The following is a 263,574-nucleotide window of genomic DNA, read 5'->3' on the forward strand; positions in this document are numbered from 1 at the left end:
TTCTATCCTCTTGCTGAGAGCCAAGCTCCTCTCTTCTACCTCTAGCCAGTGTCTATTCAGCTGGCTTAACAGACCAATTATCCACCTCCCGTCAACCTCTTTATCATCTCTCTGCAATCCTTTCCTCCACCCCCTTTCAGGTATTCCCTTCTACTGTGTCCTCTGGGATGTCCAGTCCTCTGCATCTATAGGCTTCTATGTTCACAGCTTGCTTTCTTCCATTGGCTCTGAGCCCTGACAGAGGTTCTTGCCTCACTCCTTCACAGAGCTCATTTAGTTCCTGTCCTAGGGATTTAAGCTCAGATACAGATGCAATTTTGGTGTATAGTATCTGAGCACAGAGATTTATCTCTATCTTTCACATTTGAGCCTAACAGGAGATGGGAGACACAGCACACGAAAAAAGTGACCAGAGAGTATAATTAACCAAAGTCATACAGCTAGTATATTTATGTGGGTGCATGGGCCCAGCATCTCTGACTCTTTAACGCTTCACACTTCTCATACTGTATTCTGGGTAGGGTTAGGTGTATCCCAGGGATGGAAATTATTTCATGATTTTCAGTTTTATAATATTTTCTAAGCAGCCATAATTGAAGCTTGTGTTTAAAATTGAAGGTCATTTCACTACAATAAGCAATTGTGCAGTCATTGAGATTCTCATGTATAATAAAACAGGTGAATAAATAAATAACAAAATGCCCTATGTAAGTTCAGTTTCATAGACTGAGCCTTATGAATAATAGAAATCTATTTCTCGTAACTCTGGGAACTGGAAGTCCAGGAATGCTGGCATGCTTGGTTTCAGGTGAGTGACCTCTTCTGGATTGCAAGTGCTTATTTCCCATTGTGTCCCCAGGTGACAGAAAGTGAGCCAGCCAGATCTCTGGCTTCTTTTTAGGTCACTAATCCCATTGTAAGGGTTTCAGTCTCAGGAATCGTGCTGTGGCACATAAGGGTAAGCTGCCACCTGCAGGAACAGCATCCCACATGGCCACTGGTTTAAGTCCAGGCTGCTCTAATGCTGATCCAGCTCCCTGATATTGCACATAGGAAGACAGGGGAAATGGCCTGAGCTTGGTCCCTTACTGCCATATGGGAGACACTGAAGAAACTCCTGAATCCTGTTTGCAGCCTGGTCCAGTCCTAGCTGTTACTGACATCTGGGGAGTGTAACAGCAGATGCAAGATTCTCTCCCTCCCTCTTTCTCTGCCTAACTCTGCCTTTCAAGTTAATCAATCAATAGATTCTTTTTAAAAAATGTTCTTTATCTTTTTGAAGGAACTAGGCCTCAGGGTTAGATTTCACCTAGAATTTGGGGAAACAGAAATATTCAGTCTATAATGGTCTTTATACATGGGGACATTTAATTTTATGCATCCAGATTCATTTCAGTGGATGCAGACACAGTTACTTTTGCTTCTCTTATCTAAATGAATTTATTCTTCCACAGTGTGGTTCTATGAAATTTGTTTTTCATATTCTTCATAATCCATTCTTTTAAAAATTTCATTGAAAAGATACATTTATTTATTTGACAGTCAGAAGGAAAGAAAAGGAAAGGCAGAGATCCAGCAAAGGAAAAAGGAGAGACAGAGAAAGCTTCCACCTTCTGGTTCACTCCCCAAATGTCTGTAATGGCCAGGGTTGGGTGGCTGAAGCAAAAAGTCAAGAGCTTACACCTGGATCTGCCATGTGGGTGCAGGGGCCCAACTTGTGACCATCTTCCGCTGCTTTCCCAGGCATGTCAGCAGGTAGTTGGGATGGAAATGAAGTGGCTGGGACTTGATGTTGGCATTCTGACAGAGACTTAATTGGCTATGCCGGAATGCTATTCCCTAGATTTACTTTTTAAAAATTAAGATTTTTCTTGATTTACAAGGATTCAGCATATTTATGGGGTATAGTGCAGGAATTTCAATACATGTATAGAATGCATGCTGATCCAATCAAGGTAATTAACATATAACTTACTTCTTGTCCTGGTCTTGCGGGAAACACACTTGGGATTTTCAAAGCTGTGCCCGAGTCTTTTGAGGCACTGGAGCTCAGCACTCATCAGGAAGCCAGCAAAGGTCTCCATGGAGGGAAGGAAGAAGCTGACTCCTTATGTAGACTTTGGGAACCATCATTTTCAGTTCAAGAAGCCTTTACAAGACAAAAGTGACATTTGGACAATTAGACTTTAGTTTAAACTTTTATTGCAGTTCAAACAACCAATAACTGATTTGTTAATGATTCAAGAATTTGGCTCCAGCTCAGCAGTGGTGGCCTAGTGTCTAAAATCCTTGCCTTGCACACGCCAGCATCCCATGTGGATGCTGGTTCTAATCCTGATGGCCTGCTTCCCATCCAACTCTCTGCCTGTGGCCTGGAAAAGCAGTTGAGGATGGCCCAAACCCTTGGCAAGTGGTGGCTCAAAGCCACCCTGAAGTTACATGGGGCAGCCGGAAGAGACTCTGAGCTCCTGGTTTGGGATCAGCACACCTACAGGTATTTTGGCCATTTGTCGAGTGAATCAACAGACAAAAGATCTTTATCTCTGTCTCTCTTCCTCTCTGTATATCTTTCCAATAAATAAATCTTAAAAAAAGAGAAAAGCTCTCTTAAAATTTTTTGGCTCACTCATGGACTTTGGGCTTTGAGGCAAATTTCTACCGACTCAAGAGAGCAGAAGCGATAAGGGGCTTTATCCTATACAGAGCTCTGAGTATGTGAGGCCTAGGGGGATCGGCCTGTCCCACAGGGATCCTAGCTACAGTGACAGTCCATGCCTACTTCATGGAGCCTCAAAATAAGATGGCAGAGCCCTTTGTGCCTTGGACCACTGAATTCTGCGCTGTGTGTGCCCACTGCTCACTCCCAGTGATGGTAAGCTCACTGTGCACCCCTCATCACATGATTCTGCTCAGGCCCTTCAGCGCCAGTACAGGCTGTGGGTGACACTGTACAAAGATGTCTCTGTCATCCTGTTGGGTATTTTACGCCTTACTCATTTCTTTAAAGGCACAAAGCAACAGTTAAAGGCCAGTCCTCTATGCACGCACAAGTATGCTGAGACTGGAACAGAATTAAAGGAACTGAGAGCTAAAAGAGGGGAGGGAGCTAATGTTATCAGAATGGCACTGCAGGTGAGTTTACAGCATTGCCCTGAGATTCTTTGGCTGTCATTGCAACAAGATAAATTTTATTTGCCACTTAGTTTTTATTGTCTTGAAAAAAAAAAAAAGAAATTAGCCACTCAATAAAAGAAACATGCTTGCATAGAAGTAAATGTTGACAAGTTTGTAGAGTTTGAATGAGGACTCATGACATCATAATGGTGTCTTTCGTAGATGCTTTTTGAATATGTATAGATAATTTTCAAATAATCATTATCATATACATGTTTCACAAAAACCTTTGGCACAAATATTATAAACCCTATCCCTACGCTAGCATATTTGAGCAAGGAATTCTGACTATGTAACTTTAGATGAAGCTCTCTCTCTCTCTCTCTATATATATATATATATATGTGTGTGTGTGTGCTTTTGTGTGCACACATATACATGTTCACACTATGGATATTTTAACACACTCTTGCAGCTGTGTTCAACCAGGAAGCCTAGTCTCTCCTTCATTTCCTTGGAGGTACACACAGCACTTTGGAACACAGAGCTTCTGTGACGCTTCCTGGATGTTGTGCACCAAAGGCCTAAGCTTTGGTTTAAAACAACAGAAAGAAATATTCACTGCCAAGGGAGTATCCTTAAGTTTCCCATGTTTTTCTGTCCCCTAAAAGTGGGATCACATGACCTGCTCTGGCCAATGGGCTGAGAGTAGAATCATACATGTGAATATAAGCAGTAAGAGTTTTGTGTAGTGGTTAAGGTGCCATTTAGGATGTCTGGGTCCCTCAGTAGGGTGCTTGAGTTGGATTCCTTGGTCTAGCTCCTGACTCCAGCTTTCTGTTAGTACATTCCCTGGGAGCCAGTGAAGATAGCTCAAGCAAGTGGGTTCCTGCCACCCATGAGGGATTCAGCTCAGGTTCCTCCTGCCTCCCAGCTTCTGACATTTGGGGAATAAACTAGTAGATAGGAGCTAGTACATTCTCTCTTATAATTCCATTCTCAAGTAAGTGGAAATTAGTGTATATATATATGCCTATATATATGCACACTAATATACATATAGGCTTATGTATATGCATTACATTTTTCAAAAAAATCAAGTTATGGAGCATATAATCAGTATTGTGCATTTGATATTAATATATATATATAATATATGCACATTATGTGTGTTTTTGTATAAAATGCATGGCACTGACTATATGCTCTATAATTTTATGTTTTTTGAAAAATATATCTTGGGGCCCGGCGTGATGGCGCAGTGGTTAAGGTCCTCGCCTTGCATGCCCGGGATCCCATATGGGCGTCAGTTCTATCCCGGCAGCCCCGCTTCCCATCCAGCTCCCTGCCTGTGGCTCGGGAAGGCAGTCCAGGCCAGCCCAAGGCTTTGGGACCCTGCACCCGTGTGGGAGACCTGGAGGAGGCTCCTGGCTTCGAACCGGCATAGCATTGGCCATTGTGCTCACTTGGGGAGTGAATCATTGGACGGAAGATCATCCTTTCTGTCTCTCCTCTCTGTATATCTGCCTTTCCAATAAAAAAATAATAAAAATAAATCTTTTTTTAAAAAAAGAAAAATATATCTTGGAGCTCTATCACAAATAAATTTACCTTGTTTATTAAATTACTATCATATCACAATAAAAATGTATCATAGCACTCTGTGGTGGACATTAAGACTGGTGGACATTAAGATGATGTCCATTATGTTGATATTACAAAAATAATTTTGTGTATTTTTCAAGAAAACCTAGAAGTGAAATTGCTTGTCAGAAAGACATGTAGTTTTGGAAATTTTAAAGACAATTATTGTAAAACTGGCTGATTCCTGTCATTTTATCTAGGTTTCTTACAATTAGATTGTTTCATGAGAATGCTTTAATTCCATCATTATCCTTTTCCTCTCTTTAGTTTTTCCTCCTTCACTTCTTAAGAAGGGAGAACACAGAAGTCACTGGCTCAGATTTCAGGAGGTTGATGGAACCAAGTGTAGGCGTTAGGATCTCTTCTGTGGTTCTCCCTTGGTACTCTGATGTTTCTCATGGTAGAGAAGAAAAAGACAAACCAGCCAGCTTTCTGCTAAGATAGAACCTGGGCGGCAGTGGGGATGCCTCAAGTAACTGTGTTCCTTCCACTCACATGCGACACCTGTGTTCTCAGATTTCAACTATGGCCGAATCCCAGCTAGGGCCATTGTGAGCCTTTGGAGAACAAACCAGTGGATAGAAGTGGGCTCTCTCTTCCTTTCAAATAAATAAACTTTGAAATAAAGTTTCATTCCAGGAGTATTTGCCAGGTTTTCTTACCAGTATCTATTCTGAAGGGTGATTTTGGCATGTTCAAATATTTGAGGCTTTTTGTTTGTATGTAAAATAATGTTCAGTCCTTCTTAACCTGCTATTGGGACATGATAATAGCCTTCCATTCAGTTTATTTAAAAGCAATGTTGCATAGCACAGGTGTTGGTTAACAAGTGTAGGAGGGAAGGGTAATAATTATAAAACAGACTTGCTTTATGGCATTTGAATCCGAAATATGTCCTTTGAAAAAAATCCATTCAAATTTGGTAGGGTTTTCACCATGGCATTAATATCAAACTGAAAGTGGACACTGTAAACTGAGATGACAGAAAATTCCTTTTAGAGAAAACTAAGCACAACAATTAATAAATACAGCATATAATTAAGAGGGCAGGGTGTGGAGACAGACTGCAATGGGTTCAAATTCTGGAGCTACCAGCTGAGTGACCTTGAAGAAGTTGCTTAATCAGTTTACTTATCTATAAAGTGGGGATAATTAATGGTTGCTCCCTCATGGAGCTTTTCTAAGTACTATGGTCATGCATCACTTAACGGCAGGGTAAGTTCTGAGCAATGCACCATCAGGTGTCTCTGTCATTATGTGAACACCATAGCATGGACTTACACAAACTAAGATAACTACAATGCCACTAAGTGCTATAATTTTATGGGTGCACCATCACGGGAGTGGTCTGTCATTGACTGAACTGTTTTGTTGCAGGTGACTGTATTCAATAATATATTTAAAGCACTTAGAAAATTGTCTGCATTCAGTAAATTCTATTATTTTAAGTGTTAGTTCAGTCTGATAAAAGTGAGCATAGCAATGATCAAGAGTGGAAGATTTCTTAGAATCCTACTACCCTTTGGAACAGAATCTTAAGTCCTGTCAAGTTTTTGTTGTTGGTATGAATGATAGGTGTCACTTCCAGATACATCATGCAATAACTTCAAGGAATGATTTGTAATAGAGGAGCAAACATTTCAATACTTTTTAAATTATAAGGGCTCTAAAAGAATAGAAGAAAAATAAGCCCACATGGATGAGCCAGACATTTATGTTGGGGACAGAATTTCTCAGTTTCAGTATTAACTATGTTTTTATTATTAGACCCTCGACTCAAGTGATCTTGTCACTTCTTCTGGTCTAAAATCAAAAACACAATATACTAAAAACAATACTTGTCTGTGAGATGTTCTAGTAAAAATTTAAAGAAGCTCTTCATAAGCATGGCTTTATTTCATATTGACTAAAAAAATCTAGAAAATATTTTCAGCCGTTTGATTACTAGGTAAGGTCAAACTAAAGTTAGGTTTAAAGTAAGCTGAATGCAGAAAATAATGCTTACAGCAACATTTTTTTTTCTAATAGAACATGATTTTAGCTGCAACCTCTACCTCCAAAATTGCAACTTTGCAGAAATTACAGCTCCCAGTTCTTCCTGTCTCAGCTCCACCCAGGTTCCACGGCTGAGCATTTGCAACCACCTGTGCCACCTCCTTTAAGCTTTTTCTCCTCCATCCTAGAGGGGTCCATCAAAATGCTCATAGAAAATGGAATCAGAAAATGTTTATTTTGGTGAAACAATTTTTGAAATCTTGCATAGGGAGGTCTTAAAAAGTTCACAGAAAATGGGTATTATTGCAAGGACTATGCATGGATAGTAAAAAAAGTTTGCACCAGATTAATATTTACCTCTTTTCCAGGACCTTTTGACGTGCCCGTGTCGCACGTAAAGAGTATCTCCTCACAATTCTGAGGTGAAATTTAAAAAGAGGACACAGGGCTAAAAAAGAGGACCCTGGGCAAAACGCTCCTCTGTACACCAAAAAGTGTCGACAGAAGTTCCAAAAATCCTTTTGAAACGCTCTCTCAAGTCTGTTAGCCTCCCCTCAGTTTTCGGGGCTTCGCGTCATCACCTCTTCGTACCCTGCCTCCTCCTGGGGGCCTCACCGGGTACGTTTATCGATTTAATACTCAGGACTGTGAGTGTTCCCCCCTCACAGTAGGCACAGTGGCAACCGACAGCCGCCCCACTCTTGTGGCGCGGCTCCTACCTCGGCACCAGAGGAGAGGCTCTCCTGGAGCGACTCCTGCCTCCAAGAGCTGAGGAGCCGGCCTGGGAGGCCCGCCCCCTCGAGCCTGGGCCTGACCTCACCGTTGTGGGCGGGACCTAGGGGCCGGGCCGCATCGCGATTGGCTGTGTCCTAGCAGCCGCGGCGACGCCGACGTCAACAGACCATTGCAGTCTGAACTCGATTAACGGGGTTACTGAGAAACCGCGCTTCTGGAATCCTTCGCGCCAAGCTATGGCCGGCCAGAAACCCGGTGGGATGCCCGGTTGGCCTCCTCTCTCTGGGCAAACCGGCTCCGGAAGATGGGACGTTTGCTGAATGGGAGCCGTCTGGCCCTCCATCTGACAGGTTACCTAGTAAGTGCGTGACACCACCCTTTCCACCTCAGAACCGCCGAGTCGCGGGCCTTCCAACAAGCTGCCTTAGTGTCCTAGCTGGGCTGCATTACACCCATCTTGCAGATGCCTAAACAGTAGCGGGAAAGCGCACGCGTTACTATTTGGTTACTCGGGTCTGGTCGGAGACAGGGGGTCCGACCCTTCCTGCTCTAGAGCGCTTTCCTGCCACTTCACTTCCAGCAAGAGTGGAGGTGTCTGGGGGGACAACCGGCTCTGGCTCTGGAAGTTAGTCTGAGCCGTAGGCCAATAGCATTAAGACGGTGAAGTTTACGTGCGCTCTGTAGCATAGTAATGCTAGAACCAGGAAAAACTTTCTAATGAAGAGTGATAACTACGAACAGTCTAAAATTATAAGTGACCCTCCTGCTCCAAAGTTTTCCATACCTTTTTGCCTGGAAAAGCGTCTGGCTGCCTCTCACACCCACAGAGAGTTTGCACAATCATATGACCCTTCCACACTCACATCACTTTATTTCATCCTTTTTAAATAGGCATAAAATTTCCTTTGTTAAGGTTTATTTATTTATTTATTTATTTATTGTAAAATCTTTGTTTCTCCTCAGGAATGAGCTCCCTCTAGCACACTCCAGTTATTCTCAGATTTTCTCCTCAGAATCCCAAGATATAGTCACCCAGCCCAGACTTCTTTTTCAGAATCAGCAAAGATAAAGGGATATTTGAGGTATTGATAATTTGAGGTGTTGAGGTAGAAGCATTTCAAACTTTGCAGCTGAATGAATGGACTCTGAATCTTGGGCTGTCCCTCACACTCTGACCACACAGAATCTTCTTTTTTAGGGCATGAGAACTTCTTCAACACTATCAGCCCTGAGTGGCCTTGGTGCATCTCCTGGTGGCCCAGCCTGGGCAGACTGTAGCAGTCCAGGGTGGGCTGCACATGAAGCCATTCCTTCCTTTGGCTAGAACCTTTGGACATGTGTCACTTTAATTTTTCTGTTCCCTCCCCTCCACCCCTGAATACTTGACCTGCCCATAACTCAGCTCAGACTTTCATTTCCTTTTTTGTTTTTTCTCTTCTCTGTCTTACACTTCCTCCTTCTGTTTGAGAAATCCCTTCTTATTTCCCCAAACTCAGTGACTCTTGAAATAGCTCTTCACATATAGGGCAATACTCTGCTGGGATATGTTGCCTGAGATTCCTGGTTTTTAACAGCCCCTTGAAAAGAAAAACACTGAATAATACTAAATAACATAGTAATATCCAGAGAATAATAAGCTTCTGTTCAAAGAGGCAGCTATTTCTTATTCTTTGCAAATCAGTTCTAGTTGGTTCTGAGGGATCCATCATTGGGAGAGTCACACATAATGTCTGCTGTACATTAATACTGTGCTGAGACCTACATCTGGTTTGCCACTAAAGTTGTTGACCCCCTTCTTACAGTCCAAGGCCAGAGTTGGGAAGTATCAAAGCAAAAGTTAGAGCTTTCCCAAGGAGAGACATAATGGAAGAGGTAGCATTTGAAATTGACCTTGCAGGCTTAGAATCCATCTAGGACGTGGATAAGACCAGCTTGGAGGTGGGGAAAGCACGCCAGCTCTGTGTGGAGTGAGGTGTTTGGGGGAGTAGAGGGCAGGTGTAACTTAGTCAGGTGCTGGCTTTGTGCATGCTTTCTTGACAGAGAAGTCTTTACCCTATTTGATAGAACAATCACTTCAGTTGGGAGATGGCCTTTCTCTCTTTCCTCCCTTGTTTGTTCTGGCTGTGTTCCATGTTCCAGGTGCTTCATTTCTGACAATACAGGTATTCTCAGACTATAAAACCTTAGAGTTAAGGTCTGAATCACAATGAGTCATGCAGGTTCTCAGATCCCATAGAGCTACTCACATTGTTTAAAACTTTTTTTTTTTTTTAAAGTCAAATGGAGGCACAAGGAAATGGAACATTTACCGTTCGTTGTAAGGCTGGAGAATTGATTGCTTTTGGTTTAAGATCAAGAATGTGTTCCCATGGGTGCTGGATGTGTGGCTCAATAAGCTAATTCTCCACCATCAAGTGTTGGGATCCCATATGGGTGTTGGTTTGTGTCATGGTTGCTCTGTTTCTGATCAGGCTCTCTGTTTATACTCTGGAATTCAGTGGAGGATGGCCCAAGTACCTGAGACCCTGAACCCACACGGGAAACTTGGAGGAGGCTCCTGGCTCTTGGCTTCAGATTGGCTGCTGTTTGGGGAGTGAACCAGCAGATGGAAGATTTTATTTCTCTGTCCTTCTCTGTAAATCTGTCTTTCAAATGAAATAAATAAATCATAAATAAATCTGCTGTTTGTTTAAGAATGTGGCCTTTTGGCTCCTCTGACTCTCATTTCAATTTTTAATGAGAAAACCTTTCGGGGGGGGGGGTGGTTTGCATAAAAGTGCTCCCTTTTCACCTAGAACATGTGACTCCCTCCAACAAGCAGAGTGAAGCAGGGGGTTGTGTTTTATGGGAGAGAAAAAGATGAATTGCAAATGATGAAATACTTTTTTAAAAAAAAGTCTTCTGAGTTTCCCTTTCTGGCTTCTGCAAGAATAATTAACCGAATTTATAAGAACTTCATGTAGAGTCTTTGTGGACAGAGACCCAAAAGAAAGTCAGATTTTTTTTAAAGTGTTGTTTACTCTAAAAACAGAGTTACAATGGGAGAGAGAGATCTTCTATCTACTGGTTCACTCCCCAAATGATCACAGTGGTTGGAGCTTGGCTAGGCTGAGGCCAGGAGCCGAGGACTCCATCGGCTCTCTCATGTGGATGACAGGGACCCGAGTGCTTGGGCCATTTCATTGCCTTCTCAGGGGCGTTCATCATAGGCAACAGCTTAACCCACTGTGCCGCTATGCTCCTTGTGTCAAAGAATATTAATCTTACCCTTGTTTTATATTCTGTGATTCTGAACCTCATAATTCAGTTTGACTGGAGATTAGGGGATTAAAGCATGTTTGAGTAAAAGTGGGAATCATGAAGCAAAATATAATTACTAAAAAATAATGACTTCAGGTAACTTATTTATATTTAACTCTTTCTAATGTATCAAGGCTTATCATGGATGATTCAGCGTTTTCATAGTTGTTCCTTGCAGTAGCTGGGAGTTAAGAGTGTTCAGGTATTGGAAAGAGGTGGAGTCTCTTGCCTAAAGTGGCAGAATAGGTTTACACTGAGCTTCTAAAAATGCTAGAGAGAGAGAGAGAGAGAAATCCCTCTCAGATGATTGCTATGTCCAGGTTTGGGCCTGTTCCAGTCCCCCATGTGGGTGTTAGGAACTCAATTTCTTGAGCCATCACCAAAGTCTGGATTCATACAAAGCTGGAATCAGGAAGCAAAACTGTTGAGTGGGGCATGGCATCTTACCTGCTAAATGAAATGTCTGCCTCTGAGCTTTGATTATAAACTTTTCCATTCCTGTGTAAAGCTTTACAACTACTACTGTAATAGTCTCATCAAACTGAGTTCTTTTTGTAAAAGATTTTTTTTTTTAGTTGAAGGGCAGATTTACAGAAAGAAAGATAAGGCAGGGGAAGGATCTTTCATTCGCTGTTTCACTCCCCAAATGGTCTTTATGGCAAGAGCCAGGAGCCTCTCAGGGTCTTCCATATGAGTGCAGGGTCCTAAGGACTTGGGACATCCTTTACCACTTTCCCAGGCCGTAATTAGGGAGCTGAATTGAATGTGGAGCAGCCAGGACACAAACCAGTACCCATGTAGGATGCCAGTGATGAAGGTGGGGGATTAGCCTGTTAAGCCATGGCACCAATCCCCAAACTGAGTTCTTACAGAACAGAGTTGAAATCTTCAATAATATGAATTTGTATGGCTTTGAATTCAACTTGAGGGGTCTTCAAAAATTTCATTGAAAATAGTTATGAAAAACCATCCATGCATTAAAAAAAAGTTTTGTACCAAAATAAAGATATATGAGATGGACATTTGGCATAGCTGTTAAATTGCTGCTTGGAATGCCTTCATCCTATATTGGGGAGCCTGATTTAAGTCCCAGCTACTTAGCCTCTGGCGCAGCTTCCTTTTACTGTGCACTGTGGAAGGCAGCAGTGATAGCTCAAGTCCTGGTGTTCCTGTTGCCCCTGTGGGAGACTCAGACTGAGTTCCTGACTCCTGGCTTTGGCCTGGCCCAGATGGTTAGCTGTTACAGCCACTAGAGAGTGAACCAATAGAAAGATCTCTGTCTGTCTCTTCTGCCTCTCTGCCATTCAAAGTGAAAAGAAACAAATTTTTAACAATTCCAAACCAAGTCGAAGTTATCTCTTCATTCTCTTTTCCACAAACTTTTTAAAGTGTCCTTAATGTGGGAAAATATAAATTCACACCCACCTTAAAAGGAATATACATAATCTTTCAAAGCTGGAAAGTGATGAGCTAGGAAGCTTGCTGAACCTGAGCCCTGAGAACCCCAGGGGTAGAGGTCTTTGTTTTCAGTGAGGACTTAGGAGGATTCCCAGAAAGTAGTCCCACTGGAACACAGCTGCCAGCTTGTCCCATGGGTGGAGCTGGGGGAGGTTAGTTGTAAACATAGTGGTGTAGTTAAGTAATGGCTTTGATTCTTACTTCTGCTACTTCCTGGCTGTAGCAAAGCTGTTTTATGAGTCCTTTCAGTCCTCGAAGCTTCTGATTCCCTGAGTCATAAAGCTCGAGTTTAATCAGGGTGTTAACAGTGTGTCACTGATAGGATTGTGAAGAATCTGTGAGATAGTGCACACACACGCAGACCTGCCCAATGACTGGCCAAGAAATGGAAGTTGCTGCAGTTCTTCTTACTGTAATAAAGGCCGCTGACCATAGACTTGGAAGCAGGGTGGCCTGGTCTGAAATCATGCACAACCCATGCTAGCTGTGAGGTTCTTACCACCTGTGATGCTGTAGCTAAGTCTCTTTCACTTGATTTCCTTATCTGTTAAGTGGAAATAAAAATAATGTCTACCTTATATGATTATTTGAAGGAATAAATATACACTGCACATGACATAATGTTAAATAAAATGCTGGCTAGTAGTATTCTCAATTATTGAAAAAATAAAGCATGTTGTGGCTTGAGTCAAGCTGATTTAAAAAACATTATTTGTTTTTTATGGGAGAAGCTGAGCCAGAGAGAGAGAAAGAATGAGTGAGAGAGTTCTTCCGTCTGCTGGTTCATTCCCCAGTTGGATGCAACAGCTGTAACTGGGTTAGTCTGAAACCGAGTACCTGGAGCCTCTTGAGGTCTTCCACATGCGTGCTGCTGCCCAAGCACTTGGGTCATCTTCTGTTGCTTTCCCAGGCACATTAACAGAGAGCTTGCTCAGAAGTGGAGCAGCCAGGAGTTGGCTTGGTGATCATATGGGATACTGGTGCCATAGGCAGAAGCTTGGCTTGCTATGCCACTGTTTTGGCCTGCAGCTGATTTTTGGGTTGAATAAATGCCCTTGTCATAACATTGAGACTTTCAAGAAATACAATGAGAATTTTAGAAAAGGGGAAAAGAGAATATTTCTGTTGTTGTTTTACAATGTGGTGTGTCAGTTTCTATGCCCTGCATTCACTGGAAGCAGATGTGAACAGAGCTTCTGACACATCCTCCAAGTTATGTGGCTCTGCCCATTTGTGGTGAGTGGGTCAAGGTTGCACTGCAGTGGCACCACTCCTTTCCTCATGCGTAGACTGGCAGGCCCGCCAAAGTTTATTGCGATGTCTGTTGCCTCAAGTTTACTCCATCCCAGAACATCTGACTCCCCGAGTCAGGGTGCTGAAGTCCAACTGCAGAGCCACGTCCCAGACCATAAAACAGTCAGAGGGTAAGTGCACATATTCCAACAGTGCTGAACCTGGCCCCACCTGCCACCATCTCCCAGCTAGCCCCTGCACATGTACAACAGGTGCGTTTCCTCCCAGGGTTTTTTGGGCTCTTGATCACCTTTGATAACAAAATGTCAGGTGTGATCAGAGTCACACAGAACCAGTGAAGGTTCTGAGTTTTAATTTTTCAAAGTTTTGAAGGCTTTGCATTTTCCCCCATTTATAAATGTAAGTGCTGTTTTAGAAATGTTTAAATAATGCAGGTAGTTATACAGAATAGATAAGGCAGGCCTGCATGGTGGTGCAGTGGGTTAAATTTCTGCCTGTGATGCTGTTGCTAATGAACACCGGTTCAAGTCCCTACAAGCTCCAGTTCTGATCCAGCCCCCTCCAATGGCCTGGGAAAACAGGGGAAAATGGTCAGCCCTTGGGCTCCTGGCCACCCATGTGGGTGACCCAAATGAAGTTTTATCTTCCTAGCCTCTGCTGGGTTTAGCTCCACCATTGCAGCCACCTGGGGAGTGAACTAGAGGATGGAAGAATTCTCTATGTCTTTAACTGTGCCTTTCAATTAAATAGTTAAAAAAATAAGGCAAAACCGCATACATTTCTAACAAATAGAAGAAAACTTCCTTGGGGATATCTTGGCGTGTATCTTTCTAGATGTTTTTCTGTGTTTGTACATATGGATATTGAATTGTCTGATTATCTCTTAGCAATGTATGTGAATATCTTCTTTACCAACAAATATGCATCGTATTTCAATTTTAACCAAATAGAATGCCACTTGCTAGGTATATTCTAATTCGTATGGAACCACTCCTCTGTTGTTTGTTTCCCAGTTTTCAGGAAGTCTGAGTTTGACCACTGTCCTTGCAGGAGGCGCTGTAACTTGGATCCTGAAGCGGAGATGGAGAAATCAGGTTTGTCTTCTTCCATCTCTGAGTGGCAGTTACAGAAGCAGGAAGTACTGAGCCACACCAGAACAGCCTTGGCTGAGCAAAGTCTTCTTTCATCAGAGAAATGGCTTCAACTTCATGGCCTTAAAAGCAACAAATTGACCCTGAAACAGATTTTGTCACAGATTGGATTTCCGCACTGTGAAGGTAAAGTACAAACAACCAGCTTCTGAGGAGCCTGCATTAGTTCTGAAGACACTCTGGCCTTGCGCGGATCTCACGTCCCTGTCCATTGAAAATGCTTCTGCTTCCTGGATGGACAGATGGGTGGATGATTGATAGATGGATGGATGGATGGATGGACAGAAGCAGAGGATAGATGTGCATTCATCAGTCCAGATTTTAAATATTCCAAATGATTTAATTTAAAAAAAGATAAAATAAAAAAATGAAGTAGGAATCATTTGTGTTCATCTGCACCCTGGCAGATTTTGTTTGTTTCCTGGGATGTGCAAGCCCCTTTGGAGGCCACTGACTAAGGCAATAGCTGTGTGTGGTTTCAGGGAGGACACACGGCTTTCCTGTTGTGACCTGTTATGTTGTCATACCCCATTCAACCAAGCAAAATCATTATCTGGAATGTTGGATCGTAACTCCTTGTAGCATTGGCCTTCATAGAAAGGCATGAACATGTGAGGGTTTGTTGGTTTGTTTTAATGAGGTGTTAACTTGTGCTACTGAAATGCACAGCCTGGGAAACAGGGCTATTGGAGAATCTTAACAGTGGGTGAGGTGGCCCATTCTGTAGGATCCATCCTGCCCATCCTATCTGTGAAGCATTCCTTTAACCAGGGCAATGCCCTTGGATTTTGTTTAATTATGAATGAGTCAATTAATCAGTTAACAGATATTTATTGAGCAGCCATTAATACCATGTTTAAAAATGTTATCTATTTTTATTGGAAAGGCAGATCTACAGAGAGAAATAGAGAGAATGATCTTCCATGATCCAATCCTAAGCCAGGAGCCAGGAGCTTCTTCTGGGTCTCCTACGCAAGTAACGGGTCCCAAGGCTTTGAGTCATCCTCTACTGCTTTCCTAGGCCACAAGTAGGAAGCTGGATGGGAAGTAGAACAGCTACTGGGACATGAACTGGTGCCCATATGGGATTCCAGTGCTTGAAGGGGGGAAAATTAGCCAGTAGAACCATTGTACCAGGCTTAATACCATTAAACAAAGAGCAACAACAACAGATTTCTCAGTTTTCTTGGCAGCTCTGTGCTGTACTGCAAGAAATGACCCAGGGGATGTGGTTGTTACAGACAATCTAGAATTCCACATAAAATTCAAGACTTGGTTCTTAAGCATCTGGGTCATGCTTTCTCCTGTTGTCTTTCTCGTTAGTCTGTACAGCCCTGTGCTGTTTACATAGTTCTGGAGGGAGCAGTCTGCCACAGTCAGAGTCTGCGGGATTCCCATATAAGGAACACACACACACACACACACACACACACACACACACACACACAAGCTCTCAAAGATTGTTATTGTTGTTGGATTTCTAGTTTAATTTCATTGAAGAATTAGATTTCAGATTTTTGAAACTTCATTAGATTTGTTTTATGATCTGGCATCAGTCAGTCCTGGTGGATATTCTATGTACATTCCATTCTTGTTAGGTATTACTGGTACATGTTAACTAGGTTAAGAGAACTGATAATGTTGGAGATGGTTCATGCATATAGTAATTTTCTTGTTCTTTGTCGGTTTTGTTCATGTATTTCAAAACTCTGAATATACATAAATTTTGAATTGTTATATCTTTCTGATGGCCTGATAATTTTAATGTTTGAAGCGTGTATGTTTTGTACTAGGTAAGAGTCCTAGTTTTAATTTGCTTGTTCTGATATTAATATACCCCTTTCAGCTTTCTTATGCTTCAATTTTACACATATATTTACATTATGTTACCCTCAAATATCTGTAGTCTTTATTTAAAGGATACTTCTCAGAGATAGAATATTAGTTGGATTTTGCATTTTACACCATCTTATAATCTCTGTCTTTTAACTATAGTGTTCGGTTGTCTACTTTTAATATAAAAACTGGTGTATTCCCATTTTAACGTTTATTTGCCCCATCTTTTTCTTTCTCCTTTGTTTTTCCTATTGAATTCTTTGGACCTAATTGAATGTTTTAGTGTTTTATTGAATATGATTTTCACTTCTCATTTAAATTTTAATAGACATTTTATATTTACCTTTTTGTATTATGTTTTCAGTGATTGCTCTAGTGACTATGTCTTTAACTTGTCCTTGTCTACTAAAAATTAATTCCCTACTACTTCATATTAAATTTAAGAGTGTTGCAACAATATAGCTTCACTTAATCTTCATTCCTGTCCCAAAATCTTAGCATATTTTATTTCTGAATCTGACATTTCAGTGTCTTATTTTTTCCTTTGAAAGTCGTTTGATGTTTTTCTTTTTTTTTTCCTGAACAAACTTAAAGGGAAAAAGTTGATCCTTCTAAGGTACACATATTTATCACTTATACTATTCTTCCTTCCTGTGGAATTTGAGGTTCCATTTGGTGTTATTTCCTGAAGAATTTATTTTTATGCATCTCTTGTGGTACAGGTCTTTTGATGACAGATTTTTTTAATTTTTGTGTATCTGGAAGTGTCTTTTTTTTAAACCTTAATTTCTATGTATTTACTCATTCATCCATTTACTTTATATATATATATATATATATATATATATATATTAGAAAAGAAAGAGGCCACAAACCGATATGCTTTTGTTAGAAAATATTTTCCTTTTATTTGAGAGACAGGGTGACAGAAAGACTCTGATGGCTTGTGATGGAGGGGGCGGGCTTGAAACTAGAAGCCAGGACCTGAGAGCTGGAGCATCATCCCATTCTTCCACTTGAGTGGCAGGAACCCAGTTGTTTGAGCCATCATTGCTGCGTCCTGGGGTCTGTTCTGACAGGTATCTGGAGTCAGGAACCCAGGTATTCCACTATGGGATGCAGGTGTCTTAACCCTAGGTTAAAGGTCTCTTTTCCACTCATACTTTTTATTCTAAAATAGTACAGATCCTTATGAAGTAGCAAAGATAGCACAGAGTGGTCCCATGCACTCATCATCCAGTTTCTTCAATGATCATGTCTTATAAAATTATAATGTAACATTATAAACAGAAATTTGACATGGTGTAAGGCATGTCTGTAACTCTACATATTTTTATTACCAGTATAGCTTTTTTCTAACAGTTTCTACAATCAAGAATATAGAATGGTTAATCTTCGCAAAGGCATTGCTTATGCTGATTTTCCAATTGTTTTTTTCTGAATGTTCTGAGTTAGTTTCTATAAAAGGTTTATTTTTTTGACTATGGATATCCAGTTGCTTAGTACTTTTTATTTGTTCCTTTGAATTACCTTTGCATTTTTGTTAAAATCTGGATGTTTTTACTTATATGGAGTTGTTTTTGGATTCTCTGTTTTGTTAACCTTTGTCTTTTTCTCTATCAATACTGCACAGTATTGATTACTGTAACTCTATAATGCCTTGAAATTGGTCAGATTGATTCCTCTTACTTTCTTTTCTTTTTGTTTTTTTTTTTTAATATTTTATGTATTTAAAAAACAAAGTGGCAGGAAGAGTACAGGAGAGATGGAGAGAGAAAAATCTTCCTTTTGCTGGTTGACATCCCAAGCAGCTGTAATGGTTAAGCCTGAGTGCAGGCTGAAGTCAGGAGCCTAGAACTCCATCCTGGTATCCAGCCTGGGTGGCAGAGACTCCAGCACTTGGGCCATCTTGTACTGCTTTCCCAGGTACATTAGTCAGAAACTGGTGGAAGTGAAACAGCAAGACCTGGACCTGGTGCTCTGATTCGGAACGCTGGTGTCGCAGGTAGTAGCCAAACCTGTTGTGCCAACATCACCAGCCCCTTTTATTTTTTTCAAAGATATTTTAGTTACTCTAGTTCTTTTACCTTTCAAAATCAATTTTAGAATGCCTATAGCCACATCTTCAAAAATATTACTGGGATTTCAATATGAATCATTTAGAGCAATTGTTATTTCCGCTGTGGTGAATGTTCTAGTGCATTGGATGTAGGATAGCTTTCCATTTATTTACATTTATTTTGAGTTTCTTCATCAGCTGATAATTTTCAACATCCACATCCTGCACATGTTTTGTAAAATTTATACCTAAATGATTTTTTTTGAGCAGTGCAAAATGATAGTGTTTTAAATTTTGTGTTTAAAATGTAAGTATGTTGATTACTAATGTATGGAAATATGATTCATTTTTAAATGTTGGTCATATTATGCTGAACTTTTAGTTCCAAAATTTTTTGTTTGCTTTCTTTTGTACATTGTCAGAAATTTCTGGATCCACAAAAGTGTGGCAGTTTCTTGCTTTTGTATCTATATGTCTGTACTTTTTTTTTTCTAGTCTTCTTGTGCTGGCTAGTACTTTGGCTGAAAAGCAATCTAACAGTAGATATGTTTGCATTTAGGAAAAAGCTTTAGGTTTGATGAATACATATGGTATTGGTGATATATTACTACACATATAGTATTCTTACACATTCTGTGTTTTTGCCAGCATTGGAAAATTTCAGCTCTAGTTTCTTTGATAGCATTTTAAGCCTTTTCCTCTCCTTCTGGCACTCCAGGGGCTTGAATATTAAGTGGTGTTCTTATACTCCCACATGCTTTTGAGGCTATGTCCATATTTTTTAGTTTGTTTTTTTCTCTGTTGTTTAGATTGTATATTTTCTATTGTTCTGTCTTCTGATTTACTTCTTGCTTTATCTTCCACATCTTGCTGTTGAGTCCACCCTCTGAGTCTTTAATTTTTTTTTTAATTAAAAATTTTTTTTGAATTTTTATTGGAAAGGCAGATATACAGAGAGGAGGAGAGCCAGAGAGGAAGATCCTCCATCTGATGATTCACTCCCCAAGTGGCTGTAATGGCTGGAGTGGAGCCAATCCGAAGCTGGCAGCCTGGGGCTCCAAGCCTCTTCCAGGTCTCCCACGCAGGTGCAGGTTCTCAAGGCTTTGGGCCGTCCTGGACTGCTTTCCCAGGCCACAAGCAGGGAGCTGGATGGGAAGTGGAGCCACTGGTATTACAACCAATGCCCAATGGGATCCCAGCGCATGCAAGATGAGGACTTTAGCTGCTAGGCTACCATGCCAGGCCCTAATTTTTAAAAAATTTTAATTGAGGCATAATAACTATGCATATTGATAGCATGCAATGTGGTTTTTTTTTCTGAAAATATGAAATGCTTCACAAATTTGTGTGTCATCCTTGCACAGGGGCCTTGCTAATCTTGTTGTATCGTTCCGATTTTAGTTTATGTGCTGCTGAAGCGAGCACACATTGTGTTTTTTTTGTTTTGTTTTGTTTTTGTTTTTTTTGAGGAGCGGAGATCATGTTTACATTGTGCAGTCAGATCAGGGAAAACATATCCGTCACTGTAAATGTTTAATTTCTTCTTGATGAAATTTCTTCCTGTTAAGGAGGGACAGTTGTGGGTAGTTCTTGCTTCCATCAATGTCTCCATTGATGCCACCCTGTTCTCCATGTGGCTTCCATTGCATGTTAAATGGGTGGTCTTGTTATCTTTAAGTGGTAATAAAAGTGGTAACAACAACAACAAAACGCTCTTCATTAGGCTTGTTCATATGACACCCCAGTGAGGACAGGAAAGGATGCCTCACTCAAGCTAGGTAGGTCAGGTCACCCGTGGTGTTCTCTTGACACTCTGGTATGGTCGTTGGTGACTGCCTGGCAGGAATGAATGTCCTGACTCTCCACTATGTCTTTTCTGATAATTCCCCAGCAGGAAATATGGAGTACTTTACTATAGCCTGGCAAGGTTAGAAATCTAAATTCTCCATTCAGCTCTTGCTAGTGGAGATGGAAGTGGTGTTTGGCTGGAGTAGAGTGCCTTTTGTTAGATTTTGATGTTCCTGGCCAATCTGCTTTTTCTTCCCGTGCTTTTGAGTGTTATGTAATGCCCATGGGTTTTAATTGTACTTAGTTAAGAGAACTAGGAAGGAGAATGCTTTCCTACTGTTTCCAGCTTCAGCAATCCTTATCTTAATTCTTGAAGGATTTTTTTTCTTGGTATAGAATTATTTTCCACCCAGTTTTTAGCCATGTAATCCATTGTTTCCTAATCTCCAGCTTTTTATCTGAGAAATCAGTCATAAACCAGATCATTTTTTTTTGTATCTGATATATGGAAATGTGTTCTTTATTTCCTGTGGCTGCTTTGGGCATGTTTCTCTGTGTTGGTGGTTTTCACCTGTAGTTCTGTTCTGTGTCCTGTGGTATGCCTTTGGTTTGATTTCTTTTTTTTAAAGATTTATTTTTATTGGAAAGTCAGATATACAGAGAGGAGGAGAGACAGAGAGGAAGGTCTTCCGCCTGATGATTCACTCCCCAAGTGACCGCAACAGCCCTCTGGCGCCCATATGGGATCCCCGGGGTGCAAGGTGAGGACCTTAACCGTTGCGCCACCGCGCCGGGCCCAAACTTTGGTTTGATTTTCTTGGTCCAGATGATCCCCAGTTGAGGATTGTTCAGCTTAGGGTTGATCAACTTGTACAGAGTTTGAAAGCAATACAAAATCAATGGAATTTCTGCCTCAATTTATGAATTTTGTCCCACTCCCACCCCCGAATAGCAGTATGTGGTACAACACTCTTGTAATGCTGGGCAACAGTTGTGGAGTGTAGCTTTCAGTAGGCCATACAATCATGAGGGTAAACAACCAATATTCTCTAGTATTGTGTGTTGAACCAGTAGCTTTGTGAATATCCAATCCCCTCCAGCCCTATTCTTACCCCTGATTTATAAGCAGTATACTTTCTACCCTCTACAGGTTTTCTTGTTCTGGATATTTCATGTAGATGGAGATCATAGCAAATGGTCTTTGGTGATTGACTTTTTTAACTTAGCAAAAATTTAAAAGATTCATTAATGTTGTAGCATATACGAGTACCATATTCCTTATTATAGCCATATAATATATTCTTTTCTATGGATCTAGCATAGGTTTCTTAAGCAGTTATCAGATGATGAATGAGGAACTAATGTGTATTCCAATAAACAGTTAATTTTGTTGGCCTCAGACTCCAAACTCTGTCTCTTGCTATATACATGCAAATTTCATTAGCTATTTTCTTCCTTTTGAGGATGATATGTTGCGTCCTCCCTATTCTTGATTGCTCCATATCTTTGAGTGGATGTATTTATATTTTGTCTAGAGCTTCTCATTTTCTAATAAAATTTATTTCACCAACATGATATGTAGAGCTTGTGATACCTTACAATTCAATTGGTGGTATAGCTTATCCAGTCTCTCATAGGTTCGGCTCTTCTTCAAGTAAGGACTTGCACCATGCCTTTTTATGCGACACCTCCATGACTCCAGCATTCCATATGGGCACCAGCTCATGTCCCGGCTTTTCTACATCCAATAAGCTGTTTCCTGCTTACAGCATGGGAAAGTGGCAGAGGATGGCTCAAGTCCCTGGACCTCATACCCACATGGGAGTTGAGATGCAGAAGAGATTCCTGGCTCCTGGTATCAAATTGGCTCAGTTCTGGTCATTGCAGCCATTTGGGGAGTGACCCAGCAGATGGAAAATCTTTCTATCTCTGTAACTCTGCCTTTGAAATAAAAATATAAATAGTAAATCTTTTTAAAAGTCCCACTACTGCCTCCCGATAAACATCTTAGATGAAAAAATAAAATACAGCTTTTTTTGTTGCTATGACAGATTGCCCAAGGCAACTAGCTCAGTAAAACATAAAGCTTTAGTTAGCTCCCAGTTTTGTTAACTAAATGACCCCCTTGGTTGGGCAGTTGAAAATGGCGGAGGATTTGTGGAGGGAGAATCACAGAACGAGCAACGAAGCAGAAAAGAGATGGGTTCTGAATTCAGGCTTTTCTGGCAACCTTCTCTAGAGCTTGCCATCCAAATGCCAGATTCCAGAGATCTCAGGATTTCTCACCAGGCCCACCTCCCAAGTACTGTAAATTTCTATCTCAGTACTATTACCTTCTGACTTTGGAATTTAAATGGCTGCGTGATTCTGGAAATCAAATCATGTTCAAACCATAGGAGGAAGTGAAATCTTGGAAATAGAATCTTAGAGCTCCATTGAGTGACTGAAATCCAGTATCTATTTTTTACTCCTCTGTTACAAAAGTTGACCTTGTAGCATTCATCGGGTCCTTGTGACTTGGAACCATACCTGTCCAGGTGGCCATAAAATTAAGCCTTGGAGCTGACATGATGGCATAGCTAACTAAGCTTCCATCTGTGGTGCCAGCATCCCACATGGGCACCAGTTTGAGTCCCAGCTGCTCCATTTCCAATCTAACTCTCTGTGGCCTGCAAAAGCAGTGGAGACTGGCCCAAGTCCTTGGGCTCCTGCACTCACATGGGAGACCTGGAGGAAGCTCTTGGTCTTCTGGCTTCAGTTCTGGCCATTGTGGCCATCTGGGGCAGTGAACAGTGAACTAGTGACTGGAAGAGCTCTCTGTCTCTCTCTGTCTCCTTCTGTCTCTGTTACTTTGCCTTTTTGATAAAAACAAGGAAATCTTTTTTTTAAATTCTGGTTTGCTCTTTCTTTCCTAAGCAAGTTGTTAACCTTTCTCCATAGAAAAGCAGAGGAAAGGGGCCAGCATTGTGGCATAGAGGGTAAAACTCCACCAGAAATTTAGACCTCTCTGATAGGCTCCAGTTCATGTCCCGGCTACTCCACTTTGGTCCAGTTTACTGCTAACACACTTGGGAAAACAATAGAATATGACCCAAGACTTTGGCCCCTGCCAAACATGTAGGAGTCTCAGCTGAAGCTCCTGGGCCTTGGCTTTGTCCTGGGCTGTCTCTGGCCTATGGGGCCTTTTCAGGCATGAACAAGCACATGGAAGATTTCTCTCTCTCCGCTCACCCACTCACTTTCTCTAACTCTTTCAAATAACCAACAATAAACAAAGCAGAGGAAAGTACTGAACTATGATCACCACTATTTTCTCCCACTAAGAAGATTTAATAATGGCAAAAATAATGAAATAATCACATAATAAACATTCTCTACAAAGCCTTATCTCCTTTGTCCTGCTTCTCTGGTTTGTTCCCGAAGCCAGTCTGTATAGACTTCCAATAGTTGGTTAAAGAGTAGGAATATGCTTTAGGCCCTGTTGCATTCCCATCCAGTAAGCACTATGTCTGGCACACAGTAGGTGCTCAGTAAGCATTTGTGCAGATGTTTGAGCATCTGAACATGTGACCTGAGGAGCAGAAAATCTTGTGATTCTAATGTATTTGGTTATATTTTTTTCCGTATTGGTTACTTGTATATTTCATTCTACTCATTAATCATGAACCTCCACTTTAGAAAACATAAGATAGTACCAATGTTGGATTTTTAAAATCTGAAAACCAAATCCAAATTCTGAATAAAAGCTTTGGAAAAGTATATACAATGTACATACTGTCCTTTTTGACTTCTGCTTTAATCATTCTGGATAAAAGAACCAGGAAACCAGGAAACAAACCTGTTCTTCCTCATGCTTCATGTATAACATTACACAAACCACAAATAGTTAGAATTATCTCAGCATGTAAAAATTAGAGGGTATTTCAGAAAGTTTGAGGGGAGGATGAAGTGAAAACTACATTTATTTTGGTACAGTTATTTTAAAAAAATCTGCATTGTTTTTCATAACATTCATTTTTCCATGAACTTCTGAAGATGCTTTATACTTAATGATTTAGAGCAAAATGCAATTTGTTGCCAATTATTGATGTCACTGAGAATATACTTTGGTGACAGAGAAAAACATTTTGAGATTAAAAATGAGATGCTTTAATATTGCACTGTTTTGATTGTCTTTCTTTATAAAAATGCAGAGTATGTGACTTCTCTGGGAAGACTTGTGGCTTCTCGATATGCTGATGGCCTGTTCCCGCAGTTCTACACGGCAGAAGATGGCAGAGTCTACAATGTAAGGCAGCGTTCCTTTGCTGAACAGGTCCTATGATGGGATGCAAAGGTTGCACCAGGGACCTCAGGTTCATGTTGCTTGGCAGTGATACAGCTGAGCTGAGAGATACTGCTCTGGCTGGAGGTTTTGTCTTGGCAATGAGGTGATGAAAGTCATGTCCACGGAGCTGGAGAAACAAACCTTTGACCTGTCAGAGATTAGTGCAGAAAGCTCTCAACCAGAGATGAGATCAACATGTTGCAGATCAACATGTGGTTTTGCTTGGAAAGTGAGTCGGGGTAAAGGGGCTGAAGAAGACGCACACACACACACACACAAGGTGAGAGATGTTAGCTGAAAGCCAGAGGCAAGCTGCCGTTATCCTAACAGAAGCATTAGCAATGGGGGCAATCTTTGTAGGTGGCAGAGAAGAGAGTGAGAGAGCAGGCAGCTCCTCAATCTGCATTTCCAGCAATTCAGCGCATGGTTGGTTCTTGTATCCCTATACGCATCAGGCCCAGTGCAGATCCATGCCCACCATATGGAGATCATAATCTCTAGAAGATGCATGTCCTGTCATGTTTGTTTATAGATACTTTTCCACATGCATCCATGCACCACCTGGACTGTTGTTTTCTGCATGCATATTGGTGCATTCAGTAGGTTCCTTCTAGTACCCCCTCAGAATTCAAAATCTGCAGATGCTCAAGTCGCTTTTATGAATTGGCATAGTATTTCCACACAGCCTCTGCATATTTTATGGTATGCTTAGATACACTTATGACTTACACTGCCTAGCAATGTAAATAGTTGTTGCACTATATTGTTAAGGGAATAATGATAAGCTTAAAAAGACTGTATATGCTCAGTATAGATACATTTAAAATTTTTTACTTACTTGTTTTTATCTGAGAGCCCAAGAAATGGAGAGTGGCAGACAGAGAGAGCTTTCATTCTTTGGTTCACTCCTTAAACAATGACTGAGGCTGAGCCAGTTAAAATTGGGAGCCAGAAATTCAATCCAGACCTCCAACATGGGGAGCAGGGACCCCACTACTTGAACAGTCACCACTGCTTCCCAGGGTCTGTATTAGCAGAAAGCTAAAATTAAAAGGAGAGCTGGATCTTGAACCCAGGCATTCCAGTATGGATGCAGGTGTTCAAGCAGCACCTTAACTGTTCAGCAAATGTCCACCTCACTGACAGACTCTAGAAATACGTATGTTGTTGATCTGCGGTTGATTGACTCCAGAAATACTGAGACCTTTTATAGACAGTTGACAGTCTTTAAAAATTTTAAATTACTTTTTAAACTAAGCCTGATCCTTAGCAATAATACCTGTAAAATCGAGTTTGATGTGCTTTTTTTTTTTTTTAATATGAGCCATGTTAAAATCAATACAGAGCTATTACAAACATCTGTCTCTCTACCAGCTAAGTCCACCTCATACTCACCATGATCTGGGCCTGTCTAGGGTGTCATAACTGGTGAGATAGTTAGGAATTTTACCATCCATTCCAGAAATGCTGGAGCTTGAGGCATGCAGTTGACAGAGCCCTGAGGAGGGGAAAAGAGAGGGGCTAAGGGGCCAGAGTACAAAGATAAGGAGTCATATAGTAGATTGAGAAGTGATTTGCATATTTAAGAGTGTCCTAAAAGGCTTTTTTTGTTTTGTCTTTAAGTACTACATCTTTTAATATTGGATTTGTTCTAGCACCAGGCACCTTTTTTTTTTTCTTATTCTTTTTTTCTCTGTCTTCTGCCTATACTCTTGAAAGGCCTTGTACAATTGGGCCTGATCTGTGTGAACCTGATCTATGATTTATTTGAATACCACAGAAATTACCCACAAGTCTCTGTCATGTCTGTTCAGGGCAGTCCTTGGAGGTATCTTTGGCAATGAAGAGAGAACAAGTGTTCCAGGTTTAGGCATGTTTGGTCCAAAAGATAGAGGGCAGAGGACAGAGATGATGCACAGGAAGATGAGTGAGAGGCTGCAGTCTCCATGAGGAAATCAGCCAGATGTGCTAGGCACCTGCTCAGACGCTTTTGCAGAAATATTTTTTGGTATGTTTTATGTCTGAAAACATTTTCAGCAGGCTTATTTCTTTCCATCTGCCTTTGCTCGTCTGTCTTCTCTTCTATCTAATGTCTTAAAAGTACCCCTGGGCATTTTTTTGGTAAAGATAATCTGTAATTACAAAGCTATGTAAGAGCACTTCAGAAATTTTGTAGAGAAATGAAATTGAGATTAATTCATTTGGTGCAAGCACTTCTGAAATCCATTCATATCTTTTTCTTTTTTGATTTTATCAGTATGAGGAGAGCAGATTTTATGAGTTCCACAGGTATAGTTCCAAGAAGACAATCTCATGCTCCTTTTTTAATTACCCTCCCTCCCATTTCACCCTTCAGCTGTATTTTGCACAGACTTTGACCCACGCTGTTTCATATAACCTTTTCCTAACATACATTTTCCACTAACTTTTTTCAAGACTCTCCTCATGCCCCAAAGAATACAATTAGGAAATGCTTTTTGTTTTCGTTTTTGTGTGCTCTTTTCTGAGCTTTTCTTGTTTGAGAGGGAACCACTCCGGGTTTTTAAATTGGAAGTCTGGAAGGCTTCCCCTTAGATGTTTCAGGATTCAGAGGCTCACATCCCTCCTTGTTAGGAATGGCCCTTCTTGGACCACAGTAATGTGATTCAGACCGATCTAGTACTTGTTTCATGTTTTTTTTTTCTTTGTGGCTTTTTATTTTCACAAAGCTGACTGCTAAATCAGACCTGATCTGTCAGTTGGCGGACTGTTTAACACAAGCCGTGGAGTGCTACAAACAGCGGATGGAGTGGCTCACCAGTAGAAGCCGGCAGATTTTTGGTGTCATCTTAGAACAGTGCATCACCCTAGTGCTGGACTGTAGAGATCTTCAGGAGGGGGAGCTCAGTCTGTGTCGAGAAGCTCTAACAATGGTCCTGCAGGAGCAGGTGGCTCGCATAACCAAGTTCAATATCATAGGGTAAGTCCCCAAAGGAAGAGGGTATTTCAATGAAACTTCTTAATTGTTTGCAAATATTTGCAATTAAGCAGCACAGCTTGAGGTACCTCTGTGGGGAGAGAAGTAGGTGTTCACTTGTGATTTCCTGAAATATACAATTTCAGTGGAAAACCCACAATGAATAAATCTTGGAAAACTTTGTGTGTGTGTATCTTGCATAGGGCATCTTAATTTTCACATTGAGAAAGCCATGAAAATGTCTGTTTCTTAATTCTAGGAAGACCATAATACGAGAATATGAATTATGTGAGATTGATATTTAAGGCCCTAAATTGCTCCACTCACTTTTAATTTAGACTTCGGTGATGAAGTAAAGGTCACAAATTCTAGATTTCCTAGATTGAATTTGTAGCTTCAGTTGATCTGCTTTGTAAGTTGACTGTTTTATCTGAACAACATGTGGCCGACTTTACACAAATTCCCTCATTTCAGAATTTTCACCCTCAATTATTTATGCAAGAAGATTTGGACCTCACTGTTCCATTGCCATTTGTAATAGTGCTTGTACCTCCCTGACAAGAAACATCTGGATGGGGCAAGGAAAATCTATCTAATTGGATTTTAACAATAATAATAATAAAGTGCTTTCAGCTAAATAGAAGATATATTTGGGGATGATACCCAATTGTATTCCATGCCAGATTCCCATGTCTGTCACTTATGTATCATAGAAGGAAAGAAGTAGTGGAGTCTTCAGGGCTTTTGCTTTCTTGGAGGTGTTGGCTATCACATATCCAATGCTCAGTCTATTCTCTGCCCATAGAAGCCATACAGAAGGGACACAGCCAGGAGCAAGCTCTGCCTCTGGAGGTGGGCTATGAGGGGACTCCCTACCCAATTGATTTGTAGACATAAGCACAGAAATAAATCTAGGGAGCTCCCCTTTGTTTATGTCATTGGGGATTTCCTTCAGTCATTTCCAAGCACAAATTAAATGGCTTCACCAAATTTTCTTAGGACGTCAAAAATAATGTTTTGTTAAGTTCAAAAGAATACAATTTTTGATTCTCCAGAAATCTCTTAGGAACTGAAAATAATGTCCTGGAAGAGTCAGAAATAAAATTTGAGAGTAATGAAGTTGCTGCTAGTTTGCTAATCTTACTGCTGTGAATACCTGTCTGTTACTAACAGAAGACAGTTACCAATAAACTTGCCTGGTATGAAAACAACTCCTGTCAGTAATTTTAAAGAACTTGTCAAGGTTTGTATTTTTGAGACTTTCATTCTAATGCAGGTGTTGTTCCTCCTAGTCAGTGGTGCTTGGGAAAACTGTCTGAACAGCTTGCCTGTGTGGCCAGTCACTTTTGAGGACTGGCAGCTGCATCAAGGGTTGACATTTCCCCCTCCCCCTCCTCCCTTGTTCAACTGCCCAGTGACTGCTCCATGGGATTCCTTTCAGGGTATCTCAAGAGCCTCTGAAATGGCAGGAAACCGCTACTCCTGTGACAGAAGAATCCATAGCGGCTGCCATCAGCTGGGTTAAGAAACTGACTTTTGAGCAGACTGTGAGTGAAGTTAGCTGCCTGGAGGCTCTGCTGGAAGCTGGGAAAGACAAAACCGTAAGCATACATATGGTTCTCTCCGGGGCCTTGGCTCCAAGCTTGACTTTTTGCATTCAGTGTCTTTATCTGTCCTCTCAGATGATCATGGTCCACTTCCCAGCTAGTTGACTATCACAGAGGCATCACCGTGAGTCATAATCCCACTCACCCCCAAATCTGGAACCAATTGAGAAATAGGTTAGAGGCTCCATGGTGACTCTGTAATGGCAGAATTGGGCTAACCCAAATGAGACTATGGAATACCTGTCCCCTGAATCTGGCTAAATGCCCTCTGGACCCTCACTGTCAGATGCCACAAGAGTTAAGTGCTACTCATACCCACTGGGCGCCATGAAAGGACCGGGAGTGAGGTCCTCACTGTGCATCTTGAGCTTGTCAGTTCCCTTCTTGCCCTCCTGCCAGTTAGATAGAGTTGTCCATCTCTTATGGGGATAGGATAGAGATTGGGAAGACTCCTCGTAAAACCTTGAGGTTAAGGAAATAGGGTTTCCACAACACCCACATTCTGAATCTTTCCCAGCTCCTCTTGCTTTCAGAGAGCTTGATCGTCTGCTTTCCAAGGTGAGTGTGCTGATGAACCCATCCACCTTCAGATGCTAGCACATTGGCTTCTTGTGAGGAACCTTTTGGAAAGAAACACTTACCTGGAAGAAGCAAGTAAATGCTGCTGTCTTATATGTCCCTTTCAACCATGATGGGGTGTGTTTCCGTGAGTGACTCTAGTGATGGGACTTTCTAATGCAGTGGCGAGATGATGGGCAAGGGGGGAGCAAGTCAGTGTTTTCTTGCTTCTACTGCGGAGACCTGGGATTTCTGACTGTGCTCCTTTTGTGGGCAAAGAGGCCGTGTACTGGCCTTTGAAAGACTAGCCCCGTGGTCGTCAGCCTGTGTATGTCATTACAGAGTGTGATTGTTTGAAATTGGAAACACATTGTTCTCCCCCACTACCACCATCACCTCAGGAAACCAAAGGGACAAATGTTTTCTGTTAAAAAAGAACCAAAGATAAACTGCTCTGTTCTTTGTCCCTTCAAATTTGTTTTAGCAACTGTAAAATTCCAAGTGTCAGGATTCCTCACTAAGCACTCAAGAAATTAGACATTTTCCAGTCCCTAGACTGTGAGGTAGGTGTGTGTGTGTGTGTGTGTGTGTGTGTGTGTGTGTGTGTGTGTGTACATGAATGCTCTCCTTTGTCTGTATATCTGGCTGCTGTGGTCACAGCTGACGCTGGGCACCTGATGGGATTGCAAGATCTCAAGTGACCCTGCCTTTCTTTCCCATTTCCCTTTAGTTTGTGCCTCTGCTTTCCCTATGCCCCTGGCCTAGGAACCATTCAGTGAGTTCCCGGGTAGTGCTATGGAAGAGGGAAAATCCAGAAGGAATCTCACAGGCACTCATCATCACACGCACACTGAAAGCACTTGAGGGGATTGTGGCACACAGGAAGCACAAAGCCTTGTATGACCTCTGTGACCCTCCACCTCGAGTTTCTAACTGGGGGTGGTTCTAAGGAAAATTCTGGTAAATGCAGCTGCCTCTTATATTAAAATGTCATGTCCTGTTAAAAAAAAAAAGAGTTAAAAAAAGCCTGTGTGTGGGAGGAGGGGGTGGAAAGGGGAGTGAGTTCCCACAAAGGCCACTGCTCTGTGCCTTTCACATTTGTCTCAATTAATTTCAAATTCATCCATGTAACTATACATCATTAGGAATAGAAAAATCTAAGGCTTAAGACACTTTTTGAAGAGTAAATATAAGCATTTAAATTTTTCCTATGGATGAACATAAAGTCCTTCTCAATGAATGAATGCTTGAAGAACCAAGATGGTAGGTTTTATCTCATGCCCAATAATTAGCACAGAGGTCTGGTTTCTGTATCAAATCTGCATGAGGATTAGGGCTAAGTGATGTGCTTGGTAACGAGGAAGAATACCCAGGACCACTGGCCTGCTCCAGGTCAACACTTTGTAAGCGCAGGTGGGGCCAGGAAGTTGGAAGGATGACTAGAGGTGACTTTCAAGTCTTAAGAGGAGTTCAGGCAGATTGTCATGGCTCTGATAATGGTATTTGAGGAGCAGGACTGATGGACAAATTGCTCAGTCAGGACTTGGTTCATGACGAGGGTAGCATGCAGGGCATTGAGGAGACCCTTGGCTAACTTTGACATCTTCAGAGCCCAGGAGTGTCGGCCAGCTAGCAGTTCCTGCTCTGTAGCATCTTCTTATTCACTGGGAGACTAAGTAGATGAACTACAGACAGACCCTTGTTATTGTTTATGGAGTCTTGGCTGCTGGGCAATAAGTTGAAAACCTGGTCACATCAATGTATGAACTTGGCCTTACAATTATTTCCTCGTACCAGTTCCATTGAACATCAACTCTTCATTGTTGTGTGCCTAATGCTGAACAAATATTTATTAACTGTTGAAGAAATGGGAATAATGTTGATATTCTTGAATTTGAGAGCTAGGCATGAGTTGAAGGAATTCCCATCTCCAAGCTGTGGCACAGATTTGAGCTTTGATCATTGACAGGAAGTGGCCCGTATGGGATTAGGCAGGTGATTTTGTTGAATCTTGGAGGCCTCTTGATAGGGGTTGAGGATGGAGACCCTGAAGCCCGAGAGGGCGTGAAGTTGGTGATGGCCAAGGATGTTAGGAGGACTCTGAGAAGTGAGCCAGTTCCATGCTGTAGAAAATGGGTATCATCAAGGAGAAATTCAGCAAATCAAAGTAGGCTTTACCTGGAAAGGGTTGTTGTCGGTACACGGAATGTCTGGAGGGTAGATCCCAAGGTCTAGTGTTAGCCAAACATGTGAAAATGTTCAAAGTTATACAGAGAACAGGAGAGAATGTTAACAGACATTCACTGCTTATTCTGATTGACTTTCATTTTCATTTCCTTACAAACTGGAGGTTTTTTGTAGCTGAAGGCCCTGCATGCTAAAAAGCAGGTTTATAACAAGATGGTGTGGAGGGCAGCCAGGTTAGATGCAGCCACTCCCTGTGTATTTCCTCTGCACCTGCTCCCAACCTACCAAAAAGGTCATGAGCTCCTGGGCTGAGCAGAATGCAGGTTACTGTTTGAAGCTACAGAAGGAATAAGATATTCCAGACAGAATAAGATATTCCAAAGGAAATCACAGAGGTACAACCCTAATTTTTGTAGTGAGAAGCACAGGAATCCTTGACTCACTATAAAGAAGCTGAACAGAATGTCATGCACTTTTATTTTGCATTTAGTTCACATTAGCACTTAGAGAAATATTGGTCAAAGATGAAGCTACTTGCTGGTCTGGATGCTTCTACTGAGCCACAGCACTGGCCTTTGCCCTCAAGGAGATCAAAAGTATTGGTTAAAAGGTGAGAATTCGGGTCCGGCTCCGTGGCTTACCGGCCGAAGTCCTCGCCTTGAATGCCAGGATCCCATATAGGTGCCAGTTCTAATCCCGGCAGCTCTGCTTCCCATCTGGCTTTCTGCTTGTGGCCTGGGAAAGCAGTCGAGGATGGCCCAAAGCCTTGGGACCCTGCACCCGCATGGGAGACCTGGAGGAGGATCCTGGCTCCTGGCCTCGGCACCTGCCATTGCAGTTACTTGGGGGAGTGAATCAGTGGATGGAAGTTCTTCCTCTCTGTCTCTCTTCCTCTTTGTATATCTGATTTTGCAATAAAAATAAATAAATGAAATCTTAAAAAAAAAAAGAGGTGAGGATTCCCATGAGGAAAACTCTCCTAAGCCATGCAAACTCCAGCACCCAACTTTTGATCAGTACAGTTGAGCAGGTGTAGGAGCCTGTGCCTCTGGATGGTGGGCAGGTCCCCAAACTGAAAACAAATGTCTGCCTGTGCTCACCTGCTTTGACCCGTGATTGTTTTAGAAAAGATATTATATGCTTATTTATTGTATCTGAAAGGAAGACAGAGCTTCTCTCTGCTGGTTCACCCAAAATGCCTGCAACAGCCAGGGCTGGATCAGGCAGAAACTGTGAGCTAGTAACTCAGTCTGGATCTCCCACATAGATGGCAGGGAACCAACTAACTAAGCCATCACCTTCTGCCTCCTAGGGTGGATTAGCAGCAAGCAAATTTGAGTCCCAAACTGGAACTTGAACCTGGACACTTTTATATGTGATGCAGGTGTCCCAGGTAGTACTTTTAACTGCTGTACCAGATGGCTGTGCTGGTCCCATGACCTTGCTTTCACAGTTTTGAGCTCCATCTCTAGTAGGTGACCAGCCTTGTTGCAAGTCAGCACAGTGCAGTGATTGAGAACAAAGGTAGAAGTTCATGATGTTGGGTAGTTAGGGTTTATTATCTCCAAAGCCAAATCAATCAATCTTTCTAAACCTCAATTTTTTATTCTGCAAACTGGGCTTAATAATCATAATTCATACCTCATAAGACTGTTATAACTATTGCAAAAAATAGTTAATTATGGATTATTATATCAAAAAGCAGATAGCCCTAAAGCTATTTTTGCTTTCAGAAGCATTTTGTAGGGCTGGTATTGTGGTGTGCTGTCATATATAAAGCTGCTGCCTGCAATACTGGCTGCTCTACTTTCCATTTAGCTCCCTGCTAATGGCTTGGGGAAAGCAGTAGAGTATGGCCTGAGTGTTTGAACCCTACCACCCATATGGGAGATAAAACTTTTGGTCAGTGCTGGCCATTGTAGCCATTTGGAAAGTGAACTAGTGGATGGGCAATCTCTTTCTTTGTCTCTCTCCCCTCTATTCCTGGCTCTGTACCTTTAACTGTCAAATAAATAAATCTTATTTTAAAATAAATAATTTTTTCAATTTTAGGGTGATAAAGGAAGAGGCTACATATTTATCTTTCTGTTTTTCTAAATGTCATTATTTGAGTAGTAAGGAGAGGTGGAAAGGCTGTGTAGGAGAGTGGGGGTGCAGTTGATGGTCTCAATGCAAAGTGTGTAGCTTGGATTAGTGAGAGTTGACTACAAGCATATACACTTGAGCCGCTGAGTCATGAACTTAATGAATAGTGAATAATGTCAAAGCTTTATGAAAGGCAAGGAAATCCTTACTCATGCTTGGCCGCAGCAGTTTTCAGTTTGATGTAATCTCCAGAGAACATAATTCCTGTTCAAGGAGTCAGGTTCCTGGGTCCCTGCCAGAGCTAAGAAACGTGAAGTTCAGCAGAGAAGCAATGATGTCGGGGGCGCCCAAAACCCACCTGCCAGTGTAGGCAAGGACTTCAGAAAGCTCATGAAAAAGTTTATTTTGGCATAAACAGTTTTGAAATTCATGTGTAGTTTTTTTTCATAAGTTGCGTTTCCCATAAACTTTTAAAAGAGATCTCTTCTCTGTTCTTACTGCCTCAAGAAGGCACCCCATACCCGTCCCTCTGCTTTGGCCTGTGTGTCATTTTAGATCCTGATGATGGGATGAAGCTGTTCCCATGCTACACTTGGGCACTACCACAACTAGACAACTAATAAGAAATAGTACAGCACAGTGAGAGCCTGTTTAGGACTTAAGGCAATGTCCTCACACCTAGAAATACAGGTGCCAGGGGCATGGCATAGTACATAAAGTCATTGACTGCAGAGTTGGCATCCCATATGGAAACCAATTTGAATGCCAGCTGCTCTACATTCAATCCAGGTCCCTATTAATGTGCCTGATAAAGCAATGGAAGATGGCCCAAACACTTTGGCGCCCACATCTATATGGGAGACCTGGAAGAAGCTCAGGGCTTTGGATTTGCCCAGCTCTCGTTGTTTTAGCCATTTGGTGTTGTGAATCAGTGGAGATCTCTCTGTCACTCTGTGTCTGTCTCTGTAACTCCAACTTCCAATTAAGCAGATAAATGTTTTTTAAAAAAGGAAGAAGAAGAAGGAACTGTAGTTCATGTACTGGAGGAATGTTAGTAGTTGCCTAGAACGTGATTTTGAGGATGCAGCTTCTTCCCATTCTCTGTTTTCTTTTTTCTGACTCCCAATATCTGAAATAAGTGAAATGAATGTATATCATCTCTTAGTCATCACCTCCTAATAGGTAGATTTTAAAACCAGGACGCTGAAGTTGAAGAAAAGAGACAAGATATTTGTGTATTGGGTATCAAGATGGCGGAATAGGGTAAGGACAGATTTAAATAGACAGAGAAACATCAGCCAGTGTGAAGCAAAGATGGCACATTCCAATAAATGGGAAAGAATAGACAGATGGCAGAGAGGCACCTGGAGACTGACAGACATGGGAAGGCAGTGGAGACAGCAGTGTAGTGTTGCAGTGACTGATACCCCAGCTGCATTCAGCAGGCGGTGATCTGAACTACACCAACAACTGGAATCCAGCAGCAATAAGGTAGGAAGCGACATTCACTGGGAACTCAGGAGGTGAACCCAGACAAAGAACTGCTCATCCTGCTGGTCTGTTTGATTTGACCAGGGGCAGAGACAGAGCAGCAGGTCCCAGATGGGTGGTATGGGAACAGGGTGGATTTCACAGCCCAACCACCCCTAGAGCTAAATCAGGTGCCATTTTATCCAGAGAGGCAAAGATTATGGGATAGGACAGTGCATGCACTGAGCTGGGAATGAGCTCATCTCTGGCTCAGTGACCTGCAACAATGTGGCATCCTACACGTTCCACCCAAGATAGGTCCAGGTAGCCCTCAGACCTGACTGTCAGCAGATCAAGAAGTCTAGTAGTGGCATTTCAGGCAGCATTTTGTATCGTGTAGCAAAGGCTTAAAGACTACAGGGACAACATTGAATTGCACATGGGCTGAACTGGGAGCAAACTTACTGAGCTCAATGCGTTGCACTGGTCCCATATTGAAAATAATACTGATTTTGGCATGATACAGGTCAGGATAGATCCATGTAGCTCTCAGACCTAACAGCCAACAGGTTTTGGCAAGATCAATATCACCAACAATCTAGCTATATAGGACACCTGGTATCTCCCTAATTCTAGGAATTGCTGGAAATAGAATGGGAGAAAGTTTGTACAGACAATGGTGTAGCCTCAGCATGGGATCACAGGGGGTGGAGACTGGTGAGCCAGGAGCTGGGGCTATGGAGACCATGGTGTAAGCCTAACTTAAGAACCCACACCTGGGTCCGAGGTTAGCAGCTAAAGTCCTCGCGTTGAATACACCAGGATCCCATATGGGTGCTGTTTTTAACCCCAGTGGCCCCACTTCCCATCCAGCTTCTTGCTTGTGGCCTGGGAAAACAGTCGAGGACAGCCCAAAGCTTTGGGACCCTGCACCAGCCTGGGGGACTCAGAAGAAGCTCTTGGCTCGTGGCTTCGGATCGGCTCAGCTCCAACTGTTACAGTCACTTGGGGGAGTGAATCATCAGATGGAGGATCTTCCTCTCTCTCTTCCTCTTTGTATATCTGGCTTTCCAATAAAAATAAATAAATCTTAAAAAAAAAAAAAGCCCAGACCTGTAACACGCTGGAGGGAGTGGCACAATTGACTGTAAACAAAGAGCTGTGTACCAACTACAAGAAGTAAAATTGGACTGTAGACCTGTGGGTGACACAGCTTAGAAACCTGCCTCCAGAGAGAGAATGTGCTAACCAGAAGTACAATGACCAAGAGCAAAAGAAGAGACAAAGGGACAATGAGTATTACTGAAGACTCTCCTGCAAAGGAACAAAAGCCGTTGCCAACCTCACAGTTCACTAAGTAATATATCGAGAAAATGGGGGATACAGAATTCAAAACACTTCTTATAAAACTTCTTAAGAACAAGAAGCACATAAAACAGGCATGCAAGAAATGTAAGGAACATGTCATGCAGAAAATGAATCAAGTGAAAGCTGATATATCAGAAATGGAGTAAAAAAGTAAAAGTACAGTGGAAAAAGTAAAATTACGGTGGAATGTGTCCAAAATAAAATGAAGGAGGCAGAAGAAAGAATCTCACAATTAGAAGATATTTCCTGTCACCAGGGGAAACAAACAAAAAGCTGAAAGCAGAGCTGGATTAAGCTAAAAAACAGTATTCAAGAATTAAAAGGCACTGTTAAAAGACCAAAAAGACAAAAAGAGTTATGGGAGTCCTGGAAGATGCAGAAAGAGACACTGGGTTAACAAATGTATTTAATGAAATAATAAGGGAAAATTTCCCTAATCTAGAGAAAGAATTGGGAAATAACATCCAAGAGGGGCACAAAACTCCCAACAGGGTTGACCAAAACTGATCTTCACCATGACACATGATAAGCAAGCTCTCTTAAAAAAAATAAGGAAAAGATCCTAAATGTGCATGTGAAAAAAGTCAACTGACATATAAAGGAATGTCAATTAAATTCACAGAAGATCTCTCACAGGAAACTCTATAGGCCAGAGGAGAATGGAGCAATGTGTTCCAGATTCTAAAAGCCAAAAATTGTCTGCCCAGGATAACGTGCCCAGTAAAGCTTTTCTTTGTCTTTGAAAATGAGATACAATTCTTCCACAGTAAAGAAAAGCTAAAAGAATATGCCTCTTGAAACCTGCCCTACAAAGGATACTTACAGATGTTTTCTTGACAAAGAGGAATAGTGCCCACCAAGACCAACGGCAAATGTGGAGAACATCCCATAAAATAATAGAAGACTAAATCAATGAACAACCCATTGCTAAAATGACAGGACCAAATTACCACCCATTCATATAAACCCTGAATGCAAATAGCTTAAATGCATCAATCAAGCATCATAAATTAGACTGGTATAAAAAAAAAAAACAAAACCCGTGTATTTGTTGGCTACAGGAGACACATCTCACCAACAAAGATCAGCGGGAACTGTATCTCAAGGATTTTTACTTTTTTAAATTAATTTCATCTCTTCAAAACACTTTCTTCCTCATTATTCTTCACTGACTCATAGATCATACAGTAGCATCATTTTCAAGAAGGTTCTTGAATTTATTCTTCATTTCTTCAGTGACACATTAGTCATTCAGTAGCATGTTATTTAACTTTATGATGTTTTTAATTCCTGTTTTTCTTCCTGTTGTTGATTTTGTTTTGTGGCTTTTCATTTAAGAGAATGTATAGTAACTATGTAATGGAGACTATCATATCCAAATGTGAGGATACAATGCAGTATGCATCTCTACTTCCAGATCCGAGATGGACTCCCAATGAAGGTGTTAACTATATGCTGGAGAATCTGCCATTGTCCATGGCTGCAATGATGGACATATGAATGTTTATGACGAACTCTACTATAGTAATAATATATAAGAACTCAGTGGGGGGAGGGGCTCATGGGAAAGGATAGGGAAATCCCAGGGCCTATGGAACTGTGTAATAAAATGATAATGATAATAATAAGTAAAAAATTTTAAATAAAGATATGTATGTATTTGAGAGTGTGTGTGTGTTTGTGTGTGTGTGTGTGTGTGTTGGGGAGAGTCTTTGTGTGCCAAGACAGAGGAGGAATGCTGAAGTAGCTTGTGCTCAGCTCCCACTCTGGGTTTTTTCTTACTCCTAATATGAGCCATTGCTGTCCAAACCTGCCTCCTTTGGCAAGGTCTTCACTGTCTATTGCAGACAATCGAGTATAGTCCTCCTCTGTCTCTGCCAGGTGAGTTGAAGTGGCAGGTTTGAAATGGAGGTGAAACCACTTAGGCCATTTGCTGACTCTACATCACTGGGTGTTTGGGATCAAAGGAGGGTGAGGCTCATCAATCCTACAGAGGTGGTGTTGTCTATTTATCCGTCCAAATACAGTAGATTTACTGGGGTTTTCAGGTATCTGTAGAAACAATCAACTATAACATCTTTTTAGGGGCAGGTTGAGATGATTCACAGGAACCTCAAAAAATTAATAGAATATGCAATTAAAAGTAAAATTTATTTTTGTGTGGCAATTTTTTGAAATCCACGCATATATTTTTCATAATATGCTGCTCCATGAACTCTGTGGAGACTCTTCATATATATTCCCACTTCTCTTTCTGAGATTTTTATAGATTAATCCACATGTTAGCATCAGTCATCTTGTTAAAACTGCATTATCTCCTTTTTTACAAGAAAGTGATGTTAGATCACAGGCCTCAGGTGATAAGAGAGAGTTCATTAATATCAGGTGAATTAAACACAGTGGAGGGAGATCCTTGGGAAGAGCAAAAGCAAAGGGCAGAGGAGGGTGTTGTCAAAAGGACCCTTTGGATGGATTTTATATCCCTCTAAATACAGCAGGAAGCATTTCTTCAGACTGTCTCCTACCTGAGCAAGGTATGCATCTGCCCAAAATCATTGGTTTAAGGTTGGGAGGGGTTGTGGCTCCTGGCAAAAGGTTTAGGGGTTATTCATTCTCTCCTTCATCTTTTGGCCTGGCATGCTGGTGAGAAGTAAGGCCCAGTGGGCATACCTGGTTCGTGACCGGTTGTCTAAAGTTAATTTCACGGGCCCGGCGCGGTGGCGCAAGAGGTTAAGGTCCTCGCCTTGCACACCCGGGATCCCATATGGGCGCCTGTTCTATCCCGGCAGCCCCGCTTCCCTTGCAGCTCCCTGCCTGTGGCCCGGGAAGGCAGTCAAGGACAGCCCAAAGCTTTGGGACCCTGAACCCGCATGGGAGACCCGGAAGAGGCTCCTGGCTTCGGATCGGCATAGTATCGGGCTGTTGCGCTCACTTGGGGAGTGAATCATCGGACAGAAGATCTTCCTCTCTGTCTGTCTGTATATCCGCCTTTCCAATAAAAAAATAAATAAATAATAAAGTTAATTTCACCTTGCCAGACACATGTTTCCCTGGTGAACTGAGACCAGACACTAAACTGGGAATACACCTTCCTTTCCAAGATGAATGAGTTTGCATTGTAGAGTTCTGGCACTCCTGCAGGAAATGGTTCATCAGCTTCCTGCTTGCAAGAACTGTGCCAGTACTTTCTTTGTTTCTTGACTTGAAAATAACCATTCCTGACCCATGTAATGAATTTGTGGGCCCAGAGGAAGCTATTTTCCCAATTTCCTAACCATATCCTTCTCATGCAATCCATAACACTGGAGCCATTGCCAAGAGACCTTTTTTGCATGCTGCTTACAGGCCTCACTTGCTGGCTCTGTCCTCCCCCTTGCCCAGAGTCTTCACTCAGCCTTGAGCCAGGCTGCCAATATTTCTGCCTACCTTTGAAAAATCAAGAGATAGCTTTGAAGAAAATCTATTGTCATTGAGTCCAGGACAAAGCTAGGATGTGTCAGGAAGGTAAACCATTGGTGCCACTGTTTTGCAGATTGAATCCATTTACTACTTCGTGGTGGGGGATGTTCCTGAGAAATCCAAGGAGCTTCTCCTGCAGAGAGTTTTGGAGATTTCGTATCCAGTCTACACAGTGTCCTTCAATGCCAGAGGAGGAGGCACTATGGCTTTCCTAAAGGATCTGAGTGCCAAGACACACAGCAGGTAGGCAGAAAATGCAGTCTTGAGTGACAGAAAGGGAGATGTATGCTTAGATAAGATCCACAGTGGGACTTGGATTCTTTGGGTTCTTCTCAACCGATCTGCTTCTTTGTTCTCCCTCTCCTTTCCAGTATAGTTTTTCATCTCCAGGTGTTTCTCTGTCCTGTGTCAGTCATGCCTTTTTCTTTTTGGTATTACTGATTCTTTCCCATCTTGGGGTCTTGTTGACCGCAGAAGGAACTGCTCCTCCCAGAGCTAGCCAGGTTCTAGAAATGGCAAATGTCCTGGTTCAGGGTATGGCTTTCAGCCAGTTTGAGTCCGAGTCCACTCGCTCTTTCCAGGCTGCTACAGTTTTGGCCATTTTCCTTTGCTCTAGCAGGAAAACTCTAGACAGCCCCCTGAGACTATTCAAATTACTCGATTGTATCTATGTTTTCTGTCTCCCCTGTTGCTCCCATTGAAATCACAAGTAAAAGCTGTCTCATCGCTGCCTCCCAACTGTGGGGGCCACTGCCCTGGTGCCTGCCTGTTTGTTCCCCTCTGGGTGCCCCTGCATTCAGAACCAATTCATCTGCTTGGGCTGCTGTAACAAAATACTACAAGCTGGAAATGAGGTACAGAAATGGAAATATATTTCTCACACTTGTAGAGACTGAGAAGTCCAAGGTTAAGGCCAGTTGGTGAAGGCTCTCTCTGTGCTGCCTTCTTCCCATGTCCTCATATGTTGTCAAGAGAAAGATGGCGGAGAGAGAGCATGAGAATGAGCGCCTAGGTATATTGTCTTGTAAAATTACTAATTCTGTGGATTAGGCTCTCCTGTTACAGTCTCATTTAGCCCATACTGCTGTTTCCATTTAGGCCCTATCCCTATATATAGTCATACTGGGAATCGGGGCTCCCACATAGGAATTTTAGTAGGAGACATAATTCGGTACATGGCAGTGCTGATTCATAAACTCTCTTTTCAATAGCAAGGTCCTCTGATCCTTTGGTTTCCCCATACCTGAATCATGATGAGATCTGTACTTGAAAATGAACACTACTCCCTTAGCTTGTGTTTGTGAATGCCTCGGTCCTAGCTAGGGGGAAGGAAGCCAGCTGCTTCTGTGGTTATCTGGAAAATTGCTGAGCCTCTTCCCAAGTTGGTCTGTTTGGGGACAATGTTACTGCTCAGGGCACTTGTTCTCCAATGTGGGGACTCACTCATTGTAGTGGTCCCAAGCAGCTTGTTCAAGGGCAGCAGCCTGGGCTTCGTCTTGGCAGGGTGTTGATTACACATAATAAGGGGAGCCCTGGAATAGGCATTTTAGTTAGTCTGCATAACTGCCAAGGGAGCTTGGCTGAAAGGCAGATTCCATGGTCAAAGTGTGAGGGGGTCCAGGAATCTTCACATCTAACCTTTGGCAATTCTGAAGACCACTGCTCTGGCCACTCTGAGAGCTCTTTGAGATTTTCTTCCTATCATGTACTTGGTTTCAATTCTTGGTTCCTTACTCCTGTAAAAAAGGCACAAAGGGACTCCCTGTCCTACCTTTGCTAGTGCAGAGAGAAAAAGGTAGCTGGAAGGACCACTTCTCTTGCTTTTTTTCTGCCCAGCTCTGACTAGAAGAGTAATGAGCTGCAAGCCAAGCTGCAGACTGTTAGGCTGTTCACTGCCTGGAGGTGAGTTTTGCAGAAAGGGAGGAGGCACAGGCATGCTCCTCTTATGAATGCTGTGAGCCCTTCCAAGCCAGCTCAGGCCACACCCACAGGTGGTCCCACCTGCTCTCCTCCCTGACCAGAAGCCCCATGGCTTATGGTTGATCTCCTGGCTTTGGGCTCTAACTGGAGAGCAGTTACTGGCAGGTCCAGGAAATTCCATCATGGGGGAGGCTGCCTCAGCCTAATGGCCTTCAAGCTGGACTCTGGCTGCTTCTGTGCATGAGGCTGTATGTGATGAAACCACCCAACTAGGCACAGTGCTGCATTCCACAGACTCCAGAGAGCCAATCCCAATAGCCATTTGCTGTGCATCCAGCAAAACTATATTAACCAGAGGAAACTTCTAGTCTGTTCTCCTTTCTAATTTGGCAAACAAGTCACATACTGAAAAGCACCAAAAACCTTGGCACCTAAGATGTGAGGGCTGACAAGACAAATCTCATGCATCTGCCTTCCTTATATGGCAAGAAGATAACTGCTTTTTGCCCTGGATGAGGCTCTTACAAGAGGCAGGCATGGTTTGACAGAATCTGTAGGCCTCAGGTGGGGCCATTGTAACTGACTTGTTCATAGGCATCAAGTTCTCCCACTGTCACCTGAAATTCTTTAGAAGTAGGGCTGAGGCTTCCTATGGCCCAAGTGAGTTCCCTAAGCCATTTGTTCATTTTTCTCTTCACCGTAAGCTGGGTTGCAGGATTCTCTTAGTCAGTAAGAGGCAACAGGCATAGGTGGAATTCCTCAGTTTTTCTCAAGGGAATCTGAAAGAAGTGCCATGCTACTGTTGTCTTTCTGGATTCTTCAAGGGTGCAGCTCCCCCCCCTTCCCCCGCCCCTGTCCGTGCATCCTGCTGGCACTTAGCAGGCTTTACTGGACACATCTTGTTGAGATGCATAGCCTGACTCTCCAGATTCAGGTGGAGAGCTTCAAAATGTGCATTTGTAGCAGCTCCCACACCACGGTAGGAGGAGACAGGCCCCTGAAACTTGCCCACACAGGAGTTCTTTTCATTAGTGCTTAAGCTTGGATCCTCAGGATATTGTTTGCTCAGTTAAAGTTGACTGAAGCCGGTCAGCACGAGGCAAATTATCCGATGCTGCTGGTCTCACCAGCTGTCAGCACTGAGCCCACAGAGCTGATGGGTGCTTTGGGGGAACTCTTATCATAACTCCTGGCTTGTCAACACTGTGTTGGTATGATGGTATTTTGGGAACAAAAGAAATCACAGAAGCATGGAAACACAGGATTAAGAACTACCGTTTGGTCGAGTTAATTACACTCTAATGAAAAGACACATCATCAGTTAAAATCCCAGACCACTTTGTATTATTTTGCCTCTCTTTTGCTTATGGGAATTTACGAGGCACAATTTATGAGGGAAAAGGAGTGAACACAACTAAGGTTAAAATGCATGTTCACAACAGTCAAGATGGTAACCAACCAGGAAACCCATCGCTGGATGAATGGACAAATAGAATGTGGTAAATGTGCACAGTGGAATATTTATCAGCCATTAAAATGGGGAAACATTTCTGTCATTTTTGCAGAAGCTTGAATGGAACTGGAGGACCTTGTGTTATGTGAAATAAGTTAAGCACAGAAAGGCAAATATGATATAATGTTGATCTCACAGAAGCAGAATTGGAATAGTAGTCATCAGTGCCTAGGATGTAGGGGTAGGGCAGCGCCTGGGTGTAGGGCAAGACGATGGATTAGAGGAATAATGTTCAGTAGCATAGTAGGACAACTCTGGATGACAGCAGTCAGTTGTACATTTCAAATAGCGGAGAGGATTTTGAATGTTTCCAACACAATGAAATGATAAATGTTGAAGATGATGTGTATATGCCAGGAATTTTGATCTAGTTATTATATACCATATCCATGTATTATTAAAGGTCACACTGGACCCCATAAATAAATACAATTGTATTGATTACATTTTTGAGTGCTTGGCCTCACAGAAGAACTAGTTCTCCATCCTAGGAGAATTAACAGACATGTGCAGATCCCTCTGCACCAGCCTAATGTTGAAACCCCTTTCACATTTTAGGTTCCATGCATTCGCCGAGCGTTCAGAGTGTACAGACTTCCCTACGCTTCCCCCACAGGATGGTGACAGTGAGATCGCTTGCAATTCGAGGAAACTAAAAGGAAAGCTCCCTCCAGGTACCTGGAATTCAAAATAAGCCATATATATATCATATATAAAAAAATATAATAGAAGATATATACATATAATATAGAGGATATATATATGCATATATGTATAATACCTACGTATAATCACTTAAATGATCATATAATTAGAGTTGATCTAGGTATTAGGGGTGGGCATTTGGCTTGGCAGTTAAGATACCATTGGGGCACCCATATCCCATATTTGACTGCCTGGGCCAAGTTCTGATGCCGCTCCTGATTCCAGTTTCCTTCTCATACGTATCTTGGAAGGTAACCAGTGACAGCCCAAGTACTTGGATTCCCTGTATTCCATGTGAGACCTGGATTGCGTCTGGCTCATTCTAACTTCAGCTCAACCTAATCCCAGTCAATGTAGGTGGTTGACTGGCAATTCCCCCTGCTCAGATCACTCCCCTACCCTGCTCTGATGCATCTCTAATAATTTTTTCTAAAATTGTTTTTAAAGAAATAAAGGGTTAAATAGGCACTACCCAGGTCTTCGTTATTAGTGTAGTACAAGGGCAGAGTTGATGGATGTTAATGGTGAATTTGTCAGTTTAGCAACCAGACATAAGCTCAGGGAAGTGGCTTATTAAGTTGGAATTCTCCTGGAGACATGGGCCCAAGTGTGGCAGTATCTGAGTGAGTTCTTGGCATTGCAGAGCAGCTCTGCTGCCTGAGTTAGCTGGGTGGCTGCGGTGAGGGTGCCTGTAATTCTTAGGACATAGGGTGGGGAGGGTTCTCGGCTGTGCTTCCTGTGATGAAAGCAGTACTTGTAGATTGACCTTCCCCCTTGTGAGGGCCAAGGCCAGAAAGCAACCTTTGTGTTGGCTGAATCAACTTTCCCTTTTATTCAGGGACTATGGTCAGAGACCACTTGATAGAGCACAGAAAATGAGGTCACAAAGTGAACAAGAAATAAGGCTGAGTCAGGAAAATGGCCAAAGTTTACTCAGAAAGCCTGGAGATGCAAGTTTGTTTGGAGCTGATAAAATTGCCAAGTGCCAGAGACCCTGAATCAACACTACCACAAAAAGGAAGGGAGGAAGGTGGCTGCTGTCTGATGATGTGGCACAGTAGACAGGCAGAAAGAACCCTGAGAAAGTCCACCTTGTCTCCACCCACCTGGTCATTTGTTGTGAGAGTTCTAGCTTCGCTGTCAGGCAGGGACTAGTCTTGGAGTGTAGGGAAGCTGCAGCATACGGATGCTTGAAAGATTCTTCTGCCAACACAGTATAGTTGCAGAGGTTCCCTGGAGAAGCTCACTGGAACTGAAAGCAGGAGGCAGTTGCATTACCAGGCCAGGTTGTCAGTTGAAGAGAAAGACAAGGGTTCAGGTTATGAAGTCCATTGCTGATGTGCACTTTGTGGATGTAAGGTCAGTGATGCCCCAAAGCAGAGCATGGGAGAGGTTCCTGTACATGACTAGGATACAACTTTATGCAATTGGGGAAAAAATGCCAATTGATAAGATTTCTGTTAATCTAAGAAGAATGCAGGGTATAACCCATGCTTATTGAAAGTATTTTGTAAGATTAAATTTAGTGGACAATGATTTAATCAAGGTAAAGAGGGTAGGTGTCAGCAGCACTCCACGTCCCCCCGTCTCCCGCCCCGCCCCAGGGAGCCAGTCACTGTAAATGAGGTTTAATTTTGATCTGTGTATTCTGTAGCACCTTAGTCTGCTTTCTGATCCTATCATGGAATACCTGAGACTGAGTAATTCATATAGAACATAGATTCATTTGGCTCACAACTCTAAAAGCTGGCAAGTACAAGAACATGGCCCTGGCATCTGGTGGGGACCTTCATGCCATGTCATGCCATGGCAGAGAATAGAAGGGTAAGAGAGGGTAGAAGTGAGGGAGCAAGAAAGGAGCAACCTCACTTTGATAACAAATTAAACAAGTACCCTTCTGTGCTAAGCAAGCCACTCCTGTGATGCTGGCATTAATACATTGGGGCCTTGTGATCAGATCACTTCTTGCAGGCCTCACTTGGCAGCATCGATGCACTGGGGACTAACTTCCCACTGTATGAACTTCGGGGGCATCTGGCAGTTGAGTTCATAAAGAAAAGCATACCTGGCTGCAGAAGTCACACTTCCTCCAACCTATCACCTTCTCCATCCCGTGAAGCATACAGATTAAATTACAAAGAAAAGCATTTTTCTTAGAGTTGAAGTGTTCAGCAGGACTTGCCATTCTAAATCCATTACATGATCACATGATTTGAATTTGAGGGGAGAGTCTCAAATGCTAACGATGCAATCATCTCTCCTCCATCCATCACAATGTCCCAGAAATGCCAGCGTATAAAGGCTACCCCTCTCACTGCAAAGCTGTCCTGATGTCTCTGGGGCAGACTCTTGTGGTTTGGAAAGTATGTGGTTTTCAACCTCATCTGGCCTCAGTTTTTTGTTCCATTTTTCTGATCCATTCGTCTCCCCCCATTATCTTATTAACTGTTTCAAGCTTCACTCTGGTTCGGTTCCTCCTTAGGAGATAATTTTGCCTCCTATTGTATATAAAATAAAAGCTATCATGTGAGAGGCTGGAGAAGCATTTCTCAGAAGATTCACCTGGAAATTTGAAAGGAATTTCCTGTTGTTATTGACTTTTCTGGATTCAAAAGACGAGCTTACCATTACCCCATGCTATGCACCAGTACAAAAATTACTCTGTCATCATGATAAAGAATATTTATAAAAATTATAGCAAGATATACATAACATGATATGTATCATCTAGCCCACTTAAAAAATTATTCAAAAGGGAGTTTGCATCTGCTGACTTGTTGCCCCAAAGCCTGCAATGGTCAAGACTGGGCTAGGGAACCAACTTACTTGAGCCATCCCTTTTGCCTTCCTGGTACCCAGGGTCTGTGTTGATGGGAAGCTGGAGTCAGGGACCCGTAACAGGAATTGAAATTCGTCATTTCAACATGGGATGTGACATCTTAATGCTACCTGAACTTCCTGCTCCTTCTTAAAACCACTTTTAAGTGTGTATATCAGTATTGCTATCTGGTTGTGCAATTACCACTCACATCTCTAAAAAACTTTTTATCTTCTCAAATTAAAATTCTATGCCGATTAGGCAATAACTTTCCTGAGATCAGGTGATTTGTAAGGAATAGGAATTTGTTTCTCACAGTGTGGGAGGCAGGGAAGTCCTAGATTCTGGTGAGTGCATACTGTCTGCTTCCAAGTTGGGGTCTGGTTTGCTGCAGTCACTGGAGGGGATGGATGCTTGTGTCCTCTTGTGGACAGGAGAAGGAGAGGTGAAACTGGTTGCTCCCTCCAACCTCTTTTATAAGAATGCTACTCCATTCCCAAAGGAATGATTTAACCCTTCTCCCAGCTAGCAGGGTTCATTTATTTTATTTTATTAAATTTTTTAAAAAGATGTATTCATTTTTATTCATTTTTATTTGAGAGAAAGAATGACAGCTCTTCCATCTGCTGGTTCACTCTCCAAAAAGCTGAACTGATCCAAAGCCAGGAGCTTCTTCTGGGTTCCCCATGTGGGTACAGGGTCCCAAGGATTTCGCCACTTTCCAGGCCATAAGCAGGGAACCGGATCAGAAGTGGAACAGCTGAGACATGAATTGGTACCCATCTGGGATGCCGGCACCTGAGGTTAGAGGATTAGCTTGTTCAGCCACAGCACCAGCCCCAGGCCTCACCTGTTAATATTCCCACCTTGGACATTACTTTCCAACATACATTCAAATCATAGCACCTTGTTTTCCTTCCCCTGAACCCTGACAATCTTCATGCTGCTCTCTGTGTCTTGGAATCTGACTACTGTAGGCATGTCACAAATAAGAGGAATCATCCAGTATTTGATGAGCTCTAACTGGCTTATTTTGCTTAGAATAATGCCTATCAATGGTGTAGCATGTTTACGACTGAATAAGAACAGCCCTTTGTATGTATAAACCTCATTTTATAAATCTCGTATCCATTAACTCATTCAACATTGGGCACCTGGATGCTTCTCCATTTTTGTGATTGAGAATAATACTGCTGTGAACATGGGTGGCCAGGCAGCTCTTTGAAACCCTGATTTCCATTCTTTTGAGTTATATACTCAGAAGTAGAAATTTTAAATCATGTCTGGTGATTCTATTTTTAGGTTTTTAGAGGAAACTCCATATGATGTCCCATAGCAACAGCACCATTTTACGCTCCTACCAACAGTGTGCAGTTGTCTCGCATCCTTACCCACTTCTGTTATTTTCTTTATTTTGGGTTATAACCACATCAGTACATACAAGGTGGTATGGTTTTGATTTAGCTTTTCCAGTTATTAGTGATGTTGAGCATCATTTCATATGTTGCTTGAGATAAACATTTCTGAAATTTTTATTTTTAAAAATTGAGATTAATACAAAAAACTCACAATGAACAAAATATTGGAATTTTGAGTGAAGGCAGGATCCATCAGTGCTATTTGAGATCATATTAGACCTGATCCAAGGAGAAAAAAATCTATAGCTCTCTATACAAAGGGACTTCAGAAAGTTCATGGAAAATGGAATTAAAAAATATGTCTTAGTGCTAAAAAGTTTTTAAGTTCATGTGCATGCAAGACCTTCAAAAATTTCCTATAACTGCATGATACAAAAGACAATGCAGTATTTTTTCTAGGTTGTTGAAACTATTTTTAGAAGGTTGAAACAGGCATATATATAACCCACAGTTATCTGTGGAGGACATTCTTATCACTGTATTTTTTAATTTGTCAAATGTAATTCAAAGCTGTAACTGACAGCTCTATACTGGAAATGAGACAAAAAACTAGTAGATTTTTGAATATTTTTAACTTGATGAATCTGCTTTCATCAAAATTAGAAAAAATAAAATTAGCATCAACTGGTATGAACAAAATAAATGTAAAATACTATACATTTTAATATTTCTACTTGAAGTGTTTTAGTGTGCTTTTTAATTAGCTTAATATTCTAGAAAATGATTATCCATTAAAAATACACTGGATCGGTAAAGGAAGATGGCCGACGTAGGAGGAAGGCTGTGAGGGAGCGTCTAGTGAGAGAGGGATAGAACGCTACAGAAGCAGCAAAGAGGAACAGCAGGGAACCGCAGGGAGAGGTCCGTGAAGCTCCCTGGGACAGTGTGGAGCCAAAAAGATCCACACAACTCGGAAGAACAACGAGAACGGAGCAGGGCAAAGTCAGAGAAACCGACATCCCACTCCAGACCTGCTGAGTCACTTTTGAAAACGGCCTGACGGGAGACGCGGCCAGCTCGGAGGCGGGGAGATCAGGGGGATCATCGCCGGCGGGAGGCCTTTGGCAGCGGTGGAGGCAGACTGCAGCAGCCGGACGTTTGGTGAGCTGGGGGTTGACGTGGCAGCCTCCGCATTTCTCGCCCCCTGCTGAGGTTTCAGCCTCTGAGAACGCGGAGCAGGCGGCCGAAACTGTTGGGTCTGTGTGGAACTACGCACAGTGGTGTTGTGTTGGTGGCTGAGGGGGCCCGCGGGAAGGCGCCTCGGATGTTCCTGCGCTGAGGGGACCAGTGCGACTCGGTGCGCAAAGGCAGCTGGCGAGGGTCTGGAGTCCCCCACATCCTGCCTGGTGAGTGCACGAAACCACCGAGCGCACTGGTGAGTGCGCCGCACCGAGCGGGCTGGGCGCCCCGCCTGCAGCAGCAGCACCTCCGCAGCGCAGGTGTCAGGTGTCAGGAGAACTCTGAGATTTGGGAAGTGTAGGGCTGTGTGTCCCTGACACGCAGGTACCACTCCCATAGAGGGAACTGCTCACTTCTCGCCTCCCACCCTGCAGTTCTGAGCGTGGGCGACCCACCAGGAGAGCCCTGAAAACTCCTGCACCAAACTGACACGGTGCGAACCTGCCGTGAAGTCATTATAACAGGGCGCCTGGGCCACTCCTCTGCTAAGGGCCTGTGTGGGGGAGCCACACGGGAGCAGGGGCTCTGAACACCCACACACCACGAGTGGTGGATTCACTGCACAAGAGCCACGCCCAGAAAGTGCCTCACCCACAGTCCCGTGTGTGGGAGACGCACCAGGTGGGCTCTGAAAAACCCTGCAGTCCCTGACACGGAGAACGCAGGGAGAAAGCACATAAAACCTTCTACGCCCTGCGGATTCCCGTGAAGGGGGCACACCCAGAGAGCGCCTCCATCCCTCCACGCCCTGGGGTGTCACACCTGTAGAAGAGGTGCCCAGAGTGTGCCTGGAATCCACTGGGCCCCCAAGGTGGTGCTCTACAGCCCCGGGCCCTGAGAACGCACCAACGGTGCCTTGAAAATTACCACGCCCGGCAACACCACGCCTGCAGGCTCCAATCTCTACAGGAAAGCACCTGACAGCCCCTCAACACACGGGTCCATTTGCCTCACCAGAATACACCAACGCAATGGGAAAAACCACCAGAAAGAGTTGTGCTCCAGATGAAAGAGCCAGCACCCCACCAAACAAGGGCCAAAAGCCATTATCAATATCGACGATACGAGATGAAGACATGGAAGTGTTACCAGCAAAGGAATTGATGAAAATAATGCTAAAATTTCTCAGAGACGTGGACACAAAGCTGGAAGACCTCCAGAACCGCATAATCACCGAAATACAACAAATCAAAACCAAACTGGACGCCCAAGATAATAAGATTGAAAGCCTCATCAACAGAATAAATGCGGCAGAGGAAAGGATCTCTGAAACAGAAGACACACAAAATGAAAGTGCCCAGCGAATCAAACAGCTGGAGACAAACCTCAGCAAAACTAATAAAATGATGCAAGAGATGAAGGATTACCTTAGAAAATTGAATATTCGGATCATCGGCCTCCCTGAGGGAGTAGAAAGAGAATCTGGGATGCAAGCAGTGCTCGATGAAATTATACAGGAAAACTTCCAAAACACTTGGAACACGAATCCACCCTGCATACAGGATGGACAGAGAACTCCCAACAGACATGATCCAAAGAGATCTTCACCCAGACACACGGTGCTCAAGTTCTACTCCAATGAAGACAAAGAAGGAATCCTGAGACAAGTACGAAGTAGAGAAAAGATCACATACAGGGGAAAACCCATCAGAATCACTGCTGACTTCTCCGAAGAGACCCTACAAGCAAGGAGAGAATGGACAAAGATCTTCCAAGTCCTGAAACAAAACAACTGTCAACCAAAAATAATCTACCCAGCAAAGATCTCATTTGTATATGAGAACGAAATCAGATACTTCAATAGCAAAGAAAAACTAGAAGAATATGTCTACACAAAACCAGCTCTGCAAAGTCTCCTTAGAAATGCGCTAGTCCCGGACAAAAAGGAGGCAAATCACAAACAAAGTTGGCAAATAAGAAGGTCTCCAAACTAAAGGCCGCACAAACAAGACAATTACATAGGCAACAACACACACACAACACAATCACATGGCAGGGCAAAATTGGAACCTCTCAATTTTAACTCTCAACACAAATGGTCTAAATTCACCAATCAAACGACAGAGATTAATAGAATGGATCATCAAACAAGACCCAACCATCTGTTGCCTACAAGAAACGCATCTAACCAGAAAGGATGCAAAGAAACTGAAAGTGAAGGGATGGAAAAAGATATTTCACGCCAATAGACGAGAAAAAAAAGCTGGGGTAGCTATCCTAATTTCAGACGAGATAGATTTCATTCTAACTAACATCAAAAGAGACAGGGAAGGCCATTTTATACTGGTGAAAGGAATGATCCATCAAGAAGCAATCACCATCATTAATGTTTATGCACCGAATCTTAATGCACCTACTTACGTAAAGCAATTACTTACAGACTTAAGGGAAGACATAGACACCCGCACAATTCTTGTAGGCGATCTCAACACACCTCTAACAACAATGGACTGGTCTACGAAACAAAAACTCAACAAAGAAACAACAGAGCTCACACAAACAATAGAACAACTGGACTTAGTAGACATATATAGAACTTTTTATCCTAAGGCCACAGACTATACATTCTTCTCAGCGGTGCATGGCACCTTCTCCAGAATCGACCACATGATAGGACATAAAGCGAATCTAAACAACTTCCAAAACATTAGTATCATACCATGTACCCTCTCAGACCACCATGGGATGAAACTGGAAATCAACAACTCAAAACTCCCCAGGAAGTATAGGCACTCTTGGAAATTGAACAATATGCTATTAAACGAACAATGGGTCAGAGAAGAAATTAAAGATGAGATAAAAAAATTTATGGAAACCAATGAAAACTCTGATACAACATTCCAAAACTTGTGGGACACCGCCAAAGCAGTGCTACGAGGTAGATTCATCGCAATCGGAGCCCATGTCAAGGCCCAAGAAAGACGCCAAATACAGGAACTAACCTCACACCTCCAGGATCTGGAAAAACAGCAGCAGAAGAGTCCCACGCACAATAGGAAACAAGAAATCATCAAAACAAGGGAGGAGATAAACCAAATAGAAATCAAAAAAACTATACATAAAATCAACAAATCAAAAAGTTGGTTTTTTGAGAAAATAAACAAAATAGACACTCCACTGGCCCGATTGACCAAAAAAAAACAAGAGAAAGTGAGAATCAATAGCATTAAAGATGAAAAAGGCAACATAACAACAGACACTGCAATCATTAAGAAAATAATTAGAAATTACTACAAAGAACTGTACTCCCACAAATTTGAGGACCACCAAGAAATAGAAAAGTTCTTGGACTCCCACCACTTACCAAAACTCAGTCCGGAGGCAACTGCAGAATTAAATAAACCCATAACCGAGGTAGAGATAGAAACAGTCATCAAAGATCTCCCAACGAAAAAAAGCCCAGGCCCAGACGGCTTCACTACAGAATTCTACAAAACATTCCGAACAGAACTAACCCCAATCCTCTACAAGCTCTTCAAAACAATAGAGGAGGAAGCAACCCTCCCAAACTCATTCTATGAAGCTAACATCACCTTAATCCCAAAACCGGACAGAGAACCATCAGAGAAGGAAAACTACAGACCTATTTCTCTGATGAACATTGATGCTAAAATTCTCAACAAAATCCTAGCCAATAGAATTCAAAAAATCATCAGACAGATCATTCATCCGGATCAAGTAGGATTCATCCCTGGAATGCAGGGATGGTTCAACATTCGGAAATCCATAAATGTTATAAACCACATCCAAAAACTGCAAAACAAGAACCACATGATAGTTTCAATAGATGCAGAAAAAGCTTTCGACAAAATCCAACACCTCTTCATGCTAAAAACTCTAGCCAAAGTAGGCATAGATGGGAAAATCCACAACATAATCAAAGCAATTTATGAAAAACCCAATGCCAGTATCATACTGAATGGAGAAAAGCTAGAACCCTTCCCACTGCGATCTGGAACAAGACAAGGGTGCCCGCTATCACCACTGCTATTCAACATAGTCCTAGAGGTACTTGCAGAGGCCATAAGACAAGAAAAAGAAATCAAAGGCATACGTATAGGAAACGAAGAAGTCAAGCTTTCACTATATGCAGATGACATAATCCTATACATAGAAAAACCAGGAGACTCAATACAGAAACTGCTAGAACTTATACGAGAGTTTGGCAGAGTGGCGGGGTACAAAATTAACGAACAAAAATCAACAGCCATAGTGTACGCAAATAACACCAAGATGGAAGAAGATCTAACCAACAGGATACCATTCAAAATAGCAGAGAGAAGTATGAAGTATTTGGGAATAAATTTAACCAAAAGCGTAGGCGACCTATTCGAAGAAAACTACAAACTATTTAAAAAGGAAATTGAACAAAACCTCAAAAGATGGAATAACATCCCGTGCTCCTGGATAGGCAAAATCAATATCATTAAAATGTCTATACTACCACAAGCAATATACATTTTCAATGCAATTCCAATCAAATTGCCCAAAACATTCTTCACGGAACTGGATACAATGATTCAAGAGTTCATCTGGAAACACAAAAAACCACGAATAGCTAGAACCATCCTGAAAAATAAGAAGTTAGCAGGGGGAATCACAATCCCGGACCTCTGGACATACTATAGAGCAGTGGTTATCAAAACAGCCTGGTACTGGCACAAAGACAGAAAGGAAGATCAATGGAATAGAATAGAAGCACCAAAAGGGAACCCACACAAATACAGCCAATTAATCTTTGACAAAAAGACCAATGACAACTCAAGCAAGTGGGAAGGCCTCTTTAATAAATGTTGTTGGGACAACTGGCTGATAGCCTGTAGAAACAAAAAGATAGACCCACATCTATCACCATACACCAAGATCCAATCTACATGGATAAAAGACCTAAACCTACATCCAGAAACCTTCAAACTCTTGCAGGAAAATGTAGGAAATACCCTGCAAGACCTAGGAGTAGGTTCCGACTTTCTAAGAAGGACACCAAAAGCAATAGCAGTTGAGAACAGAATAAACAAATGGGACCTCATCAAACTAAGAAGCTTCTGTACAGCAAGGGAAACAATCAACAAAGTAAAAAAGCAACCCACAGAGTGGGAGAAGATCTTTGCACACGATATAGGCGATAGGGGGCTAATTTCCAGGATATACAAAGAACTTCAAAACAACCAAAAAACCAAAACAAACAAGCCACTCAAGAAATGGGCACGGGAAATGGGCAAACATTTCACAAAGGAACAAGTCCAAATGGCAAACAAACATATGAAAAAATGTTCCAGCTCCCTAGCAATAAGGGAAATCCAAATTAAAACATCGATGAGGTACCACCTAACACCAGTAAGATTGGCCCACATAAACAAGAACACCAACGACGCTTGCTGGCGAGGATGTGGGGAAAAGGGAACCCTACTCCACTGCTGGTGGAGCTGCAAATTGGTACAGCCTTTATGGAAATCAGTCTGGAGAACACTCAAACAACTCAAAATCTGCATACCATATGACCCAGCAATAGCACTCCTAGGAATATATCCAAAACACCTGTTTTACGACAAACCAACATGCATCCCTATGTTCATTGCAGCACAATCAGTAATTGCATAAACATGGAAGCAACCGAAATGCCCATCAGCAGAAGATTGGATAAGAAAGCTTTGGTTCATCTACTCCATGGAATACTACTCAGCTATTAAAAAAAACAAAATGCAGTTCTTTGTGGCTAAATGGGCACAACTGGAAACTATAATGCTAAGGGAAATGAGTGAATCCCAAAAGATTAGATACCACATGTTTGCCTTGATTTAACCTGTAATTTTTTGTTTGGTTGTTTGTTATTTTTTGAACCTGTCATTGATACTGTCTCAACCCAGATGTTTCGAAGAATGGAACTTGCATTATTTTTAACATATTGTTTACCCATTACTATGTCAATTAATTCCATAATGTTGTATATTGATACTGAGGCCTTGTTGGGGCTTTTAACTGACCGGATCTTTACTCTGTTAGACCTATCTTCAGACCATAGAAGGTCTCCCCAAGAGGCCACTGAACTTATCTGGACAATAAGACGCTGAACTTTATGCTAGGCATGTGTTTGCAAGCAATGAATCTCAACTGAACTTGAACTATGGTTATGCAACAAGGTGGAGGAATCCACCATGGGGGGAGGGGTATGGGAGGGGTGGGGGGAATCCCCAGCGCCTATAAAACTGTACTACATAATACAATGCAAGCAACAATAAAAAAAAAAATACACTGGATCATCTATATGGGATTGTGTGTTTTTCTCATGTGCTTCCATCTCCAGTGTGTCTCTGTATGGCTCTGCTCATCTGGTCCTTCCCAGCCTTTCCGCTTCTTCACTTTTCCACATGCAGTGTACTCTAGACCTGTCTAAATGCCCGCTGTCTCCTTAGGACATTTTATCTCATTTGGGCTGTCTTTAGATGCCTCTTCTCCTCTTCTTTATAAACCTTGCCTCTCTAAAAGCCTTCGCTGACCTGCCTCTCCTTTCTGCCTTTTAGGCTGCTTGTGAGGCATCTGCTGTAGTGGATGAGGATGCAGGCAAGATACTCTTTTTTAATGATAGTTTGGGAAGGGTCCTGAGACCAGAGTGGCCAAAAATCTTCTGTTCATAAACTCTGATATGCTAGACAGATCCATGAACTATTTCATAACTATATTTTATTGTTTTTCTTGGCTTTGCACTGGGGTAGTGATGAGGGTGAGCATCAGAAGATTTAGCAGGCAGCACTGAATAAGACAAAGAAGAAGTGGGCTATGGGGGAGCATATCTCATATTTCATGACATGATCTCAGTCATCCAATCTCCTGAAGAAAACCCCCATATCTTGAAAGAAGTAACTTTTCATTTGCCAGAGCAGGTGGGACTAAGTCACAGGCCTGTTCTGGGCATACCTGGCTAAGTGGGTTGTCAACCCCAAGTAGGGTGCCTGGCACTGGCTGGTCTTCTCAGCTTTCACTTCCAAAAATAACTTCCCACTTTAAACATTCTGCTTCCTCCCAGCACAGGTCCATCCCATTCCAGGAATATTCAACAGGCTCACCTGGGTGCCCCTCATGGGGAGAACTGGATCTTCAGCTTAGATTTAACAGTCATTGAGAGAATGAATATGGTGTATGTTGCTGGCCTGAAGCTACAGCTCTGTGTTTTTCCTCCTCACAGCCATCCTTACCTTTGACTTCTGATTGAGTTGGCTGAGTCCCTGCTCCTTTCTGGAGCAGAGAGCAGGGCAGGGACTGCGGTGTTGGGTAGCTAACACTCTCCATTCCCATGTATGTGTTTTTGCATCTTTCTATAGGCTTAGCTGTCTGCTGGAGGGCCACCAGCAGCACCTACATCTGTAGGGAACAGAGTGAGCCATCCTTCACTTGGCTACCCTTTATAGCTGAACCACCAGGGACTATTCATTTTAGCCAAAAGCAAAGTAAAGTATCCCAAGCTTTTTTGAGCTTCAGGAAATGTTCCTGGAAAAGATTCATCTCCAAGGTGGAACAACACTTTCCCCACTCTTGCCCTGGGTATCACTTGGGTCCTGGGACCCCCCATGGATGGCAGGTGTAGATGTATAGAGATGCAGCCATCAGTGCCAGCTTTGGCACCTGACTCTTTGGGACTCTGGCCAGTTCTCCTGTTTGGCTTCTTAAACCTTGGAAATATGGAAGTCCTACTTCAGCCACAGTGGCAGCTTTCATCCGCCTTGGCTCGCAGGGCCTCAGCTGGTGCTGCTGAGAGACTTTATCCCTCAGAATCTGAAGGAGAAGCCTGAAAAATTGCTTCCGTCCTTCCATCTTGGGCATTCATGGAAGTTAGGGAAACTCATCTTTAAGCAAACAGCATGTAGCCTTCCTACTACTCATTTTGTATCTGACCTGAGACTCAAAAGTACATGTGCTATTCTCTGAAATTCAGTCTTTCCCCTACCACAGGACAGCAGTAACTTCCTAGAGATCCCAGCTCTTTCTGCCCACCTGGTCCCTGTGGTTACTGCTGTACCACTTCAGTATGTTTCATAGGGGATGGCAAGGTTCCAGTGGACTCAAGTGAGATGCTGCTACTCCTCCCCTCTCTTGCCCCACAAGTGACAGATAGAAATAACGCATCACCATGGCAAGGGTTGTCATTTCTTTGATTTCTAGGATTTGGTTTGATTTTTGATACTAGTCCTCTTCTGTCCAACTGGATGGTGGGAAATTTACTTCAGTGATTGTCAGGGTCTTCCTCCTAGGCATTAACTAATATCTGGAGATCCCAGGCAATGCTTACACAGCAACAAGGTGACTCTAGGAACTTCAGTGAATCAATATCCATTGCAGTGATCACCCTGTAAATACCATTGTCTCCATTTTAGGGACACTTCAGGTCACATAGCTGCCTCTGCTCCCACTTTTGGGTGTTTGGTGTGAGAACCTTGTGCAGACTTTGCCCCGTATCCCCAGATTCCTGTGCAGCCATCCCCACTCCAGAAGCTGCAGAGACCTGGAGCCAGCTCCTGTCTTCTTTAAGGACCTCTTTCATGTTCTCCAAATCAAGCGCAATCTCCTTTTAATCTGGGATAAACTTCTCTCCCTCTTGTCTTGTAAACCCTAACACTTCTCTCTGAAATTTAGGTTTTAAATTTAGAAATTTAGGTTTGTTGCCTGCTCAGCTTTTTATGCCGCAGTCTATCTCCTTTGGGGCACATTTGTTGTAAGATGAATACCTGCTCCAATGTGGAGGAGGGGATGAAGAAGGGAGAAGGGAGGGAAATCACAGATATTTGCTACAGACAGTATTCAAACCAGGTGGATCTGTATGACCTTCTCTAAGTGCCAGGGTTATCATGTTGAATCCTAACACAGATGGCTTTGCTGTGGAGGTTGGGATCACTGAAATAGTGCACTTTGTGTCTTGTTGTCCTAATAGAACACTTCTGGAGTAGATGCTGGAGAACAGAAAATGAATAGTTGACATGTTACTAAGTTGGCCAACCATGTCACACTGCAGTGCAATTCAGAAGCCACAGGCAGATAACAAGTTCAAATTGGGATGTGTGTGAGTGTAAAACATTCACTGGATTTCAAAGATTTAGTATGAAAAAAAAATCTGTGTGTTGAAATGGTAATGTGCATGTACTGAGTTATAGCAAGTGTATCAGTAAAATTCACCTGCGTCCTTTGACTTTCTGAAGTGTGGTCACTGGGAAATTTAAAATTATGTATGCAGCTTGCTTCAAATGTCAATTAGAAAACACTACTATAGAGGTTAACTTAGTGGACCCATTACTTAAATAGCTGTGTATCCTTGGGCACATTATTTAAGCTTTCTATCTCCTTTTCATAATCTATGACAATGACACTAAAAGTTCATTGGGACCTGGAGTTGGGGAGTGGAGGAAAGATGTCTAACCTGGCAGTTAAGGTGTTAGTTAGGACTCCTGTGTCCCGAATTGGAGTATCTTGGTTCAGTGCCTGACTCCAGACCTAACTCCACCACCTGGGAGGTAGTAGAGATGCTCAGGCAGTTGAACTCCCGCTGATGACCTGACAGATCTGGATTGGGTTCCCCGCTGCTGATTCCTGATTTTTACCCAGCTGTTGCAAACATTTGGGGAATGAACCAACAGCTGGGAGCTCTGTCTGTCTCTTTCTGTGTCTCAGATAAACTCCATAGGAAAACTCATGGAAAAATGAAATTAAAAGATCATGTGCATTTTCCCACAATAGGGCCCTAGTATGAGTTGGTAATAGCAGTTTGTTGCTATTCCATTAAGACTGTTACATGAGAGGGAGAGAGTCAAGCCTGAGTTTAGCTTTTAGTCGCTTACATGATTTTCGTGAAGGCATTTAACTCATCTGAGCTTCTGTTCTCATATTTATGAAATGGATGTTTTACTCCTCCCCCAAGTAACTCATTTTTGTCTTTAATGTCCATTAAGTTGTAGATTTGTCTCAATGTTGATTGCCATGGTAATTTCCCATGGTTTGAATTGTGCCCTTTCCTTATGTGGAATTTAGGATTTTGAATTACAGGCAGGTTTTCGTGAACTGTGTTCTTCAATATATGTCCTATTTTATTTATTTTGTTTTAAAGATTTACTTTTATTGGAAAGGCAGATATAAAGGGAGAAGAAGATACAGAGAAAGATCTTCCATTGTTGGTTAACTCCCCAGTTGGCCACAATGGCCAGAGCTAAGTCAATCTGAAGCCAGGAGCTTCTTCCCAGGTCTTCCATGCGGATGCAGGGTCCCGAAGCTTTGGGCCATCCTGTATTGCTTTCCCAGGCCACAAGCAAGGAGTTGGATGGGAAGTGGAGAAGCCCGGTCATGAACCAACACCCATATGGGACCCTGGTGCATGCAATGTGAGGATTTAGCCACTGATTCATTGCTCAGGCCCTATATTTTTAAGTTTAACAAGCATGTGCATTTCCTACGCTTGGTACCTCCATTCTCTTATGAAAGTTTTACTTGGGTCAGTACTGTGGCACAGTAGGATAAACCTCCATCTGCAGCCTGTGTCCAGTATCAATGCTGGTTTGTATCCGGGATGCTTTGCTTCAGGAATGGGAAGTGGAGTAACCAGGACCCAAACCAGTACCCATATGGAATCCCAGCACTTGCAAGGTGGGCATTTAGCCACTAGGCCATCACTCTGGGGCCAATAAATAAATCTTTAAAACAACAACAATAAATATATGACTAAAACCAAAGCAACAGGTTTTAGGTACCATTCATCCTGTGGAGCAGATGAAGACATCTGACTCCACACAGATGCTGAAACTCACAGATTCTGAATATAGAAGACTTAGCCTTCCCTTCCAGGATGACACAGCTGTAAGGATGCCCACAGCTGTATAAGTCAGCATCTTTTCTTGTTCTTCAAGAATAATTGGAGGAAAAGGGGGAATGAGAAAAAAAATGCAAATACCCTTTTCTGCTAAATTGGGAGCCAGAAATAGTATCCAGATAAGGGCTGTCAGGAGCAGCTGTGTAGGAGAAAAGCACAGACCACGTGCACCTGGAGTGGTCAAGGCTATGGCAGGTGTAAGGAATGGAGGGAGTCTTGTTGGCAGTATGGAAGAATGGAAGGTCAGTGCCAAGTCTGCTTGTCTGGTAAAGGAGGTTGAAAGAGTTGGGGCTTCAGAAGGTCTCACACTTCCCACCAAAGCAAAGTATATGTAGGAAACACTCAGTCCCTCTAACTATAGAGAAGCAGTGAGCCAATCTTAGCATCTCCTACGTGATAAACTTAGAGATATCTTTCTCCTTTCAAAGGGAAATAATTTTTTTTTAAAAAGCTGGTAGTAGGAGATATCAATTGCCCCATCAGAGGATGGAAAACAGAAGAGATTGGACAATTCTCCTCGCCAAGCTTTGCAGCATATTCCTGCGTCTGTGGGTGCAATGAGTTGCATTTGATCAACCAATAGACCTTGGAAAGACTTTCTCAACCCTGGAGCACCTGGGGATAGGAGACAGTCATTTGATGAAGCCTTAGAGATCTTCATGTGGGGAAGAATGTTCTGATGATGTTACTTGAGTGGTTTCAATAGCCCTGAGAGGTTGACAGAGAAAGTCTTCCATCCAGTGGTTCACTTGCCAAATGGCTAAATGGCCAGAGCTGAGCTGATCTGAAGCCAGGAGCCTCTTCTGGGGCTCCCACATGGGTGTAGGATCCCAAGGACTTGGGTCATTCTCTGCTGCTTTCCCAGACAATAAGCAGGGGGCTGGATGGGAAGTGGAACAGTGGGGATATGAATCAGCACTCATATGGGATCCTGGCATATGCAAGGTGAAGGATTAGCAGAAAAGATTAGCATTACACTGACTCCTTAATCATATGTTTGTGTGTCATGCTGTTTTGCCACCCATGGCAATTACATGAAGTTAACAAAACATCATTTGGACATTTAGATCATCTATTATCAAGTCGGTGTTTGTGTGTGCTGTCTTCACATCATTCTAACATGTCTTACACTACTGACTTGTGATATCTTTTGTAATTATTCTATATGATGGGCTTGTTTCTGGACCATCTATGCTAGCTACATGACACATTCCCTTTCCAGTATGAAGTTGATCTTGACTTTTTGACATTTTTATTTTCCCAAATGACCAAATCTGTACTGTAGTTGTGAAAAATTGGTTTGATATAATCTGAATAAACTTACAATTCGTGCCTTGCTGGACTGAGTCTTCCAAGGCAAGAAAACAGAGCCACTTGGGTTTTCTGCTGTTTTAGTCGATGCACACTCTTTTTTTTTTTTTTATAGTATTGATGGGTGTTCTAAGTTTCCGTGGACTTTGCTTCCGATACATTTTCCTTCCTTCTGCCCATTCTTTTTCTCTGTATCATTTTTCTTTCCTTTCCTCAGTATGTTAATATGGATTTGGATATCTTCAGTGTTGCCATTTGACAGGAAAACAGTTTTGAGCTGTATCAGCAGTTTTCTTATTAGGGCTCAGGCCTATGGGTGTATTGAAGCTTTTAAAATTTGAAGCAATGGGGCCCGGCGCGGTGGCGCAAGTGGTTAAAGGTCCTCGCCTTGCACGCCCGGGATCCCATATGGGCGCCGGTTCTAATCCCGGCAGCCCCGCTTCCCTTCCAGCTCCCTGCTTGTGGCCCGGGAGAGCAGTCGAGGACAGCCCAAGGCTTTGGGAACCTGCACCCGCGTGGGAGACCCGGAAGAGGCTCCTGGCTTCGGATCGGCATAGTATCGGCCCGTTGCGCTCACTTGGGGAGTGAATCATCGGACGGAAGATCTTCCTCTCTGTCTCTCCTCTCTGTACATCCGCCTTTCCAATGAAAAAATAATAAAAAAATAAATCTAAAAAAATTTGAAGCAATGGTAGTGTGTTTATATATCCTGTCAATGGATATTTAAAAAACTATATTATTCTCAGTTGCTGGAAAAGAACAACTGTAGTCTAAATTAGTAGAACCTAGTTAAATTAGATGCTTTGTAAAAAAAAATCTTATTTTCATTCAAATTTGGTGCTTAGTATTTGTCCATAAGTGTATATTTGTAAGAATATGCATTTCTTACAATTTGTTTGATGGTTAAATTGTAGTAACATATTCAAATAAATTAATTGTGAGTGATTATTACCAATGTTGGGGGCTCTGGATTCCTTTATGCCAGCCTCTTTCCTTGAGAAAAAAAAGAAATATTTTTAGGTTGGGAACAATTTTGTTTTGTTTCTTGCTTTATTGTAAAGGCAAAAATAGATATGTAATGTAAAATCATCTCTTCATGCTGTACTTGTTTTGGGTTCTTATAGGTATGTTCATTCCTATTTTTCCTGTTGTCTATGTAGGACTTTGCTTTTCAGATGATGAGAAATGTTTATGGTATTAGACATAAACCGTATGTGCTGCTCTAGGTGCTACGTTTTAAGTTTTTTAGCACATTCTCTCATTAAAAGTTCATGGTCAGTCTTCTTTGGCTATCCATTGTATGAAGACCAAGGGCAGGAAGAGAGGACAAAGGTTCATGGTATTCCTGAGTGCAGCTTCTCTCTGAGCAGAGACAGACGTGACACATGTGATAGTAGGGCCTGCCTCCTTAGAGATCAAGAGAACTTGCCTCAAACCCTGGTTCTGTGCAGTCCAAAGACCCATTTTCCTGGGTTTCTGTGAATTCTCCCTCTGCTGTCTTCTCACACTTTGTTAGTGTGATTTTAATCACTGCCGCTGACTCTCTAGAGGCTGAAGAAAAGACAGGCATCCTCCCTGACTCTTCTCTTCTATTTTTGTCTTTATCCTCTGAAACCCTCCACCATTTTTAAAAGCAAGAAACATCACTAAGTCCTCTACTCCTAAAGACACATGTCTTGTACTTGAGATGTGTTGAGCTACTTGGACTTGCTGGTTTTTAGTTTTCATTAGCCATTTTTTTTTCTTAAGAAATTTGTTTATTTTAAAATACTGTTCTCTCTTGTTTGAAAGGTAGAAAGACAAAGAGACAGATGGCGTTCACTCCCCTAATGCCTTCCATGGTTGGAGTTAAGCCAAACAAAAGCCAGGAGGCAGGAGCCAGGAACACAATTCAGGTCTCCCATGGGAGTAGCAGGAATCCAACCGCTTGAACCATCAATGCTACCTCCAGAGAGTGCATTAGCAAGAAACTGGAATCAAGGGCAGAGCTGGGAGTCAAACTCAGGAATTCCAGTATGGGGCGTATGTATCCCAAGTGGAATCTTAACTGCCAAACAAAAAGCCTATGCCTCAGCCAATATTATTTTTTTAAATCACAATTCTACTTGCCAACTGCTATTTGGTCAATTGGGGTGGATCTTTCCTTCTTTAACTTGTGCTGTCTGGGGTGTACTCTTATTGTGATAAATAGCCTGGCATTAAAAACCAACATTTAAGGCTCACTCCACATTCACCATCATTTTACTGGCTAAAGCAATTTCATGATCTAGTCTAGTGGTGGGGTTGGTCCACTGAGATCGGGGAGGGACAAGTGAAAATTTGATGAGCAGTAATGCATGCTAAAATAATATTTTCTTATGTGAGTCTCCCTCTTTTTTTTTTCTTCAGTGACAGTATTTGCTAGAAAGTAGATCAATTTTTAAACCAGATTTCAAATTCTGGTGTTGCCAGTAACTACTTGAATGACCTTAGGCAATTTACCTGACCTTTGTGAGTTATATTTTCTCCTTTATAAAAATGGGAATTAGTAACATTTACCTCATATGATTCTTTGGGAGAATTAAATGACATAAATTGAAATATTTTACTCAAAATTGCCATAGCTCTTTCTATGATTAATTTCTCTTGTGGGTTTTATTGTAGATGTTGGTTCTGTAAAATAAAATAATCTCATAGGGTATGGTAGACTCACTAAAGGACACTTTTTAGATTAGTCATTAAAAAACCCACTTTTTTATGCATAATTATGAATGAGAATTGAAATTTGGAACAAAGAAGTCAACATTATAATGTTGACCTCTTTCTTCCTGGAAAGCAGTGGGCCGCTGGGGCTTACATAAAGAACAGTAAGAGCACCCGTCTTTCTTCAGCCAGAAGTGGGATCCTGCTTAGTGGTAAGGAGAGTTATTCTGCAATCTTTTCTAGGCATGACTTTTGTCCTTTTTATTATTATTATTATTATTACATTGAGCCTGCAGAGAGGCTGAATGTTGTGAGAAATTTGTAAATTGGACGTGGTAATTTTCATTCTCAGCAGCTTACATGCAGGGATAGGTTATTCTGAATGCATGCTGGGCCTAATGCTGTTTTGTAAGAAACTTTAATTATTGGCAGTCCCCAGGAACTGTAATCTCCAAAGGATACTTTGGTAATCTCTGGACAGCTGCTCCTTAGGTTATGAAAGTTGTGTGCTAGAGGATGGATTCTGTTTCTGTCTGTCGTGGTTTCAGGAAGTCTTCAGCAAGGAAAAATAAAGACTCCTGATCTTACGGGTTTGAGGAAGATTTCATCTTTTGATTCACTCATGGTTTATCCCTGAAAATTTTAAGTAAATATGGATTGGGTAAGATTATAGTGAACATTTTTTTTTTAAACTGAAGTTCTGGCATCAGGCTAAAGAGAAGTAAACACCTTAGGTACTGTGGAGTGTGTGAGGAGCCCCTAAAGGTAGCCCTTGAAATACAGTTAGCTAACTCAGGGTCTGGACTAACCAGTGAAGCTGACAGTGGACTCCCTGTGATGGTTTCAGGCCTTTTGGCCTTGGAAATGCAAGGAGCTAAGTAATAGAATGAGTACCTAGGGGAAAAATCACAATTAGAGCTTTGGGGTCCCACATCAAACCAGAACATCATGCTTACCTGTGGTGGAGGGAAACTGCCAATCATCGGGGCATAATTTTAATTTAACATGGCTTCACATGTGATAACTGAAGTAGCAACATCTCAGAATCCTCTCTCAATGGACTCAGTTGAACGACGCAACACACCTTTCACTTCTAGACCCATTGCCTCCCAGGGCTGCCATCACTAGTCACTCCACCATCACTCTTCCCATGAAGCCCATTTTTGGCCTCTGACCCTCAAAGCACAGCACTCTGGCCAGCCCAGCTCATTTTGATCAGAACAGATAACATTCACTGTGCTCAACACTGTTATTTTGTTATGCAATGGAGGAAGACTTTGTAATAAATAAACTACAAGGAACAAGTATTAGGCAATAGCAAAAGGCATTGTTTTTATGAGTCTGTTTTTGTTTGTGTGCAGTACTGCTGTCAAAATGGCATTAGAGAATGGGCTCTGCTCCTCAGTATTATTTTTAAGTCCAAAAAGTGTTGTGATCATAACAATTTCGCTGTTTCTACCTTTGGAAACAAACCATACTCTTTTGTGTTGGTGGAGAAAATTGTATGAAGAGCTAAATATGATGAAACAAAACTGTGCTCACTTGAGGATATGTCAGGTTGCTATACTTAAAGGGGGGGAAAAAAACCCAAGCCCTGTTCTTGGCAGACACTTGTGATCTCACATATTTAGAGTTTACTGGCCCGTGAGCCAGGCTTGGCATCGCTGCCTTGTTTCTTTTTGGTTTAATTTAGAAGCATGGGCTGGTGCCTGTTTATAGCTTGTGTACTGACAGCAGGAGGCTCTCTCAGAAGGCTTCTTCCAGCTCTGTAGAATTCAGTTTAGTTCAATGGATTGAGCTAGAGCAGCTACACTCTCCAAATTATTGGTATGCTATAGTTTACTAGGCTGAGTGACTTTACCACCGAAGTGTTGCTCCTAGCGTTGAGATGCCATGAACATCTCGTTGCTACTGGGACAGTCCTCTGACTAATCAAGAAGCATTTTATTAACACCTTCTAGGTTCTTCAGAATCTCCCTAAAAGTGAGGAATGAAAGACAAGTTTCCAAGTCAGGGAACCCCAGGTTCTCACAATATCAATTTTGCAGGGTAGGTATTGTGGTACAATGGGATGATATGCTGGAGCATGGCACTCACTGCTCCTGTTTCTGATCCAGTTTCCTACTAATGTGCCTAGGAAAGCAGGATGATGGTTTGTGTCCTTGGGTAACTGCCACCCTTCATGGGAGATCTATATGGAGTTCCTGGCTGCTTGCGTCATCCTGCCCAGCTGTTGTGGCCAACTGGGAGTGAACCACTAGATGGAAGATCTAGACTTTTGTCTCTTGCTTTCTCTGCATCACTTTTCCTTTCAAATAGATAAATAATTTTAAAATAACATCAATTTGTTTCAGCATTGTGATCTAGAAGTTGCTGCTTCCTGTGATAATTCCAGGATCCCAGTTAACATAGGAACTGCTTTGCTCTCTTCCTTTGTTTCACATCTTTGATGTGTGTACAGGACTGGTTTCTCAATGCAGAGTTAAGCCTCAAAAGGCAGGTAGCTTCTATATTCCAGTTTTCTCTCCCCAGTCTTGGGTTTATGGCCTTGGTCTCTTGTTTCCTTCCTGCTCCTGGCTTCAGTGTAGCTTGCCCACTGTAGCCCTTTCTTGGCACTTTCCTGGGCAGTGGTGGGTTCAATCCAACATCTTGGATCAGCCAGTGAATTGAATTCCTTAGATTCACGCTGAAATAATTGAGTCTGATGTCTGATTCATTTGAATAAACTTGCCTCAATTTCAGGATGAGCAATCCACTCAATGTTTGTCATTTAAAAGTTGTGTGCTGGAGGCCCAGCATGGTGGCTTAAATGGCTAAATCCTCACCTTGTAAGGTTCAGGATCCCATGTGGGCACCGTTTTGTGTCCTAGCTGCTCCACTTCCCATCCAGCTCCCTGCTTGTGGCTCAGGAAAGCAGTCAAAGATGGCCCAAATCCTTGGGACCCTGTACCCACGTGAGAGACCTGCAAGGGATCATGGCTCCAGATCGGTACAGCTCTGGCTGTTTGCAGCCACTTGGGGAGTGAATCATTGGATGGAAGGTCTTCCTCTCTGTCTCTCCTCTTCTCTATATATCTGACTTTCCAATAAAAATAAAATAAATCTTTTTTTAAAAAAATTGAGTGTTAGGCAGACATTTGGAATAGATACTGAGATGCTGTTTGGGAAGCCCATATTCCATATCAGAGTGCCTGAGCATGAGGTCCAGTGTATCCTGCTGAGGTGTACCTTGGGAGATGGTATGTGATGGCTCAAGTAATTTCATCCCTGCTGCCCACGTGGGTTACCTAGATGCAATTCCCAGCTTGTGGATTCAGCCCAGTCCAACCCTGTCTATTGTAGGCATTTGCGAAGTGAACTAGCAGATGGACAGGCTCTCCTCTACCCTCCATATCTTTCTTTCTCTATCTTGCAAACTAATAAAAGTCAAGGGCTGTGTTAGGTTCTAGGGATTCATTATGTTAAAAATTGCAGTACCTCAAGAAGCTGTTGTTCTAGAACAGCCTTTGGAAATGTTGATCATACCTCAGAGATATACCAGGGAGAGTATTTATGCCAATAGACAAGCATAGTTTTGTTCTCAAGGAAGTCATATCTGATGAAAGACAGTTTTCCTCTGCTTTAATGAAATACCTGAGAATAAATATTTTGTCAGAAAAAAGAGGTTTCTTTAGCTCACAGTTTGGGAAGCTGAAAGTCCAAACAGCAAGACACTGGCCCTGGTAAGGGACCCTCTGACTGTATCACAGCATGCATCTTATATTTTTAATCCATGATGGATTAAAATAACATCAATTTGTTTCAGCGTTGTGATCTAGAAGGAGGCATCATGGCAGGGGTGAATGTGAGAGGGATCACTGGCAAGACAGGAAGGCTGAGAACCCAGGGAGGGGACAGCTTCAGTCTTATAACAACCCACCAGGGAGAACTAACTAGAGTCCCATGAGAGTTACTTGATCACTTGCAAGAGTAAAGCTTCCCCACCCCCAATCCAAACCTGCTCAAGACCTAATGACTTCCTACTAGGCCTTTCCTCTTAAAGGTCCCACTACCTCTTAACGTCACACTGAGGAACAAGCTTCTAATACATGAACTCCAGGGGGACATATCACATTCACACTATAGCAAAAACAAACATGTAGTCTATGAAAGCCCAACCTATGCAAGCTGTCAGACTTAATAACTTCAGCAGGCCTGTCCTGTGGCTGACTGCCAAACCCAGGGCCAGCAGATTACAGCTGAGCCAGCAGACCAACATGTCGCCACTCGTCAGAATGTCACCTTACGCCTCACTTGGAGACACAGCTCACCAATCCTCATTAACCACATTAGAATTATAGTCTGAGTGGTTTCTATCCTAGGGAAGATGAGTCTGTATGCTCCTGGTTGCTGGGAGCTCTTGCGCTATGAACATTTGCAAGGCTATTCTGGGACTATGCTGCAATGTAGAAGGAGTATGGACCCAAGGGGGAGAAGACTTCACCACTTGTTACTTGTATGGCCTGGGACAAGTTCCTTATCTTCTTTGAGCCACAGTGGGCTTCTCTGCAAGGGAGGCAATGATCTCAAGCCATGTGATGATTGTGTGCCAGGTAAGTCTGATGTCCACAGTACAAGGCCCTGGACATAGTAGACACATAGGAAAATCCAGTTCCTCATTCTTTATTATCAGCAGAAAGTAGCTGCTATAAAATGTATCTAAAATAAGTGACCCAGAAATACTCGAATGTTATGAAGGGTGTAGAGGGGAGATAGCTAGAAAGGGTGTTGGGAAAATGGTATGTGAGGAAACTCCCCACCCTTTGAAGGGATAGGAGCACAGACGTCTCTAGAAAGCATTTCCTTAGGACAGAAATAGGGGACATCCCGGGAATCGTCCCCAATATTTTTTTTTTTCTCCAAGAATGTTTAATAATGTACTTACATGCATTTCTCTCCTATTGAACTAAAACTTTGTGACCTTTTGTTACAAATGGTCATTTTTTAAAAGACCATGAGACCATTTTAAAGAATCCCATTTCCCATTGCTTCTTGGCCTTTTGGCTAAGATCAAGTGAAGAATCCCATTTCCCAGGCCCAGTGTGATGGCCTCGTGAATGAGTCCTTGCCTTGTGTGTGTCAGTGGGGGCTGGTTCATGTCCCAGCTGTTCCACTTCCCATCCAGCTCCCTGCTTATAGCCTGGGAGAGCAGTGGAGAATGGCTAGAGGGACTCTACACCTGCATGGAAGACCTGGAAGAAGTTCCTGGATACTGACTGCGAATCAGCTGAGCTCCAACCATTGTGGCCACTTGGAGGATTTAAGCAGCGGACAGAGGATCTTTCTCTTTGTCTCTCCTTCTCTCTGTAAATCTGCCTTTCCAATAAAAATGAATCCCATTTCCTGAATCCCTGTCCTTGCAAAGTATCTGGGTTGGGCCTAGGAATCTGCATTGAGGAACATTTCAGGGGTTGCTACACAGGTTGTGAGGGCCACACTCCTAGAAAACCACACTGGAGTGGGAATCGCGGAAGAGCGGGGACTGTTTCCTGTTCACCCCACATTTTCAATGCCTACTATGACAGGCATTGATCAAGGCTGGTTGAATAAATGAGTAAATGATGATTCTGCACGCAAATTGTTCTCTTGAGAAGAGCATAGTTTTGTAAAGTAATTGGCTTCCTGATTTCTAAACCCATCTTCTGTGAGACTGAAGAAAATAATTAACCTCCTAGAACCTGCTGATTCCTGAAGGATGTGACAGAGTGGGGGAGCAAACTGCTACTCTGTGGATGAGATCCAACAACCAGGGGACCATCCACATGACCCAGGCTGCCCAGGACCGAGGTTGAATATATGCTAGCAGGGTTTTCTCCCCAGCATCGGCAGTCCTACCCTAACTCTGTCAGCTCTGAGTTGGTTGATAAGAACTTGGGGAGCAGCTGTCTGTCTTTTGGACAGCTTCTGAGAGAACCTACACTTGATCTTAGCCAAAAGGCCGAGAAGCGATAGCTTCTGAGAGAAGTTCAGCCCTCTACTTAGTGAAAAAAATGGAAAAGCACCAAGCTTCATAAATTTGTTCTATAGGAAACTCTACCAGAATTTACCACATCATAAAACACTTACCTCTTGAGTTAGTATATAACACACACATATATAACATATATATTTATATATAACACATTTGTTTATACATAACACATATATTTATATACAACATATAGAAATATGTTTCATTTATTTTTTCTTATTATCATTTTATGATATAGTTCCATAGCCCCTGAGATTTCTCTCAGCCTCTTCCCAAATCCCCTTCCCACCCCACTGAGTTCCCCTATATTGTTACAATAGTATAATTCTTCATAAACAGTCGTAAGTCCATCATTGTGGGCATGAATATTGGCAGAGAGTCTAGCATCCTATTGTCAAGATGTATTTAACAGTTTCATTGGGGGTTCATCTTGGATCTGGAAGTAGAGGTGCATACTGCATTGTATCCTCACATTTACATATGTTAGTGTCCATTACACAGTTACCATACCTTAAATGAAAAGTCACAAAGCAAAATGAACAACAGGGAGAAAATAGAGATTTACAAGACCATGAAGTTAATTAAATAACATACTACTGAATGACTGTTGTGTTGCTGAAGCAATGAAGAAGAAAATCAAAAACCTTCTAGAAGAAAATAACGTTACTTTATGATCTATGAGTCAGGGAAGAATTTAATGAGAAAAAGTGTTTTGAAGAAATGAGACTAAAAACAAAAACATCAAAACACATGAGATATAGTTTCTGCTGATCTTTGTTGGTGAGATGTGTCTCCCTGTTCTGCTATCATGATTTTCTTTATCTGTTCTTAATCTATTCTATTTTACCAACTAAAATTTATTGGCAGATACCTTCTTTTAGCTCTTCTTCTCTAGACATTGCATGTCTGTCCTTTTACTGGCTTTTAATCATCTACTTTCTCAATAGCACCCTGTGACTTGGGGCCATGCCTCCTACCAAGTTTGGGGAAGCAAGTCCACTCTTTTCTACATGGAGGATAGCAAAGTCTTAGATTCAGATTTGCTAAGTGACTTTTGGACAACATGGGCTATGTTACATTTGTATTTTATAGGATTCCACTTACAAAGGAAGAGCCTTGGAAATGGTAGCACATTCACATGTTAGATTGGATTATATCTCAAGTTGTTCATACATAGTATTTGGAATCGTTTCTCACATAACATAATAGCTTCTATGAAGCATATAATTTTATTGCCCCACAGAAAACATTAAACATTTATCCAGATGGTTACATGACTCTATATTTGCCTTTAAGTAATGTTTAATTTCTGTAAGTCCAGAGGGTGGGGATGAATGTAGCTGCACACCATGACTTAGCTGTTAGGGCCAGGAGGCTGAGTAGAGTCAGCAGGTGTTTAATTACCTCTCGACCACAAAGCATCTTAAAATATAATTGAACATAAGGAGCTGGGAGTTTTTTTTAATTACAACAAAAACTACCAAGTTCACCACTTTTACTTCCTTCAGGAACACGAACTGTTCACCTGATCCACATCATGAATCGGGGTCTTGATTTTTGACACCTTGCAGTTAATTATGCTTTTAAAATATTAGGTTGCCTTCTCATTTTTCCTTTAAAAAAAGAAAAAGAAATCACAGCCAGAGTTACATTTCCAGGTGGTTCCCACAAGGGTCAGTTCAAAGAAAGAGAAAATTTTTTTCTAAATTTTATTTTTAATATTGTTTACAATAGTTGAGAGGGTTGCATGCCCATGTGGGCCTCTGATTAGGGTGCTGAGCGTCAGGTGTGGAGGAAGGTGGGTGGGACATATGTTTTACTTTTTTTTTTTCTCCTGTGTCCACAGGAGACGAGGGGATGGGGGTTGATCCTTGTTGTCAAACCATATTAACCCCTGTGGGTGGGGGCAGTCTTTTGGTGGTGATGCCTTAGAGACCCTGTTGTGGAGGAGAATGTTCTGAAGGTGTTATTTAAGTGGTTTTGATAGTTCTGAATTGTCGGTTTCATTGCTTCTGGGTTGAGAAAAATTTTCCAAGGTCCGCTGGTTGACAAAGTCCACCTTAGTGCATCCACAGACCCAGGAACATGCTGCAAAGCTTGGCAAGGAAGATTGTCCATCTTGCTCTGTTTTCCATTCTCTGATGAGGCAGTTGACATCCCCTGCTGGCGTAGGTAAACTGGCCGTCATGTCCCCTGTGTGTATCTGGGCATACTGTCCATTGCACAGCCATTAGCAACTAAAGCGGCCTATGTACTCCAAGGTCAGATCACACATCCTGTGATTTTGCCTGTGGCCAGGGTCTGAGTCCAGTGGTCCAATCGGGGAGTCCCCCCAAGAAACCTCACCTGTGGTGACCTCAGATTTGACTCTTATGTGCACCAGCCGGTGCGGGGTCAAGTTCGGTCTTCCATCTATGCAAATAACGGTGAATGCAGCTTGGTCAGTTCTGCCTCAGCCCTATCTCTTGCACAAACTGATGGGTGCTGCAGCCTGTACTAGCTCAGCCCACCACAGGTCCATTCTTTGTGCACATAAACAGGTGCCACAGTCTAGTTAGGGCAACCCCCAATAATCCCCACCAGGCCTGCCGTAGTCCCAGTTTTTACATGTTCTGGCATGTGCTGTAGCTTAGCCTAGTTTGTTCCACATCCCGTCTGGATCTAGTGCACTCCCCTGAATGCTGTGACTTAGCTTAGCCCGCCCCACCAGCAGACCTGGCCCACACATATGCCGAAGGGTGCTGCTGCCTTGACCAGCCTGGGCCATCCCCAGTCCTGGCTCTCCTGCTCACCAGTAGGAGTTACAGCCCAGCAGGGGAGTGCCCACAGTTCCCCTATCAAGTCTGCTTCCAGTCCTGGATCTTGTGCCTGCCAGACAGCACTGCCATCCAGTCTGACGTGACTTGCACCCTCTCCTGGCACTTGCCAACTGGTGTTGCTGCCTAGCCCCACTGGTCCAAAAGCATACTGGCTCTTGTGTGCAACAGCAAGCAGGGCAGCCTATCCCAGCTGGTCCACCCCCAGTCCCAGTTCTCATGCCAGCTAGTGGAAGCTACTGCCCAGCAAGGGAGTCTCTGTAGTTGTCCCTCAGGCCCACTCCCAGCCCTAGGTCTTGCATGTGCCAGTGAGCATTATAGCCCAGTCTGAGATGGCTTGTCTTCAGCCAGCATTTGCCAGCAGTCTACCTGTCTTTTGAATCTCTCTTCCCCTCCTGATTATGTGTTGATAGTACTTCAGATGGTACCTGAGAAGAAGTCTTGCCTTCCTGCATGAGGACCAGGTCACTGAAGGTCTGGGATCTCTAGGGTGCAGCTGTAGGCTCCGTGTTCTGTGCCCTACCAGTGTTCCACTATAAACACACATGCGTTTCTTGTAGTAATGGAGGCTGTAAATTTTGTCAGGGCATTTCTACCAGGAATGTATATATGAGCTACTGGTTAATTGTTTGTCATAATGACAAGTAAAAACTGGGAAGCATCCTGAGAACCCTGGATCCTGTGCCTATGGCTGTGGAGGCTACCTGGGAAAGAGATTGCTCCTGTACTGCAGACACTGCAGTGATAGAGTCAGCCCATGCGAACACAGAAACAGCAACCGGAGGCTGTAGGCTCACTCCTGGAGGAGAGGCACACATCCCAGCTGAGCGGTGGAATGCCCTGTGAGCAGCTGCCTCCTAAATCTAAGCCCAGTGTTTGTGAACCATCAGCTTAATTTAGACTGAGTCCAAGGCTGTGTGGATAATAATATCACCATCACGGGCCCTTTGGAGTTGGAGGCTGGAATGACAAACAGCCAGGAATTTCATATACTGACAGCCTAACCAATGGCGTTGCCTGAGAGCGTGCCCTGGCAGCAAGAGGGTAGACAACCAGAGGTTGTAACAGGCTCACTCATTCTATGGAATGGAGAAAAAGAGCAGTAGGCAGAATACCTTTACCTGGAGAGGCTGTAGGATGCAGTGAGGACAGGTGCCCTCGAGGTGCCAAACGACAGTCCTGCAGTTAACCTGGTTCCCAGGGGCAATGTTGGGGGTTGGGAGTGGGATGTTTTAAAGAAGACCTTGAACCCTGCACTGGTTCCAGTTTTAGGAGCAGAGCTCTGTTCGCTGCCATGTTGCTAGTACCAACAGTGCCTGCCCTCTGGGAGGTAGTGAAGATATATTTGCTGAATGAATATATTCATGTGCTATAAGGGGACAGCTGGACTCTATCCTACAGATGAGACCCAGAGGAAGTACAAGGGAGAGAGGTGGTGTTTGGCAACAGGTTCTCCATGGACTTTTCCAAATCTTCTCTGTGCTGGGTCTCATTTCATTTGTCAAACAAGCCAGTGTGAGAAGTCAAGACCAGATGCTACTGAAAGACAGCAGCTTGGTGTGACAACACCTCCAGGTCCTGCCAGTGTTTTAATATGAACCTTCAAGTGATTACTGTAAGGAATACAGGGGAGGGTCAGTGCTGTAGACAGTTGGGGCTGATTGGGTGTGAGGCGCTTCAAAGTCTTCAGTTGCCTGTTTGTGGTCCACACCTGCTTCTGGGTAAGGCTTAAAATAACCCCAGGCAGTCAAGATCCATAGCGCGTGTGGACTTGCTTGGAGAATTCCCAACTCATAAAGCCCTGTGAATGCTGGGCTTTGCTGTGCCTTGTCTTCCTTGCTCTCCCATTTCCAGCAGAGCTCCCTCTGCCTCAGCTGTCACTGTCACACATCCCAGCTAAATCCCTGCAGAAAAGTGCTCCTGGTCAAAGTGGCACTGGCTGTTGAATAACTTAAAATCAAACCTATGCCTTGCAAGTTACGCTTGTTCTGCTACCTGCATTCTCCTTTTTCATACCTTTTCTGTTTCAGCAATGCTAACTGAATGGATAGTTTTGCATTGTTTTACTTTTTAGCCACCTTTGGTTGTCTGAATACAATACCACTGCATTGTAGTGATTTTCCCCAGTTACTGCCTATACAGGCCACTGCTGCCACTAGAGACACACTTCCCTGTCTTAGATAATCAAGAGCTAACTGCATTTCCTTGGAGACTTTTTCCTTTGCTATTGGTCTGTGGTGTCTTCCCAAGTCTAGAGGAAAGCCTTGACTCATTTGAAACTTTTTAAGAGAGTATCCAGCTACTTAGCACCTCCATGCTGAAGGAAGCAGCTGGTTTTATAGTGGTCTTGGCTTTATAGCAGTCACAAGTCCTGTGAGGATAAGGTTCTCACTTGGCAGCAGCAGCAGCAGCATGGGCTATTTGTGGACTTCAGCACCATGGCACCTCTCACCACGGGCTGCAAAGCTGTACTGACCATCCGTCTGTGCCAGGGCTTGCTGCTGATTTCCTGATTAGCAGAACTGAGAATACTCTCACTTGACCTAGGTAGCCTCTAGGGACTACAGCCCTGACGCCCCTTCTGCTTCTGCCCTACCCCTCCTTACCACCATTTACAAGTCAGAGGCCATTGGCTGCACTGTCTTGTTGGTGTTAAGTTCAGTCCTTTGGTCCAGGGTAGCTGAATCTCCTATACTGGATGGCTTATATGGTGAGCTCTCCTTCTCTGGAATTGTGGGATCTTAGGAACCTGTGAACTGTTCAGTTTGGGTAAGGATAATCTTATCTTAATAATAATAATAATAATAATAATAATAATAATAATAATAAAGAAATAGCAAGAAAAAAAAAACCAACCTCAGAGCAGACTGCTTGCCATCTCCACAACTCTTCCAGTAGTTGCAGATGGGAGATTTGAGCTCAAAGATTCCATTGAAAATTCACGAGTGGCTTCTTACACTTGCGGTTTTTTTCCCTGAGGTCCCTACTGGCCTTGTGGGTGCAGCCGACTCAGACAGAGAGATGCAGGAGCTTGGCTGGGTAGGGGCAGAGACAGCAACGGGAGGCAGTTGGCATCCATGTTCGTAGTCTCTTTGCCCGTTCCTTTTGCTTCTCTAAAACAAACTCCATGGAGATTTCTCATCAGCAAATAGGATAATCTAAGATTACTTTGTGCCCTCTAGCAGGGCATTTGTGGAGCAGCCAGGAAATGAGCAGAGAAAATGCTTTTTGAGTTAAAATTTGCAAGTTTGGCAAGTTGTCAGCAGCAGGGAAAAGGGATGGGCTGCTGAGCTGGCTCTGCTGGAAACGTCTGGCATTAGAACAGGTCTCAGTGGGTGTAGCCAGCACTGCTACCACTCAGAGCCACTCCCTTCATCTATAGGAGGTAGCTTAAAAGCTTCATTTCCCAGTTTCCATTGCAGCTGGATAGGGTCACATGATGAAGTACTGGCTATGGTTAAGTAGTGAAACAGGTGTCCAGGGTTCCCGGGAAAAGTGCCTAAAAGGGACTGACTGTTCGGGGGATTAGGTAAGACTTGTCTACCTGTCCAACATTCTTTCTGCCTCTTGACCCTAACCTGGACATGCTATTTAGAAGCCTGTAAGCCATCATGAACTGTGAATTGAGTGAGGATAGAAGAATGTGCTAGAATGGTGAAATTACAGGATAGAGCCTGGGTCTGAGATTTTTTCCTTTCTTTTAATTAAATCTTTAGTTTTGAGTTATTTATAGATTCACATATAGTTGTGAGAAACAATATGGGGGTGCCCATGTACTTTTTGCCTGGTGTGCCCCGTGGTAGCATCTTGCAAAGCTGAAGTACAACATCACAATCTGGCTCTGGGTTGGATATCCTGAAGTTACCACACAGGACCCTTCATATTGCACTTTCATCGTCACAACCATTTCCCTCCTGCCTTTGTGCCCTTCTTCACTTCTGGAAGCTACTGAGCCACTGAGCTCTTCGAGTCTGGACCTGAAGGCAGGCAAAGCATCATCTCAGCCCTGGACTATTTATCTGTGGAATGAAATTTCACAGAATCTAGTTTTATTTGCTTTGAATGTGTCTATTTGAGATAGAGCACACGTACTCCCATCTGCTGGCTCACTCTCCAAATGCCCACAGTGGCCCTCAGGACTTGAGGCCAAAGCTGGGAACCAAGAACTCAATCCACATCTCCTTGATGTGTGGTAGGAACACAATTACCTGAACCATCACTACTGTCTTCTGCAATGAACATAAGCAGGAAGCTGGAGTCAGGAGCTAGGAGTCCATTCAAGACACTTCTGATGTGGGATGCAGGTGCCCCAATGGCTTATCATTCACCCTGAATAAACTTTGAATGAGAGACATAGCTGTGTCTATTTCCTAAGCAATATTATTTTCCAAGTATTGCACAGCTAAAACTAGTCCAGAAGTTGAGAAAAAAGCCAAAGAGCCATTGTTAGGTTGGGGAATAATGACGACTTATGAAAGTGGCTTAAAAGGAGCTGGGGATCTCAACCTAATGAGGAAAGGACATGCAGGGGATGCCCTCCTGTGTCCTGGAGTTTCCCTTCCTCACTGCAAGAGGCCTGGCTATGATGGGAGTGCTTCTGCGTATTCTTATTCTTTATCTTGCTTGAATGTTAGCTATAAGTTATCCTCAAATATTCTGGGTGCTACAAATGTTTACAAGAATACATTCTTTAAAAACAAAGGTTTTTTTTTTGAAAGGCAGTGACAGATATCTTCTATCTGTTGGTTTACTCCCCAAATGCCTGCAACGATCAGGGTTGAGTAATGCCCAAACCAGGAGCCAGGGGGAACTCCCATGTGGGTGGCAGAGACTCAAGTCCTGGGCCAATGTCTGCTGCCTTCTAAGGCTCATTAGGAGAAAGCTGGATTACAAACAGAGGGACCAGGACTCAAGCTAAAACCCAATATGGAATGTAGGCAACCCAATCAGTCTGTTGCACCTGCTGTCAAATAGCATGCTTGCTAAGGTCGGCATTCCAGATTTCTTGAAGGTTCAGCACTCCTTTGGGGATTTCTCTTCTGACTCCCAGTAAGAGTTTACAGGGGAGAGTGCAATGTGATGTTCATAAATGTTCGGGATAGCAGGATGGAATGTGTGAGGACCAGTGAAGGGGTCCCGTGGGTATCTCAGGTAGCCACCCATGCTGTGTTTTGCTTCACAGGAGCTGGAGTTAGAGAGGACGTGTTTCTCATTTGGAGGGAATTGGAAGAAGCTTGCAGCACGTTGGCCCAGATCCAGAGGCTGGTGGCCGAGCCTCCTAAGTCATGCGTGACCACACCAGAGTACGGTTGGTGCCATTTATGACCACTGATGTAAAAGAGGCACAGATGCTAATCATTGGGAATGGAGAATTGTTTCTAAGATCCTAACCAAGGAGTGCTCCTTGGAACCACTATACAGAGCTACTGAGTGCTTCCAGAGCTGTGCTGGGGTGTATGTGTGTGCATGTACACACATGGGTGTCCACATGCACTTGTCAGTGTAGATTGTCAAAGAAAAAGCAAAACTGGGCTGTCAAGAATGTGGTAGAAGACCAAATCTTGAGGAACTATTGCAATAGATAGATCAGTCAGTTCAGCTCAATTCTGAGTGCAGCAGGGACAAGTGAGGATATATAGCTAGGTAGCAGGAATCAGGAGCAGTGGATGAGAAATTCGTAAGAGACGTTAAGAGTAAAGGGAGATTTTTGCTAGGCGAAGGTGATAGGGCACCCCTGCAGGATGGCGGGGATGAGAAGCCTGATCAGAAGCTTCCAGTGGGTGACTCTGACTGAAACTGACTGAGAATTTTTGCTAAACCTTGGCAATGCAAAGATGCACATAAACAGTCCAAAGGTTGAGGCCTAATGCAGAGGGAACATGAAAGTTTAGTCAAGGAGAAACTTTGTCAGTACACCTAACCATAACTCTGGCCTGCAGACCTGACCCCGTCCACACTGCCTGGGGCAGGCAGTCATCCTGCTCCTATGTAGCTGAAACGGGGTCTAGATTTGTTCTCCCTGATCCTTGTTTGAGGATTTCCTTGAGCAGGGTCTGCAGTCTCCCTGCAGAAGAGGGGCACTGGCTTGAGGGAAAGAAGTGTGAAATGTCTGCCTGGAATGGATGAGGTGATAGGATACGGTATTTATGTTATTCCTTTTAAATCTGGTGGCATTTCTCAGAGTTTAGTTGAGGGCCTTTTTTTAGTGTCATTTAGAAAAGTCCCATGAAATTTTGCAGGTTAAAAGATCAGTTTGCTGGCCCTAAATGGTAATGGCAACAATGACAGCTGTCTACAGAATACTTGCCGTAGGTCAGGTGCCGCCAAGGGCTAAGCTTGTGTTGAGCCCATTTGATCCCCAAAGCTCTGTTATTTTCCCTGTTTGATGGGAGAGGAGACTGAGGCAGGGAACAATGAAGTAACTGGTACAGACAACAAATGGGGAGGTTGGTTTTGAACTCAAGTGCTGAAAACGGGCTTTCCTGCCTACATTGTCAAAAGATATATATATATATTTTTTTTTCACAAGTTTACTTATTCTTTTTATTTACTTCAAAAGTAACCTTAGAGAGAGAGAGAGAGAGAGAGAGAGAGAGAGAGAGTGAAGTGAAAAAAGATTTTCTATCTGCTGGTTTCTTCCCCACATGTCTGCAGTAGCCTAGGCCTGAGACAGGCTGAAACCAGGAACCAGGAAATCAAACCAGATCTCCCTTGTGGATGGCAGGGACTTAAGTACTTGAGTCATCCTCTGCTGCTTCCCACGTGCATCGGCAGGAAATTCAACTCAAAACACAGGCGGGACTCTATCCCAAGCACTGCAAAATGGGATCCCAAGTAGTGGCCTAACCCATGTACAACACCCTCTCCTACATGTGTCTTAACTGTACTTTCCCAGTTACTAATTAGAACTTATGTTATCATAAGGAAATGAAAGCATTTCCCCAGTGATGTGCTCTGGCTCCCCAGTCACACCAACAAAAGCCAGCTTGTTACAGTTCTACTAGTGGGTGGATCACATGGAGACGACAAGAAACCATTTTTCTGTGTTTTTCTTGACAATCAAAATATTTTCATAACAAATGAATGAGATTTGGAGTGAGAAAGACCTGGTTATAAACCCCAGCTGCATCACCAGCTTAACCTCTTTCAGCTTTTGTTGATTCTTCTGAAAAGTGACTTGTCATCATCCCGAGATTATTGTAAAGATTAAACAGAATAACGCACGCTTCACACCAAGCAGGTGCCAGCTCCCTTTTTCGCTTTCACGATTAGGGGAGTTAGTGTTCTGATTCTCCCAGGTAAATTCTTGAAATAACAGAGGATTTTCTTCTGGAAGGTGCTTTCAAGCACACCTGAAATGACAACAGTTAACAATAAAAGCAAAAACCTCAAGTGTCAGGTTCTCTTTTAGGATCCTTGCAAGTATTCACATTGAATCATCACCACAATCTTACAACACAGGTCCCACTGCCTGTACTATCTTCATTTTGAATTAAGCAACTTACCCAATGGCACAGAGCTAGTAAGTGATGGAACCTGGATTGGAAATCTATTTCATCTGTAAAAATGCTGACAATCTATCTCCCACTGACAATCTGATTTAAATCACATGGGATGACACTGGCTGGGGGAAAATTTTTTTTTTTCTTTTGAAAACTCTCCAGATGATCCTAATGTGCAGTGCAGCTTGCATCAGTGCGGCCAGGCTGTGGCTCTTCTTGGTAGTGTCCAAATGACAGGGGTAACTCTGGAGGCTAAAAGCAAGGAGGACATGTGCAGTTAGAGATGTGGTTAAATGCAAAAATGGGCTGGGGACCTGTGTAGAGGGAGGGAAAGGTTGAGGCATGAGAGACATGATAGTAGCTTTGCTAAGACTAACTTGCGGAGGGTTCCTAAGGAAACGCCTACCCAGGCTGGTCTACAGAAGCCACTCTCTTGCAGGGACACAGAGACCCAGAAAGTGCCCTGTCATCCTTGAAGAGTGAATTAAAGCAGGGGACCCATGCTGGAGCAAACATCTATTCCACAGCACTCCCTGTGCTTGGGGAGTGTGGTGGACTTAACGATGACCTCCTATCGTACGTTGAAGCCCCCACCCCCATGTGGCTATATTTGGAGACAGGGCCTTTGGAGAAGTGATTAAGGTTAAATGAGATCATGAATATAGGGCCCTACACAGAGAGGACTGGCATCTAAGATACCAGAGAGTTACCTGTGCACAGATGCGTGAGGCAACACAGAAGGCCTCGTCAGAACCCACTGCTGAGAGTACCTTCAGCTTGGACTTTCAGTTTTTGACAATGTGAGAAAATACCTTTCTCTAAAGTTACCCAGCTTTTGGGTTTTTTTTTTTTAAAGATTTATTTATTTTTATTGGAAAGGCGATTATACAGAGAGGAGAGACAGAGAGGAAGATATTCCATCCGATGGTTCATTCCTCAAGTGAGTGCAACAGCTGGAGCTGAACCAATCCAAAGCCAGGAGCCAGGAGCTCTTCTGGGTCTCCCACGCTGGTGCAGGGTCCCAAGGCTTTGGGCCGTCCTCTGCTGCTTTCCCAGGCCACAAGCAGGGAGCTGGATAGGAAGTGGGGCCGCCAGGATTAGAACCGGCACCCTATATGGGATCCTGGTGCATGCAAGGCGAGGACTTTAACTACTACACTATCATGCTGGGACCAGAGCTTTTGGCATTTTGTTATGGCATCCAGGGAGTATTATTAGGAGGTTTTAGAAGTTACTCCTAAAGCACACAAAAGAGCTATAGACCCCTAAAATTAGACAACGACTATAATTGCCCCCTTTGCTCCAATCTAATACACATACACACACCAAAAACTAAACAACAAAGTAACTTTAAGTAGAAAATTTTTGCTGTTATTGTTTACAGGATTTATTTATTTGAAAATCAGAGTTACAGAGAGAGGAAGAGATAGCTGTAACAGTCAGGGCTGGGCAAGATTGAAACCAGGAGCTTCTTCCAGGACTCCGAGCGCACAGTAGGGGCCCAGACACTTTGTCTTTTGCTGCTTTTCCCAGGCCATTAAAAGGGAGTTGGATTGCAAGTGGAACAGCCAGGACATGCACTGGCACACACAAGGGATGCGGCCCTTGCATATAGTGGCTTTACCACCATGCCACAGTACTACTACCCAAGCAGAATTTTTAAAAAATGTTTTATACTATGTTTTATTTAAAAATGGATTTAGTGGGCCCGGTGTGGTAGCCTAGTGACTAAAGTCTTCACTTTGTGTGCCCCGGAAATCCACATTGGCACTGGCTTGTATCCTGGCTATTCTGTTTCCTGTCCAGCTCCCTGCTTATAGCCTGGGAAAGCAGTCGAGGCTGGCCCAGAGCCTTGGGACCCTGAACCTGCATGGGAGACCTAAAAGAAGTTCCTGCCTCTTGGTTTTGGATTGACTCAACTCCATTCATTATGGACACCTGGGAAATGAGCCAGTGGACAGAAGATCTTCCTTTCTGTCTCTCTTCCTCTCGATAGCTGACTTTCCAAAAAAATCTTTTTAAAAAAATTGGCATTAAAAGTTTATTTGGCTACAGTGGCTTTATGCATAATGTCTGGCCCACTTGGCTTCCTACCCATAGCTCAGTATTTCTGAGGCAAAGTCTGATTTAGTCCAAGACCCTGTGTCTACTCCCCAGGAAGGCAGGTGCTGTACTGAGATTGGCTTCTCAAAAAGGCCCATGGGCCAGGGGCACATTATGGTGGATGGCTGTTGGGGGCTACGGGGAAGACAAGCTGGTGGCTGCTTGGCCACTGACAGCCTGCAGGTGAATTAGATAAATGCTGAGCTTCTTGGGATATTTACCTCCATCTGGGCTGGGCACAGTGGTTCAGGGATCAGCAGGTACATATAACCCTAGAGCCAGGAGGGAGATCTCTGGCAGAGGTGACTCATCAGCTGGTGCCTGAGATGAAAAGACCCAGCCTTCTGGTCACTGGTAGTTTTGGCCTTTTAAAATTATTGAGATAAATATTCCCTGGGTGAGGAAACAAACAGGGTGGAACTGACCAAATATGTGAAACAATCTTTTTTTTATATTTATTTTGATTATACAGGCAGATTTACAGGGAGAAGGAAAGACAGAGAGAGAACAATATTCCACCTACTAGTTCATTCCCCAGATGGCCACAGTGGCCAGAGCTGAAGCGATCTGAAGCCAGGATCCAGGAGCCAGGAACATCTTCTGGGTCTCCCACGCAGGTGCAGGGTCCCCAACTTTGGATCATCCTTCACTGCTTCCTAGGCCACAAGCAGGGAGCTGGATGGGAAGCTGGGTATTGGGACACAATCTGGTGGCCATATGGGATCCCAGCACTTGCAGGTAGAGGATTTGTTTCTTGAGCTACCACGATATACCTGAAACAATGCTGTTGGTTTTCTTTTTTCTTTTTCCTTCCCCAATTTTTTAAAAAATATTTATTTGAAAGCAGAGTGATATAAAAGTAGAAACACAGAGAAAGAAATCTTCCCACTGGTTCACTGTGGCTTCAATGGCCAGGGCTAGATCAGGCCAAAGCCAGAAGCCCAGAACTCCACCCAGGTCTCCCGTGTGGTTGACAGGGGTCCAGGTACTTTACTATCTCCTCTTGTGTTCCTAGATGTATTAACAGGGAGCTGGAGTGCAAGGGGAGCAGCTGGAACTCACACCAACATTCTGGTATGGGTTACTGCCATCACAATTTGTAGCTTCACCTACCATGTTATTATGCCAATTCCAAAACAGTGATTTTATTTATTTTTTTCTTTTTAATATTGATTGGAAAGTCAGATATGCAAGAAAGGAAGAGAGACAGAGAGGAAAATTCTATCCATTGATTCACTCACTCCCTAAGCTGCTGCAACAGCTGAAGCTGAGCTGATCCAAAGCCAGGAGCCTGGAGCTCTTCCGGGTCTCCCACATGGGTGCAGGTTCTCAAGGCTTTGGGCTGTCCTCAACTGCTTTTCAGGTCACAAGCACGGAGCTGGATGAGAAGCGGGGCCACCAGGATTAGAACCGGTGCCCATATTGGATCCTGGTGTATGCAAGGCAAGGACTTTAGCCACCAGGCTACCGCACTAGGGCCTTTTTTCTTTTTTAAGATTTATTCATTTTTATTGGAAAGCAGATCTACAGAGAGAAAGAGATACAAGAGAGAAAGAGCTGCCATCTGCTAATTTACTCCCAAATGACCACAGTGGCTGGAGCTTAGCTAATTCAAAGCAAGACACTTTGTTCAGATCTCTCACATGGGTGCAGGGTCCCAAGGCTTTAGGCTGTCCTCCACTGCTTTTCAAGGCCACAAGCAGGGAGCTGGATGAGAAATGGAGCAACTGGGACACAAACTGGTGCCTAATGTAATCCTAGTGCTTGAAGGAACAGAATTAGGCAGTTAATCCTTTGCGCTGGGTCCCAAAACAGTAGAGACTGCACAGCAATCGATAAAAGCCACTGATCGCTGAGATCCAAGGCAAAAACAAGGTAAGCTAGATTTCCTCATCCTGTTGCCTTAAGTAGTTCTTAGGCTCTGGTGGACAAAACAGAAACCCAGCTGGAGTCCAGAAGCCTTGATAAGCTTGAGAGACAAAGTTGAGACGCTAGAGATAGGCAGGCAGTTAGGATTCACAGGACAGAGAACAGGGGCAATTGTACAGAGAGAGAGAGCCAGCGGTCTGCAGAAGGTCCCTCCTTGAATCACTTGACTGTGGATCAGCACCTGCTAAATGACCTGAGGCTGATGAATGAGCCTTAAGAAACTGAAGAAAGGAAGCTGAAATTCACGTTGGCCCAGGAAAAACACCTGTACTCACCATCCTGGAGATTTTGTAACTTATGGGGCCCTGGGTAAATTACTTGCAAAGTTCTTGTTTCAATAATGGAGAATTATTAGTCTTAATCTAAGCACTGGACACTCCTAGGAATTTGTGAAAGCAAGTCCTGAAAAGAATAATCCATTCCTAGGTCACGTAACTGCATTTCAGAACAAAGCTTGAGAAAATTAGTAAGCATGCAGAAACATCCAGTTCTCAGTGATTGCACTTCACAATGATTGGCACCCAATCAGAGGTTACCTGGCATGAAAAAGAAACAGATTGTGACACTTAATGAGGAAAAAAAAAAAGCAAAATAACTGAGAATGTAGACTGACGCTAGAATTGTCAGTAAGACATCTAAAGTTTTAACTAGATCCTCTGTATTCAGAAAGTTATGGCGGGGCAGAGATTTGTTCCAGATACAGTTTGGATTTCTTTCAGAGAAGAAAATACATTATAGATGAAAAGCAATTTGAACAAGATTCATGGAATATTTGACAATGCAAGGGAAAAGATCAGTGAACTGGGAGACAGCGATAGAAATGATCCAGCATGTTTAAAAAAGAATAAACAATAAAAGCAAAGAGAAACAGAAGAGTCATTGAACTGTGGGACTTCAAGGGCCCACACATACATTTAGACAGAGTTCCTGAAGACAGGGGAGGGAAGAAGGGAACAGAATAATGTTTGAAGAAATCAGTATTCTATCTGGCCTTGTGGCATAATGGGGTGTGACACTGAGGCCCCACATGAGTAGTGTCTGCTCCACATGAGCCCTGTCTGCTCTACTTATGATCCAGCTCCTTGCTAATGCATCTGAGAAAGCACTTGGAAAGCAGCTGAAGATGTCTCAAGTGCTGGGGCCACTGCCACTGGGGAGGCACAGGTGCAGTTCTAGGCTGCTGGTCCTACCTGGCCCACCCCCGGGTCATTGTAACCACTTGGACAGTGAACCATTAGATGGAAGATCTCTCTTCTCCTCTCTTTCTGCCTGTTAAGCAAATAAATCATAAAAAAAAAACAATGTTAAAAAAAAGTTTCCAACTTTGATGATCCAAGAAGTTTAGTGAATGCTGAGTACAAGACAATAAGGAAGCTGCAACAGGAAATGTCTTAATTTGCTTAAAACCAGTAAGACAGAGGACATCTTAAAAGTAACAGAGAAAAATTTCCATGTACAAAAGAACAAGGATAAGGATGACAGCAATTTCTCATTCAAATAAAAAACAATAGAGCAATATTTTTGCTTATCTTTCTATAATTAATTAAGCATAAAACCTAGAATTTTAGTGCAAAATGTAAGTTCCTGCATTTCCATGAAATTTTTGAAGACCCCCTTGGATTATATAGGAACTGATAGAATACTGCTTAAAGTCAGACCGTAAGTTAAGGGTGTGTACTATAAATGTAAAAACTGCTAGGACAAGGCAACCAAATAGATAAGATGGAATTTAAATACTCCAAAAGCTGTCAGAAAAAGAAGAGAAAGAACAAAGAATAGTAGGACTAATAGAAAGCAAATAGCAAGATGATAAGTATAAACCCAATTGCCTATATGTCAAAACTCACTAGTTTGGGGGTTGGAGTTTGGTGCAGCAGTTTCGAGGCAGCTTGGGATGGCCACATGTGCTAGCAGAGTGCCTGGGCCTTTAGGGTTGCTGCTCACACACCTTGAGAAACAGCAGATAATAAACGCTTAGCTCCCTGCTACACAAACACAAGAGACCCAGATGGTAGTTCTGAGCTGCTGGTCTCAGTCTGGTCTAACCCTGGCTGTTGCAGGCATTTGAGCAATGAATCAGTGGATAGAAGATCACTTTGCCTCCCTATCTCTGTGTCTCTCTTTGCCTTTTCAACAAAATGAAAATAGACTTTAAAAAGTAACAAAATAGTTAGTTTAAAAATAATACCATTTTAAGCGTATAATTGTCTTGTTTATACCTTAAGATAGCTGTTGATGAAAGAGAAGGGTCTGGGTCTCTCCTGGCACTGCTATACTCCGTGTGTGATAGAGGCGTGACTGTCCAACAGGGAGAGGAAAAAATGCTACAGGATATGTTTAAAGTTAAGAAAAATTGGTCTCTCTCGATGATGATGATGCTTCAGCTTAAAATATTTTGGCACCTTCTCATGGAATAACCTTCACAGTCATTGTGTGACTCACTGGACATAATTAATCTAATCGTGTGGGGAGTCATGCTTTAATCACAAACAGATATGGACCCAAAGATTGCCATCTGAGCTTGGCTGTTTCAAAATACCAAGAACAATGTCAAATGATGAGGCTCATTCACACTCTGCAGGCACTTCCAGCTGGTGGCTCTGCAGGAGTTTGGGGTACATGTTCGTTTTGTTCTCTCTCTCTCTCTCTTTTTCTCAAATGGAGAGGTGAATGATACTCATTTTTTTTTCTTGTCATCATATTAAATAACCAGCAAGATTTCCCCATAGCCCCAAGTGGCAGTGAAGCATGTAGACATGGTATTAGAAAGATATTAAACCTGGCTGTGCCCACTTCTGGTCTATGACCTTAAACAAGATGTTTATTATTCTCTCTGCCTTAGGTTTCCTTTTTTGCAAAATGTGGATGATGATAATAGTATCTGCCACACAGAACTGTTACAAAATGAAATAAGGAAAATGTCGGTACAATATCTAGAGCAATATTAGCACATGGTTAGAATGTAATAATGTCTTTTTAAAAGATGTATTTATTTTCATTGGATAGGCAGATTTACAGAAAACAGGAGAGACACAGAGAGAAATTTTGCATCGTTGGTTCACTCCCCAAGTAGCCACAATGGCCAGAGCTAAGCTGATCCAAAGCCTGCCAGGAGCCTCTTCTGGGTCTCCCACGTGGGTGCAGGGTCTCAAGGCTTTGAGGCATTCTTTACTGCTTTCCCAGGCCACAAGCAGGGAGCTGGATGGGAAGTGGAGCAGCTGGAGCACAAACTGGTGGCCATATGTGACCCTGACACTTGTAAGATGAGGATTAACCAATTGAGCAAGTGTGCTGGGCCAAAAATCTAATAATATCTTATGAAAAAGGTGAATCCACTTATTCTTTCACTTGCTGAGAGCTTAGCATATGTAGTGCTGTACTAGATGGTACACATGGTGGTGAATAAAACACATAGAGTGAACTCATGTAAAGCAAGATCCCCAAGGACCATTTCTTCCTCAGTGAAGGTGGGAAGTCAGATGAACATGAAAGGATAATTACAACTGGAGAGTCATGACAAAGTAGGAGACCCTGAGCTATTCTGTAAGGCTAAGACAGCTTCCTTGAGGACATGATTTTGGAGCTGGTACCTAAAGGGGAATGAAGTAAGTTGATGATGTGAAGGGATGTTCCTCAGGGAGGAGTGTGTACAAGACTGTAGATAGTAAATGCAAAGGCCCTGGGACAGGAGAGCGCATGCCACCTTAGAAGAACTGGAAGCTCAGAGTTCAGTGATGAATCTGGGAGGGTGGGCAGAGACTGCATCATGCTGGCTCTAAAAAGCAATGGTATGGATATTAGCCTTGAATTTCATACCAGTGGTCACCATTTAGAGGAATTTATGCAGGGGAATGATTGGATTTGTATTTATAAAAAAAACAATCATTTCGACTGTTAGGTGGAAAACCATTTGGAGATGAAGAAGCAAACATGGCTGAGGGAAAATAGGATATAAGTACAGATGACTGATGATGACACCTCGGGCTAGGGAGTTAGTATGTTGAGAAGGGACTATGGACAGAGAGGGGAGGAAGAGTCCAGCTGTTAGATTCGCAAGGCTTGAGGTTGAGGGAGACAATGGAGATTCTGGGAGTCAGGTGCCAGGCACTAAGCTGAGAGGATGCTTGGGGAGAACTCAGTGTTTCAAGGGAAAGTGATGGATTTTGTTGAATCTATTTGTCCTGGCGTGTCCTAGAGAGGCCCACTGGAAAGGTATGGGGGACAATAGATGATACAGGTCTGGGAAGCAGATTGCTATGAGTAAAACCCTGTTGGGGTGAAGCGCACGTCTTTTAGAATAAAGGTAAGTGTGAACACATCAAGTAGGGGAGCTAAGCCTCTGAATCTTTGATCACAAGGTCTCTGGGTTCTCATATTTGGAGACGAATGTACCATCAGAATTTTCTGTTCCACACCAGTAATAACTGTCTAGACGAAGATTACATAACCAACATGATGACGTATGGACAAGTAATTTATAGAGAATGTGAAGTTGTTTACAGATCATTTGAATTTGTTTACCTTCTTGTCTTCCCATTTGGCTCAAATGGGCCCATAGAGTAAGATCTGGCCACAGCACAACTCTTGGTTACGCAACTAGAAACAAATGGAATACCAAAGTGGCCACACATCAGGCAAGGCAAAAAAAAAAAAAAAAGAATATATTATTTCTTCCCACGTCCTACTTTCTCCAACATTCCTCAATGTCTTTAAAGCTCTCTTTAACTCAAATGTTACTGATTTAATAAGGAGTAAGTGAAAGTGCTAGAAAAGACCAAGACTATATTACTCAAACATGTATTTTTTTCATGGAGAGTGAGCTCTATATTTTCTAAACAGAAATCACACACAGAAGAACATCTGTATTGGAAAAGCAATTAACACAGCCATAACTCAAATTTAAGGCTCAAAAACTGCTCTGAAAGTGTGGGAGAACAGTTGATCAGAATTTTCTAGATAGGATGCATTTGATTTAGAATGAATCTTGGAAAGCAATATAACATGTAATGTCGAAGTTAAAATCACATTGCTAGAAGTGATTGTATGTTTGCAGTTGGCATAGCAGTTAAATTTCTGCTTGAGATCCATGCCACCCTTCTCAGAAGTGCCTGGGTTGGAGCCCTACACTCTCCTCTTTTATTTTTGTCCAGCTTCATGCTGATGCACACTCTGGGAGGTAGCAGGTGAGAGCTCCAGTGGTTCAGACCCCACAGATTGAATTCTCAGCTTCTGGATTTCGCTTGGCTTAACTTCACTTGTAGCAGGTATTTGGTTAGCGAACTGTGAATTGAAGATCTTTATGTGTGTGTGTGTGTGTGTGTGTGTGTGTGTGTGTGTGTGTGTGTGTGTGCTTTTCAAATAAATAATCCTTTTTTAAAAAAAATGTGGAAAAACCTAACAGATTCATTAATTATATGTGGTAGGTTTGATTCCTTTAATTATGATAAGATTGAACGAACATAGGCCATAATGACTAAGTTAAGGCCCTCCAAGAATTCTCTACTCCGTAAAAGCAATGAGGATATTTGAATCAACTTTTTTAGAAATCCATAAATTAACCCAAGATGTTTATGGGCAATGTTTGTTTAAGAAAAAATGACTGGTCACACAGTGGCATCATTTTACTCGAGAGGCTTTTCTGTTTTCACCTCCCATGTGTTGGTTATTCGGTGGAGCGATTTTCGACTCCATGGTACTATAATCCTGTTGTTGTTGTTTTAATTCATGCCAGTTGTTGACCTTATTTCATGGCTTCTCATATAAGGGAATGTATAGTGATAGAGTAATAGAGACTACCACATCCAGATGTGGGGATACAATGCAATATGCACCCCTGCTTCCAAATCAAAGATGGACTCCCAGTGAAATTGTTGCACACGACTAGACAGTGGGATGCTGGACTGTCGGGCATTGTGCCAGCAGTGTCGGGCACACTTAAATAACAGACTGATGGAATTATGACTCCTTATGAAGGATTACACTATTGTAGCAACATGGGGAAAACCAGTTGGGAGGTGGGAATTTGTAGAGGAGGGAATCCCAGACTCCATGGAATTATAACAAAATTTTAAAAATTCAAAACAAAAATTCAAAAAAAGAAAAAGAAAGATGAAGACCTGTGGGTAAGCTAGAAGAACTGTGGGTGGATAGCATTTTAACTTGTCCTAGTCACGTTTCACCATTCCAGCTCCTCAGTAGTTTTGAAAAGCATTACCTGTAGTTACAGGAAAATCAGCAGCCTAGGGGGGTTGAAGCAGCACTGGGGGTTGAAGTTCCCTCCAAGTCCTGTTTCCAGAGGATTCTCTTGATTCAGCTCATCTGGTGGTTCTCAAGCAGACCCCCCTTGCAAGGCCATCTTTCTTGGACCTGACTTTGAGCTTGCCCAGTATGAAAAGTCTTCCCTGAGGATAATGAGAAGTAATTGACTAACCTTGTGGCTGCCTGAGGTTGGGGGTAACAGCCAGCGCCCCACAGCTTCAGAGAAAAGCCTGGAGAAAATGTCCACTGGCATTTGACAGTCTGACATATTCCTGCGACCATGTACATGCACAGGGCTGTTGTGTACACGAGGACTGTATGGATGCCCAGAAGAAGCCCCGACAAGCGCTCTCCTTTGGGATCTCTGAGCTCTCTTTTGGGATGACCCCAAGGCCGTGCACAAGCAGGAAATGAAGAATGACAGACTTGTAAACTCATACAGCCCCCACATTTGGGTTCAGTACGTCCTCAGAGTCCCTCAAACAAAGAGTGGTCCGAAGCATTTAAGGACATTTCTGTTTAATTTTTAGCCGACTATTGAACTCAATAAGCAGAACTTTCAGTGACTACAATGACAAAAAGTGCTGATTTTTAAGGAACTGAAAAATCACCAAACTAACACTAATAAAGAGAAACCACAAGAAACCCTGGAGAGGTGGGAGAATCAGATTTTTTTAAGATTTATTTTTATTTATTTACTTATTGGAAAATTGGACTTAAAGAGTGAAGGAGAGACAGAGAGAAAGATCTTCTATCCATTAATTTACTCTTCAAGTGGCTGCAACAGCAGAAGCTGAGCCGATCCAAAGTCAGGAGCCAGGAGCTTCTTCTGGGTCTCCCACATGGTCCAAGGCTTTGGGCCATTCATTACTGTTTTTCCAGCTAAAAGCAGGGATTGGAAGTGGAGCCTAGCCAGGATAGGAAGTGGAGTAGCCGGGACACTTACCAGTGCCCATACGCAATTCCGGCAAGTGTGAGGCAAGAACTTTAGCCACTAGGCTACCGCACTAGGCCCAAGAATCTGGTTTTCACAGTTGCCATACTTATTCCTTAAAATGACCATTTGCCAATTAAAAAAAAAAAAACACAAAACCTTGAGACCTGCAAGGAAATAATTAAGTATGGCTCATTCAGAGCAAAAAGGCAACCTCTACAAAAAGTTTCTGAGGAATCCCAGACATTGACCCTACAAGACAAATATAGTAGATAACTCATTAATTTTTAAAAGAGATTTATTTCTTTTTATTGGAAAGACGGATTTAAAGAGAGAAGGGAAGACAGGAAGGTCTTGGGTCTGCCTGTTCGCTCCTCAAGTGGCTACAATGACCAGAGCTGACCTGATCCAAAGCCAGGAGCCTCTTCTGGGTCTCTCCCACACGGGTGCAGGGTCCCGAGACTTTGGGGCCGTGCTTGACTGCTTTCCCAGGCCACAAGCAGGGAGCTGGAAGTGCAGCAGCAGGGACATGAACTGGCCACCGTATGGGATTCCGGTGCTCATGAGGTGAAGAGTTTAGCCACTAGGCTGCTACGCCAGGTCTGATAACTCATTCATTTAAAAAATTAAACAAAAAAAAATTATTCAGGAGGATGAGAAAGAGGGAGAGAGAGAAGGCAAGCACTGATTCACCCTCAAAAGCTCGCTATTACTTTCTGGCCTGCTCTCCCACATGGATGTCAGCAGCTCAGTCATCTCACTGCTGCCTCCTAAAGCCTACATGAAGGGAAACCTGGTCAGGAACCAGCACTGGGAATTAAACTGAGGCACTCTGTTGTAAAATGTGAAAATCTCAAATAGCATTGGCTGGGTCAAATGCTTATGCCCAGATAAACCATTTTAAATATGTCAGATACCCAAAGGAAGCTATGTCTAGAGGGTTAAAGAAGGAATTTTAAGAACAGCGTCTTACCAAATAGAGAATAAAGTCAGGAAAAAGTTTTAATAACCAAATATAAACTCTGGAGTTGAAAAGTGCACATAAGAACTCACTAGATGAGTCCACACCAGAGCAGAGCAAGCGGAAGACTGAACCAATGAGTTTGTTGATAGATCGGTCAAGATCATCCTACTGATGTATAAAGACAAATGAATAAAGTATCCGAACTACAGAGACCTTTACAACGCCAGCAGCAGCCAGAAGCATACCAACAGTGGGAATCCCAGAAAGCTAAGAGGAAGGAATGGAGGGAAAATAGAGGGAGAAATTAGAAAAGGTATTTGAAGAAATCTTGTAATGTCAGGGAACTTCCTACATTTGATGAAAATGTTAATCATCCAAAAAGGCTCACTAGACTCCCAGGTAGGATAAACCTAGAGAGCCACATGAAATCGTAATCATAATGAAGCTGTTGAAAACCATAGACAGAGAATCTTGAAAGCAGAGATGTGACTTATCATATAAGTGATTATACAATCATAATCCCGGGCTGGATTAAAAAACTTCATTTTGCATCAGAAACCCAACAAGGTAAGAAAGCAGTGGGAGGAAATTGTCACAGTGCTGCAAGAAATGACTAAAATCCAAGAATATCCACCAAACTATTCTTCTTCAAGCAGAATAAGCAAAAATGGAAATCATTTCTAGCAAAAATGTCCCACAAAAAATATTAAAGGAAATCCTTCAGGATGAAGTGAAAGGATGAAAGTGCACCCAGAAAGAAAACTACATAAATACAGAATTGATTTTTTTTGTTTATAACTGTATTTCCTATAGTATTTGAAAGTCAGCTTCATGAGGCAGTAATTTAAATCTGTGCTGGTAGACATGCATGTGTAAAAGTAAAACTAAGCACAGTGGAGGGGGCTGGGCATAGAGCTGTGGTATACATTCAGTGCTGTTATGTGTTATGAAAATAAGCTGACATTCATCTGATTTGAATTGTGGCAGTAAACATGTTAATTACGCTCTGTAAGGCATCCACAAAGAAAACAGTGCGAGAAAATAGTGAAAGAAATGACAAGTGAATTAAAATAGTCAACTAGAAAATATCTACTTAACACAAAAGATGGTAACGGTGGAGCCATGGAACATAAAATAGAAAACATATTAGAAAACAGTTAACGAGGACCCAGTGCAGTAGCCTAGTGGCTAAAGTCCTTGCCTTGCATGCACAGGGATCCCGTTTGGGTCCTATTTCCTTTCCCTAAGTTGCATTTCCTATCCACCTCTCTGCTTGTGACCGGGGCAAACAGTAGAGGATGGCCCAAAGCCTTGGGACTCTGTACCTACATAGGAGATCTGGAAGAAGCTCCTGACCCATGGCTTTGGATCAACTCAGATCGGGCTGTTGTGGCCACTCGAGGAGTGAACCAGCAGATGGAAGGTCTTTCTCTTTGTCTCTCCTCTCTCTGTGAATCTTAACTTTCCAATAAACATAAATAAATCATTAAAGGAAAAAAAACAGGTAACCAAAAGTCAGACAAGATCTACCATGTTATTTATCATATTATGTACACATAGACTTTTAAAAATATGCTCTAACTTTATGTTGGTTACAAGAAAAAAAAGCTGTGGATAGGAAGGTTTAAATAGAATGAAAGTAAAGGATGGAAAAATATGCTATAACACAGTAACAAAAAGTTGAAATGGTTATAGTAATTTTAGACAAAATCATCTTTTTATTTTTATTAGAAAGGCAGATTTACAGAGAGAGAAAGATCTTCTGTCCATCAGTTCACTCCCCAAATAATTACAACAGTTGGAGCTGAACCAGTCTGAAGCCAGGAGCCAGGAGCTTCTTCTGGGTCTCCCAAGCCAGTACAGGGTCCCAAGGCTTTGGGTCATCCTCGACTGCCTTCCTAGGCCACAAGCAGGGAGCTGGATGGAATGTGGGGCTACCAGCCACAAATCAGTACCCATATGGGATCCCTGTGCATGTATGGCAAGGACTTCAGCCACTAGGCTACCATGCTTGGCCTTTGCTAATAATTTCTTTTCTTTTTTTTTTTTTAATTGTAAAGATAGATATACAGAGAGGAGGAGAGACAGAGAAGATCTTCCATCTGATGGTTCACTTCCCAAATGGCCACAACATTTGAAGCTGAGCTGATCTGAAGCCAGGAGCTTGGAGCCTCTTCTGGGTCTCCCATGAGGGTGCAGGGTCCCAAGGCTTTGGGCTGTCCTCAACTGCTTTCCCAGACCACAAGCAGGGAGTTGGATGGGAATTGGGGATGGGGGGGCTGAGATTAGAACTGGCACCCATATGGGATCCTGGCACGTTCAAGGTAAGGAATTTAGCCATTACACTATCACGCCAGGCTCAATAAACAAAATATTGAAAAAAATAATAAAGTATTCATATTGGAAAGTAAAAAGAAACAATTTGCATGTAATAAAACCGTGCTTATAGAAATGATAATGAAGCCACACACACACACACATACACACACACAAACTACTACAGTTAATTATGAGTTCAGTATTGTTGCAAGCTAGATGAGTGCACAGAAATCAGTTGTATTTTGCCATAGTAGCAATGAACAACCTGAAAATAAAATGAATTAAATAATTTTATCTTGTGGTATCACAAAAGCAATTAAAATATTAAGAATAAATATAAAAATAAATGCCAGACTTAATTGACAAAACTTACAGAACATCATTGAAATAAATTAATCAGATCTAAATAAATGCAAAGATATTCATGTTTGCGAATACTCAGTATTGTTAAGGCAAGGTATATCTCCCAAACTGATGTACAGATACAACACAATTGCTATACAGTTGCAGCAGACTTTTTGTCAAAAAACTGGTAAGCTGATTCTAAATTTATGTGGAAGTATAAGAAATAGAATAGACAAAAAGAGGCTTGAGAAAAAAAAAACACACCAAAATTGGAGGACATACATCGTATCTGTTCCACGCAAGGCTGTACTATTGAAGAGACTGAATACTGGCGTATGAGAGACATGTGAGTCAGTGGAACACAACTGAGAGCTTAGAGGTAGGCTTTGTATTTCAGTGGTCACTGTCATGTGGTGTTCCTACATCCTGTATCCAAGTGTTGGTTCAAGTCCTAGCAGCTATGCTAATCTAGCTTCCTGCTACAGCAGCCTTGCGAAGAGCAGAAGATGGCTCAAGGGTTAGGGTTCTTGTCACCCCTGTAGGAGACCTCCATAGAGTGCCCAACTCCTGGCCTTGGCCCAGCCTGGCTGTTGCAGGCATCTGGAAAGTTAATCAACAGATAGAAGATTTTCTCTCTTTTTCAAGCAGATGAAAATAGTTGGTTGTTTTTTTAAATGAGGAATTGAGGATCCAGAAGTAAACCTGCAGATATTGTCAACTGATTTCCAACAAGAAGCCAAGACATTCAATGGGAGAAAGAATAAACTTTCAGTAAATCATGCTGGAACAACTGGACATCTATATGCAAAAAAACCCCAAAAAACCAACCCCCCCCCAAAAAAAACAGTGTTGCTGAAACTGGAGTCCTATTTCATATCATAAACAAAAGTTTAACTCAAAATGCATTAAAGGCCTTAATCTAACAGCTGAAACTACAGGATTTTTAGGAGGAAATGTGGGTATAAATATTCATGACTTAGGTCAAAGGTTTCTTAGCTATCACAGCCGGAAAACAGAAAACAAATGAAAAACAAAATAGATAAATTAGGGCTTGCTGCTTCTAATCCCGGCTGCTCTACTTCCCATCCAGCTCCCTGCTTGTGGCCTGGGAAAGCAGTTGAGGACGGCCCAAAGCCTTGGGACCCTGCACTGGTGTGGGAGACCTGAAAGAAGCTCCTGGCTCCTGGCTTCAGATTGGCTCAGCTCTGGCCATTGCAGCTACTTGGGGAGTGAATCAGCAGATAAAAGATCTTTCTTCTGTATCTCCTTTTCTCTGTAAATCTGCCTTTCCAATAAAAATAAATAGTTAAAAGATTCTGCTAAGGCTGAAGATGCAAAAAATATGAAGAACTCTTACAACTGAACATTTGAAAGACCAATAAGCTAAACTTCACTGCTTTACAATGTGTATTTCAGGTTTCTCAGCCTAAGTTTCCCAAACTCTATGCATCGTTTCCCCAGCTCTTAATTTTGACTGCTCCACTTTGTAGCAAACATCTTGAACTGATTCCCTATTTATCTTGCCTTGTCATACCTATTTTTAAAGAAGTCTGTTGCTAACATGACAGATCCTCCAGGATTTTCAGTGTATTTTAAATGTCCATTTAGATGTAGACACTTTAAAATACGGCTTTTGAAATTCTTGTGTTAGAGTCTCTATGCCTCTCAGTTCTCATGAGGTTTGTTAACTGCTTTGACTGTAATTCCTTAGTCCTCACTCTCCTGCTGTAGGTATTGGAGTTTAAAAATCCTTCGTGCAGCTGCCTCACTCAAAGCCAACATGGAAAATTACATTTTATTTTAGGTTTTTTTTTAAGATTTATTTATTTTTATTCAAAAGGCAGATATACAGAAAGGAGGAGAGACAGAGAGGAACGTCTTTCTTCCGATGATTCACTTCCTAAGAGGCTGCAATGGCCGGAGCTGAGCTGATCTGAAACCAGGAGCCAGGAACCTCCCCCAGGTCTCCCACGCTGGTGCAGGGTCCCAAGGCTTTGGGCCGTCCTCGACTGTCTTCCCAGGCCACAAGCAGGGAGCTGGATGGGAAACAGGGCCGCCAGAATAAGAGCTGGCGACCATATGGGATTCCGGTGCATGCAAGGCGAGGACTTTAACCACTACACTATCGCGCAAGGCCCAGAAAATCACATTTTAAAGCTTCTTTCTTGTAAAAATAGGAGGAAGAAGAAAAGTAAGAGAGATTTGGAGCCATGCCTTCAGGATGGCACTAGCTAGCTCCTCCTTTCTTGATTGGAGCCTGATGTTCTTTGTTTTTATGATTTTTTTTTTTTTGCTTCTTTTTTTTAAATTTATTTCCCTTGCACCTGAACCCTGAGGGAATTGCAAAAATTAGGGACACTCAGAGTCAGGATAATTTTCACAGATTTACGGATAAATCAGATAAGTAAGCTTAAAAAAAAAAAAAAAAACCTTTCACGACAACAGAGATTTTGTGTTACAGGAAGGAAGTAAAAATCATTTTAAAACATTCCACAGAGAAAGAGCCTAGAACTTGTGAGGACAGTCTCTTTGAACTTAGTGGTCACACACCCTCCTGGGCTTCCCCCAAGGCCGTGTAATAGTCTTCTCAGAGCAAATTCTGAAACTGTCCGTTTAGACTAAGTCACAGATTTGGGACTTGAGGGCCATCCCTGCATCTCTTGAGGCTTCAGCCCTCATGAGGGTGGACCCTGTGGTGCTACAGAGAACACAGGCCCCTTTCTGCCATGAACTGATTTTATAGAATATTGGTGAGTTCCCCTGTAGTGCCCAGCCACACACTGCTTTAGCAAGTGTGTGCTAACAGGCCAGCAAGGACAACAAGGTGTCTTAGGGCACTTCACGAAGTTTGCAGAAAATGAATGAAAAGATAGACTCTTGGGCAGAGCATTTTGAAATACAAATCGACACAAAGCTTTTTTTTTTTTAATTTTGCAACTCACATCTTTATGCTCTTTTTGGAAACCCCTCCTTTGTATGATCTCAGAAAGGTTTCATTTTGTCCAGAACTAAATCTTTTAGTTGCATTTTCCGTTGACTCTGGAAGTACCCTCATCCAACGGCCTAGAGGCAGGCTGTTGTCTCACACTACACTGTCACCACCTGTCCTTTGGGTCTCACATCAGATGGACTTCTCACCTTCAGGGAGCTCAGCAGCTGCCATCTAATGGGCTCAGGTGGCTGAAACCTCACCCTTCCCACCAGCAAGCGAGGGCCTGGGCTGTTTTTGCTGGCAGTTGCTTCCTGCCTGCCTGTCTTGCCAGCTGTCCTCAATTCTGTTCCCCTCCCTCCTGCTAGTCTTCCTCTCCCTTCTTTTTTAACTAATTTACACAAATTATCTCAATACCCACTTTTCTACTGGAGGAAAAAGAGTTTGTTCAGTGTCTTTATGGTGCTTTGTGATAACAGGGGTTTTAGACAATGTTATGTGAAGCTCTTCGCTCTAAAGTACAAGCCCTTGGAAATGTTCTATTTATTCTGAAGCAAACCAACTTAAGCTTATTTGGGAATCCTGCTTGAGCCCGCCTGCCCATTCCCATAGAATGGTCATAGAGGACTCTTGGAGGCTCTTTTTGCCTAAAGAACCCTGTAAGTAGCGGTAGTAGAAGCAATGTGGTGGAACCTTCTGTGACAAGTACTAGACTTTTGGCTCTCTGAGGCTGCTTCTAGATCCCCAGCTCCACTTTATTCACCCACTGACAGTTTTTTTTAACCTCTCAGTGAATGGGGGGAAGTCATGGTTGGAGCAGTTGTAGAGCTTAAACCTGGGGCTTTCTGCTCAATACCCAACAAAACCATCACTCATCCCAAGGTAGTGAAAGAAAGTAGTTATTTATTGCAAAGCACAGAGCATGGAACTGAGCCAGCCTGCTATCATTGAATTCCCAGGCTCTGCATGGAATTAAGCAGGAGTGGGAAGCCCTTTTTTTCCCCCCTGCCAAGGGCCATTTAGAGATTTATAACATCATCTTCCATGGGCCATACAGAATTATCAACTTAAAAAATAACTTATTGTTGATTTATTGAATTTTGAGTCCCATCCATGGTTGCTTTGGCAGGGCCAGCAGGTGTTTTCACAGTCTGGCCATTCCCGACCCCTGGAATGAAGGGTAAAGGTTCTTACACATCGAAGCTGGGATGGAGAGGCACATGCTCAGCCTGCATGCGGTCCCTGTTTGATTGCAGAGCGCATCATCCTCCTCAGGACACCACATATTCCTTAGGGAATTTTGTTGACAGGAAAGTGAGCTTTCAGGCAGGTGGGTGTCTAGAGTTCCTGGAAAAGCCCTCAAGACAAGATTGAACATCAGGATGCTATCCATATGGGGAGATGAAATCTCCTCAATTTGTGAGCAAGACTCTGGGATCTGGCTGTGTGAGTTAATTTCAATAAAGAGGTTGGTTTGTGGGCCCAGTGCGAAAGCCTAATGGCTAAAGTCCTCGCCTTGAAGGCGACAGTATCCCACTTGGGCACTTGTTCTAATCCTGGCAGTCCGGTTTCCCATCCAGCTCCCTGCTTGTGGCCTGGGAAAGTAGTTGAGGATGGTCCAAAGTCTTGGGACCCTACACCCACATGGGAGACCTGAAGGAGGCTCCTGGCTCCTGGCTTCGGATCGGCGCAGCCCCAGCCATTGTGGTCATTTGGGGAGTAAATCGTTGAATGGAAGATGTTCCTCTCTGTCTGTTCTCCTCTGTGTATATCTGACTTTACAATAAAAATAAATAAATCTAAAAAAAAAAAAAAGAGGGGAAGAGAGAGGTTGGCTTGTATTCATGAAAGGTCAAGGAAACTTAAGCAAGCTGAGAAGGACCGCTAGCCTGAGGGTATCTGCCACAGGCACTCTGGGCAGTGTAAAGAGGCAGTGTTTCAGAGCTCCTGGGGGAGTTGAACCTTAGGGCCTTGTGGATGAGAAGCAGGTGGGCCTGCTGAAGTACTCCAGCACTGACATTAAAAGAGTTGGCCATTAGGTTTTATTCTTTGGGGATGGGGAGAGAAAGAAAAAGAAGAAAAAACCATGGTGAGATTGATTAGCAGGCCAGAGTTAATGAATGGCAAGTTAATTTTGTAGCACGGCTCTGCTCTGCTGTTTTTCTCCGTTACTGATAGAAAATCTTTAGCAATCTGTCAAGTGAAGTAGAAAAGCCGCCTAATCAGCACTAGCTGTGAGCTCACACCTCTACAATAACTGAAGGCTCTATAGGTGAGAATTCAAGTAACACTTTTAATTAATATAACTGTAGGGGAATGGCAAGGACCCCTTAGTGAGTGATGCTAATGAATGGATGTAGCTCTTCCCGGCCCCTCCTGGGGAAAATGTGGCTCAGCCACTAATTGGTGTAATTAGCACAGACAGTGAAAAGCTTTCCCTCCTTTCTTCAGCTCCAGAGCACCTGGGCTTTTTGTTTTCTGATTGCTTGGCTGCCCTTCCAGCCTTCCACGAAGTTCAAGTTGCTTTGGAGGTTTCACATGAAACCCCCATTTCAGATGCTAATTAGAAGCTTGAATCCTGCCCTCTGGGATTGCACTGCCTGGTCCAGGGGGAAGATGCTGGGAGTCCAACGTGAGCCCCTGGCGCTTTAAAACCCTTGCTAGGATAGGCTTAAATGTGTTTCTAGACAATTGTTACTTCATAAGGGGCTTTCTGGAAGTAGGCAACTGGAAAAAAAAGAGTAGGGGAAAGTGATTGTGTGTTGCTATGAAAGTAACTAAGTGAAAATTTTAATTCCTTTTTTATCTGTTCTTCAGTAAAAAGAAAGTAAATGACTTAAAGAGAGGACAGAGACTCCTAATGCAATTAACAATAACTTAAGAAAAAAACGGTTACACAAATGGGGTGATCTCCCTGCCAAAAGTGACCTTGTCTTCTCTCTGATGCTTCTGGTGATGCGGGAGAGTCTGGGGGAACATAAGGGAAGCCTCTGACTGGAGTACCCCCTCCACTCCCCAATGAGCTACATCCCCTATCAATTCCAGCTCCACTTCTGTTACGATATACCCTGGGAGGCAGCAGGTGATGGCTCAAGCACTTAGATCCCTGTCATCTACATGGGAGACCTAGTTCCAGGCTTCCGGATTGAGCTTGGACTGCACTTGACTGTTGAGGGCATTTGGGGAGCGAAGTAGCCAATTGAAGAAATCGTACATTCTCTCTCATACACACACACACAGACACACGATTGGACATTTGGCACAGCACTTGAAAGACTTTGTGGTTCATGTGAAAACCAACTGTTGGGAATCAGGATGCAGTTGTTTTAACATTTCAAAAAGGTTTCAGAGTACCAGTCCTTTGAAGTGTCCTATTAAAGTTCTAGGATATGTTACACATGAAGCATTAATGGGTATCAAGAAACATGTTTTTATTTAATTAAATCATATTCTAATTATGTATCTGTTTAAATGCAGTGATGGGCAAATCTGGATAATAAAATATGTTTTCTGATAGTGTTACTTTCTAGTTGCTTTTGCAGGGTATGGGAGAGATCATGCCAGTCTGGAATGTATTAAGGAGTCTGTTAACCAAGCTTGACAATAACAGGGCCCACTAGAAGTTAGCAAGTGAAAAGTCACTGTGGCAGTCCAGTCTGAATGGAAACCCTGGGAACGAATGCTCATTACCGTGAAACCCGTCCATTAACCTGGAGACACTTTTCCAGCTTTCCCATTTTTCTACGTTATCAAAAGAAACATGCAGCAAACAACCTGGACAAACTTACAAAACTGCAGACATTCACCTTTTCCTGGCTTCCCTCCACATTGCATTACTGCTAGGCCTCACCTCTCCTGGAACTTTTGAGAGTACACAAATTAGAAATACGAAGCATCTTAGCATTTGCATCTTTACTGTCCCACCCAAGCAGTGAATAGAGAGAGAGGAATACAGACGTACAGGGGCCATGCTCATGTGTCCTCGGAGTCTGCCAGTGGGAAGCCAGAGAACAGGCAGGTACTGGGGAGGCCAAGAGTTGGAGTGCCAGAGCAATGGAAGCATGAGACCAAAAATGTGAGCCCCTACCTATCATGGGCCTTTATGGGGACTTGTGAGGAGAGTGTTCACAACGATGCAATACTGCCACTGCCGCTCGGGCTCCAGGTGATGATAGGTGAGAGTCACAGGTGGGCAGAAAGGATTATATGGGTGGGCAAGGTGTGGCTTCCAAGGTTATGACCCTGGACTAGCTGCCTACCCCACAACATTAACAATGTGATTTTACCTGGACTGGGTCTGGTAGAAGCATCACTTTTGGGATAGCCTAGTGATAACTGCAGAAGCTTGCTGCACCTCATGCCAGGTATAATGCTTGGTTGAATTGGGGAGCTTTGACAAATCAGTAAACCACATTTGCAAACCATTTAAAGCAAAATGTAATGGATCGAGTCAGACATGAGGTTTTGTTTGTTTGTTTTTCAAGTTACTTGAATAAGAGAATGAAAGAAAAACCACTGACAGCTCCCACCTGCTGCTTCATGCTTCAGATGTCTGCAGTGGCTTGGGCTTGGCCAAGTCAAAACTAGGAGCCACGAACTCAATCCAGATCTCCCTTGCATTGAGTTCCCAGCTCCACCTTTGGCCTGGTTCAGCCCTAACTGTTGCAAACAGTTGGTGAAAGAACCAGTGGATGGAAGATCTCTGTTTTTGTCTCTGCCTTTCAAATTGATAATGATGATGATAATAATAATAAACATCAAAGCAGTGTGCCTAAAGCTGGAAATATTTGAGTAATCAGTATTTGAGTTATATTTTCCCTGTGTACCTCAGGTTAGTTATTACAGCTGTAGCTTTGGACACAGGGGCTATTGTGAGGTTTCTGAGACAGCACAGCTGAGAGCCAGGCTCACAGTGAGAGGAGTCAGATGGGATAGTTCTGGTCGCTGGTTCAGTTACTGTTACGGTGTGCAAGCGAGATCACACCAGACATGTCTAAGGTTTATTAAAAAGTCTTTATTAACCAAGTTTGGTGATAACAGGGCCCACTAGAAATAGCAAATTACAAGTCCATATGGCAATCCAACCAATTGAAACCCTAAGAGGAACAAATGGTCTTAACCCTGAAGTCCATACATTAAGCTAAAGACATATGTCTCAGCTTCCCCAGCAACATACGTTACCCTAAGAAACATGCAACGAATAACCTGGACATACAAAGCTGCAGACATTCACCCCTCCTCAGCCCCGCTGCCCACACTCCACCCCTGCTAGGCCACACCTCTCCTGGAACTCCCAACAGCACACAAACCAAAAGTACAAAGCATTGTAACATTGCTATCTTCATTGTCCCACCCAAGCAGTAAGCACAGGAGCTATGCTCAGGGGATATCTGTCCTCAGAGGTACCGGGGAGGCCAAGAGTGCCAGAGCAACAGGAGCACGCGACCAAAAAAGTGAGCCCTTCCATATCACGAGCCTTTATAGGGGCCTGTGAGGGGAGTGGTTACACAACAGTACATTACTGCCCCCTCTCAGTTGATAGGTGAGAGTCACAGTGGGCAAGAGGAAACACCTAGGTGGTGGTGGGGGGAGTGGCTTCCAAGCTTGTGACCCTGAACTAGCTGACTACCTCACCACATCACCTTTTAAAATATAAAATCATGATTCTCCCCATTTCTTACCCATCCAAGAGCACATTCTTCCCTTGAGGGGGGACCAAAGGACAAAATCAGTGCATCAGTTCCCATCTCTTAGAGTTGTTATAATAAAAGCAAGGAGACATAACCCATACTAATCCTCCCATCTCTGTTACTGTCAAATGGATGGTGCCTGAGTTTTTAGCTTATCATTGGGATGAGAGGAAGAAGCCACTAGTCCCTCCCTTCTGATGTTCTTTGGTTCTAGACAAGGTGTAACATCACTGCTCGTTGTGAAAGGCACCATTTCCACCATTTTCTGAGAAGCCAAAGGTTGAAGGGCAGCAGGGAGGCATTTCCTGGGGTCTCTCCTTCCTTGGAGTAGTCTCTTTCCCCCTTGTTGGCAGGAGCTTGTTCGCTCTCTCTCTCTCAGATTTCCTCAGGTCTTTTCCTGCTTTGGAATCCCGTCCTATCACTACGGCAGGAGCCCTCTTCCTTTCTTAAATAAATCTTGCCTTGCACACTAGAGTTGTCCACATGAAGGTTCTTCTTTTGTGGAAGTCAGGAAGTGAGGTTGCTGTCATGCTTTGTGTCAAATTTCCCTTAACAACAGGATAACCTGACTGGAGTGATAAGGGAGATTCCTGGGAGGCAGCCTGCCCGCCTTGGGGCTTGGCTGAGCCTTGCACAGTCTCTATGCTGCTCACTCTAGGGCACTGTCAGCCCACTTTTCTCACTGTTATGCTGTGCTAAGCCCTAGGAAGGCCAAGCAGATTCTACCTTCTACCTGTAGGTGAAGAGTTCTTCCTAAACTCAGCAAGTCAAATGAAATGATTGGCCCAGGTCTCAGCAGTTTGCCCTAACATGTTGGAGTCAAAACTTGAACCCAAAACTTCTGGTCCCAAGTGGAATGCTGTTTTCCACACAAAATTGGTTGTTAGCACCCACTCAGTCATGAGGCCAGTCACATTAAGTACAAGAAGGAGCGGGATGAAAAGAAACAGATTCCTGTTCTCTAGTGTTTTGAACTAGTTTGTTGTTGATCCTGGTTTGGAAAATGTTGTTTCCTGAAATAAAACATGGTCCATGTGGCCTAACAAACAGCATGTTCCAGTCTGTAAATAAGAAGTGGGAGGTGGAATTAACACGGCTCATGCAATGGAAATGACTGATGACCTGTGCTTCCAGAGTCACGAGCAACGTCTGTTGGGAATGAATCAAATCCAGAGGACAACTGGGACTCCAAGAAGTGGCTGCAGAAATACGGCCTGAAATCCCAGAAGTTATCACTTTATGATGTACTTGCCGACTGCTCCTTTCGTCATGCAGATGGAATTGTTGACATAAAAGCCAAACCGGAAAATGAATCCGTGCAGACCAGTGCGGTATGTGGGACTGTGGCCTCTTCTTAATGCCCTGGGTGGGTGAGAAGCCACCTGTGGGAGTGCAGGACAAATCTGGAAATGCTTTCTATAGGTATGGGAATTATGTATAAGTTGGGAGATGAGCTTTTAGAAATTCAGTTAAAAGGTGAAAGTTCACAATTCAGGCCTGGCATGATAACTTAGTGGCTAAATCCTTGCCTTGAATCTGCCTGGATCCCATGTGGGCACCAGTTCATGTCCCAGCTGCTCCACTTCCCATGCCTGGGCAAGCAATGGAAGATGGCCCAAGACCTTAGGACCCTGGACCCATGTGGGAGACTGGAAGAAGCTATTGGCTCCTGGCCCCTTGGTTTCAATCGGCTCAGCTCTGACCATTGTGGCCATTTGGGGAGTGAACCAGCAAATGGAAGGTCTTTCTCTCTGTCTCTCCTTCTCCTATATATCTGCCTCTCCAATTAAAAAAAAAAAAAAGCCCACCATCAGTTACTATTATATCAAAAGAGAAGCTTTCTAGGGCCCGATATGGTGGCCTAGTGGCTAAGGTCCTTGCCTTGAATGCGCCGGGATCCCATGTGGGCGCCGGTTCTAATCCTGGCAGCTCCACTTCCCATCCAGCTCCCTGCTTGTGGCCTGGGAAAGCAGTTGAGAATGGCCCAAAGCTTTGGGACCCTGTACCCGTGTGGGAGACCTGCAAGAAGTTCCTGGATCCTGGCTTGGGCTTGCATAGCATCGGCCGTTGCACTCACTTGGGGAGTGAATCATCGGACGGAAGATCTTCCTCTCTGTTTCTCCTCCTCTCTGTATATCTGACTTTCCAATAAATAAAAAAATCTTTTTAAAAAAAATAAAAAGAGAGAGAGAGAAGCCTTCTATTTCCTTGTGTTGAGTGAGAAAGAAAAACTGCTAGTTAATGTGCTCAAAGCAGGCATTTTCTATGATCCCCTTGTATTTTCATTATCTTTTTTGTTAAGATTTATTATATATATCATATAATATATATATATATTTAATTGAAAAGACAGACATATACAGAGAGAAGGAGATGCAAAGAGAGCGGTCTTCCTTCTGTTGTTCACTCCTCAAGTGGACACAACAGCTAGAGCTGAGCTGATCAAAGCCAGGAGTGTCCTCTGTGTCTCCTGTACAACTGCAGGGTCCCAAAGCTTTGGGCAATCATATAATGCTTTTTTAGGCCTCAAGCCAGGAGCTGGATGGGAAGTGAGGCATCTGGGATATGAACTAGTTCCCATATGGGTTCCTAGGCTATCACGACGTGTCCTGTATGCCAAATCAGATTTTCCAATAGCACTAGATAGGTGTATATTAGAAACTTGGCAATTGTAGTTCCACTGTGCCAAATGGGTCTTAAGGAACTACAGCTTCTCAAAGCGCCGGGCTTTGCCTCCCGGTGGGAGAACAAAGCACTATAGCAGTAAGTCCTAAATGTTACCTTGGTGCACGTGAGTCAGTCTGTCATCCATACTCTCTTAGTCTGTTTTGGGTTACTGTAAGAAAACACTTGAGGCTGAGCAATTTACAGAGATCATTAATTTACAGTTCTGAAGGTCCAAAATCATGGTAGTATCATCTTCACTTCTGGTGAAGGCCTGGTGCTGTGGTAGGAAGTGGAAAAGCAAGAGGGGTGTTTGGGAGCATGTGTGACGGGAGCAGATAGGAAGGGGATCCATTTTATAACAACCACTCTTTACACTAACTATTTTTGTCCTGAGAGAAAAGCAGTGATATTTTTCCCCCCTGAACAACTTAATCACTTTCTAAGGTGCCACTTCCCAGCACCACCACATTGGGGATCCAGCCTCAATATGAGCTTTAGTGAGGACAAATCCTGTTCAAACCATAACCAGTAAGGGTTCGGGCACTCTGTAAGAGATACTCATGTCCAGGAAGCAGAAATCTAGATGCCAGAATAAATGCTTAGCACAGGAAGACCAAGAAGCATCACAATATGAAACATGAAGTTAGGATGAAAGGGATATTCCAGGTTTGTAAAACGAAGGGAGATTAACCTTAGGGGTGAAAACTAAAATGCAGATTTCAAAGCAGACATGCAGGTGATTGGAACTCAGTGGAGACACCTGGGAAAGGACACGAAGGCTTTCCTCCAATACAGGGCTATTTTATTTCTTTTCAAAGGCTGCAATTCAATGTCAAGGTCATTACCGAGTTGTTTGAAACTCCAGTCTCTTCAACATGTTCTGAGGCTGGCTGACCAGGCAGGGTTTTTTCCTTCAAGGGGATGAGTTCTTGTTTCCTTACCACTGCATACTTATGACAAAATGCAAGGAAGAAGCTATAAAAAATTGAATTAGAAAAATGTAGAATTGACGCAAGACTTGTTTCCTGATTTACGCTTGCATATGAAATAATTGCTGCAAGGCAGGGAAAATCTCATTTGTGAGTTTCCTCCCCACCTCCCTCCCCCAACACAGTTTTCTAGTTTTGTAGGCATTATTCAGTAATGTTCAGGAAATCACACATAACTGAATTTTCCTTCTAAAAATACATTAGGCCTTGGATGTTTAAAAAATATTAATCCTTGTTGATATAAACATAACTTACTATGAGCTTATGACAATGGGGGGTAATACTGAGCTGGCTTAAATACTAATTGCCTCCTGACTCTTTGTTGACAGTTTTAAATGAAAATTTACAAGTCAGGTTTGAAGAATTTGGCTTATAAAAGGGATTTTTTTAACCTGCAATCAATCTTATGTGCTAAAGAATAATATTATACACACCGAGAATTATATAGTACCTCTATCTTCTTTCACAAATAATTGGTGAAAAAGAGACACATTTTTACAATGTATCTGAAACTGAATTTATACCTAAAATGGTGACATGTGTCAAGGAAGGGGAAAATGAGGCTTTGAAATTGGAATGTTATTTAGGGTTCCTCCGGACTCCAACTGGGTTGGGCCCACTACATGTTACAGCGATAAGAACTGGTTTACACCACATCAAGGAAACCCTTTTACAATGAGAAATAAATAATTAAATAGATCCTGCTATATACTGAGTCTCAGATGGATGAGCTGGTGGAAGCAGAAGACAAATAGTCATTTTCAATTAGATTTCAGGCAGAATCTATTACCTTGGTATTTTGGGCACTCCTAAAATCAATTGTATGCACAGAGGCTAACTGCTGGGATGCAAAACCAGCCTTGTCTCAAGGTTTATTCTTCCGACAGATAATTCCCGAACCTCCAATAGCTACCAGGCAGTTTTGATAAGGTAGGGTGACCAGAAATGAGGGTGTTGCTTCTACTGATTAGTAACTATAAAATAATAATTTCACTTCTTTGAGCCCTACTCTCCTGATTTGTAGACTGGGTGGTGTCAAGTGTCCAGCACTTAGATAAGTCACTTGTGGTTCGTCTTGTGACAGGTTGGAGGCAGGGTTTGCCAGGTGCTTACACAGTACCTTTCACACTCTAACCTGCTGCCGCCCAGTTTAAAACTTGCCTTCATGCAGCTTGAGAACTGGTGCTTTTCCAGTTAGGTGTGTGTAAGACACATGCAAGAAATGCCACATGAGCAGCTAAAAACCGAGAGAACCCTTTGGGGTGACACCCCTGAGAATGCCTTCATCTTTGCAGTAAGGTGGGGCCATGGCTCTCCTTTCTGCCTACCTTGGTAGCACAGGACTGGTCTTATCATGCCTCCCAGCCCTGTTCCCATCAGTCAGCACCAGGCTCCTGAACTCTCACCTTGCTGGGGTTGTAGAAGTTTCATCACTCTAGAGTGGAGATTGGTTTCTCTCCTTTTCCCCTTGGTCCTACGGGTCTGGCGATGGATGGTAGCCTCTTTCCTCCTCTTTGCTATTTCTTAACCATTTTCCTTCTCTTTTCCTGCATCAGCAGACTGTATCATTCTTTCCACAACCTTTGTGAATGACCCTTCTAGTGCTCTGACTTATCTTGAACCTCCCTCACTGGGTCTCTTGTGCTGTCCAGCAGTCCATCCAACCTCTCAGTTCTAAGATATCTGCCTTCTCCTTGCTCATCAAATGACCAGCACCTTCTCCTCCCCTCTAGCTCTCAGCAAGTGAATTTGCTTCCCATGTCATGGAACATCTACCACCACACACCTTCACCCTCCCGTATGCTCTGCTGCAATCCTCTCATTCCTCAATCGTCGTGGCCCATGTCAAAAGCCATCCCCTCCACACATAACACTCATCTCTCCACTTTCATGTCTTCTTTCTACCCTCCCAACGTCTTCTCAGTCTTGTAGTTGCTTTTAGGAATTCTCTATCAGCACACAAACTTGCTGTTATTTCTCTCATCTTAAAATGTGGTTTTCATAGCTGCTTCTGACCCTGCCTCATTTGCCCCATCCCTCTGTTCCTGTTTAGAATTCAGCTCCTCAAGACAGTTTTAGATGTACCCTTTCCCCAGTTCTTCAGTTCTATTTCCTATACTCGCTTGAACCCATTGCAATCAGGCCACAGTTACCATCTCTGCACCAAAACTGCCTCTCCAGGAACACCTGCAGTGCTGAATCTGAGAGTCACTTCTCGGTCTACTTGTTCTGACTTGACATAGTCTGTCAACATTTGATGCAGTTGATCACTTTCTCAGAATTCTTTTGTTTGTGGAATAGGTGTGGTCCTGGTTTTCCTCCTACCTTGCTGGCTGTTCTTTCTCAATCTTCCTTATTGCTTCTTTGCTGTGACCCCAGCCTGTAAATGCTTGGGTGGGGAGAGTACAATGCTGGGACCTCTCCTATATCTGTACACCTTCTCTGAGTGACCTTGTCCCATCCCGTGTGTGTATTTAGTGTCCTGTGTATTTGAGTTGTTTCCAAGTGCATATCCCACCACTGAATCCTGAATCCTTTTCTGATCTTCACCTCGTGACTTGACATGGCTGGTAGGCATCTCAAATCCAACAGTTCGGGCATTAAACCTTAGCCTTCCCTACTCAAAAGTCTCTCTCGTCTTCTTCCTCCTGTCACTTTTTTTTTTTATATATATAACTCCATTCTTTGACTTGCTGGGCTAAAGAAACACCCAAGTCATTCCCAATTCCTTTCTTTTCTCTCACATCCATGTATCTTCTTATTAAACCCTGTGAGTTCTTTCTCCGTAATAGAGCTGTCTGTCATGCATAAACTGGCTACTTCTTGCCATTCTTACTCCTTGTCCATGCCCCAGATGACTTCGTGATACCTTGCTGCGCCCTTGACCTTTGGCAGCCTGTTTTCAACAGTGTAATCAGAGTCATCTTGTAAAGCCATGGATTAGAGGTGCCATTTCTCGTTAAAGTTTGTGGATGGTTCTTTTTTTGCTTAGGGCAAAGGCCAAGTAATTTCCATCAGTCATCCTCATTTTACAGGATCTGCATACTGGCCTTCCTCCTCCTGTTTTTTTCCAGCTTCATCTGGTTCTTTCTTCCCTTGCTTACAATATGTCTGAAGAGTCCACAAACAAACTCTTAGCTCAGGCTTTTGTACTTGCTGTATTGTCAGACTTCCTCCAGATCTTCACATTCTTCATTCTTTCAGATCTCTGCTACACTTTAACTCCTTGTAAGGTGTTCCCATCTAGCTTTTAACTTGTCCCTCCTTACCCCACACCTCTTTTATGTCTCACATTTTCTAGTTCTATAATCTCCTTCTTTCCTTATTTTTCTTCAGAGCATTTGTCATCATATGACCACCTACCCCATGGTTTGCTTATTAATTGATGCTTCCCCATAATGAGAGCTCCACAAAACAGGGATATGGATACTTGTTTTTGGATTGTGTTCTAGTATCTGGAAGAAGAGTTGGTGGCCTGGAGTTGTGTTTGAGGAATTTTGGTTGGATTGAGTGATGGCAACAGAACTGGCGAGAGCTTGCCTTGTGGGGAGATTTGGTCCTGGGACCAGCGCTGTATGTCCCAGTAGAGAGTGCCACATTGTGAGACGGTTCTCATGGCTACTTGGCTGCATCTGCAGAGGAGAGTAGCAATGGCAAGAGGGTTCATGTGAAGCTGAAATCTCACTTCCTCCAGAGTAGTCTCTGTGCCCTTCCAGTTTGCTGTGAACCTTGTCTTGTTTTCCAGAACTGCCTGTTTCAACTAATGACTAAATGGTTATTGCATGGGGGACCAGCTTTGTGACAGAATGGGTAAAGCCATTGCATAAGACCCCAGCATTGCATATGGGCACTGATTCTGTGCCCTGTTTATTGAACTGTATCCTGGTTGCTTCACTTCAGATTCATCTCTCTGCTGGTGATCTGAGGAAGCAACAGAAAATGGGCCCCTGCCACCCATGTGGGAGACTGGGATTAAGCTCCTGGCTGTGGCTTAGCCTGAGCCTAGCTATTTTGGCCATCTTGGGAGTGAGCTAAAAGATGGGAGATATTTTCTCTCTCTCTTTGCCTTTTTCATAAATAAATAAATCTTACAAAAAATATTCACTGTATGAGTGAGTGCTAGTAGCTGGATAAATAAGGCATAGATGATACTGTCTGAAAACTTATTTAAGTGGTTTCTGTTTTTTGTCCTTTCCTTAGGAAACTAAGAAGAAGACAGTTCATGCAAAATATTGCAGTAGGTTTGTTCATGCTCCTTGGAAGGATGGAAGCTTGGTTCATGTCAATATTACGAAGGAGAAGTGCAAGTGGTACAGTGAGAGAATTCACACTGTTCTGGCTAACATCCAGAGGAGGTTGGTCTGTTTACAGGGCAGTACAAGCATCCAGTCTTGCTTGAAGTGTAAATCTACCTGATCGCTTAGTAAAAGCTCAATCCAGAGAAACAGCAGATAGTCATTGTTAAGTCAAGGTTTGTATCTGATGATTAGCTGATGGCCTTATAAGTAGCAAAGGAGATGTTTGGATTCAGATTCAGGGCTGCCCTGAAAACAGTGCGGATTCTTAAAACAAAGCAAAACAAAAAAAAAAGCAAAGTTAGGTTTTTGTTGTTAGTAACACTTCCGTGTAGGAGGCCAGGAAATACTTCTGCATGTTTTGTGGGTCAGAAGTATAGTGTAGACCGTATTACGTGTGTCCTCATTATCCTTGAATATTACATTTCCAGACAACTGTTACAAAGCTGTGAAATATTCAAATACAACTAATTAATATAATGTGTGGCTTGAAAGTCAGCTAATAATTGTGTGTGACCTCTCAATCCTGCTGACTCCCCAGTTTTTTTACGTGGTAATGTTCATGATTTCAGCGAATGTTTGCTGTAACCTCAAGGGCAGCCTCATGTGGATGACCTGCCTTCACCTCTTAGACTCCAGAGGAGAGTTTTAGATAATGAAGATCAAGACTGTGATCAAGCTTGGCTCTGGGATCACGTAGCACTAGATTCTGATCCCAGCTCTGTCACTTGCTGTGTGGCCTTTGACAAGTGAGTTAATGTCATTGAACATCTACTCATTTACAAAGTGGGAATAGTAAGGCCATTCATGAATTTGTCCTATGCCTTAGATCAGTTACTAAATCTAATGGGCTTAAGTCAGTACCAGAATACAACAGCCATTGGCAAATGAGAGATATCTGCCCTCCTTCTGTGTTATAAACCACAGGCTACACACAGAGCCCACCTCTCAAAACCCAAGCAGTGATGAGTTAACTCAAAACAAGTCATGTTGGTCTGAAATCTTCCCGATGCTGCAGGGAAGGCAGTTTGGGTTCTGGACCTGGGAGAGAGGCTGCTGCATGTGAAGCGTCCCACCTGGCAGCTGTTGGGGCCTTTGCCCCTCATTTCCCACAGGCTCTTAAGCATCATAAGGAAGTTTTCTGTCTTCTGGTATATTCTGGAAGTCTCTCTGCTTAGATGTTTGGTAGAATTCACTACTCAAGTTATCTTTTTCTAGACTTACTATTTTGGTAGGAATGTTTTTATGCATTCAGTTTCTTTACATGCACGTCGAACTGATACTGGTAACTAATATCCTTTTATTGTTTTTGTCTGTCTGACTAGAGGTTATCCATTTTATTGATCTTGGCAAAGAAGGAACTTCTGGTTTCACCAATTAATTTTTTAAAAGGGCTTTATATAGCATAGTTTAGCATATTAGGTGCATTGTTATTATCTTTTCTCTGCTTACTTTGGTTTAATTTTTTTTAAATTTTTTTTTTAACTGGATATACAGAGAAGAAGAGACAGAGAGATCTTCCAAACTGGTGGGAGGATTAGTCAATTGAATGATTACACTGGGTCATGGGTTTAACTTCCGTAAGAAAAATGCTTATTGGGCACAACACAATGGCCTAATTTTCTAATTCACCTCTTATAAGTGCTAGGATGCCATATGGGTGCCACCTCATGTCCCAGCTGCTCCACTTTCCATCCACCTGCCTGCTTGTGGCTTGGAAAAGCAGAAGAGGATGACCCAATGCCTTGGAACCCTGAACTCATACGGGAGACTGAGAGGATACTCCTGGCTTTGGATTGCCTCAGCTTTGGCCATTATGGCCGTTTAGAGGGGTGAACCAGCAGATGGAAGATCTTTCTCTCTGTCTCTCCCTCTCTCTGTAAACCTGCCTTTCTAATAAATATAAATAAATCTTAAAGAAAAAAAAAAGACAAATGCTTACTTATCTAACTTAGGAATTCTACAGCTAATATGATTATTGCTTCAGTTGGGCTCACATTTATAAATTTGTGTGAAAAATTATTCATTTATTTGAAAGGCAGAATTAAAAAGAAAGAATGAGAGAGCAAAGCAGATTATCTATCTGCTGTTTCACTCCTCAGATGGCTGCAACAGTTTAGACTGGGCTTAGTCCAGGACAATCTCAGAGCCTGGACTCCGTCTGGGTCTCCGCAGGAAGCCAAGTTACTTGGGCCATTTTCTGCTGCTTTCCCAGGTATGTTAGTGGGGAGCTTAATCAGAAGTAGAACGGCTGGAATTTGAATTGGTGCCACCCCTGTGTGTTGCTGGCATCACAGGCAGCAGCTTAACTGATTGCATCACAGCACTGGCCCCATGATTCAGTTTTATATATATATATATATATGTATGTATTTTTTAAAGATTTATTTATTTTTATTGGAAAGGCAGATCAGATTTATGGAGAGAAGAAGAGACAGAAAGATCTTTCATCCCTTGTATCACTCCCCAAATGGCACCATGCCAGAGTTGAGCCAATCTGAAGCAAGGAGCTTTTGTTTTTGGTGATGTTTACATAGTTGATTGGGGTGGGAGGGTCAAGGATTAGGGGAAAGTGAGACCATTGTTTCCAGATTTTTCTTTTTCTTCTTCCTGTATCTGCAGTAAAAGGAGAAATAATGGGAGAAACCACACCAAGATTCCCAACTGCCTCAGTACCTGGGGATGGGGGACAGCCATCCAGTGTCATCCTAGGGTCCCTGAAGTAGAGCACGCACCAAGGGTTCCACTCAAGTGGTTTTTATAGTTCTGAAATGCTGTTGATCTTGTCGATCCAAAGATGAGGAAATTCTTCCAGTGTTGATTTGCTGACACAGTAATTCCAGAGTCTCCATTTGCCCAAATATTTGCTGTCAACACTTGGCTGGGGTAATTGACCAATTTAATCTGTCCTCTTTCCTCTGCTATGGTACCAGATGTCCTCTGTGGGCCCCAAATGGGCCATATCCTCCATGTGCATCTGAGCATGCCGTCCACTGCCCCATCTTAGCCACTGAGGAGGCCCAGTTCTGACACATTCACTTCATGGTCAGTCCAGAGTAGATGCCAGATACTTTAAATTTTATATTATTGAGTAGTGGATTTTATTGCATATATTAAATATATATACATATTATGGTATATATACATATTCTATGGTATAATTGGAGACAATTTGAACTCTCTAGGACTTGTTTTTAAGTTACGTTAGCATGAGTCCAAGATGGCCTTTAGTTAAAAGTTAGTTTGAGTCTATTACTAAGACCATGACCTCTTGAGAACTCTTCTTGCTGCCCTATAAATTAACGAGGTGTTCCCCCACTGGCTGATTGGGTGATAAACTTTGTGTAAACTCTGAGGCATTTGATCCATCCTCTTCATTTTGGTGGATTGGTGTTTGGCTTCAGTATCTTCTTCACACACATGCCTTGGTCAACACTCAGACTCTCTAGGGCACACGTCTGAAGTCTCTGGAGCATGTTGTTTCTCCATCTCTTATTTTCTATCGCTTCCCACTCCTTCTATGCTGTAACCTCTTCTTTAGTATTTTCTCCCAGTAAAGTCTAACTTCCTTAGCCTTGCTAACCTCTGTACTCAAATTTAAATAGGTTATTTTTGTTCCTCTTTTCCCCACCTCTGTCTCCCAGGCTTCTGCTGTAACCAGATGTTTCATTGACATCCTGTGACAGGCACCTGAACATGGATGGGGAAAGCAGTCCCTACTGTCGCTAGGTTATCATTCCCAAGCTTACTTGAGGCTTTAGGAATGTGCTCGGTCTACCAGACTGACTGTACACAGAGCAAATAGTCTGAGGTCAGATCTGAAGGCTTCAAGATACCAGTTATTTACTTCACTGTTGAGTTTGACCATCACATTGGATTTATTTTTATGACATACTCGTTTTCTGACTTCTGTTTTACTTGGGTTGATGTTAGATCATGGAATGAGGGGATGATAAGAATATAAACTTAAACATAGGATTTTCTACAGAACAACTTCAATGTGAATAAATCCCACACTGAAAAGTGGACAATAAACCATACCCCACAGCCATGGACTCTGTAGATGTGTCTGTAAGTTCTCAGCAAGTGGCTCTTGTTGCCCATGACCTCTGTTCACTTTCAGTCTATTTCCTGCTTAGGATTACACGGCTGCAGAACAGAAGTCAACGCCTCTTTGGAAAAGCAGATCATGAGTGTGTCTATGTTCTCATTGACACATCACACTCAATGAAGAGCAAATTGGACTTGGTGAAGGACAAAATCATTCAGTTCATACAGGTTAGATGAAAACTGGTTCACGCATTAGGGGGCCTGTGCATTTTCAGTGGTCATTGTCTGTGGTGGTTGTAAACACTGGAAAGAGAAGTTTTGCACTTGAAATCTGCATTTCTCCCTTGCAGGCAGACCTTCATTTCTTTACAGATCCTTTCTGTGACATCTGGGCTGCCTCAGGGAGTTCCACCATCCATTGCTTCAGGTTTTCTCCATCCAAACGTCTGGTTTACAGAGACCTCCCCCTATGGTTTCCAGATGCCCTTCATCTTGAAATTGGATCCCCAGGGAAGGATGTGTATGCACAAGCCCCAGAGTAGACAGCATGGAAGGAATGAAAGCTGTCTGGGAGCTCGAAATTCTTCTCCCTGTATGACTTAGAGCAGGTGGCTCTGGTGTGGTGGGCATCATCATAGTGCTATCACTAGCCTAAGAAATATTGGTGTAAGCATGAATTAAAAATAATAGTAACAATGTTTGAGAAATACAAAACACAAATTTTTAATTAGACCAATCTCTCCCAGAGATACAATGGATTGCTGGAAGGCAAATGAATCAGTCTGTAACCAGCTAAAAGTTTTATCCAAAAGAGGATAAATGAAATGATAGCATTCTGAATTTTTGTTATTAAAAAATATTGTTTTTAGACCCCTCTCCACAGATGTGCCTCCCCTCATGGGGTGCTTGGTGTGATACCAAAAAACTGTTCCCCTTCCCAAGACCATATGAACACAGGCAGTATGGAGGGGCAGTCTCTCCCGCAGACACAAAAATGGAAGGCAGAAACATTCCCCATTCTCCTACCTTTCCCAGTAGTAATAGTTCATTGGAATTGAAAGCTAAATTTATTTTCTGCAAGATTTTGAAATCAATCATACTTTTTTTCTACGAAAGTATTTTCCACAAACTGGTTGAAGATTCTTCATATGTAAACTTATATTTGATATGTAAAATATAGCCATGGATACATACGTACATTTGTAAAGGGTTTAACATCCAAACTGTGCCTAAGTTTTACTTAAATGCCTTTTGTAATAGAAAAGATTTTTCTCTTCTGAATATAACTTATAGCTTTTAGGACTGAAAATTGATATCCTAGTGATTAGAATTCATCAAGCTGTTAGTTTTTCTAGACCCTTTCTCACATTTAAGTAGTTTTATGATTAAATAATAATTTTCTTTCACAGGAACAACTGAAACACAAAAATAAATTCAATTTTGTGAAATTTGATGGTCAAGCAGTTGCTTGGCGGAAAAAGCTTGCTGAAATCAATGAAGAAAATTTGGAGGAGGCTCAGTCCTGGATTAGAAATATTAAGGTAAAATGGAGACGCAACCTGGGAGAGTAAGTGGGAGTTTCCCAGCTGCACTGAATTGACTCACGGTATAGAAGTTCTTTTTTTTTTTTTTTTATTGTTGCTTACATTATATTATGTAGTACAGTTTTATAGGCGCTGGGGATCCCCCCCACCCCTCCCATACCCCTCCCCCCATGGTGGATTCCTCCACCTTGTTGCATAACCATAGTTCAAGTTCAGTTGAGATTCATTGCTTGCAAACACATGCCTAGCATAAAGTTCAGCGTCTTATTGTCCAGATAAGTTCAGTGGCCTCTTGGGGAGACCTTCTATGGTCTGAAGATAGGTCTAACAGAGTAAAGATCCAGTCAGTTAAAAGCCCCAACAAGGCCTCAGTATCATTATACAACATTATGGAATTAATTGACATAGTATTGGGTAAACAATATGTTAAAAATAATGCAAGTTCCATTCTTCGAAACATCTGGGTTGAGACAGTATCAATGACAGGTTCAAAAAATAACAAACCACCAAACAAAAAATTACAGGTTAAATCAAGGCAAACATGTGGTATCTAATCTTTTGGGATTCGCTCATTTCCCTTAGCATTATAGTTTCCAGTTGTGCCCATTTAGCCACAAAGAACTGCATTTTGTTTTTTTTAATAGCTGAGTAGTATTCCATGGAGTAGATGAACCAAAGCTTTCTTATCCAATCTTCTGCTGATGGGCATTTCGGTTGCTTCCATGTTTTCGCAATTACTGATTGTGCTGCAATGAACATAGGGATGCATGTTGGTTTGTCGTAAAACAGGTGTTTTGGATATATTCCTAGGAGTGCTATTGCTGGGTCATATGGTATGCAGATTTTGAGTTGTTTGAGTGTTCTCCAGACTGATTTCCATAAAGGCTGTAGCAATTTGCAGCTCCACCAGCAGTGGAGTAGGGTTCCCTTTTCCCCGCATCCTCGCCAGCAAGCGTCGTTGGTGTTCTTGTTTATGTGGGCCAATCTTACTGGTGTTAGGTGGTACCTCAACGATGTTTTAATTTGGATTTCCCTTATTGCTAGGGAGCTGGAACATTTTTTCATATGTTTGTTTGCCATTTGGACTTGTTCCTTTGTGAAATGTTTGCCCATTTCCCGTGCCCATTTCTTGAGTGGCTTGTTTGTTTTGGTTTTTTGGTTGTTTTGAAGTTCTTTGTATATCCTGGAAATTAGCCCCCTATCGCCTATATCGTGTGCAAAGATCTTCTCCCACTCTGTGGGTTGCTTTTTTACTTTGTTGATTGTTTCCCTTGCTGTACAGAAGCTTCTTAGTTTGATGAGGTCCCATTTGTTTATTCTGTTCTCAACTGCTATTGCTTTTGGTGTCCTTCTTAGAAAGTCGGTACCTACTCCTAGGTCTTGCAGGGTATTTCCTACATTTTCTTGCAAGAGTTTGAAGGTTTCTGGATGTAGGTTTAGGTCTTTTATCCATGTAGATTGGATCTTAGTGTATGGTGATAGATGTGGGTCTATCTTTTTGTTTCTACAGGCTATCAGCCAGTTGTCCCAACAACATTTACTAAAGAGTCCTTCCCACTTGCTTAAGCTGTCATTGGTCTTTTTGTCAAAGATTAATTGGCTGTATCTGTGTGGATTCCCTTTTGGTGCTTCTATTCTATTCCATTGATCTTCCTTTCTGTCTTTGTGCCAGTACCAGGCTGTTTTGATAACCACTGCTCTATAGTATGTCCAGAGGTCCGGGATTGTGATTCCCCCTGCTAACTTCTTATTTTTCAGGATGGTTCTAGCTATTCGTGGTTTTTTGTGTTTCCAGATGAACTTTTGAATCATTGTATCCAGTTCCGTGAAGAATGTTTTGGGCAATTTGATTGGAATTGCGTTGAAAATGTATATTGCTTGTGGTAGTATAGACATTTTAATGATATTGATTTTGCCTATCCAGGAGCACGGGATGTTATTCCATCTTTTGAGGTTTTGTTCAATTTCCTTTTTAAATAGTTTGTAGTTTTCTTCGAATAGGTCTCCTACACTTTTGGTTAGATTTATTCCCAAATACTTCATACTTCTCTCTGCTATTTTGAATGGTATCCTGTTGGTTAGATCTTCTTCCATCTTGGTGTTATTTGCGTACACTATGGCTGTTGATTTTCGTTCGTTAATTTTGTACCCCGCCACTCTGCCAAACTCTCGTATAAGTTCTAGCAGTTTCTGTATTGAGTCTCCTGGTTTTTCTATGTATAGGATTATGTCATCTGCATATAGTGAAAGCTTGACTTCTTCGTTTCCTATACGTATGCCTTTGATTTCTTTTTCTTGTCTTATGGCCTCTGCAAGTACCTCTAGGACTATGTTGAATAGCAGTGGCGATAGTGGGCACCCTTGTCTTGTTCCAGATCTCAGTGGGAAGGGTTCTAGCTTTTCTCCATTCAGTATGATACTGGCGTTGGGTTTTTCATAAATTGCTTTAATTATGTTGTGGATTTTCCCATCTATGCCTACTTTGGCTAGAGTTTTTAGCATGAAGAGGTGTTGGATTTTGTCGAAAGCTTTTTCTGCATCTATTGAAACTATTATGTGGTTCTTGTTTTGCAGTTTTTGGATATGGTTTATAACATTTATGGATTTCCGAATGTTGAACCATCCCTGCATTCCAGGGATGAATCCTACTTGATCCGGATGAATGATCTGTCTGATGATTTTTTGAATTCTATTGGCTAGGATTTTGTTGAGGAGGAATATTTTGAGCTCTTAGGAAGGCAATGGCTTCACAAAGGTAGTCATTTTGTTTACAAAAGTCATCATTAAAGCAGTCTCAGCCATTAATATCTTAAAGTTTAGATAAAACCTCTATTCATAGTACTGTATTTCCAGATCTGCCCTTGGCTCAAATCAGCCGCTTTATGAGAACAAATTTAAAAATACCGTATAATTTTCTTTTTACTAAAGCATGCAGATTTATTCCTTGCAAAATTCTATTACTGTTATAGAAGAAATTTTTAAAATGTATTTATATAGTAAAGATTTATTTTTATTGGAAAATCAGATATACAGAGAGGAGGAGAGACAGAGGGGAAGATCTTCCATCTGCTGATTCACTACCCAAGTGACTGCAGAGGCTGGAGTTAAGCCAATCCAAAGTCAGGAGCCTGGAGCCTCTTCCGGGTTTCCCATGCAGGTGCAGAGTCCCAAGGCTTTGGGCCGTCCTCAACTGCGTTCCCAGGCCACAAGCAGGGAGCTGGATAGGAAACAGGGCCACCAGGATTAGAACTAGCATTCATATGGGATCCTGACGCTTGCAAAGCAAGAACTGTAGCCACTAGGCTAGGGCACAGGCCCTCTAGAAGATACTCTTAGCAGATGGCTTCATTCAAAAGTGATGAACTTGTTGGAAACATACAGTGTAATCTCACAGGCATAATCATTCCTAAGGCTGGGACAGTGCCTGCCAAGTATTTGCCAGGGATGGGGTTGGGGAACTCCTGGGAAACGGTTGCTAGGAGAGCAGGTATCAGACCATCATCCCTGGGGTTCTCTCCCTGACTCCCCCCTCCCCCCCCCTCACCATCTTGTCAATACAGCTCTATCAGTTGACTCATCCAACAATGACTGTTGTGTATCCAAATCCTGCAGAAGGCTTTTGTTTTGCTTTTACATTTTAAATCTGAGATAAACTTAGATTGCAGGAAAGAGTTGTGAAAATAATACAATAATGTTCTTCTTATGTTTCAAGAACTAATGTCACGGTACATTTATATATTTAAATAATGTGTTATTTATCTGATGGGAAGACACACACACATACACACAGCTCTCATTAGCTTTCTACTTTACTGAATGTCTGGAAAGAACAGGACTGGACCAAGTCAAATATGGGAGCTGGGAACTCAATCTAGGACTCCCATGTATGTGAAAAAGAGATCCAGCTACTTTAGCCATCACCCACTGCCTCCCAGAGCTGCACCAGCAGGAAGCTCCATTACGAGTAATATTGAGATCAAAGTCAGGCCCTCCTATATGGGACAAAGTAGAAGTAGGAGCCTTAGCCAGTGTCTTGCCTTTTAGGCCAATTGCCTGTTACATCTAGTTGCATCTAGTCTCATTCAGTCTCTGGCAATTCCTCAGCCTATCTGACCTTGATATTGCTGAAGACTACTGCTTCGATTTTGTATAATATTTTCTTATGATTGAATTTGCGTTACAAATCTGGGAAAAGGATATCATAAAGGTGATGTGCCCTGTCATGTGATGTAAATTAGCCTTATTATCAGTGATATTATTTTGATTAGTTAGTTCAGATAGCATCTGCCAGAATTTGTCCATGTTACATTACATTATATTTTGCTTTGCAAGCAATAAATGTTTTAGAGAAAATACTTTGAGAACACAAATGTCTTTCATCTCTTAAACTTTGCATGCAGAGGTAAGTTGTCCCAGTAGCAATTATTAGTGGACTGATGTGAATTTTTTGTTTTTTTTTTTTCATTCCTTTACCATGTGCTTATTGAAATTCTATTATAAAGAAGTTTTCCTCTTTTTAAAAATTTAATCTAATTTTTAAGCCATCACTTATTCCATCTAATTTTTTAAAAATATATTTATTTTATTCTTTATTGGAAAGACAGATTTACAGAGAGGAGAGACAGAGAGAAAGATCTTCCATCAGCTGGTTCACTCCCCAAGTGGCCACAATAGCCAGATCTGCAGCCAGGAGCCCCTTCTGGGTATTGCATGTGGGTACACGGTCCTAAGGCTTTGGGCCGTCCTTGACTGCTTTCCCAGCCACAATCAGGGAGCTGGGATGGAAAGTGGGGCTGCTGGGATTAGAACTGGTGCCCATATGAGATGCTGGTGTGTTCAAGGTGAGGACTTTAGTCGCTAGGCCACCACAACGGGCCCTATTATTATTTTTTTAATAGTAGGTAATGTTACATTAGGAAATTTAGAAACCAAGTTTGCGCACCTAGATGTGTTCTTGATTTGATACCTGTATGAATTAATCATGAGCCACAACTTTGTAACCTATTACCCCATTTGTAACTTCTTTGTGATGATTATGTCTTCAGTGATGTGTTCACGCATATACAAAGTGATTTCAGAATTGCTAGCTCACACCCCATGGAGAAACAGAATGATCAGAATCTAATATTCTTCTTCTCTTTAGCTTTACTGTATCCTATTTACAGAAAACTGTTTTTTCAAAGTTTTAAGTTCAGAAACTTTCTTACTGATCCTATCAGTGTAGTTACACCATTCATTAGTGATGCAGTTAGAACCATTGGTACAGGCTGCATCCCATTTTGGGTCGCCACCCCCCCACCCAGATTATTTGAATCTTACTCTAATTTGTATGCAGTGGTGACCACTTTTTTGATGTATGATTGTATGGATTTTGACAATGTACACAGTTACGTATCTATCATGGACCAGAAAGAACAGTCCTATGATCCGCAGGATTTCCTCTGGTGTCACTTTGTAGTCATTTCTCCCCTCTTCTGGTACCCATGTGGTTATTTCTCTATACTTACACTTTTTCTTTTCCAGAATATCAGAAAAATAGCACTATGCAATGTAATAACATTGATTTGGAATTGCGTTAAGCTTATAGCTCTAATTAAGAAGCATTGACATCTTTGCTGTGTTGATTCCTTCAATTACTGAAGAAATTAGTACTTTAATAATGAAGTCCTAAGCATTTCATTTCCTTTGGAGCAATTGTAAATAATGCTGCATTTTGAAATACTTAATTACTGCCATCTGTTTAAAAAGCAGAGTAACACAGAGAGAGGAGGGAGAGATCTTCTATCTAGTCATTTGCTCTCTAAAAGTCCACAACAATGGGGGTAGGCAAGGCCAAAGCCAGGAACCTAAAGTTCCAAACAGGTCTCCCATGTGGTTAGCAGGGGCCCAAGGTCCTGGGTCATCATGTGCTGCCTCCCAGGACATGTTAGCAGGCAGCTGGATTGGAAGTAGAGTAGCCAGGACTCTGTTTTGGTGATGCAGGTGTCTCAAGCAAAGGCCTACCCCACTATACCACCATGCTTGCCTCGATATTACATTTTAATCTTGATTTCCACTTGTTCATTGTCAGTATATAGAAATGCAAGTGATTTTTGCTTGTTGATCTTATATCTTTCAACCTTACTGGGCTTACTTAATCTAAGAGTTATGTGTGTGTGTGTATCTTGGGATTTTCTGTACGGACAACTGGAAAGTCTGTAAACAGAGAGGATTCTGTTTGTTTGTTTGTTTTTCTTCTGATCTCTAGGGCTTTTATTATTCTGCTTTATCGCAGTGGCTAGAACTTCCAGTACAATGTTGGATAAGCTGATAAGAACAGACTTACTTACCTTCTTCCTAACCATTAAGGGAGAAAATTGTGTTTCACCACTGAGTGTGATATTAGTCAGATCTTGTGTACATTTTCTGTATGAGAATGTGAAAATTCCTTTCCATTTCAGTTACTCTGTGTGTGTGTGTTTGAGAGAGAGAGGCACACATATTATTTTTGTCTGGCTTGAGTATCAGTGTAACAGAGGCCTCGTAAAATTAGTTGGAAAGTATTCCCTCTTCTCTTCTTTTAAGATTTATTTACTTTTATTGAAAGACAGATATACAGAGAAGAGGAGAGACAGAGAGGAAGATCTTCCTTCTGCTGGTTCGCTCCCCAAGTGGCCACAATTGTTAGAGCTGAGCTAATCAGAGCCATGCGGGTGCGGGGTCCCAAGGTCCTGTATTCCACTGCTTTCCTAGGAGCTGGATGGGAAATGGGGCTGGATGGGATATGAACTGGTGCCTATATGGGATCCTGGGCATGCAAGGCAGGACTTTAGCCACTGGGCTACCACACTAGGCCCTCTTATTTTCTTGATTAGACTGTGTAAAACTTGTGTTAATTCTTTTTTGAATGTTTGATAAAATTCTTCAACCTGTTCATATTCAGCTTAAGCTTTTTTTTAAGAGACTTTTAAATAATAAATTCAATTTTAAAATAGGTATAGTAATGTTCAGGTTATCTTTTTATCTTGAAGTTTTAGTAGCTTGTGAGTTTAGAGAAATTGTTCCAACTTCTAAGCTGTCACATTTATATGCATAACCTTTTTTAAAAAGATTTATTTTATTTTTATTCCAAAGTTAGATACACAGAGAGGATGAGAGACAGAAAAAAAGATCCTCCATCTGCTGATTCACTCCCGAAGTGACTGCAACAGCCGGTGCTACAGCAATCTGAAGCCAGGAGCCAGGAATTTCCTCCAGGTCTCCCATGCTGATGCAGGGTCCCAAGACCTTGGGCTGTGCTCAACTGCTTTCCCAGGTCACAGGCAGGGAGTTGGATGGGAAGTGGAACTGCCGGGATTAGAACTGGCGCCCATATGGGATCCCAGCCCTTTCAAGATGAGGACTTTAGCTGCTAGGCCACTGCACCAAGGCCCACATAACCTTGTGAAAAAAGGTTTTTCTGTTGCTGTTGTTGCTTATTTGAAAGTCAGAGTTTAACAAACTTTAAAGAAGAGACAGGAGGAGTGATCTTCCATTCTCTGGTTTACTCCCCAAAAGGCCACAGTGGCCAGGGCTAGGCCAGGAACCAGGAGCTTCTTCCAGGTCTCCCCTGTGCGTGAGGGACCCAAGTTTGTGGGCCATCATCCTCTGTTGTCTCAGGCACATTACCAGTGAACTTGAAAATGGGGCAGGCGGGACCTGAACCAGTGGCATATAGGATGCAGTGCTACAGGCAGCAACTTTACCCGTTAGACCCTAATGCCAGTCTGGAGTATAAAGTTTTTAATAATCTCTTATTATCTCTTAATGACTGTAAGAGCTGTGAAGGTATACCCTGTTTTGTACTTAATATTGATGATTTGTATCTTTTTTCTTTATCTTATGGATCTTACTAGAGATTTCTCAATTTTATTGATTTTTGTTAACAGCGAATCCTTTGTTTCAATAATTTTATCCATTATTTTGTTATTTGAATTTCATTTACTTCTACCTTTTGTTTACTTTGAAGTTTATTTTGTTCTTCTTGTTATAGGTTCTTGAGGCAGGAACATAGGTTATTGTTCTGAGATTTTATTCTTTTCTAATGTAAAATTGCAGTAAAATAAATTTCCCTGTTAGCACTGTGTAGTTTTCATCCCACAACTTTAAATGCTTTTGCTTAATTTTGATTCAATTCTTTATAATTTTAATTTTGTTTATAATTTATTTTACACACCATGAATTAAAGCATTTCTTTAATTTTTGTGTGTCCCAGTTTTTCGCATAATCTTTCTGTTACTGATTTCTGATGCAGCTCTGCTGTGGTCAAAGGCATACTTTGACCTCAGTTTGGTATGGGTTTGTGACTCCAGATTCAGTGTAATGGTGTGACAGTTCCATGTCTGTTTGAAAAGAATATATTCTGTATTAATTAGATCTGATTAGTTTATGGTATGATATAACCTATAGTTTTATTGATTGTTTAGTTGTTTTGTACGCCACTTTGAATAAACTATTGAGAACCCTAACTCTGTATTGTTCCAGTTTTAGTATATGTGCTGCCGAAGGGAGCACTGAAAACCCCAACTCTAAGTTTTGATTTACCTGTTTTTATTCTTAGCTCCTTCGGCTTTTGTGTTACAAATTTTAAAGTTCAGTTGCTTTTTTTTTTTTTTTTGCATGCACACTTAGGACTGCTTTCCTCTTTGTTGATTGAACCTTTTATCACCATGTAGTAGTATCTCATTTGTCTCTAGTGATTTTTTTTGCTTTTCAACTCTATGTGGTGTTAACATAGTTGTGCATTAAAAAAAAATTTTTTTTTGCATTTCAGCAAAAAAAAAAAAGTTTCCTTATACCATAGAGTAAAATATGTGGCAAAAATAGATTTTTGAAAAATTTATTTTTTTTTAATATTGTTTACATAGTTGAGAAGGAAGCATGCCCATGTGGGCCTCTGATTAGGGTGGAGAGGGGTCAGGTACAAAGGAAGGTAGGTGGGACACGTTTCAGTCTACTTTTTCCTCCTGTGTCCGTAGGGGAGAAAAGGGTGGGGCCCACTTCCTACTGTCAAATCATGTCAGCACCTGGGGACAGGGAATGGTCCTTTGGTGACACTTAGAGACTCTGATGTGGGGAAGAGTGTTCCAAGGGTGTTGCTTAAGTGATTTTGATAGTTCTGTGACATTGTTGGTTTTATTGCCAGGGTGGAGAAAATCTTTCTATGGTCTATTGGTTGACAAAGTCTACCTTATCCACCTTAGTGCATCCACAGACCCTGGAGCATGTTGCAAAGCTTGGCCAGGAGAGTCATCTAACCTATCCTGCTTTCTGTCCTCTGATGAGGCAGTTGATGTTCTCTGCTGGCCTAGATGAGCTGGCTGTCATGTCGCCCTTGTGTATCTGGACATGCTGTTTGCTGCACAAGGACCAGCAATTTAGGAGTCCTAATCCCAACACATGCACTCCAAGGTCAACCACACATCTTGTGACTTTCCCTGTGGCTGGGATTTGAATCCAGTGGTCTAGCTGAGGAGTCCCATAAGAAATCTCACCTGGGGTAACCTCAGACTTGACTATTGTGTGTGACAGCCAGTCAAGGTCAAGTTCAGTCTGTCACTTGCATCTTCCAACCAAGTAATGCAACTGTCTGGCCAGTTCCACCCCAGTCCCATCTCTTATGCAAAGTGACAGGTGCTGCAGCCCAGTCCAGCCAGCCTGCCACAGACCCAATCCTCATGCATACCCGTGGGTACTGCAGCCTACTTGGGGTGACACCCAAAACCCCATCAGACCTGCCCTTGTCCCAGTTTTTGTGTATACCAACCTCTGCTGTATCCTAGTCCAGCCCACCCTTCATCCCATCCAGCTTTCATGCACAACCATAGGTGCTGTGGCTTAGCTAGGCCTGACCAGCCTTCTGACCTGCCCCTCATGAATGCTGTGAGGTGCTGCCACTTTGTCCTGACTGGCTCACCCCTCGATCTTGTTCCTGTGCTCACCAGCAGTAGGTACAGCCCAGCAGGAGAGTGCCCACAGTTCTCCTGCCAGGCATGCTCCCAACCCTACATTTTGCGTTTGCCAGGGAGTATTGTGATCCAGCTTGACATGCCTTGCATCTAGATCCAGCTTAACTTTCCAGTGGATATCATGGCCTAGCTTGGCTGTCCTGTACCCATTCTGGCTTTCCTGGACACCACTGGGTGTGACAGCCTAGCCCAACCTGGCCCACCTCCAGCCCTAACTCTCCCCAGGGGGTACAGCAGCCTCACCCAGCATAGCCCATGCCCAGACCTCTCGAACTGGCAGATGTTGCGGTTCAGCGCAGCCTGACATGTGCCCTTTCCTGACTTTCACTCCTGCCAGTGTATATTGTGGTTTGACCCTGCCCAGCCTGCTCCCATACCTGGCTTATATGTATGCCTACTAGTGTTGCAGGCCACCCAGTCTATGTTTTTGCTAGTCTTGGGCTCACCAGCAGGAACTACAGCCTAGCAGGGGAGTCTCCCGAAACTCCCCTTATCAAGCACATTCAAAGCAATGGATCTTGCATGTGTTGGCAGTTGCTGCTACCTATACTGGCATCATTGATAGGTACTACAGTCTAGCCCAACTGGCCCACACTGATTCTGGGCACTACAGTCTATCCTGACCCATCCCATCCACATTCTGACTCTTACAAGCACCAGCAGGTGCTGGTATCTTGCCCAGTCTGGTTTGCCCCCAGACTGAACTCTCACACTTAACAACAGGAGCTGCATCCTAGCAGGGGAGTCCTGAGAGTTAGTTCCTCTATCCAGCTGAGTCCCAGACCCAGATCTTGCATGCTGGTGAGTGCTTCGATCAGCCTGGTATGGCCCACCCACAGTGTAAGTATTGCAGCCTGGCTCAGCTGGGCACAGCCCACACCCTGACTTGGTTCTCATGTGTGCCAGCAAGTGCTATGTACTGGCCCATCCTAGCCTGGCCATAGACCTGGCCCACACGAATGCTGAGAGGTACTGCAGCCCTACCTGACCTGGCACATCCCCAACTTTGGCTCTGTGCTTCTCAGTAGGAGCTGTAGACAAGCTGAGGAGTTCCCCAAGTTCTCCTACCAGACCTGTTCCCAGCAATGATTCTCATTTGTGCTGGAGGTGTAGCAACCATGTGTGGCATGATCTGCCCTCAGTCCTGGCCTCTGCCTGGGCTGGGAGGTGCTGTAGCCTTTCCCTGCCCAACCTCTTTCCACCCCAGCCCCCTCAAGTGTCACGGAGTTCCTGTCAGGTGAATTCTGTGATCCAGCCTGGCTTAGCCTGTCACCATACCTAGCTCTCTGCACAAACCAGTGGATGCTGCAGTCCCACAGCAAGCAAATCCACAATTCCCATATAAAACCTGTCCCCACATGGGGTTCTCTTGTGTTTTGGTGGGTGCTGTGGCCCAAGCTGTCATAGCCTACTCTCTGCTCCAACACTCATGGGCAGATTTTGCAGCTTAACCCAGCCAGCCATGCCTACCAACCATAGCATTTGTGAGCACCAGCAGGTGGTGAGCAATACTATTTAGCTCAGCCCATGTGTTCTATGTGGGTAGATGCTTTGGCCTGACCCAGAGATGCCCACTAGTTCCCACCCCTCAGAAACACTCTATCTAAGCTCCCCCAATTACCTTCAAGTGTAGGGGCCCAGTCCTGGGAAGACCCCAGGATTCACTCCTCCCTTGTTAACATGCCCTCAGCTGCTCCCACTGCAATACATCTCCTGACCCCCTTCCCTGGGCATTCTGCAGCCTCCCCACATAGGGACCAGAGAAGCATGTCCTGGCCCAGCATTCACTTATCTCCAAAAACAAAAAACAACAATGAGAGAGAGAAAGAGAGAGAGAGAGAAGAAAAGAACAAGCAACTACACTGGTATATTTGTATTGCTAATGCAAATTTGGCACTAACCAGGTTTAGAATGCCCACCAGCTACTGGCAGTGGGAGCGTTTCTTCCAGCAGTGTAACACTTGTGTAGGCACAAGGTAATCTAGGCTTTGCCTTCAGCTGGGGAATAGATCTTGGTTCATGATGGTTGTCACCACTATCGCTTTCTGTGCTTTCTTATTGTAAGAACTTTGGCAGTGTGGAACGACCTGGTGAATCAGGAACAAGATAGTAACCTGGGGCGCCTACTGTCATTTCTGCATCTACCCACCCAAAATGCTCATCTTTTAATAATCTACTCCACCCTCTTCACCATGAGTTGCCTTTAGCTTCCCACTCAGAGCAAGATACATCCTACACCGGGCATGATCTGTTATAGCTTTTTGCTTAGAATTGGGTGGCGATTTCCTTGGCCTGCAGCACCATTCTGTGAAGCCCCACTCAGGATAAAGAGTTTGATCTGGTTTTGTAAGTTATGTCCCAGAGCTTTCAAAATGCTGGGCATTTGGTACTTAAGTGCTACTAAATATCTGCTGGAATGGAAGGGAATAAAGCCAAATTAATGAGGCCCATGTGAAAACAACTAGATGAGTCAGAGCTTAGAATTTCCCATGTGTGTCTGGGTGCAAGGAATTCAATGTGGGGAGCATCTAAGGCATTTTGTGAGGATCTGGAGATGTGTTGGGTGGAGAGATTGGATATTTTTCATTCCTCTGGCTGTCAATCGGCCGCCTTGCTCTGAAAACAAGCCTGTTCACTCTACAGATGTTGAAAGTTCTAATGGCCTTTTCATAAAAGTATGAGAAATGTGACCCACGTACCATCAATCAAAATAACATTTAGACTTTTTTTAAAGTCGTATTTATTTAGTTGAAAGGCAGAACGATGGGTGCGGGAGATAGATGGACCGGAGCACAGAGAAAGAAATCTTCCATCCACTGGTTCCTGTTCCAAATGCCTTTAACAACTAGGGCTGGGCCAACCAGAAGCCAGGAGCTAGGAATTCCATCCAGTCTCTCACATGGGCGACAGGAACTCAAGTACTTGGGCCGTGAGCCTCTGTCTCCCTGATACATTAACACGAAACTGAATTCTCTGATCTAGTGAAGATGGGACTAGAACCCAAGCACTCTGATGTGGGGCGCTGGTGTCTGGAGCCGCAGCTAACCCACTTCTCCACAGCACTTGTGCCAACCTCTGCATTTTGATTTGAGAGACAATGACCCAAAGTGGTGGGCCTAACAAGTAGAAGTGTGGCAGTGGTGATGGATACAGGTGGATATAGCTCAGGCTGCCACTGATTCATGGCTGATGCTCCCCGTGTCAACAGTGGGCAAGTCTAGCTCCAGTGCTTAGTGTTGGGGCTGCTGAGGCCCCGCCAGGCGGCTCTGCAGTAGGATTTGGGATCTTGCTTCAGGTAGGAGGTCCCAAGTGAGGTTCTCATGCCCTCTTGTTGAGCCTGTGATCCAGACTCTTGCCCTTTACATAAATTCAGCTGATCACAGTGGGTTTTCTTGCTTACTGAGATACTCAAACTGAGATGAAGAGGAAGTTCAGGCACCTTCTGGACAGCTCAGAGTCCTCTGTATCTTATTCCTGACATTCCGGTATGGGTCATTTTACGTGTTACAGAGAATACATTCCAGTGAATTTATATTTATCCAAATACTAATTCCTTTCCATGTTGATTAAGTATTCTGGAGATTTTCTAATTTGTATTGTTTCATATAGCCACAAACCTATCATTAGGTTCTCTTGATATGCAATGTATATATTCTATGAATTTTGTTTTTATATGAAGATGGTTTGTGGATTTTTAAAAAAGATTTATTTATTTTTATTGGAAAGTCAGATATACAGAGGAAAGGATAGACAAATAGGAAGATCTTCTGTCTGCTGAGTCACTCCCCAAGTGGCCACATCAGCCAGAGCTGAGCTGATCTGAAGCCATGAGCCTGGAGCCTCTTCCGGGTCTCCCATGTAGGTATAAGGTCCCAAAGCTAGGCCACAAGCTGGATGGGAAGCAGGGCTGCTGGGATTAGAACTGGGGCCCATATGGGAATCCGGGCATGCAAGATGAGTGCATTAGCTGCTAGGCTACCGCACCAGGTCCATGGAGAGTATTTTTATTGAAACTATGTGTAAGAGAGACATTGAGCGATAACTTACTCCTTTTGATTGTTTTTAGTTTGATTTCAACAATTTCTTGTTTATTTATTCCTGTCATAACTAAAGCAAAATATTTGGAGTCTTCTATTTAACCTCATGTCTTCACATGAGGATTATATACCTGCACTTGAAGATATATTCCACTAGGCCTGTGTGAAATCAGGTCATATTACATATGTCCATGTGTCTGTTATGTTGCTAACAATGCTGCACTCATATTTGGTAAATATTGGTGTCATGAATAAATCCTGGTTTGAAACAAACATAATCCCTACCAGAGTATATGCACGCTATGTGTTTAAGTTCCATTGGCAGCTGAGTGAACAATAAAAGAGTTGGCATTGCATAAAAATACACAGAGACAAAATTACATTAAGATCTCTCAAGACAGGATATCTTCAGTTCCGACTTCTCAAAGTTCTTGGACTGCCAGGGTAGAAACTTTAAAGATGTATTTATTTTTTAAATATGTATTTAAAAAATTTTTTTCTTAGAAAGGTAGATTTATAGAGAGAAAGAGAGAAAGAGAAAAGGATCTTCTGTCTACTGGGTCACGCCCCAAGTGGCCACAGCAGCCAGAGCTGAGCCAGTCCAAAGCCAGGTCTCCCATGTGGGTGCAGGATCCCAAGGCCTTGGGCCATCCTTTACTGCTTTCCCAGGCCACAAGCAGGGAGCTGGATGGGAAGTAGGGCAGCTGGGACACAAACCAGTACCCATATGGGATCTCAGCTCGTTCAAGGCAAGGATTTAGCCACTGAGCCATCATGCTGGGCCCCAGGATAGACTTTTATAGCATACCTAGAGATGTTGTTTCCTAGATTCCCTGGGCTATAGTTATTATTTCAGCATAGTCCTAATTTGTCTTTGGTTTATCAATATCCTGTCTTTCTTTTCTTTCTGGAAGTAGAAATTTAGTTCCACTTCTTGATGAGATTCAAATATGTCCTTTCTCTTTTCTGCAGGTTGGAAGTACCACAAACACCCTGAATGCCCTACAGATTGCTTTTGCTGATAAAGAAACACAGGCCATCTACCTTCTAACAGATGGGAGACCTGATCAGGTACTGAGCAAAATAAGAAACAAAAATGAATGCTCAGAGTGGGTTTGGATGGGGATGGGGCTCTTTCAATGGACATTGAGAACTGTTTAGGCTTCTTTGACCTGGAGGCTCAGAACAGGATGGGAAAACACACAAAGGACCCCTTTTGTCTAGGGTCAGCCTGCAGAGAATTTATGTGACAGTGGAGTTGTCTGGTTAATATGACGCACACAGGCCTGGAGACCAACGCCAAGACAGAGGTCTGCTTTTCATTGAACACTGGCTTCTATTTTATTACAGACTGAGAGCAGGGGAGGAGATTCTTTCATTTTTTTTTCCCCTCTGAGAACTCTGAATCTAAACATGTCAGTGCACAATGTCACAGGTTTTACCTCTAATTTTAGCTTCTTCTTCATTTAAAACAAAAGCATGTCTTTCTAGTGAGTGAAATGTTCTTTGTTTTGTTTAACCTGACTGAGGAAAAAAAAAAATCACTGAAAAGTTTTAGAAGAATCTGTTTGGTCTTTAAGCTTTGTGAATGAAAGATGAGTGCTCCAGACTTTAAATAAATACAAGGATTTTTCAAGCCAGCACAATGTAAAGTAAGCACCGGAGTGAATTAGTATCAACTGTGTCCTTCCTCATAAAATGTTTGCATATGCAGACTGCTACGCAAATATCCTAAAATATCCTGCGTCAAATGGTTCAGGGACTAAATAGTAAAGCAGCAGGATTTTATTTTTATTTATTTATTTATTTTTACTATAGTTTCACATTCCTGACAAAGAGGCAGCGTTTAAAGTTTATTTTGCTTTGGGGTGATTTTCCTACCATCCTCATTGTATTTGCCCTTCAGAAGCAGTTGATTGTGTCTCTCATGCTCCATGTGTGGTGCCAAGGTTTGACACGACCAGGACAGAGTATCTTGATCCTATCTTAGGGAAAGCTTATGTTCCAGGAGAATGTGTAGATGTACAGAGTTAACTGTGATATAATACAGGGAACAAATTGCCCTGATTGTGTCTAGGAGCACAAAGTCACGAATTCTGCTGTATAAGATGGAGAGAAGATAGAAGATGCTTCCACTGAGGAGGGAACGTTTGAGCTGTGTCAAGAAGGAGGAGAAGGAAATTCCTGAACAGGGTAGACCACTAGTGTCCTGGACAGAAAGGGCAGAGATGTGGCAGCACAAGGGGGTGCTAGGAAGAGTAAGCTGAAGGCAGGGCAGTGGTGGAAGAACATCATAGTAAGGTATAAAGTTATTGATGGGAAGGTGCTTGAATGCCTTGTCGAAAGGGAAGGCCCTGGGGCTGGCATTGAGGTGCCATCTGTGATGCCAGCATCCCTTATAAGTGCTCTTTCCCATCTAAGCTGTTTCACTTCTGATTCAGTTCCCTACTAATGGCTTGGGAAAGCAGCTGAAGATGGTCCAAGTCCTTGAGCCCATTCCACCCATGTGTGAGACTCAGGTGGAGCCCAAGGATCCTGGCTTTGATCTGGCCCAAGTCTGGCTGTTACAGCCATTTAGGGAGTGGACCAGTGAATGGAAGATCACTTTCACCAAGCACTATAACTTTGTCTTTCAAACACATAAACTCTGAGAGGCGAATTGGTTTGTCCCATCCATCTGTGCATTAGGAAGGAACCCTAGCAGGAGCTTGAGAAGGCTGGCACTGCGAGAGCTGGTGTGGACCTGGCCTTGGGCAGTAGCAGCGCAACAGGCAGGAGGTGACTGTCTTCAGAGATGGGACAGGATGTGGTGACCAGCGGGAGAGCAGGGAGTGGCAGGTCCAAGGAGAAGGCAAGAACAGGGCAGAAAGGAGTCCAGATGACCAAGTTCTGGTTTATGATGCATGTACTATTTCACTGGAAGGATTTAAAGTTAAGGAGCAAGCTTAGGGGTTGCTGGTGAAGGAAGCTGAATTTATGCAACTGTAGTCACATGGCTATCCTTGGAAATTCAAAGGGAACTTCAGAAAGCTTATGAATAGGTGCAATTAAAAGATAAGTTTATTACATTGCAAGAAATTTTGAAATATATATTTAATAATACACATTTACTATACATACATATGCACATTTTCTATAAATATATATTTATATTTAATAATGTACATTTTGATGAATATTTTCAAGACCGTCTCAGCCACCCAGGTGAGGTTGGAGTTTAGGAAAGATGTGTGCTGGAGATTCTAATTTAAGAGTCATCTAGGGCCCGGCGCTGTGGCGCAGTGGTTAAGGTCCTCGCCTTGCACGCCCCGGGATCCCATATGGGCGCCGGTTCTATCCCTGCAGCCCCGCTTCCATTCCAGCTCCCTGCCTGTGGCCCGGGAGCTTTGGGACCCTGCACCCGCGTGGGAGACCTGGAAGAGGCTCCTGGCTTCGGATCGGCATAGCATCAGCCGTTGCACTCACTTGGGGAGTGAATCATCGGACGGAAGATCTTCCTCTCTGTCTCTCCTCTCTGTATATCCGCCTTTCCAATAAAAAAAATAATAAAAATAAATCTTAAAAAAAAAAAGAGTCATCTAGTGCCCAGGCAGTCTTTTTCTTTTCAATGAACTCTTGCTGGTTTCTAAAAATTGCTTATACCACAAGCAGTTTAGAAAAAGCATAAAAAGAAAAATTTATACAATTCAATTTTGCTTTCCTTTTTTTTATCTAATGTGTTACATGCATTTTTCCAAGTCATGAGAAATGAGAAGCATCATCCTCAATGACTGCATCATATTCCACTAAACAGAGTCAATAAGACTTTGATAAGCATTGACTTTGGATAGCAATACATTTATAGTGTGAACCATAAAGGTACAAAAGGCCATTTAAAGGGAATTCTTCCTCAGCTCTGTTACCAGCTAAGAGGCAACTTACGCCTCCAGTTTATTGCATCTCCTTCCAAATACTTTATATTATGCAAGTAGAAATGAACCTGCACATATTTAAAAACACTAATGTTAGCATAATATAAATATATTATATATATAATCATAAAAGAATATAGATTGCATCCTATCACTTCATAGAGGACTTTTTTTTTTGGTTCTATTATAGGGCTAATCTATCATTTACTTACCCATCCTCCTGGAGATGGGCATTTAGACTGCTTTCAATCTTGCTTCCATTATACTGAATATTGCAAAAGGAACTATATGATACATCAGTTTAAACATATATGGTATAAATTTTGAGAAGTGAATTATATCAAAAGATAAATATGTAAAGAATTTTTATTTCTTCATTGAACTGACAAAATGAGAGAGGAGGGCAGAGAGAAAGAGAGTGAGTGCACTGTCATCCCTGGTTCACTCCCCAGCTGCCCACAAAGGTTGGCGATGAGCTGGACCACATCCAGGAGTGGGAATTCACATCTCTCACAGGAGCGGCAGGAGCCTAAGCATTTGAGCCATCAGTGCCAACCCCCAGGACTTGAGTTACCAGGAAGCTGGAGTTAGGAGCCAGGGCTGCCTTTTGAACCCAGGTTCTCCCATGCAGGATAGGTGTCTTAACTGCTAGGCTAAATGTCTGCCCCCATATTGTCATACATTCTATTGGATACCTCCCAATAGTCCCGCAAAGAATACCCCCACCAGCAGTGTGTTGAGAAGGACTCTTGATTTACAGTATGTCAGGGACTTGCAAGAGTCTGGAATCTCTCAATAGTGTGTACAAAATACATTCACAATTTCCTGGAAAGAAGATCAGAAAATTTCTCCAGATTCTTACAGGTCTGTGATCACTTACATTTTACAAATCAGAACATGATGATGTTGGTGTCTAAATAGGCAAATCACGTTAACCATAAGTGATTAGATCTTAAAAATTTTTGCATTCATATTTGTTTTTTTAACATGTGCAGTCTATTTATTTTGTATTATCTCTTGGAGTTCTTCAAAAGAGCAATAAGACTCTGGCATTTGATAGTTCTGTTTTATGAGGAATATATTAAGGTGTGCCTATACTCTGGTAGTTTTTCTTTATTATTATTCTCACTGACTTTGTAGGTACTGAATATGTAAGACCAATGTTACTGTTTCAAGTATTTGACAGGATTTCTATTGGAAGAACACAGAAAGATGTAGATGCCAACTTGTTGCTAGATTATTAAGTGTATAATGTAGCATCATAAACTGAGATAAAGCCTTGATATTACTCAAGTCAAAGGAATTGTAGAAGTGAATTTTCATGGAAAGAGAATCAGATATAGAGTAGACATCAGTGGGAGTGTGTTGTCGTGAACTGCTACAGAAACCAGCCCAACTCTGGCTGTGGTCATTTGGGGACTTCGTCAAAGTTAGGGGCTTGCCCTGACAGAAATTAAGAAAATGAATGAGGTAAGACACCTGCACCCTCTGTACAAAGCCAGGTGGAGAAAGCTGAATAGGCTGAGTAGGAGTGCTGGGAGACGGCAAAGCACTGGGTAATTAACTTGCACCCACAGTGCTCTTTCAGGCAGCAAGGAGAACCAGGTTCTTACCTTGCTGCTCCAAGTTGATGTTAGTGGTGGAAGGTCCACTGTTGGTACATCTGATCGGACTCAGAGGAGGGACCCAGGGAAAATCATGCAGCTGTACTGCCGGACCTCCTCTTAGGGCCTGAGGGAGTTGGCAGCCTCCCAAGGTGTGTCCTAAGGGCTGCCAGAGCTGAGAAAGCTTTCTTTGCTGTTACACAGGAGCTGGACAGGGAGTGACTCTTCCCCCTCCACATCCTGCAGGAGCTTCTGGAGGAGGGTAGAGGGAAGGGTCAGGATCAGTCAGGCTGAGAGATGGGATGTTTACTTCAACTTAGAGCTACTGCTGCTTTTCAAACTTCCTGGGGACATGGGAGCACAGCAGTGGCTATTTCCCCTTGCTGAAATGGAGCCCCCTCTGCAGTTAAGTGCAGCCCACCCTCTGTCCAGCTTTCCCAAGCTACATGGGGGCACTGGAACATCATGTAGGTATAGTACAGAGGGGCCACCTGGGGCAGGGTACGAGTAGGGGCTTGCAACAAGGCATGTGATAGTCACTTTTCTTTTTTGCTGTGTGGACTGATGGAAATAATTCTAAGAGCAGATGCTCATCCCCAGCTGTGTGGTACCCACACAGTACTAAATCAGTGTTTCTTTCCTTTCCCAAACAACTCACCTGTAAGTCAATGTAGGAGTAGTTTATGGCTAGCAGTATATCAAACCAACAGTATATAGGTCTAGACTGTGGGAATGGTGGGCATTAGCCAGCAGTCCCTAGTGAAAAAAGGGGGGCATTAGTGATAGTATGAATCATGTCAAATTGTTGTAGAAAGGATGCAAGCAAAGACATAGCAGAACTCTTAGTGTCTATGAGCATCAGGAGCCCAGCAATGGAAGCTGAGGTGAAGAGAGGGAGGCAGCAGTGAAAGGCTTTGCTTTCTCCTGGCAGTTGATGAGATAAATGGGGCCAGCTCTTTAGCTAACCATCTAGGTTGGATTGATGTTTAGTAGGGAACTAGATGATGGTGAAAAGAGAGAGGAGAATGATGGTGATGATGAACTTACAGGCAGGAATGTGCTTGAGACTGCAGCCACAGGGAACATGGCTGGGTGTAAATGATGGCTGGGTTGAAAACAGACCCTTGAAGACCATCTAACTGTCATCTTCTCTAGGCTGTGTGTGTATGTGTGTGTGTGTGTGTAGTGTGCACGTGTGCACACTAGCACAAGGCCAGCATGTCATGAACCTAGAGTTCTCTTTTTCTTTCATAACCTTACGTTCCCAGGACTCCAGGGGAAAATGTATGAGGAAAGGTTTAAGGTCAAAGGGCAGGAAATGGCTAACAGAGCAAGCAAGTAGGGTCAGTGAAGAGGGTGTCGTAGCCCTGAAACCCACAATGGAAGGTGGGGCAGAACAATCTGAAATGCTTTCTCCTTGGTTCGGCTGTGATGGGGCATAGCAGGGGAATTCATCTTTCCTGAGTATCAAATGATGTTTCCTGAGAGTTGATACAAACCACATGGGAGAACAGACAATCTGATATTGATTCTAATGCCAGAAAGTGGGGTTGTATTCCAATTTTCTAGTGACCCCAGGACTACATGGTCTCTCTGAGCTTCCGTCTCTTGTGCATACTGTGTTGATAACAGTTGCATATTCCTAGAAAAAAAAGCAAGCATAGGCTGGCTAAAACAGTGGATGGGGTTCTGTTTATGCGGATAAGAGGCACAGTGGGCACAGTGGTGATTAGGCTCAGTTATACATCTATTTAAGCATGTCTCCCAGAAATAGGTTTCCTTTTTAACTTCATGCTTCACCATCTTTATGTAGAACTTGCACAGCATAGCTGCTTCAGGTAGGGTGTCTGTTTTCAAGGAGGGAGAGGGTGAGGGAGGGGGACTTGTACATCTAGTCTGGTGAAAACAAACCCCTCTCCCGAGCCTTCTCTCTGTGTCTTACCTTGCCAAGACTAGTTCACAAGGCTAGCTTCAGCTGCCAAAATGTCTCAGATACTAGATCTTGCGTGTGTGTCTCTGTGTTGTTGTTGTATTTTTTTTAAACTGGAACATTGCTTCTATGAAAAGGAAACCAGGTTTCTGAGAATAAAAAGGAGCGTAATCTCCATTTAGCAATTTTCCCATGACTACCTCACAAGGTGCTTGTTAGTGTTAAGTAGATCAGCATCCTCAAAGGATACTAGAAGGATGCTCAATAAAGTCTCTTCCCTTGTCCTCTGTGGGAAACAAGCTGCCCATAGCAATGTTAGGAGGAGGAAATTCCTGCTTGTTTGGAGATGCTTTTGAAGCCATAGTAAGAATTCAGAGACCATACTTTCTGGAATCCCAGTGGTCAGGATGTTCTGTCCATGGCTTCTGACCCCAGTACTTCAGATGACCTAAAACACAACCCAACACTTAACAAGTACAAACTCTAAGCTTATGTGACCTACAGGTGAGTGATTTGGTTAGTCAGATCTTTCTCCTAGCTTTCTTTTCCCACCAAAGCCTGAACTCCCAGATTGGAAGGGCTGTGTCTCATTGGTCTTTGTATGCTCCCTGCCTACGAACATTTGCTTTGTTTATTGAATTGAATTGACACACTTACAAGAGCTATTTGCCACTATATAATGAACTAGTATGTGAGAATTTCATGACCTATACCAAATACTAAGGATTTTCATGTCTTTTTTTTCCCCCCCTCTTTCTTTCTCTTTGCATCTCCCCTTTTCTCTCTAAAACTTGCCACTTCAGCCACCTGAAATGGTTCTGGATCAAGTCAGAATTTTTCAGAAAATCCCCATTTATGCCATCTCTTTCAACTACAATGATGAGATAGCAAATATATTTTTGAAAGAACTTGCTTCTTTGACTGGAGGAGAATTCCGTTCTTACAATTTTGGTGCCAAGGATCCTCTTCCTGCTGAATCTATTCAGGTAAAAGCTTGATGGGCTGAGAAGGGTGTTCTCACTGTAAGATAGATGCCCCAGACATCACCTTAGTTGGGAAAATCAGGAGTACAAAGGGAGAAGATTAACCACTCAGCAGTGAGTGTACCGGTACTTCTTAAGATGTAATCAAAGGGTGACCTGAGCTAGAGTAATAGTGGCAATGCAGATACTTCCCTGCTGCTAAGTCAGCATGTGAGCATAGAAGCTCAGAAATCCTAATTAATATGTCTTAGCTTTTTCCCTAAAATTTTGATTGTAGGATCCTCAAACATATACAAAAGTTCAAATGTATGGGCCCTCACATACCATCATTCAAAGTGAATGATTATCAACTTTTTGCCAAATCTGTGTTTTTGACAAAGATCCTAAGAATTGCAAAAATAAAGTTTGTTAACTATGTTGGATACAGATATTTGTGGGAAGCTCAGAAATGTCCTCTGACTTTTAGGTAATTGTCTCTAAACTTCTTATAGTATATAACCATGAGAGTGCTTTTGATAAAGCAGTTCTTTCTAATAGGTAAATGAGATAATGTAAATAAAAGATCTCTTCTCCAGTCCTCTGATCTTGGCCTGCCAAAGTGTGTTTTACAAATACCCTTATATCTTTCTTGAGAGAGTGGGTTTTTTTTTTTCTTATTTTATGTCCTGAGAATTCACCTTTTTTTTTAAAGATTTATTTTTATTATTATTTTTTAATTGGAAAGGCAGATATACAGAGAGGAGAGACAGAGAGGAAGATCTTCCGTCCGATGATTCACTCCCCAAGTGAGTGCAACGGCTGATGCTATGCCGATCCGAAGCCAGGAGCCTCTTCCAGGTCTCCCACGCTAGTGCAGGGTCCCAAAGCTTTGGGCCGTCCTTGACTGCTTTCCTGGGCCACAGGCAGGGAGCTGGATGGGAAGCGGGGCTGCCGGGATAGAACCAGCGCCCATATGGGATTCCGGGCGTGCAAGGCAAGGACCTTAACCACTGTGCCACCGCGCCAGGCCCGAGAAGTCACTTTAAATATGTGTGAAGTGGGTGCCGGGACAAGATAAAGTACCGGTCAGCGATTTTCCTGGGGAAGCTACCTGTTTCTGGGAAATGAACTATTCAAAAGGTTTGGAGGGAACAGTGCTCTGAGTTCCCACAGGAGCGGGAGTAGTGGCTGCTCCCGTCAGCCAGACTGCAGAACTTCACAATCCTTTTGGTATTGAGTCTTTCCTCAGCAGTAGAAAAAATGAAGCATTGCTCTAATTCAACCTGTGAAATCCTGACCACACGGTTCAAAGGATCTAACTGTTTGCAAATAACTTAATTGCACCTCAGAACAAATCCCGAGTACAATTATTGGAAAACAAAATCATTCGCTACTACAAAGTAAAGCTGGCGATGTGTAGAATCAGCCAAATATTACCAGGCATTCAAAAAGTGGGAAAACATAGTCCCATAATGGGAAGAAAAAAGAAAACTGAAATACTAAAGATTTACGTATTTATTTATTTTATTTGAAAGGCAGATTAAGAGAGAGAGAGAGAGATCTTCCTTCTGCTGATTCATTACCCAAATGGCTGCAATGTTAGTAGGGAGAGACATGGAAAGGGAGAAGTGACTTAGTCACAAAATAAACTTACAGAAGTGAAAAATACAAGTTGTGAGATAAAAAATACAAGCGATGAACAGTGGATTCAAAACCACACAACTGAGGATGAATGAACTGGGAAGCAGCAATTGAAATTATAAAAAATATAACACAGCAATGAAAGATAATTCATTCTAATTTTAGTATATGTGCTGCCAACGCGAGCACAGAAAGAGAAGTCAAACAAAAAACACATTTAAGAAAACAATATTAGCAAACTGTGAGAAGATTTAAGTAAGCTACAAAACATGTGATTGAAGCAGTAGCAGCCAAAATTTTTCCAAATTGGATTAAAACTATAAATTCATTGACTCAAGACATTTATGAATCCCAGGCTGACTCATTATTCCCCACCAGGCAAAGGCAGATATTGCTGCTGTTCCTATGCCAGGGTTGACTCAGAGAGACTGGTTGAGAAGGTGATCTTACTTCCTCTCTGAGGTGGAAGTAGGCAGTATGCCAATTTGCCCACCAGGGGGTGTCCATGGATACTCTTACCTGCCAACACTGAGCCTTCACAAGGCAAGGCAAGGCAAGGCCGGTCTAATTACTACTATGATTTACCAGAGTCCTCATGTTGGCAGAACTCGGCAAGGAGCTGAGTTGACACAAACATCCAGACATCAATGGAAATGAAAAAGGAAGCGTGATTTGAGGGTAGACAGCACCCCACCTGCGTCCTTTCCCTGGTGTGAATGAGGCTTGATGAGAAGCTGAAATTCCACATCCATTCAATAGCATGAGAGTAAGTGACTAAATGTGAACCTGCCCTAACATCTGCTATGGTCCTCCTCGCAGGGACAGCGGGGCCCTGGGGATTGCTGAGCTTCCACCCTCATCCGGCACAATGAGAGGAAGGAGGTAGTGCTAAGTGTGGTTTCTCAGTAGGCTGTTAAATCCCTACCCACAGGAGCTCCACCCATGAACAAACTGGAAATAACTCTTCCTAAAAAGAGAGCTAAACTCTCCTGACCCTGGCTGCACTGATAACCACCTTGATGAAAAAAGCTGTAAAAACTTACCAGATACATAGGCGTGCCAGAGTGAAAGGGAAGATTAGCTATGATGTTTAGGTGTGAAAGTTTAGCTCTTAGACATACAAAATGCACTAGAAAATCTGTCTACCTTGGGTGATGTGTGGGTAGGCAGAGGGACACAGCTGCAGGTGACTCAGGCGTCAGACTTTGCTCCCTTCAGAGACACACCAGGATGAGTGGGAAGAACAGGCAGGAGGGACTCAGCTAGAGCACACGGCCCATTCCAGGGAACTCTGTTTCTGTAGGCCACTCACTTGGGTACACCTGGGAGATAGCAATGCACTCACCATAGACTTCTGCTAGCCTTACTGGAGGAAACCCTCTCTGCTCCTGCAGTCACCAAGCACCAGCAAGAACCAGGCTGGAGTCAAGTGGCCAATCCCAAAAAGGCTCTGTAAATTAAACTCTCACTGAAGCAAACCCCTGCAAAAATAGGACAAGTCTCATATACTAAATTTAAACAGGGCAACTGCTAACTAAAATAAGAGATTTTAAATAGGATCAAGAGTCTTCTAAACTAATAGACAAAATGCCCAGGATAGTTTCTTAAAGCATTACCCATCATACTAAGAAATAAGAAAATCACAACTTGAACAATAAAAGCCTAATGATGCCAACATTGAGATGAATTAGATATTGGAACTACCTGACAAGGACTTTATAGAAGTTGTCATATAAATACTTCAACAGCCAATTATAGATTTTCTTGAAACGAGTGGACAAAGAGAGAAATCTTAGCAAATAAGTAGGAATTGCAAAAAGTTTCCAAGTGGAAATCTTTGTAATAAAAATAAATAAATAAATCTTTAAAAAATATACACAATCACACACATTTATAAAGCTCATCAATTCCAAGCAGGATAAATCCTAAGAAGTCCCTGGTAAGATAGTTAAACATTTGAAAATTAGAGATAAATAAAACAAATCTTGGAAGCATCCAGAAAGAAATGGCAGCACTTCACCAGCAAATTTGACAGTAGGTCTCTTATCCAAAGCCAAGATGGCAAGTAGAGGGGGCGGAAAGCACAGCATTTTTCCAAGTTGGAAAGAAAATAACTATCAACTGTAAATTTTATATCTCATAAAACTATCCTTCTTGAATGAAGAGGAAATAAAAATATCCACAGATAAATTAAAAATAAATCATTACTGGAAGATTTGCTCTGATAGCTTGGCTGCAGGGAATTTTTCAAACAAAAGTAATAATAAAAGATGGAATAATCTTGGTGTGTCAGGAGGAGGATAAGAACAAAATATTGGTAAATGTAATAGACCTATTTCCTCATGAAATGTATATGTAATATTTGATGTTTGAAACATTTTTTTAACACATCTGATATTCAAGACAATGCTATTTAATACTGAGAAGTTAAAGGGGTCTGAATTGAAGTAAGCTTTTCACATTTCCCTCAGGGTCATAAAATGTTGAACTAGTAGACAGTTATAAATCATATACATATGCTGTCATGCACAAGAAAACTATTACAAAAACTCTACAAAGGGCTAAACACAAAAACACTATAAATAACTCAAAATAGAATTTTTTTTAAAGTTCAGCTAACCTGAAAAAAAGAAGAAAAAAAAACAAGGAAAGAAAAACAGAGGAATGAACCAGAGAAAAAACAATTCATAACAGAAGTGCGTGCTAACATATTGATAATTTCTTTAAATGATCTAATTATATTAGTCAAGACATTTGCAGAGTACATAAAAGAATTATCACTAAACCATATGCTGCTTACAAGAAACTCACTTCAACCGTGACATATATAGATGCAACTAAAATGATCTGTGAATATGTATTATGCAAATATAAATGAAATGCTGGAATGACAAATATAGTATTTAATAAAACAGACTTTGGGACAAAGAAAGTTAACCTAATAATGAAGTTAGTACACCAGTGCTCTAAATGTGTGTACAGGTATGAATCCAAAACTGATAGAATAAAAACAGAAGTCGACAAAAACATTATAGTTGGAAACCTCAATATCTACCTCTTAACAAGTGAAAGAACTTCCAGACATGAAATAACCAAGGATGAAGAATATATGAACAGCAGAGTCAGTCAGTTGGATTTAATTGACAAAGGTTTAACCACTCTGTCACAAAAGTGCTAACTAAATATTTATCAAGTTTGGCCATAAACTGCAACATCATATAAACCTCAGCTAATATGATATAATTGAAATCATAAAGAATTCATTTTCTGACCATAGTGGAATCAAACTAAAAATTAATAATACAAGCACAGCAGCAACATATGGAAACAGACAGAATTTAAGCAGCACGGTCCTGAATAACCTATGGTGTCAAAGAGGAAGTCTGAAAGGAAATTTTAAAAAGTGCTTAAAAGCAAAAACACAACAATCAAGCCATATAAAATGCAGCTAAAATGGTACTTTGAGTAAAATTGATAGTACCAAATGTTCATGTGGGAAATGAAGGACATTTTGAATGAAAAATCAAAGTTCCTACCCTTAGATCAAGAACAGCAAATTAAACCCAAAGAATATAGAAGGAAAAAAACCAATAAATATATATGCAGAAATCAATGAAATTGACAGTAGGAATACAAAAAAAGAGAAAAATCTCTCTCTTTGGGAGAAAAAAAAAACTTTAAGAATGAATAAAACCTCTTTGAAGATTGAATCCCAAAAAGAGCAGCAACAATCACTCACAGCAGGACTTCAATAGGAGACGAGACTGACCTCACCACAGATCTTGCAGCCATTAAAACAATAAAATACAACAACTTTGCCTTCATACATTTATTTAACCAAATAGAGAAAAGTAGCACCACTTACTCAGAAAGTGTAATTGAAAAAATATGTCAAGGTAAAACAGACATTGTGAAAGCATTAGCATCAAGAAAAAAAATTGAACTCATAAAACTTCTAAGAAGGAAGAATCAGCATGGTTTGTGATCTAGCATGTACGATGCTTGGAAATAACCACTCTGTCCTATTAACAGGTACAAAGCAGAACTTACACTGAAAAAAAATCAACAGTTTTTTGTACAGTCACAAGAGAACTAAGGTTAACAGGGCAAACCACTTCCCCCACTCTCCACCCCCAACTGGAAAGGCCTATAGGTGACTACAGAGAAGAAACCAATGTGCAAACCCACAAACTGAACCATGCTGGCCGGGGGATGTCCATATAAAGCCCTACCAAGTCAACTGCATTTGGCAGTTGGCCCTACCAAGTCATTTGGCCTGGCCCTACCAAGGCAACTTCATGAATTCAAAATTCAATAAATCTATAGCAGGCTAATTTTGTTTTATTATTTTTTAGAAGAAGATTTATTTATTTTTATTGGAAAGTAGATATACAGAGAGGAGGAGAGACAGAGAGGAAGATCTTCCGTCCAATGATTCATTCCCCAAGCGGCCTCAACAGCTGGAGTTGAGCCAATCTGAAGCCAGGAGCAAGGAGCTTATTCCCATGTGATGTGCAGGGTCTCCCACGCGGGTGCAGAGTCTCCCATGTGGGTGCACGGTCCCAAAACCTTGGGCCATCCTCGACTGCTTTCCCAGGCCACAAGCAGGGAGCTGAATGGGAAGTGGGACCTCCAGGATTAGAACCAGCGCCCATATGGGATCCTGGTGCATGCAAGGTGAGGACTTTAGCCGCTAGGCTACCGTGCCAAGCCCCTAATTTTATTTTTAGTTGATAATTTTGCATGGCTTGCAAATAACATAAGAAATATCTACATGGCCCTTGGCAGAAAAAAAGTGCCCCACAAGAACAGCAGTCACAAGGTGATGAAATCAGAATTACACTTGACGAATTGCTTGGAGGTTCACTATGAATGAATCTGAGAGAGAAAAATTATAGGAGGGCCCTGAGAGCTACAGGGTAGAGGGGAGGGAACCGCCTTGAAACACAGCACAGCCTTTTGTTCTTAGCAAGTCCTACCCTCGGGAGGAACTACTTGAGTAGAATTGACCTGATTTAGGACGAGGGAGATACTTGATTATAAGCACCTTCACCCTTTCATGTGGTAGAAAGAAATATGCAGCCCGGGCTTAATATAGTCACCCAGTTTCACCTTCTGCACATTAGAGGAAATAGAGTTAAGAGAACCCCTACAGAATGGGAGAAAATGTTTTTAAACTATTAATCTGATAAGACAGTAATATTCAGAGTCTATAAGGAATACACAGCTAAAAGAATAAGTAATATCATTTATAAAAGAGGAAGCGGGACCTTGTATAGTAGCCTAGTGGCTAAAGTCCTCAACTTGCATGGGCCATGATCTCAAATGGCACTGGTTCTAATCCCAGCTCCCTTCCAGCTCCCTGCCTGCGTCCTGGGAAAGCAGTCGAGGATGGCCCAAAGCCTTGAGACCCTGCACTCACGTGGGAGACCCGGAAGAAGCTTCTTGCTTCAGATTGGCTCAGCTCTGGTCTTTGTGGCCACTTGGGGAGTGAAGCAGCTGATGGAAGATCTTTCTCTGTCTCTTCTCTCTGTAAACCTGACTTTCTAATAAAAAATAAATCTTTAAAAATTTTTTCAAAAAAGAGGAAGTGATCTGAATACACATTTCTAGAAAGAAAGGAAAAAGGACCTACAGCTATATGAAAAAAAATGTTCAATAGCAGTAATCACTGGGGGAATGTCTGTTAAAACCATGAAATATCATCTCACTTCAAATAGGTAGCTAATATGAAAAAAAATAACATTAAGAAGAATGTACAAAAAGGCAACTCAGATACTGTTTGGTGGGAATGTATGTATACTGTTGCTGGTTATGTATGCTTTAGACAAAGGAAATCAATATATCAGAGAGATAACTACACTCCCAGTTGCCCAGATTTGCCAAAATTTGAATTAAGTGTCCATCCATAGATGAGACACACAATACAATGTTACTCAGCCATACAAAAAGATGAGATTCTGTCATTGGTGGCATCATAGGTGAACCTGTGAAATAAGCCTGACCCAGAAAGACAGAAAACTGAATGTTCTCATTTGTATGTTCAAGTTCTGGTCTAGCCATTGTAGAGTAGGACTGTGCTTCTCAAAGACTGGGAAGGGTAAGGGAGAGGGGAAGTTCATGAGAGATTTGTTCTTGGGTTAAAAAAAAAATTAGAGATTGAGGAGAAATAAGTTCTAGAGTTCTGCCATAGTAGGGCAGGATAATTGCCATCAACAGTATGTTACTGCGCATTTCAGAATAGCTAGAAGACCTTGGGTGTTCATAATACAAAGAAACCGCACATTTCGAATGATGCTAATGCTTGCCTCCCTTATCTAATCATCACATTATAGATAAGTATCTTGGACATGAACTTCAGAGAAAAAAAAAGCCTATGTTCGTATAAAACCTGAATATCCTACATCTATTGAAAAAATTAAATTTTTAGGTAAAATTCTTTCCACAAAGGATACTCCAGTCTGATTTAACTTCATTGTTGATTTGTACCAAACGTTTAAGGGGAAACAATTTCAACAATCTTCCAGAAATTTGAAAAGAGGAATCTCTTCTCATCTCCTACATGGCTAATATTAAATTTACCTATTATAAGAAAACAAATTTGTGGGCTAACATTCCACCTTCATATAGATTCAAACATTCTCAACAAAATTTTGCAAATCAAAGAATGATAAAAAAAAAAGTGTGATATGTCATGACTAGATCAGGTTTCTCAAAGAACTCTGTTTCCAACTAACATTTGAAAATCAACATGTAATTCACTTTTATTACATGTTTTATTAATGTACTTTAAAAAGATTTGAGGTCAAATAAACTTACACAAAAATGCTTTTGAGTAAATTTAGCACACTTTTTTTTTAAAAGATTTTTTTTATTGGAAAGTCAAATATACATAGAGGAGGAGAGATGGAGAGGAAGATCTTCTGTCTGCTGATTCACTCCCCGAGTGGCCGCAACAGCTGGAGCTGCGCCTATCTGAAGCCAGGAGCTAGGAGCCAGGAGCCTCTTCCAAGTCTTCCATGTGGGTCAGGATTGCAAGGCTTTGGACCATCCTCGACTGCTTCCCCGGGCCACAAGCAGAGAGCTGGATGGGAAGCAGGGCGTCTGGGATTAGAACTGGCGCCGATGTGGGATCCTGATGCATGCAAGGCGAGGACTTTAGCCCCAGTGAGAATGGCATACATACAGAAAATTAACACTTGCTGTTGAGAATGTGGGGGAAAGGTAACTTAATCCACTGCTGGTGGGACTGTAGACTGGTGTAGCCACTGTGGAAGTTGGTATGGAGAATGCTCAGGCAACTGAAAACTCACCTACCATATAACGCAGCAATGCCACTCATGGAATATATCCAAAAGAACTGTACATACATATGAAAAAAGCAACCTGCATTCCTGTATTCATTGTAGCACAATGAACCATTGCAAAATCATGAACAATCAAAATACCCATTGAAGGAGGACTGGATAAAGAAACTGTGGTGCATCTACCTGATGGAATACTACTCAGCTATTAAAAAGAACGAAATTCCACTGTTTGCAGCCAAGTGGTCCCAACAGGAGACCATTATGCTCAGTGAAATGAGCCAACCCCAAAGGGACAAATACATGTTTGGCTCTGACATGACAACCTCCATCCAAAATACAAAACACAAAGATTTAAAGGTAAATAAGTATACACTTGTAATCTCACAAAGGATGTAATGGAGACCAGAGTAGCAGGATCAAAGAAGATTGACAGGAACTTTATGGGAAAATAGATACTCATGCAAATGGGGTACAAGGGAAATGTGGGGGCGGTGATGGTTATGTTCATTGTCTTGACTGTAATGATTCCATTGCATGAATGTCAGAACTTTACAGTGATGTACTTTACGCACCTGTTTGGTTTCTTGTATGTGAATTCTGTGTCAATGAAGCTGGCCAAAATGAGGTACATTTAAGAGTTACATGAACCTGTTTAGATTGTTTTCTTGAGACAGTTGACTTTCTCAGCATTTTAAACTTTGAACTCTCACACAATCTCATAAAATATTCACTTCTCATTTTGGGCAGAATGAAGATGTGACTCTTTTAGTTCAGGAAATGGAGCAGGGATACAGCGACCTGGAGAAAGTGCAAACCCTTTATTCTGAGTCTCTGATCTTGGACTGGTGGTACAACGGGGAAAAGGAAGGAAACAAGTGAGTTTGCCAGACGACGCGTAATGCCACCCTGCCCCCTTGCTGGGAGTCCTCTCTGAAGTTCCTTTCTGAAGCACTTTGTCAAGTTTCCTTTAGTGAAAAGAATCACAGAATGTACTTAAATATCTAACTTTATAAATTTATTATAATATAAATTTAAATAACAATTTATAAATAAATCAATTGATAAATAGTAATTTTAAAATTAATTGATTTCTAAACAATTGACATATTTCATAAACTAATGTTAATTTATATATGTATATAATTTATTTTTAAACAATAAATTAGTAATTTAGTAACAGTGGGCTTCGGCCCAGGGTGGTAGCCCAGCAGCTAAAGTCTTTGCCTTACAAGTGCCGGGTCCCACATAGGCACCGATTCATATCCTTGTGGCCCCACTTCCCATTTAGCTCCCTGCTTGTGGCCTGGGAAAGCAGTCAAGGACAGCCCAAGGCCTTGGGTCTCTACCTGTGTGGGAGACCCGGAGGAGGCTCCTGGCTCTTTTCTTTGGATTGGCTCAACTCTGTCCGTTGTGGTCACTTGGGGAGTGAATCAGCAGACAGAAGATCTTCCTCTCTGTCTCTCCTCCTTTCTTGTATATCTGACTTTCCAATAATAAAATAAAATAAATCTTTAAAAAAAGCAGTGGGCTTTAAGGGGTCACATAGTACTTTTCTCTTCTCCATTTGGTGTGGAGTAACTGGCCCTGGAACAAGTGAAGGAAATCCCACCCATGTTATGACTTCACTTTTTGTGGCCGTGGCCAGTGCCTAAACTTCTCCGCACACTTCTTCATTACTGTAGGTCCCAGTGACCTCATCTTTAAAATGGTGACTGTGATAGGAGGGTTTGGGCTGAATGATTTCTCAAGTCTTTCGCCACTCCATACTTGTGTTCAAATATAATACATTTCTCATCGATAGATTTTAAAGTCAAAATGAAAACATCTCCAATCATACCAGAAACGTATCAGATTTTATTGAAATGACTGAATGTTGTCTAGATAGTCAGGTGTCACAACCTAATCAGGCAGAAAAGATTTTTCTAGAGAATGGCAGCAAAATAGAAACTGAAAATGCATGTATTAATCAGAATTTCTGTTCATCAAAATTCACTGTCTTGCTATGCATTTATTGAGAACTAATTGGTGCTGGGGCCAAGGCATGACTGTAGAATTAATAAGAAGAAATCAGTGATAAATGGGCGTGCTTGTGATGCTGTTGAAGAAAGTCCTCCATGCAGGTATTGGACTTACTTATGATGTCATGCAAGTGTATTGTATTTTAAGAGTTTGGGAAAGCACAGACACAAAGCACTTTGGAAAGTTGGTGAGGAAAAGAATTAAACGATAGGGATATTTCGGTTCAAAAATCTTGAAACCCTCGCATGTATTTCTCATAATACATATTTTCTGTAAACTTTTTGAATATGCCTCTTGCATCTTCTAAACTCAGAAAATGTAGGGGGAAAAAATGGCCAAAGAAAATTAGTATCACTTAAGTGTAAATTAGTCTCCTATCTAGCAGCCAAAACATTATTTTTTACCTTTATTTAGTCAAACTTAAAAAAAAAATCTCAGGACAAAAAGACCTGTTATTTGAAAGCTAGATTTGTCGGTTGGCTGTGTGCTCCTTTAACTAGAGGATGTGAACTTTGTTTTTCTGCTTGTTTGCTTGTTTGGTCAGGGGTGATTTGTAAGGAAGCAGATTCTGGATTCAGAGAAGCATATTAATATGCCAGCCATTACATACACCAGATAACTTGGGGCAGATGGGCTGAACCTCAGGCTGCTCATCTGTAACACCAGAAGAGAGAGATCCATAGGGTTTCTGGGTGGATTAAGTGAGGGCAGGTCTTGCATGGAATGAATAAAGGCACAGTTCTTCCTTCTAGATATTATGCTTCTGTATACTTCCTGACAAGCAGTTACAGTCAATAGCCAACTGCTCTTTTTCAAGTTTTCTACTGCTGACAGAAATGTTAGAACCCCCAGATCTTTTTTTTTTTCTCAAAGAGCTAGTGCATACAAATCACATACCGAACCAGGGGTGCACAAATGAACGCGAGCCTTATCCTTCTGCCTTGCATGCAGCATGGATACAGTCACACAAAAGTTTGTTTACAGAAGAGGGATCGCAGAGTTATTCATTGTGGGGGATTAGGAGGACGGGTGAGGAGTGCGGAGGGAGGACACTGTGGAAAGAGATTGTCCTGGAAACTTTGTGTGGCTGCCATCGGCAGAGAAGCTCATAGAGAAAAATGCCTGGGAAACTACTCAAGCTTTTCTGGATCCCTCGTGGCCCCAGATCTTCTCCAGAATAAAAAGCTTAGGTCATCCTCACACAGGCCATTGTAAAGATGCACAGGTGAAGTGAACTGCAGTTTAAGATGGGGTCGTAAGGGAGTTGAGAGGACTTAGTAACTTTGAGAGAAGGAACAGATCTGTAATGTGAACCGAATCGTCTGACTCGGGCTGAGCCCCTATCGACTCCACTGCATCGGGGCCGGCATTAACCCAAATGAGGGAAGGAAATCTTGAAATGTGTAGTGTGTAGTATGAATGTATTGATTTTACTATTGTCTCCATAACAGAATTTTTCTTCCCCCTGCCTCCTCTTTTTGTTTTTTTCTTATTTGAATTTTATCAAACAGGCACCAAAAGGAAATTTCGTCCATAATTTCAACCCAAGAAAAATGTGCAAAACCTCAATCTGATGTCAGAACAACACAAACCACTTCCTTAAATACATTGAAAGTACCGTGGGACCTCTCAAATCAGAAGATTCAGAAAAAGAAAGTTCTCCATGCAGGTATTGGTGAACAAAGTACTTGGACTCTTTAGTGGCCTTTCCTTTCATGCATGAAGATCAAAGAAAACTAAATTTTCTTAGGGTATTTTTTTTTCAGAGCCCTAAATCTGGTATTTTTAAATTGAAATTTCCATTAAGATAATTATATGTTATCATAATCATTATTTGTACCTACTCTTCGTACCATTTCTCCCACTGGTAACATCTACTATAACAGCGTAGTATAGGGGGCCAGTAAATGATGATTGATGCAATCCACGGGCCTCATTTAGATTGTTCCGTTGTGTATTTATGTCTGTAAGCCTGTGGCAGTCCCTGTTTCCACCAGCCTCGTCAAGATGCAGGGAACTGTATAACCATTGGGATCCTTCATGTCCTTGTGTAGCACACTCATCCACCTTACATATCCTTTCCTAATTCTTGACAACTACTAAGTTCTGTATTTCTAAAATATTGCCATTTATGGAGTTGGAATTAAATGTCCTATATTCTTTTTGGAATAGGCTGTTATTGACTGCAGCATAATTTACTTGAGATTTATCTAAAATTTTGCATATCTCAATATTCCTTTTACTGTTTAAGTAGCAACCCAAGACATGGATGCCACAGTTGGTTTAAATGCTTATCTATTGAAAGATTACTAAATCATTTCTAATTGTTGGCTATTGCAAATAAAGCAGGTATGCACATTTATGCACAAGTATTATATAAGCGTGCATTCTCAATTATTTAAGATAAATGTTCAAAAGTACAATTGCTGAATCATGTGATAATTGATGTTTAATCTTAAGAAAATCATCAATCTATTTTCTAAAGGAACTGTGCTAATTTACACAGTGAATGAATGACCCAGTACAATTACCAGTATGAGGTGCCACTGTTTTTTATTTTAACTCTTCTGATAGTGGTGTGATATCTCATGATGATTTTAATTTTAATTTCCCTAATGGCTAGTGATAGTGAACATTGTTTTGAAAAGGCTACACTTTTTCCTCTGAATTAGTGCTTCATCTTTGGCAAAACCAGTTGAGTATAGTGCACAGATTAAATCTAGCTTCTACATTTGCTAATACTGCTCTATGTGTGTTTGCTGCTGCAAATACCACGTTGTCTTGATTAACATAGGTACATGGTAATTTTTAATATCAGGTATAGGAATGCCTTCAATTTTCTTCTTCTTTTAAAAGTTATTGTTGGTAATCATAAGACTTGAAGTTTCTCTTTACGTGTTGAAATATGCATGTATATGTTTAGAAAGATCTTTTATTGAAAGAACTGGTACCTGTGATGTCAGTTCATTCAACTCATGACCATGATTTGTCCCTTCTTTTATTTTTGCTTTTCTAAGGTCTTAGAACAGTATTTCCACGGTTCCGCATCATATAAATTTTTAAAAATTAAATATATACCTAATAATATCATTTTTATGATATTAAATGGCGATCAAAAATGAGTTTTAGCATATTTTTCTGTGTGCTAATCAATAATATAGCAAGTTCCAGTTGTTTTTGTGTGTTGATCCTATAACTGGGACCTCACTAAAATTACTTAGGAGTTCTAGGAACTCTATTTTTGGTAGCTTCCTTGTTCCTTCATTGGCAATATGCTGTCTTTAAATATTGATAATTTCTGACTCTGTTTCTTGTATTGTTGCAACAGCTAAAACTTCCTGTACTGTGCTGGATCAAGGTGGTAGAAGAGAAAATGTTTGCCTTTTTCCCAATTCCAGGGAGAAAGAATTCAGTCACCATTAAATACGATGTTAAATATGGGGTTTTTTTGCACACATACTTTATTAAGCTGAGGAAGTTCCCCATATCCTAGATTTCTGATAATTTTATTGTGAATATTTGTCTTACTTTGTCAATTGATATGGTTTTTCTTCTTTAATCTGTCAGTACAGTAGATTACATTGATTGGTTTTGAATGCTTGAAGGACCCTTATAAACCTTAAACTATTTCTCACTTAGTGTTAGTGTGTTATACTTTGAGTAAATTGCCAAATTCAGTTTACTTATGTTTTGTAGAGGTTTTTTTAAAAAAAGATTTATTTATTTTTATTGGAAAGGCAGATCAGATTTATGGAGAGAAGGATAGATACAAAGATCTACCCATTGGTTCACTCCCCAAGTGGCTGCAATGGTTGGAGCTGAGCCAATTCAAAGCTAGGAACCAGAAGCTTCTTCTGAGTCTCTCATGCAGGTGCAGGGTCCCAAGGCCTTTGGCCATATTCTACTGCCTTTCCAGATCATAAACAGGAGCTAGATGGGAAGTGGAGCAGCTGGGACACAAGCCAGTGCCCGTATAGGATCCTGGCACTTGCAAGATGAGGATTTAGCCTTTGAACCTTCATGCTGGTTCCTGTAGAAGATTTTTGTATCAAAGTTTATGAATAGTATCAGTCAATATTTTCCTTTTTGAGGACTGTCTTTTATCTGGTTTTGATATCAAGCTAATACTGTCTTCACTAAATGAGTTAAGAAGGGACTGGAGTTTTGGTGTAGTGGGTTAACCTGTTGTCTGTGACACCAATCTTCCCTGTGGGCACTGCTTTGAGTCTTGACTGCTCCCCTTCCAATCCAGCTCCCCAGTACTGTGCCTGAGAAAGAAGTGAATGGAGGGCCAAAGAGCTCGGGTCCCTGCACCCAGGTGGGAGATCCAGATGAAGCTTCTGAATCCTGGCTTTGGTTCAGCCCTGGCCATTGTGGCCATTTGGGGAGTAAACGGGATGGAAGATCTCTCTCTCCCTCTCTCTTCCTCTCTTTGTATAACTCGGCCTTTCAAATACATATATACATAAATCTCTTTTAAAAATGAATTAAGAAGTTGCCCCCATATTCTATCCCTGGGGAAAAAAAAATGATGTGCTCCTTCTTTGGATGTTTGGTAAAATTGTCCTAGAACCATGGAGATTCCTTTTTCAAGAGTTTTTCATTATAAATTCAATTTGTGTTATTTTTATTTTTTGAAATTTATTTTTATTTATTTAAAAAGGCAGAGAGAGAGAGAATGCTTTTTAATCCACTGCCCCACACCTATATTCCAAATGTTTACAACAGCCAGGGCTAGACCAGACTGAAGCCAGGAGCCTAGAACTCATTCCAGATTGCCCTCATAGGCAGCAGGGACCCAAGTACTTAAACCACCACCTGCTGCCTCCCAGAATGCACACTAACATAAAGCAGAGCCAAGAGTCACAGCCAGGAATTCTGCTATGGAATGAGGGTGTCGTAACTGCTGTGCCAAAACACCTACTCTTATAATGTATTTATTAGTAATATCTCTTAGTAATATATTTATTTTTATTTGAAAGGTAAATTTTTTTACAGAAAGAGGAGAGGTAGATAGATAGATAAACAGATAGAGGTCCTCCGTCTGCTGATTCACTCTGCAAATGACCACATGGCCAGAGCTGAGCTGATCCAAAGCCAGGAGCCAGGAGTTTATTTCCAAATCTCCCACATGGGTGTAGGGGCCAAGACCTTGGACTATTTTCTGCTGCTTTCCCAGGTCATAAGCAGGGATCTGCATCAGAACTGGAGCAGCTGGGACTCAAACTGGTACCGATATGAGATGCTAGTGCCACAGGCAGAGGATTAGCCTGTTCTGCCACCATGCTGGCTCCAATTTTTAGAATGATTTTAAGGCTATTCATATCACCCATTTTATTTTTATTGAATTTTGGAAGCTTGTGGTTTTTAAGGAATCAGTCCATTATTTTCTAATGTGTCAAATGTATGAGGATAAATTTGTTCATTGTATTCTTTCATTATCTCTTCAGGAGCTGCAAGATCTGTAGTGATGTCCTTATTTATTTATTTGTTTATTGTCAGGATTAAGGCTTTGTATCTCCCATTTTTTGTGTTTCTGTTTTGCCTGAGGATTCTTTATTAGTTTTTCTATTTATCCATTTGTTTCAAGAAAGTTAATAAAGTGCTTAGAAATGTAATCCTTAAAGCATTTTTATGGACACCGCTCCTTTAAGGACTTTGTCAGTCCCACTTCTGACCCATCTTGATTGAATCACAAGATTCTGGGTTGTTTGATTTTCTCATTTAAGTGGTGGTTTTTTGTGGTTGTTCTTGCGATGATGGTGATCTTTTTAAGGTATCCTGGAAATTTTGTTTATTATGCTAAGGACTCAGAATTCTAGTTAGATATTTTATTTGGGGAAGTGGATATCTGGTTTAAATTTAGCTTGTAGGTCCTGGCCTTCTCTTGTGGTCTGTGGTTCCAAATGTAGTGTAATCTCACATGCTTTGTGCTGGTATTCTGGTGGTGCATGTCTTTTGATGTCTCTGGGGCTCCTACTGGTCGCTGCTGGTACTGCAGGCATCTCCCAGGACTAGGAAGGGAGACCTGTTTCGTGGAGGAAGGAGGAATGGGTTGTCTTTTGGGTGCTCACATGTTTTTGGGCAGGGGAAGGCTTCCTGGAATGGCTACTGGTGTGGCTCAGATCCTCTTGGCTGTCTGCTCGCTGCCGGTGTCTCTGTACGTGGCAACAATGTCTTAAGCCCACAGGGACCAAGTGCTTTTCCATACCAGGTCACTTGTATGGCTGCATTCTTTTTGTCAATCCTGCCTGCCCTCCCTAGTAACCTGGCTTTGTCTAGAGTCGCCACAGTTGTGTGCCATGTAGCAACATTTTAGTGGTCCTTTTAAGATGATGTTGTCTAGTTACATTTTATCCAGTCTGTATTAATCCATTCCATAATATTCACACATTGAAGAAAACACCTAACAATCCATTTCTTAGGACATATTCCCATTGATAAGTAGTATACAGAGGCCGACACTGAGACATATGGATGAAGATGCCACATGCGAAGGTAGGATCCCATATGGGGGCTGGTTTGTGTCCTAGCTGTTTCATTTGAAACTTAGTTCCCTGCTTAGTTCAATTCATTGCCTGCTAATGGCCTGGAAAAAGCAATGGAAGATTGCCCAAGTGGCTGTGCCCTGACAACATGTGAGACGTCAGGAAGAAGCTCTTGGTTCCTGGCTTCGGCCTCATCCAGCCCTAGCCGTTGCGGCCACTCAGAGATCTCTCTTTCTCTCCCCCCTCTATAACTCTGACTTTCAGACAAACAGGACGTAACTCCTTGCTACTTGTTCTAAACATCTTAATGGCTTTTTGTCACTTCTGCCATGTTCATTTAGATTTTGGATCTTTGACATTACCAGGCAATCATGTGTTTCAGTTTTGTTTTCACTTTTGGTGTGGAAGAGTGAAGAAATGTAGTGTGAGTCAGTATAGAGAGTTTGGGAAGCAGTTAAATGCTTGAATTCATTGCCAGATAAACATGTTTGATTCAGCATTTGCAGGTTTGGAGAATGGTGCCATTTTTATGCTTTAGAAAATAAATTTCATTTTCGTTTTGGCACACTTATGTATCTGGTTATTTTTGCCCCGTGATACGAGGGCAGGTGGCTTGGCAATGTAGTCAGCACACACACACATACACATACACACACACACACACACACACACACACACACACCCCTCTCCTGTGTGGACCGTGTAGTTCTTTTACTCACAAACATTGCTCCTAAGAGCTTAACTTTTGTTTTCCGAAATAACCAGGACAGAGCTCACCCTTTCTTGCTGCCCAGGAAAGCAATGAACACCTCATAACACACTGCCAACTCCAAGCACAAAGACGCTTCTGGTGCTGCTTTTCTGTGCAAAAAAAAAAAAAAAAAAAGGTTATTTGCAGATATGAATTACTGCTTACTGTGACTCCTGTTTCTTATAGGTGGGGGAGATGCAATTCAATCACGAAAGCTTTCCTGAGGCCTCTGACTTGTGTACTACAATCAGTTGGTGCCTCTTATACACAAGAAAGGAGTCAAGGTGTTTTAGCACAGGTTCATTACCTTCTAAAGCACACAAATTGAACATCAGTCTTTGTTAAGTGCCCACTTACTAGTTGAAGGGACCCAATAACAGTAAAAAAGCAGCTGTGGTGGACAGAATTTCTACAACAGTTTGCCACAGACACAGACATCCTTGCCCCAAACTCTCCAGCCTTTTAATCTGATCAGACATGACTTCCTCCACTGTGTTGTGTTGCCCTGAAGAAAGGCCGATCTAGGTGGGTCCAACATAATCACTTGGTCTGATAAAATCACAAGCTTTCTCCAGGTAATAGATAAAGAGAGTCAAAACAGTTTGAGTCATTAGGGCCCGGTGTCCTAGCCTAGAGGTTAGTCCTCGTCTTGCGCTCACCCAGATCTCATATGGCTGTTGGTTCGTGTCCTGGCAGCCCTGCTTCCCATCCAGCTCCCTGCTTGTGGCCTGGGAAAGCAGTTGAAAACAACCCAAAACTTTGGGACCCTGCACCCACATGGGAGACCTGGAAGAAGCTCCTGGTTCCTGGCTTCAGATTGGCTCAGCTCTGGCTGTTGCGGCAGCTGGGGGAGTGAATCAGCAGACAGAAGATCTTCCCTTCTGTCTCTTCTCCTCTCTGTATATCTGACTTTCCAATACAAACAAATAAATCTTTAAAAATGTTTTTGAGTCATTAGAGGTGTTCAACACTGACTTGCAGATAATAGTGCCATGTGATTAAAAAAATATGGGTGGCTTAGGGAACTGAGTTCTTCCAACAACCTGAATCAGCTCAGAAGTGGATTTCACTCCTAGAGGAACTCAGAGCTTAGACAAAGGGTTCAAGGCATTGTCGTGGTATTCAATTTGTGGCAGAACTATCCTCTGAGAATTGGGAAACAGTTGTAGCTGATGAAGTATTTCTCTCCAATTTTTTTACCCTTTGTCCTTGTGACACCCTCAGAATCAACCAAAACCAGCCTGCTCAGAAGCCAGATGTCCACCTTCAGGAGCTCAGCTGGCAGCAAAAGGAAGGACAGCCCCTCTCGCTCCAGCAGGTGCAACCCTGCTGCAAGTGACAAAGGCAAGCCAGAAGGTTGGTTTTGTTTGCTTGTTTGTTTGTTTGTTTCGGTCCTGGAAGGCCAGACCAGCCTCCCTTTGCCCAGTGTATTTGTTCCTGAAAGATATGAGTATAGTCATGTTTTGGTGGAAATAAATCCTAATTTGAATGGACCCAGATTGCTTCCCATTCCATGTAAGCTGTGTCTACATGCTTTAGTGGACTGCACTATTTTAGGGCTATGCTTGCATTTATTGCACTGTGTAGGGCTCACCTAACTGCTGGTGTGAGGCTGGCATTGTGGCACAGTAGGTTAAGTTGCCATTTACAAGGATGACATCCAATAGCAGAGAATCCATTTAAGTCCCAGGTGCCCCACTTGTGATCCAGCTCCGCACAAATGTTCCCGGGAAGGCAGCAGAAGATGACCCAAGTGCTCTAGCTCCTGTCACTTATGTGGTAGATCTAGATGGATTTTCTGACTTCTGGTTTTGGCCTGGCCCAGGCCTGGTCTTTGTGGCTACTTAGGGAATCACTTTCCGTCTCTTCCTCTCTCTCTTTCTCTCTCGCTCACTCTGTCTTTCAAATATATGTATTTGAAATATATATATATTGCACAATATACACACACACAGTACTGGCAGTCACGCTCCCCACCCCTGTGATTTGCATTTAAAATTTAATGCATCATGGTTGATTTATTTTCTTCATTCACAAGTAATGCCATCTGTTGAGCCTTTCTTGGTCTGAATTATCAGGCTTTAGGGACTAAATGAGAGGAAAATATATTTTCACTTTGTTTATTCCTATCAATAAAATGATTCTTAATAGATTTTTTAAGGTTTAATTTCTATAGTGTTTTTCCTTATATTTCAAATAGAAGGGTGTTTCAAAAATTTGAGCAAAAATTGAATCAAAAGATGTTTATTTTGGTGCAGAATTTTTTAAAAAAAACTACATGCATTTTTTTCATGATCCATATTTTCCATTAACTTCTTGATGCTCCCTTTTGGTCAATAAATGTTCACAAAGGTCCACACACTCGGTCCCCTGGCACACCTGAGTGACAGATGTGCACCTGACATGTGTTCTTCAGTGTTGATCTGTGTGATTTGCTGTTTGGACGAGCCTCTCATGTATCTTCAGTACTGGCACTCCCCTTCAAGGGCTTGTCCTGTGACGATTAGGATGTGATTTCTTAGATGTTTAATTAACTCATACCCATATATGCCCCTGATCCAAGTTTGTATAAGGATATTAATCTAAAACCTCAAGTATTTCAGTTTGGAGATTTTAAATTCACAACCCAACAGGATTTTGGTTCTTTGTGTAGAGCTAAAGAACCACAAAACAAATGTTGACCAACTCTCTACGGAATCACAAAACAAGTGAAATGTTGACCAAGTGTCTCCTGTGTCATTTGAAGGAAGTCTACTGAAGTCAACACTAGACAGTCATTAGTTGATGGCAGTTTATTGTATATATTTTAGATGTGTCTTCTGGACAATGAACATGGCTCATCCTTCCAAGGAGAAAGAGCTGAGGGAGACATGCAAAACCATGGCAGTGCCATTTTTATCTATACAAATTGGTCTTTACTGTAATTGCAAATTAATCTTGCCAGACAACACGTCCTGACAGAAATAAGAGAAGATTTAAAAATTCATGAGAAACGAAAGGGAAGTTTCTTTTGATGCCAGAATTTTTTGGAGCCCATGTAACTTATTCCAAATAAACATTTTCCATGACTTTTTAAACAAAAATAAACTCATCTTTTGGCTCCATTTTTTCCATGATTTTTTGAAGGACTTCTTTATTTTTATTTGAAAGGCAGAACTACAGAGAAAAGAAACAGAGAAAGAAATCTGTCCACTGATTCTCCCCTTCAGGTGGCTTCAATGGTTGGAGATGAGCCAGACTGAAGCCAGGAACATGGAGCTTTCTCAAGTCTCCCATGTGGGTGCAAGGCCCCAAGGGCTTTCCTCTGCTGCTTTCCCAGGTCATAAGCAGGGAACTGGGTGAGAGGTGAAGTATCTGGGATATAACTGACGTCCATGTGGGATGCTGATGCTACAGGTGAAGGATTAATGGTGCTGTACCACAGTGCTGACCCCTTCCATGAATTTTGAAGTCCCCTCATATGATCCATTGATTAGTTCCCAATCACTACTGAAGGGAGACAAGCGTAATCCTTTTGCATTTCATTGCAGACACTAGATTTGAGAACAGTATATGTTTTTTTTCCTGCTTTCACAGAAATGAGTACCCTGCCGACAAATAAGTGTCCGAATGACAAATCATCAGGAAGATTGATTCAAGAAGGAAGCCAAGTCTGTGATGACGAGTGAGTGCATTAATTTTATACAGATGGTCTTGCTGTGGTTGGTTTGTTACCCAGCAATAGGTTTTAAGACACCCTGGTCTCCTGTTAGCTCTGTAGATATGTCTTCAGAAGACTGGCTCCAGGTCCACGGCCTGGTCGCCAAGAAGCTCACAATCATGGACGCCCTGTCTCCGACCACAGTTCCACACAGCCCCACCTATGTCCCCATTCTGGACAAGCATGTTGTTTCCAAGGTCTTTGATGAGGTAAGCAAGTTATCTAGATGTCCCAATTTTTGAGGTATTTGTTGTTGTTGTTTAATTTTCTGCTGAAATAAGAACTCTTCAATTTCTACTTATATGCAGTTGCCACAAATCTACCTCAATCAGTGGGGGGAAAATGATGTATAAAGGCTAGCAAACTAGAGAGAATGAGATGCTTTTGAATTCTTAAGCTGCAAGGACACTGGCCTTTGTTGTGCCTGCTGGCGGTTTCTGGCTTACTGCTGATGGGCAGTGGGATGGAGCTAAAGAAAAGCTTGAGAACTGCAGGGCAGAGTCGTGAATGGACATCATCCAGTGTCAAGGACAGGAAGAACTTGAGGGAATTTACTCTTACTTCACTTACCTTCTCTCCCTAAACTGAAAAGCTTCCAGAGGAATAAGTGTAGTGAGAAGAGGTGACAGGTGGGGATGGGGAGCCGGGGAGAGGGGGGTGATAGTTGTATTCTGAGAGAAGAACTGGAAAGAATTGGCAGAGTTAAACCTGCAGGAAGTCCAGCTGAGCAACATCGAGTCTCTGTATCTGTAAGTTCAATCAACGGCAAAGCAAAAATAGTCTAAAAATAGTGTTACATAACTGCCAATAGGTGCTGCATGATTAGGCCTGCAGGTTGCATCTGTACTGAACAGGTAGAGGCCTTTCCCCTTGTCATTATGCCCCAAATAATGCAGACAGCTATTTACATTGTGTGTACATTGTGTTAGGCGATACAGGTAATCCAGAAACAATTTAAACTATACAGAAGGAAAACCTAAGTTATATGTAAATGCTACTTCATTCTGTATAAGAGACTTGAGTAACTGTGCATTTTGGTACCCTCGGGGGTATTCTTGGAACCCAGACATGACTGCTCTGAGATGATGCCATTGAATCAGGCAAACTAAAAGGTCTTTATCTTCAGCAAGGAGAATTCCAGTGGAGCAGTCAAATAAATGGTTACAGGCTGAAGGACTGAGGAAAATGAGAACATAGAGACAACCCCCAGGAGCCCAGCAGGGTAGCCTAGTCGCTAAAGTCCTCAACTTGCAAGCGCCAGGATCCCATATGGACGCTGGTTCTAATCCCAGAGGCCTGGCTTCCCGTCCAGCTCCTGGGAAAGCAGCTGAGGATTGCCCAAAGCCTTGGGACCCTGCTCCCACATGCAAGACCTGGAAGAAGCTCCGGGATTCTAGTTTTGGATTGGCACAGCTCCAGTTGTTGTGGCCGCTTGGGGAATGAATCATTAGATAGAAGAGCTTCCTCTCTGTCTCTCCTCCTCTCTGTATATCTGACTTTCCAATAAAAAAATTTTTTAAAAAACTTGAACCTCTGCTTTCCAGCTGTAATAGCAGCTTAAGAATTAAATAATAACAGCTGGTTTTGATGTCACTAAAATGGAAACAGTGGCTTCAAAAGACCTTTTTGATACTAACATTTAGAGAAGAATCAGGGGAGTACTTAGAATTTGTGTCAGTGTGATCTGGATGGTGGGGATGGCGGGGGTGATGGTAGGAGTAAACAAAACAGATGGACCATGAGTGGATAACTTTTAACTTTGATTAATAAAAATATTGGTGGTAAGGTATTACTGTCTTTCATTTTAAAAAATGTAGCCATGACATTTTCCATAGCAGAAAGTTCCTTAAAAACTAAAGATAGGAAAACTTTCTACAAAAGTAAAGATCTTTTACAGCAGGCTTTCAAGTAGTTGGACATTGTTGTCTTTAGGAAACATGGCTTTTTTTTCTGTTAATCCTATTTTTTAGATCATGACCCATGGAACTCCACATGCATCCTGGGCTCTCCTGCTCTGGAGGGTGTTGCGTCATCATTTAGCTGGTGTCTGGATACCTATCCCTGGGTGTGATCCCTCTAACTGGCAGATTTAGTTTATATTGCCAGTGAATTCTTAATTGGGTTATCTAGGCACCAACTTATCACTTGAAGCGCAGTTCTTCCCAAACCAATAGAGAAAGCCAGAACATTGATTTATTTTTTCTTGGAAACTTGGCAATGTAGATATATTGTGTTAACATTCTTGAGCTTTGCTTGGGGAAAAATACGTAAACTCTCTCTGGAGTTGGAATTTCATGGACTCATCATATTCTCCAAATGTTTCAACATTGTGAGCTACATTTAAAAGTAAATTTCTCCAAAAGCAAACATGCCTAGGATAAGGAAACAATGTAAATCACAGGAAGAAACCATAGGGAAGGATTCAATTACTGAATACAGGAAAAATGTAGTTTTGTGTACAACACAGGAATAAATAACATAGAGACAAATATCAGAAAAGTATGTTACATATTATGGACATATGTCAAGGCTCAAAGGAATGTCTTAAAATATGTGTGTATCAGCAAATATATTCACACGCATCCACACCATGAAGGAATAGAAATAATGATACATAAGTCAGCAGGAAACCTAAGGAATAAAAAACATGTTAAGCGTATACAAAATTGACTCTATTGATAGCTGAATATATATACTAGAAGAGAGAATGTTAATTGTTGCATCACAAAGAAATGATTAGTATTTGAGATATTGGATTTTCATGTTTTGATAATTATTACAAACTATATATGTGTCAGAATATCACATCGTATCCCATAAGTTTGTATAAGTATTATGTTAGTGTTTAAAAAAGACTAAAAGGAATTGCACAATATAAGAAAAACAAAAGTAGTAAGAAGGAGGTACTAAATGTGCACTGAAAACTACAAAAATTATTGAGATAAATCAGGAAGAGCTAAAGAAATGGAGACATGGCTCATATTCCCAGATCAAAGGAAATTTTCAGGTTTTTTTGGCGGGGGCGGTAAAAGGGGGTAGGTACAGAGTGAGACTTATTATAAGTCTGGCAGACTGCATGTTTTGTTTTTTTATAGAAAATGACAAACAGATCTTAAAATTTATTTGGAAATGCAGGGGAATAAAAAAAGTCAAAGTATTTGTAAAGTGAAACAAAAAAAAAGTCAATTAGTCAGCCTTTGCTCCATCAAAATGGCAGAGCTAAATAGTGCTAATAAACAGAAATGAAAAACATAGAATGAAATGAGAACGTTTAGATCCTGCTAGCAGATGTATAAAATGACACAATATATTCAGAGGCCATAAGAGCTTATAACATACATACTCAGCAAATCCGTATGTCCCTAGTAATCTGTGTAAGGAAATAATACTGATACTGACAAATATATAGATAGAAAAAAAATATTATTGCTTTATACCTAACAGTGAAGAATTGAAAACAAATATCTAGAATACATTCATGTCACAGAATGTTTTGCATTTGTTAGTGATCATGTTTCTGAAGAATAAGTAGTTTTATGGGGAAAAACCCTCAGTATTAAGCTAAAGAGAGCTTAAGACTGCATTGATATGATGATGTTAACGACTTGGTTACACTAATGTCTGGCATGAGCATAGCCCTCTCCCCTCTCTCCCTTTTTCTTTCACTAAAATGCTAACAGTTTGGCTGAATAATGAGACTCTTGGAAATGATTATTTTTTATTTATAGACGTATTTTTAAAAATTATGGTCATTTTAACTCTGAACATACATCAGAGCTATACTGTGGGGCAAAATTAAGAGAAACTGACCAAAAAGCAAATAATAACATGGCATACATATAAAGAGAACTCAATTCATTGTTTTATTTTTGTGTGATAAATAATATACAAATGCCTTCTCAGTATGCACGCCCATCGATTGATTCATCTCCCAATGCCACAGCTGCCAGCAGTGGGCCAGGCCACAGTCAAAAGGCAGGAACTCAGTTCCATGTGGGTGGCAGGATTTTGAATTTTGAGAGACACATTCAAATCCTCTCATGAATACACTTTCATATTTCTACTAGTTTGTTCTCATAGACAATATACAAGAAAAACCTTTTCCTTTTTTTTTAAGATTTACTTATTTATTTATTGGAAAGTCAGATATACAGAGAGTAGGAGAGACAGAGAGGAAGATCTTCCGTCCGATGATTCACTCCCCAAGTGAGCGCAACGGCTGATGCTATGCTGATCCGAAGCCAGGACCCAGGAACTTCTTCCAGGTCTCCCACACGGGTGCAGGGTCCCAAAGCTTTGGGCCATCCAACTGCTTTCCCAGGCCACAAGCAGGGAGCTGGATGGGAAGTGGAGCTGCCAGGATTAGAACCAGCTCCCATATGGGATCCTGGCGCATTCAAGGTGAGGACTTTAGCCACTAGGCCACAGCGCTGGGCCCCCTTTTCCTAAAATGTACTCTAGATGACACTTGTTGATAATCGTTTGTTCTGAGTGTAAATGTGTTTTGAAAACCATAAAAGTAGCATGTGCTGAAGTGGTCAGCTTAGTGACTCGGTCCAGCATTGGGACATCATCTCTGAGATATATGCAAGATACCTGCACTCTAATCGTAGTAATGTAACTACTCTGAGTTTGTTAGGAGTGAGAAAGTCACACACATGTTAGACAGTACTTAGCAGGCACTCGGTAGTCATTGCCTCTCATTGTATTCAACAGATATCACATGACTACCAAGAATCTGTCCTGGGCTCCAGACACAGTGCCAAACAGTACAGCCAACCTCCCTGCCCAGGCACAACTTAGTCTCCTGAAGGAAACAGCAATAGAAACAAGAAACTTGAATTAAACTTGCCAGGTGGATGGGATCAGTAGTTGTGGTATAATGGATTTCTGCAGTGTCGGCACCCCAACTGGTTGCTGGTTTGACTCCCAGCTGTACCTCTTCCAATCCAGAGCCCTCCTAATGTGCTTGGGAAAGCACTGGAGGCTGGCCCAAGTTGAGAACTGCACCCACATGGGAATGCTAAAGGAAGCTCCTGGCTTGGGGAGTAAAGCAGTGGATGGAAGATCTCTTGTTCCCCTGTCCTATCCCCCTTCACCACCCCTCAATCTCCTCTAGATCTCTCCTTCTGTAACTCTGCCTTTCAAATAAACAAATCTTAAAAAGAAAAGTGCCAAGTGGTAAGCACCAGGTGAAGGCAATGAAGGAGAAGCCCCGTTTCAGTTGTCTGAGAAAACTTACCTTCACAAGTAATGCTGAAAGTCTGGCCTAGGACCAGAGGAGGCACTTGGAAGGTGAAGTGGTGGGAAGAGGGCCCAGGCAGTGGGGGAGTTGTGAGGAGGCCTGAGGGTTGTGCAGAGTTTGTTGGGGAAGGGAAGTACAGTATGACCCGAGGAAGGTGTTAAAGTTGAAACAACTTTTGTTAAGGAGTTTTGAGCTTTGGCTGCTGTATGGAGATTACCTGGCAAGGCATAAGCTGGGTGGACTGTCAGGAGGCAAGGTCTCAGTGGCAATATCTCAGGTCATCCATATACCTACGTCTGCAGGACTAAAGGATGTGAGTGTTAGCTATTCTATGGAATTCAGTTTAGATTCTATTTTTTAAAAGGGAGGGGGTCTTGTTCTTCAGAACAATCTGGTCTCTGCTCTTAGAAAGCGAAGCGATGGGACAGGAAGGAACATTTCTCAGTTGCTCTCCACGGGCACTTGTGTTTTGGTGCCTTTGTGGTGTTGTAAATGCTCATCACGAACTGCCAGCTGAGCAGTGCTATGCCCAGCCTGCTCACCCTCCTTTAGTAACAGTAAGAGCAAGAATCATGATGACAAGAGAAATATACTGCAACAAATTCCAAGTGCATTTTCAGTTCACATAGCATCTTTTAAAACGTTTTTTTTTTAAAGGTTTGTTTTAAAGGTAGAGTTAGAGAGAGACAGAGATGCAGGATCTTCAATCTGTTGGTTTACTCTCCAAATAACCTCAATGGATGGGTCTGGATTGTGCAGAAACCAGGACCCAGTGGCCCAAGCACTTGGCGCACAGTGAGCCATCCACTGCCTTTCCCAGACATGCTAGCAGGGAGCTGGATTGGAAATGGAGCAGCTGGGACATGAACCTGTGCCCATGTGGGATGCTGACTTCGTGGCTGGCAGCTTAATGTGCTACACCACAATGCCAACCCTCATTATTTTATCTTTGATAAACAAATCATAATTATACCAATTTATGAGGTATGATGCTATTTATACATTCCTGAGGGCACTTGAAAAGCTTCCTAGTAAATGTGTATTACCAAAAAGAAAAAAAAATACATGGATTTCAAAACTTTCTGGCACCAAAATTATCTTTTCATTCTACTTCTGCGAACTTTTAGAAGTGTCCTGATCTGCATACAATGTGGTATGCTTAAACTAAACTAACAGAACCCTCATCTGGCTTACCTTTTTTTTTAATGGTGAGATCACATGGTATCACTCTGTGTGAAGTCTTACAAGTTGAATTCATCAAAGTAGAGAGTAGAATAATGGCTACAGAGGCTGGGGCAAGGGGGAGGGAAAGAAACAGAATGGGGAGACGTTCATCAAGCAGTGTGAAGTTTTGGACAGGAGAAATAGGCATGGAGATGTATTGCACAGCAGGGCAACTATAGTCATAAATAATGTATTGTATATTTCACAATAACTAAGGGAATCAATTTCAAGTGTCTCACATTTGTATATTTTATTCCCCAACATTTTTGCCAACTGGAAGAGAGTCTTGGCTATAAATGTAAAGAATAGCCAAACAGTAACCTGAAACATTTCGCACTTCGTGAGATGGATAGCTTTTCCTTTTTTAGATCTGGGCCTGACATCTTAGGAAAAAGTAAACAAAAAGTAGAATGGAGCTGGAAACCTGCTTGCCCCTTAACCCACTTGGCCGAGAATTTTAATGGATTCTTGATCTTGTGTTGTGTGCCACATCTGCCTGGGTGGAATTGTAAAGCAGTGTTGGCTTTTGTCCCCATCTTTTGTTTCATTCATGACTTATGTATGGGTTCTTTCTTCTTCTGGACCAAAGTGCTGTTTTGGTTTCCAGTGTCCCCTGGGTCAGCATCAGATCCATCACCTTGGAAATGAAGCACTGAGCAAGAGAGGTTGCCCTAGCAACTCTTCATTACAAGATGAGAAATGGGCCAGATAATTTTATCTGAGCTCTTTCAAAAAGATGAATTCATCACCATGTCCTATGCAGAATGAAGCTGCTTTTAGCTATTTGATGAACCTAAACTTCACAGCTCTTTGTTGACCACTGCTTTGGAAGAAAAAAAAAAAAGGAAACAATTTGGGAACATTAGTCTTCATCATTGGAGAGTCTATATCATCACCCATCTCCACATCATTATCATAATGTCTTCATAGCGTCTCATCAAGGCCTCCAACTTTGTCCTATTCTGAGTTCTGCACTTATCTGTGTGGATTTGCACTCCACCTCTGTCATTTTCTCCCGAAGGGCCTAAAGAACTCCTCATCTAGGACGTAATAACACTTCCTGACCTGGCAGGTTCTGAGAAAAGCACTTGAGAGCATCAGTGTGGCTCATCTGCAATTTTTAGCAGCCTCTGAGGTTCTCCGCATCACCTAGCCAGCAAGGGATGTTAGGTATGCTGAGTTAGGGCTGCTGCTAAAATCATGACAGGCTGCTGCTGAACAAACTACAACTTGAGAGGAAAAAAAAACCTTTCTAATTAAAATGTTTTAATGACAGTTACTACAACGGCTCTTTATGTATTGAATGCATAGAGTGATTAGAATGCATAGAGAGAGGGAATGCATACAATAGCATAAGTAATAGAGTTGTAATTCCACTGCATGTGAATTACTTGCTGGTTAACTGGCCAGATTCTATCCACTGCATATGCAGGTGTATCAATTGCTCTTTGTTTTTATTTTTACTAGAATGAAGCCAGACTTAAACATACTGTTTTGTTACTACATTTTTACTCAACTACCTGTCATAGCATGAACATCATTACTATACCAATTAAAATGTTCACTAGCAGAATCATGATGGTGGAATAGGGTAAGGACATGTTTAAACAGGCAGAAAAACATTAGCCAGTGTGAAGCAGAGAGGGCACATTCCAGGAAATGGGAGAGGATAGAACGATAGCAGAGGGGCACCTAGAGACTGACAGACACAGGAAAGCAGGGGAGACAATGGTGTGATGTTGCAGTGACCTGTTTTCCAGTGGCATTCAGCAAGTGACAATCTGAACTCCACCAGCAGCCAGAACTCGAAGAGCAACAAGCTGGGAAGGGGTGTTCACTGAAATCTCAGGAGGTAAACCCAAAGAACTGCCCGTCAAATGTAAGATTTATGGGAGTCTCAGAAGGTGCAGAAAGAAAAGCTGGGTTTACAAATGTATTTAATGAAATAATAAGGGAAAAATAATCTAGAGAAAGAATTGGGAAACAACATCCAGGAGGAGCACAGGACTCCCAACAGGGTTGACCAAAAGCGATCTTCACCACAACACATGATAATCAAGCTCTCTTCAGTTTAACATAAGAAAAAAAAATCCTTCAATGTACACACGTGAAAAAAAATCAATTGACATACAAAGGAAAGCCAATTAAACTCACAGGAGACCTTTCACAGGAAACTTTACAGGCCAGAAGAGAATGGAGCAACATATTCCAGATTCTAAAAGCAAAAATTGTCAGGCCAAAAGAAAAAAAAAAATGGCCCAAGGTAACGTACCCAGCAAAGCTTTCCTTTGTCTTTGAAAATGAAATAAAAATTCTTCCACAGTAAAGAAAAGTGAAAAGAATATGGCTCTTCCAAACCTGCCCTGCAAAGGATACTTAAAGATGTTCTCTTGACAGAGAGAAGGAATAGCGTCCACCCAAACCAAAGGCAAATGTGAAGAACATCTCAGTAAACCAACAACAGAAGACTAAATCATTTAACAACACATTGCTAAAATGACAGAACCAAATTACCACCCATTCATATTAACCCTGAATGTAAATGGCTTAGACTCATCAATCAAATGTCATAATTAGCAGGCTGGATTTAAAAAACAAAACCCATGTGTTTGTGGCCTACAGAAGACGCATCTCACCATCAAAGATCAGCAAAAACGATCTCATGGAGGAGTTGGTTTTCCTTTTCTTTTTTTTTTTCAGTTTAATCTCTTCAAAACATCTTCTTCCTCATTAAATTCTTCACTGACTCATAGATCATACATACCGTAGCATCATTTTCTTCAAGAAGGTTCTTGATTTTCTTTTTCATTTCTTCAATGACACATTAGTCACGCAGTAGCATGTTATTTAACTTCATGGCATTTTTAATTTCTGCTTCTTGTTGTTGATTCTGTTTTGTGGCTTTTCGTTTTGTGACATTTCATACAGTAACTGCGTAATGGAGACTGTCATATCCAGTAGCATGTTATTTAACTTCATGATGTTGTAAATTTCTATTTTTCTTCCTGTTATTGATTTTGTATTGTGGCTTTTCATTTAAGGAGAGTATAGTAACTGTGTAATGGAGACTATCATATCCAGATGTGAGGATACAATGCAGTATCTATCTCTACTTCAGGTCAAAGATGGACTCCCAATGAAACTGTTACAGTAGGATAAAACTGTGACAATAGGATGCTGAACTCTTTGCCTTTGTTCATGCCTGAAATGATTCATATAACTGTTTATGAAGAACTATACTATAGTAATAATATAGGGGAAGTCAGTGGGCAGGGGAAAGGAAGTTGGGAAGGTGGTAAGGGAAATTCCAAGGCAAGGGTGGGCATTTTCTACAGTGTTTAAGACATTGCTTGAGACCCCTGCATCCCAAATACAGAGTGCCTGGATTTGAGTCCTGACTTTACTCTTACTCTAGCTTCTTGCTAATGCAATACCCTTGGAGGGAGCAGGTGGTCATTCCAATATTTGGGTCCCTGCCACCATCTGTACTCCAAGATTCCTCCATGAAGAGTTGGCACAGCTTTTGTATTCTAGCCACACAATCTACTCAGAACCTTGCCTTAGTCAGACTGCTGGTAAACCCAGGCATATTTATAGGAAGAACTTATTTAATTGAACAATAGTAAAGCTGGTCAAATTCACTTGGCATTTGTTGAACAATAAGCATGTAATCACATGTCTCATGCTATTTTCTCAATTTCAAATGTTTTGGGCTTACTTTTAAACACAGCTGGAATGTTGTCAGGTAGAATTCTCCCTGTTCTCCTTGAACAATTAAGGCTGTGTATACAGTTTGTATGTTGTACTTCCTTCATTTAATGCTTTTTTTTGGCAGTCACCATTTTTCTTATAATGATCATTTTGGGGTGAATATTTGCCTTGTTACAACTTATTTCACTATTCTTCCTGATATTGGGCAGCTTAGTTGAAATTTTAAGAGTGTTCATTTTCCTAGATCATTTTGCTATCAGTTAGAACAAGAAGAGCAAAAAGCAAGATAACTGCAAAAACCCTTTGCCTTTACATTTTTATTTTGAGCCTTTATTGCTCATAATAGTTTTATTTGAAAAATCATTACTAATATTTTAGCAAGCACCTCTGTAAAATAGCGGAATTACACTTCATTTCATGCTGTGGTTAGCAGAATTCAAATTTTGTGCAATCTGGACTTAATTATATAAGATGACTTTAAAATGATTTTGCAGCCTCAGCCATTATTTTAATATACACAGTTAATCTCTCATGTATTCAATAAATGGTCATTTTGTTATGTATTGTACTGGCAGCTAGTATTTTAAAGAAGGACTACATACATATTTTGGTGGAGAGGAATGCGGTATAATAAACCACAATGAAATATGTTTGTTGTATATCAAGATAAATGAGAATGAGAAAGCAAGTTAAGTGCCTACTGCATGGCGGAGAAAAAGAACAAACATTGTTATCATTATTGACAAACCTATTATTTTCCTGCTTTCAAATTGTTTTCTGAAAACCTTCATTTAAGAAAGAGACATCTGGCCTGGTATTGTGGCACAGCAAGTTAACTGCTGCCTGTAATAGCTGTCATTCCATGTAAGTGCTGGTTCAAGTACCCACTCTTCCACTTCTGATTCAGCTCCCTGCTAATACGCCTTAGAAAAGCAGCAGAAGATGGCCCAATTACTTGAGCCTCTGCTACCTCTGTGGGAGACCCAGATGGAATTCCAGGTCCAATATGGCTCTGCCCCAGCCATTGCTGGCATTTGGGTAGTGAACCAGTGGATAGAAGGTCTTTCTCTCTGTCTCTCCTTTTCTCTATATATCTGTCTTTCTAATAAAATATTTTTTAACATCTTTTAAAAAATAATGAAGGTCTTTCATCTGCTAATTCACTCCCCAAATGTTGGCAAGAGTTGGAATGCATCCGCTTTAAGCCAAGCACTTAGAGCTTAATCCAGCTCTCCTGCATGGGTGGCAGAGGCCCAAGTAATTGAGCTATCCCTGTGGCCTCCTAGAGCACACATTAATGGATAGCTGGCATCAGAAGTGGAACCTGAAGTCAAACCCAAGCACTTCCATATAGGATGCAGGTGTCCCACGTGACATCTTAACTGTTGGACCTTTACCCCATGATTCTTATCTTTTATTATTAGTAGTAATAATAATAATAATAATTTATGAGAGAAAGAAAGAGTTCCTACATCTGCTGATTTCATTCCCCAAGTGCCTGTGACAGCCTAGGCTGGTTCAGGCTAAAACTGGAAACTGGAAACTCAGTCCAAGTCTCCTTCACGTATGGCAGGTATCCAATTGTTTGAGCCATCACCACTGCCTCCTGTAGGCTATGAGTAAGAAGATGTGATCTGGGGACAGAGCCAGGGCTCAGACACTATGGTATGGGATGAAAATATCCCAGGGGGCTACTTAACTATGGGCCAGTGCGCACCCCTGATAAACCTGTCCTTGGATGTCTATGGAGTATTTCATCTAATAGTGGGTACAAATTCTTATGGAATTCATCCCAAAAGACATGTTAGGAATTTATTCTGCCTTTATTGTTAGAGACTGTTCCCCTCCCCCCTTTTTATCTCTGCCTCCCTCCTTCCCTTCCTCCTCTCTTGCCCTCACTTTCTGTCCCTCACTCATAGTAAAAATCTCCTCACAAAGCTTTATTATTAGTATCAATTTTGTCAAGGCTTCTAGGTTGACCTCAACAGAATTGAAGTAGGCAATACCTTGAGGCTACTTTCTGTTATCCAATATGATCCAGAAATTTCCCTCATTAGCCAGTTCTGCTTCATGTACATTCTGAAAATGATAACCAAGCCATTTTTAAAGCTGTGGAGATTGGATGATTTTATTCTCCCAAGAAACAGAAAGCTCCTCCTCTGGCTTTCTTACAGAAGCTAAGCAAGCATGATTTTGATCCCTCAAGTCCCCATGAGAACGTGCCTACTGATCTCATCGTCACAATGAGGTGGACATCACAAAGATGGTCTCCAGGTGACAGCTATGTGACCACCATATTATAAAATTAAGACCGCAAACTCAGGGTGTGGAGTATGACTTTGTCTTTTCCTAAACTTGTACGCAGAAAGGAATGAGAGTGGGTGCCCACAATCCAGATTTGAACTACTGCCACACTGAAGGACACGATGGCCTCCCCAAGCATGAGATCTAAATCCACAAAAGAGGGAAGTAGAACATGCAACGATGGATTTTCTTTAAGGACATTAAGTCAAGTTAAGCTGACCCATGGGGGAAACGCTGTAATGTTAAATATCTAATGGTATTGATTTGCAGCTGATGCATGAGTTGATAAAATCGGAGAGCTTTCTACAGACTTCTACAGGGGTACTTTGGGTGAGAGAAAACTTTAAGGATTTTTTTTTAATTTGTTGAGACTGATTTATTTTGTCTCTGAAAGTTTATATGTCATGCTTTTGTGTTTTGAGAGTTAAGTAAGTCCTCCCCCTTCCCAACCTCCAAGTCTTCATTTAGTTTTCAAAGTCTGCATCCCACACTTTAACATACAGTTTTGGTTCCTTGCTTTTGACAAGGATTTTTTTTTAAGATTTATTTATTTTTATTGGAAAAGATATACACAGAGAAGGGCATGCAGAGAAAGGTATTTCTTCCTCTGGTTAATTACCCAAGTAGCCTCAATGGCCAGAGCTGAGCTGATCCAAAGCCAGGAACCAGGAGCTTCTTCCTGGTCTCCCAAGTGGATGCAGAGTCCCAAGGCTTTGGGCCTTCCTTTACTGCTTTCCTAGGCCACAACCATGGATCTGGATGGGAAGTGGGGCAGCTGGGATTAGAACCAGCAGCCATATGGGATCCTGGCAGTTGCAAGGCAAAGATTTATCTACTAGGCTATTGTGTTGGACCTGACAAGGATTTTTAGAAGGCATGTATTGGGGCTTTTAATCTCATTTCAGTTTTCACCTCCTACTTTGATGATTTGATCATGAAATTAATTCAAAATTAATTAATGTAATTTTTTTAACAACAGCAAAATGAAATTGAATCTGTGGGGAAGTCTCAGGGTTGGTGCTGTAGTGCACTGAGGTAAGCTGGCACCTGTGGCATCCCAGTTCAATTACTGGCTGCTCCATGTCTGATCCAGCTCTCTGCTTCTGTGCCTTAGAAAGCAGCAGAAAATGGCCCCAGTGTCTGGGCCCCTGCACCTTTGTGAGACTTAGATGAAGCTCATGGCTCCTGGCTTTGGCCAGGCCCAGCCTTGGCTGTTGTGGCCATTTGGTGTGTGAACCATCAGATGGAAGATTCTCTCTTTCTCTTTCTCTCTCTCTCTGCCTCTCCTTCTGTCTCTGTAACTGCCTTTGAAATGAATAAACAAATCTTTTTTTTTTAAAGATTTATTTTTATTATTTTTTTTTTATTGGAAAGGCAGATATACAGAGAGGAGAGACAGAGAGGAAGATCTTCCGTCCGATGATTCACTCCCCAAGTGAGCGCAATGGCCGATGCTATGCCGGTCCGAAGCCAGGAACCTCTTCCGGGGTCTCCCACGCGGGTGCAGGGTCCCAAAGCTTTGGGCCATCCTCCACTGCTTTCCTGGGCCACAGGCAGGGAGCTGGAAGGGAAGCAGGGCTGCCGGGATAGAACCGGCGCCCATATGGGATCCCGGGCGTGCAAGGTGAGGACTTAACCACTGGCGCCACCGCGCCGGGCCCCAAATCTTTTTTTTTTTTTAAGTCCTTCCTGTTCACTTCACTCATCCTGAAATCTTAGCATTTATAGGTAACCACTGTCGAAAGTTTTAAGTCTAATATTGTTATGTGTCTGATATTTTACAATTCTTGAGAGATGAGAGAGAGAGCAGGTTTACTTCACTCCCCAGGTGCCCACAGCAATAGGGCTAAGTCAAAGGTTGAGAGTCCTAACTACTTAAACCATCACCTGCTGCCTCCCAGGGTGCCCATCAGCAGAAGCTGGAGTCAGGAGTAGAGGGCAGGGACTCAAACCCAGGCAAACCAGCATGGGATAAGTTTGTTTTACCTGGCTGGCACCTTGACTGCCAAGTTGAACACCCACCCACGATAATTTAGAAATAAAGACAAGCTCACTGATAAAGCTGAGGCCCTGTGAGCTGCTCGTTTTGGTTCCTTTCATCTCTCTTCTTCTCAGAGGCAAACACTGGCCTGAGTTTCCATGTGCGTGCTAATTAAAAAGTACTGAAACATTGGTCTGCAGGTTTAAAACTTTCATTTTTTTAAATTGTCTTTTTAACATTGTTTACATAGTTGAGAGGATGCATGTCCACTTGGGCCTCTGATTAGGGCAGAGAGGTTCAGGTACGGAGTAAGGAGGGTGGCAAAAATGTTTGTTTCTTTTTTCTCCTGTGTCTGCAGGGGAGACGGGGTGAGGGGTGCTTCTTGGTGTTAAACTGCATCAGCCACTGAGAATAGGGGACGGTCCTTTGATGACTTCTTAGAGACCCTGATATGGGGAAGATTATTCCGAAGGTGTTACTTGAGTGGTTTCGATAGTTCTGAGATGTCGTCTGCTTCATTGCATCATGGTTGAGAAAATCCAAGGTCTGCTGGCTGGCAAAGTCCACCTTAGTGCATCTGTAGACCCAGGAACATGCTCAAAGCTTGGCCAGGAGAATTGTCCATCCTGTTCTGCCTTCCATCCTCTGATGAGGCAGTTGACATTTTCTGCTGTCAGAAGAGCTGGCTGTTTCCTGTGTGCACCTGGACATGCTGTCCACCACACAGGCATCAGCAATTAAAGGAGGCCCAGTCCCAACACATGCACTCCAAGGTCAAGCCACATCCTGTGATTTTGCCTGTGGCCAGGGTCTATGTCCAGCAAACTAATTAGGGAGTCCCCCAGGAAACTTCACCCAGAGTAGTCTCAGATTTGATTCTTATGTCCGGTCTCTCACCTGCACCAACCAGTGCACGTATCGGTGGATACACTGTCTGGTCAGTTCCACCCCAGTCCTATATTTCACATGAACTGAAGGATGCTGCTGCCCAGCCCAGCCAGCCCTCCACAAGTTGGTCCTCATACATACCAGTGGATCCTGTGGCTTAGCCAGAGCAACACACAATAACCCCTGCCAGGCCCACCCCAGGCCCTGGGTTTGTGCATGTCAGCCTCTGCTACAGTCTAACCCAGCCCATTCATGTTCTAGCTGACTCTCATGCACACCCATGGGAGTTATAGCTTGGCTCAGCCCGGCCAGCCCCCAGACCAGACCCTCACATATGCCAACAGGTGCCACTGCCTTGTCCAGCCTGGCCCTTCTCAACTCTAGTTCTTGTGCTCACCAGTGATAGCTATAGCCTACAAAGGAGTGCCCCAGTTCCCCTGCCAGGCATATTCCCAGCCCCAGATCTTGCACCTGCCAGGGACTACTGTGGTCCAGCCTGACATGACTCGTACCCAGTCCTGACACTTGCCAGCTGATGCTGAGGCCTAGCCTGAGGTTCACTTATCATTCCTACTCCTAGCCATGGGTCTTATATGTGCCAGCAAGTGATGCAGTCCAGTCTGAGATGACTTGCCCATAGTCTTGGCGTTCACCAGGCAGTGCTACAACCTGGCTCAGCCAAGTCTACCCCCTTAGTCCCAGCTCTCACTAGCAAGAACAGCAGCCCAGCCTAATCTGGCCCATCACCAGCCCTCATGTGAACTGGTGGGTGTTGTGGTCCTATCCAGCCTGGCCTGCAACCTGTCCTGGCCTTCACTCATGCCAATGTCTGCTGTGGACTGACCCTGCCTGGCCCTCTCCCAGTCCCAGCACACAGGTATGCCAACAGATGCTGCTGCCCAATCATGATCTAGCCTTTTCCGAACCCAAGCTGTCGTGCTCATCTGCAGGAGCTGTGCTTACCAGGGGAGTTTCCCATGTTCTCTTCTCAGGCCTGATCCCAGCAAGGGATCTCGTGTGTCAGCAAGTGCTGCTGCCAAAACTGATGTGGCCAGCCCTCAGTCCTGGCACCAGCAGGTACTGTGGCCTAACTTAGCCTGTCCTATACCCATTCTGTCTCTAAACCTCCAGTGAGTGCTGGAGCCTAGTCCAGTCTGGCCCTTCCCCAGACACAGCTCACATGCATGCTGAGGGTTGCTGCAGTCTTGCCCACCCTGGTCCGCACACAGTGCCAGCTCTTGCCTCACCAGTGAGAGCTGCAGCCCAGCAATGGAGTTCCCAGATTTCCTCCACCAGGCTTATTCCTAGTCCTGGTTCTTGCATGTGCTGGTAGGTGTTTCAACCCAGTCTAGCACAGCCCACCACAGTCTCAGTTCTTGCTGGCAGGTGTTATAGCTTAGCCCAGCTGGGTGCAGCCTACATGCTGTTCTGACTCTTGTGTATGTCAGTATGTGATAAGGCCTGGCTGTACTTGGCCTAGCCTGCCCCCAACTTCAGCTCTTATACTTCCCAGAAGAAACTGTGGCCTAGCAGGGAGTTTCTCAAATTTTCCTACCATGCCTGTTTCCAGTGCCAGATCTCATGCATGCCAGCAGGGTCAGTGGCCCTGCTCAGCATAATTTTATCTTAGCCACTGCCCTTGCCTATGCCTAAGTGCTGCAACCTGGCCTCCTGACACTCCCTCAAGTGTCAGTTGGGTTCCTGTCAGGTGAGTTCTGTGGCCCAAACTGGCTCAACCTGTCACTGGATTCAGCTCTCTGCTTAAATCAGTAGGTGCTGCAGTTCTACAGAGCTGAGCCCACAATCTCCCTACAGAATCAGCATCCAGATCCAGTAATCTCACATTCTGCTGGGTGCTTTGTCCCAGCCTAATGTAATCCATCCCGTGCTCTGACACTCGCGGGTAGGTACTGCAGCCTAGCCCAGCCAGGAATGCCCTGTAGCCCCAGCTTTTGCATGTGCCATGGGGTGGCAGGCTATTGAGCCTAGCCTGTGTCTCCCTCATGGGCAGGTGCCTTGGTCCAGACATTCTCTCCGATTTACCCTCTCTAAATCAACTCTGACTCAGCTCCCTCACCTACCTGCGAGTGCAGTGTCTGGTCTGGTCTGTGTGGGAGATCCCAGAAGTCATTCCTTCCTTGTCAAACATGCTCTCAGCTGCTCCCACTCCAGTACATCCTCATACCCCCTTTCCCAGGCAATGTGTAGCCCAAGAGAGAGAGATAGAGAAAGAGAAAGAAAGAAAGAAAGAAAGAAAGAAAGAAAGAAAGAAAGAAAGAAAGAAAGAAAGAAAGAAAGAAAGAAAGGAAAGAAAGAAAGAAAGAAAGAAAGAAAGAAAGAAAGAAAGAAAGAAAGAAAGAAAGAAAGAAAGAAAGAAAGAAAGAAAGAAAGAAAGAAAGAAAGAAAGAAAGTTAGTTGCAAAGAGCAACTGTGTTAGCATACTGGAATATTTAACACAAACTTGGCATTAACTCAGAATGTTCATCAGTTACTGGCTTCTTTTCTCTCTCATTGTAACACTTACCTAGGTACAGGACAACCTATCCAGTTGCCTATAGCTGGGGCAGGTATGAAACTTTATACAAATTGTATTGCATAAGCTTCATTCTGAAATTTGGTATTTGGCTAATACTATCTCTTTGAGACTTAACTATATTGATTCTTTTCTTCTTACTGTATTTTTCCATTATCTAAGTTCACTACCATTTTTGTAAATACTAATATATTTAAACTTATTTCTAAACTGTTATTTTTTTCTGCTTAATATCATTTTCCTTTGTTTATTATTTGCTGACATTTATTGGTGAAACTGTTGCTATGTCCTCCACCCCCACCTCTAACTTTCAGAAGCAGCAGGTTTCCCAGAGCACCCAGTCCCACTTGTTTCCCCGGAGTTGGGCTCCTCTTGCCCTGCCATATTTGAACACAGAGCTATCAGGCTTCAACCCTGCTCATTTGTCCATGGTTCTGCCCAGGCTTTTATGTCTAGAAGTCTACTCACCAAGCATAGCCTTTTCGTTTGTTTTGTTTTGTTTTTATTTCTCTGATTTTTTTTCTAAAATTTTAATGACACCGGGGCCGGTGCAAATGGCTCAACTGGCTAATCCTTCACCTACAAGCACCAGCATTCCATATGGGGAATGATGGTTTGTGTGCCAGCTGCTCCACTTGCCATCCAGCTCGCTGCTGATGGCCTGGAAAAGCAGTGGAGTACAGCCCAGGGCCTTGGGACACTACACCCATATGGGAGAGCTGGAAGAAGCTCCTGGCTTCTGGCTTCAGATCAGCCCAGATCCAGCTGTTTGGGGAGTAAACCAGTAGATACATGATTTTTCTCTGTCTCTCCTTCTTTCTGTAAATCTGCCTTTCCAATAAAAATAAATAAATCTTTAAAACACTTTAGTAACACAATACAGATTACATGATTTTACAGGCAAAAGTGGTTATAAAAACATAAGCCATATAATCTTGATTGAAATTGATTTCTCAAGAGTATTTTGGGAAATAATAGTTGTGCATATTTTCAAAATGCCTACATATGCCTTATAGTCAGAATCATACAGTTTTGGAATAATGATGGTATAGCTTACTGTTTCCCTGTTAACTTCTTTTTTGTTTAAATGTTAAGATCTGGGACATATCTCTTTATAACTATAAATACATTCATTGATGAACAAATATTTGTCGAGGGCATACTCTGTCCCATGTTCTATTGTAGATGATAGAAATAAGACAATTTTCCCTCTCTGACAAAACTTAAAATCTGCTTGGGAAAGAGGTAACATGCAAATGAGTAAACAGTAAAAACTACAGGTACTGTTAAGAGAAAGTATAATTGGGAAGAAAAAATGATGGGAGGCTCTGACTCTGAGGAAGATGGAGTAAATACAATTCACCCAAGATCCCCACTAAATATTGGACAGATACATGGAGCAGTTATGTAAAGTTGCTATGTAAAACAAGGAATGACACCAGATTTTGAAATTCTGCCAAACTTAATCATACATGTATCGGTTCCGTCAACCTCTGGAATGACATGGGAGATGATCAGAAGTATCCCCCAACCACAGAATAAGCAGCAGGTATAGAAATAAGCTTTTCTGGTACTCTGCTATTTCTGTAGAACGTGGCATCCTTGACCACTAAGACCTTCTTTGACTTGTGTAAAACTTCTTTGACTTGATCAGGAAAACAATCGAAGAGATGTTAACTATAATCAAATATTCTCAAAACAAAATACAATATAAAGTAAGTATATGAAAAAGATATTTCAAAAAGCTCTTGGAAAATGAAATTAAAAGATAAATTTAGGGCCCGGCATGATAGTCTAGTGGCTAAAACCTCGCCTTGCATGTGCCAGGATCCCATAGGAGTACCAGTTTGATTCCCAGCTGCTCCACTCCCCATCCAGCTCCCTGCTTGTGGCCTGGGAGAGCAGTAGAGGGTGGACCCTGAACCCATGTGGAAGACCCAGAAGAATCTCCTGGCTCCTGGCTTTGGATCAGCTTAGCTCCAGCCAGTGGAGCCACTTGGGGAGTAATCCAGCTAATGAAAGATTTTTGTCTCTCCTTCTCTGTGTAAATCTGCCTTTCCAGTAAAAATAAATGTATTTTTAAAAAATGATAAGTTGGGCCCGGTGTAGTAGCCTAGCCACTAAAGTCCTCGCCTTGAACGTGCTGGGGTCCCATATGGGCACTGGTTCTAATTCCAGCAGCTCCACTTCCCATCCAGGTCCCTGCTTGTGGCCTGGGAAAGCAGTTGAGGACGGCCCAAAGCCTTGGAACCCTGCACCCACGTGCAGGACCTGGAAGAAGTTGCTGCCTCCTAGTTTTGGATCAGCTCAGCACCGACTGTTGTCGTCACTTGGGGAGTGAGTCATCAGATGGAGGATCTTCCTCTCTCTCTTCTCTGTATATCTGACTTGCAATTAATAATAATAATAATAATAATAAAGATAAGTTTACTTTGGTACAGGTAACTTTGAAACTCATTCGTGCTCATCATTTAAAAGAAGTGACAGATCCTCTTTCTTATTGTCCACTCATCAATTTGGCATCAGTTTTTAAGGGAATGCTGCATTTGAACTGAGATTTTTTATAACATTTTAGTGTTTGTTTTGTTGGTGGTATTGTCATTGTGTGTTAGGGTGTGTGTGTATGGGGATGGTGGTGGTGATGGCAATTTTATCAAAATGTATTGCTTTCAAAGCTAGAAAGGGTTAACAATGACATAACAGATTCTTATCTTTTGTCTGGGATTTCCTGTATTGTCTAACTTTTCTACATTTATTGTGTATGTACTTTTCAAGCAGAACAATTGTACCGCCATGTAGCTACATTTTGAAGCATGTGTTAACCCAGTAAGTGATGCTTTCCTTGCCTTTGATGTTGATGTGCAGGTGTTCCCTCTGGCACACGTGTGCAACGACACAAATAAGATGACGTTAATTAACCCCCAAGGAGTCAAGTTCAATCTCTACAAGCAAAAAGTGGAACGGGCAATTAAGTCCTACGAAAAGTAAGTATCACACCTAGCTACTCAAGTTTATTTGTTGAGTTTGGCTTATTTTTTTTTTTTAATTAAAGCTTCAGTTTTTCATCTGAAGCAGTTCTTTAAAAATTGCCTCAATGCCAGCATGAGCCCCAGCAGCTAATACAGGGGCGTCCTGTGTGCCAGGCACTGTGTTCATGTACCCAGATATTTTCAGCAGTTTTTAAAAAACCATCTTCCTTTTTCAAACTCTATTAGAGACACCACATGTTTCAATGAGATCCTTAGAATGTTCCATTGGGCAGACAGGATTTGATCTCTTTGTCGCCTATCATTCTATAAAGTGATAACCAAAACCCTGCAGTGAGAAGATCATTTATATCACACAGTTGACTTCAATATCTGAAGATTTTTCATCCCAGGATTTGAACAATTCCAGATGAAAAAAAAAATTTAGGTCCATGCTGTCATGCACAGATTTTATTGTTGCCATTATTCCCTGAACAATGAAGTACAGCTGCTACCTACTCAGCATTTAACTTGTATTAGGTGTTATAAATAATCTCTGCAGATTCAAAGAGTACCAAGGAATATACTATTGTAATAATATAAGGAAAATCAGCGGGGGAGTGGAATTGAGACGGGAAGAGGGAAAATCCCTAAGCCTATGGAACTGACTATCATAAATAAATTTTTAAAAAAGCAGTATATAGGAGGATAAGCTTAGGTTCTATGCAGATAATACACCTCTTTACAGAAGGGACTTGGGATATCCTAGAACCAGTCTCTCACAGATACTGAGGGGTGACTTTTTGACTACATAATTGAAGCATTTTATTTTTGGTATCAAGTTCAAAGTAGTGATCAGGTTGGCAACAGTGCAAGTGATACTCCTTAATAGTCCCCGTGTCTGTGCTGACACAGGAACCTCTCCCCACGGAGGCAGATGGCCCAGTCACTACCCTTCCCCACCTCTGCCATCTCGTACTTAATTAATCCTTGCTACACAGCACTTAATTAAACTTCCTGCATGCCCACCTGCTTCAGGCCAGGCCATTCTTTGTTCTGGAAGCTGTACAGTTGGCATTTACATTTCCCACCCTGCGGGTGGAAAAAATTAAGATAAAGTATGTAAAAATGAGTGCTGTGGCCCAGGTCAGGATTTGTTGATCTGTTGTCATTTGGCAGTCTGTCTAGTATCACATTCGAAACAAAGCACAAAGCCTTTCTCCTACCCACGGAGAGCACACCGTACATCCAGTGACGGGCCTTGCGCCCAGCTCCTCCTCAGCCCCACCTCCTCTGGAACCCAACTCTGCAGAACTGAAGCTAGCTTGGCTTATTGGTGCCTCTCTTTGTCTCCATGGGTCCTTTGTCTTTGTCTGCGAGGCAGGTGAGCCATCCCAAGCCATGTTCTCTCCCATGGGCCTGTGACTTCCAGCCAGACCTTTCTTTTCTCCCAGCCTTGATTTCTTCCAGTTACACTGCTGTTGCTCCTCCTTCCTTGCCTCAGCACCAAGGGCCCCCTACTAAAGGCCTTCCCTTGCAGCTGACTCTTGGAGCACTTGGGTTTCTGCACCTGGGCTGTGGCTTGTGGACTGTCTCTGCTCCATGAGGTGTCAAATCCCAGGGTCAGTAGCTTTGCCTACCACTTTCCTTCTTCAGCTGTTCCTAGAAGATGTCATAATATAGAAATAAATATATATGTACACACACGCATGTATATGTGTATAAGTGTATCTGACCGTTGTAGTAACCATTTAGGGATTGAATCAATAGATGGAAGATTCTGTTGGGTTAGAAATACATATTTGCAGATTTGGCTATCTGAATTCAATTCATATTTTATATGATTCCAGTTTAATTGTTGAAACGGTTCAAATTCAGTTATTCCAAATGCAAATATAATGCCATTCTAATATAATCTGCTTCAATAACTGAAGTGTTCGAGTCCTATAATTATCTGGTTTGAGGAAGCCTGGTGCAGGGCACAAGCTACAGTTTTTGGGGTCAGACAATGCCTGTGGGCTTCATTCTCAGCCCCGATGCTCACTGTTGGCTAGTATGTGATGACCATAAGCCTCAGCTTCCTTAGTTGTAGGTCCTATGCCACAAGACTGCTGTGAGGAGTATGCAAATTATATATAAAGAGCAATGAATGTGAATTACTTTCCGGTTTCATTGCCTGAATTCACTGATCCTAAAATAAACACAAATATCAGGAGTTTAATGGGCACTCTCTTCTTGTACCACCACGTTGACTTTTTCCCAGTGATTTAAAGGACAAGAATCCCATTCTTCCTCAAAAGCAATGTCAGGAACACGGGCATGGTGACATGTCCCGTTTCTCAATATGAGAGAGTGAATTTCTCTCGTTTTAGAGAAATGGTGTCCTCTTGCTTGGGAATCATGCTCAGAAACCTCATTTTAGGTTGCTACTGCCTCTGAATGCCATTAGTTTACATGTGACTCTGAAAATGAGTCATTTCTTGGTGCAAGTGGAACTGAAAACTACAGCTACAGAAAGTTGGTAAATGCAAGCTCTTAGCCAAATGTCGCTCCTCTACAACAAAGAGGTGACCGTTGCCGAAGCTCCAAGTCAAAGGGCTGAAGCAGTCTCCTAGGGGCCCTATGTCCATGCCCTGGGTCTTCCTGCATTCCACAGGGATTCTCCTCTTCCCACATAATTGCTTTCCTGTGTTCACCTCCTTGCTCAGTAGAGCACTTTGAAGTACTTTGACGGGAGATGGGAAGTAGGGGAATAGCAGAGACCATAAGAATGGACTCTTAGAAATATATCATTTAAATAACTGAATTAAAATTGGAGATGCAGCTGTCAATGTTGTGCCACCACCTGCAGTGCTGGCATCTCATATGAGCACCGGTTCAAGTGTTGGGCGCTCCATTTCCTATTTAGCTCCCAGTCAATCCCAAGTATTTGGGCCCCTGTCACCCATGTGGGAGGTCTGGAAGAATCTCCTTGCTTATCTTGACCCAGCCTTGACCGTTGAATCAATAGATGGACGATTCTCTTTCAAATAATTTTTTTTTAATTAGAGAAATGTTTTAGCTAATTGTATCTGCAGTCACCCAGAATTTGTCAAGTTTCTAGGTCTTACCCTTCTTCAGAACCTGGAGGGAACAAACATTGAGGTATTCCTGATGATTTTATACATATATCTCACTTCATCCTCTCAATGCCAAGAGTACATGATGCTATCCTTGACTCACTAATGAGAAAACAGTGTCATTGAGATGTACAACATAGGATCACAGAGCCACCAAGCAGGGCCCTGGGATTTGAACCCAGACCCATGTCACTCCCAAGCCCTTACCCAAGCTGCAGCCTTCCTGCTATACTACATCCATTTTCCAGTTTAGCTAGAGGGGGGTTTTTATAACTTTTTTTTTAAATTGGAAAGTCAGATATACAGAGAGAACGAGAAAGATATACAGAGAGAATAGAAAGATCCACTGATTCACTCACCAACTGGCCACAATGGCCAGAGCTGAGTCAATCCGAAGCCAGGATCCAGGGGCTTCTTCTGGGTCTCCCATGCATGTGCAAGGTTCCAAGGCTTTGGGTCATCCTCGACTTCCTTTCCAGGCCTCATGCTGGGAGCTGGATGGGATGTGGAGTTACTGGGACATGAACCAGCACCCATATGGGATCCTGGCACATGCAATGTGAGGACTTTAGGCAGTAGGCTATTTCACTGGGCCCTTGAGTAACTTTTTAAAAGAAGAGTACATACTCCTGCACTCACACTGAAGTCCCACAAAAATGGATACTACAGATCCTTTCAACCAGTCTCAAAGTCCTAATCTGGCTGATTTCCTTTTTCCTGTCTGTTTCCCATCTCCCATAGAAGAGTTAACTGTGTGTGGCACAACTGTGCATACACCAGCTCAGTGAATCCTCATGGCCACATGGACAGTGGGGGCTACTGTTGCTCTAGCTGGGTACTAGTCCAGGTCTCGCAAGTAGGAAAAGAAAGAGCTGAGCTTGGGCAAAGCATTGTGACTGAATCTGCGCTCTACCTCCATGTTGGACCCCTTTTCCTTGTTCTCCCCAGAACAGGCAGCTGCAGGACAGGATAGCACCTCCCTGCAAAGTGTGCTCTCAGGACCCTGGCCCACTGATGCTGGCTCCAGTGGCTGGAAGAAGGCCTCCTGGACAATGTGGTGTTCTCTCACTCAGTTTTATTAAAGCAAGTTTATTTTTCATGGACTATTAGCTCAAACCCTCCCCAAGAGCTGGCATTCTGTATTCTGAACTCTAGGAAATCCGCTTTCAGTGGGAAGTGATGTAGAACTGAGCTGCGCTGGAGTTCTGAAAGAGACATCACTGAATAGTGTAGCGAGAGGAGCTGTACCTTCCTGTAGGAGCTTCCAGCTCCAGCATCCTGGGTTGGCAGCACCAGAGCAGGGCTGGTGGCTCAGCTAGCTGGGGGCGGCAAGGGGAGGGAGGAACAAGGCACAGCTCCTGTCTGCCTCTCTCAGCTCATCTGGATAACAGGGCCATCAGGGTACCTGATCTCTCAAGTGTGTCTCAGCCTCTTTCACTCTGACAATCCGGCTGAAGGATGTCTGCAGAAGGAGGGCACAGGTGTGTTTTCCTGAGGAAGAAAACTGGTGGGTGTCTAGAAGCTCCTTCACACACATGCAGTGAGGACCAATTTGTTGCCTGGCCTTTATCTGGCAGTGCTGAGAGCTGAGCTCCCCTGTAGCATTGGACAGAGCTGCCACAGATCCTTGTGACTCCTACAGTGATGCTGAGGGAATGAGCCGTGCTGGTCCAGTCTCTCCAAGTAAGTGACAGAGACAGGGCTCAGCTGCGATGGTGCTGGGTTTGAGCTCCCCCTGCAGCACCCCTCAGAGTCCTGGGGATTGACCTTTGGCCTTGACATGAAGTACTGTTACTAAATCGCTGCTGTTTTAAACAGGCGCTTGAATAAAATTGTATGGAGAGCGTTATCTGAAGAAGAAAAAGAGAGGTAAGCCATTCTCTTCCCTCCCTCTGTACCGCGTTTCAATTTTGGAGAATCCCTTTTAACGTAAAACCTATCATTTGAAAGTGTATAATTCAGTTGCAATTACAATATTCACAATGCTGTGCCAACCGATGTCTATCTCCAGTTTCAAAACTTTTTCATCACCCTGGAAAAACACCTTGAACCTAGAAAGCAATCGCCTCCCATTTCACCTCCTCGAGCTCCTGGTAACCACAAGTGTGTCGTTTTTCTTTTTCACAATTTATTATGTGAGAGGCAGAGTGGTAGGGAATGAAATCCATGATCCATTGGTGCATCACTCCCCAAATGGCTACAACAGCCAGACCGGGCCATGCAGAAGAAGCCAGGAATTCCATATGGGTCTCTGTGTGGGTGGCAGAGACTCCAATATTTGAGCCTATTAGGGGACTGAATCCGTAGCAGATTCACTGAGATTCTAACTGGCACTCTGACATGGGCGGCAAGGTGTCACAAATGGCAGCTTCACATGTAGCACCTCAGTGCCTGCCCTCACTAGTCTGTCTGATGTCTATAAATTGATGTCTTCTGAATGTATTATTTAAAAAGCACCATTTAATGTATGACTTCTTGTGTCTGGCTTTTACTTAGTACAAAAGGTTAATGTTTCTAAAATTCATCCAAGTTGTACCATGTGTATGTGTGTGTGTGTGTATTGTATGTGTATATATATATATGCAATTTATATTTTATATATATTTATATATTTTTATATTATATATATATATATAAAATCATTTGTTTATCAGTTCTCCCACTGATGGGACATTTGGACTGTTTCCATTTTCTGCTGATTATAAACTCCATTGATCCATGTGTTTTCTTTTGAAAGATTAATTTATTTGAAAGGCAGAAAGAGAGGGAGAGACAGAAAACAGAACAATCTTCCATCTGCTGGTTCACTCCTGAATGACACAACAGCCAGTGCTGGATCAGGCCAAAGCCAAGAGCCTGGGACCCTGTCTGGGTCTCCCATGTGGATGGCAGGGAGCTGTTCTCCCAGGCACATTAGCAGGGAGTTGATGGCAAGTGGAGCAGCTGGGACTCGAAACAGATGCTGTGTTGTAGATTCCAGCTTGACCCTCTGCAACACAAAACCATCCCTAGGCCACGTGTTTTCATTTCTCTTGTGTACACCTAGGAGTAGATTTGCTAGTCACACTTTAATTTTGTGCTTAACTTTTTTTTAAAAAAAAGATTTATTTATTTATTGGAAAGTCAGATATACAGAGAGGAGGAGAGACAGAGAGGAAGATCTTCCGTTTGGTGATTTCACTCCCCAAGTGAGCGCAATGGCCGATGCTATGCCGATCTGAAGCCAGGAACATCCAGGAACTTCTTCTGGGTATCCCACACAGGTGCAGGTTCCCAAGGCTCTGGGCCGTCCTCTACTGCTTTCCCAGGCCACAAGCAGGGAGCTGGATGGGAAGTGGAGCTGCCAGGATTAAAACCGGCGCCCATATGGGTTCCTGGTAGTTCAAGGCAAGGACTTAAGCCACTAGGCCACACCGCCGGGCCCTTTGTGCTTAACTTTTTGAGAAACATTCAAATTGTTTTGCACAGCAGCTGCGCATTTTACATTCTTACCAGCAATTTGTGAGGTTTCTTGTTTCTCTGTATCTTCATCAACACTTGTTCATTTTTTAACCCATTAAGTCCTAAGTTTTCAGTTCTGTGAATATCACAACAAAATTAACACAGGTGTGTTAAAATACATTGGAAACCGTAATCTAGAGGTTGTGTATCTTTTGTTCTCATTAAGAAAATCCAGGTTGTCCTATAAACAGGATACTATGAATATTATCTTTCACATGCATATATAAGCTGTCCTGTAAATGGGACATTAGGCAAATAAAATATCATTTCATACATTGCATGGTGTGTAAAGAAGCAACTTTTATAACTTGCTTAATCATTTTTAGTGGAAAAGAATAACTCAAAGGATTACATTAAATTTTCACCAGATGTTCCTAACTTCGCATGATATGTCTTCTTTTGACACAACTGTTGCCCTTGCTGTGACTTCTCATGTCAAATCTGATATCATCTTGACTAGTCATGGGTCCTGGAGTATTACACTTTCTTCTTCCTGATTGTTTCTTATTACTTCATTTTTAGGTATGCTAAGCAAATGTCTCCTTTAGTATCCAACAATGTTGTTAGATCTTTGTTGTCTTTCCTCAAATTTGTAATTAATACATTCATTTATAATACACATCTCGGTTATTCAAGTGAGCAAAGGCCAACTGCATTTTCCACCCCCAGTGGAAGTGGAGTATTTGGAAACTAACCAGTTGTGTTTATCTGCATCACCACTTAAAAGGTTGTGGGTGCCCAGAACCTTGTTTTGAGGCACATTGGCTATAGTCTATACTTTTTCCATTGTTGAACTTCACCACGTGGTTCCACTGTATGGTAGTCTGATTCTCTAGCCATTTTACAGTGAGAGTTTTATTGCTCATGTTGAATCTGTAATCATATGACCTCTTGCTTGTTTCTTCACCTGCCTGTGTCATGTGTCAGTTTCAGAGGACACTTGTTTAATCTGTTTTCCCTTGTAGTGCCTTTAGTTTGCAATCCCAGTGCTTCACGGCTGTTCCAAAAAAGTCTTAACCAGTGAAAAGACTGTAAGAAAAGTATAATTGTGGATTCTTTTGTAGAACAACCTTAGTCTCAAGCACACAAGACAAAGATTTCCAACAAATAGCCACAAATAGCAACACATGAGAGTTTGTTGGGCAGCAGAGCTGTGTACCACACATTACTATATAGTTCCAGTGTGCTATTTATGGAACAGCTGTTTTGGAATAATGACCATCACAAATACAATGCATTCTTCAAAATGAAATGACAACCTACATAATGCATTTCTTTTGCATTAAGTAGTTATCAGTAGATATCAGTTATATATGTTATCATTTATTCAATTGGATATTTAGTAAGAATGATTTTGTAGTAAAGTTCAGGCAATTTTTTAAAAGATTGATTTTTATTGGAAAGTCTGATATACAAAGAGGAGGAGAGACAGAGAGGAAGATTTTCCATCTGTTGATTCACTCCCCAAGTGAGCAGCTGCATCGGCCAGAGCTAAGCCAATCTGAAGCCAGGAGAGAGGAACTTCCTCCAGGTCTCCCACGCGGGTGCAGGGTCCCAAGGCTTTGGGCCATCCTCGACTGCTTTCCCAGGCCACAAGCAGGGAGCTGGATGGGAAGCGGGACTGCCGGGACTAGAATGAGGGCCCATATGGGATCCTGGCACATGCAAGGCGAAGACTTCAGCCATTAGACTACCATGCTGGGCCCGAGTTTAGGCAATTTTCAGAGAACTTAGAAACATTTTTTTAAAATATTTATTTATTTCTATTGGAAAGTCAGATTTACAGAGAGAAGGAGAAATGAAGAGGAAAATCTTCCATACACTGGTTTACTCCCCAAGTGGCTACAATGGCAGAAACTGAGCCGATCCAAAGCCAGGATCCTGGAGCCTCCTCTGGGTCTTCCAGATGGGTGTCAGTTCTAAGAATGAGGGGATCTGTGGAGTTTTTCTTTATTAAAAACATGTCATCTACAGACACAGGCTGTATATTTTAAATAAATAAATAAATCTTTTTTTTTTGTAAGTATGACTTAAATCTGGCAACAGTTAAGTATTCCAGCTTAACCAGTAGATGAGAGTCTGCTCTCCTCTCTCTGTATTGCCTTTCACATAGACAGTTTAATTAAAAACATTTTAAAAGAATAGCTAAACTTTGAGAGATTACATTTAGTAAAGGGACTGTGAAATTTACATGTAGACTCACAAATCAGTGTATAGCTTTGTAGATGTCTATTGAAACTAACCCCACAGTTATTTCAACTTATGAAAGAGTTGAACATACATAATTGAAGCTTTCTCCTTTTCTTGACTCTCTGGAAACTGCTTACGTTTCCATTTAAAAAAAAAAAGTTACTCTGAATAGGCAACCATTCATTTAGCAGCAGAACTATTTTCTGCCATAAGTAGGTTAAGAACATAGCCCAGGCCTAGTAGAGGAAATGCACTGCCCTGCAACCTCACACCTTGGTAGCATGAGAGCCAGGGCTGGGGGCGAGCCAGGCTGGTCAAGAGACAGCAGCTGTCAGTATATGTGTGCACCTGATCTGGAGGGCAGGTCAGGCTAAACTAAACTTCAGCACCCTTGAGTGTGCACAAGAGCCGGATAGGATGCGGGATGGACTGGACTAGGCCACAGCGCATACTAACACATGCAAAAACCAGGGCTGGGGCCCGGCACAGTGGCGCAAGTGGTTCAGCATAGCATCGACCGTTGCGGCTCACTTGGGGAGTGAATCATCGGACGGAAGATCTTCCTCTCTGTCTCTCCTCTCTGTATATCCGCCTTTCCAATAAAAAATAATAAAAAATAAATCTTTAAAAAAAAAAAACCAGGGCTGAGGGCAGACTTGGTGGGGATTATTGAGGATCAGCATGACTAGGACATGGTACCCACTGGTATACATGAAGACCAGGCATGAAGACATGGGCTGGGCTGGGCTAGGTCACAGCACCTATCAGTTTTTGTGAAAGATGGGGTAGGGCTGACAAGGCAGCTGCATCCACTGGTATGTGCACTGGCTGGTACAGGTGATCAACCAAACTTGACCCTGAACATTTCTGTGTGAGCACACACACACGAATCAAATCTGAGGTCATCCCAGGTAAGGTTTCTCAGGGGACTCCCCAAACCCTGGCCACAGGGAAAAATCACAATATATGTGGTCCAGTCTTGGAATGCATCAATGGCGGACTGAGTCTGTTCAGTTGCTGATGCTTATGTAGTAGACAGCATGCCCAGATGCACACGAGGGACAAGACAGCCAGCTCATTTAGGCCAGCAGAGGATGTCGAGTGCAATATCAGAGGATGAAAAGTAAAGTAGGTTGGACCTCTCTTTTACCAAGCTTTCAGTATGTTCCTGGGTCTGTAGTTGCACTAAGGTGGACTCGGTCAGCCAATACACCTTGGAATGATCTTCTCAAGTCTGGTGCAATGAAGCCAACGGTGTCTCAGAACTATGAAAAACATTCAAGTATGAAAAACATTCAATGCCCTTGAAATACTGTTCCTCACATCGGGGTCTCTAAGGACATCAGATGACTGTCCCCATCGCCAGATGCTAATGTAGTTTGACAGGATGGAGTGGCCCCTCCTCTTCCCCTCCAGCAGACACAAGAGAAACAAATTTTGAAACATTTGTCCCACTCACCTTCCTCTGTACCTCGACCTTCCTCACCTTAACTGAAGACCCATGTGCTTGTGCATCCGTCTCAACAATAAAAATAATAATCAAAGTAAAATTTAAACATTTATAAAAGAACATAGCCTGAGTCTTTTTTTAAATTTTTTTTAAAGATTTATTTTTATTATTTTTTTATTGGAAAGGCAGATATACAGAGAGGAGAGACAGAGAGGAAGATCTTCCATCCAATGATTCACTCCCCAAGTGAGCGCAATGGCCGATACTATGCCAATCCGAAGCCAGGAGCCTCTTCCGGGTCTCCCACGCAGGTGCAGGGTCCCAAAGCTTTGGGCCATCCTCGACTGCTCTCCCGGGCCACAGGCAGGGAGCTGGAAGGGAAGCGGGGCTGCCGGGACCAGAACCAGTGCCCATATGGGATCCTGGGCGTGCAAGGCGAGGACCTTAACCACTGCGCCACTGCGCCACCGCGCCGGGCCCAGCCCAAGAGTCTTAATTTAGAGTTTTCAAGGTTTTCCTTTTTAACTGTAGTTGAAAAAAACTATGATGTAACACAAAATTTACCATCTAAACCATTCTTAACTGTGCAGCTCACTGGCATTGACTGACTGCACATTCCAACAGATGTCTGGAATTTATTCATCTTGCGAAACTATAACTATACCCTAATAGCAAATGTCCATTTCCCTGGCAACTGTCATTCTATTTCCTGTTTCCATAAATTTGGCTGTTTTAGATTCTTCATGTAAGTGGTATCACATAGTACTTTTTGTGACTGGCTTATTTAACTTAGCATAATGTCCTTAAGATTCATTCATGTTGCGGCTTGTAACAGTTTGTCCTTTTTTTAAAAAAAAAAAAAGTAAAATAATATTCTATTGTGTGTGTATCATGTCCTTGACAAGCAGATAATTTTACTTTTTCCTTCCTAATTTGTAATTTTCTTGTCCAATTTCTCTGAGGATTTCAGTGCCTTATTGAAAAAATGGGGCAAGAGTGAGTATTTTTTTTGCCATGTTCCTAATCTTACTGGAAATGCTATCAGTCTTCCATCATTGAGCTCATTGTTCATTGTGGACTTCATTATGCTGACACCATTTCTGTTTCTAATTTGCTGAATGGTTTTTTATTTATTTATTAGTCATAAAAGGAATTGTATTTTGCTAGGTGTCTTTTTTTTTATACACTGAGATAATTTTGTGATTTTTTTCTTTTATGTCAATGTGATGTTTTCCTCTGATTGATATTCACATGTTGAACAATCCTTGGATTTCAGGATTAAATCTTGTTTGTAACCATGTATGTTCATGTCAGTATACTGCTGAGTTCAGTTTGTGAGGATTTTTGCACCACCAAGGATATTGGTCCGTAGTTTTTTTGTTTTTGTTTGTTTTGTTTTGTTTTGCTTGCCATCTCTTGGTTTGACTTCTGTATCAGTGTCAAACTGTGCTGAACTGACAGGTGAGTTTCAAAACAATCCTTCTTCAATTTTTTGGAAGTGGTATGAGGCTTAGTTTTAACAATGTTTGACAGTAAAGCCTTGTGTGTTGTAATTTTCTTGGCTGGGAATTTTTTTTTAAAAGATTTATTTTTTTATTATTTTTTTATTGGAAAGGCGGATATACAGAGAGGAGAGACAGAGAGGAAGATCTTCCATCCAATGATTCACTCCCCAAGTGAGCGCAACGGGCCAATACCATGCCGATCCGAAGCCAGGAGCCTCTTCCAGGTCTCCCACGCGGGTGCAGGGTCCCAAAGCCTTGGGCCATCCTCTACTGCTTTCCCAGGCCACAGGCAGGGAGCTGGAAGGGAAGCGGGGCTGCCGGGATTAGAACCGGCGCCCATATGGGATCCTGGGCGTGCAAGGCGAGGACCTTTAACCACTTGCGCCACCGCGCCGGGCCCTTGGCTGGGAATTTTTTGATGGATTTAATATCCTTATTAGTTGTTAGGATCTGAAGCAGGGATCTGTTCCCCAAACAGATGCTTAAGCATCAAAGTCTTCTCATAGGTAAAGGGTTAACAGATACATGAAAATGGATTAATGGCAGACTTGATCTAATTATGGTGTCCAGGGAGGTAGGTAGTTTCAGTGAAAGAAGTATAGGTCTTTGGGGATTAGCAGTTGGAAGCCAAAACTTGTGAGATGCTTTGATATGTTAGCAGTATTGCCAGAGACGAGGAGTCATAGGCAAGGCCTTAACTCTAGTGGGAGGGTCAGCCAAGGAGAGAAAACAGGAGCAGAGAGAGAGAGAGGGCATGGAGGGGTGAAGAGGAAGAGGAAAAAAAAAAAAAACAAAAAAACAGAAGAGCTGAGAATGCAGACACACAGAGAGAAAGCAGAAGAAATGGAAGGCAGCTTTATAGTACAGAAGTGAGTATTAGGAGTGGAGTGCAGGACACAGCAGTGGCTGAAGCGGCTAAAGAGGACGCCAGGGAAAAGTCCTGCAGGGATGAGTAGGGCCCTAGAGTACAGTGTCATGAAGTACAGCAGATTGGAGGAGAACGCAGTTTAAACCTAAAAGGCCGTAAGCTTTCTTAGGCAGGTGGACCTTAAGGGGAACCAAGACCCAGGGGATTTAAGGTGGCACCAGGTAAGCAGGTGTTTAAGGTGATGCTAGGTCTAAGATGGTCTACTGTTCCAGTCACTCCTTACAAAACAGAACATGAATCCTGTGTGTTTCACTTTTGTTGTTGTCCATGTGTCCTCCTCCTGCTCATACTCTGCCAGTGCTAGCCTCCATCAGACACCAGACCTACAGGGTCACCTTATCTTGGACTGTGAACGTCCAAATTCTAACCCCAAATAAATGTTTCTCCTTCCTAAGTCTGATCAGATTTTTTTTTAATTTCTTCTTGGTTTAGTCTTGGTAGACAAATATGTTTCTAGGAATTTATGCACTTTTTCTAATGTATCCCATCTCTTTCTGTAAAATTATTTGTAGTAGCCTCTTATACCTTATTTTTCAGGCATCAATTCTAAAATCCCCGCTTCAGTTTCTGATTTCAGTCTTTTTTCCTCAGCTTTGCTAAGCATTTAGTCAGTTTTGCTGAACTTAAGAAAGCACCTATCTTATTGTTCTTTCTATTGCTTCTCTGTACTCTTTCATTTTCCTACTCCTTATTGTTTCCTTCTCACTGCTATTTTTAAATGACAAGTTCAGTTATTGATTCCTAGAGCTTACTTTTTTTAAAACAAAAAAAAAGTGTCCATCACCACAGGCTTCCCTTTTATTACTGTTCGAATCTCCTATGTTTTAATATATTGTATTATTTTAATTTATCTCAAGCTATTTTCTAATTTCCCTTAGTACTTCTTCTTTGACCCATTCATTGTTAAAAAAAAAAAAAAATACATGCCCATGAGCAGAAAACAGAGCTCCAAATTATATGAAATAAACTTTCAGAGAGTTAAAGAGAAAACTAGGCAGCAAGCCACAAATACTGGAGACTATAAATTTCCATTTCTAATCATGAAAAGAGCCTTCACCCACATGATCAGTAAGGAACCAAAGGGCTTGAATAACAGATCAGTTTGGCTTAATAGACAGTGTGTCTATTCTGCTGGTGTTGGGTGGAATGTTTTGTGCTTTTATGTGCATGTATATTTAAAACCATTGTATCTACCTAATGGATCAACGTTTTTACGATTGTGTAATGGCCTTCTTTGTCTCTTTTAATAATATAGACTTAAAATCTATTCTTTGTGCTTACTAATTCTCTGCATTTGATCAAGCTTGCTGTTGAATCCCTTTAGTGAATTTTGCAGTTATGTTAGTGCTTTCATTGGTGTCAGAATATGTATGATTGCTTTGACTAGATTCTGTCTCTCTGCTATAATTCTCGTTTTGTTCCTAAATTACTTTTCTGTCATCTTCTGATTGTCTAAATCTTTTTTGAGCTCGGTTAGCATCATTAAGATGATTGTTTTTGAGTTCTTTGTCAGATAATTCAGATACCTTTGTTCTTTAGAGTCAATTTCTATAGATATTTTTCGTGTTCCTTTGATGGGGCCATGTTTCCCCTTATCTTTGGGTACCTTTTCATCTTGAGTTGAGGTTAGGGCATTTGAAACAATAACCATCTCTCCAAGACTTTGCAGATCACCTTATCAGTTGTCCCAACCAGGACACCTGGGACGGGGTGGGGGCGGCTGTCTCTCAAAACCAAGGGATATGTGTTCTCCAGGTTCCTGTGTGTGATTTCATGGTTAATGAGGTTGCCTGTTTCTTCCCAAGAATTTTAAAGTTCTTGTTCCACTTAGTGGCTTTCTGAATTATTATTACAGTAATTCCGGCACCTCATTTTGGTTCTAAGCGACCGCCCACCTGGCATCTGAAGGGTTACCATTATTTCTGTCAACGCAACACAGAAACCAGTCCCTTGGACTGCCTTGCAAAACACAGGATTTGGGATGTACTTTCTATGCTTTTTCTCTTACAAGAGAGAAGTAGGATTTGAAAATTCTCTCATAATGACCCTATAGTGTTCCAGGAAAGAGTAAGGGATAGTGAAGAAAAGGTACAAGGAAAAACTACCCTTTGGTGTGACTCTTCTTGGCACTGACTTGTCTGAGATGCTACAATCTGTTTGATGGTTTCGAGAATTTTCATAAAGGCAGTCTGATTTGTGTATTGCTATTGAGTCAGTATCTCTATCTGCGGACACAGGCCTAGGGCCTCTTGTCTATTATTTTTCTGATATCCTTCCAACTTAGATTTTTCATTTTGTTGTCGTTGATTTTAGCTCCCACATTTAGGGGGAAACATGCAGCATTTGTCTTTGTGTCTCTGAGTTAGATTTTTAATACATTTCTTTCTGTTTTCTGGAGTCAGCGTTTTGTTTCTGGATTGACTTGTGTGTGTGCTGCATAGACTACATTCTAGACTATATTCTTTCATCATTGTCATCTAAGGAATAAGTGTTGCTTTCAACAGTAAAATATTGGTAATTGTGAGCTATTTTTCTTCTCTATATCCTTCTCCTTGTAGTAGTGTCTGCTTTAGAGGAGCTGGGACTGGAAATAGAGTCTAGGCCATGGACTAGCATGATCCACTAGCTTCCTTGAGAGTTTTGCCACCTGTCCACGAGCCCACAGAAACTTTGGCTTGTATACCAAAGAAACATAGCTATAAGTTTAGACTTCAATAGCTAAAACAAGCCGGTAGAAGAATCTCTGCTCTGAGGCAAACATCTGGGTTTGATTTGGTTTTGCTTTGTCTTTTTGAGCAGTTGTATGGAATCTCTTTGAAGCTCAACATTTTGTTCTTCCAGAAGTTAGGCCTAAGAATAAAGGAATGGGTCTCAAATATTCTGATAGGATTGCTGGGGAAAAATTGATGTATATAAAATATCTTTAAACTCAAATAATCAAATGAGGTAATAGGGAAATGTTCCCACTATAATTCACAGAGGTTATTTTTAACCTCTGTAAACCAACCAAGTGCTAATGGGCCAGAGGGTGTGAGTGTGACTTAGTCATTTGACATCAGACCCCTGCTTTAATTAATAGATATTATTTCTTGTTTCTTCATTTCTTTCTTTTAGGTTAGATGCAGACAGACCAATACGGTACTTGGAAAACAAGGCAGCTTTAAACCAAGCACTGGAACGGTTGAATTGGCCCCTTTCATTGAAAGAGCTGTCGATGCTAGAAAATGAAATCCTCGCTGGGAAAATGTACATCCAGCAGGCCATGGAATTCCAGGAGGCCGCCAAGAAGAATTATGTGAACAAGACGCTGATGGAGGTGGGTGTCTTGGAGTTGTTTCCTCCCTCAGTGCCTGCTGTCATGTGCCAGCCTGCCTTCTCCCCCCACCCCCCCACCTTCACCATACTGACTTAGAGTCAATTCAGTTAACACTTCAGTGTCTTTCTCATTAGAAAAAAAAAAAAGTTTGGTTTTAAGACAGTTTTTTTTTTGTCTCTTTTATTTGAAAAAATAATACTCGTCATGAGTATTAATGCTGTGGTTATAAGCCTGGACTTTGGTAGGAACCTGAACAAATCCTAGCCTTAGATAGACCGCCTAATATGTATGCAATCCTGACCAGTTACCCAGCTTTGGATCTGTAAAATGGGGAGATTCAGAGTATCTGCCACATAGGCTGTAATATGGTCACATTAACCCTTAACACTTCAATAGGAAGTACTTAATGTGTAGCGTTGAAGGCCCATGATAAGTGCTAGTAAGGAATGATGATGAAGATGGTAGTGATGATTAAAATGGAAAAAATATTATATACTGCCTGCCTTAATGCCACAACTTTGGAAAAATATCGTTCAGTTTTGTTACTCTCAAATAAATGGCATTTTACTGAGATACTGTTAGGGCATCCGTAATTGCTTTATATACTGCTTTTCACTTAATGTTACTTTATAAATACTATGTTTTTACTGCATCTTTAGATCAGTGTGGTTGCCTGATATTCCATGGTATGTGTGTACTCTGGTTTACTGGACTCTTTTTTGAATGTTAGACATTTGAGTTAATTTCCAGTTTCTTCCTCTTTCACGTAGTGTCTTCCTGACTGCTGTGGTACATTTGGTTAAAGTATTTTGCTAAGACACCATTTCAGTGGCACAATCCTGCATCCAAGGGTGTAAATGTTTGGAAGTTTTAAATAGAAGTCTCTCCCATTCCTGGCTGCCTTTGGGTGTAAACATGGAAGAATTCACCCAAAACCTTCCTGAGTCCTATATGGTTTCTGGATATTCATTGTATAAGATTCTAAAAAGCATTCCTGCAGAACTACCAATGTTCATGCTTTTCATTTGTCTTTGCTCAGTGATACTAATTTGGCATGGCTTTACCTTCTATAATTTACTGCTTCAGATCCTTGTGTGTTGTTTTTCTTTGCCTTTGTTTTTCCCTCTGCAGATCTCATGTTTGTTTTTTATGTAAAAGCTATGCTTTGTGCACAGAATGTGAATATTTTATTACAAACAGAATGTGTGTACTAACATTGCTGAAGCAAAGCAACTTCCTCCAAAAATTGTTCAGGGTTTCCTTGGGAGGGCTCCAAACCTTCTGCTGTCCTCCCATCACCTTTCTCACCTGGCTACCCTGGGAACACTTGGCACTCACAAGAAGCAAGAGTGAGCTGCGCTTCTCTCCCTGAAAATATGCTCTTCCTCTCATTATGCATCTTCCTGTTCTCTTGTCCCTTCAGATATTTGTTGAATCGTTTATGAGTGCCTATAGGACACAAATTACCATTCTAGGCTCCAGGACAGCTAGAACACAACAAAGTCTAATGAGAGAGATGGAGACCATCCATTATTAGTCCCAGTGATGAATGTTTCTGTGTTGAACTTTGAAGACAGCACTGCCTAAGAACAGAATTTCCTAGGATTATCTTCTCTACTTGTCATGCTAACTTTGGGAATAGGACATGTTGCTAATAGAAGGAAAACAAGTCACTTGTTCTACTGGATTTTCCTGGAATACCAGCAATCAAAAGCTCCTTGTTCAGAGGACATAAATTCATTGCTTGCTTACTTGCTTGCTTGCTTCTCTTTTCACAAAGTAAAAATCAAATTGATTTTCGTAATTTATTCATCCAACAATACCATGGATAAACCCTAGTGCTCGGCAAAGGCGATCCCAGAAAGACTAGTGTGTCTCATCTCTTTCCTTGAGTTCTCCCTAGGAGATACTATAAATTGGATACAAAACTAGTTCTGTTACCTGCACTGAGCATGTGGGCCCAGGATAGTGGATGAGACATAGTGGAATAGAACACAATTCCTATGAGAGCTGACCTTACTGGTAGCTGTGCCCAAAGCACTGGTAAACTTGGCTACCAGAAGGCATTCAAGCAGTGTACGTTGAGTGAATGAAACCCAAGTCTTTATAAAACAGTATTATAAATGTGACAAGGCAGCACACTCAGAGAACAACTGAAAGGAAAAGGTATATAACTCTGCCTGGAGATTTCTGGATGGCTTCACTGAGGGGTAACAATTCAGTATGCTTCAAAGATATACTGGAAATGGGAATTGGGATGTGAAAGAAGTATCTTGTGCAAAGGCAGGCATGCAGGGAAGGAACTGGATGTTATAAAACAAAAGAAAATAAAAAATGAGGTGAGAGATATATGGGAACAAGGAGGTGATTCCAGAATAGAATGGACTCAGAATTCTTTGTTGGAATCAGGGACTTGTGCTGGTGAGAAATATACAGGAATGGATATCAGCAAATGGGAGACATTAACATACTTGTGTTTTGGAAAGATCATGTTAGCAGCATGTTGAGTCTCAATGTAAAATCAAAAGCAGCGTTCCTGTGCAGAGGTGTGGAGTTCTTGAGTCAACAGGAACGGTGAGCTAGGTGTGAACAGGTGAGACGTGGGTTGTTGGAAAGTTGAGTTGTAGTGAGTCAGAGGACAAAGTTGAAGATGCCCAAAGAATCACTGTGTTGAGCAATTTAAGGACAAAAATATTGTTAACTTCCCCCTCCTACCCCTTTGCTCTCTGGGAAGACATATGTTCGTGGGCTGTTCCCTCTAATCCCCCGTCATTATCCTTTTCCTTGCCACACTGGTATTCACATTACAGCATCTTTTACTACCTGATATAGTGTACACATATGCTTATGGTACTCATTCCCTTCAAGGATAAAGGCACAATTGGACTCTTGTGTTGTAGGTACCCTTAGGGCCTAAAAAAGTGGTTGGTGCCTTTTGGACCTCATAAGTATTTTAATGACTAAGTGAGAAAGAACAAGCAGAGAGAAAAGCATGATATATAAAGAGCAGATTTTCAGGAAGATGTAGAGATTTCACCCTTTGATTCTCAGGTGTCCACAAGGCATGCCAGTGGGAAAAGCCCACAGACAACCCTATATTCAGGGCTTAGGAGATAAGATTGAGTTAAGGTGAGAGATTTGGAGTCATTTGCAGTGCCAAGAGGAAGAGGAGACAATGGAATGGAGAGACCTCAAAGTGAGGAAAGTAGGAAGTTTGGAGTCGATGGCTTACGGTGTGAAAGTCAAGGCAAAGAGGTAGTTCAGATTGGTGGCTCCCAATTCCAGACCAACATGGATGCAAGTCTCAGCACTGCCACTTGGACCATGTAAGCCTCCACGGGTCCTCAGAACCTGATTTCCTCATCTTTAGAATAGAAATATCAGAGCATCAACCTGAAAAACAGAGGATAGTGCCCATCATGTGCTCAGGATGGTGTGCAGTACTGAATGTTCAAGCAGTAAATGCATATCATTCATTCTTGCAATTTTGTTCCTAAAGTTATGACCAAGGAGTCTGAAAAGCTACACAGAGTCATATCTGAAAGCCATTTGATTTGGCTAAGAGAGGGCTCATTAGTAAAGGGAGCCAGATGATTGGCAATAGAGCTGTAAGTGCTGAGGCTAGCTTGTCTTGAATGGAGGGCGTAAGTAGAATTTGAGAAAGTCTACATAAGAGGTGAAGACCTGTCTCTAAACCCTTCTGTGGAAGGCAGGAAGAAATGGGGGAGTTTGAGAGGTGAGCCGGTGTGGGAGGCAGCATATAGTGTGCGTAATGGTTCTCCCTGAACTAACTACAGTCCCCCTGCTTGACTAGGGGTGCGGCTGTCTCATCCCTGGCCTGGTCTCACAATCCAGGGAAATTCCCATGTGTCCTGGACATTTCTCTAGGAGACAGGGGTTCAAACTTCAGCAGATTATCTTTGGAGTTCTTTCCACTGTCAGCGAAAGTTTCCTTACAATGAAAATTTCTCCCTCCCATCCCCCAAATTTATATGCTTAAATCATTTCATTTTTATCATGCCCCCCTGATTTGACTTCCTGGCCCATTCACAAGTCTCGACCTCCAGTGATGCAAAGGTTGACTGGTTCAAGATTGCTAAGCCTTTGGAAATCTTGAGATGGAAAATATATCACAGATGCAAGTCATTTTTTATGAGCATTGAATCACCTAGAAATACTCATACAGTCTCATTTTAAATTCTTTAAGCAAATGCCAAAGATTTTGACTGATGATCAGAAAATTGGGAAGGAATCCTCTGTTAATCGTTAAGACTTTCCCCGCCCATAGAGTTTATTGCTAATGTGTGCAGCACAAGGTAGTCAACATTCATTTACTGTGAGGCCCAATCAGTAATGCCTGCGTGTGCTCTGAAGGCTGTGGTCATGATATTAAGTCCACTCCAGGGTACATGAGGGAGTCTGGCTGTCTACAGTTTTCTGATGCCATCTCCGGAGTGATGTTGACTTTCAGGAGAGCTTCCCTGCTGTTTCCTGAGTGTGAAATTTTCCTGTCATCAGTGAGGACTAGAGGTGGAAAGTCCTTCTACCATGCTTAAAGCCTCTCATGCTTAAAGCCCTGCTGGCATTGCCTGACTGCCCGCCTCCACTACCCACCCGGTCACCCAACCCCAAGCCAGACCTAATGTGAGAACCATTCTTTTCACCTGCTCTGTCCACCATTCTGCCAGCTTGGGGGCATTGCATACTTGCCTCTCTCTGTAATGGCCTCCCCCTGTTTCCATAATCCATTCCCTTTGCAATATCCTCGAGACAAGTGGCCAGCTCTGTGATTGCATGATGAAAGAAGAAAATCTGCAGTCTGAGAACTTCTTCATTAGAACCCCAGTTGTTCCCATGACTGCAGATCTCACCCTCACTGGCCAATCCTTAGAGCTAAGCAACAGTGGAAATCACTGAGGGCATCTGTGAATTCTAATTAAGCTGCCCTGGGCTCGGAGGAGCCTGACCCAGGGCAGCCTTGCCCTCCCGTAACATTTTCTTGGTAAATAGAATAAGGATTGTTTTCCGAAGAAATCCCACAAAATCTAGAAGCAGAAAAATCCCATAGGCCTCTTCATACTCATGCCCTTAACCACCATGGAAAATTTGGAGGCAGAAAAGTCTTTTAAAGTTGCCAGCACCACAACAGGAGGCCTTGGAATTTGCCTGCACACCTGGTTGCACATGTCACCTACTCAAAGTGGTGACCAGCAGTGGAAGTTGCAACCTGTTGGGATGGTAAATGGAGTGCTCTACTCCATGAAAAACGGCTCAGGACAGAGTGTTAAGAAAGTGCACTCAGGGCAAAAGGGGTGGGTGAGATGATTGAGAACCTAATATTGGGCTGTAACTTCGCTACTGTATATAAAAGAGAAGGCTAGCTGGGGAGATGGAGAAGGAAGGTGTTTCAAGTTATAGAAAATAAAGTCAGAATGTATACGCATGCTGTCTGTGTTCCCAAATAGTGACAGAGCCATCATAATTCCTGCCCTGTGGTCTGTTTTCCATCACTTCTCAAAATCACCTCCAAAGAGGGGCAGGAGGCATCACCGCCTCACCTGCTACTCTGCCTTTTCTCCCTCCACTAGTAAAAGTTTGGCATCTCTGTGAAACGAAAGAGTAAACGCATCTCTTGTGAGGGTGCAAGATTGACCAATCTGAGGTAGAAATCAAATGATGTTATCCTCAGAGAAAAACACATAGCAAGAATGACTCACCCACACTCGGGCCACAAAGGTAAATGTACATTTGGAAATGGGACCCCAGAGGTCACCCCCACCTTGGGCTCCAATGTGAGACTTTGGCTCATCTCTGAGGAGTAGCAGAAAATGTATCGGTAACAGCCAACTCACACATCCCGAAGCTATAGTCATTTTCAGATTTAAATATTTCAAACATTTGAGACTTTCCTCTTTGATTAAAAAAAAAAAAAAGCAGTGACAGATACTCCCTGAGAAAAAAAATGTTTGTTACAGGTTTGTTTTTCAAGCTAGGGAGATAGTTTTGGGGGTTGGTTTTGTTTCGTTTCAAAATTTATGTGTATTTCTTAGATTCCCTCACTACTAGCAAAAAAAGAAAAACAATGCATGCAAGTTCATCTTTCTGTGGAAACCCTTGAAGTTTGTTAGTGTTTGGAGAGTTCTGTTTTTGTTTTTGTTTTCACTTTCTGAGAGAGAGGTTCTCCGCCTGTGCTAGCCTGACTTCCTCTGTGGAATTGTTTCCAGCACATTTAAAGGAGGCATTCACCAGGCACAGAGTATCCCCTCTCTGGGGCATGTCTAAGACCTGACTGATGTGAGATCAGATCCGGAAACAGCCTCTAGAGAGGGTGATGGAAAACAGTTCTCAGACTGTTTTCTAAAGTTGCAGCTCTCCCTGCAGAGGGAGAAACAACCACTCCACAGAAGCACTGCCCTGTATGCCTCGGGTTTTTAAAAGTGAGTGGGTATGTGGAAGGCTACTGGAAGGAGCCTGCCTAACCCTCTGCCTTGAGTGCAAGCCTCCTGCGAGTCCCTGCTGAGCCTCTCGCTCAGCCTGCAGAGCAGCTCCCTGCTGGGGCTGAGGCAGCAAACTCCACTGAGCACCTGGCTCCTGTTGGAAATGCCCTGGGAAAGAAAGCACACCAAGGCCTTGGAGCTCATTTCCATGAGTTCATGGTCACTCCCTGACCTGGAGGGATTGGGTCTAAGTTGGACCCTCCTGACCTACATTTTATTATAAAGTCTTTTTCTTACCTTTTTCTCCCAGAGTTCGTTAAAAATAATATATGTCTTCTTTTAGTTATTTGAAAGAAACTGAGACAAATAGAGATCTTCCATCTGGGGATCTATTCCTCAAGTGGCCAGCAACAACCAGGATAGATCCTGCCAAAGCCAGGAGCTAGCAATTTAATCTGGGTCTCCAACGTGAAGTGGTTGCTGCTCCCCTGAGGTACATCTAAGCAGAAAGCCGTGTTCAGAAGCAGAGCTGGGACTCAGACTCAACCAGCATTCCATAGGAGTGTCTTAATCACTGTGCCAGATGCCTACTCTTAGAATCCGTTTTTGGAAGGCATGCAGACCCTGTACTGTTGCCTCCTGGTATCTCAGTCTTAAGGGAGGAAGCAAAGAGAGGTCAGGATATGTTCCAGGCTGGCCCTGCCCTGTCAGTGGATAGCTTAAAGAAAGAGGAATTGCTCATAGAGATAGTTTGCAAAAGGTTTGGCATCATAATGAGGAGTCCTAGAGAAAGGAAGGGTCCAACCATGCCTGACCCTAGTGCCTTACCTTAATGACAGCCATCACAGACTTTACTTGGCCAGAATGACAACATGGGCAGAGAGGTGAGTTAGAGCTGCCGCTACCATTAGCATTTAGCAATTATGTGGAGTAGAGGTACATGAATTGGGGGAACCAGAAATTGAGCCAAAGACTAGCTCTAGTTCAACTGCAGAAATATGGAAACTCATGGCTTGTTAAACAAAGTATGGCACAATATCTGACAACTTGGTGCCACCAATACAAATCTACGAGTGTGACCTTGAAATGAAGCCATAAAATGAAAGCAGGTGCACCAGTGTGATGTGCTACTCTACTTGACTTGATTATGCATGGTGGCAGAGAAGTGAATGAGGTCCTCTAAATGTTACAGGCAACGCCTACTCACCTGTCTTCCTCAGTGACACATGTGCAGCCATTCTCTGATGCCTAATCCTAAGGATTGATGGATGCATGCACTGATTGTTAACATTTCTTATTTTCTGTCTCACTGTCCCCTCTAACTTGCTCATCCTCTGTGGATTTATCTTAAAACCCCAGTTGTTTAATTGTGTTTTTTTTCTCAAGATTTATTTATTTGAAAGCCAGAGTTAGAGAGAGACAGACAGAGAGATTTTTCCATCCTCCGGTTCACTCCTTAAATGGCCACCATGGCCAGAGCTAGGCTGATCTGAAGCCAGGAACCGGGAGATTCTTCTAGGTCATTCATGTGGGTGCAGAGACCCAAGGACTTGAGCCATCTTCTGTTAGATTGAGAGTGGAGTCACTGAGGCTTTAACCAGCGCCAACATGAGATGTCAGCATCACAGGAGGTGGCTATGCCTGCTATGTCACAGCACTGTGCCCATTTACTTGTATTGTGAGTGCATGAATAGGTGAGGTGTATCTGGAGAGAAATGAGGCTTGACAATGTTCTTTCTGGCATGGGCCCTTCAGCATTCTGGCAAGACTCAAAACAAGCAAAATATCATCTTTCTGAAACAAAGTTATCAATACATTCTGCAGAAAGGATGACTCATCCAGCTGCCCTTGTAAGACATCTCTCCATCCTGGGAAGCCATGCTCTGTTTCTGTAAAATGAACCATGTTCCACTACTTGGCTTTCTCAGTTGGTGAATCCCAATTCATCATGCCAAGGTCAAATTGCCTTTTCAAGCAGATCATGACAAGTGGTTCCTGATACACACCATTCCGCACTGTGGCATCAAATTGAAATGAATTCTTGCCAATAGTATTAGCAACTGGAAACAAAAACAAAGTAAAGTTGAGTTACAGAGCCCTTTAGAATCTGCCCAGGTTCTTTCCAGTGAGCTCACAGGTGTATGAGTGATTGGACACCTGTTAGCTGTCCTGCAGCAATGGACTTGGTGCACAAGAGCTGGTAATCATACACGTGGACTACTGACTGATGTCCATAGCCATAAGTTTATTATTAAGAGGGTTTGAGGAATTTATCAGGAGCAAGAGGGAGTTGACAACAAGAGAGAGACTTTGGGAGTCCCCGCACCCCTGCCTGCAAAGAGAGGAAAGCGCCTCTCTTTGATCTGTTATTTAAAACTGAGGACTAAGGAGTTTCTGGGCTGTGCATTTCCATATCAACAGGATTGCAGTTAGCCTTGGCTCCACGCTAACTAGGCTTCCCAAAGTTCTCAATCAATTATCTTCCTACATTTCTTTTTTCTTTTAAGATTTATTTTATTTGGGCCCGGCGCGGTGGCGCAGTGGTTAAGGTCCTCGCCTTGCACGCCCAGGATCCCATATGGGCGCCAGTTCTATCCCATCCAGCTCCCTGCCTGTGCCCGGGAAAGCAGTCCAGGACGGCCCAAAGCTTTGGGACCCTGCACCCACGTGGGAGAGGCTCCTGGCTTCGGACCGGCATAGCATCAGCCGTTGCACTCACTTGGGGAGTGACTCATCGGACGGAAGATCTTCCTCTCTGTCTCTCCTCTCTGTGTATCTGCCTTTCCAATAAAAAAAATAATAATAATTTAAAAAAATAAATCTAAAAAAAAAGATTTATTTTGTTTTTATTGGAAAATCAGGTATAGAAGGAAGGACAGACAGAGAGGAAGATCTTCCAACTGTTGATTCACTCCCCAAACAGCCACAATGGCTGGAGCTTCACCAACCCAAAGCCAGGAGCCAGGAGTTTCCCATGCTGGTTCAGGGACCTAAAGCTTTGGGCCATCCTCAACTGCTTTCCCAGGCCACAAGCAGGGAGCTGGATAGGAAGTGGGGGCCGCTGGGATTAGAATCTGCGCCTATATTGGGTCCTGAGCATGCAAGGTGGGAACTTTAGCTGCTAGGCTACTGCGCCAGGCCCTACATTTCTAATAAATTGTGGTCCTAAAACACTTTTAGCAACTTAAAAAGACGTTTTCTAAATGTACTTGCAGTGATAAAAATGAGCACCATATCTCTCTGCATGTTTTCCAAGCATTATAATCACATCGAGAAAGGAAGGATTTTTTTTTTAAGATGCATTTTCTATTACAAAGTCAGATATACAGAGAGGAGGATAGATAGAGAGGAAGATCTTCCCAAGTGAGCGCAACGGCTGGTGCTGTGCTGATCCGAAGCCAGGAGCCAGGAACTTCCTCCAGGTCTCCCATGCAGGTGCAGGGTCCTAAGGCTTTGGGCCATCCTCGACTGCTTTCTCAGGCCACAAGCAAGGAGCTGGATGGGAAGTGGAGCTGCTGGGATTAAAACCAGCACCCATATGGGATCCTGGCACTTTCAAAGCGAGGACTTAAGCCTCTAGGCCATGCCACCAGGCCCAGGAAAGAGAATCTTTCAGAATGATGGTTGCTTGATACCAGATAAATTGGCACACGAAAGTTCCCTGATTATTTTAAGTCATCTGATGTCATGGATTTGCATATCCAGATCTGTTGTGGATATGCAGTCTGGAAAGGCAGTCTTCTCAAGGAGCGTCTTGCTAGGACCTGGAATAATCAGTGTTTGAAATCTAAAGATGAAAGGGGGTTATTTAAATAAATTATATGAATAGCCTAATTTAGAATTGTTGAAGGAGATTTTAAATAAGCCTGGGCATATATTTTTTTTAAAGATGTATTTATTTATTGGAAAGTCAGATATACAGAGAGGAGAGACAGAGAGGAAGATCTTCCATCTGATGATTCATTCCCCAAGTGAGCACAACAGCCGATGCTATGCCGATCCGAAGCCAGGATCCAAGAACTTCCCTCTGGTCTCCCACACAGGTGCAGAGTCCCAAGGCTCTGGGCCGTCCTCAACTGCTTTCCCAGGCCACAAGCAGGAAACTGGATGGGAAGTGGAGCTGCCAGGATTGAAACCGGCACCCATATGGGACCCCAGCGCGTTCAAAGCAAGGACTTTAGCCGCTAGGCCACGCCACCAGGCCCAAAGGGCATGGATTCTTGTGAAAGATGTGTCATACTGCTAAAATGTATTGAGAAAAAAAAATGCTTTTTTTTTTTGGAATAATAAGCTGTTGTTTGGTGGTCTCCCAGACCAGTTGGTCTTTGGTGAGAGCAAGGAGTTTTCTAAGTCAAACTTTATGTAAAGATGAAGATTTTATAAAAGCCAACTTTTTAATTAATTAACTAATTTGAGATTTCAGGAGAGAGAGAGAAAGAGATTAGACAGTATGAACTCCCATCTTGTAGGTCACTCCGCACATGCCCTGTGTTTTCAGGAAGCTACACTCTGGAGCCCAGACCAGGAATCTAACCTGGGTAGATTCTGATGTGGGACATGGGCATCTTAACCAATGTCTTCATTGCTAGATTCAAACTCTGCCCTGGAAATTGTTGCTTTACCTTGACTTACCTTATATTCCTCCAGAATATCAATTTTGGGGCCCAGCATGGTAGCCTAGTGGCTAAAATCCTTACCTTGTACACACTGGGATCCCATATAGGTGCCGGTTCATGTCCCAGCAGCCCCACTTCTCATACAGCTCCCTGCTTGTGGCCTGGGGAACAGTAGAGAATGGCTAGAGGACTTGGGACCCTGCACCCACGTAGGAGACCTGGAAGAAGCTCCTGGCTTCAGATTGAGATCAACTCTGGCCATTTTGACCACTTGGGGAGTAAATCAGGAGACAGAAGATCTTCCTCTCTGTCTCTGGCTCTCTGTATGTCTGACTTTCCAATAAAAATAAATCTTAAAAAAGAATATAAATTCTGGTAATTTCTAGACTATTTTACATGAGTATGCCATCGAGGAGTTGGCTGTAGGAGACCATGGTGTGGTGTCTCTTCGCAGTATGATGATGGGAAATGAAAGCTACTCATCTCTGTCATCCCTTCTCTCTGTGTACCTGATTTACCTTTCCAATAAAAATTTAAAAATAATGAAATGTTAAAAATAATGAAATAAATGAAATGTATGAAATGTACTACTGCAACAATGTGGAGGAATCCAACATGGGGGGAGGTTGGGAAAATCCCAGAGCCTGTGAAACCATGTCATAAAAAGAAAAAAAAAATGTTTAAAAAAAAAAAAGGAAAGAAAGCTACTCATGTTTGCAGTTCCATCTGGTGTATTTCCCTCTTATAGTGGAAGATTAAATCAAGTGCAACATACGTGTGTGTCCCTTTGCTTGTGTACACATAGAATGATAGTGCTGGGGGCCCAGTGCAGTGGCGCAGTGGTTAAGGTCCTCGCCTTGCACGCATGGGATCCCATATAGGCGCCGGTTCTAATCCCGGCGGCCCGCTTCCCATCCAGCTCCCTGCCTGTGGCCCGGGAAAGTAGTCGAGGACGGCCCAGAGCCTTGGGACCCTGCACCCGCGTGGGAGACCCAGAAGAGGCTCCTGGCTTCAGATCGGCATCTCTATCTCTCCTCTCTGTATATCCACCTTTCCAGTAAAAATAAAATAAATCTTTAAAAAAAAAAAGAATGATAGTGCTGCAAGAGTGCAGACTCACACACACTTGAACAGAACTGGCAAACTGGATAATACTGGAGATCATTTAGTGTGTCCTCTCGTTTTGCATGTGTAGATATCAAGGCCTTTCAAAGGTTAAAAGACAGCTCTAAGACCCATAGATGTGGTCAACAGTCAGCTATCTCTCCTGTGGCCTGGTCCAGGGGCCTCCCTTTGGAACCAGGTGGTCCCACTGCAGAGGGTCGTGTGAAGCCCCACAGGGAGGGGGAGTGTTGAGCTCCGCTGGGTGAAAGCCCGGGAATATGTCGGTAACATTCACCATCTTCCAGTGCTGATGGGTCTTTCCTCTTGACCTACGGATTGTCTCAGTGAAAGCACAAATTCCATGAGAAAGGAAGAACCCACCAAAAAAATCTGACCAAATGGGAACATCGTAAACAAAATAACAGTCATTCATTGAACATGTTTGCCTCTGGCCATAGTGGGTTGCAAACCATGCAGATATGAAGACTTGAAAATATCCCACAATTCATTTTAGGGACGTTAACCCTTTTGCTCATTAGTTTTCCATTTCTGATGTGTCCTGGCTCTTAAGTTTTCATCTTAAAGAAAATAAACCATACTCCCTCTCTTTCAAGGAACCTGAAGAACATCTTCAAACATCCAAAGCATATATAACTACAACAGAACCCGGGCACATCAGGGAACCATGGAAATGAGCCCACCTATTTCCAGAAGCCATTCTGAATTGAACATGAATAATGACCCAAGAGCAAATGGTGTTCAGGCTGCTTGAAGTTATTTAAATTTTTATAGTCAATTCCCTCATAAATTAGAGACTTCCTTAAGGGAGAGGCCTGAAGATGAACTCATAAAGTATGCATTAAATACTTTATTTATGACATAACTATGGCCTGGCAAATATACGGCTGTAGCTGTATAGATACAGATTGCAAAAAGATGGCACCAAAATGCCTGTGAAAACATCTTGTACTATTCTTTGTATCATAGAGAAAGAGAGTCATTGAATTCTGAGAAAGGAGAAATTGAAAAATTATTTCACTGGGCACTAATTGGGAGGAGGACTAATTACTTTCGGAAACCAATGAAGAAGTTAATAATCGGGGCCCGGCGCGGTGGCGCAAGTGGTTAAGTCCTCGCCTTGCAACCCCGGGATCCCATATGGGCGCCGGTTCTAATCCCGGCAGCCCCGCTTCCCTTCCAGCTCCCTGCTTGTGGCCTGGGAAAGCAGTTGAGGACGGCCCAAAGCTTTGGGAACCTGCACCCGCGTGGGAGACCCGGAAGAGGCTCCTGGCTTCGGATCGGCATAGTATCGGCCCGTTGCGCTCACTTGGGGAGTGAATCATCGGACGGAAGATCTTCCTCTCTCTCCCTCTCCTCTCTCTGTATATCCGCCTTTCCAATGAAAAAAAAAAAAATAATAAAAAATAAAAAAATAAATCTAAAAAAAAAAAAAAAAAAAAAAAAAAAAAAAAAAGAAGTTAATAATCAAAAAAGGAAGAAAAATCTAGGGTGGAAAAATCCCTAGTTTTGGCCAAGTAGCAATTTGGAGGAAAGGGCCTATCTGATTCATCTTTTGAATTCAAAGTAGATTCATAAGCGCCTGGGCTGCTTCACTCATTCTACCTGCACTAGGCAAAATACTATGACTGGCTGTGCAGTGCAGAACAAACCAACAACAAAGGGCAACTGATTAAAAACACAAACACATAGGTCTATAATTTATAAACTACAAAATCTATTTCAGTTCAACGGTTTTAATAAAACTGGTAGAGTTGTTCATCACAGCCGCAAGCCAGAGCATCATCATAGTCCCCAATGTCCCCCAGGTCGCCCACGTGTGGTTGATGTCAGCTCTGAGTGGCCAGTCATCATTCTCCATCCTCTACATTTACCTTTTCTGTATATTTCATTCATAACTGGTTAAAAAAATATTTCTTCTGAATACCAGATTTTGTTTGCTTACTCCCTAATGCACATCTGAATTGACTCCACCCTTTTACTATTATAATCATGCTGATAGGAACACCTACTGTTTAATCTTGCTATAAATCTTTGTGTGGTTGTAAATTTTCATTTCTCTTGGCTAGGTACCAGAAAGTGACATTTCTAATTAGGTGACAAGTTTACTTTTTTTAGGAAGCAACCATTTTCTAAACTGTCAAAAATCAATCCACGGTAAATGTGAGAATTTATCTCTTGACTCTCCATATTTTTTGAATGCCGTAGCTTAATGGTAAGCTTGAGATCAACAAGTACAAGTTCTCCAAATTTGTTCTTTTTACAATTTGTTCTGAGTCCTCTGGGTTCTCTGTGTTTATGTGTCAATTTTAGGGCCATCTTCTCAATTTCTGAAAATACATAAAAATAAAAGTTTCTGCTTTTTATGTGAATTCTATTGAATCTATGAATCTGCTTGGGGAAAATGACTATTTTAATAATAGCAAATCTAATCCATGTTCTTTCATTCCTATTTGTTAAATCCTTGATTTTTCTTAATGATGCTTTGTATTTTTCAGTGTATTTATCTTTTTGTGTTTTGATAAAATGTTTTCCTAAATGTTATATTTTTTGAGTTATTACAAAGGATATTTTTTTCTTAATTTCATTTTCAGGCTATTCCTTCCTAGTATGTGAGAAAAATTGACTTTTCTATGTTCACCTTGTAATAGGACACTTGGGCTCTGTTAATTCCACAAACTTTTGGCTAGATTCTCTACAGTTTTGCACATGCAGGATCATATAATTTACGAATGATGACAGTTTCACTTGTTTCTTTCCAGTATTAGTGGCTTTATATATATGTTGTTTTTTTTTTTCTTGTCTGGTTTTCCTGACTAGAATCTCAAATGTAGTGAAACAATTTTATAAAAGGGTGGTATTGCTAATCTTAAGAGACAGTTATCCATTCTTTCACCATTATATTTGATTTTCTACCTGGACTCAAAGCGTACTTTGAAATCTAGATGGAGCCCACCATGCTCCTAACAGCTCTGTTGCTCACTATCCATTTTGGCTGCTCTCTAAAGCTGCATGTTGATGTTGTTGGCTTTGTCAGGCAGGTGTTAAACCTTCCTGCTTGCCTTATCTTTCTGGGATCCCCTCTTCAGCTGCACTAGCTATTGTCCCTTTGGGGTGGCTTGCAAGGGCCCTACTTCAATAAGCAAACTTTTGCCTGACTTCTTAGACTTTAAAATGTAGATGCAAGCCAACATGATCCCTTAAATCTTTTCATTCTGGGACAGTGCCAAGAGCTGGCCCCCTGCATGAGCTGCACCTGGGCCCACTTGAATCTTTGCAGCTGACTGTGGGGAATGCTCAGAGGGGCAGGCTCACTGAGAATACCATAGCTTTTGTAAAACAACTCTGCCTTTCCAGTCCTCGGGATGATGGGGGTGATGAGGGGAGTCTGAAGTCTTTGGGATCTTCCCATTGTCTTGCCTATTAGTATATGGTCTCCTTTTATCTGCGCTAATGTCTTTAGCAAGTGATTTCCGTCCTACACACATGTCATAACTACATTGTGAAGTTTCCAAACCTTTTGTGCTCCTGTCATTTTGCTTGTGATTCTCTATAACAGACATAAATGATTAATAATATCCATGCTTGCTGCAACCTGAATGCTTCACTACTTTGAAGTCTCCTTCACCAAATAAATTGATGCATTGTCTTTAAGTTCAGCTTTCCAGAAAAATCTCAGGCCAAGGATACAGTGCAGCCAGGTCATTTTGTTGCCACAGTATGACAAGGGTGACCTTTAGCCCATTTCCCAATAGAATTCTCATTTCCATCAGAAATCTCATCAGCATGGCTTTTATCATCCACAGTTCTGTCCGCGCTCTGATGCCTTGATGCTCTGCTTACACCATCTTAGTCTTTAGCCTCCTCCTCCAAACTGCGATAAATCCCCAAATCTCCTCCACATCTTCATATCTGCAGAAGTTACAGTCATGACCCCACTCCTCAGTACCAGTTTTCTGTATTTTTGTTTCTTTTGTCATCATAACTCCGTGCCTGAGACAAGTTCCTTATGAAGGAAGCTCACAGTTTGAGCCCAAGCTCAGGCGGCCACCATTGGTCCGCTATCTGATGAAGGAGGTTGGTGTGGGAGCTTGTGTATAAGGGTCACGTAATGAGCCTACTTAGCTGTCATCACCAATCTTTTCACCAGAATGACCTTCCGAGGACACATCCCCAGTGCCCATGTACTTTCCACGAGGCCTACCTCTTGAACCACGAATTGGATTTACTTTCTACACACTTAGTAGCTTTATCTTGGGGTTTAAATAGCTGCATAATTCAGGGAGCTATGGCCTAGTCACACCATAGCACTAGGCTACCCAGTACGTAAGAGTTTTCACTATGTTACAACAATTATTTCTCATCAGTTACTACTGTTTCGTCTGTTTCAGCAACAGAAATCACAAGGAAATTCAACAAAGAAAGTCAAGTCAAAAAAAGTGGATCCTCTCAAAGGGCAGAAGGTTATTGCAAGATGTGATGAAAACGGCTTTTATTTTCCAGGTAGATTGATGTTGTAATATATGAGACCCCTTTGTTAAATAATTTGATATTAGAGACCACTAGAACACTGGCATCTCATGAGCTGGATTAAGGTATCCACTTCTCAAGGAGATGATTTTGGGGACAAAAAATGATAGCTAGAAAAAAATCTTTTGATCTCTCATCTGTTTTATAAATCATCTTTTCTTGCGCACCTACTATGAGTTTTGTCTGTAACAGTGTGAAGGTACCAGCCTAATTCAGTAAGGAAACAGTTGAAAATTTCTGTCTTCATAGAGAGTGTCACTTTAGAGAGGGAGACACAGAAGCAAGAAAATAAATGAATGGAATATGGAGTATGTCACATGTTGTGTTACAGAGAAAACTCAAGCCACAAGGAAGGTTAGAGTGTCAGGGCCTGAGTTACAATTTGAGACATGATGATTTATGAAAAGCTCCTGGGGAGGGCAAATGTTAATGAGGTTATAAATGAGGAGGGGCATGGCATGAGATGACCTGAGAAAAGAGTGTGCTAAGCAAAGGAGCCGCAGGCCTGAGGCTGGCATGCGGATGAAAAAGAGCGAGGAAACCATTTTAGTCAGACCTGAGAGTTAGCCCAAGACTGGAGGGATTAACCAAGTGAAGGTAGACAGGAGAAGGGTTACAGAGAGGACTTCATGGATAGTGAAAATAAGTAGTATGAAGGGCTAAGGCCCAGCGAAGACTTGATTAGCTAATCCTCTGCCTTCAAGTACCAGGATCCCATATGGGTACAGGTTTGTGCCCCAGCGGCTCCAGTTCCCATCCACCTCCCTGCTTGTGGTCTGGAAAAGTAACAGAGGATGGCCCAAAACCTTGGGATTCTGCACCCACATGGGAGACAAGGAAGAGACTCCTGGCTCCTGGTTTCAGATTCAGTCAGCTCTGACCATTGCAGTCACTTGGGGAGTGTACCAGCGGATGGAGGATTTCTGTATTTCTCCTTATCTTTGTAAATCTGCCTTTCTAATAAAAATAAATAAATCTTTAAAGAAAATATATGTATGAAGGGCTAAAGGTAAAGAAAAATGTTTTTGTTGAAAAATTGACTAGGGATAGAACCCAGCATGCAAAGAAGTGAAAAACAATAAAACTTTAAAGAGATTAGGATGGAGCTGCTCACAAAGGGTCCTGATAAACAGTTTGAACTTTGCTCCGGGCATTGGGAGCCTCATTTAAAGCAGGGAGAAACACAGTCATGCTCAAAGTTCCTAAAAGATCCCCTCCCATTGTGATGTGATGAATTAGAATGTTACTCGATCATTGGCTTGAGCCATGGCTAAGTAGGTAGATAGTGATGCCAACAGGAGATGGTGGTGTGGATGGGAAACCACAGAAATGTGTCCAGAGCGCAAAGGCTATAGATGCCTGTGAGATGCCCAAGTAAAGATGTCAGAAAAGCTATTGGAGGGGAAAGGGACCTGAAAACACTGGAATCCCCTTTGGGCGCCCGTTCAAGTCCTGGCTGCTCCACTTCCAATCCTGCTCATGTGCCTGGGAAAGCAGCAGACAATGGTCCAAGTGCTTGGGTGCCTGCACATAGTTGGAAGCTCCAGAAGGAGCTCCTGGCTTCGGCCTGGCCCAGCCTTGATTGTTGTAGTCATTTGAGGAATGAAACAGTAAATGGAAGAACTCTCTCTCCCCACTTCTATAACTCTACCTCTCAAAGAAAAATCAGTAAATCTTTTGAAAAATAATAATAATATGCTCATCTCATTTGTATGTTAGCATACAGAGAATTAACTGCTGTATACAGTATGCATCCATACTCCTGAGTGTTAGTAGATTTCCAGCTTATTTTTATTTTGTACTATTTTTTCCTTAATCCTCTACTTGCTATGTCATAATATCTTTATATATATCAGAAATTTAAGCTTGTTACTATGAAACAAATGAGTATGCAACTGTAATAGTCTGGGGAAGAAAAATAAGGAGAGAGTAGATAGAGAGGGCAAAGGGGAGGGAGGTACCCTTATACTTCCAAATTCACATCATGAAAAATGTAAAACAGACTCATTTTATATACATTTTAAAAATAAGAAAATTTTAAAAAATGAAATAATAATAAAAATAAAAGCTATTAAAGAAATCTAGAGAGGAAATCTGTCAGGAGATAAAGATTTTGGAGACATTAACGCATGAGTCTTTGTTGAAATCAGGAGAAGGATGTGTGGAAAAAGGAACCTGGGAGAAGAACTGGAGGAAGCTTTATCCAAAAAACAAGTTCATGCTATAGAAACAAAGCTAGTTTTAACATAGGTATTCGCTATCAATCAGCCAGAAAAATGTTCAGTAAAGTTAAATAGTAATTTGGAGTGGGAAAAGTACTTAAGCAAGAGTTTCAGTTCCCAGCAGGCATATGTGCAGAACCAATTACTAGGACATCTTTGAAATGTGGTCAGTGAGCTTGGGACTTGCCTGGATGACAGATTTACATGTGGGATCCCCATTTAGTGGATCCCAGTCCTAAAACAGGCACACTGCCCAAGATCGGCGTCTTCTCTCCAGGAATAGGGAGTGGAGCCTTTGGTTTCTCCCCGTGAGCCACCCCCACTTGAGACTCCTCGGACTTTGAGCCTTTAAGGGGGGAGGATCTACAACCCATTTGACAGGTGAATGGAAACGCTGAAAGGGACTGTTTCCAAGGCCTGGCTTTAGGGCTCAGGATGTTTGCTGCTACAGCCCCAGAGGAGAAAGTAGATTGCAGTGAGCGTTCCCCAGTACCCCAGTCCATGGGGAATGAGAGAAAACATCAGAAGCCCTGGGTTACTAGCACCACAATCACATTCAACAGCAGAGACCACATCAGCAATTTTGCAGTGAGAGGCACAGGGCTATGTAGGATCTGACTAATTGGGAATTTTTAATTTGCAGCTGTGATTAAGCTCAAAGTCAGTTTAGAGGAAACAAACAATTTGAATGTAGTCATATAATCAGTAATTTCGATTAGTGGCTGCTTAACAAACACTGACTCAGCCAAATGAAGCACAGTGCTTGGATTAGCTGAATTGACCTGACTTTGGTGTCCTCTCTGCCTGCCCAAAAAATCAGCTAATCTTTTCTCCAACCAGGAATGTCAGCTTAACCTGTGTGGAGTTATAGTTTTATAAAACTAATTTTATGCTTACAGAAAACTTGAAAGAATAGTAAAGAGAACCCCTTGTGTTTTTTATCCACTTTTACCAATGTTTGCCCTTTTTGCCCTGAATACATCAATGTGCATTTCTCAGAAACAAGAACAGTCTTTTAATATAATCACAGTCAAGTTAACAGCCTTCAGGAAATTCAACATTATTTTGGTACTTTTGTCTGATCTCATCCATTTCAGTTTTGTTAATTGTCTCAAAGCTATTAGCCTAAATTACGTTTTTACTCTAATACAAATTCTAATTTAGAACCACATATTGTATTACTTAACATGTCTCTTTAGCCTTCTTAATCCAGAATAATTGTTTAGTCTTTTCTATCTTTCATGATTTTTTTGACATGAAATTTGACAGTAGTTTTTATGGAATGTCCCTGACTTTGGGGTAGATAATTCAAGGAACGCACTCATTTTCAGAATGCTGCCTAAAGAATGCCATGTCCCTTGCAGGGCCCTCCATCCAGAAGCAAATGGTGTCCATCTGTCCCACCCAGGGACGCTAACTCAAATCACCTGGTCACTGAGCTCTGGCTTTTTCCTTCTTGCAAACACAGCAAAACAAACAAACAAAAAGGCAAACAGAGTTTGGCAAAACACAAACCCGTCATTCAATGGTGACTTCTATTCTGGTAACGGTTGCTCAGTGTCTCCCAGTATTGAGGCACCTGGATGTGAGTGACCACTGCTTGGAGGCAAGTCTACATTGGAGCAGAGCTGGGCCCACTGGCTGTGCCCCCTCATTGGAGATCATCACAGGGATGCCAGCTCCCTAGGGACCAGCTCTGTTCCAGGGGTTGGCTTAGCTCATCTGGTTGAGGGAACAACTCTGTGGTACAAGATGAAGGAATAAGCTGATAGTGTGACTTATGTCGATTCTAAAAGGGAAGGGAGAAGGTGCGTTTCGAAACCTGACTTTAAAATCAGTTTTGGGGAATTGGACCATCTTTCTTACTGTCCATTAAAAAGAAGTGTTTTACTTCAGGAAATTCACAGTGACAGCTGCACTGTGCCCAAGGAGCCAGTCACGATGGGCGCACGCAGGAACTCAGCTTCCTGCTCAGGTGAAAGGATTTCAGGTCGGAAAAACCGAGGTCTGCCTTCCCTTGAATTCCGCTCTTTCATGTACTAGTCATGTGACTGCCATCACTTCATCTCTATGTGCCTAGGTTTCCCTGTCTTTCCAAATGGGATTTTAAATCATTAACCCCCCTCTAACATACTGTTTTGTCATGTAGCACTTCCTCAGGAGGGAGCTGTTTCAATTTCACAGTAGTTTTAAAGCTTGAACTGCCAAGTCAAAGAAGCAAAAGTTAACCCAGAGGACTAGAAAGAAATGACTGAGATCAAAGGAAGAAGTGAAGATAATGATGAGAGTGTAGATGACATTGTTGGGCAGGCAGAGAGGAAGCCAAGGCAAGAGCAAAGAGAAAGGCATCTTGGGGAAGTGGAATGTAAGCCAGACTTTGAATTATCAAAAGATTCATAAAACCAGGAGTACAAAAAAGAAAAAATTCAGTTACCAGCTGGAGAAAATTTGTTTGGAGCAAGCACTTAAACATATTCATATATCTTTTTAAAAATAATAATAATAAACTTTATTTATTTTCATTTTATTTGAAAGAGGAGAGACAGAGATCTCCCTGGCTCATGCCCCAAATACTCCACAACAGCTGTACTACATCAAGCCAGAACCAGGAGCCTAGAACTCTGCCCAGGTCTCCACATAGGAGCCAGGGAACCCAGTGCCTGTGTCCCATGGTGTACATCGGCGAGCAGCTGGAATAAAAAGCAGCATCACTGGGGCTCAAACCCGGCAATGTGATATGGCACAGGAGTGTTCCCAAGCAGAAACTTAACCACTGCACTATTCCCCACCCCATGCATCTCTTACCAAATGAACTAACTGATGCTGTCTACTAGATCAATCCACCAAGCACTTGAGCATGAGCGTGGGCAATGGTTTTGCTGAGTACAGGCTTGCGCTCTAGGCAAGCAGGAAGTTGGCTCATAACCAGGAAGAAGCCTGGGATGACCAACTTCCCCTGCCCCTTACCACCAGAAGACAGAAAAAAGGCTGTTTACTCATGCCAGTTTATTTGCCTGAGCCCAAGCCCTAAAACAGTCCCAGGGAAGATTCCAGATCCAGACTTCACAAGCCTCACCGCAGGCACTGAGGATGGAGAGAAACTGCAGTGTGAGGGAAGCCAAAATCCAGAGCTGAGCTTGACTCAGGCCATAGGAAATGGCAGCAGTGCCTTCCTTAGATGGAGCAAGGGTGCATCCGGAGCTTAGCCACACCTCAGCAGGCCAGCACTGCACCCTGCAACTCCCCAAGGCACAACCAGCAGGGACCCGGCACACGTGGACAGCCTGCTAGTGAAAAGCCAATCTCATTTCTAGAAGAGAAAAAGGATCCCAAAATATTCCCAAGGGAATTTAGAATCGTGTTTAATGGCAAGATGAATTTCAACTTGGATTAAGGGTAAAACTGTGAATCTCTTTTTTTCATAGATTTATTTTTATTTGAAAAGCAGAGTAACAGAGAAGAGAAACACAAAGGGTAATCTTCCATCTGTTGAAATGGCTGCAAGAGCCAGAACTGGGCCTGTCTAAACCCAGAACTCGAACCAGCACCCATAAGGGTGTCATAGGTGGAGGTTTAGCTTAATATTCCATGGTGCAAAATGACTTTTTTTTTTTTGTTTAAGATTTGCTTTACTTGAAAGGATTGTGGAGAGCATTGGTTCAATCCCTAAATAGCTGCCATGGCTAGAACTGGGATGATCTGGAGCTAAGAGCCAGGAGCTTCTTCTGGGTCTCCCATGTGGGTACTGGGACCCAAGAACTTGAGCCATCCTCCACTGCCTTCCCAGGCTGTAAGCACAGAGTTGGATCAGAAGTGGAGCCGACAGGACACAAGCCAGCACCCTTATGAGATACCAGTACCACAGGTGGAAGATTAGCCTACTGTGTCACCATGCCAGCCCCAAAACTATGAATCTTAACAGAAATATAACTTAATGACAAACTTGTTACTTTTTCCCCCAGTTTCCTTCTTCTTGCATGTACATTTAGGGAAGGTCTGTGTTAGACCTAGTCACCTTTTTTATCTCTCCAGTAGAAAATGGAAAGTGGGTTTGGATGGCATTCCTGTTTCCTTTTCACAGTCGTCAGAGTACAAAGAAGAAAACAGAATTGAAGGACTAAGAAGTCCTCATCACAACCTTCAGGTCCAGACCCAAAGATGTAGGCACAGGGATCTGCGCTTCTCTGGTAAAACAAAGTGGTTTAGAGGTTTTATGTGGACCATACAATCTCTTGTGATAACTTCTCAACTTGGGGTGAGATGTTACAGAAAGCAATCAAGCCAGGCCAGTGTCACAGGCAGTGAGAAGTAGTCACCGGAGCAACAGAACACGGAGAGAAATGAGCAGTTAGATTTTATAAACTATGCTGTGGGGCCAGCACTGCAGTGTAGTGAATAAGACAGCTGCCTGCATCACCAGCATCCCCCTCTGAGCACCAGTTCAAATCCTAATGCACCAGTTCAAATCCTAACTGCCCCACTTCCAATCCAGCTCCCTGCAGTTGTACACGGGAAATCAGCAGAAGATGGCCAAAGTGCTTGGGCCCCTTCACCCCTATGGGAGACATGGATGAAGATTCTGGCTTCAGCCTCACCCAACACCAATCTGTTGCTGCTATTTGGGTAGTGAAACAATGGGTGGAAAATCTGTCTCTCCCACCCCTCTCCCTGTTCCCACCCCCCAAATCTGCCTTTCAAATTAAGAAAATCAGTCTTTAAAACTACACTGCAGGGCCCAGCGCTGTGGCCTAGTGGCTAAAGTCCTCACCTTGATTGCGCCAGGATCCCATATGGGTGCCAGTTCTAATCCCGGCAGCTCCACTTCCCATGCAGCTCCCTGCTTGTGGCCTGGGAAGGCAGTCAAGAATGGCCCAAAACCTTGGAACCCTGCACCTGTGTGGGATACCCGGAGGAAGTTCCTGGATGCTGGCTTCGGATTGGCACAATATTGGCCATTGCGCTCACTTGGGGAGTGAATCATCGGATGGAAGATCTTCCTCTCTGTCTCTCCTCCTCTCTGTATATCTGACTTTCCAATAAATAAATAAATCTTTAAAAAAAAATAAAAATACGCTGCAAAGGAGTAGCAGGAAAGTGGGACAGCCATTAGCTGACAACAGCTACAATTCTGATTGTAATCCAGGAGCTAACGCAGAGGCCAACTGCCACTGGTTCACCCTAATTGGTGCTTTCCTCATCGCTGCAGATGCTTGCTTGATCAGGGGACCTCCACACAAACGACTGCCAAACTGCACAGAAAACTCAATAGTGGACACTTCAAGTCCCAGAGGTGAAGAGCAGAGGTCAAGGAGGAGGGTCACACCTGCCAGGGTGTGGGCAGCCCAGGTCCTCCCTGTGAGCACTGACAAGGCACAGGACATAAGGATTCCATTCAGCCACACCTAGGAGCATTCTTTTTCATTGTTTTCATAATGCTAATTCTATCTGAAGAGTAGTGTTGTTTTTCTCTAGTTAAAAGGATTATTTATAAAGAAAATTAGTTGGGCCCAGCGCAGTGGTTAAGGTCCTCGCCTTGAATGCCCAGGATCCCATATGGGCACCAGTTCTAATCCCAGCAGCCCCGCTTCCCATCCAGCTCCCTGCCTGTGGCCCGGGAGAGCAGTCGAGGACGGCCCAAGGCTTTGGGACCCTGCACCGTGTGAGAGAGAGACCTGGAAGAGGCTCCTGGCTTCGGATTGGCATAGCATCAGCCATTGCGCTCACTTGGGGAGTGAATCATCGGATGGAAGATCTTCCTCTCTGTCTCTCCTCTCTGTATATCCACCTTTCCAATAAAAAAAAAATTTAAAAATAAATCTTAAAAAAAAAAGAAAATTGGTTGTAGATGTGTATATAAAGTTAATGATTTCAAAAGCTAAGTGAAATGTTTTCATTCGGTAAGAAAACATGTTGAAAAGTTATCACCTGTGTGTGTGTGTTTTGAAAAGAGGATTTTTACTTCTTTGGCTTCTTCCAGCCAGCAACATGAGTCAACATGAGAATCAACAACTACTGCTATGCCACCTACAGGCTGTGGGAGTGCACCAAGCCGGGGGCATGAGCTGGAGTGGGTGGGGAGACTGCATACAGGGGCACAGGTCTGTGTCTGAGTGGGAATCAGTGAGCAGCTTGACTGCCGATGGGAGGTGTCCAAGGTCAACTTTTACCATTCAACTATAATTAGAATTTAGGAATGTACCAAATGAAAAAAATGATTTTCAATTCAGATAAATGACTAAAATGGGAATCTTAGCACAAGTATTTTCTTTTCCTATTATGATACTTACATAAAGGATCTTAAGAAAAGGGTGTAGAATGTCATTAAAAGATAAGTTTATTTTGAAGCAGAACATGTTGAAATCCATGCATGGTATTTTTTTTTTAGTGGCACTTATGTTACTGAATGTTTTGAAAGCTTCCTGAATGCATGGATTTTAATTTTTTTATTCAAATTGAGCTTATCTTTTCATTCCTTTTCTAAAAACTTTTTGTATAATTATAGTGTATAACCGAAGAGCCTCTATGTATATGTACACATATACACATATACACACATGCATGTATTTTCTGAGTAAAAGGCAAACTTCTCACTTCTGTTTTCCTTTTTCCTGTGGGTAGTACATCTAGGGAAGCCATAGAAGTGCAGCCTTTCCTGTATCTACTGCTAACTGGAAAGCTGACTCGGAGGGAGATCATATTTCCTTTTTATTTTCATGGTCTAACAACACCTACTGTCTATCCATTTAGGGGAAAGTGAGGCTAAGATAAGTGACCAGATCAGGGGACAGGAGAAAACAGTGTTCCCACTCGATGAGTAAGTTCCTTTAGATTCTCTTGGTTTCCCACCTCAGACCAGAGCCTCACACATCCCCATTCTGTGCTATTCAACCCAGTAGCAAAGGGACACGTGGATTTAAACAGGCAAAGGATTGTAACTAGCGTAGCCCAAAGATGAGGCAAGCCTGGCCGGGGCTAGGGGGTTGGGAGGAGGTAGAAGCATCCTTTTCTTTACAGTTTGTTTTCTTTGATTCCTTCTAGGGGTTGTGAAGAAGTGTTTGAACTCGACCCATGCACTGGTGGGCTTCAGGTATGGAGACACCAAGGTTGTGCCCACCTCATTCATCACACCTGTCGGGGGCGCCATGCCTTGCCCTCTGCTCCAGGTACCTGATCTACCATCTATTCTAGGGTGCCTTCCCACCATCCTCAGAACTCTGGGTAACAGAAGAAGGTGAGGCCCCAGTTTGGGCCTTTGCCTAACCTGAGTGGGTTCCTGCAGGGAGCTTGTATGAGGGACCCCTTCACTTGGCAATTTCTTTGCTCATGACCCACAGCTCTGACCTGCATTTCCCATGAGTGTGAGTGCCTTACACCATATGGCACTTGTCACTGAAAAAAAAGACAGCAGATGGTCAGGGGAAGACAGCTGCTGTGACTGCTAGTGCTCTTAACATTTTTAAGTGCAGGAGTGTAATAAATACTGTATAATAACAAGAGCAGAAGTAACACTTGCCTTGGCATCATAAACACTTGCTGCCAGCCTGTGACGCTGTGTTGCTCGGTTGTCCCTGCCTGATCATGTGTTCTGCAGATGTGTTGCACTAAAGTGTTTTCATCCACTCATAAAGCACCATACTGGCTCCACCCTGGAACTCTGTTAACTGAGAAAAATGTGCATGTGCACACACACGTATAAAGTTTGACATGAATACTTGCTAATTATCTTTGGGTGTTTTGAAGCAAGTTGAGATTGATATTGTCTATAAAATCTAGAAGAAAAATATGAAACGTGTTCTTTCCTACAGGTTGGAGATTATGTGTTTGCCAAGATAGTGATACCTAAAGGATTTGACTTCTATGTCCCTGCCATCGTCATAGCACTTCCAAATCCAGATGTGACCTCAGAGAAGTTCTACACAGTTTTAAAGTGTAACAACCGAAGAGTAAGTAGGCTTTCTCTTGGAAAAGAATCTTCACACCAGAGAACAGCTTTGTCCTGGGCAGTGCCACACCCTTAGCTGGCACTGCCAGATGTCCTGAAGGATGATTTTCTTGGCTGTGTATGTGACCCCCAACAGGTTTTCCAACTGATGCCTGCCTAGGAAACACCTCCAATGACTGTCTAGGTGTTGGGAGAACCGGAAGAGATGTGAGCATGAAGTGGAGCACAGTGATAAGAACAGGAGGCCCCACACTGAAAGAGATCTGTGCTTGGATTCATTGTTTACTCTGCCCATTACTGGTTATTTGACCTGAGCAGGTTTCTTCACTTCTCTGACCCTCACTTTATCTCATATGAAATGGGTATTTTCTTATATCTCAGTCTCAATCTATCTTGCAAGGTACCTGTGAGGATTAAAGAAAATATGAGGGTGCTTCACAAAGTGTGTAGAAAAAGAAATCAAAAATCATCTTGCGATAAATTTTTTTTGAAGTTCAGGTATAGTTTTTTCATGAAAAAAAAAAAAGAAATTTGAAACCCATGGACAGCATTTTCTAGGAACTTTTTGAAAGACTCTGCACATACAGGAAAGCTCCATTTACCTGATAAACAGGGATTGGATAACCATAGTGATTTGTAGCTGCGGGAGTTAGTTATTCTTGACTCTTACTCTTACTAGTGGTACACTCTGACACCTCTAAATCGATTTGTTCATTGGATAGATGTTGTCAAGATCCAATGTTTCCTATTGGACCACTGTCTTTGTATTCATTGGGATGGCCCTATATGCCTTTGGGAAGGTAATTTTTGATTTAAAAATGTATATATATACAGTATTATTTTCTAAAAGGTTTATTTATTTGAAAAAAGTAGAGAAAGAGAGAGAGATCTTCTATCCTCTGGTTCACTCCCCAAATGGCCATAACAGGCAAAAGTAAGCCAGGCTAAAGCCAGGGGACTACAACTGCATCAGAGTCTCCCATGTGAATGGCAAGAATCCAAGAAGTTGGGCCATATCCCAGGCACACTAGTAGGAAGCTGGATTAGAAGCTGACAGCCAAGACTCAAAATGGTGCTCTGTGGGATGCTGGCATCACAAGCAGTGGCTTAATCTCTTGTACTACAATGCAGGCCATGCTAGTATTCTTTCCTTGGTCTTCTGATTCTTTTAATTTGGAGTCTTCATTAGAACAGAGGCTTTGAATTTCAACATAGCCAAAATTACCCATCTTCTCCCTTATGAATTAATTGCCCTCTCTGTGTTTCACTTAAGAAATCAATCCTTGGAGGCCCGGCATGAAAGCCTAGTGGCTAAATCCTTACCCTGCAACTACCAGGATTCCATATTGGCGCCAGTTTGTGTCCTTCACTTCCCATGCAGCTCCCTGCTTGTGACCTGGGAAAGCAGTCAAGCACGGCCCAAAGCCTTGGGACCCTGCACCCATGTGGGATACCTAGAAGAAGAGCATTGGATCAGCTCAGCTCCAGCCATTACAGCCACGTGGGGGTGAACCAGCAGATAGAAAATCTTTCTATCTTGTCTTTCTCTCTGCCTTTCCAATAAAAATAAATCTTTTTTTAAAGTAACCAATCCTTTATTACATATTTCTCTAGGTATTTTTCCTAAAAGCTTTAGAAAAGCTCACCATCAGTTACAGCCCTCATGATGTCACTTGTCTGCTTGATGCTCTCCCAACTACCAACATGCATGCACAAGCACGCACACACCCAACCATGTGTTTCTTCAGGAAGAATCACAGCATCACCCCATTGCCCCAGCCTGCTCAATGAACTTGACTGTCAGCTAAGTGAAATCCCCCATCACTTCCCAAGCACAGAAGACTTTCCTAGCCCCCCAGGGATTTCTCTCTTCCTCTCCTTTCTGTAGAAAACTCATGTCACCCAACAGACTTCACCTGGATGGGCTTCCTGCCAGAGTTGTGGGTTCTCCTACACTCCATACTGACTGCTCTCTTCCTACGCAATCTCAACTCTTCTTCCCTACCAGTATCAACTCTCTCTGCCCCACCAATCTCAACCTTTAAGGGCAGGGAGCCCATGTTATTAATCTCTGCATCTCTCCCTGCCCCATCTCCACCCCCTGTCCAGCATGGCCACTGGTGAAGACAGAGTTCTCATCATTTTTTAAATTATTGAATGAGTGCTATTTCTAATGGAAACTGACTCAGGATGAACCACTTAATGTGCCTGGAAAAAATCCTGGTAAATGAAAATAGACTGGTCAGCAGAAAGCAAATTAATAGTGGTTTTAAAACCATTACTATGTGCAACAGGTGCAAACCCAAGCACTTTGCAGGTGGTGAAGAACTGAATCTGCTGAATGCTTGAGCAAGGGGTTATTATCTCCATTTTCAGATAAGGAAATTGAGGCAGATAGGTTATGTCATACAAACTGTGAGTAATGAGCAAGGACTTGAATTCAGGCAACCTAGTTCCCTGATCTACATTCTGTACCACTGTACCCAACCATTGACCTAAAGAATTAAACTTTTTAGTACATTCTTTTTATTATTTGAAAGGCAGAGAGAGAGAAAAGGAGACAGACAATGCTCTTGTCCTGTAATTTCCAGTGCTGGACCAGGTTTAATCCAAGAACCAGGAACTCAATTCAGATCACCCATGTAGATAGCAGAAACTTAACTCTTGAGCCATCACCTGCCCAGGAAGCTGGAAACAGGAGTGGGGCCAGGACTAAAAACCCAGGCACTCTGATGGAATGAGGACATCCCAAATAACATCCTAACTGGTGCATCAAATGCCCAGCCCCAAATATGCAAGTATGTAACTTGACTGTAGCATGAGGTGTTTCCATCAGAAAGAGGACCAAGAGAAATTTCAGGGTTAAGGAAAAGGATGAAGATCATCAGAGCCAGGGGCTATTGAAACCCCATGTCCAGTCTGACAGAATAAGAGGTGAAAGGAGTGAATAGCCATCAAGCCAGGAAGAACCTGCTAAAGAACTGGGAGCTTCCTGGAGCTGGCTGGTTACGTGTAAAGAAGCATTCTGGAAGAACAGAATATGAGGGAGCATTGTTGACAGGTGGCACTATCAACTGGGCAATGGGGAAGCAAACCAAGGGATATTTGAAGAGATATCTTTACACATGCAATTGGACAATGGTAGAGATGAGGAAGTTGGCCCAGGATACCTGAAAGAAATCCCCAGAGTCAGAGAAGGACCTTGGAATTGACCTACAGGGCAGAGGATGGAGGGCTGGAGCGCCGGAGGCAGAGTGGCCTGACCACGAGCATAGACACTGGAAACAGTGCTTGGAAATCACGTGAGACTACAGGTGAAATAATTAGCAAAAGGGTGACAGTCACAATATCAAGGCAAGAGATAGTGAAAGCTGAGGCCTGCTCTGCAGCATAGCGGATTGAGCCCCAACCTGAAACACCCATGTGGGCACCAGTTCAAGTCCTGTCTGCTTCACTTCCAGTCTGGCCCCCTGATAAATGGCCTGGGAAAGCAAAGGAAGATGGCCCAAGTCTTAAGCTCCTGAACCAATGTAGGAAACCAGGAGGAAGATCCTGGCTCTTTATCTTGGCTGTTACAGCCATCTGAGGAGTGAACCAATGGATAGAGAATTCTCTCTTTATCTATCTCTTTTCTACCTCTCTCTAGCTTTCTCTCTTGCTCTCTTGCTCTCTGTGACTCTGCCTTCTAGATAAATAAAGCTTTTAAAAAAAAGATAGTGAAAGCTGAAATAAAAATAATGAAGGTGCTCCAAAAAGGTGTGTGTGTGTGTACTCTCCCTGATGTGGACAAGCTTGGCATTTGAGTCAGAATATGGAAAAATGACAGGGGACTCGGTAATGACTTTCATTCATCAAGTAATTTTCAATTAAGGCTCTGAATTGAAACTGTTCTCTCAAGTGTCATCCTAAATAGGATAATAACTAGGAGCTGTTGTAATGAATTGGGGTAGGATAACATTGTATTTGAACTGTGGACATTTCAGATTTAAACTGAAAGAACTCTCTTGGTATTATTACAGGAATTTTGCCCTCGGAGTGCACTTATTAAGATCAGCCAAAACAAGTATGCTCTCTCTTGCTCTCATATAAAGTCGCCCCCAATTCAGGAGGATCCAAATGTGTAAGTGTACGAGTACTCATTTATGTCTTTGAACCTCTCATCTCTCTCTGGGTTGAAATTTTGAAATTCAAGAGTTCTAAATACTGGGGAGGGGGGGGTGGCCAGAGCAGAAGTGGATAACTTCCTACTTAAAATGTTCCTACAATCATCATCCCTCTATGTTTATACATTTACTTGCTGTTTGTTTCTTCATCTGGTTCTAATCTCAAATCCATCACTACTTTTTTTTTTAAAGATTTATTTATTTATTGGAAAGTCAGATATATAGAGAGGAGGAAAGACAGAGAGGAAGATTTCCGTCCGATGATTCACTCCCCAAGTGAGCGCAACAGCCAATGTTATGCCGATCCGAAGCCAGGATCCAGGAACTTCTTCCAGGTCTCCCACACGGGTGCAGGGTCCCAAAGCTTTGGGCCATTCTTGACTGCTTTCCCAGGCCACAAGCAGGGAGCTGGATGGGAAGTGGAGCTGCCGGGCTTAGAACAAGCACCCATATGGGATCCCGGGCGTTCAAGGTGAGGACTTTAGCTGCTAGGCCACGCCGCCGGGCCCCGTCACTACTTTTAAAAAAGCAATCATTCCTGACATGAATGTGTAGGAATTAGCCTTCTAATAGGGATTCAGGAGTAGGTGTTCGCCCTAATGGTTAAGATCTCTGCAGACCACATCTCACCACCTTAGAGTACCCAGGTTTAACCTGGCTCCTGCTCCTGACTCCAGCTTCATGCCAATGCAGACCCTGAGAGACAACAGGGAATGGCTGGAACACTTGGATCCCTGCCATGCATGTAGGAGACCTGGATTGGGTTCTCAAGTCCTGGATCCAGCCCAGGATGTAATCCCAGCAGACGTGGGTATTTGGGGAGTCACCAAACAAATGGGTGTTCTCTCTCGCTTGCCTTTTCCCTCTCTCTTCCCATATCCCAGACTGTCAAATGAAAACCTAACAGTGATTTTTTTTAAATAACAGAGGATTCAGATCCTTCTAATTGGGAACAAGAATCTGTCTGCTTCACCCTTGTTGGTAGCAGAAAGTGACGGACTAGCCAGGGTTTGTGTCTGAGTGAGTGGGAGGAGGGTTGTTCCCAGGGTCTGCAATGAGGTGAATAAATTTTCCTCTGAGAGGTGGGATAGCTAAGAGATGTGAACATAAACTGTCAGGTGCAGTCATGGTGGATAGCGATAGGGGAAAGGACCCTGGAAGCCAACAAGTGGCTTCACATCCAGCCTCACTTTCACTTGCTCCGGAGATTCCTTATGTTTGAGGGTTTCCCCCCCTCTAATCTGTAAGGTTATGGTGGATTGGGAATGAACACTGCTGTGCCTGGCTCGTGTTTCACACATGACTTGAATCGTATTTCTAATGGCCCACTAGTTAGTTTCACTTGAGTATTCAAAACCTCCAGTTTAGCACATCTAAAATAGTGCTTTGATTGATTGATTGATTGATTGATTGATTAGCACATCTGCAATTGAAATCAAAGCTTGTCGCAACCAGCTCCCATCTTGCCCTTCCCCTATTCCTCCATGGAATGCTATCCTTTGCCATTGTCGCATGGGGAATGCCAACATTCAACTCAAGCTTCCCTTCCACCGTGCTTGTGTTCCAGCACCCAACCTACCTGCCTCACAGTGGAATGATCCTACTGCTTTCTATAGAGATTTTCATTAAGAAAAAAAAAAAAAACTCCCTGCCTTAGACTTTATCTTGGTCTGTTTTCTGTGGCTTTAACAATGTCCTGTTTGCTATAACAAAGTATCTGAGGCAGAGGCATTTCTAATGAAGAGAGGCTCATGCATCTCACGATTTTGGAGACTGAAAGTTCAAGGTCAGAAGGCCCCATCATTCCAGCCTCTGGTGACGACCCCCTTGGTGGCATGACATGGTGCATTGTATCTGGTGGCAATGTATGTGACAGGGAGAAACTGCAGGAAGCCAGTGATGGGGAAGACTCAGTCTTGTACTTTTTACAACTCAACTCATAGATTCACTCCACAAGACCAGCATTAACAGCCCCTTCTGCGGATGGTGTCCTCCATGATCTGATCACCTTGCACTAGATCTCGCACCTTAAAGGTTCCAGAATGTTTCAGATCTCTACACTGAGCACCCAAACCCCAATATCTGAGTCTTTAGGGGCCAAACCATGTCCAGACTGTAGTTGACACAGAAGTACAAGTGCTTGAAGAAAGAGGGATAAAGTTCCGCCTACCTCTAAATCCCAGCTGCCAGATCCAGCTCACAGCGTGTGCCTGATTGCGACTAAAGAGCACGTGGCCCCACAGAGAACCCTCATTAGGGTGGCTGTTAATAATTTATGTTACGATCCATGTTATTACTATTTTTTCAATTTTTGTTTTAGATGACATTTACATAGTTGATCAGGGTGGGAAGGGTAGGAAGGATCGAGAGTTAGGGGAAAGTGTGTGAGACCATTGCTACCAAATTTTCCTTTTCTTCTTCCTGTATCAGGGGGAAGGGGATAGATAAGGGGAGAAGCCTCACCCAGCCTCCCAACTGCCCCAGTACCAAGGGGGATGGGGAACGGTCCTGATGTGGAGCATGTTCCGAGGGCTCTACTTAAGTGGATTTGATAGTTCTGAAATGCTATCAGTCTCACCAGTCCAAGGATAAAGAAATCCTTACTATGTCCATTGGCTGACAGAGTTATTTGCAGTCATTGCTTGGTCAAGGTAGTTGTCGAATTTGTTCTGCCCTCCTGTTATAGGTAATTCAGCACAAAACACAACAGCAACCTTGTTTCTTGTCTCACACGAAAGGAGAATTTTCATTTGGACAAATTTCAGTTAACAAAGCAAGGTTGTTTTAAGAAAAAGATAAAGTGACTCCTGCCCTAGCGACAGGAGGGGGCTCCAAGGGAGAAAGGACCCATGCACAGGGGGAGTTAGTATATTTTGTACCCCATCTCAAGGGAGTTTCTCAAAGAACAAAAGAAAAAAATTCGTTCATATATTACCTGGCTCAGAAACAAAAGAACCTCAGAAGGGTGGGACTGGTTAACTTCCTCCGAATCTATTAGACATAAACTGATTACTCAGGCACCTTGTCTTTGACAGTGACTCAGAGATGAGATTAGGTGGGTCACTTCTCCTTGCTTTTGTTACTGCTCTGAGATGGTGATTTAATATGTTAATTCTGCCCCTCTGTCCTTTCTCAAGGAAATAAGGTGTTTTTGAAAGAAACAAAACAAAGCAAAAAGGGGAGAAAAATGTTTCTATATTTTTGAGTAATTTCACCAAGGACCAGAAATCCTAACCACCTACTATCCTGTCTGACTCTTCACACACTCCTTCCTCTGCTATGGTATCAGATGTCCTCCACAGGCCTCAGTGGGCTGCCATATCCTCTGTGTGCATCTAGGCCTGCCATCCACTGCTCTGTCTTTTCCACTGAGAAGACCCAGTTCTTTTTGGTTTTTTTTTTTTAAGATTTATTTATTTTTATTACAAAGTCAGATATACAGAGAAGAGGAGAGATAGAAAGATTTTCTGTCTGATGGTTCACTCCCCAAGTGGCCGCAACGGTTGGTGCTGAGCCAATCCGAAGCCAGGATCCAGGAACTTCTTCCAGGTCTCCCACATGGGTGCAAAGTCCCAAGGCTTTGGGCTGTCCTCTACTGCTTTCCCAGGCCACAAGCAGGGAGCTGTAATTGAAAGTGGAGCTGCCGGGATTAGAACCAAGGGCCATATGGGATCCTGGCACGTTCAAGGTGAGGACTTTAGTGGCTAAGCCATGCCACTGGGCCCAAAGACCCAGTTCTGACACATGCATTCCACGGTCAGACCACCAATCCTGGATGTGAGCCTGTACCTCTCTGCATGCCCCCACCTGTGCCATCCCCCAGAGCCGCTGGGATCCCACACACCAAGCCCCCACCATCTTGGCATCCCTGCATTTGCAGTGTGACATGAATTAAACTGGTGCAGCTTTCTTCTTTGCTTAGCAGTGTGATCACCGCATTCTTTAATACCATTTCTGGGAGGTGGGTCTTCTAAGTGTGAGTCTGTGGTGGCAGGAAATGATGATTCTTCCGTTTCCCTTCCCCGTCCCTTCAGTAAACCCTGAGCTTTCCTCTACACATTGTATCACAGACATCTTTTCTAAGCAGAAATACTCCCCTACCTGTCTATAACTTTCTCTATGTACTTTTCCCTTGTGGCCTCAATAACTGAGAAACAAGTGGAACAGGAGAACTTTTCCTCAATTTGGTATCCTCTCTTTTGTGGGGAAGTAAACTCACTGTCCAGGCTTGTTCCTAGCTTCCTTTCCTGGGATCCTGTCCACAGACACTTAGACCAGGCTTGTCCCAGGCTGCCTCTCCTGAGGTCCTGTCCACCCTGGAGATCTGTGGCTGTTTGTCTGCATCAAGGAAAAGCAACTGGTGGGCTTCGTGCTCTGGATTTGTCCAATGAAAAGAGGTAACTCTAAATAGAGGTTCCTCAACTACCCACAAGCTGGGGCTCTGGCAGAGCAGCACTGAATGAATGTACCCACCCCCTGGTGCTGTGTAGTTGGTTGGAAATCCCTCCCAACAAAGTAGGAATGCTTCCTCGTATCAGTCTTAGCAGAGGCAGGCTGACCTTCAAGACTTCTTAAGACGATGCTCCTTAGAAGTATGATTGATTCCTTTTTAAAAAGGGATCACATTTCAAAGATGCTCTCAGGCGAGACATTTTCTCTGTGCTTCAGAAAATTCACTGGGTATCTGAAAGAAGCTGCTGGGTAACAAGATCTTGAAGGCTTGCCATGTGATTGTCTGTATGTGGTCTTGGAAACACAGTATGTTTGTGTCTGCTGTGGGGAGACCAGGGACAAACCTGGTCTATCCTAGCGCTCAGCTCTGGCTTTTGTGCATCCATGGTCAGTTCCCCAGTTCCTATTCCACTAAATGCTCTTTATTTTTAAACAGTTTTGTAACATTCCATGAAGCCACTGGATTCAGGAGTAGGTCTAAATAGAAATTTCCCTATTATTTAACCTCCTCCCTAACTCCAACACATTGTGCCTCATACTGTCTTTCAAAAGCAGTGGGGTCCTTAAAAGTTCAAGATTCAATACTGCCGGTGACATGAAGTTAGATGAATCACTTCCCTTAATCTTACCTGGTCATTCCTGATGATGTTTCACTTACAGCGAGATGTGCATTTGAAATCATTACGCCTTTGCATGTCATTCACATCCTGTGTTCTTTCTGGTCAGCTTAGGTGTCTAATTTCTTGTGCTGGAGCAAAGCCCTGAAAATGAGCATCCCAGCACCAGACTCCATCTGCAAGTGTCCTGTGCTACCCACAAGGACAAACACCTCTGGCTACTCTCAGAAGCACGCTAAGCTGGCACAGGGTTTGAGACAAAGAAGCATTTGGGGTCACAGTGATTCAGAAACCTCAGGGCCAAGGGCAGAAATTTGCATAAAAGAGGCCTTTTCTTGTTTGTCTCAGATGCCTCCTGGTTCTCAGGAGACATCCTTTCAGTGCCTACTCTATAAGTACTTTAGTTCTTTATTTCCTAAGATGGCTGGACTGACAGACATATACTTAGGACAAAACAGAACTGAGGCCCCAGGCAACCAGCAAGAACCTGGACAAGCTAGTGATGCCTGAGGAATGAAATATATTTGGGTGCCAGCAGAACTTGGAGGAAGTGCCCAGCACTTTTCTTGCCGAAAGTGGGACCAGCTTCTCAAGAAAATCAATGAAGGCATAGGACCGTGCTCCATGCTTTTACCTCCCCAACTACTCTCTCTCTCTCTGGCCTGCTTATCCTATGATTCAACCAGATCTGTATCCTAAAGTGATTAGTAGTGGAGCACCTGATTACACATTGTTTGGTGTGAAATTGAAGACAAAAAAGCCACGTATTGGATCCTTTCTTACACTGATGGAGTATGTCTGATGGATGTCAAGAAAATTGACCACTGGACACCTGATAGCCCCTCGTAGAAAGGAAGAACCTGTATTTTAATCTAGAGGGCACCAGTCTGGATTACTCTATAATGGCTGAGCCACATTTATCCCCCAATTCCATCTTTTTTAGAGTGTTACAGCATGAGTTATCTTTAGCATTGGCAGGGGCGAGGGATACAAAAGCAAGTACATAGTGCTTAGCTTTCGGGCTTTAAAGTCCTGAGAACTTACTGAGTTGGCACAGCCAGCATTTCTTCATCTCCTTTCTTATCCTCAACACTCTCTTTACCCTATTTTGCTATTCCAGTGATACCTGGTTTATAGTAGCAAAAATTTTGGAGGGAATGTGGAAAAAGGGACAACTCTAGTCTTGGAATATATTTCCCAGAGGTAACCATCACCCATTCGATGCCAAGATGTCCAATCATCCTTATGGTTGGTTGCATCTTATAACTTCACTCCTACTTATATGTTACATGGATCTTTCCATGACAGTGACACCTGTTGTTTCATTATTGCCTACCTAGAACTCCATTATTCTCAAGATCTGAAACTTATATGACCAATCCTCTGCTGGACAGGTCTCTCTTCTTATTCCTTTGGGTTCTTTCAAGATCTTTGTAGTGTCAGACAGGTACAGAAATAGGCCCCTCCTCCCCTCTGTGGATACCTGAAAATTTCCCCACTTCCTCATCCCCCTTCCTTTTTACTCTTTCTTCTGAAAAGTTATAGTTTGTAGACAACTATAATCAACCAATACATGGGATACAGAGGGAAAAAACATGTAAAAAGTGACTAAGAATGCAGTGGATCAAGCTGAGATATCACAGAGCATGAGTACCAAATACAACCTTGAAATGTGATTTTCTGATATCGCTAAGAACTTGGTTATCACAGACCTTAAGGGAGGTACTTCAGAACATTTGTGGAAAATGCAATTAAAAGGTAAGGTTGGGGTGAGTGCTCAGCCTTGTGGTTAAGGTGCCAGGTAGGATGCTAGCGTCCCATATCTTAGCATTGGAGTTTGAATCCAGGCTCTGGCTCCTGACTCAACTTCCTGTCAGACCCCAGGAAGCAGTGATGATGCTCAAGTAGTTGAGTCTCTGCCACCCACACGGAGACTTGGATTTAGTTTCCAGCTCTTAACTTCAACCTGGTCCAGTCCTGGGTACTGCAGGAGTAAACCAGTGGATGAGAGTGTTTCTCCTCTCTCTCTCTCTCATCTTTCTCTCTCCTTCCCTCCCTCCCTCCACCTCTTCTCCCTCTCAAGTTAAATAAAATTATTTTGGTACCAAAAAAATGTCCTAGCCTAGAATTTGGGACCCTCAGAGAAGGGCAGTGTACCAGGAGCTGAGAAAAAGTCCACCGATCTGGCCTGAACACTGCGATAGACACAGCAGCTGTCAACACTAAGGTAATCCCCCTCTTTCTGTCTCTCTCCAGGGAGGATTTGGAAGCCAGCAACTCTACTTTCCCAATCTGGTCACTGACAGAAGTGGACACCGGGTCTTTCAAAGGACCAAAACAGGAGAACCCTAAAAAGAAGAAGAAGAAACCTGCTAAGAGGCCACCTCTCCAGGAGATGGTATCCTCAGACTCGGACAACTGCTCCCATGGCACCAGGTCCCAAGAATCCCTCCTGCAAAATGAGGCACAGGCCCAGGGTAGGGGGAGGGATGGTACTCTGTAATCTCCAAAATCCCCTGAGATCTCTTTCAAGAATAATGAGTGTAAGATCACTCCCCAGTCTCCAGGCCAGGGTAGGGCCCAGCACTGAAAGAATACCAATCCCACTTGAATGACATTGCAACCCACTTCCCCTGAGAAAGCCCTGGGCCAGAGGTGTAGGGGTCAGCCGGCAGGGCCATCGCTGCCTCACCACTACCACCACCACCACCACCACCTCCACTGCCTCAAGCAGCCCCTCCCCTTCCTCCTCAAGCCATCCACAGCAGCAAAAAGCTAAGGGCTTTCGCTGGCAACTTTGTTTAAGAAAGCCACAGTCCTGCGGGGCTGCCCAGACCTCACCAGGTGACACTAGGCCCTCAGCTGAGGTAAGGCCGCCCTTTCCCTGACCTGTGTCCACCTGCACTCAGGCTCCCCACTCATCCATGTTTGAGCCCTCCCACCTGTTTGAGTATATTGCTTCTAGCTTTTCCTGAGCTTTCTATCTTCTTTTGGACCCTGCCCTCATAGAACAGTACTCAGACTTCTGATAAACTCCCCACATCCAGAAGTTTTCACCCAGCAGGTTACTGGCATAGGAACTTAAATTGTTCTTGGAATTGTTCAGCAAGTCCACAGTCTTGTTTCACATTGGTTAGCACTTGTGTGAAGTTGGTATATTGTTGCCCATTGCGAGAACCAGAATTCAGACCCAGTAACTTATCTGAGAGCTGCAAGATTGAACAGTCCACTGTTTGCTTTTTTCTGGCTTTTTTTTTTCTTTTAATTACGCCCTCCCTAATTATCTTGTCTTCTGTAGTCTGTTGTAGGTATCTCTAATTGAGCGTGGACCCAGAATAAAAACTCTTAAGTTGGAAACCTTTCAAAACTTTATGAATTGTTTGCTTCATACTGTTTTTTTTTTAAGATGTATTTATTTTTATTGTGAAGTTGGATATACAGAGAAGAGGAAAGACAGAGAGGAAGATCTTCTGTCCGACGATTCACTCCCCAAATGACCACAATGGCTGGTGCTGTGCCGATTCGAAACCAGGAGCCAGGAACTTCCTCCAGGTCTCCCATGCAGGTGCAGGGTCTCAAGGCTTTGGGCCATCCTCTACTGCTTTCCCAGGCCACAAGCAGGGAGCTGGATGGGAAGTGGAGCTGCCAGGATTAGAACCAGTAACCACATGGGATCCTGGCACGTTCAAGGCGAGGACTTTAGCCAGTAGGCCACCATGCTGGGCCCTTGATACTGTTCTTTTTGAGCTAATTTTAGCAATGACATAGAAAGGTTTCTGGTTCTATTGACTAATTCCAAAATTAACATAGCACTCCCAATTCTTTTCTTCTAGTTAGTAGTAGCTGTGAGGCAAGATATCAATAGTAAGATTACTAATAAGAAAAATATTGGAATAATTTTGTAAACAGAAAAGATAGAGCAGGGTTCTGATGCTCTCAAAATCTACAACCTAATTAAAAGTGGTATTCACATGAAAATCCTAGGAGTCTCCAGAAATCAAAGGAGGAATCTACTTCTGAATGAATAAGCGTCAAGGTAAAAATACTAATGGCGTGAGGAAGGGATTGAGGAGTAAGGAGATGATCCGAAGCAAGGCAGGGGAAGGTAAGTGGAAAGGCATGCCACCCCCAACCCCCACCCAACTGCAGAGGCTTCTACCCCGAAGTCAGGCTCTGGCCAGCTCTCTGCTAATGACAGCTGTTCTGGAAGAGGGCCTGAAGGGAGCATAGGAGAAAGATGCTGTAATGGGAAAGAGACTGTTCATCCCGCCATCGTCATATAAGCTTGCATACACTTTTTCAACTGTGCAGCATGCGACCGAATGCTGACAAATGTGCTGGGCTCCAGAAAGATACCATCAAACATTGCTTCCTCTGTGTGTGCCATCTCTTCCTGAATCTCCAGTTTCTTGTTGGCCCAACCACGATTGAGTGTAGGTGGGGACACGCAGAGAAAAAGAACTATAGCGAAAATCACAGTATGCTTCCACTTCCAGCCAATATAGGACACCGGGAACTTGATTTACTCACCTACCCCAAACAATCCAAACATGACTGAATGTATGGAACAACTGTTTCCACAGTATTGGCCATGAGACCATTGTAATCTTAGGGAAATAAATGTATGAAGGACCCAGGTTCCAGGATGCAGCATAGCAGGGGAGAGAGAGGAGGCCCATTCAGTGCTCCTAAGAGCCTTCAGCCCAGCACTGAGTAGAATCTGAATGTCAGGAAGGGCCCACGCAAAAGGGGGAGCATCCTCAACAGCTCACATAGGGCTGGGAGTGTTCCTGTTTCTTCCACAACAGAACATTTCATGGCTCAAAGAGCATCAGGTAAGGTACCCCAAGGGATTGACCTCAAACCTTAGAAAAACCTTAGACAAAATGTAACTCTAACCCTAGCCTAACATAAACAAAGAATAGCAAGATAGACTGATAGGGAAAAACCTCATTTAAAATATTCATAAAGAAAACAAAATATAATTGGTTCTCATTCATGGTAGTTATCTTTTGCAAAGTTGCCTCCAATACTGAGTACTGACCATTTGCCTTTAGTGGCAACATAAATTTAGCTTCCCATAAGCCACTTCTCACAATAGCTCTATCAACCAATCAATACATAACTTTGTCTTATGTGTGCCTTATTTAAAATATATTGTCTATCATTAACATCCTCCTGCCCAAAATAGTATAGTGCTGAACAGAGCTTATCTAGTACACCTTGACTTTAACAACACCAAACAGCACTTCAGTGCCACCTTTGCAGGCCATGCTAAACAGTGAAATTACCAACAATAAGTGCAAACATATAAAATATGGCACTATATAGGAGGATTCTTTCAAAAATTTTGTGAAAATGGAATTAAATGATTTATTTACATGCAAAAAAGTTGAAACTCAGGCATAAACTGTGCATAATCTGCATTTTCCAGGAACATTCTGAAGACCCTTTGTATACATGGATCCTTTAACTATTCTCTACAAACAACTACTACTTCTTCTTTTTTTTTTTTTTTTTTTTTTTTTTAAGATTTAGGTGTTTTTATTTCAAAGGCAGATTTACAGAGAGAAGGAGAGACAGAAAGATCTTCCACTTGCTGGTTCACACTTCAAATGGCCTCAATGGGCACAGCTGAGCCAATCCAAAGCCAGAAGCCAAGAGTCTCCTGCAAGTCTCCCACATGGTTGCAGGGTCCTAAGGCTTTGGGCCATCTTCTGCTGCTTTTCCAGGCCATAAACAGTTAGAGCAACCAGTACATGATCTGGCAACCATACGGGATGCCAACACGAATGGTGAGGATTAATCTGTTGAGCATTGATGCTGGGCCCACTACAAACCTTTTGACATATCCTACAACAAGATGAGCAAGGCACATGTTTATAGTAGGAGAGCCAAGACAGGAAGACAGGCAGGTGACTCAGACACCTCATTGCTTTTAGCACACACCCAACTGGAAAAGTGCCTTGAACGTGGTAGCAAGCAGGTGGACTCCCAACTATGAGGTCTGTGAACAATGAGAATGAGCTGTATCCAGAATAGTTAATAAGAAATATACAAAAGCAAATTGTGAAAACTTTAGGGCAGTCCTGAAAGAGACAAGAACGGTTGTAACCATTCCTTATATTTAGACAGGATGATTTAGCATCATGAAGATAATGGGTCTCCTTGAGTTTGTCAATTAATGTCACACAATCCCAGTAAAAACAACAGCAAATGTTTTATGAAGCCCAAAACGTTGATAGCTAGCCTCATATGGAACATTTGAAATTAAGCTAAGACACACTGTAAGATAAGAGCCACAGGAGGAACTTACACTAACACAGTAAAACACTGTACTATCTATATCCTTAAAATAGTGCCATACTAACACAACAAAAGATAGATGGAAGAAAATGCAGTCCAGACATAGCTTTACACTATATGGAAACTTAGTTTATTGTAAAGATGTCTCAAGACACTAGAGCTTTATAATAACTGGTAGCCATTGGAAAACACTAAAATCCACATCTCATACTACACCTTCAAATAAAGCTAAGTCTTAAATATAAAATACAGAAGGATACAAGTATTGTAGGAAAACAATGAATTCTTCTGCAACATAAAGAAAAGCTTCCTCACTATGACTCAAAATCCAGATGCAATAAAAGATCATTAACCTTGGCTGCACGAAAATGATTTTGAAAAACTGCATCATCAAAAACATCATTAGCAAAATTAAAAGATAAATGACAAACTGGAAAGAGTATGTACTGTTTCTCAAACAAAGGGCAGATATCCCCGACATATTAACTCTTTTTTAAAAAACTAAAAAAAAAAAAAAAAATCACCAAAGGTCTGGCAGAAAAATAGGTAAAATACATGAAGTAGCTACAAAGATGAATAAACCCCAAAATATGAAAAAAGTTTAACTTATGGCAAAGCAATGCAAATTTAAAAGCACACCTAAATAAATTGAAAATAATGTGTCAATGTGAAGTTCTTGCAAACCCTTTGACAGATAAGGATTTTAAGACCTGGATACGAAACTGTTTAAATTAACGAGAGGTACAATGAAAAGTTCTCAAATAAAAGCTGGAGGGGAGTTTTTTCTCCAAAAAACTGTGACTCTGAACTGAGGGCCCTTATCCTGACTTTGGCAACAAATTAACCTGCAGCCTGATGAGCTCTTAGTGCCAGCGTTCAGGGCAAGAAAAGAATTGGAAATTTAAGGAAAAAAATTTTGTGGCAAGAAATCACAGTGAATTATAAAAAATTAAGCATAAACTTTACCTCATTTACTTTTTTTGAGCTCATTCCTGGCTAACTAGTGAATTGCACTGACACAGGGCAGAACTCAGGGAGCCCTGCCAACAACTAGACATGAATCTATCCTTGAGAAATAGACAGCAAGGTCACTCTCATTCAAGCATATGCATTTGCTGCTTTTTAATTGAAGCCATGTGCTAACTTGGATGGCATTGATGCCACAGCCTTGTGAGTTTAAAGTACCAGGGAGAGGCACTGAAGGCTGGTAAAGGAATTGGAAATGTAAATAAGGAAATTGAGAGAGTGATCTCCCAAAGCTGCCCAAAATTTTGGGTGACCACCAAATTATATAGGCAAAGGAAGCTATATCCAGGGTGCAAACATGAAAAATCAAAAACAGCAGAGAAGCCATGAGAATGGAGTAGAGATTTTAACTGCTCCGTATTACAAGAGGGAAAAAAAAATTGTAATTTGAAACCAGGCAAGTTAATTGCCCTACTAGAGTAGGAACAAAAAAATCAAGTGTGGCACAGTGATTGGGCTAATCCACCGCCTGCAATGCTGGCATCCCACATAGGCTGCTCCACTTCTGATCTAGCTCCTTGCTAAAGCACCTTGGGATGCAGCATTAGATGGTCCAAGTTCTTGGGCCTCTGCACCCAGACACTCCACCTAGCTCTCCTTATGTGTGCATTCAGAATCCAAGCAGTTGTGCCATTTACTGCTTTCCCAGGCACATTAGCAAGTAGGTAGATTGGAAGAGGAGCACCAGGATTCAACTGACATCCAAATATTGATTATCTGGAAGAAAAAAATATATATAGATAGATATATACACCCACAATTTGCAAGAAAAAGGAGAAAGTATACAGTGACAGGGATTGTTACTACTAGGGGTTCTGTGTACCTTAAAATCATAAAGAATATTATGGATAAACTACTTCCTGAAAACTCCAACAGTAAGGTGATATTCAGACAGTTGGGTATTGGTCACACTAGGATGCTGATGATTGTGACCCTGGTTCTGATGCTGTAGGGCACACAGGGGGCTGCCCTCTTATCCTGACAGTCCAGTGTGAGTAATGCTGGAGCTTGTGATACCAGTACCTATGGTCCTTACACTGTGTGATGTAGGTAAATCCTTCTCCAGACCCTGCTGTGTGGGTGTGACTGATGCTGGGGCTTATAACACCAACAGACCAAGTCCCAGAGCTGGGAGATGCAGGGGCAATGTCTAGCCCACAGACTGCAGACAAGGCATGTAAAGTCATTTGGTCTGGTCCTGCCAAGGCAACTACAGGCAGGACTCAAAGTTCAGTACATCAATAGCAGGCTCAATTTTAAGTTGAAAATTTTTCATGGCCTGCAAATGATGTTATAAATATCCAAATGGCCCTTGGTAGGAAAAAATAAATAAATAAAAGATTCTCTACTCCTAGGGAGTTACCTGTCTCCCAGTCCCTTAGTGCAAATACAGGCTGTATTACGCATTGCACGCTGGCAAGCGTGGGGCTAGAGGACTGATAAGCAAGTAGGCTCTTCCCTGGGTCCCATAAGGTCTATTCCAATGACTCTGAGGAATACAGTACTAATAGTCACAGTTCAAGAACGGCAGAATTCGGTGGAGTACTTCCTCAGGTCTCACGGGGCACGTGCCCATTAATCCAGAGACTGTGGCCTGGCAATCACCAGCCCGACACAAGAAATGCAAGCAGGACCCTCTGGAACCCATAGGTGAGTACGAGCTGCTACTTCAGGGCTTGCGGCACCAGCAGTGACAGTTCCAGAGTTGTGAGTTACCCCAGGGGACTAACCCCCCCCCCATCTCCCCAAGGGAGACACTGGGGCTTGTTGTTCTAACTCCCCAACAGGCTGTGCTAAGAACTGCAGAAGCAGAGCAGCTTCCTCAGATCTGCTCCTTTGGGGTTGTATATGGGCTTCTCCCTACATCTAGCAATAAGTCACAGGGAACTTCCACCCAGAGCAAATGAAGGCAGCTCCAGGGCTTGTGCCTCGGTCTCCTGTGGTTGCAGGCTCCACAGACACCTGCTCTATGTCCTGAAGAGTGCATTTGCTTTCTGTGGGGCTTCTAGTTAGGAAAGATGCTTCCGGCTTCCTAACCCCCTTTTTCCTCTTAAGCCTGGAAGCTTGAGTATGGCGCTCCGAGGACGATGGAGGCAGTGTGGTTCCCTCTCTGGAGCCAAGCAGCCCCAGATGGCACTCCGGGCGTTATTCAGAGTCAGTGAGGACTGTGGAGTTCTGTAGCTAGGGCTGCCCCATCTGGGATCCCAGCGCCTGCTGATTACGTTTTTTGAGCAAGATGGCGGCATCGACAAAGGAGCTGGAGAAGCAGTGGACAATGGCAGCAACTGTTGCTTTTGTCATTCTGGGCTTTTGGAGTCTACCTGCTGTTTGCAGATCTTGCCACTTCCTTACTGATGGTTTCCCCTCAGCTGGTCTACTCGGCGGTCTGAAGAACCCTTTGTCCAACAAGATGGCATCCCCTGACTGAGCGACTGAGGTAGGAATGGAGGGCCGGGGACTGTGGGCAGTGGCTGTGGTGGCGGCGTGGCTTGTTACCCTCCTATTGCTTTCCCGAGTCTCTGGGCCAATTGTAGTTCACTTCTTTACTGAAGCGTTCCTCCAGTGAGCCTTTTCAGCTCTAGTAAGTTAGGTACAGAAACTTTTTCCTGGCAAAGATGGTGCTCTCCAGATAGGGGACAAAATGACTCTTCGTAACTCAATTTCTTAAAATGGCAAATAATCCAGCATTTGTTGTGGGCACACCTTTGAAAAAACAGGTGGAATAATTGCCCTGGGGCATTTGCAATGCTCCACAATGTTAGTCCTCGTGGGAAAGCCTGTATCCAGCTGGCTGGGTATTCAATTATTCAAACACTACGTTTGTTGAATGGGTGGCTGGGAGATGTGATTGCAGCACCCTTATCAGTAAGGAAGGACCAGCATCCTGGGTGATGCAGAGTACAAGGTTCAATCTGTTGAAAGGAGTGGAGAACAAAGTGGAGGCTCCCCTGTGGGTGAAGCTCCCGCCCAGGCCTCAGGGTCCCAGGCTGGCCTTCCGGACAATACATCCTCCCGGTTTCTCTCTGCCCTGCAGACTGTGAGGAATGTCCTGTGGCAGCCTTCAGGAAACCCTGCAGGCAGAAGTTGAGTCCATCCAAAGGAGCTGTGCTACAGCCTTTACACCTGCAAGAGCCAGGGCACACTGCTGCACCCAGGGCTGCTATTCTCATGGACTGTTATGGCTTCTACAACATTGAGCTCACCAGGTTCCAAAGCAGGAGCTACCCGAGGCCACTCACAGCAGTGAATATTCTGTTTATACCCCACTTACAGTCCCCAGACTCCAAAGGCTGAAAGGAGAGGATCCTCTTTTAATTAGGGAATGGGACGTTCTCCTTTACTTTTCCAAAGCCTGAAATTTGTTCAAAGGATAGTGGTTCTGGGAAGTGTTCTGGGAGTTTAACTGAATAATGTATTTCATCCTACATTTTATACCCATAAGAGAAAGACCTTACTTGCTGTTTTGTAATGACCGAGATTCGGGGAGGAGGGGAATCAAAGTTCTTCCAACACTCACATCCCCGGACACATCTGTCTTCTGTCTACTTTCATGTGTGAGTTATCTGTTTCTGCGTTGAATTATTCCAGCACCTTTGGGAAGGCCTATGGGGTTTCTGCACGTTCCCCAACCAAGTTTGAAAGCACAAACAGGGCACAATTTTTTGTTCTTTATGATCTTATTTATTTGAAAGAGTTACAGATAGTGGGGAGACAGTTTTTATCCACTGGTTCATTTCTGAAAATGGTTGCAATGGGCAGAATTGGGACCAAGCCAAAGCTAGGACTGAAAGTCCATTTGGTTTTCCCATGTAGGTAGCAGGGACCCATGCACCTAGGCCATAGTCTACTGCTTTCTTAAGGATGTTAGCAGGGAGCTGGATCAGAAGCGCAGCAGACAGGCCTTGAATCTGTGCTTTGATTGGTGATGTGGGTGTCACAGGTGGCATCTTAACACACTGTGCCCTAGCTGCAGCCCAGAAAGACAGGATTTAATCAGAAGTTTCATTGGAAATGTCCTCTCTCAACACTGCAAGAACATTTCTGAAAAGCCACGCCTTGGATGCAAAGGTTCTGGTAGAAAAAAAAATTATCATTTACCATCTTACCATTCAATAGAGTTGAGAATATTCACATTGTTAGGCAGTTTTTCTTTATCAGTATATTTGAGAATGAGCAAGCAAGACAGATGAACAGAGAAAGCTCTTGTCCACTGATTCCCTGCTCAGATACACTAGCCAGGCTATTGCTCCCTGAGAATTGTAAGTTTTAGGTTGGGCAGCATCTGATGTTTCACAACCTACTGAGTAGGTTATTCAGTCATACTCAGGGGATGGAAACCTGGGAAAGTGACCATGGTGGAGATATGCCTGCCTGACCTTCTTTACTCCCAGACCTGAGCTGCAAGAAGTTTCCAACTAGGCCCTAGGAAAGTTGAACCCCCAGAGCCTACTGCACTTCCTGATTGGCTGCACAGAAAGTGTTCTGACCACCTTGAGTTAAAACCATGGCTGTCTCATAGGAATGTCGTAAGGATAAAGTGGATGAAGGAGGACTTGAAACTGGCTACAGTGCATAATGGGAGCTCCACATTAGCTGTTCTATAGCCATGATTATGGCTACCATTAATGCTAATACACTTGTAAAGATGTGGTGTGGAGTGGCCTCCTAAATGTCCCTGCATTTTACACCCTGTGAAGAAGGTGTCACTCTGGGTAGTCAATAGTCTTGCAGAACAAATTATAACCATGAATAGAGCATCAGCACCAACCCCTTCCATCTTAGCTTCCTCTCTGGGAGACTTTCCAAGGTCCATGATGCAGGGACAAGGCAAGCATCCCTACCCAGGAGGCAACTGTCTGCCATTGAAATGCTAGTATCTACTTGCTGGCTCCTGCCCCAGGCTGAGACTATTCTAGATGGATTGCCAGGTGAAGGTAAAGACTGTGGAAAACAGGAAGGCAGGAAAGGAAGAGTGTGGTTGGGATCAGAGGAGGGTCTTGAAATTTTTGAATAGAATATTCAGGATATGCTTTCTTAAAAAATTATATAGAGGGTACCCACAAAAAGTTCACTGGGAGCAAACATTTAGCCTAGTTATTGGAATACCTACAACCCACATCAGAGTGCCTGCATTCAGTCCCGATCTGGCTCCGATCTCCAGCTTCCCATCAGTGCTGACTCTGGGAAGCAGCAGTGATGGCTCAGGTAACTCGATTCCTGCCACGCACCTGCAGGTGAGCCGGAGTTCTGACTCCTGTCTCTAGCCTCAGGCCCATTTTTGGTCACTGAGCATATCTGAGAAGTTGTGAACCAGCAGATAGGAGTTTGCTTACTTGCTCCCTCTCTCTTTCTACTTCTCAGATAAAAAGTTTGTATGCTTTTCAAATCAGTTGTCTTATTGATACATTGATATCTTTCTGAAATTTCTGTTTTTGACACCAGTATTACTATTTTTGGTTGTTATAGCTTCATCCTAAATCTTGAGACCAGATACTGTAGACACTGCAATTTTTTTCCAAGATTGATTTTTATAATATAAATCCTTTGTCTGTAAGACTTTAGAATCCAGATTCTTAAAGGCTTTGGTTTTGATTGCATGTAATCACAAGATCAATTCAGGCGAAATACTTTCAAATTATTAAGATTTTATAAACATATACTGTAATATAATGCATCTTCCCATTTAATTAGACTTTCTTGAATTTCTTTCAGCACATAATGTTTAAAAGTCTTACACAAAGTAGTAGATGTATTCCTAAGCCGTTGATGTATTTGGTGCTACTGTGAATAATATTTTTTGAAATTTCATTTTTTCATAGGCTATTGTTAAAATACAGTACAAGTGGGGCCAACACAATGGCTTAACTCATCCTCTACTGCTTTCCCAGGCCACAAGCAGGGAGCTGTAATTGAAAGTGGAGCAGTTGGGACTTGAACTAATACCTATATAGGATGCCAGCACTTGCAGGAAGAGGTTTAGTGTGCAAAGCTACTATGCTGGCCCCAGCTGTCATCTTCCTTGTGCCTTTATTTTTAGGGCTTATGTCTAGTAGATCTCTCAGTACAGCGTTAAAGAGCAGCTCATAGTGAACATCCTTTGTTCCAGACTCCAGTCTTAAGATAACTTGTCAAATCAAGGAATAATTCTTCTTCTCCTCCTCCTTCTTCTTCTTCAAGATTTATATATCTGAAATATAGAGTGACAGAGGAGAGAAAGAAATGTTCTGTCCACGGTTCATTTCCCAAATGACCACAATGACTGGAGCAGGGCCAAGTGGAAGCCAGGAGCCTAGAACTGTATTTCTGTCTCCCATGTAGGGGCCCAAGCACTTGGCCATCTTCTGTTGCTTTCCAAGGCTCATTAGCAGGAAGGTGGTTTGGAAGCAGAGGAAATTGAGACTTGAACTGGCCCAGCATTATAGGTGATGGCTTAACCCACTGCACCAAAATGCCAATCCCCCTTCTAAATTTTCTGATGTTTTCTTTTTGGAGTGAAGAATGTAGGTTGAACTTTATGACAGGGGACATATGGCCTTAAGGACTGAAATACTTGCTGTCTGGCCTTGAAAAGATTTCTGATCCCTTCCCTAGATAAAAAAAAAAAATGAATGAACCTTCTTTTATTGTACATAAATCAGTTTGGGTCTAATCATGACCCTGGGTGAAAAATAAAGGAGTTTAACCTGAAAACGAGTGAACTGTGATAAAGGGTGACCACAAGATGTAAGAGGACTTTCCTTGGCAGCCTAGGGCCAAAGGAGAATCTCCAGGAAAGGACAGGCTTGGGATAGATTGCTCCCCAAGGACAGCGTTCGAATCTTGTTGGAGCAGGGACAGCAGCAGCACAACAGGTGACAGGGATGCAGCAGCACAACAGGTGACAGCAAAGCTCACTTTGCTGGTTTACATAGGCTGGAACTGGTCTACAGGCTCTGGACAAACAAGCTTAAGCCATCACCAGGAGTGTCACCAGAGTTCAAGGAAGCCAAATCAAATGGCCAATTGCACAGGTGTGCAGAAAAACTAGGAACATCTGGATGAATGCGGCCTGGAACTGTGGTTTGTGTTAGCAAGTTTAAATCTCGCAGCTCCAGAAGGTCACAGGGACTAAATTTGAGGTGCAGGAACATAGAGAAGCAGAGGAATTAGAGAGTAGTGCAGGCAGGAGGGCGCTGTGTGTGCTGTCGGTTGAGGCAGCAGTGGTACACACTGGGGCTAGACTGAGAAGGCCATCAGAGAACCCTGCCTTCCAGGCACCTGGCCGGAGCTGGCCACCCCTGGACAGTCTCACACCTGCGGTGCCCAGCAGTGGCGCAAATACCAGGAGCTGCAGGGGAGCCTCTTTCCGTATGTACTGCTAGAAACTCTCATCCCATGCTTCCTGTTACTGTAGGACAGGTATGATGGGTGAGTCTGGAGCTGAGAGAGAATGACCTGATAGTGCACATGGTGTGGTCAGTGAGTGCCATGTCCTAAGCAAGCGGGTCTGTGACACACCAGGCTCCGTAAGAGGATTCTGGCCCATGGGACAGACATGAGTTCAGTTTTTCTGAACAGTTAGAAAGTCCGAGTCCCACATGAAATACAACATTTCCTAAAGTTAGATTTCAAGTCAAGTTATCTAAACTTTAGGTCAAACTAAGCCTAGTTGTATTAAAGAATATTAAATTGTGTTATAAACAAAAACCTTAGAATCCCCACCCCCAAGAAAGACTAGACATCATACAAATAGTACAATTATAAATTTCTAGGCTTGCAATGAGCTGAATGCATCTCAGAGGGAAATGGCTGCAAAAGTAAATGTTATCAGTGGCTACTAAAACACCATTAGTTAAAGGAAATAAGCCCTGGTGCTGTACAAGTCTGTGGGTTGACTAGGTTCACAATGGCCTCTTACACATATTATAAGGAAATGGAAGAGAAGCTCAAAAGCTGCAAGCATGAAGAAATAGTAAGAAAATGTAAATGCTAATTTCCTGATTAGATCAGTTCATGCTGAAAAACTGTGTTGAAATAGTCCATTGTACTCCAAAGAAATGTGCAAGTAGTACACGTTAATCAAAACAAGAACAAATTTTATCAGAAGCCTGATAAAAGGCCTGTGAAGAAATTTTTTTATGAAACAAGCCAGGGTAAAAAAAAAAATCTGTCAGTGTTGCACAAAAAGCTCATGAAAATTGCAAGGAAAAAATTTAAACTAATGCAAATGACAGAGGACATGAATAGAAGGCTTACAAAGAGGAAATGCAAGTAATAAATAAACATAAGAGAACGTTCAACTTTACTACCTCTTATTGATATGCAAATTAAAACTGGGATGGGGCACAGTTTATGCATTAAGTTTGAAAAGTAAAATATAGTGGTAAAAAAAAATGGTCACACTGGTAAATGACTGATGGCAGCAGAAGTTGCAGAAAGCTCTCTTGAATTTAGATGTTCAGATCCCTTCAAGAAGGTGACCTTAGTGCTGAAATTATAGCCTAAGAAAATAGCTTAGGTTATAGACCAAAGATGAAAGAAGATTCTGCGTACATGCTTATAGGAGAGAAAAAATGGAAAATAAGAGGTCAAGATCATGTTCATAGTATAATTGATTTGGCTATGAACATCATTGAGACCATCCAGGTCCTCTGCAGTCTTGGCTACACCTTCAGGTGGGTGGCACCAGCATTGCCCACCCATTTCTTAACTAATTAGGAGACCACCAATGGGAAACATCTTACCTGTAGGCTCCCGCCCAACAAGGAGGGGTCAGAAAATGCTTAAAATCCTAAGACCCTTCCTCAAACCTTTGGTGTCTCCCTCTCCCTCCTCTTTCGAGAGGCACCCCACCTCCCGGCTTCTTTTCCGGAGGTGTTTCCCTTTCCTTCCCTTCCCGCTCCCCTGGTCCCTTCGCAAATAAACTTTTCTGTTTGTAACAGATTCCCGGCTTTTTATTTCTATACTAAGCTGAGGAAAGAACCCACCGGGCATTTCTGGTAACAATCGTCAGTGATAATTTGGCACTGACCAAAAGTCATTGGAAATGAATGCAATCCAATAGGCTACTTCTAAAGATAGAATACCAAATTAAGGGCAAAATAACAAAATTATATTTTCATCATTGTTTGTGATATACATGAAAAATATTTAAAAAGATGAAGGACACTACATAATGATCAAAGGATCCATCCAGAAAGAAGAGATCATCTTACTAGTTTCTTAGGATGTTTTCTTTTTCATCTAATTTTACTTGGTTTTTCTCTGTTGCTTTTCTTTGCTAGTCTGGCTAAGAGTTTATTTTGCTTATCTTCTTAAAAATTGGCTCTTATATTGAAATGTGCAGTTTTTTAGTCTCTTTTTTGTTTTAGTTTTTTAGTTTCAATTGCACTTATTTTTGCTGTGATTTTTTTTTGCTTCCTGTTCATTTCTTTTTTAATAAGTCCTTGAGATGCATTATTACACCATTTATTTGAGATATTTGGTTTTTTGTAAGCACCTGATGTTATAAATGTCCCTCTCAATACTATTTTTGCTACATCTTGAGGATTTTTATTTTTTTCTTTTTGTATTTTCATTTCTTCAAAAGAAATTTTTTTTCTTATTTCTTCACTGACTGATAGGTCATTCAGTAGCATCATTTTCTTCAAGAAGGGTTTTAATTTCCATTTCTTTAGCCTCACATTGGTCATTCAGTAGCATGTTATTTAACTTCATGTTGTAAATTTTCTATTTTTTCTTCCTGTTGTTGATTTTTTGTCATGGCTTTTAATTTAAGGGGACATATAGTAACGGTATAATGGAGACTATCATATCCAGATGTGAGGGTACAATGCAGTGTGCATCTCTACTTCCAGATCCAAGATGGACTCCCAATGAATCTGTTACATATATTTTGACAAAGGGATGCTGGACTCTGCCATTGTCCATACAATGTCAGGATACACTTAGATAGCAGAATCATAGAATTATGACTGTTTATGAAGGGCTATCCTATTTTGATAATATAGAAAATAAGTGGGGAAGGGAAAGGAAATCCCAGAGCCTATAGAACTGTATAGAATATAGAATAGAATAAATTTAAGAAAAAACAAACCTAGAAAGTTATAGAAATGTATGATTGACCTATTAGATTTAATTTTAAAGTTCTATTATTACTAACATAATATTGCTGTGCAACTTTTTTTTAATGTGCTATTAGGCAAGACTCACCCCTTATTTATAATAAAGGTGAAATAAGTCACCTTATTTCTCTTTGGTTTTGGTAATGTTTGTGAGTACAGGTTATTCTGAGTATTCACATCATATCAAGAGAGGAACATCGTCCCTTTCTATACTGGAGGATAACTGAGTTTTTGATCCCTGGCTCAAAATTTTATATTTTTTCTTGTGCATCTTTTCTTGTTCTGTATCCAAGGGATTTTCAGAATGTTCATGGAAAACATTATCTTTATTCCATCTTCCATAAACTTTTTGAAGTATCTATCATATTCAAGCCATCACTGAAGACTCTCAGTATGTTTTATCATTTACTCTATTTTTATTTTAAAACTAGACAGAGTTTCACTCCCCACATGCCCACAATAGTCGGGGCTAGGGCAGGCTGAAACCAGGAGCAGAGAACCCAGTTCAATCTACTGTGTGGTTGACAAGAACCCAAGTGCTTGAGCCATCACCAGCTGCCTCCCAGGGTGCATATTAGCAGAAAGCATATGGGAATCAGGCAGCCTGGATTCAAGCCAGGCATTTCAATATAGGACATGGGCATCCCAAGCACTGACTTAACATCTGCCCCAAAAGTCCACACATCAATGTATTTTTAAGACCTGATTTCTACCCTTGGGTCATTCCATTTCCTGAGTGCATATTGGCTGCATATTCTGTCTGTATTAAAATATGCAGGATTCTTCACCTGTTTCTCCAAGGCTGTGATGACAATGCTGAACCAAGTGTTGAGTCCTAGAACACATCACATCTGCTCACAAGCCTCATGATGATTTATTAAGCCATCTTCCATGCTGAGCACTTTGGCCAGTTCTAACAGCTTACACAGGTGATTGACCTTCTTTGCTGTGTGGGAAATACAGTGATTTTCATGGGCCAGAACTAGGCTCAACTGTGATCTCAGCAAAGCTGGTAATGATCCTATTCTTGTAGTCTTAAAAAAGATCATCAGATGCTCTCAAAAATTTTCTTTTTTGACTCTTTACTCATACTGTCTTCCCATAGTTATTTAAAGGGGATCAAAGTTTGAAAACTTTATCGTCATGGAAAGGCTGACAGTGAGTTCCCATAGGCAGCCCTTATTTGCCCATTGCCTACAAGACTGATCTGATGTAGAGAGGGTTCCCCAGCAGATAGCTTAGATCCCAAGGCCCCGATGACATTTAGATAGATCTTTTGACTCTTTAGATGGGTTTCATAAACTTTATTTTTCTTTTATTTTTTTTAACTACCAGGTAGGTGAGGAAAATGGATGCCACCATCTTTGTTGCCTGAGATAAAACAATAGGCAGAAAGCCTTCAAGAATGGAAGCAACTGTTCCTCCCACCCTGGGCCTTTCACCTCCCCAACCAGCTTTGCCCTGATTGAGGAATTACTTCAGGAAAATGGTTTCTTCTCAGGTGAGCCTTACCTGCCTCCTCATAAATATTTCATTTCCCAAGAGCCATTCTTACAAATTGTCTTAGCACTTGCCAAGGATCCAAAGCACCTGGCACAGCAAGCCCACAACTCCTCTCCCCCTTTGCTGATAATGAGGTTTATCTGTTGCATTTCTGCTCTTCATCTTTAGTCTGACTTATCTCCTTATATCAGATTGTGTGTTCTTTAGCATACTGGGTACCATATGCCCCCATCAAAACAGTTTTGTTTTTGCCCAACTATGGTCATAATGTATGTGTTCCCAATACATCTAAGATTTGGCTAGTGTGGAAGATTTTATGTAATCAGAACAGCAAACATTTAATTTTTCCCTCTCCTATTTTTAATGATCTCATCAGGTTCCCTGGGTCTGGTTATCTGTTGCAGATACCTGTATTTCTAGCTGTTGGAGGTCATGTCCTGTACCCACAAAGAATGAGAACACAAAGGACAGTAACCAGGAGGAAAGTTTATTGAAGGAAGCAAAGAAAGCTCACTTCAGCTGGGGGACAGGGAAGGTAGGTATCTGGGATTTTACATCCTTTGGGGCTAAAGGAGAAGTAAATACAGGGTTCTTTTTGGCAGGTATTTAAGAATTAATTTATTTTTAAAAGTGAGAGAAAAAGAAAAGGGGAGAGGATCTTGCATTTACTCACCAAATGGCCGCAATAACCTTAGCTGGGCCAATCCAAAGTCAGGAGCCAGAAGCTTCTGGGTCTCCCACATGAGTGCAGAGGCTCAAGCACTTGGGTCACCTTCCGTTGCTTTCCGAGCCACATCAGCAGGAGCTGGATCAGAAGTGGAGCAGCCGGGACTTAAACCAGCAACCATATGTGATGTTGGCATTGCAGCTGTGACACAGCACTTGCCCCCCTGGTACATTCTTTACCTTCATGTCCCGCAACCTTGCGATGATCTGTTTGGCATCTCTCATTTATATCTTCAGTCTCTGGTCCCAAGTTGTTAAGTCTAGTTCTCTTGCTAATTTTCAGTCCACTTGCCCTTACCTCCTGTCCTTTCATCTTATTAATTTCCCTTTGACCCTTTTCTACTTCGGAACCTGTACCGTGTCCTGTCTCCATCATGTCCAGGTGCCTCACTTTTTCCCAGGACTCCCTTTCACTTCGTTAACATAATCTGACTGAGGCTAACACAATTTAGGGTTCCCACCCGATCCCCCCTCCCTTTTTCCCAGAAAGAGGAAGTGGTACCTTCTCCTCAGTTCTCTTCTCACTGTGGTCTCCCCAGGATTGTTGCCCTGAGTCTCCTGGTGCCACCAGCCTGTTAGGACAGACCACTGACTCATCAGTGATTGCCTAGTATTGCTTGTGTCCTGCATCTTGACCAGAGATTGTTGTCCCTTCTACACTATGCAGTACCAACCTCTTCCTTTCCCTCTGTTCCACTCATCAGATGAAGCATGAGCAATAACACAGCTCCCCAGGGACCATCCTGCTGAGAAGGTCTTAGGCCAAACATGGGTCCTGACAGCCCAGGATCCTGCTGCTCCATGTCCTTTGCAGGCACACTCACAGCTGCGTCATTTCCTAAGGGCCAATTACACACCCACTCCTGTGCTAACTATGCTGCCTCCACTCAGCTAACTCAGTCAGCTTTACCATTTCATGGTTAATTTCATGGGGCACAGTTTTCTCCTTCGAATCCTAGGAATACTGTGCATTTCAGAAACAACATCCTAAGTGACTGTTCAAAATGCTACTCTAAAATTAGCCACTGCTTTCTCCAACGTTAGGATTTAAGATTCTTCTGAAGCTTGGGAAAAATGTCCAGACCACAGAAGACAAACATCTGCCTCCAGCCTCCCATGAGAACAAGCCAATAGGAAGCAGCTTTAATGTGTAGCATAAATTACTGGGATTGGAGAGAGCTGTAAAACATTACAAATAATAACTGAGCCAGGTTGGAGATTCTCTGGAATGACACTAAAGGTTTTGATGAGGGGCAGTGTCATAACTTACATTTTTCCTGTGTTAAATCAATTACAGGTTCCTTCTAGAGTCCCAAATAATAGGATGATAATACAAGAATTCCCCCATTCCTCCAACTTCTGTGGCTTCAACTTGGTTTGATTCACCACTTCCATTTATTTGCTCCCTAAGAATCCCTTAAATCTGAAGAATTAAGTCTGACTTTTCTTTGATGAAAACATTTTCTAGATGTTGCTTCCCTTTTTAAAAATGTTTTGAAAGATGTATTTTATTTTTATTAGAAATTCAGATATACAGAGAAGAGGAGAGACAGAGAGGAAAATCTTCTGTCCAATGATTCACTCCCCAAGTGACCACAACGGTTGGTGCTGCGTCGATCCTAAGCCAGGAGACAGGAACTTCCTCCGGGTCTCCCACACACTGGTGCAGGGTCCCAAGGCCTAGGGCCAACCTCGACTGCTTTCCCAGGCCACAAGCAGGGAGCTGGATGGGAAGTGGCACCACTGGGATTAGAACCGGCGACTATCTGGGATCCTGGTGCATTGAAGGTGAGGACTTTAGCCACTAGGCCACCATGCCGAGCCCTTGCTTCCCTTTTTGAAAATATTTGCATATTTTGAAAGTCAGAGTTACAGAGAGAGGGGGAGAGACACAATGAAAGAAAAAGATCTCCCACTGGTTCACTCTCCAGATGACTGCTTTTTCCAGGTGCATCAGCAAGGATCTGGATCAGAAGTGGAGCACCTGGACAGGAACTGGTGCCCATATGGAATGGCTCACATTGCAGGCAGCAGCTAGCCTGCTGTGTGAACCACCAGCCAAGATATGCCCTGAGCACTGAATCCTCAAAAAAGTCTGAATTGCTAGCTATTCTGGAGCCCCTCTTGCAGGGTGCAAGTGAGATCATACCAGACATGTCTAAGGTGTATTAAGGAGTCTTTATTAACCAAGCTTGGTGATAACAGGGCCCGCTAGAAATAGCAAATCACAAATCCATATGGCAATCCAGTCAACCATAACCCCAAGAGGAACAAGTGGTCATTACCCTGAAGTCCATATGTTAAGCTGAAGACCTATGTCTCACCATCTCCAACAATATAAATTATCCTAAGAGGCATGCAACGAGTAACCTGGACACACAAAGCTGCAGACATTCACCTTTCCCTGGCTTCTCTGCCCCACGTTCCTTTGTTGCTAGGACTCACCTCTCCTGAAACTCTCAAAAGTACACACATTAGAAATACAAAGCACCTTAGTATCAACATCTTCACTGTCCCACCCAAGCAGTGAACATAGGGTGAGGAATACAGACACATAAAGGGCCTTGCTCAGGGGATACCTGTCCTCAGAGTCTGTCCGTGGCAAGCCAGTCGCTGGGGAGACCAAGAGCGGTGGAGAAACAAAGCCAAGAAAGCAAACCCCACCTTCATAAGCCTTTATAGGGGTTTGTGATGGGAGTGGTTCACAACAAAGCAGTACCGCTCCCTCTCAGGTTTCAGGTGATGCTAGGTGAGAGTCACAGGTGGGAAGGAGGGAACACCTTGATGCTAGGGGAGTGGCTTCTAAGCTCCTGGCCCTGAACTAGCTGCCTACCTTACTACACCCGTTTTTGCTGGAGTTCGTTCCCATGCGGGGATCAGTCGTGAAACTGGAAGCCACGGGACTGTCCAGGCCCTGTCCCAGATAGGCAGGCTCAGATTCCTGGGCCTGCTCCCATCAGCCCTAACTAGGGAGGGCTGCTGCCGGGGAGGGGACATGGGATTAGGTCTTTACTCCTAAAGGAGGTCTGTGATTCCAGATGCGTGCCCCCCATTTCCTGAGGGGAAAGTGAATTTGAGAAAATAGAGAGGTTTTAGTAAAGTTATTTCATCCAAAGAGAGTTTAGAGTTCTCTGGCTTCCATGGAAGATAAAGGCTACTAATTGGATTGGTGGTTTGAATTTTCAATCTGATGCTGTCTGATGCGATAAGAGGAAACAGAAATTCTCCAAGGAGAATAGCCAACATCCCAAATAATGATGTGTTCCCCGAGATTATGGACGTGCTTAAGAATACCCTTTCGCCTATCGCCTCACCTTTAAACCCCCCTCAAACTCTCAAACCCCCGCAGGACGTTCTTATCCACTGTAGATTACGCTACTGGTAAAACATCCCAGGAAGGGCGCCTGCGGTCAGGCGCAAGTCCAGCTTTCACAGACGGACCTGGCTGCCTTCACGTTCCTGGCTCTTTCCTCGGAGGCGATGGGGATATGAACCAGTGGTTTGAGTCTCTCTCCGGGAGTCTTACCTGACTTTCCCAGGCAGAGGGAGGCACTGGGCTCCTTCCGCCGTCTCCAGCGGAGGGTCCGGTGGGGAGTGTGGGGGAGGGAGCGAGGCCGCAGTCGCTGGCTACCCAGAATAACCAGGACGGAGAGAGGAAAGAGACGCTCGGCTGGACCAGGGCGCTCGCGAGGCGCGCCGAGGCTCAAACTTTGACAGGTAGGGACCCGAGGGGGGCCCTGGAGTAGGGGGCGGTGTGCGGGGCAGGGGGTGAGGGGAGGGGACGCAGTCTTGAGGCTGGAGGTGGATTGAAGACCTCCCACCCCACAGCGGCCGTGCGTGTGTGGGTGCTGTCCTCAGCCCCGGTGCTGAAACGGGCCGTGTCTTGACGAGAGCGACAGGGGCACAAGCGGCGGGGCGTCCAGCTCGGTTCCCTAGAGTCCACCCCATCGCAATGAGGTCCACTGGATAAGAAGCGACTCCCTGTAAACCCCCTTAAGCGCTTCGGACCCCCTCCCAACCCCACTCACGATTCCGGTGCCGCGCTGGGCTGATTTATGGAGCCGTCGGGGCGCGCTGATGAAAGAGCCCGGCTACCCTAGCTGGGATCCTGCCAAGAGGGTCTGCCGGCAGCACAGAGCGTGGAGGCCGCACCTGTGCCTCCACGGATTACAGCTGGGCAAGAGGCCTGTTTTGCCTCTCACCCGGGTCGGGGTCGGCGAGGGGCAGGGAGAAGTGGAGATCCCTTGGCGATGTAGCCAGTGGGACTTTTAGGGAGCAGCAGTTGGGGGCCACAAGGTTGCCTGTGCTGGGTCCTTGTCAGCCTCAGCGAACCCCTGGACAGTTGAGGAGGAAGCAAGGCAGTGAAACTTGAGGAATAAGCAGTCGCTTATTTGTAATGCTAAAATCACACATTGTTCTTTGCGCTACCAGAAAGGATAGGTAGTGGGAATGGGACAGCTAATTGCCTAGTAAGGGTGATGTGGTTTACGCTGTGTGTATTAAAAATAGTGCAGTGCACCCATAAAAATACAACCATATTACATGTTAATACAGAGGCTTTAAAAATATTTTTGAAACAAGCAAAAGAAATCATTAAAAGTAATAATAATAATTTAAAAACACCTTCCCCCAGTTTCTGCCCTCGGACTTCAGCAGCTAAAGGTGAGTTCCAGGCCGTCAGCCTCTGATCCTTGGAGATCCGTTAATCGCCTCAGAGCACAGGCTTTTCTTGGCGGCTCAGCCTTGCTGCTTCCCTGGAGCCCCCAGAGCCTGCCCGCGGGGCTGGGCCTTACAACTAGAGGCCAGGAGAGCTGGAGCGCTCTTCTCCCTGGCATCAGGCTTTCTGTAACTCAATCACCGCTGGGCAAGTGTCTCTGCAGGCCACACTATGGGAGAGTAGGAAGGGTCTAGGAGCGAGATCCTAGCCTGCCGCTGGCCTCCCGGTGTTAACTCTGAGGTCCCACCTCTCCATGAGGCTCGGAGGGAGCCAACCCCTGGCTGAGAAGCCTGAAACGCCTCCCACACAAGCGAGCCTGGGGTGGGCACGATCCGTCTCTGGCACCTGCAACTTTGGGGAGTAGTCTCCACCTCGGTTCAGATCCTATCTCGCGGTGATGCACTGTACACCCGCAGTTCCCATTCCTGGAAACCTGGTGGTTTGGACGTGGGATGACCACAGATAGCAAGCACTTCAGACACTTGCCAAGTCCGAGCTCTGCAGGGAAGTGCAGACCAGGCAGATGACCTTGGTGCTGTGTGCTGTGTGCTGTCGCATGCTCCGAATTGGAGAAGTGCCGGTCCAGTGCGAGACTCAGCTGGACTTCATTCCACTGAGGAACGCTCCTTTGGGGTTGGGGGCGAAGACACGAACTCCCCTTGCTCCAGGCACACCACTCCTCCATTTTGGCCACATCAGGGTATTAGAAACACAGGAGGAGGTGAGAGGTAGGGGACAGCGCTCTGGTTAGCAGAGCCTTCATCACCCTGAGTCAGAACATGGCCCTGACTCAGGGTGCCCCTGGCTTTTGATGCACCTACTTTCCTGCCTTTTCAGTTCTCATTCACCATCTGCCCACAGTGACTGGTTCATAATGTGGTTGCCATGGCAACCCACATCCAGTTGCCATGGTAGCCAAGAGGTAAACAATCGGAAGCTATGTTCTTTAGATCTGGAAGCTGGAAGACCCTTCCGGGCCTGGTTTTCCACTGGAGACGTGGAGGGTGGCTTGTGGGGGTGCAGAGAGGGTGGGGGATGGTAGTGACCAGACTCTAGGGCCCTCCTTATTTCTTCTAACCTCCTCCCTGGTGACACCAGCTTATTGGTCTCAAATCCTGTCTCACTCTCCCAAACACTGTGGACTCAAGTTTGACATGGGTCAGGCTTTTTTTTTTCTCCCCATCCTCTCTACAACCTATACCTGAGAAGTAAATGCAAATGATTTTCCTCTGATCTAATTCATTTCAGCTGCACACTAAGTGAGTCCACAGTTCAAGGTTGAGTCTTATGGGAGAAGTAGGATTAAATTCATTCTACAGACATGGTCCCTGCTGTCTGGGATCCACGGTGTGGTGTGAGACAAACCTTTACACTATTGGGCAGCCAGCCTGTCCTATGGGCTGCAATGTGTTGGCAGCAGATGCCCAAGCAGAGAGAGAGGTGTGAGCAAGGGACTCCTGGGCAGACCCTAATGGAGTTGAAACTTGAAATCAATCGCAGGGAAGGAGGAACTGGCAGAAGCAGAATGGCCAGGAGGGACCAGGCTCAGCTGTAGCAAGACTTGGAGCATCTTGGTGGAATATCCAGTGCTTGCGTTAGAGACTACTGCTTACATGAGAAATTATGAGGTTCTGGTGTTCCTGCCTCATGGGAGGCACCCACTGGCCAGAGCCTGTCTGTCCCACTGCCTTCACTGAGACTGGAGGGAAGGCTGGTAGATATGTGAGGTAGAATATAAGATGTGGTCAGAGCTGTCTGTGCCATGACAAGAGACAACAGCTAGGGCTCTTGGAAGGAAAGGGTGGAGCATTTAGTTTAGAGGAAGCATGCACAGTAGGCTGATTGGACCCAGGTTATGAAAAGTCTTGAATGTCAGACTAAGAATTGTGGAGTGTATGTCAGCAAAAATAGGCCACCACCAAAAGCGTCTGGAAAGAGTGACCTGATGAGAACGTTCATCCGTTCACATAGCCTTTCATTCCACACTCCTGGAAGCACATCCTAAGTGCCCCGGGCACTGGATGGATTGCAGGGGTAAGAGAATGAATGAGGATGGGAAATGAGTGGGGGCTGCAGGGGATGGGAAGGGGTTGGGGGTATTTATACCACACTGGCCTGGACAGAGGTGGAGCACAGCTCAAAGAGGACAAGAGCTGTCCCTGGTCACCACAATGCACTCATTGCCTTGCAGAGTTCCTGGCAAATGGCAAGAGCTCTGTCTACTTCTAGACAGAATGAGTGAGTAGAAGGCACAGTGGGGACAGATAGTGATGATTGAAGGGACCTGCTGACACAGGACCTGGGACTAATTCAAGGTCTTACTTAGCAGAGCAGCGAGTTGAATGTGGGTGTCATTCGTGGCATTAGCAAAGACAAGGCTGGAGGAGGAAGAGCAAGTTTGGAGTCATTGAGGGAGAGGATTGTGCAGTCCCATTTTGGATAGTTCTGCACCATAGAAAACTCCTCTCTGGCTGCACCCCAGACCTTGCCTAATCCCCAGAACACATTTTCTGTCCTTCTCTGCAGAATTTATGTATTTCTCCATATAGTAATGCACCCCGGCTCTGCCACTGGGTGACTTTGAACAAGTTAATCAATTGTTCTGAATCTCGGCTTCTTCATGTGTCAATTGGAAGTAATTGTTGTAATACCTACCTCATGAGGATGTCTAGGACTAAATGAATTGCAGTGAAATTCCTTATCATGGTGTTGGCACACAACAAGGGCTCAGGGTTATATAGGACCATCTTATTTCCTATATGTGTTCCTGTGTTACTTTTGCAATCATACTTCAAAAAGTTAATCAAGATTTAGAAAATAACAGAAAGACCAGTGAGGTTTAAGGAAGCAGGTTCTTAGAACAGTAAGGGAGGTTCCAGGGTTGGCCTTGCTGGTCCAGTATGGTACAGGAGAGGGAGGAATGGGGCCTTCTGGAGAGTGTGTCTACAGGACTGGTTTCAGAAATTTGGGCTACTCAGCTCTGGAAATATCTGGAAAGCACTTTGATACTCTTGGCATCTTGACCTGAACAGCTGAATACCATCACAAAGCATGCATTTCAAAACTGACTGCACTCAGACCTGAAGAGCCCAGAGGCCTGTTAATTCTGAGTCATCTCCATAGAAAAGGACACTTTCTAGGCACAAGACGGTCCTCTGCCTCGCTGAGTAATGTGATTGATAACCTGGTTCCAGTTCAGTGCGTTGACTTCCACCCCACATCTCTTCCTGGGAGCTGTGTTAGTTTTTCTTCTCTGGCGGGGACTGAAATTTTGCAGCTGGCATTTGGAAGCTTCCCCGTCTGCTTGCTTGTCGACTTTCCTGGTTCAGGCTCATTGCCCTCTTTCGTGAGGCAAGTACATTCCTGGGTTTGGGTGCAGACTCTATGTCACAGACAATGGAGCACGGAATTTGGACCTACATCTCCCTTCATCACCTCACTGCTCAGCATTGAGCACAGGTGGGCACATTCTTTTTTTTTTTTTTAAGATTTATTTATTTTCATTGGAAAGGCAGACATACAGAGAAGAGAGACAGAGAGGAAGATCTGTCCACTGATTGACTCCTCAAGTGGCTGCAACAACTAGAGCTGAGCTGGTCTAAAGCTAGGAATCGGGAGCCTCTTCTGGGTCTCCCACATGGGTGGAGGGTCCCAAGGCTTTGGGCCATCCTCAGCTGTTTTCCAGGTCTCAAGTAGGAAGCTGCACGGGAAGTAGGGATGCCAGGTAACGAGCCAGCACCCATATGGGACATGCAAGGCAAGGACTTTAGCCACTAGGCTACTGCACCAGACCCAGATGGGCACATCC

The 263,574-nt window shown here is 42.7% G+C and overlaps 1 protein-coding gene and 1 non-coding gene across 2 annotated transcripts; one reads left to right on the plus strand and one right to left on the minus strand.

The window, feature by feature from the left end:
• The first annotated feature begins 7,678 nt into the window (after window positions 1-7,678).
• Window positions 7,679-238,742, plus strand: VWA3B (von Willebrand factor A domain containing 3B). Its single transcript, XM_040994133.1, has 28 exons — window positions 7,679-7,846; window positions 14,551-14,777; window positions 24,528-24,622; window positions 27,370-27,620; window positions 29,059-29,218; window positions 40,425-40,594; window positions 44,343-44,458; window positions 78,752-78,877; window positions 105,677-105,873; window positions 112,399-112,553; window positions 116,633-116,771; window positions 117,953-118,084; window positions 133,083-133,181; window positions 140,359-140,541; window positions 150,213-150,340; window positions 152,996-153,153; window positions 159,948-160,067; window positions 162,300-162,387; window positions 162,476-162,632; window positions 183,175-183,293; window positions 188,213-188,263; window positions 199,083-199,284; window positions 215,851-215,962; window positions 225,250-225,374; window positions 226,017-226,154; window positions 230,173-230,273; window positions 237,642-237,821; window positions 238,684-238,742. The coding sequence occupies exons 2-28, from the start codon at window positions 14,582-14,584 to the stop codon at window positions 238,691-238,693; spliced, it is 3,708 nt and encodes a 1,235-aa protein (XP_040850067.1). The 5' UTR covers window positions 7,679-7,846; window positions 14,551-14,581; the 3' UTR covers window positions 238,694-238,742.
• On the minus strand, window positions 19,866-19,971 carry LOC121165445. The gene has a single exon (XR_005885238.1). It is a non-coding gene; the product is annotated as a U6 spliceosomal RNA (small nuclear RNA).
• Window positions 238,743-263,574: the final 24,832 nt, after the last annotated feature.

The sequence above is a fragment of the Ochotona curzoniae genome, unplaced genomic scaffold (genome assembly GCF_017591425.1).
Source record: "Ochotona curzoniae isolate NIBS_2020 unplaced genomic scaffold, NIBS_Ocur_1.0 contig_883, whole genome shotgun sequence".
Lineage (NCBI taxonomy): Eukaryota > Metazoa > Chordata > Mammalia > Lagomorpha > Ochotonidae > Ochotona > Ochotona curzoniae.

What these genes read in the sequence shown, in the direction of transcription:
- VWA3B (XM_040994133.1), top strand. Translation starts at nt 14,582, where the DNA reads ATGGAGAAATCAGGTTTGTCTTCTTCCATCTCTGAGTGGCAGTTACAG. An exon ending in AAAGAAAGTTCTCCATGCAG is followed by an intron (nt 153,154 to 159,947) that starts GTATTGGTGAAC and finishes TGACACCCTCAG; the next exon opens with AATCAACCAAAACCAGCCTG. An exon ending in TTTCCAAGGTCTTTGATGAG is followed by an intron (nt 162,633 to 183,174) that starts GTAAGCAAGTTA and finishes GTTGATGTGCAG; the next exon opens with GTGTTCCCTCTGGCACACGT.